General features: G+C 43.6%; 2 protein-coding genes across 3 annotated transcripts; both read right to left on the bottom strand.

Moving 5' to 3' along the window:
* Positions 1-13502: 13502 nt before the first annotated feature.
* On the bottom strand, positions 13503-32663 carry CSPG5 (chondroitin sulfate proteoglycan 5). Of its 2 annotated transcripts, none has more exons than XM_030936482.1 (5): positions 30484-32663; positions 28746-29826; positions 24281-24469; positions 20775-20850; positions 13503-14035 (listed from the first exon to the last, which is right to left on the bottom strand). In XM_030936482.1, the coding sequence occupies exons 1-5, from the start codon at positions 30578-30580 to the stop codon at positions 13874-13876; spliced, it is 1605 nt and encodes a 534-aa protein (XP_030792342.1). In that variant the 5' UTR covers positions 30581-32663; the 3' UTR covers positions 13503-13873. The 2 variants fall into 2 exon arrangements, with proteins under 2 accessions (XP_030792342.1, XP_030792335.1); XM_030936475.1 differs by having other exon boundaries at positions 20694-20850.
* A 6027-nt stretch (positions 32664-38690) lies between these two features.
* SMARCC1 (SWI/SNF related, matrix associated, actin dependent regulator of chromatin subfamily c member 1) lies at positions 38691-236920 on the bottom strand. Its single transcript, XM_010374744.2, has 28 exons — positions 236613-236920; positions 224653-224772; positions 194010-194095; positions 184083-184164; positions 182451-182543; positions 173670-173739; positions 168360-168429; positions 164910-164985; positions 163354-163479; positions 159201-159322; positions 153367-153491; positions 144967-145026; positions 140479-140516; positions 137644-137765; positions 136119-136190; positions 133575-133688; positions 132005-132158; positions 130867-130980; positions 125790-125849; positions 117249-117507; positions 116403-116564; positions 93973-94028; positions 91037-91151; positions 89899-90053; positions 76935-77069; positions 63674-63935; positions 43450-43626; positions 38691-41121 (listed from the first exon to the last, which is right to left on the bottom strand). The coding sequence occupies exons 1-28, from the start codon at positions 236805-236807 to the stop codon at positions 41024-41026; spliced, it is 3318 nt and encodes a 1105-aa protein (XP_010373046.1). The 5' UTR covers positions 236808-236920; the 3' UTR covers positions 38691-41023.
* Between the last annotated feature and the right edge of the window lie 6873 nt (positions 236921-243793).

Below are 243793 nucleotides of genomic sequence, written 5' to 3' on the forward strand. Positions count from 1 at the left end.
CATTTCAGGGACTCACGGACATCTTTGAAGAACCAGGCACTTTGCTGCTCTCTGTTCTGTTACCTTCAGCCTTGGCCTCAGGCTGGCGCCTCTCGTAGCCACAAGATGGCTGCCACTGTGCCAAGCATTACATCTAAGGATGTAATGCATGACAGAGGTCACTGGAGAAGAGATCATCTATTCCTGGTGATAGAAAAACTTTCCCAGGGCCAAGCGCGGTGGCTCACGCCTGTAATCCCAGCACTTTGGGAGGCCGAGGCGGGTGGATCACAAGGTCAGGAGATCGAGACTACAGTGAAACCCCATCTCTACTAAAAATACAAAAAACTAGCCAGGCGTGGTGGTGGGCGCCTGTAGTCCCAGCTACTCAGGAGGCTGAGGCAGGAGAAGGGCATAAACCCGGGAGGCGGAGCTTGCAGTGAGCCGAGATTGCGCCACTGCACTCCAGCCTGGGCGACAGAGCGAGACTCCGTCTAAAAAAAAAAAAAAAAAAAAACAGAAAAACTTTCCCAGAATTCACCCCAGTCAACTTCGCTTCACAACTCATTTACCAGAGCAGCGTCACATGTTCACGCTTAAAACTGATCACCAGGCCGGGCGCGGTGGCGCAAGCCTGTAATCCCAGCACTTTGGGAGGCCGAGACGGGCGGATCACGAGGTCAGGAGATCGAGACCATCCTGGCTAACATGGTGAAACCCCGTCTCTACTAAAAATACAAAAAAACTAGCCGGGTGAGGTGGCGGGTGCCTGTAGTCCCAGCTACTTGGGAGGCTGAGGCAGGAGAATAGCGGGAACGCGGGAGGTGGAGCTTGCAGTGAGCTGAGATCCCGCCACTGCACTCCAGCCTGGGCGACAGAGCGAGACTCTGTCTCAAAAAAAAAAAAAAAAAAAAAAAAAAACTGATCACCAAGGCCAGACCCAGTGGCTCACACCTGTAGTCGCAGCACTTTGGGAGGCCAAGGGGGGCGAATCGCTTGAGCCCAGGGGTTTGAGACCAGCCTGGGAACCATGGCAAGACCCTGTCTCTACAAAATTTAAAAAAAATTAAAATTAGGGGCTGGCGGCCGGGTGTGGTGGCTCAAGGCTGTAATCTCAGCACTTTGGGAGGCCCAGGCAGGCGGATCACGAGGTCAGGAGGTCGAGACCATCCTGGCTAACACAATGAAACCCCGTCTCTACTAAAATTACAAAAAATTAGCCGGGCGAGGTGGCGGGCGCCTATAGTCCCAGCTACTCGGGAGGCTGAGGCAGGAGAATGGCGTGAACCCGGGAGGCGGAGCTTGCAGTGAGCCAAGATCGCGCCACTGCACTCCAGCCTGGGAGACAGAGCCAGACTCCAGACTCAGTCTCAAAAAAAAAAAAAAAAAAAAAAAAATTAGGGGCTGGGCATGGTGGCTCATGCTTGTAATCCCAACACTTTGGGAGGCCGAGGTTGGTATATCACCTGAGGCACCGAGATGGAGACCACCCTGGCCAACATGGCGAAACCCTGTCTTTGCTAAAAATACAAAAAATGGCCGGGCGCGGTGGCTCAAGCCTGTAATCCCAGCACTTTGGGAGGCCGAGACGGGCGGATCACGAGGTCAGGAGTTCGAGACCATCCTGGCTAACACGGTGAAACCCCCGTCTCTACTAAAAAATACAAAAAGCTAGCCGGGCGAGGTGGCAGGCGCCTGTAGTCCCAGCTACTCGGGAGGCTGAGGCAGGAGAATGGCGTAAACCCGGGACGCGGAGCTTGCAGTGAACTGAGATCCGGCCACTGCACTCCAGCCTGGGCGACAGAGCGAGACTCCGTCTCAAAAAAAAAAAAAAAAAAAAAAATTAGTATGGTGGTGGGCACCTGTAATCCCAGTTACTCCGAAGGCTGAGGCAGGAGAACTGCTGGAACTCAGGAGGTGGAGGTTGTAGTGAGCTGAGATAGTGCCATTGCACTCCAGGCTGGGGAACAAGAGCAAAACTCTGTCTCAAAATAAATACATAAATAATTAAATAAAAATGTAAAAATAAAAACAATCACTGGCAAGGTGACAGAAATCACCTGGATTGGCTTACCAATTAGGACTCGCTTCTAAACGCAGGGGCCTCAGAGGAGGCATGGTAACGAAACAAAGAGAAGGTCCACAGGAAGGATCACCACATTGTTGTTGGGTAGGCAACCACCAAATTCTGCAACAGAGGGTCAGGGAAGGCCTCGTTGGGGATGTTGATCTGAGCAGGGATCTGAATGACGGGAAGGAGCCATCTGTACAGAGATGTGAGGGAAAGATGCTCTCAGCAGACCGAGGAGCCCGTGCAAAGGCTCTGAAGTGAGTCCTGTTATTCAAGGAACATAAGGAAACCCAGAGTGGTCATAGGATGGATTGAACAAGGGGGAAACAAGACAATAATAGCTTTTGGAATTTTAAATATATAGTGAGAATTTAAAAATATTAACTGTAGCGTATATATGAGGAGAGAAACAAATGAGTTAGTGTTCTAAGGTTCTTTAATTGCCTGGGAAGAAGATAACAATAATGTTAAAACCAGACATTGACAAGAAAGGGATGCAAGTTATAATTTCTACAACTATGCTATCTAATATGGTAGCCACCAGCCATGTGACATTGAGGGGCCAGGTGAGCTGTCACATGAGGTTCAATTTACATTTAAATGAAGTAAAATTAAACAAAATTAAAAATTCAGTTTCTTCGTTGTATTAGCCACACTTCAAATGCTCAATAGCACATGTGGTTACTACACTGAACAGAAGCCACACAGAATATTTTCATTCAGTACAGAATGAAAAATTGGTCAAAACTATTCTAGAGAAATTACTAAATGAATATGGAAAAAGCAAATAACTTTCATTTCTCTTCTTTTTTTCTTTTTTTGAGACAGAGTTCTGCTCTATCACCCAGCTAAAGGGCAGTGGCATGATTTCAGCTCACTGTAACCTCCACCTCCCAGGTTCAAGTGATTCTCCTGCCTCAACCTCCCGAATAGCTGGGATTACAGGTGTGTGCCACCACGCCTGGAAAATTTTTGTATTTTTAGTAGAGACAGAGTTTCGCCATGTTGCCTTGGCTGGTCTCAAACTCCTGGCCTCAAGTGATCTGCCTGCCTCCGCCTCCCAAAGTGCTGGGACTACAGGCGTGAGCCACCGCACCCAGCCTTGAAAAAAGCTAGTAACTTTCAAACTGATAGTGGCAAAGCATGAAATGATAAAAATAATCATTTCTTTTTTTTTTTTTTTTTTTTTTTTGAGACGGAGTCTCGCTCTGTCGCCCAGGCTGGAGTGCAGTGGCCGGATATCAGCTCACTGCAAGCTCCGCCTCCCGGGTTTACGCCATTCTCCTGCCTCAGCCTCCCGAGTAGCTGGGACTACAGGCGCCTGCCACCTCACCCAGCTAGTTTTTTTTTTTGTATTTTTTAGTAGAGACGGGGTTTCACCTGTGTTAGCCAGGATGGTCTCGATCTCCTGACCTCGTGATCCGCCCGTCTGGGCCTCCCAAAGTGCTGGGATTACAGGCTTGAGCCACCGCGCCCGGCAAAAATAACCATTTCTTATTTTGCAAACTGGGCAATGGTAATGAATAAAATTTGGAATTTTTATTTTACTCATGGATTTTCAAATGAGATTTTTTTTTTTTTTTTTTTGAGACTGAGTCTTGCTCTGTTGCCCAGGCTGGAGTGCAGTGGCATAAGTTTGGCTCACTGCAGCCTCCGCCTCCTGATCTCAAGTGATCCTCCCACCTCAGCCTCCCGAGTAGCCACAGTGCCAGCCTCACGCCCTGCTAATTTTTCTATTTGTATTTTTAGCAGAGACAGGCTTTCGCCATGTTGGCCAGGTTGGCCTCGAACTCCTGATCTCAGGTGATCTGCCCACCTCAGCCCCCAAAGTGTTGGGATTACAGGCGTGAGCCATTGCACCCAGCCGAGATATTTTTTAAAAAATGTTTTATTAGGTAGTAGAGGTCAGGCATGGTGGCTTACACCTGTAAACCCAGCACTGTGGGAGGGCAAGGCGGGCAGATCTTTTGAGGTCAGGAGTTGGAGACCAGCCTGAGCAACTGGTGAAACCCTGTCTCTGCGAAAAAAAATTACAAAAACTAGCTGGGCATGGTGGCAGGCATCTGAGGTCCTGGCTTCTCAGGAGGCTGAGGTGGGAGGATGGCTTGAGCCTGGGAGGTCAAGGCTGCAGTGAGCCGAGATTGTGCCACTGCACTGCACCCCAGGAGACAGAGCAAGACCTTGTCTAAAAAAAAGAAAGAAAAATAGAAAACAAAAAAGTCCACAATGTTCTACTAAACATTAAAGGAAGACATGGTGCCAATATACACTAACTCCTCGGGAAAACATAAAAAGAGGTACATTACCCAAGACTTTTTTTTTTTTTTTTTTTTTTTTGAGATGGAGTCTCGCTCTGTCACCCTGGCTGGAGTGCAGTGGCACGATCTTGGCTCACTGCAACTCTGCCTCCTGGGTTCAAGCAATTCTTGTGCCTCACCCTCCTGAGTAACTGGGATTACAGATGCCGCCGACCATGCCCAGCTAATTTTTGTATTTTTAGTAGAGACTGGGTTTTGCCATGTTGGCCAGGCTGGCTTTGAACTCCTGACCTCAGGTGATCTGCCTGCCTGGGCCTCCGCACTCAGCTACTCAATATATTTTAGAAGGCTGACATAATGTTGATACCAAACATCCAACAAAGATAGGCAGGTTATAGGCCAATCTAACTCATTAACATATATGCAAATACTAAAAATACACATTGGCAAATTTGGACTAGTAATAATTTGAAAGGTTAATGCGTCTGACCAAGTTACGTTTATTCCAAAATTACAAGATTGGTTTAACATTTGAAAAATCGATGTAATTTTCTGTATTAAGCAAATAAGTTAGGAAAATTACATGATTATCCTAATAGACGTGGAAAAGCTTTTGATAAAATGTAACATCCATTAAAATTAAAACTCTTCAAGACTATGAATAGAAGAGAACTTTAATGTGATAAAGGGTAGCTGCAAAAAAGCTTACAGCAGGCAGTCTTGATGAAATATTGAAGGCTTTTTTCCCTTTGAGACTAGCAATGATATGAGGATGTCTGCTCTCACCATATGTATTCTTACGGCACTGAAAGGTCCTGTCTAGTGTGACATCCAAGAAACAGAATTAAAATGTGCCGGGCGCGGTGGCTCACGCCTGTAATCCCAGCACTTTGGGAGGCCGAGGCGGGCGGATCACGAGGTCAGGAGGTCGAGACCATTCTGGCTAACACGGTGAAACCTCGTCTCTACTAAAAATACAAAAAATTAGCCGGGCGAGGTGGCGGGTGCCTGTAGTCCCAGCTACTCGGAGGCTGAGGCAGGAGAATGGCATGAACCCAGTAGGCGGAGCTTGCAGTGAGCCGAAATGGTGCCACTGCACTCCAGCCTGGGCGACAAAGCGAGACTTCGTCTCAAAAAAAAAAAAAAAAAAAAACCAGAATTAAAATGTGTAAGGATTGTAAAGGAAGAAACAAAGCTATTATTATATGTAGATTACATGATTTTATACATAGAAAATCCCAATGCACTGTGGGAGGCAGAGGCGGGAGGATTGCTTGAACTAAGCAGTTCGAGACCAGCCTGATAACATAGCAAGACCTCGTCTCTACTAAAAACCAAAAAATGTAGCTGGGCATGGTGGCGGGCACCTGTAGTTCCACCTACTCAGGAGGCTAAGGTGAGGGAATCACTTGAGCTCAGGAGATCAAGGCTGTAGTGAGCTGTGATTGCACCAGTGCACTCCAGCCTGAGCAAAAGAGCAAGACCCTGTCTCAAAAAAAAAGGAGAAGAAAAGAAAATCCAAAATAATGTATGGATCAATTATTATAAGGGTATTTAGCAAGGTTACTGAATACCAAATCAATACTAAAAAATAATTGAGCTTCTTTACAAAAAGCAGTATGTATGTTTCAACACAAGAGGCAATATATAACTACAAAATTAAAAACTAAAAAGTTGGCTGGCAGCAGTGGCTCACACCTGTAATCCCACCACTTTGGGAGGTTGAGGCAGGAGGATGGCTTAAGACCAGGAGTTCCATCTTACAGTGTTATTTGTGCGTCACTGTAGTCCACCCTGGTTGAGAGAGTGAGATCCTATCTGTAAAAAAATAATAATTAAATTTAAAAAAAACCCAAATCAGCCAGGCTCAGTGGCTCATGCCTGTAATCCCAGCACTTTGGGAGGCCGAGGTAGGCGGATCACCTGAGGTCAGGAGTTCGAGAGCAGCCTGGCTAACATGGTGAAATCTCACCTCTACTAAAAATACAAAAATTAGCTGGACATGGTGGTGGGTACCTGTAATCCCAGCTACTTGGCAGACTGAGGGAAGAGGATCGCTTGAACCCGGGAGGCAGAGGTTGCAGTGAGTCGAGATCAAGCCACTGCACTGCAGCCTGGGCGACAGAGCGAGACTCCATCTCAAAAAAAAAAAAAATTATATATATATATATATAATATATGATAGTTTCTACTGTAGACTTTATCCCTGACTTACTGTAGTCTAGATACATTGTATGTGTATACACACACACACACACTTTCTCTGATGAGTGGAATCTTCATCATTCATTGTTGCTTAACTATATAATATACCTTATCAATTTCTTACACAAATCGAAACCACTATGTGAATTTAAGAACATAAATTTTTCTTCCCAAAATTATAGCTTGTGTTGCTATGATCATTTTTCTATAGAATAGATAACTTCAAAAGAGTGAGAAAACAAACTCCATGGATCCCAAAGAAAGATCATTTCCATCACTATTGGTCCCACTAATGCTGCTTTTCAACCATGTTTTCTACAAACTGGGGCTACAAAGGGAGGCTAGAATAACTTGTCCTAACTTTGTGACTCCAGACAAATGTTTTAATTTTATAAGCATGTTTTTACATGTTGAGAGAAATTGAAATTTACAGATTAAGAAAAAGATAACCTAAAAGAAAAATGGACTCAAGAGTTAAGCAGGTCGGCCGGGCGCGGTGGCTCAAGCCTGTAATCCCAGCACTTTGGGAGGCCGAGACGGGCGAATCACGAGGTCAGGAGATCGAGACCATCCTGGCTAACACAGTGAAACCCCCGTCTCTACTAAAAATACAAAAACTAGCCGGGCGAGGTGGCGGGCGCCTGTAGTCCCAGCTACTCGGGAGGCTGAGGCAGGAGAATGGCGTCAACCCGGGAGGCGGAGCTTGCAGTGAGCTGAGATCTGGCCACTGCACTCCAGTCCGGGCGACAGAGCGAGACTCCGCCTCAAAAAAAAAAAAAAAAAAAAAAAGAGTTAAGCAGGTGCTTCACAAAAGTAGAAATCCAGGTTGCTAATAAACATATTAAAAGCTGTGCAGCCCGGGTGCAGTAGCTCACACCTGTAATCCCAGCACACTGGGAGGCTGATGCGGGAGGATTGCTTGAGCCCAAGAGTTTGAGACCAACTTGAGCAACATAGGGAGACCCCCATCTCTATGAAAAATTAGAAAATTGAGAGGCTAAGGTGGGAAAAGCCTGACCTCAGGAGGTTGAGGTCGCAGTGAGTCATGATTGCACCACTGCACTCCGGCCTGTGCAACAGAGCAACACCCTGTATCGAAAAAAAAAAGCTGTGCAATGTCATTAATAATTAGAGAATGCGAATTAAAATCACTATTACTTGCCACTACATTTTAGCCAATAAGAATTGCTAAAATTGACAAGTATAAAACTATCAAGCACTGCTGTGGATGTGGAGCAAAGGCAGCTCATCCAGTGTTGGTGGGAGTCATTCACTGATACAACCACTTTTTTTTTTTTTGAGACAGAGTCACACAGGCTGGAGTGCAGTGGCATGATCTCAACTTACTGCAACCTCCGTCTCCTGGGTTCAAGAGATTCTTCTGCCTCAGCCTCCCAAGTAGCTGGGATTATAGGTGTGTGCCACTACGCCCAGTTAATTTTTCTATTTTTAGTAGAGACAAGGGTTTTACCATGTTGGCCAGGCTGGTTTTGAACTCCTGACCTCAAATGATCCTCCCGGCTTGGTCTCCCAAAGTGCTGGGATTACAGTCATGAACCACTGCGCCCGGCCTGATACAACCACTTTTAACTATGATCTTGTAAAGTCAAGATAAGTTAAATTCCATCCTAGCAATTCTGCTTCTAGGTATGTGCTCCAGAATTGCGTGCACATGGGTACCTGGAGGTGAATCCTTCTGATCGTCACATTCTTCTTCTGGTTTTGATAAACCATTGGCCAGAGTGTTACTTAGTCTGGCTGGCCATCTGAGTCCTTAGGGTAACTCTGCAATCTTGTTCCTATGTACTTTGTGTCATATTATGGTTATACACTCAGGAGACAGTATTATTTCCAAGCTTGCTTTAGAGGAGTTCCTCACTCTTTCCCCAAAGCTGCTTGTATGCCTGCAATGAGCTGTTGGGCTGAGGAAAGAGCCTCTGCTGTAGCACCCAGCAAGGGTGGTATTCGCATGCTCCCTGCTCCTGGACCAGTGAAGCTACCTCTATTCCCCTGCTAGTACCTGCCCTTTCCCTTGGGCCTGGAGAACCCGGAATGAATTTCGTGACACTGAGAAATACGCTTCACAAGGCAAAGTTTTTGGTCCGTTTTATTCATTGCTATGTCCCTGATGCCTAGCTAGTCCTAGGAAAGGGCAAAGATTCTATAGATGAAGAGCCTTAGGTTCAGAAAGCACATGGCTCCTGAGAGAACTTCTAGCTCCGAGTTCACTGTTTAGTGCTGCTTTCTGGAGCACAGATGAGCCTTTTCATCAGGATACATTATCTGAGAAAGGACAAGGTCCCCAGAGAACTCTTGCCAGGCCTATGGATCACAGTCATCAAGAAGCACAAACACTCTGGCAGGAAAGAGGACAGACGCAGATGGAAATCAATATACCCTGTTCTAACACTTCAGCCGCTTCTTTGGGTCAAAGACTCTTGACAACATCCAGTAACTCTATTCCGTGGGCCTCCGCCATCTCCTGCTCCCCTTCTGATCTGGGCTTTCCTATCCCTCTTGCATTGTGCTGGGTAGGTGAGACAGAGCCAAGGGCTTTGACACATATTTCATAACACTCTTGCAGCAGAAACAAAACAGAGCACAACACTAAGAAAACCTTCTGTCTGCTGAGATCTAGAATTTACAAAGCACTTTTTTTTTTTTTTTTTTTTTTTTTTTTTTTTTTGGAGATGGAGTCTCACTCTGTCGCCCAGGCTGGAGTGCAGGTGGCACAATCTCGGCTCACTGCAACCTCTGCCTCCCAGGTTCAAGCAATTCTGTCTCAGCCTCCCGAGTGCTTTTTTTTTTTTTTGAGATGGAGTTTCGCTTTTATAGCCCAGGCTGGAGTGCAATGGGGTGATCTCAGCTCACTGCAACCTCCACCTCCTGGATTTAAGTGATTCTCCTGCCTCAGCCTCCCGAGTAGCTTAGATTACAGGCGTCTGCCACAATGCTTGGCTAATTTTATGTTTTTTCTTAGTAGAGACGGGGTTTCACCACATTGGCCAGGATCGTCTTGAACTCCTGACCTCAGGTGATCCGCCCGCCTCGGCCTCCCAAAGTGCTGGGATTACAGACATGAGCCACCACGCCCATGTAGTAGAAGTACTACAAAGTACTTTTACATCCAGTCCTTCTTGATTGGGCCTCCTTGTGAAAGGATCCAGAGGTACCTATTCATGAAAGACAGGTTCCCTAGTTAACAGATTCCAGAAAGGCCCAAGCAGAACCAACGAGCTGAAAGTGGGTAAGAGATGTGGTTAGGAACCCATGACACACGTCCCAATATGCAGCCCTATGCCACAGCAAAGAGCAGACTGAGTTCATGGTGCCAGCTAAACACCATCTGGGCAAGAGACCCAAGATGAAAACAGAGGACTTCTGTTGTTAGTAAATGGGAGACTAGGTAAATTGTACCAACTCTTGCACTAGGAGCCAAAACATTTGAAAAGCATCAAAGAGCTAACAAGATACTAAAGAATTACTAGGCTAACATCCCAGAAAGGACACGAATCCAGACAGGTGAGCTCAGCATTTGGGCCACTTGGGCCTGCAGGCAACTGCCCATTTAGCAGAGGCGATGGAGAGAATGGGTTGTGTTTCTGAAAGTTTTGTAGGGCTGGGCAGGGGGAGGTGGAGTACAGGGCCTACCAAAGGTGGAATACTGGTAAACCACTGCCTGTTTTGAGGTGTGACCTGAGAGGATTACACCCTAGGGTTAAGGATAAACCAGAAGCAAACCAGCCCTTGCATAGTCTGACAGGTCTGTGGCTTGGTTTCAGTGGCTTAGAAAATCTCCAACCTTGAATCTGGATTACTGTGACCCCAGAATTCTGGTGCTCCTGGGTACTTGACAGAAGCAAATAAAAATCCTCTCCAGAGGGAGAAGTTGTCCTAGGCTTCAAAATATTTTAATAAACAGGTTTTCAAATACAATGTCCAGCACAAAGTAAAAAATGAGGCACATGTGAACACACATCAGGGGGAACCAGCAGAAATTAGGTGACAGAAACACACAAGGATTCCAGTTATTGGAATGATCACAGAGTGAACACAGGCAAAATGTTCAAGAAAACTCCAATCGCTGGTAAGTCTGGCTATTTGAAATCTTCACTCTCTAATCCATCCCCATTCTACAATCCCCATCCTCAATCTGCCTTACCCACTGTCTCCAGAGTTGTCTTTTCACAAAACAAATCTGACCATCCCTCAGCTCTGGGCTTAAATGGCATTCAGGGCTGTTTGTAATCTGTCCTAAATTGCCCTTTTCAGCTTCATCATACAATCTCTTCATATAGACTACTTTCCTGAGTATTCTACCTTTGCCTTCAATGTCCTTGTCTCCTATTTTATCCTGAAAAATGCCTCCTTATCCTTCAAAGTCCAATTTAAACCTCCTCTCTTTGAAGCCTTTCTGAAATATATGTATGTGTGTGTGTGTGTATATATATATATACTTTTTTTTTTTTTTTTGAGACGGAGTCTTGCTCTGTCACCCAGGCTGGAGTGCAGTGGCTGTATCTCAGCTGACTGCAAGTTCCGCCTCCCGGGTTTACGCCATTCTCCTGCCTCAGCCTCTTGAGTAGCTGTGACCACAGGCGCCGGCCACCTCGCCCGGCTAGTTTTTTGTATTTTTTAGTAGAGACGAAGTTTCACTATGTTAGCCAGGATGGTCTCGATCTCCTAACCTCGTGATCCGCCCGTCTTGGCCTCCCAAAGTGCTGGGATTACAGGCTGGAGCCACCACGCCCGGCCTTTTTTTTTTTTTTTTTTTTTGAGACGGAGTCTTGCTCTGTCACCCAGACTGAAGTGCAGTGCCACGATCTCAGCTCACTGCAACCTTCGTCCTCTGAGTTCAAGCAATTCTCCTACCTCAGCCTCCCGAGTAGCTGGGATTTCAGGTGCCCGCCACCATGCTCAGCTAATTTTTGCATTTTTAGTAGAGACGGGGTTTTACCACTTTGGCCAGGCTGGTCTCGAACTCCTGACCTCAGGTGATCCTCCCACCTTGGCCTCCCAAAGTGCTGGGATTACAGGCATGAGCCACTGCGCCCAGCCCCTTTCTGAAATCTTAACTCCAACTCTCATAGCTTTTTACACACTGACACACTATTCTAATTATTTGTACTGACACACTGTTATAATACTGACACACTGTTATAATTGTTTGTTTATGTCTGTTTCTCAAGCCGACTACTAACTTGTTGAGGTTTGGATCTATTTTATTCATTTAGTATTCCTAGCATCTAGCATAGTGCTGGCTCAGAGTAAGTGCTTAATAAACATTTTAATTTTTAGAGGTAGTGTCTTGGCTGTGTTGCCCAGGTTGGAGTGCAGTAGCTATTCACAGGTTTAATCCCATTAATGATCACCACGAGAGTTTTGACCTTTTCTGCTTCTGACCTGGGCTGGTTTGCCCCTCCTTAGGCAACCTGGTGGTGCCATGCTCCCAGGGGACACCATACTGTTACCAAACTTAGTGTGGACACCCGATCATCATAGTGCACTATAGTTCAGAATTCCTGGACTCAATCGATCCTCCTGCCTCAGGCTCTGGAGTAGCTGGGACTATATGTGTGTGCCGTGCCGCCCAGCTTACTAAACATCTATGAAAGAACGAAAGTGTATATATATTTTTTGAGACAGAGACTCACTCTGTCACCCAGGCTGGAGTGCAGTGGCATGATCTTGGCTCACTGCAGCCTCCGCATCCCAGGTTCGGGTGATTCTCCTGCCTCAGCCCCCCAAGTAGCTGGGACTACAGGCACGCGCCACCATGCCCAGCTAATTTTTGTATTTTTAGTAGAGACGGGGTTTCACCATGTTGGCCAGGATGGTCTCGATCTCTTGACCTTGTGATCCACCCGCCTCGGCCTCCCAAAGTGCTGGGATTACAGTGGGCAAGAGCTACTGCGCCCAGCCAGAGTATTCTTAATAATAGGTGAAACAGACTGTTACAGGCTGAACTGTGTTACCCCAAAATCCATAAGTTGAAGCCCCAATTTCCACTGTGACTATATTTGGAGACAGGGCTTTTAATGGGCTAAGATTAAAAAGGTGATAAAGGAAGGACACTAATCCAATAGCATTGGTGTCCTTGTAAGAACGGGAACTGACATCAAAGATCTTTCTCTTTCCACATGCATACAGAGAAAAAGCCGTGTGAGGATGCAATGAGAAGGCAGCTATTTGCAAGCCAGGAAGAGAGGCTTCATCAGATACCAACCCTCTTGGGTTGATCTTGAACTTCCAGCCTCCAGAACCACGAGAAAATAAATTTGTGCTGTTTAAGCCACCCAGTCTGTGGTATTTTGTCATGATAGCCTAAGCAGACAAACACACAGAACAGTTCTGATATTTCAAACATGTTTAAATATACATCTTTGCCAGCCTGGCCAACATGGTGAAACGCTGTCTCTTCTAAAAATACAAAAATTAGCCAGGCCTGGTGGCACACACCTGCAGTCCCAGCTACTTGGCAGGCTGAGGCATGAGAATCACTTGAACCCAGGAGGTGGAGGTTGCATCGAGCCGAGATCACGCCACTGCACTCCAGCTTGGGCAACAGAGTGAGACTCTGTCTCAAAAAATAAATAAACAAATAAATAAATATAAATAAATATACATCCTTGGCCAGGTGCGGTGGTTCACACCTGTAATTCCAGCACTTTGGGAGGCTGAGGTGAAAGATTGCTTGAGCCCAGGAGTTTGAGACCAGCCTGGGCAACATAGTAAGACCCTGCCTTTCCAAAAAAATGATGTATAAATTAGCCAGGTGTGTTGGCATGCACCTGTAGTCCCAGCTACTCCGAAGGCTGAGGTGGGAGGATTACTTGAGCTGGGGAGGTCAAGGCTGCAGTGAGCCTTGCACTCCAGCCTGGGCGACAAGAGCGAGAGTCCACCTCAAAATAAATAAATAGATAAATATCTTCAGTGGAGGTAACTCAACTCAAACTTAAAGGAGTGGACACAATGACTAAGAAAATGAATAACTTTTTAAAAAGTTTTATTTCAAGAACTTTGTTTTTTACTGGTATTTCAAAAAAAGGTGGGTCAAAGTACAAAAAAAAGTCAGTTGAATAACAGCACAGGTTTAGAAATCACAGCAGCAGAAGCAATGTACAGACAGCACAGACAAAACAACCCAATGTATGCAATTCTGTTCAGTTTCTTTGCTTATTTTAAGTATTTTTTTTTTTTTTTGCCTCCTGTACAAAATACATCAAAGCATGCCATGAGATCAGAAAAAGAAAAGAGTTTAACAAATGGTTACAAGAAATAGACTCTGTACAAGAGGAGATAATGTTTCTTCCCCCTACCCCCCACCCACCAGCCCTGCTTCCTCTCTTCTTGCTCTGCTTTAGGTTAAATTATTCTGAAGACAGTTCACATCCAAGTCAGCCTGGTCACCTTTGCCACCCTCAAGTTTGGGCGACATGGAGTTCTGGATGTTAAATGACTCCTCCTCTTTCAGGCAGGATTTGAGAGCCTCCTGGATTTTGTGGGGAGCACTAGGATCATCCTGGAAGAGGGAAAAAGTTGGGGTGGGGGAAGACAATGCATACAGCCATCAAACAATAATATCAGGTTTTTCTATCTGGCTGAAGGAAGCATCACTGAAACAAGGAAAAAACTCCAAGACTTGAATTAACTAAAAGGAACCAAAGTAACTCATTAGCAGCAACTTTTTAGGAAAGTCATCCTTAAAAGCAATGGCCAGGCAGAGAGGAAAACTTGACAGTAATCAGTTTACAAATACTTTTAATTTGGGCCATGTCCAAGGTTTTCTCTTGAACAGAGATCGGGAAGAAAGAGTCCCTTGGCCCAGGTGCCTCTATAGCCTCATGTGTTGATGAGCTCTGCGTGGCCTGCTGAGCCTGGCCTTCCTCTGACCTTCCATCCTGTTGAGTTTTGCTTTCACAAAGATGTCTTGGTCAGGGAACATGTCTCATCAGTGTATACAGTGGGGTATGCATAGGACTGGTAAAGTGCAGAACTGCTCCTGGCTATGCTAGGGGCCTCTCTCCCCACAGTAAGAGCATGTCCTCTGAGTAGAGGTCAAAGATGTGTCAGCCTCTCATTGTCACAAGTGAACCTGCCAAAAGGTATGTCCTCAATCCAAGCCCGAATGAACCTGGCTGCCTCAATGGCTTGCCACACTCTGCATCACATGATATTCGCACTGCTGATTCTAATGTAATAATCCATGTATATTGCCTACAGCCCTGTGACAAGCTCTCTCTGACAAACTCCTGAACCTGAGATGAATTTGCATTTTATGTATATATGTATGTATGTATGTATTTATTTTTGAGATGGAGTCTCGCTGTGTCGCCCAGGCCAGAATACAGTAGTGTGATCTCGGCTGACTGCAATCTTGAACCTCTTGGGTTCAAGGGATTCTCGTGCCTCAGTCTCCCCAGAACCTGGGATTATAGGCGCTCGTGACCATGCCTGGCTAATTTGTATTTTTAGTAGAGATAGGGTTTCACCATGTTGGCCAGGCTGGTCTCAAACTCCTGGCCTCAAGTGATCCACCCACCTCGGCCTCCCGAAGTGCTGGGATGACAGGTGTGAGCCACCACACCAGCTTGAATTTGCCTTTTAAAGGTTCTCAGGAAGCCCACACTAGCACGAAGTCCTCCAGGTCTACATTCTGCACATTCAGAGAACTTCTGTGGCAACTCTTGCTTTACTCATTTCCTTTAGGACCACCCTAAGGGGAATATACCTAGTACTATTCAGTGGGCTTCAGTTCTTTCTCTGGTGCCCCAAATAGCTGTTGTAAGTGCTTGGAACTCTGCTGATGGAAGAGGGTGTGTAACCACTAAGGCAGATTCATGGATGGCAAGAAGGTAGAGAGTGTCCTAATCTGACCAGCTAGCTAAGGCCATTCTTGCTTCAACCACTACCAAAATTCAAGATTACCATCATGCTTAAGGACCAGGGTGGTCTCCACAGAAGTCTGGTGAGTCCTCATCTGTGCTGCCTGCTACTGAGTTTGACCCATAACAGCACTAGGTTATGGGAGTGATGAGTTGGAAAGAAAGTAGGGAGAGACCCCGGGCTTTCCATGGTGCTTGTACACACAGGACATCGGGGCATCCACGAGTTCTGTGCGTGCGGAAATCACTGCCAGCTGCCCAATGCCCACAGCCTCACTCAGTGCTTCTCCAGAGGCCCAGATTAAGGAGGACAATTTAGTAGAGTTTCAAAGACTTCACACATGATTTATAGACAGGGGAACACGTGTTTCTTTTCCCAATGAGACAAGAACAAGACAATGAACTTCATAGAGTACTGAGGCATACGTGAGGCAAGGCAGCTGCACATAGCATGTGCAGCCAGTTGAATGGTCAATCACTGCTTAGAATCAGAAAACACTGTGCAGCGACATAAACGTCCATCTGCTGAGACAGAAAGATCTCCATGATACACTGATTGAAAAAAAGTAAGGGGTAGAACATATGTATAGCAAAATCTCATTTATGCTTCAAAAATATAGATATAGGTGTGTGTTTGTGTGTATATATATACACACACATGTGTACTTTATGGAGAGGGAAGTGAGGGTGAAGTAGAGCTGCACTTTTTTATTTCATGTACTTCTGTACTGTTTGGGGGAAACCATGGGCATGAAAGCTTGAGAGCTGAGCTAACACTATCGTTATATAGGATGGACTTTGAATCACACTAAAATCTGAAACAGGACAAGAGGACCTATACCCACCTCTCTTCTTACAAGGATACAACTTGCTTTTATGTCTTTCAAGATAACCTCTCACCCTCAACTCCTTCATCACATATTCTTTGGGGGCATACAGGGGTACAGAAACATTCTCATAATGTAAAGAAAAGTGGACTAAGTGACTCCTCACAGACTCAGGTCTCAGAGCTCTGATGCCATGAAGGTGGGCTGCCAGATTAAACCTGACCCCTCGAGGGCTCATGAGGTCCAGATTAGAAAACTGCCTTCTGAGCCAAGGGATGGAAGAAGCATATCCCAAAAGCAAGAGATATGCAAACAGCGCTGTTAGACAAGCTGAATACCTCCAACAAACACAACAGGCAAAGGAATGTCTACACCAAGATGGGGCTCTCCTAACCCAGGTGTTTGCTCTAGAACTTGATCCTATTAAGCCAAGGGTAGCTGAATTCCACAGCAGGTCCAACTGCCTTTGACTTAACAGAAGTACCTCATCACAAGGGAGCTGGATCAACATCTGGCATAAGTTTCTAGGAACCACTGTGGACTCGCTGCTCCCAGCCTTCAACCCCAGCAATATGGGCACCCTTCAACCCAGGGGTCATGTGGGTTCAGGTCTGGACCCCACTGGTCAGAGGCAAACGTCTATTGGAAGAGGGTGGGCAGTCAGTGCTTTAACAAATACATGCAAGAGGAGAGTCTGGGAAGTGAGAAAGAGTTAAATAGGAAAAAACAAACAAACAAACAAAAAGCACAGGGGCATCAATGGAGAAACCCTAGTAATAAACTGGAATCCTGGAAGGTCTGTCAAATCTTAGCACAACCCAAGTTACCCCCATGGTCTCCACAGCACCGTTGTGGGGACCACCAGGGCAGCCCAGTGTTGGGGCAGCTGCCCTGGGTTTCTGGTGGCTTCATTCACGCAGTGCACCTGGAGCACGGGCAACTTCCTACACTCTCCGTGCCTCCTGACATACCCTTCAAGGCTGGTTGCTCAGCTACACAAGACACTCACACAGACTCAGCCTAAGGCCGGCCAGCTACAGAGCCGCACATCAGCCTGAGGGCAGAGAGGAGCGGAGGAGGGAAGGAGGTGCCACTGGCACAGATACCAGCCACTGACCCTTCCCTGTCACAGGCCCAAAGCCCCAGACGTTTTTGTTTGCAATCTTTTCAGAGTGTGGCTGGTAGAAGTGATTGAAACAGTGTAGGAAATTGACCTGCTCAACCTATTTTGCTTATATAAAAGAAATAATGCCTCCATGAAAATAAATACAACTCTCCAAAATTTTAGAGAACACCAATACCAGCAAGGAGTTTGGGGGCGGGGAGAGAAGGGTGGGGAGAGGCCACAAGGCAGGCTGGACTCCGGTGCCCCCTCGTCTCTCCTCCCGGCTCATCTGGAGGATTTCTCACTCTCCCCGGCTGCTGGCACCCCTTGGAGGCAGTCAGTGTGGTGGCTGTAGCAGTGAGCAGGGCTTCACTTCATAAACAAGTGGCAACAGTGTTCATCAGCAATGCCCACAAGATCTTGAATATGACTAAGTTTGACCTTTGGGTGAGGTGGAGAGAATTAGAGATGAAGGTAGAAAATCCACTAGTACATTTCCTGCTGGATAGGAGAGTCACCCCTCACATCCACAGTGCTTCCAGAGAGGAGAGGATGATGTCCCCTTGGGCACAAGCTGACAGAAAGACACCAGCCTCAATCTCCTTGGAGTTTGGGTATTTGGTTAAAAAAAAAAAAAGTGGGGCTGGGCGCGGTGGCTCAAGCCTGTAATCCCAGCACTTTGGGAGGCCGAGACGGGCGGATCACGAGGTCAGGAGATCGAGACCATCCTGGCTAACACAGTGAAACCCCGTCTCTACTAAAAAATACAAAAAATCTAGCTGGGCGAGGTGGCAGGCACCTGTAGTCCCAGCTACTTGGGAGGCTGAGGCAGGAGAATGGTGTAAACCCAGGAGGTGGAACTTGCAGTGAGCCAAGATTGGTCACTGCACTCCAGCCTGGGCGACAGAGCGAGACTCCGTCTCAAAAAAAAAAAAAAAATTAAGACATCAGCCTCAAGATCTAAGAGGAGCCAGTAGAGAACCAGAGCCAGATCTTGCTGCTTCCTAAGGGATGGCTTGAGTGCTGCCTTGGCCACCCCATCACCCCGTCTCAGGCATAGCCCACCATGGCCAACACCCTCACCCGCCCCGTAGCTGATCCCCAAGCCCCATGCTAGATCACCACTGCCTGTGGCCAACCACCCACTGTGGCTGACCACCACCCTTCTGTGGCTGACCACCCCCTGCTCTGCTGTTTTCAAGGCTTGCCATCTTCTCAACTAAGGGTCAGTGGCAGTGTTCAGGTACAAAAACCTCACTTTCCACAAAGCTGGATCAGCCAAGAACAAGAAACCTTTGCACTGGGTGTGCAGCCAAGCCCTCCAAGAGGAGCTCTTTCTTTTCACTCTCTGGGAAGAGGAAAGGTGTCTGAAGTTATGGTACCAGAAACACAAGGGTCAGAAACTTTCCTAAGGACGCTTGCACTCTGTCAAGCAGAGTGGGAGGACTCTGTCCAACCGTGGACAGTGAACATGCTGACTACAGGAGCTCCCGCCGTGGCAGACCTGCTGCCATCTGCAGGATGGCAGATTGGCCAGTGGAACCGAGAGCCCCCGTAGCAGGTCATCACTCTCTAGTATTCAGCAACTGCTGACTGTGTGCATGTTACTGAAGAGGGCAGGGTAATGTGCTCACCGAGAAGAGCAAGCGAGACTCTGTCCTGCCCTCAGGGTGCCTACATCTCTGTGGGTTGATGAACACGGTGACCAATCTTAGAGTTTATAAGACATAGTGTTTCCTTGGTTATAATAATGTTCATCTTGACCTTACTTGTTGTATCTTGGTACATACCAAGTGAAATAATCTGTTCTTTTTCTACCGTTTACATCAAAGTCTTTAAAAAATTATCCTAAGTTTACCTCTTTCACTTCATATTTAAATTCACCCATTTACTTCTCCTGTACTAGGCCAAGATTTCCTATTCTGGGGTTTTGTGAATAAGGCCACACATTTACTCTTACTCTCTCTTCCCCCTTCTGGGGCTGCAATTTCCCCATCTATAAAAGGAAAAAGGCCAGTCATGGTAGCTCACACCTGTAATCCTAACACTTCGGGAGGCTGCGGCAGGAGGATCACTTGACCCCAGGAGTTTGAGACCAGCCTGGGCAACATGGCAAAACCCCATCTTTGCAAAAGTTAAAATAATGAGCCAGGTGTGGTGGCACATGCCCATAGTCCTAGCGACTCAGGAGGCTGAGGCAGGGGTATCACTTGAGCCCAGGAGTCTAGGTCTGCACTGTGTAATGTGGTAGCATTAACTACCTTTTAAGAGCTCTGCAGCTGCAAGTGGCTAGTGGCTGTTGTAGTAGACAAAGCAGATACAGAACACTTCTATTTCACAGAAAGTTCCACTGGACAGTATTGGTCTAGATTGCTGAGGCTCCTGTAAGGTCTGACACTCTATGGTCCATGATTTCTAAGAACGTCTTCTAAATTTCTTCTTAAACTCCATTGCTTCAGTCTGCAGTCTCAGTTTAGCTTGTTTATCTGTGTAATAATCTGTGTAAAAATGCATTTATCTTGAAGTATGGAACCTGCATTATATAGAGAATTCTAGGATTTGGATGTGGCACGATTTGGGATTTGGATGGTTTCTGCCTTGTTTTCGAAATTCTCTCTAGTATTTTACTGGTCAGTCTAATCCAGGCAATATACTAGGCCAGAGTCTTTAGAAAATGGTCTATTGGGATCTTTTATTGGATTTCAACTGATATTTATAAGCCCATCCTCCTAAGATCAGGATTATTCCTAGACTTAAGGCTCTGCCAGTGTTTTGTTTTCAGGCCTTGGCCCTAACCAGCTGTGTATAACCTTGCCGGTTCTTAGGGTCTTCAAATAGCAGCAAGGACACAGAACTCTTTCCACCCATCCCAAAGAGCAACCACCATTTGCTTCACTGACCATCATGAAATTCCTCAGCAGTGAAAGCAGAGCCTTTCTCCTTGATATGGAAAATAAGACAATAATCAGACTTCTAAAGCATAGATGAAGCAAAAAGTCATGAGTAATCCTAGAAAAAGATCTTCTCAGCCAGGCAGGTGGCTCACGCCTACAATCCTAGCACTTTAGGAGGCTGAGGCAGGAAGACCACTTGAGGCCAGGAGTTCGAGACCAGCCTGGGCAACACAGTGAGACCTCATCTCTATAAAAATTTTAAAAAGAAAAAGACCTTTTCTATTTAAAATTCTGCTTGTCAAATAAGTGATACACCATCAAGTGCTTATTCCCACCTTTGCTGCCCAACCCAGTTGCCCTAGGCTGACCTCCAGAGCTCTCTGAGGATTTCATACTTTGAAGTAGACACCAGACATGGGCCAGGGGCCAAAGCATGCATAAGAGGAGAGATGTGAAGAAAACAAGTTACCTGACAGATAACGTTATCATAGTGAGCCAAGGCACGGGCATGGGGGGAGGAGGTACGGGGAGTGTTGCAAAGTTTCCTTACATTTGGGTGAGAGCCCTCGGCAATGGTGGAGAGGGAGAAGTTATCATTGTGGAGCTCAGCTGGGGTCCGGAATTTGCTGATTAAGAGAGAAGAGTGAAGGAAAAATGTAAGTGAAATAATCACGGCAAAACATGACAATGTCTCAGCTTCTGGATCAAATACTGTATTTCGGCCGGGCATGGTGGCTCAACGCCTGTAATCCTAGCACTTTGGGAGGCTATGGCAGGCAGATCACTGGAGGTCAGGAGTCAGATTAGCTTGGTGAACGTGGTGAAACCCCATCTCTACTAAAAATACAAAAATAGCTGGCTGTAGTGGCATGCACCTGTAATCCCAGCTACTTGGGAGGTTGAAGCAGGAGAATCATTTGAACCCGGGAGGCGGAGGTTGCAGCGAGCCGAGATCGTGCCACTGCACTCCAGCCAGGCCAACAGAGCGAGACTCCATCTCAAAAAACAAACAAACAAAAAAACCAAATACTGTATTTCTTTCCTTATTAAAAAAAGTATTTTAAATTTTATTGGTAAGTGCAGAACTGTGCCTAGTGCTGGTTATCGGTTTTTAAAGGCTTTTCTTTTCTTTTCTTTTTGAGACAGGGTCTCACTCTGTTGCCCAGGCTTGAGTGCAGTGGCACAATCACAGCTCACTGTGCCTTGACCTCCTGGGTTCAAGTGATCCTCCCACCTCAGCCTCCCAAGTAGCTGGGACTACAGGTGCATGCCACCATGCCCAGGTAATTTTTGTAGAGATGGGGTTTTACCACGTTGCCCAGGCTGATCTTGAACTCCTGAGCTCAAGCAATCTGCCTGCCTCAGCCTCCCAAAGTGTTAGGATTACAGGTGTGAGCCACTGTGCCCAGCCAAATACTGTATTTTATCAAATGCCATGGATTATCTCTTTTTTTAAAATTTTACTTTAAGTTCTGGGATATAAGTGCAGAACATGTCGGTTTGTTATATAGGTATATGTGTGTCATGGTAGTTGGCTGAACCCATCAACCCATCATCTAGATTTTAAGCCCCATGTGCATTGGCTGTTTGTCCTAATGCTCTCCCTCCCCTCTCCCAGATTATCTTAAAACATTTTTTTTTTTTTTTTTTTTTGTAAAGATGAGGTCTTGCTATGTTGCTCAGGCTGGACTCAAATCCTTGGGTTCAGGTGGTACTCCTGCTTTGGCCTCCCAAAGTCTTGGGATTACAGGCATGAGTCACAGCATCTAGCCAAATGCCATGGATTGTAATAGGATGCACCATTATTTGATGTACCATTAAGAAAAAATAAAAACAATTCCACCACTTAAACCATCATCCAATACTTTCTTACACCTTAGAGGGTTTTTTTGTTTGTTTGTTTTGAGACAGAGTCTTGCTCTGTTGCCCAGGCTGGAGTGCAGTGGCACAATCTCGGCTCACTGCAACCTCCACCTCCTGGGTTCAAGCATTATCTGGCTCAGCCTCCCGAGTAGCTGGGACTGCAGGTGCCCATCACCACACCCAGCTAATTTTTGTATTTTTAGTAGAGACGGGGTTTCACCATCTTGGCCAGGCTGGTCTTGAACACCTGACCTTGTGATCCACCCGTCGTGATCCACCCGCCTCGGCCTCCCAAAGTGCTGGGATTATAGGCGTGAGCCACCACGCCCAACTGAGTTTTTCTTATATACTTGAAGTAGTTCATTTAGACTTTAGATAAGGGACTGACAACAATATGAACAGCTCAGAACCCATTTGTGCATGCCGGAGAATTACCACTACATCATAACTACCATGTGGCCAACAGTGATCATAAGATGCCAGTGGTTGGGCACAGTGGTGCATGCCTGTAGTCACAGCTATTTGGGAGGCTGAGGTGGAAGTATCACTTGAGCCCAGGAGTTCAAGACCACCCTGGGTAACATAGTGAGGCCCTGTCTCAATTAAAAAAAAAAAAAAAAAGATGCCAGTGATTGTAAGACACAATCCAATTTCAGAGATGTTAATATGTGGGGGAAAAAAGGTATATTTTAGAATAAATAAATTATGGCAGTATCTGCAGTGCACCAGGCACATGTCACACCATCAAAGCAGTAACCAGGCTTGGGAAAGAAAGAAGGCATGTGGAGAAATAAGAGGGCCATGCTCTGTGAAAAACACAGGGCTGGCTAGAGGAGGAGGCCCTAGAATAGGGTCCTGCACCTGGCCTCAGCTCTTGCTTCTTCACTGCCCTGGCTGTTGTTCCTTTCCTTTCTCTCCCCCATCCTCATTAGCAACTGCTGTGATTGAAGCAGTCCCATCTCCTGTCCCCTGGATACCCCTACCCCCTTGGTGTAGGCGTGAGGAGCCAGGGGTCCAGGACTGTGTCTTTCTGGAGTGATCACGTGCGTAGATGCAGCCCGCCTCAGTGCACAGGCACAATGGAGAGGCCCTACCAGCCCCGCGGCGGTTAGCTGAAAGGCTGCAGAGAGCTGCTGGCATCTGTACATTGTGTGAGTCTACCCAGCAAAGGAGCAACAGATGGTGTTTTGTCCTTTTCCCAGGACCCAGGGAAAGTCCTTCAGTCATATTCTCTAGAGGGAGTCTCAGGTCAAGGAGAGGGGGATTAATGGGGCAACAGGTTGAAAGGGAAGTGGGAGCAGTTCTGCATAAATTGTTTCTGGGGTCCCAAGGAAGCTGAACTCCAATCTCCCTTTTGTGACTCCTGTGACACTTCCAAAAGGTTTTCTAACTTTGCTTAGTGATAGGAGTAATTCTCTCATAGCGTATAAGGTCACATCCTAGTGTTCAAGGCAGGGGCTTAAAGGCAAACACATGTTGATTCTCACATGCACACAATAAGTCACTGCTTTGCTAAGGGAAGAGCTGAAATAAGATTCTACATCCCATATAGCCCTTAAAATCCACAGTAGAAGAAGTTAAACCTAGTTCTCCCCACATATTCTTTTCAGGAGAGGTAAAGAGGATTTCCTTAAGTTCCTTGCACTTCTGATTGGACACTGGCTTGACTAGCTTTCAAAAACCAGTGCAGTGTGTTGCTCAATAAACCCTTTCTCCTTAGCATTCACCGAGGAGGAGATGGTTTTGGGTGACAGATGTGAAAGAGATGGAGTTTCTCCACACAGAAATGTGAATGACATCTTGCACTGGCTGCTGGCTGTCACAGTCCAGGGAAGAAGGGGCTATCAGGAGGGTGGACAGACTGAGTAACTTACTTGGGGGCTAGAGGAGGAGTAGCTACATGGTGGCTGCCTTTTTAAAGCAGGCTCTCAGATGCCTAGGGCAGGGTTTTGGGAAAGCTGCTGGACAGCGGCAGTGTGCCACGGGGGCTTCACCTCTGCTGCAGCTCCAGCACATTTTGTGTGGGAACAGACGAGCCTGGGTGAATCTTTAGCATGGACAAAATAGCTGGGAATGGAGCACAGGTGCCAGAAACCCTCACCACAAAGTCCCTGGATCAGTTGGAGGGGTATAGCAGGGTCGGGGGCCTCCCACACCCTGACCTGGGTGGATGGGTGAGTGACACAGACTCACTTGGTCCTACGCAGCTTGGTGTTCTCCGTCTTGAGCAGGTAGAGCTTCTTGGCGAAGAACACCGTCATCATGAAGAGCAGGAGCAGGACGAGGGCAGCCGAGCCCACGGCCACGCACATCACCTGGAAGTCGGTGATGATGGACTCGCAGCGCATCCCCTTGTGCCAGATGTAGTCCTGCGTGTTGCACCTGCAGCAGCGACATTGAGAAACCGTAGCGGTGGAGCAGGCAGCCACGGCCACAGCAAGGGCCTGGACCCTGACCCCAACACCTATCTCCACAGCCTGTTCCTAAGGCCAACTAGAGCAACTGTAATGCTCCGAATCTGCACAGACCTCAGAGCTGGTGTGATCACCCCCACCTTCACAACCATTCTATGAAGTGGGCCAGGGAGCTCTGAGGTCTGTGATATAAATGAGGTAACCGAGGTGTAGAGAAACCGAGTGAACTGGTCAAAGTTCTCTGACTGCTAAGTGACCGAGGAAGGAAGGGAATCCTGGTCTTCTGCTGTGCAGCCTCAATGAAGACACCAACAAGATCCTCTCAGGCCTCTCCCTGCCCTTGGCTCTGGGTGAAAGAAAGATGAAAAACAAGAGGAATAAGAGCTACAACTACAAAGTCCCAGGACCTGCCCTGCACATGCAAACCTATCTTGCTGCTTTGTAGTCCCACCTAGTTCACGTGGCTGAGAAGACACTGAAAAATAAGGAAGTGACAGACAAGGACAAACAGAAAGATGGATGTAGATTCTTCTATCTCTGCAGCCCCAAGTTCTGCCCCTAAAGCTCCCTATTCTAGTACTATGAGAACTGTCATGCAAGCACAGTGAGAATCAACCCTCTGGGTGGGTTTTAGTCTTTTTGTTGAGTGACTTTCTCCTGCCCTTGGGGACATTCCCAGGCTCCAACTCTTCCAATGACATTGCTGTTTCCATGGGAACGATGCTGCTTCAAAGAGGAAAGATGTGGAAGGATACAGAGGCAGGCAAAGGAGGGAGGACATGAACCTCAGGGTGAATGACAGACAAGGGAAAAGGGTCTAGAAATGGGGAAATTATGCACCAGAGAACTGGCTACTCCACATCTAGAATAGGGTGGGGAGACATGGCTAGCAAGAAATTCTTTGTTTTCCAGCTGAGCCTCTGCCGTCATGGAGGGCTATCTGTTTGAGGTTGCCAGGGAATGCAGACCCCTCTAAGCGGGGCCCTCTACCCCAGTGTTCTAGAGAAGTTCCGCCCCAGCTCTGCTCATTTCCCTGCAGTGGGTCAGGGTGACAGAGACAAAGGCACACTGCAGTCTGCAACCAACGGCTCAGCAGTCTCCTGTGAGTGGAATGCAAAAATAGTTTTCAAGCCGTGGCCAGGCCTGGGTGTACACAGCCAGGGGAGGAATCTGGTAGGAAGGCCCGAATGTGATCCTGGGATGGAAGCTAAGCAAGGGAAACTGGAGTGGACACGTGGAGAAGCCCTTGTGAGGCAGTGAGAGGCTGGTAGACCCATGCTGGCAGAGCCATGTAGCTTAGTGAGGAAGACAATCTTATTTTTCTACTTGGGAATTTTCTGAGAGTTCCAGGAGATTCTGGGAACTTTTACAGCTTTCTAGAGCTGTAAAATTTCATACTATTGTGGGGAGTTCACTTTGAAGGTGAAAATTCCAGGCTTCCAACAGGATGAAAGATGATGATTTTGCAAAGAGGTTGCACAACCCCCAGGCTACATCACTATAGTCCCCCAAACTGAAGTTTGAGGAGCAAAATCACAGGGTTTCCTCATGTTTCTGGTAGCCCTTAATCAATGGGCAAGTTAGTTTATTGCCATATTTTCTTTTTAAAAATAAAACTGCTACAATTTCTTAATCACAGTACCTCCTTTTGGCAGTGGCTGGACAACTCCAAGAACTGTGTGGTCACGTCCTATAAGTGACCCTAAAGTCATGACCATTTATAAAAAAGAACTTCGGCCGGGCGCAGTGGCTCATGCCTGTAATCCCAGCACTTTGGGAGGCCGAGGCGGGCAGATCACGAGGTCAGGACATTGAAACCATCCTGGCTAACACAGTGAAACCCCGTTTCTACTAAAAATACAAAAAATTAGCCGGGCGTGGTGGTGGGCACCTGTAGTCCCAGCTACTCAGGTGGCTGAGGCAGGAGAATGGTGTGAACCTGGGAGGCGGAGATTATAGTGAGTTGAGATCGCGCCACTGCACTCCAGCCTGGGCGACAGAGCGAGACTCCATCTCAAAACAAACAAACAAACAAACAAAAAAGAACTTCATAGAAAGAAACTGGAACTCAAGTTACAATGCCAAGGACAAAATACTCATTGCTCTCTATATGTTATTCTCTGATCACTACATCAGGACTTAAGGAACTTGAATTCTTCATATACCTGCAGAACGAACAAGAACAAGAAGGATGGAGAATGACACTTGAAAAAGAGATACCCTGGCCGGGCGCGGTGGCTCAAGCCTGTAATCCCAGCACTTTGGGAGGCCGAGACGGGCGGATCATGAGGTCAGGAGATCGAGACCATCCTGGCTAACACGGTGAAACCCCGTCTCTACTAAAAATACAAAAAAAACTAGCCGGGCGACGAGGCGGGCGCCTGTAGTCCCAGCTACTCGGGAGGCTGAGGCAGGAGAATGGCGTAAACCCGGGAGGCGGAGCTTGCAGTGAGCTGAGATCCGGCCACTGCACTCCAGCCTGGGCGACAGAGCGAGACTCCGTCTCAAAAAAAAAAGAAAAAAAAAAAAAGAGATACCCTGGCCAGGCATGGTGGCTCACGCCTGTAATCCTAGCACTTTGAGAAGTTGAGGTGGGTGGATCACTCGAGGTCAGGAGTTTGAGACCAGCCTGGCCAGTATGGTGAAACCCTGTCTCTACTAAAAATAAAAAGGGACAGTCAGATGACAGAAATGCTCCACTTAGGACTAATGGAGACAACCCTCAAAGGAGTCTGAGGGCTCTACTCCACTTCTACAGCCAGTAAAGGATGGAGACAAGCAAACCACCTGATCACCCCAACCTGGGATTCTTCTGGAATCAGGCTGCAAGCTCCCCAGCAAGTTAAATACCTCACTGTGAGGGCAGTTCCCAAGAGTGAGGTGAGTACGGTAATTACTGATGAGCTGCAGACAATGCCCTTAGGGAAACTAAACTCTGAGTCTTTAAAAGGATTATGGATATGATATCCCAAGGTAGACAAACATCAAAGCAGAGAGAAAAAAGCCACCTCCCAAAGTCAAGAAACACCCCTCCATCTGCAATACGAAGACCCTCAGCTTGATTTTACCTGTGTGAGTAGCTGCATTTTGAGGTCTGTTTCCAAGAAGGTCCTCCCTTTTGAGTTTGCATGCCTACATCCCTTCTGAGGAACTGGCCCCTCCTCCCGCCGTGCACAAGGCATGGAGCGGTGTTCAGCAGCTGTCTTTATCCCACAGAGTAGGTTTATGGGCCTACCCCTCTCACCAGTACCGCCAGAACTCTCTCCAGCAAACACTCCTCAACCCAGCCCTCTTTCCAAAAGTCTTAAAGAAGTCCCTTCATTTTGCCTTTTTTTTCTTTTCTATTTTTTTGAGACAGAGTTTCGCTCCTGTTGCCCAGGCTGGAGTGCAATGGCGCGATCTCGCTCACCGCAACCTCCACCTCCCAGGTTCAAGCAATTCTCCTGCATCAGCCTCCCGAGTAGCTGGGATTACAGGCGCCTGCCACCACATCCGGCTAAATTTTTTATGTTTTTTTTTTTTTTTTTTTTTTTTTTTTTTTTTTTTTTTTTTTTTGATACGGAGTCTCGCTCTGTCACCCAGGCTGGAGTGCAGTGGCCAGATCTCAGCTCACTGCAAGCTCCGCCTCCCAGGTTCACACCATTCTCCTCCCTCAGCCTCCCTAGTAGCTGGGACTACAGGCGCCCGCCACCTCGCCCGGCTAATTTTTGCATTTTTAGTAGAGACGGGGTTTCACGTGTTAGCCAGGATGGTCTCCATCTCCTGACCTCAAGTGATCTGCCCACCTCAGCCTCCCAAAGTGCTGGGATTACAGGTGTGAGCCACCACGCCTGGCAATTTTTTATGTTTTTAGTAGAGATGGGATTTCTCCATATTGGTCAGGCTGGTCTCGAACTTCCAGCCTCAGGTGATCTGCCTGCCTCGGCTTCCCAAAGTGCTGGGATTACAGGAGTGAGCTACATCGCCCAGCCGCATTCTGCCTTTGTAACTGAGGGTTTGGGTCAGGACACAACGCACAGAGGAAAGACAGAATCTTATTTCTGAGGAACCTCTCCTAGTGATAAGGTCACAGGAAGTGTATTTTACTAAGTAATTTCTGTAGAAGCCTGAGTGAACATTTCTCCACCTGGGAATCCTACGACTTTACAACCTCTTGCAAGCTGTGCCTGTCACACTGACCTCTGTTGAGTCGGCCTCACATACACACTTCAGTGTCCCTATGCACCTGCCTGCCATGCCCTTACCTGCAGAAGGCCCCTATGTTCTCCACCAGGTAGCACTGGCCGCCATTGTGACAGTAACTTGGGAAGAGGTCGCACACTGACCGGCAGGAGCCATTATGCCGCACAAAGCCACTGCGGCACTCAGTGCCATTTTCACTGGAGGCCAGGTCCCTGCCTGGCTCTCCTGGGCGGGGCCTGAGGGCGATGCTGCTGCCAGGGACCGACCCCAGAGTGTGCTGTGGAGGGACAGCATGCCACCGACTGTTGGGCTGGCCTGTCCCGGGCCCCAGACCGGGCTTCCCAGTGGGCACTAGAAGCTCATTTTCATCTTCTAGGTCTCCACCTCCTACTGCATCTTTGTCATCCTCCTCCTCCTCCTCTTCATCCAAGTCATCATAAAAGGATGTGGTGGGGTAGAAATCAGATTCATCAAAGGGGGTGAAATCATCGTATAAGTCAAGCAGGCTCCAGGAAGGGGTCTCTCCCTCAGTATCAGGGTGGTTCTCTGAGGTTCCTGGTGACCCTGGGAAGCTCCCCAGGTCTGCGCCACGACCCTCACCATCCAATCCTTGGAAGTAGTCGATGTCAATGATATCTGATGCCGGTTGGGGCTCCAGGGTGCCCTGAAAGGGGTAAGTCGGCTCTGGCCCTTGAGGGTCGGGTGTGCTGCCCCCCAGGTTCAGCCAAACCTCCAAGGGGCTCTCCTTGGGGAGTTCAGAAGCTGGGCTCAGCTTGTCGCCAGAGGTGGGGGAGGGTGGCCCGCTGGCCTCTGTAGCCTCAGGAATGGCAGGGGGCATGATTGACTGCCCGAGGACCTCGTGGGGAGCCTGGAGCGTAGCTGGAAGGGCCTGGGCATCGCCGCTACCCGCCTCTGCGGTCACTCCTCCCACGCCTGGGTTGTCAGCCTCCAGCCAGACGGTGCCGGTCGCCTGCAGCACCTCCTCTGGCCCGGCCAGCTCGCCGCCAGGCGCGGTCCACGAGGCCTCATCTTCCCCAGCCGCTGGTGGGCCGGCTTCTTCCCGCGTGTCGTTGGCACGCGGCTCCCACACCTGCCTGCCCTTCACCAGCTCTTCGGCCTCCACCGCGCTGCCCGTCTCACGCGCTGCGGGCGGGAGGGCGAGGGGCGGGGCGTCAGGGTGGCGCGCTGGGGAGCCCTGGAGCCCGGGCCCGACCCGGCCAGGTCCGCTCGCCTAGACCCGGTCAACCCAGACCCCGCCACCCGCAGACCCCACCGCCCCAGTGTGACCCCAGCCACCCGGCACCTCTAAGCCCGGTCCCGGAGTCTGCCCCCAAGCCCAGGATCACAGCCTGCCCAACGGCTCGCGGCTCGGGTCCCGCCCGACCTGCCCCGCCGTCTGAGGAGCCAGGCCAGGGAGGCCCCAGCTCGGCCCACCCAGAAGTCTCACCCTCGGGAACCCACCCTGAGCCGCGTACACAGGCGCGCTCCTTCAGCTCCAGGTTCCGCCCCGAAGTCTCACCCTCAGGCCCCGCCCCAGCCCCGCCTCCGGCCCCGCCCCCAGCCCGCACAGCGGCCCGCGCTCTTGGGTCCCGGCTACCCCCACCCGGGTCGGCCTCCACCCGGGTCGGCCTTCCCCGGACCCCCACCACCTCCTGGGACCCTTCCGCCTCCCGGCCGTGGCCAGGCGGTGCCCCGCCCCCTTGCCACAGCTCACAGCTCCACCTGTCCCTGCAGCCAGCGGGACCCCTGCCCTGGGTGGGGCGCGAGGGCCGCGGGGGTCCCGGGCGCAGTCATACCTACCCGGCACGGCCCCAGAGGCCAGGACCAGCGCGGCCCCCAGAAGCAGCAACAGTGGCGGCGGTCCCCGGCCCGGGCCCCCGCCCCCAGCTCGCCCCATGGCGCGGCGCCCCGACCGCTGTCCGCGGTCCGCCCGGCTGGCTGCGCCCTCGGCTCGCCCGGCCGCCGCGCCTCCCGCCCGTTCTGCGGACGCCTCAGCCCACGATGGGCAGCGCGAGGAGCCGCATGCCGCCGCCGCCGTCCGCCGCTGTCCCCGGCGCGCCGCGCCTCCCCGCCTCCCGCGCCGCCGCTGCCGCCGCTGCGCTCAGCGCCGCCCTCACCCCGCCCGCCGCGCCGGCCCCGCCGCACGTAGCGCTGACGCCGGCCCCTTGGTCCGCCTGCCAGGGGAACAGACAGACCCCTCGCTGGGGACTAGGAGACACATGGACTGGGAGCGCGGGGCAAGCGTACTGCGCTGCGCGGCGCGGCGCGCGGCGTTAGGCGACAGGTGCACGGGCGGGAGACCTGTGGGATGGGGCCACGGTCCCGCCCCAGGTGAACAGGCGGCATGGGGCCCCGACCCGGAGGAACCCACCTGCCACGCGGCAGGCATGGAGGCGGGGACGTCGCGGGCCCAGATACCCGCAGGGTCGGGGCGGGGCTCAGAAGAGCCGCAGGGGGCGGAAGCAAGAGCCCCCACTGTGGATACAAGCCGGGCCCGGGGCGCATGGAGCCTCTCGAATTTCTGCACCAATCCCATGTTCCGGGCGGGAAGGCTCTCAGGGAGGTCTCCGGGTCTCCACGAGGGAGGGGCGGGCGTTGGCAGAGCCTGGCAAGGGGGCGAAGCCGACGGCCCAGGCTCTAATCGGATCAGACATAATCCGTTCGCAGCCAAAGCCACTAGCCCAGATCTCGCACAGCCAGGCCCGCCAGAACGCATCCCTGGAGCAAGGGGTGAGACCCTCCCTGGGACTGCGGCTACCTCGCCTTCCTTCTAGCCTCCTCCGAGCAGCCTGGGGGGCGACCTTTAATCCTGGTCCCTTCTCCGGGATACGTCGTCCCCCAGGTGTCTCAGACCACCAAGACTCAGATTCCTAGGTAGACCAGAGGGACCTAGATCCCCAGCCGGGCACACATGAACGCCTGGCTTTAGAGTATCTGTGGGGCCCATTCACAGCTTCAGGGCTCACAGGGCAACCCAAGACCACTCCCAGGAGGTCTGCTTAGTCGGGAGGAGGAACCGCAACCTAGTCACTTAGTTTATTCCCCCAAACCGACTGTCTACCCCTTAATGTGTTATTCACCCGAATGACAGTTCAGGGTATCAGCCCAAGGAGATAGGACAACTCCAGTATTTAAGAGACGGTCCCATTTCTGTCTTAGAGGACCAAGTAAGTGACCAAGATGGAGATTCCATCTCCTAATCTTTCTTATACATGTCTCCAGATGGAGTTGCCTTGGTTCAACACCTGTTTCTCAGCAGAACTATGGCTGCAGCCTATTTGCCTAGCCTAGCATCTCTACCTCTCCTGCCTGGTAAACTCCTCATGCCAGAAAAGCTCATTTCTTATCACCTTTCCCTCTATGAAGCCTCCTCAGCAGTTACACTTATGCCCATCATCTCACCTTACCTACAGTTATTCCTCACTGGACTGCAAGGCACTTAAGTGCACAGGGCTGGTAACAGAGGGAGGCTCCATATCAGGCATAAATGAATGAATGGCAACCACCCACACCCATCCCAGAACTGTGGTCTGGAGCTCCTTGAAAAAAGGGGCAAGGCTCTTTCTTTCATAGTTTCATGCTGCCTCCAGGGACCAAGTAAAATATGTTTGAAACAATAGCCTTCTCTAAACAGGGCACCATGTAGGGCTTTGCACTCACCTCTTGGCCACAGAAGCAGCAACACACCCTTAATTGCCTCCGACCCATCTTGGCTTCCCTTGTGTGCAGCTTAACTCCTGTCACCTTTTACTGTATGTAGACTCTCTGTGTTCCTCTGCTTGTTTCCTCAACTCGGGTTGTGGCTGTCAGAGTGGCCTACTTCCTCCTTCCCTTCCTGAGGCCGGTCTGTGTGGGAAAACCTCATGGATGAGTTCCTTGATGTCTGGGGCATGACAACCACTCACACATTTTCAACAGGGTTTGATGGAGGAAGTTCTCCCACTCATTTTAAATATATTGTGTTAACTATTTAAGTATCTTCCCTTTCCTGGAGATGAAGTCTGTTAACACTTCCTTCAATTTTGATTTTTTTTTTTTTTTTTTTTTTTGAGACAGAGTCTTGCTCTGTCGACCAGACTGGAGTGCAATGGTGTGATATTGACTCACTGCAACCTCTGCCTCCCAGGTTCAAATGATTCTCCTGCCTCAGCCTCCTGAGTAGCTGGGATTACAGGCATGCCACGCCCGGCTAATTTTGTATTTTTTGTAGACATGGGATTTCTCCATGTTGGCTCAGACTGGTCTCGAACTCCAGACCTCAGGTGATCCGCCCGCCTTGGCGTCCCAAGGTGCTGGGATTGCAGGCATGAGCCACCATGCCCTGCCCAATTTGGGATTTTAAATCAATTGTTGCCACTCAGTTTCGTTCTGATCTTCCCTAGTGGATCTCAATAGCAGTTTGAGAAGTAAGCATAGCACACTTGGTTGGGTAACACCTCCACAAGATGAATGGGAAAACTCAGTCAGTGGAATGTGATGGGAAGGGCAGGATTCAGCATCAGTGTGACTTTGAGTTAGCAACTTGTCTCTCGTATGTGAAAGTGCTTGGTAACCAGAGTGTCAAATGAGCATTTCTTCTGAGCACAGTACTGTGGTAGGGTAGAAAAGAGACAGAAGATGTAAGAACCAGAGTGAAAAAAAGGGAAACTGACATCCTTATACCCATGTCCTCATATTTATGTCTCTTGCATCTGGGCATCAGGGATGTTTTATGTGGCAACAGTTTCTTCATGCCTCTGAGGTTCTTACTGGGTTGGCAGCCTGCCTCCAGAGCTCAGGTAGGCTCAAGGTCCGTTGCCATGAAAGCAGCCAGCCTCCATCTGCATGAAAAGCCCCTGGTTTGACCAGGGGGCTGCAGTCCAGACCAGGAGTGCTACAATTGCCATGGTTGGGGGCATAGCTGCGTGGACTGGAAGTTCCCGGCTTTAAGTCCTCAGTATTAACCATTAACATTGATATGGTTTGGATGTTTTATTCTCTCCAAATCTCATGCTGAAATGTGACATGCAGTGTTGGAGGTGGGCCTAGTGGGAGGTGTTTGGGCCATGGGGGTGGACTCCTCATGAATGGCTTGGTGCTCGAGGTAATGAGTTCTTGCTTCATGGGTTCATGTGAGATCTGGTTGTTTACATGAACCCAGTACCTCCTCTCTCTCTCACTCCTGCTCTCACCATGTGATGCTGGCTCCCCTTTGTCTTCAGTCAAGATTGTAAGCTTCCTGAGGCCCTGACTGGAAGCAGATGCTGGCTCTATGTTGTGTACAGCCTGTAGAACCGTTAGCCAAACACACTTTTCCTTATAAATTACCCAATCTCAGGTATTTTTATAGCAACACAAAGAGGCTAACACGAACATATTAATGAGTTTTTAGTTTTCCTCGTGCTAATGTGCCTAATTCTTCACAATCACACTACAAATATCTTGTCCTATTTTACACATCTGCAAATGGAGAGAATTAGCAATTTTGTCCAAGAGTATGCTAATTAAGTGTTAAGGACAGGATTTGAACAAAGACCCTGATTCCAAACCCTTTCGTTTCAATATGGAGGTTTTCATTCCTGCTTGAGAAATCAGGACACAGAGGTAGACTATCAATTGGCAGAACAGAGGACCTCCCTCCTCCCCTCCCCAACTCTCCTACCTTCGCTTAGCCATTTAAGAAATAATGCCATGATCTCTTACCAGGGAACCAGACTCCTGGTTCTAGGCTGCATGGCAGTCTGCTCTGTGACTATTTTATGTGATGTGCCTCTTTACACCATCCCCAGAAAGGGAAGGGCTAAGGGGTAGGGGTCTGAGTTCTTTGTGCTGACCACCACCTCTGCACTGCAGAAAACTCTGGATTCTCAGTTGAGCAAGTGCTGTCATCTAAGGACATCACAACCTGAAGAAGGTGGTAATCTTGTTCAGGCAACGGGTCTGCAACCAGATGGGAAAAGCCTCTTGAATTTCATTACCCCAAAGCCAAACCAGCTGGGAGAAAGCCACAGAGCACAAGCAAACACAGGGCCTCACCATGTGGAGCAACTTCTATTTTTTTTTTTTTTTTTTTTTTTTTTGAGAGTTTTGCTCTTGTTGCCCAGGCTGGAGTATAATGGCATGATCTCGGCTCACTGCAACCTCCACCTCCGGGGTTCAAGCAATTTTCCTGCTTCAGCCTCCCGAGTAGCTGGGATTACAGGCGTGCACCACTACACCAGGTAATTTTGTATTTTTAGTGGAGATGGGGTTTTGCCATGTTGACCAGGCTGGTCTTGAACTCCTGACCTCAGGTGATCTGCCTGGCTGGGCCTCCCAAAGTACTGGGACTACAGGTGTGAGCCACTGCGCCCGGCCAAGCAACTGTTTGTCTGCAGAAGAGACCTGCTGCCTCAGCAGGTGACCTAAGCACTTCTCAGGCATCCTGTAGCTACTGTGGAATAAGCTGACTGCAAACAGGGATGCCACAGGAAACCCATCCATGTCTGGATCAAACCAGACACATCAATCAGCCTGTGCCGATTTGGTTGGATCCACCTTCTATCACCTGCTCAGTTCTGAAACTGCTACAGAAACCTGCTAGGGAGGATCAGAATGAAACTGCGTAGCTATTACCATCCAAGACTGTTCCCACTTCCTTACATTCTTCTGGACCAACTGCCCTGAGAGAGCACCTTAGATGGTAGATTGCCACAGAACCAGAGCAGGAGGCATTTTCCTTGTCACTTGTCTGAAGGTGGTTGTCACACTGTATTAAGGCACGGCTATTTTCCAGAGGCCTGCAAAAGCTGTATCCTAAGGGGAGGTGGGAGTATCTCCCCTGAAGGGTAAAGTTGCTGTCAGAATTAGTCAACTGGCTGCCCTCTATAGGTTAAAAGGGCATGGAAAGGTCTTTGGGGGCAGTGGTAGTAAAGAGGACTACAATTCTGCGTGGCAGGCTAAGAGCAGGGGTTCCATAAGAACTGTAACAGGGCTAGAGCTAGCTACAGTTGGTTTTGGAACCTGTTTAGTTTGATTCATAGCACGTTCTCTATCCCTTTAGTCACCCTTTGTGTATGACAGTCTTGCCTCAACTTTGTCCCAAGGACTTCAGGATCACAGGTGTATCCTAATGGCCAGAGTGCTGGCATACCTAAAAACAAGCCACAGGGAAATGAAGCTGCGGGGAGGAGCTGCTCACAAGGAGATCCAACAAAGGAGGTTTGGGTCTGAAGGCAGGTAGCGCTTCCTTCAGGGATATACCTTTGCATCCCATTCTGAAATGACCTTCTTAAATGGAGATAATCCATCAACAGGGAATTGAGGGTACTTTCACATTGTTTCCAGGAAGACACCCCCCTTTAATGGGAGCAAAAGAACTATGCTCCTGGAACTGTAGAAAGCAGGGCTTTTGTAATAAACAGTTACAGGCAGAGCGGTGTGCACAGTACTCTCACAAACTGGCATTATATAGACAAAAGGGTGCTCTGGGTATTCAGATGGATGTTTTTCCAGAATGAAGGTCAACCCCTCAGGCTACCATATCCAGCAGGACAGAAATCATGGGAGACCACCCAATTCACAGACTATCCACATTGTCCACCTGCAAATTGTCCCCAGGAAACTTTTTGAGAGTTTTGCTCTTGTTGCCCAAGCTGGAGTGCAGTGGCATGATCTCCAGCTCACCGCAACCTCCACCTCCTGGGTTCAAGCAATTCTCCTGCCTCAGCCTCCCGAGAAGCTGGGATTACAGGCATGTGCCACCACACCCGGCTAATTTTTTTGTATTTTTAGTAGAGACGAGGTTTCTCCATGTTGGTCAGGGTGGTCTTGAACTCCCAACCTTGGGTGATCCGCCCGCCTCGGCCTCCCAAAGTGCTGGGATTACAGGCGTGAGCCACCACACCCGACCTCCAGGAAACTCTTGATTGCATTCATTTTCTTTATGAACACTTGGAAGAATACGAAACATTTTTTATTAACCATTTATGGTCTTGTACCCCACCCCATTAGAATGGCCTGGATGGCATAGGCCCTGCATACTGTATTCACAACTGCAATTTCACTGTATTAATGGACCAATGTCTGGCAAATAGTGGGCCCTCAAATGTTTACTGTATGAAACATCTCATACAATAAACTGTAAGGAACTGTAGGGATCTTGCTCTATCATACAACCTTCTTAACCACTGGCTCTCCAAGGGTGGTTCCTTGACCAGCTTCATCAGCATCTCCTGGGAACTTGTTAAAAATGCAAAATTTGGGCTGCGCGGTGGCTCACGCCTGTAATCCCAGCACTTTGGGAGGCCAAGATGGGCAGATCACAAGGTCAGGAGATCGAGACCATCCTGGCCAACATAGCAAAACCCCGTCTCTACTAATAGTAAACAACAACAACAAATTAGCCGGGGGTGGTGGCGGGTGCCTGTAGTCCCAGCTACTTGGGAGGCTGAGGCAGGAGAATGGCATGAACCTGGGAGGCGAAGCTTGCAGCAGTGAGCCGAGATGGCGCCAGTGCGCTCCAGCCTGGGTGACAGAGCGAGACTGCGTCTCAAAAAATACAAAAACAAAAACGAGCAAAATTTGGTTGGGCACGGTGGCTCTCACCTGTGATCCCTAGCACTTTGGGAGGTTAAGGTGGGAGGATCACTTGAGTCCAGGAGGTTGAGGCTGCAGTGAGCTATGATCATGCCACTGTACTCTAGCCTGGGTGACAGAGCAAAACCCCATCTCTAAAAAAAATTTAAAAAAAAAATTTTTTGAGATGGAGTCTCACTGTCACCCAGGCTGGAGTGCAGTGGTGCGATCTCAGATCATTGCAACTTCTGCCTCCCGAGTAGCTGGGATTACAGGTGCACGCCACCATGCCTGGCTAATTTTTTGTTTTTACTAGAGACAGGGTTTCACCATGTTGACCAGGCTGGTTTTTTTTTTTTTTTGAGGTGGAGTCTCGCTCTGTCACCCAGGCTGGAGTGCAGTGGCCGGATCTCAGCTCACTGCAAGCTCCGCCTCCCGGATTTACTCCATTCTCCTGCCTCAGCCTCCCGAGTAGCTGGGACTACAGGCGCCCGCCACCTCGCCCGGCTAGTTTTTGTATTTTTAGTAGAGATGAAGTTTCACCGTGTTAGCCAGGATGGTCTCGATCTCCTGACCTCGTGATCTGCCCGTCTCGGCCTCCCAAAGTGCTGGGATTACAGGCTTGAGCCACCGTGCCCAGCCGGCCAGGCTGGTCTTAAACTCCTGACCTCAGGTGATTGGCCCACCTTTGCCTCCCAAAATGCAAGTGCTGGGATTACAGGCGTGAGCCACTGCACCCAGCCTAAACTATTCTTAATTGAATGTGGGGGAATTACTCCATGGTAAGGACCCATGGAACCTATGTAAGACTAGTTGATCATGCATGTCCTCCAATATCCTAAAAATAATTCACACTCAAGTTTATAAACCAGTCTTTAGTTTGAATAAAGGATTAACCTGCCCCATCACCCTTGAGAAAGTACAGGAATCTGGTGAGACCCAGCTGGCTTTGGCTCTCTTTATTAGAGGCACACTTTTGTGAAGAGCAGGGCATTCATCTCATGGCAGACACAGAATCCTCTTCTTTTGCTTCACTGGATTTATGAGCATCCTGAAAACAATCACTTCTTTTTTCTGCACAGGGTTTATTGTCCTCAGAGTATGTCAAGGTTCACAGAATCTTCTGCCCTCAAGGCCTGCCTCCAACTTGGGACTGTCTAAACTGCATCCTGACAAACATTATCCCATTCACTAAGGAAAGCTATTTCTCACACCAGGAGGTGCCAGGATGTTGGCCATCATTTTTGGAGAACTTCCACTCATTTTCACTTTGACCATGCAAATGAACACTGGGTGAGGTACGCTCAAAATGTATGTTCCTTACACATCATGAAGGTGGGCAGTCAGGAAGGAAGCCCGAGTCACAGAATTTTAACTGCCGACCAAACCAAGACAAGGCGGGGCCAAATGTTTAGGTTCTTCATAGGATATATGAAGAAACTGGTATATGAATGCAGAGAATGGGACTAGAATCCAGAAATGGTGTTCCATTTATTCACTGAAAAAGAGGGAGATTAGGCCTTCTTCATTCATTTTCTCCAATCTCGCCAAACTCCCTCCCCTCATTTTCTCCAAAATAACAACACGCTGAGAAACATGTTTGTACAAAAACCACGTATTATTCCCCCCCCTTCACAAAATCAGGTGGCTGTGAATTACAGGAATAAAACCAGATCAAAGACATGAAAAGAAAAAGCCACCACTTATACTGAAATATAACAGTGTTAAGAATTCAGGTATTTTGTAGAATTATTATTATAGTAAAAATATTTCCACCTGGATCTTTTAAATTTGAAAGTGATCACATTAAAGACCTGAGGTTACAAGGGACCACAGTATGAACCAGAATTCCATTTTCCTTCTAGGACTCCAGGGGAACAGGTAAGTATTTGGAATGAGTTTCCTTTGGGAAAGACTGGCAGGAAGTAGGGAAAACCCTGGCCACTGTCAAAAGGCACTGGGGTCTTTCTGGAGCCAAATGCATTGGAACTAAACTCCAGTAGGAATAAACTCATTCCCATTTCCACTCCCAAGAGTCCAGAACAAAAACAAAAGGACCAAGGTCTCCTCGGTTCCAGTATTCCAGTATTCTGATGGTGACCAGGGACACCTGGTTAGAGGCAAACCTGAGGGTTTGAAAGGCAAATCTCAATTGTGGTTTTATTTATTTTTTTTTTTGCTTTCTGATATTAAGGAAAAAAGTTCTAAAGTGTTTTATAAACACCTCCCTACACCCTCTCATATGTAAAGCTTTAGAAAATATATAGAAAAAGATATCCAAAAGATGTTCACCTTGCATTCTAAATAATGAAACTGCCACTTGAGAATGTGAAGTAAGAAAGCCAGGCGCTTTGGAAACCAAGCTCTACCAAAAACACCCTTTCCCCACACATGGAAGGACAGAAGGGAGGGAAGGACGAGAAAACCGGGAACTTTCAAGTCACTTATCAGCAGGGGTAAATACGAGCTCAAATTAAGGCATTTTTGTGGCTTGTCCTCTGGAATGGCATTCTACCCTCCCAGCCTGAGCACCCCAAACCTCAAAGCATGATGCTCTGACTGCCAAGTGAGTTCCTTGTTACCCTCAGCATCTCTTTGAAAACGCTGTGACAGATGGAATGTGAGATTCTCAGAAATGGAAGGGAGAAGGTATAAGGACCTAATATCCTGCTTCACTTTTCCCATCCCATCCTAACCTTAAAAGTACCGGTTCATGAAATTCTACTCCCTGGCTACTGTAACAAGAGGTAGTTTGGGGACCTGTACCCCCAGCCATCCTAACCAAGTTTCACGAACTAAAATATTCAGCACTATCTACTTTTTTTTTTTTTTTTTTTTCTTGTAAAGGGTTTTTTAAAGAGGGAGAAAAAAAATGCACACAAAGCAGTGAATAGTAGGCTAGACTCATTGCGGGGGTCATTACCCAAGACTCCTAACTTTCAAGGCTAGTTGAGGAAACTAAGGAATGCTTCCCAATATTACAACCCTCAAAGCTCAAACTGCCCCCAGAAAAACAAAACACTCACCCCCAATCCAATGAATCATCTGCATAGAAAACCAGAGCCAGCGGGCCTAGGGAAGGAGCGGATGTTTGTGCTCTCCTCTAGCACATACTAGTTCAGTGGTATGTTCTGCCAGGCAGTGTGGAGGCCCTCAGAGGCCTCACTAGGGAATAAAATCACTGAGGTTCTCCCTCCACATCTCTTTTAATTTTCACACATTTGTGTGTGGCAAAAGTCTCAAACTTTACCATCAGCACCATTCTTAGCTCAGAAAAGCAGAAATAAGGTCACTTATAATGCCTTAAGGTTTGTCCCCTGTGGCTATCCCCCTTCTGCCCATCACTATTTTTTGGTTCCTATTAACTTAGGGTGCTCTCCTTTAAAACAATAATAACAGAAAGATAAAAAGATAATGATTATATAGCATTATCCATAGAAGCGTAAGACAAAGCAAAAAACTGCAAGAGAGCAAAAATGATAAAGACATAGCATGCTAAAGTTGACAGGACCTGCAGAGAAACTGTCAGCTTACTCTCACACCAGGACAGGGAGATGCAGGTTATTTTAAGGATGACCAGGGCACACTGTCACCACAGGTTTCCCCTTGAGTGTTGGCTGAGGACCCAACACAAAAAGTGTCAGAGGGAGGGGTGGTAAGAGGAGTGGGGAGGCACTGGACACGTGCTTGGCGCTGTGAGAAGAAAAACCCTGAAAGAAACCAAAGAAAGTTTGAGGAACACAAGTCTTGTCATCCCCACTCCAGCTCATGGTGGTGGGCGTGGATGTTCTCTGCATCTTCCAGGCTAAGGAGCAGCTGAGGTTGGTGGGCCAGGAGCAGGAGGCGGAGGGACCCCATCTGCAGGTGGTGGCAGCGGCGGCTGCTGCTGTGGTGGAGGGGGATCTGCAAACATATCCAAGAGTAACTCGTTATTGCTGGAAATACAAGGGACTTAGAGGCAAGAGCCTATTCAGTGAAAAAAAGACACAGAAGTCATTTTCTTAGTGGCAGGCAACCAATGCACCCTGTGAGGCACTGATTCCACTGTGGTCTATGCAGGTCAATTCCTTCTGAATCTCCAGGGCGCTGCTCATGTTGCTTAGCCTAACCCTAGTGGCTGGGGAGTGGGAGGTGTCTGAATTTCCCCCACCCTCCTTCCAGGCCAACTCCTTCCACGAATCGCTCAGAAGTTAATTTTGATTTCATTGTATTTCAATGGTTCTAATTTTATTTCTTCAGTTAAATAATAAGCTCCTTCCTGGGACAGTTCTATGTCTTATTTTTCTTTCTCCCACAGTCCCTAGCCTAGCTGGGCACACAATAGATGATCAATAAATTCTTGCTATTTAAATGTCTCCACCAGGGCCAGAGAGCTTCACTTGAGGCAGTTGCTGACAAACTGGATAGTCCAGGGAGGCTTCCACAGCTCCTGAACTGCAGTCCTTCGATTTTTGGCCCAAACTAGGTCATGTCCTGAAGGGAATAATTAGTATGAGTGTCTGGGACACTTTCCTATGTCAACTTTAGCTGCTTTAGTGTACAAAGGAACCCTCGAGATCATTTAATCTGGGTTTTAAAAACCCCTAGATCTTGTCAGAATTGAAAACATATGAAACAAAGTGCAGCCTTGCTCACCAATCAATTCACCCAACTCTATGCCCAAGAGGTTTCTACCAAACCCTTAAGACTCTTCAAAGCATTTTGAAACTCACTGATCTAATCCCTTGTGTCATCTTTCAGTGGAGGAAATGAAGGGCTGAAGTGGAGAAGCAACTCATCCAGTGTGGCCTCCTTAGTATCCTAGAACCAATTCACATGGCTCAGAATTCCCAGAGCACTGACTTATGGTAGGAACCAGGCAGCAGGTGGGAAGGTTCCACCTGAAACCCTCCATATTCTCCAGGAGCTCTATTGAGGTCCCTTTGGGAAGGAATCCTGAAGTGCAAAACATAGGTGACCAGCAGGGCATGACAGTGGTAAACTGGTAAAGACCAGTGACACTACCTCTGCAATAGGGATGGAAAACTGGTCGACTCTCCTGACAGGCGAGTTCATTTATGTACGGTTCACAGGGTGGCTTGGCAAACATTTTCTTGCCAAGAAAAAGAGGTACCAACTGTACTATACAACCTCTGACCACTAGCTTAAGGGAGGTAATTAAAAAAAAAATTGTTGTGATCTTATATACCTAGATAAATTAGTGTCTTTCTTTTGTGTACCTATTTTGTCCCAGACTCTGGGGGCCAGAGAAGAGTAAGACACGTCTCAGTCCGTGAAACCTCCCAGAGTATTACAGTGTACTTAAGGCACATCATAGTCTCATGTAACCTATGGTATGTTCTATATGCCTTCATGTAACATTTGCTAAGTTCTATCCAAGTTATTTTTTCTTGTTTTCCCAACTAAAGCTCCTATAGAGCAAGAATTCTTATGCTTCCTATCTCTCTGAACTATAAATAGTAGCTAAACTTTTGGCCACACGTGAACTTCTACATGAACCTAAGATTACAGATGTGGCTGGAGTACCTGACCCACTATTGGCTGCATTTCAGCATCATCCTCACTGGGAAGACCTTCTGGAGTAAAAGGCAGGCCAGGGTCTCTGAAACAACCCTCGGGCCAAGGCTGAAGCCGAGCAAGAGCCTATAGGAGAAATGACCTGGCCTCTAAACACAGCCTCAGACAAGTATCACTTAGCAGCACCAGTGCTTTCTTCATTGAGCTTGCTGGGACTTCGTATTTCCTCTCAACACAGACCCTGAATACTACTTTCTTAGCCTACACAGCCACTACTAATACATCAAGAATGGCTACAAGAAACATATGTGTTATTCCAGCTCTAAACTCACTTCTTTTCTTTACACACATCACTTTTGAACCCTGTATCCACAAAAGGCTGCTGTAGGGAAAACCACCACCAGTAGCTCTACATGTCTGTTGAGAGTCATAACGAGACAGGCTTAAACAGAGGAATATCTTTTTGGCCCCAATGCTGACAGTGCATGCCATAAAGGCATAACCCTGATTAGAAGCATTTTGTCACCTGTGCACCTGTCCATCAGGGGTGCCTAAGAACAAAGACTGAAAACTGGTCTTCTAGAAGCCACTGTCACAGACTGCATCATCCATGGACCTGCCAAATCTCGGGGAGAGAACAAAGCCTCCTTTCCCTTATCTACAGCCCTCCAGAACAGACCCTGGGATAATGCGTCCCCCTACCGTGTTACTTACACATGCCGTTAGGTGCTGTCAGGGATACCCGGGGTCCTAAGATGTTTCCTGGCATTGGAGGCATGCCAGGAGGGGTAGGGCCACTCCCAGAGGGGTGGATGTTGGCTGCAACAGTGGGAATCATGCGGCCTGGCATGTGCTGCCCGGGCATCATGGAACCTGGGCCAGGTATCTGACCTGTGGAGGGAGATTTAAAGTACTGTAAGTATGCTAGAAAGGGGTATAAGAAAGGGATCAACTTAAATCCAACTCCTAAATACAGACAAATATCCAACCTTCCAAAGGATCTGAAATACCAATAGAGCAATAATCTCTAACAATCTCTACGTCTAGCTTTTTGTATTCTGAGTTTTTTGGAGGGAGGGTGTTAACGGGGGTAGATCTGTGGAATGACTGATTATTCTGAACACTGGCAAGAAGGTGGCTGTAAAAAGAAATGGCAAAGGTTCCCTAAAATAAAGCACTCACTCTGGTTAGTTTGGGTGAGCAGTAGATTGTCAAATGTCTTCCTGAGGATATACAGTGCTAAGCATAGCCCACAGGGAATGGAGAGGACTTTAAAAGGAAGTCAGCAAGTAAAAGTCAGTAAAAGGACCACAACTCAGTCCAGATTGTGCTCCATGGCTTACAGGGAAGGTTTGTCTGAAAGGGTATTAGTACTGCAAAATCACCATTAAAAGGGATTCTGATTTGAATCCCCAATTCCTGTCCACAACTATTTCTCCCATTAAAAGCCTCATGTATGGTTCATTAAAAAAAAAAAAAAATCATTCTTTATAGAGGTCACTATGAAGCACTCGCCTGATAGACTCATATGGGAAAACACAGACGAGAGCTCCATCTCTTCCTACCGTTTTCTCCCTTTCCCTTCCTTTCATTTCTTTCTTTTCTTTTTTTTTTTTTTGACAGTCTCACTCTGTTGCCCAGGATGGAGTGCAGGGGCACGACCTCAGTTCATTGCAACCTCCGCCTCCTGGGTTCAAGCAATTTTCGTGCCTCAGCCTCCCAAGTAGTTGGGATTACAGGTGCCTACCACCATGCCCAGCTAATTTTTTTTGTATTTTTAGTAGAGACGGGTTTTTTTTTTTTTTTTTTTTTTTTTTGAGACGGAGTCTCGCTCTGTCACCCAGGCTGGAGTGCAAGTGCGCGATCTCCGCTCACTGCAAGCTCTGCCTCCCGGGTTCCCACCATTCTCCTACCTCAGTCTCCCGAGTAGCTGGGACTACAGCCGCCCGCCACCACGCTTGGCTAATTTTTTGTATTTTTAATAGAGACGGGGTTTCACCGAGTTAGCCAGGATGGTCTTGATCTCCTGACCTTGTGATCTGCCCGCCTCGGCCTCTCAAAGTGCTGGGATTACAGGCGTGAGCCATTGCACCCGGCCGAGACAGGGTTTTGCCATGTTGCCCAGGCTGGTCTTGAACTCCTGAGCTCAGGCAGTATGACTGCCTCAGCCTCCCAAAGCACTGGGATTACAGGCGTGAGCCACTCTTCCTATTGTTTTCTAATTAATGACAGAAGACCCTACAGTATTCAATACTGTTGTTCAATACTGAAGGACATGAACACTAAAGGAATCATTTGAGAGATGAGAATCATATGAGAATCAATACAGTTTTTTTTTCTTTAAATCCAGGGGCTTTACTATCTATGTAAGGACAACTGTATGAAACTGAATATAGGTTAGAAGACAGTACCAAGACAGCTAGAAATAAAAATGCTTGATCTTGAAAAATGTGGAGATGGGACCATTTGATAGCTAACTGGCAATTGAACACTGAAGGACAAGAACACTAAAATACCTCCTGTATTCGGTTTCACACTGAGCTTTCTGACCCTTTAGAATGTTTAGCCAACTTTTTCTGTAAAGAGCCAGATAGTAAATATTTTAGTCTTTGCCAGCCATATGGTCTGTGTCACAACTATTCAACTCTGCAATGTAAGCACGAAGGCAGTCACAGATGATACACAACAAATAGACTGTGTTCTAATAAACACATCTTTATGAACTCTAAAAGGTTAATTTCACAAATTTTTCATGTGACATGAAACATTATTCTTCTTTTGATATCCCCCTCCAACCATTTAAACTATAAAAACCACTCTTAGCTTACAAACTGTATGAAAAACAATTGATGAGCCAGATTTTGACCTAGGCTATAGGCGATTCCTGCTTTGGATATGATGGTAAATATTTACTAGTTCTTAAACCAAGGGATTTGGCTGCTGGGCTTGTTTTCTTTTGTTGAGACAGGGTCTCATTTTCTACTGAGGTTGGAGTGTAGTGGTGCAATCACAGGTCAGCTCACTGCAGCCTCAACAACTCAAACTCAAGTGATCCTCCTGCCTCAGTCTCTCAAGTAGCTGGAACTACAGGTGAGTATCACCATGGCTGGCTAATTTTTAAATTTTTTGTAGAGATGGGGTCTCACCATGTTTCCCAGGCTGGTAGTCTTGGTTTTTTTTTTTTTTTTTTGAGACAGGGTCTCTCTCTGTCATCCAGGCTAGAGCGCAGTGACACGATTTCAGCTCACTGGAACCTCTGCTTCCTGGGTTCAAAGGATTCTCCTGCCTCAGCCTCCTACATAGTTGGGACTACAGGTGTGCACCACCATGCCCGGCTTTTTTTTTTTTTCCTTTGGTATTTTCAGTAGAGACAGGGTTTCACGATGTTGGCCAGGCTGATCTCGAACTCCTGACCTCAAGTGATCCACGCACCTCAGGCTCCCAAAGTGCTGGGTTTGTAGGTATGAGCCACCGCACCCGGCCGTAGTCTTGGTTTTAAAGAGTAATAAATTAAGAATAATAGTTTAATGGGCACAATCAAGGCTTAATTTTTTTTTTTTTTTTGACAGAATCTTGCTCTGTCGCGATCTTGGCTCACTGCAACCTCCGCCTCCCAGGTTCAAGCAATTCTCCTGCCTCAGCCTCCTGAGTAGCCGGGATTACAGGTGTGCACCACCATACCCAGATAACTTTTGCATTTTCTGTAGAGACAGGGTTTCACCATGTTGCCCAGGCTGGTATCGAACTCCTGACCTCAAGTGATCTGCCTGCCTCAGCCTCCTAAAGTGTTGGGATTACAGGTGTGAGCCACCGTGCCTGGCCTGAAATTTTTTATGTAGGACAAATTATATTCTCTACAGAGTAAGAAAAGACAATCAATGTAGTTTTTCTTTAAATCTAGGGACTTTACTATCTATGTAAGGACAACTGTATGAAACTGAATATAGGTTAGAAGACAGTACTGAGATGGCTAGAAATAAGAACGCTTAATCTTGAAAAATTTGGAGATTGGACCAAATTAAAATACACAAAGCAGTACTGAAGATAATTCAAATACAGACTCTCTGTCACTACAGAAAGAGGTCTATCTAAACAAAGACATACAAAGCTTCAAACCACACCCTGCCTATCTCTAGTGGCTGTTCCTTGACCCAAGAACCTAAGAGAGGAGCCCCTTACTTCAGGGGTGTCAATGAAGAGAACTACAATGAGGTATGAGAATTAGGAATAAGGGGCTGGGCACGGTGGTTCACGCCTGAGGTCAGGAGTTCATGACTAGCCTGACCAACATGGTGAAACCCCATCTCTACTAAAAATACAAAAATTAGCCGGGCACAGTGGCATGCTCCTGTAATCTCAGCTACTTGGGAGGCCGAGGCAGGAGAACTGCTTGAACCCAGAAGGTGGAGGTTGCAGTGAGCCATGATTGCACCACTGCACCCCAGCCTGGGTAACGAGAGTGAAACTCTGTCAAAAAAAAAAAAGAATTAGGAATTAAGGTAGTCCAGTCTTCCAGGGACTACTTTTTTTTTTTTTGAGACGCAGTCTCACTCTGTCGCCCAGACTGGAGTGCAGTGGCACGATCTCGGCTCACTGCAAGCTCCGCCTCCTGGGTTCACACCATTCTGCCTCAGCCTCCGGAGTAGCTGGGACTACAGGCGCCCGCCACCACGCCCAGCTAATTTTTTTTGTATTTTAGTAGAGATGGGGTTTCACCGTGTTAGCCAGGATGGTCTCGATCTCCTGACTTCGTGATCCGCCCGTCTCGGCCTCCCAAAGTGCTGGGATTACAGGCGTGAGACACCGTGCCCGGCCTCAGGGACTACTTTTTAAAGCAAAATACATCAACATTATATCCCAGAATATACAGAATAGTGAGTTTTGGGCCCTCTGGCCCATCTTTCTGCACTCTACAGTGTTAACGCAAAGCTTGGCAGAGGAGTCTCAGAGATCCGCTTGCTGGAAAATAACTTGCTCAAATCACTTTGGCAAAACCAAAAGCAGCTGCTGAATCTACTCCTACATGGACACTGTCACTAGGACCAACTGACCATCATTAATTTTTGTATTTTTGTACTTGTGCCATGTAGCTAGGACAGAAATAGGCAGTGTTGGAGAGTCTGCCAATCTAGGGATTGACTCAGAGATAAAAGGGACAAATGGCAAGAATACTACAAGGCATATGAACGATGAGTGCACATAAAGGAGTGAAAGGCAAATCAAGGAAAAACTATGGAAGGAGCAAGCCAAAAAAAATGAAGACTTTCCAGCTGATCAATAAAAATTTGTGAGTAACTTGGAATTGTGGATGAGATGTAAGTAAAGTGAAGGAAAGGGATTAGGGATAGGACTAATCCTAAAAACACCTGGGACAGCAGGGACCCAAGGACTCAGGCATCCTTGTGGTGGGACTGTGAAGCCACATGCTTGTAGATCCACAAACCAATAAGAAATAACAGAAATCCTGGGTGCCTTAGCCCACCCCCAGGGAATATGCTGCAGGACAGCGGGTACACCTTGATAAGATCTGCATACCTACATCCCTACAACCCATCCTGACTCCTGCAGCCACTCCTCTATTCTCCATCTCTGACCTGTTGTTGCAGGAATGTTACTACATAAGTGGAAGCACTGTTTGCAACGTTTTGGAATTGGCTTCTTTTTTCACTCCAGGTAATTTCCTGGAGAGTCACCGGTTGTGTATGCAGTCACAGGCTGTTCCTTCCAGTGCTGGGTGGTGCTCCCTGCTGTGGATGGACCACACACCTTAAAGAGGACATCCAGTGGTTCTCACTTTTTGGCTACTATGAATAAAGCTGCTAGAAAAGTTTGTGTATGGGTTAAGATTTTTTTTTTAAAAACACACGGCCAAGCGGGCGCAGTGGCTCACCACCTGTAATCCCAGTACTTTGGGAGGCCGAGGTGAGCAAATCACCTGAGGTCAGGAGTTCAAGATCAGCCTGGCCAACATGTTGAAACTCTGTCTCTAATAAAAATACAAAAAAATTAGCCAGATGTGGTGGTGGGCACCTGTAATCCCAGCTACTCTGGAGGCTGAGGCAGGAGAATCGCTTGAACTGGAGAGGCGGAGGTTGCAGTGAGCCGAGAACAAGCCACTGCACTCCAGCCTGGGCAACAAGAGTGAAATTTTGTCTCAAAATAAATAAATAAATAAATAAATAAATAAATAAATAAAATAAAATAAACACATAGCCAAGCCTAAGTTAAACAATCAGAAAATAATGTGAATGTCACTCCCATTATAACTGAGAGATACCATTTATATGTAGCATCTACATAAATACCATACCCTTCTGTGGTACCTTACTATCTTTCATCTGTATTACACTGAGGCTTATAAAGGTTTTTTTGTTTTGTTTTGTTTTTTGAGATAAGAGTCTTGCTCTGTTGCCCAGGCTGGAGTATAGTGGGGCGATCTTGACTCACTGCAACCTCTGCCTCCCCAGTTCAAGTGAGTCTCCTGCCTCAGTCTCCCGAAGAGCTGAAACTATAGGCTCACGCCACCACACCCAGTTAATTTTTGTATTTTTAGTAGAGACCGAGTTTCACCATGTTGGTCAGGAAGGTCTCAATCTCTTGACCTCGTGATCTGTCTGCCTTGGCCTCCCAAAGTGCTGGGATTACAGGTGTGAGCTACCAAGACCGGCCAGGTTTTTTTTTTTTTCTTCCCAAAACAAAAATAAAACAAAACTGCTGGGTCTGTCATGATTCAAAGGAAAAAGGGCTACATTAATTCAAAAAAGAGTCATGCATGTAGAACAAGGGGTGAGAACTTCAATAGTAAGGCTACAGAAGACTTAGTGAAAAGTTCTGAAAAGAAGAGAAGATTGAACCTAATTTTCTGTGGGATGGAAAGCAATTTTTTAGAAAATGTTTAAGAGATGGGGTCGTGGCCGTGTGCGGTGGCTCATGCCTCTAATTCCAGCACTTTGGAAGGCCAAGGTGGGTGGATCAAGAGGTCAGGAGTTCAAGACCAGCCTGGTTAAGATGGTGAAATCCCATGGTGGTTACAGGCGTGGTGGCAGGTGCCTGTAATCTCAGCTACTCGGGAGGCTGAGGCAGGGAACTGCTTGGACCTGGGAGGCGGAGGTTTCAGTGAGCTGAGATCATGCCACTGCACTCCAGCCTGGGCGACAGAGTCAGACTCCGTCTCAAAAAAAAGAAAAGAAGAAGAAGAAAAAAGATGGGGTCTTGCTACGTTGCCCAGGCTGAACTAGACCTCCTGGGCTCACGTGATTCTCCTCCCTCAGCCTCCTCTGTAGCTGGGGTTACAGGTGCATGCCACCATGCCCAGCTAGGATAGAAAGCTTTAAGAAGGGATGCAGAGGAGTTAGTGCCTAGAGCAGAGAAAAAGTGCTTTTGCAGAGAAGTAAGGGCTGAATGTCAGGTTGATGAGATAGACAAGAGTAGGAGACGGCACTCTGCAAGTTTTTTTTTTTTTTTTTTTTTTTTTTTTTGAGACGAAGTCTTGCTCTGTTGCCCAGGCTGGAGTGCAGTGGCCAGATCTCAGCTCACTGCAAGCTCTGCCTCCCGGGTTTACGCCATTCTCCTGCCTCAGCCTCCCGAGTAGCTGGGACTACAGGCGCCCGCCACCTCGCCCGGCTAGATTTTTGCATTTTTTAGTAGAGACGGGGTTTCACCGTGTTAGCCAGGATGGTCTCGATCTCCTGACCTCGTGATCCACCCGTCTCGGCCTCCCAAAGTGCTGGGATTACAGGCTTGAGCCACCGCGCCCAGCCCCCCCCCCCCTTTTTTTTTTTTAAATAAAAGAGATGAGGTCTTGGCTGGGGGCAGTCGCTCATGCCTGTAATCCTGGCACTTTGGGAGGGAAGGCGGGTGGATCACGAGGTCAGGTGTTTGAGACTAGCCTGACCAACGCGATGAAACCCCGTCTCTACTAAAAATAAAAAATTAGCTGGGCATGCTGGCGCACACCTGTAATCCCAGCTACTCAGGAGGCTGAGGCAGGAGTTGCAGTGAGCTGAGCTGAGATTGCGCCACTGCACTCAAGCCTGAATGACAGAGCGAGACTCAGTCTCAAAAAAAAAAAAAAAAAGAGATGAGGTCTTGCTCTGTCACCCAGGCTGGAGTACAGTGGTATGATCATAGCTCACTAAAGCAGTGAACTCCTGGGTTCAAGTGATGCCCCCACCTCAACTTCCTGAGTAGCTAGGATTACAGGTATGCACCACCACGTCAGCTAATTTATTTATTTAGTTTTTTATTTTTTGAGACAGAGTCTCACTCTGTTGCCCAGGTTGGAGTGTAGTGGTGCAGTCTCCACTCACTGCAAGCTCCGCCTCCTGGGTTCACACCATTCTCCTGCCTCAGTCTCCCGAGTAGCTGGGACTACAGGCGCCCGCCACCACTGGGCCTGGCTAATTTTTTGTATTTTTCGTAGAGATGGGGTTTCACCGTGTTAGCCAGGATGGTCTCGATCTCCTGACCTCGTGATCCGCCTGCCTCGGCCTTCCAAAGTGCTGGGATTACAGGCGTGAGCTACTGTGGTCGGACCACACCAGCTAATTTTTTATAGAGATGGGGCCTTGCTATGTTGCCCAGGCTGGTTTCAATCTCCTAGGCTCAATGATCCTCCTACCTCAGTCTCCTGAGTTGCTGGGACTATGGGTGTGAGCTACTGTGCCCAGCCGCAGGTTCCTTAAAAAGAGGCATCCTGGGGATTGGTGACAGAGCAAGGAGGAAGGGTGAGCATGGAACTGAGATGGAGAATGAATTTGGGTTTGGTATCTGACTGCTGGGAGTGTGAAGATGGGATGATGTGAAGAGGACACTGAACTTTTGCTTTGGGAACAGGAGATGTAGGCTGGGCAGCCATATAATGAAATACAGAGGTATGTGCAAAGGGAAGAAGGTATAGAACTCCCAGAGTTTCAAATAGAGCAGTGGCAAACACAGAGACTTACTATTCTAAGATTCTCCACAAACTGTCAAAGGGGCACCTTTGTTTTTAAGGTGGTACTGTCCCAGCTCCCTTTTGGAGGTCCCTTTTTTTGCTCTCTTCCTACCCCACATCACCTGCTAGGCCATTTATAAAAGCAATGCTTTGTTTTCCACACTCTAAATCACTACTAATGATTCTCTAATGGTATTATTCTAGGTGGTGTGAAGGGTGACAGATGACTTTGTTGCTGCTAAAAACATGAGGCCTACTTTTAAGCTAAAAAGTACAACACTCTAGCCTGCAGATGAAAGAACACTCCTAATGGACTTGTTGTGACAAAGGGAAGCCATATACTAGCAGAAATAATGCCGCCCATGTTTATCAACAGGTACAGGTTGCTTCCTTCCACCAAGTCCGACCTGGACAGAGGCCTTAAACAAGTTAGGAAGAACATATTGCCACCCTTCACAGGTCTCCTCCTCTCTCTCTGAATCCCTGAGCTTTGGTTTCCTGAGACTTTATTGAATAAAGCTATGTGTGTGGCCCGGCACAATGGCTCACGCCTGTAATCCCAGTACTTTGGGAGGCTGAGGTCAGTTCAAGACCAGCCTGGCCAACATAGTGAAGCCTTGTCACTACTAAAAATACAAAAATCAGCTGTGTGTGGTGGTACATGCCTATAGTCACAGCTACTCGGAAGGCTGAGGAGAAGATCGTTTGAACCTGGGAGGGGGAGAATGCAGTGAGCTGAGATCGCGCCACTGCACACTCCAGCCTGGGCAACACAGAGACTCTGTCTCAAAACAAAACAAAACAAAACAAAACAAAACAAAAAAAACAAACAAACAAAAAAAACAGAGACAGACACAAAGACATAGAGAGGAGAAGGTGATGTAAAGATGGAGCAAAGAAAGACGTGGCCATAAGACAAGGAATGCTGCAAGCCACCAGAAGGTGGAAGAGAAAAGGAACAGGATTCTTCCCTATACACCCTGGAAGGAGCATGGCTTTGCTGGATATTGGACCTGATTTCCCAGTGAGTAAGAATAAATTTCTCTTGTATTAAGTTATTATGACAGGTTGGGTGCAGTAGCTCATGCCTGTAATACCAGCACTTTGGGAAGCCAAGGAGGGTGGATCACCTGAGGTCAGGAGTTTGACATCAGCCTGGCCAACATGGTGAAACCCCGTCTCTACTAATAATACAACAATTAGCCAGGAGTGCACGTGCCTGTAATCCCAGCTACTTGGGAAGCTGAGGCAGGAGAATCACTTGAACCCAGAAGGCGGAGGTTAGAGTGAGCAGAGATCACACCACTGAACTCCAGCCTGAGCGACAAGAGCAAAACTCTTGTCTCAAAAAAATTATAGCAGCCTCAGGAAACTATGTAGGAAACATGTGGTATGCCTTAGGCACTGTACTTAAGAGTTTTATAAATGTTAACTCATTCAATCCCCATACAACACTATAAACCAGGCACTATTATCCCTGTGGAAGAAAGAGGAGGACACAAAGATTAAGTAGTCTGCCCAATGTCATAAAGCTGTAAATGAGGGAGCTCAGATCTGATGTAGGTACTCTGATTCTAGAGATGGTGCTTGCAGCCAATGTGCACCCCTGACAACCAAGGTCTGGGGGAGAGGGGTCTAACAGGTGCTCAGAGACAATGTGATGCAAACCCTGGTGTCACCAAACTGATTGACCTGTTATTTGCCCCATGCTCAGCTCCAGACAGAAATTACTTTCTGAACCAGCAATTCAGAGTGTATGTTCCAGCAGAGAAATCAACTATTCAAGAAACAATCTGGCAAAGAGGAGCATCACTGGCTGACTGACAAACGCCCATGAAGTGATGTCTACCTATCACGCACTGGGAAATGCCTGCAGGCTCTTGCTTGCTCTTAAGTCCAGTAGTACTATTTCCAAAGCTATCTTCTCAGTGGCAGTGGCCCATTTACCTATTTCCCTACATCTTTATGAATACAAGCTGGGATAGGGCAGCTTTAGGGTTTTCCAAGGCTGTTAGCCCAACAGATAAAAAAGCTTTCTTTTCATTTATTATAAATTCTAAAGCCTTGTGAAAAAGATTCTTTATCCTATTGTCACAAACAAGGTCATAAAGCCACTAGGATACAGGTGTTCTGAGTAGGAGAGGACAACAGCTTCTCAGCAGCAAAAATGAAGGTATAGAGGAAAAGCAATTTACTTCTGCTTATGGCAACTTGCAAAGACAAACATCTCTCAGGAAAGCAAGGGGTACTCTAAGAGTGAATGATGTCCCTTTGCCGTCCAGAGGTTCCTTCTGTCAGACGCTATGCAACTCAGCACTGGTGTACCTGGGGCAGTGGGTTTAGAGAAAAGACAGGAAAGGAGGTAAGAATAAGGCTGAGTAAGGGTCGACCATGCCAGGTGATGTGACAGTTATCTCTTTGAAGCCTCCAGGTTGTTAGGAAGATGATGGTAAGGGCCCAGTTTTGAGATAAGGAAACTAAGCCTCAGAGAAGCTATGTAATTTGGCCCAAAGTCACAATGAACAAGAGACTGAGCTGAGATTCAAATCCAGGTCATTCTGATCCTGAAGTCCATTCTCTTTTCCTTTACCCCACCTTCCTTTCTAAGGAGTAACTTTCCCCTTAGAAAGGTAACTTCCAAGGATGAAATCTGAAATGGGTAGAATTTAAGAAGACTCAGGAGAAGATAAAACCAATTTCTCGTAAAGCAACCCTTGTCCTTACGAAACCTAAACATCCTTATGGTTTTTGTGGTGTCCAATACAGGTCTCACCACTTTTAAATGAACAACAGTGTCTGAAGGCATTTCCATTAATTCTTACTAACATTAAGAGATCTGGCCCACACAAAGATCTGAAATGCATAGGAACAGGCCTTGGCAAACAAAGTAAAGGGTGTATGTATTTTCCATTAAAAAAAAAAAAATCAGGTATTTTTTTCCAAACAGACAGGGAGAGGAAGAAAATGAGAGAGAGCGAGCGTGCGCATCAAAACAGCAGTATCAAAGCTTAGAATGGTGGCAGTCTGACCTACATACAAGCTTTTTTTCTTTCTTTTCTTTTCCTTTTTTTTTTTTTTTTTTTTAAACAGCAGGCATCTGAAGCCTGAAAAATTAAAAGGTTTGCTAAAATTAGGTTTAACTAGTAGAAAAATCCCTCATTCTCTTTCGGGTTGATTATCTTCTACTAAAGCATTACACTCATGACACTTAATGGAATATTAGTAAAGGATCTTAATTTTATACTTTGGGTTGGGAAAGGAGGGTAGGAAAAGAAAGTTAATCTAGGAAAGGGAACCTGTGAATTTCCGGTCTTGAGCACATTTCATCAATCCATTTCTAACTGTCTATATAAGCCACATCCTCTGGCTGAGTCCCCTGGAGAACGGAAATAACAAAATCAGGGCCAAGTGAGGGGAAGCCCAGGCTCCTCAGAGACTGTGCCTTCCCCACAGCAGCTTCCTGGGAGTGCCTGTGACAGACTCTCTTTGTTGAAGACTGGGCCCTCACTGTTCTCTTTGTGAGGGTAACCTGCTACTCCGGAAAGCAGCATGGCAGCCTTGTTATCACATGATGCAAGTAGGACCAAAGGCACCGCAGATAATAAAATCTTGGCTGATGTGATGGGCTATTGCTTTTTTCTTTCTTTTTTTTTTGAGACGGAGTCTCACTCTTGTCGCCCAGGCTGGAGTGGTGCAGTGGTGTGATCTCGACTCACTGCAACCTCTGCCTCCTGGGTTCAAGTGATTCTTCTGCCTCAGCCTCCTGTGTAGCTGGGATTACAGGTGCCTGCCACCATGCCCGGCTAAGTTTTGTACTTTTAGTAGAGATGGGGTTTCGCCATGTTGCCCAGGCTGGTCCCAAACTCCTGACCTCGGGTGATCTGCCCACCTCGCCTCCCAAAGTGCTCCCAAAGTGCTAGGATTACAGATGTGAGCCACCATGCTCGGCCAGGCTATTGCTTTTCTTTTTCAGTGTGGGGTTGAGTCCAGGGGTGGGTTAGAAAGTGATGACTGGTTGTAATTCTTTCCTGAGCTTTATTTCTCATGAGGTACGGTTGTGTAAGTAGGTCTGGAGGGCTTAAAAAGCCAAGTGTAGCTGCGTGTGGTGGCACGTGCCTGTAGTCCCAGCTACTCAGGTGGCTGAAGTGGGAGGATTGCTTGAGCCCAGGAATTCAAGGCTGCAGTGGGCCATGACTGCACAACTATACTCCAGGCTGGGCGACATAGCAAAACCCTGTCTCAAAAAAAAGTTTGTTTTTTTTTTTAAAGACAGGGTCTTGCTCTATCACCCAGGCTGGAGTGCAGTGGCGCGATCTTGGCTCAACGGAGCCTCGACCTCCTGGGCTCAAGTGATCCTTCTGTCTCAACCTCCCAAGTAGCTGGAACCACAGGCGCACGCCACCACACCTCGCAAATTTTTTTATTTTCGTAGAGACAGGGTTTCATCATGTTGCCCAGGTTGGTCTCGAACTCCTGAGCTCAAGCAATCTGCCTGCCTTGGCCTCCCAAAGTGCTGGGATTACAGGCGTGAGCCATCATTTCCAGCCCATTCTAGTTTTATCATTAGAATATCATTGTATTATGTCTGAGTTCTCATCAAATCAGACCAATTCTATTCTGATTTTCTAGGCACTTCCAAAAATTCTTACACTATTAATAATGAGGAAACAACGAAAATATTTACATCAAACATGTTCTTTCCCTCTGCTTACACACATCGAGCACACACAAAGGCTTCCCCAATGCAGGCAGCTGACTTAAGATCCATGAGGCAGGAATATTCAAGAGTGCCTCATTTATTACAAATGCCTAGGACGGTCTGGGCCTAGTGGCTCACGCCTGTAGTCCCAGCACTTTGGGAGGCCAAGGCGAGAGGATCACTTGAGCTCAAGAGTTTGAGACCAACCTGGGCAACATAGTGAGACCTTGCCTCTACTAAAATATATCCCTGCCTATGGAGAGCAGAGATTACCACTATAATTATATACTAGATTTCTGTCATTTCCTTCTAACTTAATGATAGGTAATCTTCCTTTAAACATGTGCTAAAGTTCCTACAGTCCTGACCATCTCAACTTAAAGGAGATCCCGCCAGGTGCAGTGGCTCACACCTGTAATCCCAGCATTTTGGGAGGCCGAGGCGGATGGATCACCTGAGGTCAGGAGCTCAAGACCAGCCTGGCCAATATGGTGAAACCCTGTCTCTACCAAAAATAAAAAAATTAGCTGGGCATGGTGGCAGGTGCCTGTAATCCCAGCTACTCGGGAGGCTGAGGCAGGAGAATTGCTTTAATCCGGGAGGCAGAGGTTGTGGAGAGCCAAGACTACAAAATTGCACTCCAGCCTGAGTGACAACAGCAAAACTCTGTCTCAAAACAACAACAACAACAACAACAACAACAAAAACCGGAGATCCCAGGAAGTCAGAGGTGCCCTCCTGCTCGAGTAAGCAGCACACCTCAGCAAACAGCAGCCACCACCTGGGCCATTCTCCTCTATGGTTCCCCATGTGCTTTCATATTAACAGATACCATGGGCCAGGGTATGGTCAAGGGAATAACACACATGTGCTTAAGAACTGGTTTCTATTATGACTATTCAACCTTTTGCCATCTGGAATGGCAGTCTTATATGGAGAATCTTAATGTAGGCATCATTTGATACAGTTTTATAGTTAAATGAAAAGGAATGAAATGCAGTGCTGTGTATTTCATTAAGATCAACAAAACCTAAACAAACAGAACAGGTGGGGCCAACTTTCAGTTTCCATTTGCCAACTGGATACCAGAAACACTCTACTACAGATACTTCTCTTGTCTTTTTGTTTGGTAGGAAGAAACCAAGTTGGGACACTATAAGAGATAGAAACAAAACAATAAGAGCCAAGGAAGAGCAATAGAGGCATGCACACAGTAGTCTCTAAACAAAAATTGTAAGCATTTGATGAATCAAAGGTAGGCGACGGGGCAGAGGGGCTGAAGGACTTAGAGGGGTACAGGTACGAATTAAATGGCATATGTACAGGTACCAGCTTACACCAGTTACATTGAAACCTAGAAGTCCATAAGTGTTTGAGAGCCTAGCAGATTCATAATACCAAGCTGCTACTTTAACAGGCTCCACCACTAACTGATGGAGAGTTGTGTAGAGAAAAATTACATGTAACTTATCTGCATACTTATACAGAAGCCAGAGAGATGAAAAATTAACCACTTGGTAATAAATCTGCCTAGTCCCTGCTCTCAGCACTTCCCCAACCTTACTGGCATTCAGAAGCTGATTATTCCCATCATATATCATAAAGTCTAGCCAAATACCAAAGACAGCCAACTGACCCAGATAATCTTCAGCTCCCAATGTAAGCTGTGGCCTGTTAACTTTTCTGGAACTTAGGAATCATAAGTTGGAAGGACCTGCTCATAGTTCTTACCTTACCCTGTGGCAACTCAGAGACTAAAGCCATTCTGGCCCCAGAACGCTATGAACAATCTTACTTGTCCTGGTTTGAAAGTACTCTGTAGCTGACCTTTAGAATATGGTCTATCAGACCTACCTGTTAGAACCAGCTTTTTCTAAACTGATAACTTTAAAATAGCATGTTTAATTTACTTTTTATTTTTGAGATAGAGTCTCTCACTCTGTTGCCCAGGCTGGAGTGCAGTGGCATGATCTCAGCTCACTGCAGCCTCTGCCTCCTGGGTCCAACCAATTGGGTCCATGCCTTGGCCTCCTGAGTAGCTGGAATTACAGGTGTGTGCCACTATACCCGGCTACTTTTTCTATTTTTAGTAGAGATGTGGTTTTGCCATGTTGGCCAGGCGCTGGTCTCGAACTCCTGGCCTCAAGTGATCCACCTGCCTCGGCTTCCCAAAGTGTTGGGATTACAGGCATGAGCCACTGCGCCCAGCCTAATTTGCTGTTGCTCTTAATTTTACTCTTTAATAGACTTAATTTTACATTCAAACTCCGAAGCAACCCAACAAAGGGGTAATTTGGGAAAATTATTATCTTGAATTGCTGGAACTCTCACATACTGCTAGAGTGTAAACAGGCACCACCACTGTGCAAAAAGTTTGGCAGCATCTATTAATCTGAACATATGCATATCCTATGATCCACTCTTAGGTTCATAAATACTCAATTCTATACCTTAGGGATATATACAACAGACATGTACATATATATCTTATCAAAAGACATGTGCTCATGTATTTCACAACAGCACAAACTATTCGTAATAACTAAAATCCAGAAATCAGTCAAATGTCCAACAGGAGAACAGACTAGTAAATAATACAGCCACAGAACACTGTATAGCACACAGAAGGAACAAATGTACAACCACTAACAATGTGGATGCATCCCAGATACACAGTGTTGAGTGAAAGAAGCCAGATGTGGCTGGGCATGGTGGCTCAAGCTTGTAATCCCAACACTTTGGGAGGCAGAGGTGAGAGGACTGCTTGAGCCCAGGAGTTCAAGACCAGCCTGGGCAATATAGTGAGCCCATGCCTGTACAAAAAAATTTCAAAAGCAGTGGGGCGTGGTGGTGTGCACCCATGGTCCCAACTACTCAAGAGGCTGAGCGGGGAGGATGGCCTGAGCCTGGCAGGTTGAGGCTGCAGTGAGCCCTGATGGTGTCACTGCACTCTAGCCTGGGTGACAGAGTATGGTCCTGACAAAACAAAATAAAACAAGGAAAGCAGCCAGATATAATAAATATCATTGTGGTTACATTTAGATAACATTCAACCAGCCCAACTAGTCTACGGTGCTAGAAGTCAGGAGAGTTGTTATCCTTGGAAGGGAAGGCAACTGAGTATGATGAGGGCCTCTGTGTGTTCGTTACACATGAATATTCTCTGTTAAAACTCATCAATTCTGTAAGTATAAAGGAAGTAAAAAAATTAAAAAAAAAACCTCAGCTGAATATTTATGATTGTGCATTATCCAAAATGTACATTTTATTTCAACAAAAAATCATAAGACTATCTTGTCATAGACTAAAAATAAAAAAAAACTCTCATCATGTACTGCACTCAATAATTCTTTCCTTTACAAATTCACTTTAGAAAAGCCTATTTTTGTGAGAAAGTAAAAAGATTAAAATGACCTATTTCTTTTCCAAAGACTATTTTTATGAACTCTAGTTTGCTGGCACTGCTTCACTAGAATAGCTGTATCTGAATCTGCTGTAAATCCCCTTCGTCTTGTCACGGGAGGCAGCACTGTGGCATTGGCCTCACTTTGCAATTAGATGGAGCTCAGTGTGAATCCTGGCTCCACCATGCAGCAAAGTTCTGTGGCCTTGCCATGCTTTGTAAGGTGAGAATGACAAGTAAGTGAAAAGTAAATGAAAAGTAAGTGAAACGATGTGGGTGAGGGGCATGGCACACAAACACCTATTATCACCAAAATCTCATTTAGGGAACAAAGTAGATGCACCTCTCTGCTCATCTTTTACAAACTAAATGCAGATGCTAGTGTTCCTTAGATGTTCTGTGAGAGTTAATGTGAATATGATGCTTCAGTACCATTAAGAGCCAAATACTATGTAGCTACAGTAAACTTCCTCTTAAAAGTTTATCCCAGTGTTTTAGAAACTGAATTTTTATTTATTTATTTATTTTTAGAGACAGGGTCTCACTCTGTTGCCCAGGCTGGAGTATAATGGTGCAGTGTCACAATCACAGCTCACTTGCAATCTCAAACTCCTGGGTTCAAGTGATCCACCAACCTCAGCCTCCTGAGTAGTGAGGACTACAGGTATGTAGTGCCACCACACCTGGCTTTTTCTTGGTAGAGACAGCTTCTCTCTATATTGCCCAGGCTGGTCTCAAATTCCTGAGTTCAAGCGATCCTCACACCTTGGCCTCCCAAAGTGCTGGAATTAATGGTGTGAGCCACCAAGCCTGGCCTAGGAATTTTTAAATAACTACTGTTTTTGAAAAATTATTTTGAGATCTGCACTCTGTTAAGCATTTGTATCTTTCGAAAGCTTAACCCTGGAGAAAATCAGATTCCATACAGAGAATTTAAGATCCACTCAAGCAGATAGAGAAGAAGACTGAGAAAGAAAGCATCTTGTTGTGAGCAGGGCAAACTTCTAAGGCTTTCTCCGCAAATGTCATTTAGAGTGGCAAGTCTGGTGATGGTAGTAAATCTCATGATCGCACATTAATCCTCTGAGTGTGTCTAAACAAAAGCTTCCCAAAGTAAACTTAGCCTTGTTTTTCAGTAAAGCCAATAAAAACTACTAAAACTAAGGCCTAAAATACATTTTGGGTTGTGAATAAGTGTGTTGATAACACCATAACTTGGCCAGAGAATTTGCATTCCAACCCCAAAAGCACAAACTTTGGCTCTGGCTAAGCACTTGGTATATTACTGTTGATAAACAAACTATAAAAATCTTACAAGATGACTTTCACTAGACTAACAATACACAGCACACACCCACACATATTGCCCTCTAAGAAGAGAAGGAATGTGGGGTTGGGGGTTGAACTGGAGTAAAAAGTACATCTTAGGTTTTTTTTTTTTTGAGACGGAGTCTCGCTCTGTCGCCCAGACTGGAGTGCAGTGGCCGGATCTCAGCTCACTGCAAGCTCCGCCTCCCGGGTTTACGCCATTCTCCTGCCTCAGCCTCCCGAGTAACTGGGACTACAGGCGCCTGCCACATCGCCCAGCTAGCTTTTTTGTATTTTTTTTAGTAGAGACGGGGTTTCACCGTGTTAGCCAGGATGGTCTCGATCTCCTGACCTTGTGATCCACCTGTCTCGGCCTCCCAAAGTGCTGAGATTACAGGCTTGAGTCACCGCGCCCGGCCACATCTTAGGTTTTAATGATGCTGGCAGTTAAGCTTGAAGGAACTATGAGTTCAACTTCCAAAGTGGTTAAAATGTAGTAAATAATAGCCAACTTGAAACAGCTCTCACAAGCTACAAATGGGATAATTTTAGCATAAGAAAATGCCAAGCACAGTGGAACATGCCTATAATCCAGCCACTTCAGAAGCTGAGGCAGAGGGATTGCTGGAGCCCAGGAATTTGGGTCTAGTCTGGGCAACTCAGTGAGACCCAACCTCTTTTAAGAAGCAACAAGAAACACAAATAGTATCTATGATAGACTGAAACACACAAAATATTTAAAAATTTATAATTTTACAATGTTAAAAATATACACAAAAAACCTTCACTGGTCACCTTTGGTGACTGGGGGGCAGCAACTCATTATACAGATAACCAACAGAGGGAAAATATGACGCATTTATCCAGGTTTTCCTATGAGAACTGATTTTCAGGGTAACTAATTGAGACACAGTCTCACTCTGTCACCCAGGCTGGAGTGCAATGGCGTAATCTTGGTTCACTGCAACGTCTGCCTCCTAGGTTCAAGCAATTCTCATGCCTCAGCCTCCTGAGTAGCTGGGACTGCAGATGTGCACCACTATGCCTGGCTAATTTTTGTATTTTCAGTAGACACGGGGTTTCGCCATTTTGGCCAAGCTGGTCTCGAACTCCTGACCTCAGGTGATCTGCCCACCTCGACCTCCCAAAGTGCTGGAATTACAAGCATGAACCATCATGCCCAGACTAAAATAGCTAATTCAGGAAGCAATTCTGAATGCTAAATTCTAAAACAATTAAGTTGAATGGGGATTTTTATAATGGATGAATCCAACTGATAACACCAGAACTACTGATCAATCTTAATATCACAAAAAGAAAAACTGACATTACAAGAATGCCTGACCTCGTAAGTCAATCTTGGCTGGGTGTGGTAGAGCTCATGCCTGTAATCCCTGGACTTTGGAAGTGCGAGGTGGGAGGACTGCTTGAGCCCAGGAGTTCAAGATCACCCTGGGCTACAAGGCGAAACCCTATCTTTATAAAAACAAAACCAAACATTAGCCAGGTGTGGTGGTGTGCGCCTGTAGTCACAGCTACTCAGAAGGTTGAGATGGGAGGATTGACCGAGCCTGGGGGGTTGAGGCTGCAGTGAGCCATGATCACGTCACTGATGTCACTGCACTCCAGCCTAGGCAAGTGAGCAAGACAGTGTCCGAAAAAAGAAAAAAAAAAAAAAAAAAAAAAAGATGAATTTGAACCTGATAAAATATCCAGAGCAATCCTCTGGTTTATAGGAAATGTGTGTTTGTGTGTAGGCGGGGTGGGAGTTAGGACATACGACATGACACTATGCACCTTTGGTATATAATCAGGCATAGCCACATTGCAGAAAAACCCTGGTTTCTTCAACACATAAATGGCACAAAAAAGGGAAGGTGAATTATTACATAGATTTTTAAGAGACATGTCAACAAATGTGTGAATCTCAATTGAATACCGATTCAAACAAACTAAGCACTCAAAGATATTTAACGAAAGATATTAGGAATTATGGTTACTTTTGTTTGATGATGATGATAGTTATGTTAAAGAATAAGACTCCCACTGGTTAGAGATATATTTGAAGTCTATCTCATTTCCCAAAGTGAGGAGGAAAAGATAAAAACAGACTCGAAAATGTTGATAATTTTGAAGCTGTCCAATAGGTACATGGGGGATTATCATACTATTCTCTCTACTTTATCTATGGTTGAAGATTTCTGTAACAAAAAGTAAAAGTGGCAGAAAGATGATGGTTGTTGCAACCAGGTCATGGGAGTTTGCTGTGTTATGTGTGTTTATCTTTGAAAATATCTATAAATTTTTTAAAGTATCAATAATCCAAAGATAAAATCTGAATGAACTCTGAGATATTACTGTCCATTCAGAGACCGACCTACTCAACAAAAAGGCATCATACCAAGAGAAAAAGAATATGGAAGGCTTTATATGGCGATAACCCTAAATCTCACATGCCTACACTTTTCTAGATGACAATGAAAATTTTGAACAGTCTTCATCAGAAAACACCAACTGTGTGGTTGGCCCCAGTGATGCTCTGTGCCTCTGTAGTGACCAAAAGCTTTTTCCAAGAGCAGGGCCTTCCTCTTACCTGGCTGAGGTGGATGAGGTGGTGGCATTTGGTGGTGCATCAGAGGGTAAGGAGGGGGCTGTTGATGAGGCATCATGCCAGGGTGCCCTGCTGCTCCAAGTGGGGCCAGGCCAGGTCCTCCTGAGTGCTGGTGGGCCTGTTGAGGGTTCTGGCCATGCTGCTGCTGTTCCATTTGCTGTCGTGCTCGTAACTCAGCATACTTGAGCTGTTCCATGTGGAAGTTTTGGCGTTCAGTAAGCAACTGCTGCCTCTGTTGTTCTAGCTGTAAGCAAAGAAAGTGGAAGAGAAAAGACACCAGAAGAGGCTTTCAGCATTGGATAACACAAAGAACAACTACATAATGCCTGAATTCCCTCTATCCCATCACACTGACATCACCACCTCACTTCCTGCACCTTCTACAGTGAGAACAAAGGCGTTATTTCTTGAGTAGCATATTTCCATTTGGACATCTGTTACCATGCAACGTCTTCTCCATGTCGAGTCTAAGTCTTTCCTTGTAATCTTCCTGCAGTAGGGCTACTGCTTTTTGGGGTCACTTGGACACATGTAATCCCCTCTATGTTTGGCAGGCCTTTAGATAACTAAAAATACTTCCTATGGCTGTCTGAGTCTTCCCCAGGTAAAATGAGCCTCTGTTGTCCTTGTAATAGTTCCTCAGATGTTAACATTTCAAGTTCACCCAACTTCCTATGTGCTCTCTTTTGGATGTGATACTCTTTTGGTTATCGTCTATTTTAGAACATAACACCAGAGTTAAATTACTCTGCCTGAGTTGATGTGGCCTTAGCTGCAAAGATATGCATTTCTCTATGTGGAACTTTGGCAGTGCCACCGCAAATCTTAGCTTTCAAGTACCCAAAATTATACTTGGTGACACATTCACGGAATATTTTAGTTGCCTATAAAAAAATCAGCATGAATCTTAGTTTAACGACTACAAGCATTTCAATATTCAAGATAATCTTTCTAGCACCCAAATGAGAATAAAGAGAAATACAATATTATATGTTTAGTTCAGAGAATGAAGCCTATCCTAAATTAATTTAATACAGGGATGATAAAGAAAATCATGCAGGAAACCTGAACATGCAGGTAAATGAAAATCCAGATCTCTGAAAGTAGTATAAAAATCATAAGCATTAGGAGGGTTAATAAACCCACTTCTTTTCAATAATGTCTCCATCCCATCATTTTCATAGAAAAATCTGAGTCATTGGGCATCATTTTCTTGTGCGGTGTTGTCCAATACAGCAGTTACAAGCTACACACAGCTACTCAGCACTTGAAGCATGGCTAACACGAAATGAGATGTGCTGTCAGTGATGCACAGTAAAATGTGAAGACTTAATATGAAAAATTGTTCATATAGATTACATATAAAAACAATGTATATATATGTAGGTTTTACATATACTGAATTATGTAGAACATTTCACCTGTTTTTAATTTGGCTACTAGAAAATTTCAGTTATATATATGGCTCACGTATTTCTGTCAGCACTATTCTGAGGCATTCAATAGGTTAGGGAAGTAGAACATTTTTGCTTTTGGGGGCAGCCAGTTCTGTGGATAAACACTACACATTATTATTTGCAACTAGATGGAATAAGCATGAGAATTAGCCTAAGAATCTGGGCCTTTGGCAGAGGGCCAACTGGGGAAAATCCCTGTGAAATTGAGTGAGAAGCATCACTGGTTACAGGAGTAGCAACTAGGGTATTTCCATGGACAGATGGGGTGTGGGAAGACAGGCCATGAACACAGTATGAAGAAAAGACGCACGAGCAGGCGAAGAGGAGAACAAATAAAGAGAGTAAATGGTATAGCTTATGTCCTGGATTTTGGTAACTGGCTTGTAGACTTTCCTTAGGGAGAGGGAGATCTTCTGAAACAAAACATTTTGAGAGAGGTTGACGGTTACCAGGAACAAGCAAGACAGGGTTCTACTGGTCCTAATAGTCTAGTGTGGGCTCTTCATTTTCTGGGAAAGGTGATCTGAGGAGGGTAAAGCCTGGCCTGGTTCAGTTTCCTGTGTGCATGATGAGAAGGGAGCTGTAAGATGTAAACAGCAAGAGAATCTTCTGGAAGTCCAGTTCTGCAGGAAGACTAATCAGATTAGTAAGTAAGAGGCAAAATGATTGTAAAAGGTGGGGTGGGAAATCTAAATATTCTGGCTACAGATCCTTGGTTTTGCTTTCTTCTTATCATTCTTTCTAGGAATTTAGGACTCGAATTTGCTTAAGAGGTAGCCAGAAAACGTCCTCTTATCTATGTTTTTGTTGAGTGACTACTGGTCTGAACAGCTTGGCTGTAGTCCTACCGTTATGTAAGAACTACGGAATTTAGGTCAAGATATGCTTTATAAGGAAGCTGAACTGCTACTGGAGGGAGCAGTGACTCTAAAAAGAAATTTTGGTCTCTGCATTATCTAGCTGAATTTTGGGTTCTGTTTTTAACCAAACTAGTCTTTCTTTGGGGGCTTACCTTAATATCAAGGTATTATCCTTGGAAACAAAAAAATAACCTACTAATAAGATGAGAGGGCCAAGCTGGGAAGAAAAAATTGCCCAATTTTCCTTGCCTACAACATGAGCTAGCCTGTATTATCCTCTTTATTTTCTGAGTTTCATCTATCATTTTAAAACTTAGAAGGTAATTTTAAAAAAGTAATTAGAAGAATTAGAAAGGATAAGCGATTAAACACATACATAAACCTGAAAGAGAACCCAGTTTAAACCAAAAGTTCCAATGTGGGGCTAAACAGATCCTATGAGTTGAGAGCAATGCCCAAATAACAGGCTACCAGTTGGCTCCACGAGGGCCATCTCTGCTCTGGGACAGATGCAGCAGAGCTTGCCACCATGTACTGGCCTCATTATGCAAATAAAATAACTTTTCTTGTTCTAGACATCCTATTTTTATTAAATCAAGTTCAAGACTGCATTCACTTTTGTGACAATCAGAAAGAATGTTAACTAGGAATTTTTGAGGGAAAATTGCCAGTACTGGTCATATTTTAAATGCACTTAACCAATGAACCAGTGATTAGGCATCTGGAAATACTGCCCTAGAATACCATATGTATGCACGTGTAAGGATGGTCATCAAGGCATTCTTTTTGATATTCAGTTACATAAGATAACCTGAATGGGGAAAAAAACAAGTTGCAATAAAAATATTTATAAGATAATCCAAGTATATAAAAATGACTTTGTGATCATGTATAAACACATTTAAAATGTTCTGAAAGATACAAACTATTAACAGTGATCATCCATAGAAATGAAACTGGGAGGCCGGGCGCAGTGGCTCAAGCCTGTAATCCCAGCACTTTGGGAGGCCGAGACGGGCGGATCACGAGGTCAGGAGATCGAGACCATCCTGGCTAACACGGTGAAACCCCGTCTATACTAAAAAATACAAAAAACTAGCCGGGCGACGTGGCGGTGCCTGTAGTCCCAGCTACTCGGGAGGCTGAGACAGGAGAATGGCGTGAACCCGGGAGGCGGAGCTTGCAGTGAGCTGAGATCTGGCCACAGCACTCCAGCCTGGGTGACAGAGCGAGACTCCGTCTCAAAAAAAAAAAAAAAGAAAAGAAACTGGGAGTAGGATAACTTTTCTCTTTTTTTTTGAGACGGAGTCTCACTCTGTCGCCCAGGCTAGAGTACAGTGGCCGCCTTCCAGGTTCAAGCAATTCTCCTCCCTCAGCCTCCCAAGTAGCTGGGATTACAGGGGCCCACCACCACAACCAGCTAATTTTTGTATTTTTAGTAAAGATGGGGTTTCACCATGTTGGCCAGACTGGTCTTGAACTCCAGACCTCAGGCGATCCACCCGCGTTGGTCTCCTAAAGTGCACAGGCATAAGCCACCGCACCTGGCCAGAACTTTTTATTTATGATTTGAAAATTTAAAGTAAACACATAAATATTTTTTAATAACAAAAAAATAGGCTCCAGCAAACCCAGTTTTTCATACAAGGCAGCCTATGGCCCTGCTCTGAAGACACATCCTGAGTCCCCACTTCCCCTGCTTTCAAAAACCCTGCCTTCCTCTCCCTCTTCACTGTATATGCATAAAGCAGCCGTATCCAAGCGAAATCTAACACAACAGAGCACTTTTCAACACCAAGACACCAAACACAGACACAGCTGCAAGTGCAGCTGAAGTTCACACAAAGCTCTTCTCCCTTCTATTTGCATAAAGCAGGGAGGGGGGTGGGAAAGAGTAAAAGACAGTGAGGGTCACAAAAATTTATCTATAATGCCAAGGACTGAAATACCAGCTGAGACTTGAAGCCTCAGAGTTAAGTAAATAATCACACCTTCCTTTCCAATGCTTTGTATCAGTGATGAGAATTTCACTGAAGAAAACCCAAATCCAAAATAGATATATCCATCCCTTTTTATACCTGAGGTAAAAGAAAACAATGTAATTGCGTTTTGCTGCTTCCATGTGTACTTCTGGAAGCAGAAATCAAAAAAGGGAGCCTGCATCATTATTGTGGGCTGGTCATTTTATCTTTGTTACAGTGTGCTTGCTTCATGAGGCCACATGTCTTTCTGCTTCAGAACTGAACCTGCTACTGGGTACAGCTTTCTAATCTCAAATAAAACTACCTTTAATGTAATAGCAAATGTTGAACAATAGATTCAATTGTATGACAAGCCGCACAGAGATGATTTACTACAAATACACAGAAAACAAAGTTAAATATAATTACCCTGGGACAGTATGAAATTCTTTTTTGCTGTTCTTTCTTCCTTAGTTTGTCATAAAATATAACAAACTTTTCTAAACTTACTATTTGTGAGGATAGCCCATTATCTCTATCTTCAAAATCCATCCAGAACTTCACCATTTCTCTTAACTTTCATGGCTGACACCCTGGTCCGAGCCACCGTATCTCACATGCATTAACCTAACAGCCTCCACACCCAATCTCCCTGATTCTGACCTTGCTGCCTTATAATTTATTCTCTCTACATAGTAGACAGAGTGATTCCTGATAAACTGTAAGGAAGATAACTTCAGTCCTCAACTCAAGGTCCCTCAATTATTCCACATTTCAGAGTAAAGCAAAAGGCTTCTGGACGGCTTTCAAGAATTTCTGTGACTTGGTCACCATGATCTCTTTGACTTTAGCCTCCTAACTCCCTTGACTCATTTATGCTCCAGCCCACCCACCTACTCCCTTGTTTTGGAACATGTCAGTCATACTCCTGCCTCAGGGCCTCTGCACTGACTGTTTCCAGCACCTGGAAGTGCTTGCCCATCAACTGTCAGTTTCTCAATAAGGCCTAATCTGATGACACCACTCAAAACAGAAATCCCTTCCCTGCCACTTCTAATCTCCCCCGACTCAACCCGTAACATACATACACAGTTTGTATGTATACCTATATATATGCAGCATATACTTTATTACTTATATAACTTCCTTAATTCACTCATGATTTCGAAATATTTGAGATTCACCAAGGCAGAGATCTTTGCTGGGTTTTATTTACCACTGTATCCTCACTAGCTCCATGCCTGGATGACAGCAGATGCTCAGTGAGTATTTGGCAAATGAACAAATCATTTTATCCACCACAAAAACTATCAAGGCAGGCTGACTCTCCAGTCTCCTAAGCAATCATTCTTTTCATATTTCAAGAGCTGGACCTTTCTTACAAATCATTATCAGTCCTCCTCTTCCAGGACCTTACCTTGATAATCTGAGCTGACCATGAGACCTCCCTTTTCTCTGAATTTTCTTAGCTCCATCATCTCATTGTATTTGGTTTCTTTGTGTCAATGTCTCATCCATCCTTTAACTTCCTTAAGTACAGAGTCTGGGTTTCTCACAGCTTTGAGTTCCCTAATAGTCCCTCTTTTCTGAAGGTAGACAATTTCTTTTTTCTTTTTTTTTTTTAAAGACAGAGTTTTGCTCTTATTGCCCAGCCTGGAGTGCAATGGAGCAATCATAGCTCACTGCAACCTCTGCTTCCCGGGTTCAAGGGATTCTTCTGCTTCAGCTTCCCTAACAGCTGGAATTACAGGCGCCCACCACCATGCCTGCCTAATTTTTGTTATTTTTAGTAGAGATGGGATTTCACCATATTGGCCAGGCTGGTCTCGAGCTCCTGATATCACGTGATCCACCCGTCTCATCCTCCCAAAGTGCTGGGATTACAGGTGTGAACCACTGCACCCAGCCTCTGAAGGTATAAAATTTCTATACCTAGCCAAAAGAACTTCAGAGACACAGACAACATTTAGTCCAAAAGGTATAAATGGAATCAGCTCATAGATCCATTCTCAATGGCATGAGAGTGTCTTTTAAAAGAAAACATTTAAATGTAAACGGCTTTTGTGGGGCCCAGGCTCTTCAATTCTCTCCAGGTAGTTCTAGTCTAAACACAACCCATGTCTGAAACCTGCTCTGTTGACTGCTGCTCAGTCTACAGACACAATGAGTGGCAGACCCACTGGCAGCTCAACACCTTCTCCTGAACTCAAGTGCTTTTCTCATGCCAATTCCCTGATAGACTTTGTAACTTCCATAACTGCCTTTCCTTTAATATTAATGCTTTAAAATACGAGGAAGCTGGAATAGCTACTAATTATAGCTGAGTTCATGATACCTATAACAAATTGGGATTTTTTTTTTTTTTTTTTTTTTTTAGACAGAGTTTTGCTATTGTCACCCAGGCTGGAGTACAATGGCATGATCTCTGCACGCTGCAACCTCTGCCTCCCGGGTTCAAGTGATTCTCCTGCCTCAGCCTCCCAAGTAGCTGGGATTACAGGTGCCCGCCATCACGCCCAGCTAATTTTGCTTTTTTAATAGAGGTGGCGTTTCATCATGTTGACTAGGCTGGTCTCGAACCCCTGACATCAGGTGATCCTCCTGCCTTGGCCTCCCGAAGTGCTGGGATTACAGGCATGAGCCACCATGCCTGGCCCTGAAATTTTTATATGATTACATTTAATTACAATCACTTAAGACTAAAACGAACATCTGGCTTTAAGTCATTAGAGAAAAAAAAAAGCTTTATATTTGACTGTGAGTCTTAATTTCTGAAACCCATTGCTATTTAAACAAAACCAAACATTCCATTTAAGAAAACGTTATCCTAAAGCTACTGCTTACTGAGTTAAGATGAGCAAGAGTGCACCCTAAAATGAACTGAGGCAGTGTGGGAGGTGGAGAGTTAGGTGCCTCTACTTCTAGCTGATCTATTCACTGGCTGGTGTATCAACTTTATTGATTCATAACACAAGGATGACAGAAGCTGCATATGTATCTCAGAGTCCCTAGGTTAAAATGAAATAGCAAAAACTCATTTCTTTATAAATTATGAAGTACTAGATAAATACAGAGAGCTGAACAAACAGGTTTGATATCTGGCTCTGTCATTTCTGACCCATGTGATCTGAGGTACACAACCTACCGGGTTCAAGCTCCAGTCTGGAATGTAAGAAGGGCTAACAAAGAAGTGGCTTATGTTGTCATCCGACATCACTGCTGGATTCTTGAATAAGGGGATTCAAAGCAAACATTATTTTCTTGCTTATGACTTCCTCACATAGTTTGCCAGGAAATAAACTGAGTAAATCCATTTAAAGTGCTTTGGCATAGTAACTGACCCAATAAATGCTCACAAGGCCAACAATAGCTTATGAATCTTTTTTTTTTTTTTTTTTTGAGACGGAGTCTCGCTGTGTCACCCAGGCTGGAGTGCAGTGGCACGATCTCGGCTCACTGCAACCTCCGCCTCCCAGGTTCACGCCATTCTCCTGCCTCAGCCTCCCGAGTAGCTGGGACTACAGGTGCCTGCCACCACGCCTGGCTAATTTTTTTTATATGTTTAGTAGAGATGGGGTTTCACTGTGTTAGCCAGGATGGTCTCGATCTCCTGACCTTGTGATCCACCCGCCTCGGCGTCCCAAAGTGCTGGGATTACAGGCGGGAGCCACTGCACCCAGCCGGCTTATGAATCTTAAGAATTTTCTATATATTTGTTGATTACTGGTTTGCATAATGGGAGGCATATATTTACCAAACACTATGTATGTGCTAGACACTGTGCCAAGGCATATGTCATACTTCTCTCAATTTTCAAAAGAATTCTGTGTGGAAATCATCAGTAGAAAAACATTCATAGCTTTGCTTCCCACAGGAAAGGATAGCATGTTAGTGCTAGGGTGAGAAAGAGGTTATGTCTTAATTATACACAAAATGAATGGGTGGCATTTTGAAGTTCAAATGACCCATTTTTGTTGGTCTGAGAACGAGTCTCTAAGCTGGTTGCCAACGATCCTGCTTTCTAACATTTACACCATCCCCACTGAAAACTTTCACCTACCCCAGATCCAGAGTTGGTCTGTGCGACGAACAGGATGTGGCAGAAGGGATGTGACTTGCATGTTTACATTATAAAGAACATTACAGCTTCCATTTTGGGTGATTTTTCATACTTACTTTTTTGAATCACTTAGAAACCATGGCAATCAGGCCAGGCGCGGTGGCTCAAGCCTGTAATCTCAGCACTTTGGGAGGCCGACACAGGCGGATCACGAGGTCAGGAGATGGAGACCATCCTGGCTAACACGGTGAAACCCCGTCTCTACTAAAAAATACAAAAAACTAGCCCAGGCGAGGTGGTGGGCGCCTGTAGTCCCAGCTACTCGGGAGGCTGAGGCAGGAGAATGGTGTAAACCCGGGAGGCGGAGCTTGCAGTGAGCTGAGATCTGGCCACTGTACTCCAGCCTGGGCGACAGAGCGACACTCTATCTCAAAACAAAACAAAACAAAACAAAACAAACAAAACAAAACGAAATAACGGTCGACCATGAAAGAATTCAAGCAGAGCAGCCTTGTGTATTGGGATGGAGTTCAGAGAGTGTTTTTGCAACATTTTCAGCTGTGTTATTTTATTCAGAAAATATTTATGAAATATTGTGTGTTATCTGATTAGAAAGCAACATTTGTTAAAAGTCAAAAAGTTGGACACAGCAGCTCATGTCTGTAACTCAAACCCCTTGGGAGGAGGAGGCAGGAGGATTGCTTGAGGCCAGGAGTTTGAGACCAGCCTGGGCAACATGGCAAGATCCTGTCTCTATTTAAAAAAAAAAAAAAAAAAAAAAATTAGCTGGGCACAGTGTCTCATGCCTGTAGTCCCAGCTGCTTGGGAGACTGAGGAGGGAGGATCACTTGAGCCCCAGGAGTTTGTGGCTGCAGTGAGCTATGACTGCACCACTATACTCCAGCCTGGGCAAGAGAGTGAGCCCTGTCCCCCCAAAAAAAGTCAAAAGAGAAAAAACAGTGAAGTTACATAATTTAAGTAGTTATTTAAAAAATATACACCACACAAGGAAACTTCTGCAGGCCTGAGAGAAGTGAAGCAGTTATACATTGCCCCTTAGTGTCTGGGAGCCAGTGGACAGAAGTGGAAAGGGGATACGAACTCTGTTATTCTTAGGGGACAGACAATGGATGCATCAGAAGGTTTAAAAAACTGGGGGACCAGCAGGTTCATTCTTTGAAGAGAAAGCAACTTAGTGCTGAGGAAAGAGCTCCTTGCCAAACTAGATATATTCTTTAAGTGCTCAGGGTCATCTCAATATTCAAGATTAATGGATCAGTTATACTTTGCAAATGACAGCAAGACGTCTTGTTGCCAGTGGGATCTACCCAACCATCATTTGAATTCTGCATATGCCAATAATCCACTCCACTATATTACAGCCCCCTATTACTCCAGGTCCTCTAAGAAAATCTGTAAAATGTCAAAAGGGAAGCTTATTAGAGAAAGATAAACACAAAGACTCATCCCCCAAAGTTCCACCTGTAGGACATTTTCTCTGATAACTTCTCCCTCTCCCCATCTCCTAGGGATGCCTCCTTTCTGTTCCCATAGCAGCATCTGTACAACTGCTGTACTATACAAGCATACTGTATTGTCATTATTTGTTGACTGTTTCTCCCATTAAACTAAGTCTTTAAGGGTGGATTATCCTTTCCACTTTCCCTACTACGCCAATAATGCTGGCACACATTCATTTAAGTAAGGGCCTCTGATGTGCTACTTCTGTGTTAAAAAAGACATCTGATTAAGTCCTTGCCCTCAAAAAGTATACACTCTGGTACAGAAATGCGAACACATGAACTGGTGATTACAGTACAATTAAGTGCTTTGTGAGGCTGCCATAGCAGTAAATGTGAAGGCCATGCCATCCATAGCTGAGGAATGCAGGAGGTAGGCAAAAAGTGGGGCAAAGGGCCTTCTTGGCCAGAGAAGCAGAAAGCAAACAGGTGGCAAAGAGAGTAAGGCCGCGAAGTAAGCCTACATTTGGTCTAGCATACACAGAGGGTGACAGAGATGAAACAGAGGTCTCATGAGCTCCCAGGGCAGGAGAGGGTCAATGGTGTGAGAGATGCTTACATAGACAGAAGCTCAATGACAGATGTAGAGCATGGAGTGAGAGGCACAGTAAGTCTCTGATTAGGCTCCTTCCTAATCAGGGAACTGAGGGTGGGGCGGTATAGAGTTGGGGTAGGAGAGCTACTGAAGCAGCTTCTTCCTACTCATGGGGCCAGATGGTCTTAGGATAAAATGGATAGGGCTATGGTGACTGGGCTACTCATCATGAGGAGTTCAACAGAGGACTTGCTTGGATTGGCCACTAAGAAATACTTTAAATAATGCAAGAAGATACTTAGGCAAATGTAAACAGTGATCCTAAAATGATCAGTATTCTGGAATAATTTCTTTTTAAAGTTCTACCATTTGGAGTCAGAATCTCATATGCAGATAAAAAAGTCAAAATAGTCAGAGGCAAAAAGCCCTAACTAAATGCTCAAATTTAGCCCATGCTTAGGGAGTCACTAATTCTTTCTCCAGTCAACTCAAAAAAAAATGTATTTTTGGCCAGGTGCGGTGGCTCACGCCTGTAATCCTAGCACTTTGGGTGGCTGAGGCACGCAGATTGCCTGAGCTCAGGAGTTCGAGACTAGCCCGGGCAACACAGTGAAACCCTGTCTCTACTAAAAACAAAAAAATTAGCTGGGCGTGGTGGTGCATGGCTATAATCCCAGCTACTCGGGAGACTGAGGCAGGAGAATCACTTGAACCTGGAAGGTGGAGGTTGTGGTGAGCTGAGATCATGCCACTGCACTCCAGCCTGGGTGACAGAGTGAGACTCCGTCTCAAAAAAAAAAAAAAAGAAAAAAAAAAAGAAAAAAAAATTTTTTTTCCCCACAAAGAGCTTACTTAATCTCTTTTTCTCTAGAACTTTTCCCAAGATAACCAAATGCTTCTCTGCTTCTAAATTTCTTATTTTTATGACTTCCACTCTCACTTTTGGCCCTTTTCGTAATTCTCTTGGCCCTGTTTGGGCCATGACCTTATGTCAAAAGTTTCTGTTCCAGGGAATGCTAGGTACAAGACTCCAGATGGGCCTAATTTCAGTTACCATTCAGTATAGGAGAGGGAAGAGAAGTATGAGAAAGCCCAAGGATGGATCTGAGGGAGGATAAGAGAAAATGTGGTTCCTAATTCAAGATGAGATTAAGTTCTACTTTCTAGTATTTATTTTGAAGAAGTCAGGGAATCAAGAAAATCTCTGAATACTTATATACTGCTGATGAGACCATACATTAGTTCAGTGTGGAAAGCAGTTTGGAGGTTTCTCAAAGAAATAAAAATATTATTCAACTATACTACTATTTAACCCAGTAATCCCATTACTGGGTATATACCCAAAAGAAAATAAATTGTTCGGCCGGGCATGGCGGCTCATGCCTGTAATCCCAGCCCTTTGGGAGGCTGAGGTGGGCAGATCACGGGGTCAAGAGATAGAGACCATCCTGGCCAACATGGTGAAACTCCATCTCTACTAAAAATACAAAAATTAGCTGGGCATGGTGGCACGTGCCTGTAGTCCCAGCTACTATGGAGGCTGAGGCAGGGGAATCGCTTGAACCTGGGAGGCAGAGATTGCAGTGAGCTGAGACTGTGCCACTGCACTCCAGCCTGGCAACAGGGCGAGACTCCGTCTCAGAAAGAAAAAAAAAAGAAAAAAGGAAAATACATCAATTTACCAAAAATGCACCTGCATGTGCATGCTTACTGCAGCTCCATTAGCAATAGCAAAGATGTGAAATCAAACTAGGTGCCCATCAACAGTGGATTGGACAAAGAAAATGTGGTACATATACATTATGAAATACTACACAGCCATAAAAAAAAGAATGAAATTATGTCTCTTGCACCACCACAGATGCAGCTGGAGGCCATTATTCTAAGTGAATTAACCCAGAAACAAAAAATGCCACATATTCTCAGTTTTGTTTTTTTAAATTTTTTGAGATGGAGTCTCGCTCTGTGGCCCGGGCTGGAGTGCAGTGGCCAGATCTAAGCTCACTGCAAGCTCCGCCTCCTGGGTTTACGCCATTCTCCTGCCTCAGCCTCCCGAGTAGCTGGGACTACAGGTGCCCGCCACCTCGCCCGGCTAGTTTTTTGTATTTTTCAGTAGAGACAGGGTTTCACCGTGTTAGCCAGGATGGTCTCGATCTCCTGACCTGGTGATCCGCCCGTCTCGGCCTCCCAAAGTGCTGGGATTACAGGCTTGAGCCACCGCGCCCAGCCATATTCTCAGTTTTAAGTAGGTGCTAAACACTGGGTATACACAGACATAAAGATGGAAACAATAGACAATGGTGACTCCAAAAGGGGAAGAGGAGAAAAGGGTGAAAGACCAAAAAGCTACATATTGGGTACTATGTTAACTATTTGGGTGACAGCTTCAATAGAAGCCTAAAACTAAGCATCATACAGTATATCCATGTAACAAACCCACAAAAGTACCTCTGAATCTAAAATAAAAATTAAAACTTAAAAAGAAAAGAAAATCCCTGAATCAGATAATGGAGTTATACAGTTTCTACTTTATTGGTAACAAGTAGGTAATGAAATAACTCTAAGTTTTGTAGAGGGAAGAATTTACTATCATCATCTATCTTCACAGCCAACATGTACAAGAAGCTGAGATTTAGAGAATTAGCTTTAGAAAGTTAACAGAGTACCTTCTACTTAACATCACTGGCTAATAATCCTTTTGAAATGGCAAATCAAATATAGGAAAAAGGACAGAAGTTAGCCATGGAGACCAAGAGAACAGGCTACTATTTTTTTTACCTAACTTGTGTTTTGTGAAAAGTGACCAAGGTTTAATTGTGAAAAAGCCACTATAAAATTCCAAATACTTACAGCTTCTTTCTCTCTGTCCATGATAGTTTCCAGCTCTTCAAAATGTCGAAGTTTGATCTCTAGTTTCTTCATTTGTGTCTCAACCAACAGAGCTACCAGGGACTTGATCTTTCTTTCTTCCACTGCAGCCAGGTGCTAAGGGTAAAGATCATTCAAGCTATTTAGGTAAACATTTGCTTAAAGAACATTAAGAAAATGCTGACAATATGCAAAGTGGAGATTATATAATTTACAATGGTACCCTATATGTCTCCTTTGTACGTTTCTACTAAACATTTATTTCAATCTAAAATAACGTCTCTGAATTTCTGGTCCTTACACAGATAAATCAACCCTTAAAAGATTAAAGGAAATGCCTCATGTGGTAAACTACTACCTTCAAAAGGCCTATCAAGAAGGAGAGGGCAAACTAGGACCCTGATGGGCCAAAGATGAGGACAGGAGGTACTTTGCCACCTACCATCCCATCCTAGCACTCGGTCTGTCCCCTCATTATCCTTTCCTCCCTAAGACTTTTCCACGGGTGGGCAGGCAGGCAGGCAGTGATCTCCTCAGCACCTGACACTCTTACAAAAGCCTCTCCCTTCTCTTTGGTGAGCAGATCTCACGTGTGGAAACAAAAGGGAAACAATATTTCACCTGTAATTCCAGGTCCAGATCCATAGCTGGAAAAATAAATACAGTACTAAACAGAAAGGTACTCTGGAAGACTATTACTCCTTTCCACAAGACCGATGGTGACTCCTACTCATGCTTCTTGCCAACTCAACAGCACAAAGAGGAAGATGCCACATTACTTATATCTGCTTAAGACCCTAACTACTAGCCAGTAATCAATCCCACCCTCTACAGACTTCCAAGAACTTCCCCAACAAACTCCCAGCACCATTTTTCATTCACTTTTATTATGTCTGCTGAATTTATGTGTTCATCTTGCTTCTGCACAAGGCTTTAAAAAAAAAAAAAAAAGAAGAAGAAGAAGCAGGGTCATTTAAAAAAAAAAACCTATGTTGCTCAGGCTGGCCTCCAACTCCTGGGCTGAAGTGATCCTTCTGCCTAAGCCTCCTGAGTAGCTGTGACATGCCACAGCTGTGCATGTCACAGTACGCATCTTCCCAAGGTCTTAAGAAACAGCATGGAGCGGCTACTTTACTGATCTCTTAATGATCTTAGGTTTCCTATAGAACCTAGGAGCAACCATGCAAGAGGAACTTAATATAGGCTTTTGGAAACTATGCTGAGACCTAACACTTAGACGAAAGCCTAGTTTTTCGTTCATCTACAGTTGAAAATAAAAACTGTAGTTTTACAGATATGGAGACCCATTTGCAGAAAGATTCAGAAATGTAGACAAGAGGTGACAATGAGGTTTTATAGCTATTAATGATCATGTGTGCCACCCTAAACTACAATGAGCTACATCAATGACACCAAAACTTTAAACAATTACGTAATTCAAGCCACTATCACTGTACAATGTTATACAATTTATATTTTTGAACAAAAAAATTTATGCACATGATATAAACTGAAAAGTTACAAACAGGTATAAAATAAAAAGTAAGTCTCCTCACTTCTGTCAGATATACATCAGTAACTCTTCTTTTGAAGATAATAATGTTATCAATTTCTGGTCTATTTTTATGAGAATATGACTCTTAGAACTCAGCTGGTTTGAAAGAAAATGTTTCTGTTTTTTTTTTTTTTTTTTTTTTTTTTTTTTTTTGAGATTTATGCAGGAACGGGGGGGGGAGGCGGCAGGTGGAAAGGGGGTCCTCAAGTGTTATTCATAAAATAATACAAAAATAGGGTCTTCAAGTATTATTCAATAAAATAATACGAAAATATTTCCTTTTAAAACTGCAGGTCACTGGTCAGCCGTGGTGGCTCACGCCTGCAACCTCAGCACTTTGGGAGGCCTAGGTGGGCAAATCACATGAGATCAGGAGTTGGAGACCAGCCTGACCAATATAGCAAAAACCCTGTCTCTACTAAAAATAAAAAAATTAGCTGGGCGTGGTGGTGCACGTCTGTAATCCCAGTTACTTGGGAGGCTGAGGCATAAGAATCGCTTAAAGCCAGGAGGCAGAGGTTGCAGTGAGCTGAGATCCCTCCACTGCACTCCAGCCTGGTGGCAGAGCAAGACTCCATCTCAAAAAAAAAAAAAAAAAAAAAAAAAGAGGTGGGGGGGCAGCAAGTATCAAAAAAATTAAAAAGATCTATAGCAAGAAACATTACTGAAATTTTAAGAACACAAGACATAGACAATCCTACAAGCTTTCAGAAAGGCACTCTCCCAAAAAAAACAGGTTACCCCAAAAATTGGACTGTATCAGACTTCTTAAGAGTAAAATCAGATGTTGAAAACAATGGTAAAATGCCTTTCAACTCAGAGCTAATGAATTTCAAACTAGAATTTCCTGTACAGGAACCTGTAACAGTGTGAATATAGAACAGACATTCCTGAAATCAAGGACTAAAAAGTTCACTTCCTACACATGCTACTGAGATACGCGTTCTAGCTCAAGTAATGTAATACCAGAAAAAGATAAAGACCTTAGATTCAAAAGTCACAGACCCAACCTAAGAAAGAAACTCTGAGTTTATAGGGCAAGCAATGATTCAAAAATAAACTGAGGTTGGGCACAGAAGCTCATGCCTATGCCTATAATCCAAGCACTTTGAGAAGGTGGGTGGATCACAGAAGGCCAGGAGTTCAAAACCAGCCTGGCCAACATAGTAAAACCCTGTCTGTACTAAAAACACAAAACAAACCAAAACAAAACAAAACAAAACAAAACAACACAAACATTAGCTGGATGTAGTGGCACACACTTGTAATCACAGGAGGCGGAGGCTGTGGTGAGCCAAGACCGCGCCACAGCACTCCAGCCTAGGCGACAGAGCAAGACACTTTCTCAAAAAATAAAATAAATTGAGACAAATGAAACAAGACTGGTAAGAACTTGATAACCAAAGCTAGATAATGTGTACACAGAGACTCATTTTACTACTTTGTCTACTTCTGTATATATTCTTTTTTTTTTTTCTTTTTCTTTTTTTTTTTTAAAGACAGAATCTGGGCAGGTGCTATGGCTCATGCCTCTAATCCCAGCACTTCAGGAAGCTGAGGTGGGTGGATCACTCGAGGCCAGGAGTTTGATACCAACTTGGCCAACATGACAAAATCTCTTCTTTATTTTTATTTTATTTTTACAGTTTAAAAAAAGAAAGGGAAAAAAGAAAAAAGACCAGCTGCCCAAGTAGCTGGGACTACAGGCGCACACCACCACACCCAGCTAACTTGTATTTTTGGTAGAAACAGGGTTTTGCCAGGTTGCCCAGGCTAGTCTCAAACTCCTGAGCTTAAATGATCTGCCTGTCTCAGCCTCCCCAAGTGCTGGGATTACCGGCATGAGCCACCATGCTCAGTCTACTTCTATATATATTTTAATACTTCCATAATAAAAGTTTAAAGGTGGGTTGGGGTAGGTCAACAAATGGAGCTGGGAAAACTGAATATCCAAATACAAAAGAATGAATTTAGACTCCTATCTCACATCACCCACAAAAATTGACTTAGTGGATCACAGATCTAAATATAAAAGTATACAATAAAAAATTCTTAGAAGAAAAAACAAAGTACATCTAAATGATCTTAGGTTAAGCCAAAGATTTCGAGACATGTAAAGAGCACAAACGATAAAAGAGAAAATTAGGTTGGACCTCATCCAATTAAAAACATTTGTATCACCAAGAAGTTCACTGAAAACACCCAGGTACAGTTGCCCACATCTGTAATTCCAGTGTTTTGGAAGGCTGAGGCAGGAGAATCGCTTGAGACCAGGAGTTTGAGACCAGGGCAACATGAGACCCCATTCTACAAAAAAATAAAAAAAAATTAGCCAGGCGTGGTGGCACATTCCTATAGTCCCAGCTACTCAGGAGGCTGAGGAGGAAGGATCATGTGAGTCTGTGAGTTTGAGGCTGCAGTGAGCTGTGATCTTGCCACAGCATTTCCAGGCTAAGTGACAGAGCGAGACCCCGTCTTTTTTTTTTTTTTTTTTCCAGACAGAGTCTAGCTTTGTCGCCCAGGCTGGAGTGCAGTAGCGTGATCTCGACTCACTGTAACCTCCACCTTCCAGGTTCCAGTGACACTCCTGCCGCAGTCTCCCGAATAGCTGGGATTACAGGCACCCACCACCAAGCCCGGCTAATTTCTGTATTTTTAGTAGAGACATGATCTGCCTGCCTCCCAAAGTGATGCTCCCAAAGGGATGGGATCACAGGTGTGAGCCACTGTGCCTGGCGAAACCCTGTCTTTAAAAAAAAAGAAAAGAAAAAGGAAAAAGAGACTAGTAAATGGCAGAGCTGGAACCAAAAATTTAATTTCCAAACCCAAAGGCCCATGAATTATTTTCCAATGCATCTTTGGAATAACTGATACTTCAGTGGATACTTTGCTGGGTAATTCTTAGAAGGGACTTGTGGTAGATTAAAGATAGCCACAAGTTCACTGGCCTTTATTTCATTAAGAGGCAGATCAAGACAGGTTCTCTGCCCTGCCCAATAAAAATCAGTGGTAGCCTTTTCTGAGCCCAGGCCTTACAATCTTGGAAACTTTCATGTCCTGTTCTTGGAATGTTCCCTCTGGGAGTCTCAAGTTGCCATGTACAAAGTATGATCACCCTGCTGGAAACACCACAAAGAGAAATTCTGAGACTACATGGAGCGGAAAAAAACCTCAGTTACCCCTGCCAAGGACTAGGATTCTAATGAAGCCGTCTCAGACCTACATAAACCTACCTATGAAGTTAATACTGCTAAATGACTCAACTGATACATGAAGCAGAACTGCCCAGTTGTTCGGTATTAAAATTTAACAAAATTATGAGATTTAATAAAATTGTTATGTTTTAAACTACTCAATTTTGCTATTGTAAAATAATTTGGTTATCTGGAAATGGGGAGCTTCTGTAACAGAAACCTAAAATGCTCCTCTTTGGCTTTGGGACACATAGTGGGTGTAAGCTGAAAGGGCTTTAAGAAAACCATCAGTAGGTATGTAAAGAGAGGAAAACAGTATTGAAGGTTGAAGAAGTAGATCTTCATTATCTAGTAGCACAACTTTTGGAAACACCATCATCTCTAGTCATGTGGAAATAGAAAGGGTAATTAATATACTTGAGGATATGGTTGGGGCATTTCCAGGCAGAATGGAAAAATTCTTTTTCTATTTTATTGTAAGCAGGTAGAAGAATATGGAAGTAAAGAAAAACTATTAGGTTTTCAGGCAGAATTCAGAGGAAATATGAAAAAGCAGGGTTTAAATAAAACATTATTTCTCATGTCTGGTTCCTTCCAGCAGAGTCTGAAGCTAAGAAATGGCTTTGGGAGAAAGATCCAATCCAGAGCACTACCAGCAAAGGACGACCTCAGGGTAAATAGCTCAAGGTGCAGCTATAAAGCTTTTTGAATGGTATTTATAGTAGGACTTCTAAGAGTCTTGAGTATATGCCTTAGACCTTTCTACTAGACATGAGGGCCTCTAAGCATCTTTCAGATGTTTTTTTGAGACAGGGTCTCACTGTCGCCCAGGATAAAGTGTACCGGTGAAATCACAGCTCGCAGTAACCTCAAACTCCTCGGCTCAAGAGATCCTCCTGCCTCAGCCTCCCGAGTAGGTAGGATTATAGGCATTACACGACCATGCATGGCCAACTTTTAAAAACTTTATTTGTAGAGACAGGGTCTCTCTCTGTTGCCCAGGTTGGTCTCTAACTCCTGGCCTCAAGCAATCCTCCTGCCTCAGCTTCCCAAAGTGCTGGGCTTATGGTGTGAGCCACTGTGCTGGATCTAAACATCTTTATAGCATGTCTCCTACATATATATTCTTTTATTGAGCTTCTTAGGTCTGGAAGTTAAAGTTTTCATCAAATTTGGCAAGTTTTCACACAGCCAATATTTATTTTTATTCTGCCTACATCACTCTTTCCTTTCTTTCTGAACTCCCATGTTTGGACACTTGACTTTTCCCACAATTTCCTAACCAAGCTTTTTATGATCTTTCAGGAATAACTGCCTCTGCTTTTGTTTTCTGCCTAGTTCATATCCCTGTGCTGAAATATTTGTTTTTAACCACTGTCCCTAGTTTTCAACTAGTTTTCTGTGTCACCTCTACAAGTTTACCTCTCAATTTCTTTGTATCATCATTACTGAAGTTACAAATCTAAGATCCCTCCAACTAGACAAAAAGGGATCCAAAAATTAAGGGCTTTCTTCTCATAACATCTTAACCAAGACTAGGCAAAAATTGAGGGCTTTGTTCTCATAACATCTTAACTAAGACTAGGGCAAAAAGGGAACTATGTAGGCAAGAAAATATAGGTGTGGCTTTTGTCTAATGGGAATTACTTTTTTTTTTTTTTTTTTTTTTTTGCGACAGAGTCTCACTCTGTCCCCAGGCTGGAATGCAGTGGCGTGATCTCAGATCACTGAAACCTCTGCCTCCCAGGTTCAAGTGATTCTCATGCCTCAGCCTTCCAAGTAGCTGAGACTACAGGCACGTGTCACTACGACTGGCTTAATTTTTGTATTTTTAGTAGACATGAAGTTTCACCATGTTGGCCAGGCTGGTCTTGAACTCCTGACATCCCTCAAATGATCTGCCCACCTCAGCCTCCCAAAGTGGGGATTACATTTTAAACACAGAATTCCCACAAAGTTCTTAAAAAGGTATAACACCTTGAACTGAAGTAGAAAGAATATAAACTGGGCCTAAAAGTAGAATGCAGGCCAAGAAGCAAAACTCTGCTAATTTTTTAATGGAAAATGAAAAAGACTCAGAAGACAAAACTGAAAGCCCAGAGGGCCGAGTCAAACTGTGGAGAACAATTCTGCGAGTAGGACTGGGCCCTGATGAAGGAACTGGAAATGTGTGCCTGGCTAGATTTCAAATTTGCCATGAACTATGACTATTTTGTGTCTTCAATTCAAACCCTCCTTGAACGGAGTGCAGTTAACCTTGATGTGTCTCACCCGTTATACTAGTCCAGAAAATCTTCAAATTACAGTATCAGCATTCAAGAAGCTGTAAATAGGAACCACTCCTAAAGAGCCTCATCTGTATGTGGACCTGATTTACATAAGATCCGAGACCTCCAACCTCAGCTTGATACCATAATGAGATAAAGTCAGGAGAGATCTATTTTTCAGTGGGGGAAACATATACAATTTATGACAAGAGAGCAGACTGTGGTGCGTTAACGTGGCACATCTTCTACCTTGAGGGGTGCTCTGTGTCCCCTTACCTTGAATTTGGACAGAACATTTCACCAGTAGAGTAGGGCAGAAATTATGCTGTGTCAGTTTGGGGCTCCAAGTCGTAAGCCACTGGCAGATCCTCCTCCTTGCTGCTTGTGACATTCTTCTCTCAAAGTTCTAAGCTTTGTAAAAAGTCCAACTACTCCTGGAGACTACCTTACACCTGCTTCTTAGAAAGGATGTATAGAGAGTGATGGTAGCCATCTCAGCCTAGGCATAGGCATATAAATGAAGTTGTCTCTGACACTCTATAATAGCCCAGGCATGAGGTAGTACTGAGTGACTCTGGTCAATGCGACATGGAGCACATTTTGCCAGCTAAGCCTGCCCAAGTTCCTCACTGCAGTATCATGACAGATAATAAAATGACTGAGGTTTTAAACGACTAACTTCAAAGGTAGTCACATAGTTTACATAGCAATAAATAACTGAAACAGGAATATTGCGGATGCTCAGATTATGGATTCTTGAAAGGTCTGGCAACAGTGATGACCAGGGTGTTTCAGGGAGAAGCTACAGGGAGAGGCCCAACCCTTCACATATTGGCTTTACAGAATCTGAGAAGAATGATGAGGTCTGGGATGGTGCCACAGAAGATATACGGCAGCAGTCCCCAACCTTTTTGGCAGCAGGGACTGGTTTCATGGAAAAGGGTGAAAGACACTTTTTCTACGGGGCAGGGTGGGGGTAGCGGGTGGTTTCAGGATGAAACTTTTACACTTCAGGTCATCAGGCATTAGATTCTCACATGAAGCACACAACCTAGATCCCTCACATGCACAGTTCACAAAAGGGTTTACACTCCTATGAGAATCTAATGCCACTACTGATCTGACAGGAGGCAAAACTCAGGCAGTAATGCTTGCTATCACTCGCTCTGACACTCACCTCCCGCTGTGTGGCCTAGCTCCTAACAGGCCACTGGGGTTGGGGATCCCTGATACATGGAACATAGAAGAAACAACCTGAGATAAATGATTAATGAGAAGTAATAATCCAGCTGGAATAGGGTTGAGGCAAATTTTGCATTACAAAGCATGAATTCCAACAAGCAGAACAGAAGTAGTTTCTATGTAGTCATACAAAAATGAAACTGAACAGGACTAACTGTAGGCAAAATGATCCAATGGGCTATTTTTTCCTTCTGTCTCCTCTCAATAGGATTATTAAGGTATGGTAACAATCAACATGCTTAGTGTATATCAATTTCAATCAACCCTTGTCTGTTAAAGCCTTGTGACTAAAATATATAATGACAATTTTCACACCTCCAGAAAGAATTTCATGCTGGAAGCAGTGGCTGACACCGGTAATCCCAGCACATTGGGAGGCTGAGGTGGGAGGATTGCTTGGCACCAGGAGTTTGAGACCAGCCTGGGCAACATAGGGAGACCCTGCCTCTACAAAAAATTTTAAAATTAGTTGAGTGTGGTGGCACATGTCTGTGGAACCAGCTACTCAAGAGGCTGAGGTGAAAGGATTTCATTTGAGCCCAGGACATGAAGGCTACAGCGAACCGTGATCACATCACCACATTCTAGCATGGGCGACAGAGCAAGACCCTGACAAAGCAAGCAAGCAAGCAAGTGAGAGAAAGAAAAAGAGAGAGAGGGAGAGAGAAAGAAGAAAGAAAGCAAGAATGAATGAAAGAGAGAAAGAGAGGAGAGAGAGAAAGAAAAGAATGAGAAATTGCAGAAACAATGCATCAAGTTATGAGACGTTTCTGAGGGGTAAGAAAAAGTCTTCCCGTTGTCCCAGAGCTAATATCCAATTACCATGTTGCCACAAATACAAACCTACCTACGCCATTTTGGAAAACGTGGACATGGGGTGGTTTGTAGAATAAATCCAAAGGAAGTATCTGTGGTTTTAAGAAAATGTGATCTCTGCTTTCTTGGAAGAACTGAACCTACTATGCTCTCTAGAGCATATTAGAGAACATGCTCTAATATGGTGGATTTACAGTTTATTCTGGCAATAGTTCTGGGGTCTTCCTTCTCCTCTAAGCCTAAAGACCCAGACGGAAAGGATCCAAAGCACCCAAACAATGGTACTTCTGCTTACACCCACACACCACTCCTTTAGTTGAGACAATTCACAGCCTGTCAGCAGGTGCAGTGAAAAAATGGACATGCTCTTGAAGAACCTTTCAGGGGGCAATAATAGAAGCCATAAAGCATGCCACCTCATCTATTTAGGAGATAGATCTAGAATCTCTAATTATCACTCCACATCTGTATGACAAAAGATTCTTACAGAAAACTTTTAATAACAAAGCTGTTTATAGACACAGAAGAAGAAAATGAGAATAAGAGAAACTTGGATTGGCTACATAAGTTAATATTAATTATAGTAATTTTAGTGGAATCCTTACCCCCCTAATTACCATGTAGTATGAAAATGATTATGTGTGCTATCAAATTTATCAGATCCAGCTGTAAGTGGCACTGAAAGGTTCACATGTGCCAAGTCGTGCAGCATGAGCATTTGTACACTTTCGTAACTCAGAGGGAAACCTAGGTGTTTTGAGTATGAAGATACGAGTTCCTAGTAAATAGAAGGAAGAATGAGTGATGACGAGGGAGTGAAAATTCAGTGACCTGGAGAGAAATTCTTCTTTGGACACCTTTTAAATTTTGTATGGAATACTGAAGAGGCAGGCCAAATGATCCATAAAAGTAGTTTCTCTGCAGTGAAGGAGTCAAGCCATTGTAAGATAATCAGTAGTGCATACCAGGCAAATCTTTGTGCCCAAAGTTGCTCATATTAACAGCTATGAGGCCAGAGGAAAACATGAAGCATTTGTGAAACTTTAAAAAAAATTATTTCTTGTAGAGATAGAGTCTCACTATGCTACACAGGCTGGTTCTGAACTCCTGAGCAAAAGTGATCCTCCTGCCTTGGCCTCCTAAAGTGCTGCAATTACACGTGTGAGCCACTGCACCCAGCCTCGTGAAACTTTTAAAAGGTAATCTACCATTTAAGTTCTTCCTATGGCAACATATACTGAAGCACAGCAGAGTGATATCAAGAGGAGACACTGGTCAGGTGAGGTGGCTCACACCTATAATCCTGACACACTGAGAGGTCAAGGTGGGCAAATCTCTTGAGCCCAAGAGCTCCAGACCAGCCTGGGTAACATGGCAAAACCCAGTCTCTACAAAAAAAATTTTAAAAAGAGAAGAAATAATAGAAAGAAAAAACCATGCTCTGTAAGAAAAGAATGTCCGAAAAAGCTTAATCAGAGATAAAAGAATAAATTCTGTTTGGCAGAACTACAAGAAACAGTTCAGGAAGGACAGGTAAGAAATGAGAGTTGAGAATTAAGTAGGGTCCTGATTATAGAAAAATCCTAAATTCTCTACGAAAGAGTTTGAAATTGTAGCCTGAGAGAGATAGGGAGGTTACTGAAGAAAGTAACATGCTCCTATTTGCATTTTTAAAGATTTCTGTGAATAATGTAGATTCCATTTATATGAAGTGAAAAAAAAAAAAAGGATAAACTAATCTATAGTGTAATGAGACAGACTAGTGACTACTCTCCAGGGAACACAAAGTAACTGGAATAAGAGGAAGCTTCTGGAGGGGCTGGTATGTTGTTTATTAAAATGGATGCTTGTGACATGGGTGGGCTCAGTTTGTCAAAAATTCACAAAGGTGTAGGCTTAAGTATGTCCATTTACTTGAATGTGAGCTATACTTAAGAACAAGTTAAAAAGCAAAAAGATTACACCGGCTGCAGGTTAGAGAATGGGACTGAGAAGACAGGCAAAAGATTAAGAGATGCTGACCTGAGTTAGCAGTTGAACATTAGCCAGTGATCTAAAGCACCATGAAGGATTTGCTGGCTGAATAGCTATGGAAAATGAAGGAACCAAGAATAAAAAATGAGCTGAGGTTGCAGGTTTGAAGACTGAGGAAGGGCACAAAGGAGAAAGCCCTTTCCACCTCTAGCTCCTCATTTATAAGGTGAGAGTCTGGGCATGGTGTCTCATGCCTGTAATATCAGTACTTTGGGAGGCTGAGGCAGGTTAATCACCTGAAGTCAGGAGTTCAAGACCAGCCTGACCAACGTGGTGAAACCCTGTCTCTACTAAAAATACAAAAGTTAGCCGGGTATAGTGGTGGGCGCCTGTAATCCCAGCTACTTGGGAGGCTGACACAGGAGAATCGCTTGAACCCAGGAGGCGGAGGTTGCAGTGAGCCAAGATCACACCACTGCACTCCAGCCTGGGGAGTAGAGTGAGACTCTTATCTCCCCCCCGCAAAAAAAAAAAAAAAAAAAAAATCCTTAAGGTCTCTAAAACACGTAATGACAGTATTACAGTAAGAACTTCAACAGCTCAGAGACAAAGAGATGCCCAAACACTCCAGGGTGGCAGAAGACAGACTAAAAAAGATGTTTGCAATGAAAAGGCAAAACCAGACAAATGGTGAAAAAGAGTCAAGTTATATTAGCCATCACTTAAGCAAGCATGTACCTCAAAACTTCCCAGAGGTGAGGGGGATGTAGGGGAGATAGAACAACTAAAATTAGTTCAAGAATCAGAAAGATCAGGAGATATCTTACTGATTCTTGAGCTAATTTTAGTTATTAGGAAGTATTAGCTAGTTTTAGTTATTAGGAAAAAGGCAGGTAGTATGAATTTGTAGGACTTCAAGTTAGTATAGTAACAATGATCAGCCAGGTAACTGTCTGGGTTGACTGAGCATTTGCTGCGGCCTGTAAACACCTCCCTAACCTCCACTGTCTCTATCTATGTCAGATGGGTGGGCATTCAAAACAGTAATCTTACAGTTTGAATTGGTTCATCACATCAGATTAAACACTTACAGAAGTAGTTCACAGTAGCTGAATGATCCAGGGAATTAAAAGACCATGAAAAAGCATCTTTATTAAGAGATCAAAAACAGTTCAAAATAAAATGATTAGCAATGTTCTAGTAATCACTGTTTCTTGAAATGTGGTATCCTATAATGGAAGGAAACTACTTCTGAAGTAGAATGAAGAATAGGGGAAAAGATTTTTCAAAACTTTACATATTCATGTTTAGAATTACTTAAAATGTTAAATTAACACAGAGAGGAAAATAACATTCTCATGTCTTCTTAAATATGCTCTGCAGCTAATACTATAAATAGAAAAAACCACCCCCAGAAAAGCTGGCAAATTTCAAGAAGAAAAAGAGCTATTTTAGGGTCTCTCTCTCCTTTCAGTCTGTAAGATCAGGGTGAAGTATTTAAGCAAGGAAACGGGTTTTTCTCTTAAAAATCATAAATATTTCAATCTGATAGAAATTATTGGAACAATAGTCCAAGATAAGTTCTGCAGGCAAATTAAAAACAAAATGACAATCAGTTCCTTAAAGAGACTTTAAAATTTGCCTTCATTCTCTGTAGTCTTTACAAGGCTAAATGATACAATGAATGGAATGAAAGAAGTCACCCTTTAGACTGAATCTACTATTTCTATCGCCCTCCTCCTTCCTGTGGATTTCTTAAACCTAGAAATGCCATTCAAGCAAATAGTCATCTTCTATTGGGAGCAAAGCTCTTTATACTAAATGTTCCCAATTAACTAAAAACAATACGACCATTCATGCCTTAAGAGAGCACTGGAAAAGGGCTGTCAGGGGCAAACCTTGGCTTTGGTAGCCGCTGAGGCAAGAGCAGCTGCTGCGGCTGTGGCAACATTTCCTTCGGAAATTTCATGTTCTACTTTCTTCTTCCCAGTATCGCTTTCTCTTTCTTTACACATATCAGTGAGTTCTTTGTTCTCCTCAGTCTCCTTTTCTTCTGAAAATATCAGAAAGCTTTATTACTAATGTGCCCAGTCTCGAAAATCCATCTTTCTCCTCACTTCCACCACCGTAACAAACTAGGACTGATGTGACAAAGAGATGTCAATGCTTTTTTCTTTTTTTTTTTTTGAGACGGAGTCTCGCTCAGTTGCCCAGGCTGGAGTGCAGTGGCCGGATCTAAGCTCACTGCAAGCTCCGCCTCCCGGGTTCATGCCATTCTCCTGCCTCAGCCTCCCAAGTAGCTGGGACTACAGGTGCCCGCCATCACGCCCAGCTAATTTTTTGCATTTTTAGTACAAACGGGGTTTCACCGTGTTAGCCAGGATGGTCTCAATATCCTGACCTCGTAATCTACCTGCCTCGGCCTCCCAAAGTGCTGGGATTACAGGCGTGAGAGCCACTGCACCCGGCCGATGCTTTTTTTCTTTTTGAGTTCTGTTGAGCCATTCCACGCATTTAGGTTTGCCTCTATTAGGGGACATGTTTTCTAAACAGTACACTTGTTTTCCTATCATTTTGCTAAGTTCTATGTGGAGGTCCCTTGGATATATATATAAAGGAAAATTCAGGGGAACTAAGTCTAAAACCAACATACTTGCTCATCAGTCAATGAAATGCTCTAGGAACTCTAGGGTCTGTAGGAAATCAGAAGCTGACAACAGACTACTTCTATAAGCCTGACAGGCATGATGGGGTGTATCAGCAACTGACACAGAAAATAAAATGGCAAGTCTGTGAGGTGACTTCAATACTGCTGAATAACTTGTTGTTCTACATATTAAAAGCACAGAGAAAAAGTGTAGCCACCAGCATTAGTATTAGTACCTATGTGATAAATGAAACTCAATTACATACTTACTGTTACATTAAGAAACAAACCCAAAATAAAGGGGAAATATTTCTATATAAACCACCTTCATTTCTCCAGTGCCTTTTACAGTTTTATATAAGAGTATCTAAGGAGTTTCCTCAAATTACCTGATTTGGTATCCTCACTCACTTCACTATCCTGTTCCTTTTCACTATTTTTTTCATTTTCTCCATCTTGTGCTTTATCACCTTCATCTGTTTCATTTTCCACTTTGTTTTCTGCCTGAAAGGGATACAAAGCAAGATGACAGGCAGTGAGCAAAAAAACCCCAGACCTTTTTATGAGTATCTTAGACTAGCAAAAGGTTCCAATATTTTTGGCAAGAAGTAGACTAGATTCAAAAGTGACTTGTAGAGAACCGCTGGAAAAGAACTAATAAATTCCGAGCAGTACTTTCTACCACTTCAACACTTGAGTGCTCACAAGATATTCCTCCAAATCACAGAGTCGCTGCCCTCTCCGTACACTCTGCTGTAAAGCAAGGTTTACAATGCCCAAAGGAAAGTGAAGGGAATGAACTGATATTATTTGTTGACTAAAAACAGGCCAGGCCAGGTGCGGTGGGTCACGCCTGTAATTCCAGCACTTTGGGAGGCTGAGGCTGGCGGATCACCTGAGGTCAGTAGTTTGGGATCAGCTGGCCAACATGGTGAAATGAAACCCTGTCTTTACTAAAAATACAAAAAAGAAATTAGCTGAGCATGGTGATGGGAACCTGTCATCCCCGGTACTCGGGAGACTGAGGCAGGAGAATCCCTTGAATGCCTGGGAGGCAGAGGTTGCAGTGACCCAAGATCACGCCATTGCACTCCAGCCTAGGCAGCAAGAGTTCAGACTCCATCTCAAAAACAACCACCACCGGCTGGGCGCAGTGGCTCACACCTGTAATCCCAGCACTTTGGGAGGCTGAGACGGGTGGATCACGAGGTCAGGAAATTGAAACCATCCTGGCTAACACGGTGAAACCTCGTCTCTATTAAAAATACAAAAAAATTAGCCGGGCGTAGTGGCGGGCGCCTGTAGTCCCAGCTACTTGGGAGGCTGAGGCAGGAGAATGGTGTGAACCCAGGAAGGGGAGCTTGCAGTGAGCTGAGATCGCGCCACCGCACTCCAGCCTGGGGGACTGAGCAAGACTCCGTTTCAAAAAGAAAAAAAAAGAAAAAGAAAAAGAAAAAAAACTCCACCACCATCACATATATATATATCTGTGTGTGTGTGTGTGTACTTAATAATTACTGATTGATTTAAAGAATTAAGAGCTTTTAAATTTCACACCATCAACAAAGAAGTTGAAATACTGCTGGAAAAGTTGACAAAGTCTTTTAATACAGCCATGTGCTAATAGTTTCAGGAAGAACCATGAAAGAACATCAGTGATCACGCTTTAGAAACTGAAAAAACCACAACTGACTATCACTGACTTCATGAGGCTATATTGTTTGCTTAGAGGTAGGGTCCCCATACAGCGCCTAGGGTGGTTTCAAAGTTCTAGTGTCAAGTGATCCTCCAACCTTCCAAGTAGCTGGGACTACAAGTATTAGCCACCACACCCAGCTGAGACTGTTACAGGAATTAAATGAAATAAACAATGTGAAGTACAAATATCATCTTTAGAATACTGCAGGAACTATAATCAATTTCATTATTACCCTCACCTTCCCCTTGACTATATACAATTTTAGAATACCACATGTAATCAAGACCTTCAATCCTGGCTTATATATATTCACTCAAATAGTGACTGACTGCTCACTATGTGCAATAAAAGTATTAGGAATACAAAGGCCCAGAGGCTGGGCGTGGTGGCTCATACCTATAATCCCAACACTTTGGGAAGCCAAGGCGGTGGATCACCTGAGGTCAGGAGTTTGAGACCAGCCTGGCCAACATAGTGAAACCACGTCTCTACTAAAAATACAAAAATTAGCTGGATGTGGTGGTGCGTGGCTGTAATTCCAGCTACTTGGGAGGCTGAGGCAGGAGAATCGCTTGAACTCAGAAAACGGAGGTTGCAGTGAGCCAAGGTCGCGCCACGGCATTCCAGCCTCGGTGACAGACTGAGACTCTGTCTCCAAAAAAAAAAAAGGAATACAAAGGCCTACATCCTGACTTTTGTAACCTCCTGTTCTGCCGCACCCATGATGCATTTACAGTCTCCTACAGAAGAGAGATTGAGCCACTAACACACTGGCTTTAGTGTCTCTCCTCCCCAACTAGTGTGAACCTTTGATTTTCTAACCTCTATTTCAATCTTTATATTTCTACCTACTCTTTAAAACCTACCTCAAATGTCATCTTCTCATTAATTATTTTCTAAAGATTCTTCCGCAGGCAGTTAGCCCTCATAGGAAATCACTTATCATTCTGTCATTCTCTTCTGGCACAAGTATAAGACTCAAACCTTACAATTCGATATTCACAAGAACCACAACTTTTATTTTTTGTTGCTGAGACAGAGTCTCACTCTGTTGCCCAGGCTGGAGTGCAGTGGCACAATCTCGGCTCACTGCAAGCTCCACCTCCCGGGTTCACACCATTCTCCTGTCTCAGCCTCCTGAGTAGCTGGGACTACAGGCGTCCGCCACCACGCCCGGCTAATTTTTTTGTATTTTTAGTAGAGATGGGGTCTCACCATGTTAGCCAGGATGGTCTCGATCTCTTGGCCTTGTGATCCGCCCACCTCAGCCTTCCAAAGTGCTGGGATTACAGGCGTGAGCCACTGCGCCTGGCCAAGAACCACAACTTTTGTATTCATATTCCCTCTTCTTTTGTGGGAAATTTGTATTCCTTCTTTTAATACAATGAAATTAGATGTTTAAAATATAAAAGAAGAGGATAGGGAGTGAATATACCTTCTCCCCAGTGAATAAATGAAAAATGTCCTATATTATATCTTGTGAGAACTATTCCTTAAACCAGCAAAGTCCAAGTAGCAGATAGAATTACTTACAGTTCCCTAAGAGGGACTCAAAAATACCAAAAAAACAAACCATTATGCTCCAAAAGGCATGCTATCTGTGGTTTTACTGCTGTGAGACTTTACCTTTTCAGGCTGCTGACCATCAGGGTCGGCTTCCATTTTTTCCTCTTCAGCTCCTTCTACAAGTAAAAGAATAAGAACAAGTACTCCAATGTGGAAAAGGTAAAACTATTATACAACTGTGAGCGTGTCTGAAATACAAATATACACAGTAAAACATACGAATATCATAGCCATACAGTCAGGCACAAAATACACACTGTATGATAAAGTTCAAAAACAAGTAAAAAGTAATCTATGGTGTCAGAACTCAGAACAGTGGCTAACAGGGCGAAGAGGTGAGTGATACAGAAAGCAGGTTCAGTGGGGAAATGGGAGGTCCTAGGGTGCTGGTACTTCTCTGTTTCTAGGTCTGGAATTTGTAGAAATGAACTAGGCTGTCTGCTTATGATTTTCGATTTTCTGTACGTATTAAAATATAAACGCAAAATAAAAATAATTCATTATTATTTAACAGATGCTTGACAAGTATATATTTTGACTCAGGTACTGGGAGAAACACTGCTGACCCAGATATTCACTGAAATCTCAAGAGGACAACATTTTGGCTAGATAGGACACAAACCAACAAGTCCAGCACAGTATAACAGAGGCACGTATCAACAAATTACAACAGAAAATTATTTCACATATGAGAAAATTATTAATTTTCTATAATTTTAGGAACCTAATAAACTAATGTCAAACTATATAAGCGGCCAGGCACGGTCGCTCATGCCTGTAATCCCAGCACTTTGGGAGGCTGAGGCAACTCGATTACGAGATCAGGAGTTCGAGACCAGCCTGGCCAACTTGATGAAACCCTGTCTCTACTAAAAATACAAAAAAATTAGCCAGGTGCGGTGGTGTGCACCTATAGCCCTAGCTACTCAGGAGTCTGAGGCAGGAGAATTGTCTGAACCAAGGAGGCAGAAGTTGCAGTGAGCCAAGATTGCAACACTGTACTCCAGCCTGGGAGACAGAGCGAGACTAACAAACAAACAAACAGACCAACCAACCGTATAAGCAAAAACTGAGGGCCGGGCGCGGTGGCTCAAGCCTGTAATCCCAGCACTTTGGGAGGCCGAGACGGGCGGATCACCAGGTCAGGAGATCCAGACCATCCTGGCTAACACAGTGAAACCCCGTCTCTACTAAAAAATACAAAAAACTAGCCGGGCGAGGTGGCGGGCGCCTGTAGTCCCAGCTACTCGGGAGGCTGAGGCAGGAGAATGGCGTGAACCCGGGAGGCGGAGCTTGCAGTGAGCTTAGATCCGGCCACTGCACTCCAGCCTGGGCGACAGAGCGAGACTCCGTCTCAAAAAAAAAAAAAAAAACAACTGAGAATGGCAGGGAAGAAACAAAGACAAACATCATCATAAAGGATTTGAACACACCTCTCAATAAGATATAGAGCAGATATGAACACAGAAAAACGGTACCAATGTACATATGCTGAATTCTACATCCACCAATTAGGCAATAATACACATTAATTTCAAGCTCATACAACATTTTAAAAATAGTGATTACAAATTAGGTCACAAAGTTTTGAGTCCTCACAAATTTCAAATAACCACTATCATACAGATCAATTTATCCAACCACAATGCAAAGAAATCAGATGTTTAAAATATAAAAATAAACTTCTCTATGCATGGAAACTTAATTGTGGGAAGTAAAAGTAGTAATTACAGAGAATGTAAAGTCTTAGGCTTAAATCAGAAAAGAAATAAAGGCTCAAAGTATATGAGCTCTATGTCCTTTATGATATAGCAGAAAAAGAAAACAATATAGAAGATAGGGAGAAAAAAAGAAAACAGGAAAAAAATACACTGGAGATTTAGAAAAATATACGAGAATTAATATTTCCAAATGCTGGTTCTTTGAAATGATTAATAAAAATGATAAATGTAACTGATCAAGAAAGGAGAGAGATGGCATAAACAAACTATATGAGGAATGGAAGAAAGATCATGACAAAACAAGGTCAAAAAGGAAGTGATAATATATTCTGAAAAACTTTATTCCAAGTAAAATTTAAAACTTAGATCAAATGGGAAAATTACTAAAAATTTATTTTTATCAAACTGATTCCAGAAGACAAAGAAGTCCTGAATTGTCTTTATATTAGTTAGAAAAACTGAAATAACTATAAAACTTAAAAATACACTAGTCCAGATGTTTTATACTGGGAAATTCTACCAAACTCTTAGGGAAAAGATGATTACAATCTTACATAATCTTTCCTAGAGAATAGAAAAAGAGGGAATTCCCCTACCTCAGTCTATGATACCAGTATAACTTTGATTCACAAATCAAATAGGGATAACGGGTAAGAAATATTAGAGGACACTAGGCTAAATCTCATTTGTAATCACAAATGAAAAACTAAGCAAATTATATGAAAACGGAATACAGCAATGTGTTAAAAAAGAAAACCTACACTAGACAGAATAATATGAAGGATGACTTAATATTAGTACTCTACAAACCTATTTAATTAAATGCATGTAAAGTATCTGACAAAACTCAGTATTGTCCATTATAAGCTCCTGGAAAATAAAGGCTACAAGGAAGGTTCCTGATCTCCAAAAGGCTGTTCTCAAAAATCCTACAACAAATAACATTATTCACCGAAAGATGCCAACAGTATTCTCTATATAAAATTAAGAGCAAGATAAGAATACAAGTATTACTATTTCCCTTCAATATGGTCATACAGGCCAAAGCCAACACAGTTAATTAAGAAAAAAAATTAGGCTGGCCATAGTGGCTCATGCCTCTAATCCCAGCACTTTGGGAGGCCAAGGTGGGTGAATCACTTGAGTCAAGGAGTTTGAGACCAGCCTGAGCAACACTGTGAAACCCCGTGTCTACAAAATATATAAAAACTAGCCAGGCATGGTGATGAGCACCTGATCTCAACTACTCAGGAAGTTGAGGGAGGAGGATCGCCTGAGCCTAGGAGGTCAAGACTGAAGTGAGCTGAGATCTTGCCACTGCACTCCAGCCTGGATGACAGAGTAATACCCTGTTTCAAAGGAAAAAAGAAAGAAAAAAGGAAGCGGAAAAGATATGCAGAGAGTAAAACTGTCTACATACAAAAATCTGCAGAAAACTTATCAGAAATAATGATAGAGTTTTGGAAGGGAGTGAGTTATAAAATTGTCATATAAAACCAACTGTTACATTTTGATATGTTAACAAAAAAAATCTAGATAAAGACACATGAAAAAATAAAACTTGAATGTTATCTTAAACAAGACACAAAAAAGCACTTAGGATAAAAATGACAAACAACACTTTTAAAAAATTACTTTTATGTATATTTTTAAGAGAAACGGTCTCCCTCTGTAATGCAGGTTGAAGTGCAGTGGTGAGATCATAGCTCACTGCAGCCTCAAAATCCTGGGCTCAACTGATCCACCCACCTCAGCCTCTTCAGTAGCTGGGATTACAGGCGTGCACCATTGTGTCTGGCTAATTTTGTTTATTTTTTGATAGAGATGGTGGTTTTGCTATAATGCACAGGCTAGTCTTAACTCATAGCCCTAAGCAATCCAACCACTTCTGCCTCTCAGAGTGCTGGGATTACAGATGTGAGCTATCACATCCATCCCTGAAACATACAACTATTAAAATCAAGGACTTCTCCTCTTCATTACAAGACTCAAAAAGAAAAAAGAAAGAAGTAGCACGTAGGGTAGTAACTTGCAAAAGATTAGTACATAAGATCTATACAGAAAAAGACAAATACTCTACAAAAGTAAGGAAGTCAGGAAGAGTTGCTTTACAGGAGTACATATGACCAATAAATATAAGAAAAGATATTAGGTTTTGCCCGGTGCAGTGGTTCAGACCTGTAATCCCAACACTTTGGGAGGCCAAGGCAGGCGGATCACTTGAGGTCAGGAGTTCGAGACCAGCCTGACCAACATGGTGAAACCCCGTCTCTACTAAAAGTACAAAAATTAGCTGGGTGTGGTGGCGCATGCTGGTAATCCCAGCTACTCAGGAGGCTGAGGCAGGAGAATGGCTTGAACCCAGGAGGTACAGGCTGCAGCAAACCAACATCGCGCCACTGCACTCCAGCCTGGGCAACAGGGCGAGACTTTGTCTCCAAAAAGAGAGAGAGAGAGGGAGAGAGGGAGAGAGGGAGAGAGGGAGAGAGGGAGAGAGGGAGAGAGGGAGAGAGAGAGAGAGAGAGATACCTAATAGAAGACCACGATGAAATGTCATTTTACGCCTGCTAGATCAGCAGAGTCTAACACCAGAAAGGACTGGATCAAGTGTTGCTGCCTGAAATGTAAAACAGCACATACACTTTGGAAAAAAAACTGAAATTTCCAGCCCACATGTGGTGGCTCATGCCTATAATCCCAGCAATTTGGGAGGGAGAAGCAGGAGGATCACCTGAGTCCAGGAGTTTGAGACCAGTCTAGGCAATGTAGTCAGACTCTGTCTCTATCAAAAAAGCAAACAAACAGACAAAAAGCAATTAGCCCGCATGATGGTGCATGCCTGTAGTCCCAGCTACTCAGGAGGACTGCTGAGCCTGGGAAGTTGAGACTGCAAAGAGCTGTGATCATCCCACTGTACTTCAGTTTGGATGGCAGAGCGAGACCCTGTCTGAAAGTAAGCAAACAAACAAAAAAACTAGAATTTCCTAAAATGTTGTTACTCATAGAACCAGTTCACAACAAAACAAGGATTTGAGCAAGAAGTGTTCAAAGTTCAATATTCAAGAACGTTCACTACTCTTCCTTCACTGACAAATTCATCTGATGAAAAAGTGACAATGACATAGACAGCAAGCTTAGTGATGCAAGCTCCTTATCTTGGCGTGTCGGCTGGTCGATCAACCACACTTTGAGTAGCACTGCATCTAAGAGACATCCTGTGTGTGTGCACTGTGAGGTATATACAAGACAGTACATGCATGTGTAACATAGAAACCACTGGATACAACCCAAACTGCTCATTCAATAACAGAATGGATAATTAAACTGGATTAGAATCACACAAGAGGATTTTACAGCAGTGAAAACAAACGGCTACATGCATAATGTAACCACATGAATAAATCTTAAAAACAAAATATGGAGTGAACAACAACAAAATATCAAGTTTCAGAAGTCTGACACGGTCACTTAGAGGTCCAAGAAAAAAATAAAGTCTGAATATACCATGTTTTATAAACTTTAAAAACAAAATTACATGTCACATAATGCTTAAGTACATTTATGTTTGTGATAAAAGTTATTTTCACAGTACTTAGAATGACTCAAAATTCAAGATGCTTAGTGCTGGGAAAGGGAAAGTGAGAGAAGATATGGGAGGAACAGACTGATTCAAATTATTGGTAATGTTCTAATACTTAGTTCAAATGAAATATATAACCTGCATTAACACACATTGTAATATAATAATGAAGAGAGCTGAACAAAAAACTAAACAACTAAATGCAGATGGGATTATAAAAAACCACAAAATGCAAGGCATGGGTGGCTCACGCCTATAATCCCAGCACTTTGGAAGGCTGATGTGGGAGGACTATGGCCAGCAATTCAAGACCAGCCTAAGCAACAAAGCGAGACTCCATCTCTACAAAAAAATTAAAAATTAGCTGGGCATCGTGATACATACCTGTGGTCCTGGTTACTTGGGAGGCCGAGGAGAAAGGACTGCTTGAGCCCAGAAGTGCAAGGCTACAGTGAGCAATGATTGCCACTGCACTCCAGCCTGGGTGACACAGGGAGACCTTGTCTCTAAACAAATAAAAATTAAGGGCCGGGCACGGTGGCTCAAGCCTGTAATCCCAGCACTTTGGGAGGTCGAGACGGGCGTATCACGAGGTCAGGAGATTGAGATCATCCTGGCTAACACGGTGAAACCCTGTCTCTACTAAAAAATACCCAAAAAAACCCCAAAAACTAGCCGGGCGAGGTGGCAGGTGCCTGTAGTCCCAGCTACTCGGGAGGCTGAGGCAGGAGAATGACATAAACCTGGGAGGCGGAGCTTGCAGTGAGCTGAGATCTGGCCACTGCACTCCAGCCTGGGCGACAGAGCGAGACTCTGTCTCAAAAAAAAAAAAAAAAAAAAAAGGCTGGGCGCAGTGGCTCATGCCTGTAAAGCCCAGTACTTTTGGAGGCAGGGGTAGGACAGCTTGAGGTCAAGAGTTTGAGACCAGCCTGGTCAATATAGTAAAAGCCCATCACTACACAGAAAAAAATTAAAATAAAAAACAAAATTAGCTGAGCACAGCAGCATACACCTGTAGTCCCAGGTACTTGGGAGGCTGAAGCAGGAGGATCACTTGGGCCTAGGTGTTTGAGTCTGCAATAATCTATGACTGTACCTCTGTACTCCCGCCTAGGTGACAGAACAAGACACTGTCTCAAAAGAAAAACTTTTTTTTTTTTTGAAATGGAGTCTCGCTCTATCACCCAGGTGGGAGTGCAGTAACATGCTCTCAGCTTACTGAAACCTCTGTCTCCCAGGTTCAAGCAATTCTCATGCCTCAGCCTCCTGACTAGCTGGGATTACAGGTGTCAGCCACCAGGCCTGGTTAATTTTTGTATTTTTAGTAGAGATGGAGTTTCACCATGTTGGCCAGGCTGGTCTCGAACTCCTGACCTCAAGTGATCCACCCGCCTCGGCCTCCAAAAGTGCTGGGATTATTGGCAAGAGGCCACGGTGCCCGGCCAATAATAACTTTTTTAAAAACTAAAAATTTTAAAAGGTTGGTTTTATGCAAATAGGAAATGAGGATGAGATTAATTTCTGTATTTCTCAGTATCTTTATTAACTGTATCATCCTCTTGGTATTCCATGAAATGGCAAGGTAGGGGAGTCAACCCAATCTTGACTTTCTTCGCTCTCTCATCTTCCAGTAGCAATTAGTCAATAATTTCTATCAACTCTATCAGTGAAAATATCTCAGGCTGGGCGTGGTGGTTCACTAGAGCCTAGGAGTTTGAGAACAGTCTGTGTAACAAAGTGAGACCCTGTCTCTACAAAAAATTAGCTAGACGTAGTGCTGCATGCCTAGGGTCCCATCTACAAAGGAGGCTGTGAAAGAAGGTTGCTTGATCCCAGAAGGTCTCTTGATCCTAGGTCAAGCCTGCACTGAGCTGTGTTCATGCCCCTGCACTTCAGCCTGGGTGACAGAGTGAGACCCTGTCTCCAAAACAAAACAAAAAACAACCCTCAAATATGCAGCCATACAGTGAATATGAGCAGACATTAGATGAAGATAAAGGTTCAACCTCCTTAAAATGAGTAAAATTGAAGTTAAATAAAACTGAAATAAAAATGACAGTAGCCTTAGGCTACCTGGGAGGCTGAGAAGGCAGGAGGATGGCTTGGGCCTAAGAGTTTGAGGGTATAGCAGGGTATCATTGTGCCACTGCCCTCCACACCAGGTGACAAAGAACTTGTTTATTAAAAACAAACAAAACCCCCAAACTTCACGTTACTTTTAAAATTTCTAAGCCCGTGACAGATTAAGTACAAACTACTTGTAAATAAATATGCATTAGGTCACCTTGACTGAGTTAGCTTAAAGCCTGAATGAGTATAATGTGGGAGAAATGCAGTATGATTTTTTTTCTCACAAAGATATCTGCTTTTGAAATGACTACCCACCATCTGTAGGTCCACATTCCAAAAGGATGACACACCCACTTTCTGTATTGGTAAGGCAAGCCAAATTTGAAATCAATTCTTTAATTAGCTATGATTCCAAGATGAAGTTACATAATATTACTAGCTATTTACATGGTAATAGCACAGTTAGAGACAGACTCTCTGTAAGTGGAAAAATCCAGAGACAATACTCAGGTGTTTGTTTTGGTTTTTAAGATGGGGTCTCGGCCGGGCACGGTGGCTCAAGCCTGTAATCCCAGCACTTTGGGAGGCCGAGACGGGCGGATCACGAGGTCAGGAGATCGAGACCATCCTGGCTAACACGGTGAAACCCCGTCTCTACTAAAAATACAAAAACTAGCCGGGTGAGGTGGCAGGCGCCTGTAGTCCCAGCTACTTGGGAGGCTGAGGCAGGAGAATGGCGTGAACCCGGGAGGCGGAGCTTGCAGTGAGCTGAGATCTGGCCACTGCACTCCAGTCCAGGCGACAGAGCGAGACTCCCTCTCAAAAAAAAAAAAAAAAAAAAGATGGGGTCTCGCTGTGTTGCTCAGGTCCACCTGACTCGGACTTTTAAGGCGATGTCTGTTAAGCATTTAATGGTAGGGCCAGGTGTGGTGGCTCACACCTGTAACCTCAGCACTTTGGGAGGCCGAGGTGTGGGAATCGCTTGAGCCCAGGAGGTCAAGAACAGCCTGGGCAACAGAGCAAGACCCTGTCTCTAAAAAAATAAAATAAAGAATTTAATAGTGTGTTGTCCATCTCTCAAGATGCTATGTGGAACAGTATGTAAAGCAATTTCTATTCCACAAAATACTTGTTTAAATCTGCTATGTCTTCTTGAAAAAAAGAAAAAGTCTTTCTTTGGTCTAAATTCTGGTCTGAATCATAAACCCTTAGGAGGCTGCAGCCTCTCCATGAATCTCATGTCATTTTGTTGTGGTTGATAAACCAACAGGTTAAAAATCCTTCCCCAAAAACATGTAATCTGACCATCTGACCCATATCTGCAGCGTTAAAGAGGATTAAACGACTTAAACAAGAAGGCATATAACTTAAACTAGTGGGTCATGTGCCAAAGACATTCTAGTAATAACATGGCTAGCAAAAACAGTATGAAAAAAGGTCTAATAACTATTTCCTAACAGGTTAAAAGAACTGGGAGAGGCATACTGGAGAAGAGATTTAAATGTCTGCCACATAGCTGCCTTTAATGTAAGAATGTAATAATCATGCACTATGACTATTTGGCAGGAACCACCCTCCACTTTCCGCACTTCATTTGTAAACTGCCAGCAGTTATTTTCAAAAACAGACTGAATCATGCTACTTCTATTTTCTGATGACTTCCTAATGTCTGCAAGGTAACAACCCTTCAAAATCAGTCCCATAGCCATCTCCAGAGCTGCATGCACTTGACCAGAGTACCTGCTCTCCACAGACCTCTTGGCAATCATTCCAGAATATGCCACCTACATTCATTTTTTTTTCCTTATTTGTTCCTGTATAAAAGGTCACATCCTTTGTGAAGACTTCCCTAAAGGACTCAAGCAAAACTAATAGTATTTCTTCTGCATGAGCCTCTACTTAAAGTCAAAACTATTTTCAAAATAACATTAAGATGTTATTTGCCTTTGCATTCTCATTCTCACACAGATATAGAGTCTGACACTTTAGAGGCTGCATAATGCACAATGAAGTGATCAGTCAGATAGTGAAAACAATGCACTCGTGAATTCTTTCAAAAGTTCCTCAGTCTTGATTTATATTACAGATGGTACCTGACTTATAATGGTCTGACTTGTGGCATTTCAACTTTACAATGGTGCAAAAGCGATATGCATTCGGTTGAAACCATAATCTGAATACCCATATGATCATTCTGCTTTTCATTTTTGATGTAATACTCAGTAAATTACACGAGACATTCAATATGTTAGCAGGCTTTGTGTTACACGATTTTGACCAAATGTAGGCTAATGTAGATGTTCTGAGCATGCTGAAGGTAGGCTAGGCTAAGTTACATTTGGTAGGTTAGGTGTATTAAATGCATTTTCGACATATTTTCAACTTATAACGGGTTTATCAGAACATAATCCCATTGAAAGCCAAGAACCATCTGTATAGCAAACATCAACAAACATAATCCATATAAACTGAAGCATCTGGGGTTCTCCTAGATATTTTTTAAGAGTATAAAGGAGTCCTGAGACCAAAAACTTGGAGAACTTACAGTCTCATAGATTTCTGTCTTGTCAAGAGCAGAATGAAGCACATGGCAGGAACCCAGTCAATACTTAGGTGAGACTGATCACGTCACTCCCTATATTTAACTGCAAGGATTTCATAAAGCCAGCAATACATAGCCCAAGCTCACAACCTTTGGCATCACAATCTCTATAACCTAGCTACAACCTACCTTTGTAGGCTATTCTTTCTCCGTCCTTATTTGAACTTCGTATTGTGGCCAATTTAGTTTATTTCCCATTCTCTAAATAACTTTCCATTTCTGTTTCTGTGACTTCAATCACATTGGTTTATAGAATCAAATGCTTTCTCGAATCTGCTCAGTGACATTCTAAACCTCTTTTACTTTTTTTTGAGACAGAGTCTCACTCTGTTTGCCCTGGCTGGAGTGCAGTGGCACGACCTTAGCTCACTGCAGCCTTTGCCTCCTGGGTTCAAGTGATTCTTATGCCTCAGGCTCCCAGGCTGCTGAGATTTTAGCGATGCGCCACCACACCCGGCTAACTTTCGTATTTTTAGTCAAGACGGAGTTTCACTGTGTTGCGCAGGCTGGTCTCCAACCCCTGACCTGAGGTGATCTGTGTAACTCAGCCTCCCAAAGTGCTGGGAGTACAGTCATGAGCCACCGCGCCCAGCCTTCTAAACCTCTTTTTCTACGTTCAGCTCAAATACTACTTTCTTTGTGAAGCATTCCTCCATCAAAAATTACACGACCCCTTTTAAGAATTCTTTTTTTATTTTTTAAGAGATAGAGTCTTGTTCGGTCACCCAGGCTGGAGTACGGTGGCAGAAACAGACCTCACTGCAACCTCAAACTTCTGGGCTTAAGCAATCCTTCCATCTCTGCCTCCCAAGTAGCTAGGACAACAAGTGTGCATCACCATATCTGGCTAGGTTTTTTCCTTTTTTGTAGAGACGAGGTCTCACCATAATATGTTGCCCAGACTAGTCTCAAACTCCTTAGCCCAAATGATTCTCCCACCTCGGCTTCCCAAAGTGGTGGGATTACAGTCATGAGCCACCACACCTGGCTCCTGTGTAATAATTCTTATAGCCCTTCTACATAGAGTCTTCCATGAACAAATAATACTATACTTCATTTTATTGCCAACCCCCCAAATGCTGAAATTATTTTTTTCATGTATGCATAGCACAAAAAAATAGCTTCAATTGGTAGAGGGTATTAACTGTATGTCACATGACATGACTTGCCCACAGCAAGAGGCATATATCAAATATCCAAAATGCCTGATTTGATGAAACAATCCCCCAAAGGCAGTTATATTTTGTAACAAAAGTCAATTTCTTCCTGAAAATATACAACCTACTACCTAATAAGTATGAGGAAAGTCACGTAAATCCTAGTCAGTCCTTAGAAATTAAATGTCCAATTATGAGCTATTCAGAAGTTTGAGTATATATTTCAATATGTTTTTACAATACTTGAAAGAGCCTTTTAAATATAACAAAGAGAAAGCAGCCCATTCCACATGATGTAAGTCTGATGATCAAATATGGTTCCACATTTTTCTTACATGCATTGGCCTAGGGTATTTTCACACATGGTGTTTTAGAAGTGCCTGACTTTAAAAATAATGTTATGGAAATCCTCATGGTGAGAAGAGTGAGGCTACTTATAAGCTATGAATAGTATCTGAGGCGAGAATTCTAACAGTCATTTCTGGGCTGTATGTTCTTAGAAAGTTACTTCTTCAGTATTATTTATTGTCAGGATTATCTTAATCTCATAATGTCTAGACTAGTCCTTAACCTTCTTAAAAACTAGGAATGATTAGTTGGGTTAACACAGAGCTGTGACAACTGGCTCAAGATGTACTCATTGGAAACCTGTATTCCATAGGTTATTAAGGAGCTCAATAGACAATCTACTCATTGACATATTTTTAAAAACTCTGATTATTCTATTTGTGATTAAATTTCACCAAAAGTCATCAACTTGCAAGGAAAACACTTCAATTAACCTAATCCCTCAAAATCTGTCCAAACCAGAACTGAGATGCAGACAGTAAATCCACTCAGTAGCAAAAGAAATGAAACTAATACTTGAGATCAGGAAATATAAATGAGGGTAACAATAAAAGGTTTTTGACAAACCCTTGACTAGCCCTTGAATGTACAAGTACATTCCAACTCTCTTGAGGGAAAGCGCTGGTGTCCTAAAAAAGGACTAAAAATCATTGTGTTAAATAGCTGATGTAGGAAAGTGTCCTTATCCTTAGGAAATACATGGTGGACTATTTAGGCTACAAAGAATCATCATGTCTTCAAATTACATTGAAGTAATTCAGGCTGGGCGCCGTGGCTCACACCTGTAATCCCAGCACTTTGGGAGGCCGAGGCGGGCATATCTTGAGGTCAGGAGATCGAGATCATCCTGGCTAACACAGTAAAACCCCGTCTCTACTAAAAATACAAAAAATTAGCTGGGAGTAGTGGCGGGCACCTGTAGTCCCAGCTACTTGGGAGGCTGAGGCAGGAGAATGGCGTGAACCCAGGAGGCGGAGCTTGCAGTGAGCGGAGATCGTGCCAGTACACTCTAGCCTGGGCGACAGAGCGAGACTCTGTTTCAAATAATAATAATTCAAGAAAAATAACATTTATTTAGAAGGCTAAATAAATATCTAAAAGTTGAACCTAACTAGTAGGTATACAAGATTTCACTGTGCTATCCTATCAATGTATCAGTATGTTTGCTATAAGTAAACAAATTATAAGATAGGCAATTTTGTTTAGTTTCCAAGTCATGTAACAAAGTATCTACCTGTAATCCTAGCAAAACACAAGCATAAAATGTGGCCTTGGGTTGAGTGCAGTAGCTCATGCTTATAATCCCAGCACTTTGAGAGGCCAAGGTGGGATGATGGCTTGAGCTCAAGAGTTTGAGACTAGTCTAAGCAACATAGTGAGACCCTGTCTCTACAATAACTAAAATAAGTAGCCCAGGATGGTGGTGGATGCCTGTAGTCCCAGCTACTTGGAGGCAGAACTGGGAGATCACTTGAGCCCGGGAGGTCAAGGCTGTAGTGAGTCATGATCATGCCACTGTATCCAGCCTGGGAGACATAGCAAGACCCTGTCTCTTTAAAAAATAAAAATAAAAACACAAAGAAAAATTTAATAAAATCTTTAATAGAGCTTTCTAATAAAAGCCTTGGTTATGTAGTGAAGAAAATTTTCCTTGAAAATCAAATATACGTTATCTGAATAATATATCAATTTAATGACTTCCACATGGGAGTATATTCTCAAATGAACACTTAGAGTAAGACTTGAAAAAATATAGGTCAGACTCAGGCCAGGCGTGGTGGCTCACGCTTATAATCCCAGCACTTTGGGAGGCTGAGGCAGGCAGACTGCTGGAGTCCAGGAGTTTGAGACCAGCCTAGGCAACATGGCGAAACCCCGCCTCTATAAAAAAACAAAAAAATCAAGGTGTGGTGATGCACCCCTGTGGTCCCAGCTGTTAGGGAGGCTGAGCTGGGAGAATCACCTGAGCCCAGGATGCAGAGGTTGCAGTGAGCCAAGATTGTGCCACTGTACTCCAGTCTAGGCAACAGAGTGAAACCCTGTCTCAAACACATATGTCAGACTCTGACATTCTTTTGGTCAAACTGTTCCACTTCCTCCACTTTGCATAAAGTAAACATCAAATAACCCACAAATTACCTTAACATCTCATATCCTCCCCTCCCCCACCAATCGAGCTATTATAACGTTACATGAGCCTCCTTGCTGTTCTTCAAGTATGCCAGGTAGCTCCTGCCCAGAGGGCTTTACTGGCTTCTCCCAATACTGGGAACACTCTTACACTGCATGTCTACATAGCACTCTTGCTCACCTTATTTACATCTTCGCTCAAAAGTCACTTTCTCAATGAGACTTTCCCTGATCATTTAAAATTGTAATTCCCACACTTCACTCATATTCTTGCAACCCTGCTTTGCTTTTCACCATAGCACATCAGCCAACATACTCTTCATAAATAATTACATCTATACACGCTAAGTTTTACTTATTTGATTAGATTGCTGTCCATCTTACACTCTATAAATATACAACATAAAGGGGAGAAATTTTGGTTTACTTTACCAGTATCCTAGCATCTAGAACACAAAGAAATGATGTGACAATATGATACACTGAGTTTGATTTTTTGTGATTATGTCCAAGAAAGCCTCTCTGGCACAGGCTCATGCACTGAATGACACTGACTGAATTTTGGTGTAAGGTTTTTGTTTTTTATTTGAGACAGGGTCTCGCTTAGTCACGTAGGCTGGAATGCAGTGGTGTGGATCACAGCTCACTGTAGCTTGGGCTCAAATGATCCTCTCACCTTGTGTTCCTGAGTAGCTAAGACTAAAGGTTTGCACCACCATGCTCAGCTAATTTTTTTATTTCTATTTTTTTGTACAGATGGGGTCTTGCTATGTTGACCAGGCTGGTCTCTATATTCTGGCCTAAAGCAATCCTCCTGCTGGCCAAAGTGTTGGGATTACAAACATGAGCCATAGCACCCAGACTTCTGTGGGTTTTGCTGGCATTCAGTGGCATATAGAGGAAGTCAACCACAGCTGCTCTGACTGATGCATTTGCCTATTTCAGGAGACAGGTGTTAAGTTCTCAAGAGGGCTTGGGCTCTTTAGTATTATATTTCCCATAGTATCTAAGACAGAACAGTAATTTGGAGCTATTAGGCCTTTAAAGATGCTTGTTCAATGAATGAAAACCACACAGACAAACCTACATATTTTACTTCTGGCAGCCTGCTACAGTGAAGAGAAGCAGAGCTTTGGGATTAGAGAGATTTAGGTTAAATTTCTGGTTCAGATACACACCTATGTAACCTCTCCATGCCTCAGTTTACTTGCTTTTGCCAAAAAAAAAAAAAAAGTTACTTCCTCCAAATGATTCTCCTAAAAAGAAACTCAAATGGCCAGTCAAAAATCCCTATACAATGTGGACTAAATATGGGTACTCAAAAGTATTTTTTGTGTGCCCAGAATGGTCTAGTCAATGAAAAACAAAAAATATATAAATGTACAGAAATTAATAGTTCTTGGTGAATGACCATAGTTTAAAAGATGGACTGAAGAAGACCCTTCTCATAAGCAAACACTCATTTCCTAAATAATTCCTATGGGAAATCACTTAAAATATGAATGTAAGAGGTGTTTGAGTGTTCATCCAGCTTTACTTTCATTTCACCATATACATCGTATATTTCTTCTCTAATCCAAATTCACAATGAAATGTTAGATAGGTTAATGACAAGAACCCAAAACAGTACTATATTTCTTAAGGAAGCTTACTTTCCCTATAGTATGATTTTACCATAGATAATACCTATGTGTACATATTTGTAACACAGTAAATTATCACAATAAATAGTACCATGAACTCACCACCCAAGTACACTATTATCTTGCTAAGTAAAATCCTTTATCACTTCGTTTCAAACCAGTGTGCTACACAATAAGGCAGTATTTGTGACATGAAATGTAAGAGATACACTGTTGACCTCCTACAATTCTGTTGAGCCAATTCCGAAGGGAGAAACATTTGCTGTTTCTCAATTTATTCCATTTGTTGGAATCCAATATAAATCATATTATCTATAATAGTCCAGCATAAGTTACAGAAACCTATTCTCAACTCATTTGAAATATTCATATTATGGTCTGTTTTCCTTACCCTTATTATAAGAGGACCGAAATTCCGTTGCTGCAATTAGTGAGTATGGAACACACTTGAAAGAGGTTAACTGGGAGGCTACTTCCAGATACCGTGAACGAATTTTACTGTTAATGCCACTCAAAGGTCAGCCCTTGTAGTCTCACGTGCCTCCTGTAGCAGTCTAAGCTCTGCATGCTCCACAAACCATAAATTCACTAATGAATCAGGAATCAGGAGAATCCAGCCCCAAAGAAACCAAGGTTGCTAGGTACTTCAGTCTTGTTTCAAATCTCAGTAAACTAGAAATGGCTAAATTTGCAGCCTATTTCATAGCCACTAATGGTCTATGGTATCATCTACCAAAATATGTTTTCAAAACATACATGTAAAAACACATCCCTCATTTGGCAAAGTACACAAATCTCACTGACTCAAAACATTTAGGAAATTAAGACCCAGGCTTCATTAGTCCCAGGTTTTTCCAGCCTATGCTGGGTACTGTCTGATGGTGCAGAATCAACAAAGAAGAACAGAGAAGTGACTTGGCCTGCTAAATTCAGTCTTCATCTAAGAAAAAGAAAATAAGTTAATTTCAAACTAAGAATTATTGATACTCTCAAATTGCTTTTAAATCAAACAGCTGGTACTCTAGGTGTACCAATGTTAAGAAGAGTTAAAACAATAATTTGCGCAGAGGGCTGGTATCTTAGTCCATTTTGTGGTGCTATAAAAGCATATCTGAAACTAGGTAATTTACAAAGAAAAAGGGTTTATTTAGCTCACAGTTCCATAGACTTAGACATTCAAGGGCACGACCCAAACACCTCCCAAACACCATCCCAACACCATCACATTGGGGATCAAAGTTCAACACAAGTTTTGGCGAGGACAAACAAACCATATCCAAACCCCAGCAGCAGGGATGAGAGGCTTCATTAATCTGAAAAAATGTTTCTGTATAAGCAAAATGAGATGGCTAGACTGGCACTTAATTCAAACAAAGTAGAAAGAACAACAAGGGTAGGCCCTATGCAAACTCATAAAAAATGGTAAGATTTCAGACTTGAAAGGACCTCACTGATATCCACTTGAACTGCCAAGAATGGAGCACTAGGTGTTCAGATGGTATGTTCTGGAGAGCAATAGCTAGCAATTTTAAATTTTACTTCCTATTATCTTTATTTTAAGAATAAATGAAAAAGACAATAGCCAGGAATGGTGTCATGTGCCTGTAGTTCCAACTACTTGGGAGGCTGAGGTGGGAGAATCACTTGAGCCTGGGAGGTACAGATTGCAATGAGCTATGATCATGCCACCGTACTCCAGCCTGAGTGACAAAGCAAGACACTGTCTTAAAAAACAATAATAATACGCCAGACACAGTGGCCTATGCCTGTAATCCCAGCCCTTTGGGAGGCTGAGGTGGGCAGATCACTTGAGGTCAGGAGTTGGAGACCAGCCTGGCCAACATGGTGCAACCCTGTCTCTACCCAAAATACAAAAATCAGCCAGGCGTTGTGACACACACATGTAATCCCAGCTACTCGGGAGGCTGAGACAGGAGAATCGCTTGAATCTGGAAGGTGGAGGTTGCAGTGAGTTGAGATCATACCACCATACTCCAGCCTGGGTGACAGAGCGAGACTCTGTCTCCAAAAATAAATAAATAAATAAACAAACAAACAGACAAATGAAAATCATTGTATCTAAAGCACAGTGTATATAAATTTCATACAGGTGAGATAAAGATGGAAATAATTAGGCAGAATGATACCTATAATTCTTTAATCAGCAGACATACACAGTTTCACAATGAAAGAAAAAAAATATTAATGAACAATGTAAAAAATGCTAGGAATATACTGGAAGGCAGGAGAATTGCTTGAACCTGGGAGGCGGAGGTTGCAGTGAGCCGAGATCACGCCACTGCACTCCAGCCTGGGTGACAGAGGAAGACTCCATTGAAAAAAAAAAAAGCCTCTTATATAAGGGCACTTCCATTTGAGAAGCTGGTACTACATATAAAGCTGCTTTATTAATTGCACTTCTCTTTAAGACTGATTAAAGAGAAACAGGTAATTAAGTCCTTAATAGCAAAAATGTCTCCTTTCTGACATCATAAAACAGCACTAGTAAACAATACATTACAGAAAGTATCTAACAATACCTTTTCTTCTACAGATGAGATAATTCAGAGCTAACCAGCAAAGGTAAACTGCTTTTGAAAGTTCTATGGCTATGAAGGGTAGAAACAAAGGTAGAACCTAAGTTTCAACTTCTCAAATACAATAATGACAATGCAGTCTATAAGAGCCACTTTTGATACCAAGAAACAAAGAGACTGAAAGTAACAAGATAGAAAAGTGATTCAGTGTAAACAGAAACCAGGCCCTGCACGGTGGCTCACACCTGTAATCCCAGCACTTTGGGAGGCAGACGTGGGTGGATCACTTGAGCCAAGGAGTTCGAGACCAGCCTGGCAAATATGGTGAAACCCCGTCTCTACTAAAAATACAAAAATTAGCAGGGCACAGCGGTATGCGCCTGTAGTCCCAGCTACCCGAGAGGCTAAGGCAGGAGGATCACATGAGTTCAGGAGGTGGAGGCTGAGGTTGCAGTAAGCCAAGATCATGCCACTAAACTCTAGCCTGGGCAACAGAGGCAGACTCCATCTCAACAACAACAACAAAAAAAGTAAACAGAAACCTAACAGCATCTGAAATAGTATACTAATATCAGATAAGATAGACTTTGAGACACAAAATGTTATATAAGACAAAAAGGACATTTTATAAAGATAAAAGGTTCAATACATCAAAAAGATGTAACAATTATAAACATATAAGCAACAACAGAGTCTCTAAATAAAGCAAAAACAGAACTGAAGGAATAATTCAACAATAATAGTTGGAGATTTCAATACACCACTTTCAATAAAGGAGAGAACTTTGCAAAAGATAAACAAGGAAGTAGACAACTTGAACGACCCTACCCAATAAGAGCAGAAAACATATTTTTCTCAAATGCACAAAGAACGTTGTCTGGAATAGACCACACGTTAGGCAACAAAACTAGTCTTAATTTAAAAATACGGAAATCACACAAATTACCTTCTCTGATTACAATGAAATGTAACTAAAAATCAGTAAAAGAAGAAAATCTTTAAAGTTTACAACTTTATGAAAATTCACAATAACATCCTCTTAAATAGCCAATGAGTCAAAGAAGAAATCGCAACAGAAATTACAAAGTACAGGGGCTGGGCTCAGTGGCTTATGTCTGTAATCCCAGCACTTTGGGAGGCCAAGGTGGGTGGATCACCCGAGGTCAGGAGTTTGAGATAAGCCTGGCCAACATAGTGAAATCCCATCTCTACTTAAAAAAACAAAACAAAACAAAACAAAACAAAAACACACATACAACAACAAAAATAAGCCAGGAGTGGTGGTGGGTGCCTGTAATCCCAGGTACTTGGGAGGCTAAGGCAAGAGAATGGCTTGAACCCGGGAGGCAGAGGTTGCAGTGAGCCGAGATCGCACCACTGCACTTCAGCCTGGGCAACAAGTGTGAAACTCCATCTCAAAAAAAAAAAAGAAGGACGGAAGGACGGACGGACGGACGGAAGGAAGGAAGGAAGGAAGGAAGGAAGGAAGGAAGGAAGGAAGGACGGACGGGAGGACGGACGGGAGGAAGGAAAGAAAAGAAAAGAAAAGAAAAAATTACAAAGTACTTTGAGAAGAACAGAAACATAAATATATCAAAACTTACGGAATGTCACAAAAGCAGTATGGAGGGAAATTCATACAGCTATAAACACCTACATTACTAAATAAGATCTCAAATAACATACACTATCTTAAAACAACTAGGAAAAAAAAGCAAATTTAACCCAAAGCAAGCAGAAGGAAAAAATGAAGATTAGAGTGGAGAGAAATTATAGAACAGAAAAACAGAGAATCAACGAAACAAAAAAGCTGGTTCTTTGAAGAAACAAAATTGACAAGTCTTTACCTGGACTGACTTTAAAACAAGAAAAGCAAGTGGATGAAATTACTATAATCAGTAATGAAAATAAGGACATTACTATTGACAGTTATGAGAGGACACTGTGAACTTAAAAAGATAGCTTTGAGATATAATTCACATAATATAGAATTCACCAATTTATTGAGATGTAATTCACATAATATAAAATTCACCCATTGAAGGAGTACAAGTCAATGAAATTTAGTATATCAACAGATACGTGCAACCATCCCTATGGTAAAATTTAAAACATTTTCATTACTTCAAAGAGGTATCCTTTTGCAATCAACCCCAAATCCTCCATTCCACCTATACAGAGCAACCACTAATCTACTTTGTTTTTACAGATTTCCCTCTTCAGGACTTTTCTTATAAATGCAATCATATAGTATACTGGCTATTTTCACTGGCTTTTCACTTACCAAATGTTTCCAAATTCATCCATGATGTGGCATATGTCAATACTTCATTCCTTTTTATAGCCAAGTAATATTCCATTGTATGGATATACCACATTTTGCTTATCACACATCAGATGATGGACATTCCAGTTGTTTCCCCTTTTTGTTGTTATAAATTTTTTGCCAACAAATTAGATAGTCTACATAAAATGAATAAATTCCTATAAGACACAAACTACCAAAACTGACTCATTAAGAAATGTTTAAATCTCAGTAGAATTATAACGAGTTAAGAGACAGAATCAGGGCTGGGTGCGGTGGCTCACAACAGTAATCCCAACACTTTGGGAGGCCGAGGCGGGTGGTTCACAAGATCAGGAGATCAAGACCAGCCTGGCCAACACAGTGAAACCCCGTCTCTACTAAAATACAAAAATTAGCCGGGTGTGGTGGCATGCGCCTGTAGTCCCAGCTACTCCAGGGGCTGAGGCGGAAGAACTGCTTGAACCCAGGAGGCAGAGGTTGCAGTGAGCCAAGACCACACCATTGCACTCCAGTCTGAGTGAGAGTGAGACACCGTCTCCAAAAAAAAAAAAAAAGAAAGAAAACGGAGACAGAATCAGTAATCAAGAAAGTATGAAAAGCCCAGGACATGATGGCTTTACCAGTAAATATTACCAAATGCTTAAAGAAGAATTAACTCCAATGCTCCTCAAACTTTTCTTTAAAAAAAAAAAAAAAACAAAACAATTCCTAACTTATTCTTTGAGGCTGGTATTACCTTAATACCAAAACTAAACAAAGATATCACAGAAAAAATACTACAATCTATGAATACAGATGCAAAAATCTTCAACAAAACACTAGCAAACTGAATCTGATAGCATGTTAAATGGATTATTTACAAAGGCCAAGTTGGATTTATCAAAATAAAAACCAAAAAACAACAAAAAAAAAGTGAGGGTGGTTCAGCATGTGAGAATCAATTACAGAATAAACTAAAACTTTGGCCTGCAGTTGATGATGATGTGTTAAAGTAGGTTTACCAACAAATGTACCACTCTGGAGTGGGATATCGATCGTGGGGGAAACTGTGCATGTGGGGGGTAGTCAGGTGGTATGCAGGAACTCCGTAATGTCTATCAAATTCTGCTATGAACCTAAAACTGCTCTAAAACATAAAGTCTACTAAGAAAAAAAAAGGGGGGGGGGGGTGGGACATGAATCTGAGTAGGTATTTCCCAAGGAAGACATACAAATGGCCAATAAACACATGATATTCAAGATCATTAATCATCAATGCAAATACAAACCCCAACATCAAACCACTAGACTGGCTATTAAAGGTAAAAATAGAAAAATAAGTATTGACAAGGATGTGAAGAACTTACAAATGTCATACATTACGGGTAGGAACATAAAATGGTATAGCCACTATGAAAAACAGGCTGACAGTTTCTCAAAAAGGTAAACAAAATTACCATGTAACTCAGCAATTCTACCCCTAGGTATATACCCAACCAAAAGAAGTGAAAACCCTCTGTTCACAAAAAGGCTTGTATATAAGTGTTCATAGCAGCATTTTTCATAGTAGTGTAAAAGTGGAAACAAAATGTCCATGAATTGACAGATAAATATAATTGGGTATATGACAGATAAATATAATTGGTTATATCCACCCAAAGAAATAGTCAGCACTGACAAGAATGAGGTACTGATGGATGCTACAACATGGATGAACCTTGAAAACATGCTAAGTCAAAGAAGCAGACACAAAAGGCCACATATTACATGATTCTGTTTATATATTAAATGTCCAGAATAGGCAAACCCATAGAGACAGAAAGCAGATTGTTAGTGGGTACCACAGCTGAAGAGCAAAAGGACTGGGGAGTGACCGCTTAATAAGTATGTGATTTCCTGTTGGGATGAGGAAAATGTTCGGGAATTAGATAGTGGTGATAGACACACAGCATTGTAAATAAAGCAGAAGCTATTACATACTTTTAAGCAGTTAAAATGAGGAATTTTATGTTACAGGATTTTCTCCTCAGCTAAGAAAACCCCCAAAACAATGAACTGAACCCATTCAGCAACATATAAATTAACATAATCATAAGTCATTTCTTTTTTTTCACCTACAGTTCCATGTATCTTTCAGTATTCTTCTGTCTATTCAAAACCTGGACCTACAAACAGCAACCAGATAATTCACAATTGTAATACCATTAACAATTACAAGACAATTTTTTTAGTTCTAGCTACCAAAAGAAACAGACAAGAGAAAAAAAATCATAATCTTAAAAACTAATCTTAAAAGACAAGTTTATACTGATAATTGTACTCACTTTTTAGTGCAGGTAAACCCAATTACTTGAGTAAGCTGACAGGAATACAAACATATATTAACCCTGTCCCTTGAAAGCAGCAGTGACTCACCAAGCTTCTCTGGCTCATCGGGCCCTGTGCCCGCAATGCAGCTGCTCTCCAGGCCGTAGGTGGGATCCACTTTCCCAGAGGCTCGTGCTGCTTCTTGTACTTTCTTAACATGAGCTTCAACCAATTCCAGTGGTACCTCCTCCCGGACCCGAGAAAACTCCTCTGGTTCAAGAATAAAAATGGAACAGCAATCTAACTTTGCACAAAAATTTGTTTCAGTGTAAAACCACCATCGGGAAACCCAATACAATATTATTGTCTTAGGTGTAGCAACCTCTTCAAGCTCTCAGTCCCTCTATACCAGCAAAATGAGAGGACTAAATGAGATTAAAAATAATAATAATAATGAAATTCTATGGCTCTACATTTTATCCTACACATCACAGAGCCTTGAAATAAGAGATCTTTCAACTCATACCAGCAATAATCAAAACTGCTGTCCATATTTTAACTTTGCTTACTAGATTAATAAATCAAAAAAACAAAAACAGCAAGGATTAAACATCCATAAAACCAAGAAAGTTCTATGATGTGACGAAGTTCTAGTTATAATTAATGTGTAACCCATGAATATCAAATGACTTCCTTTGCTAGTTATACCAAATTATAAATTAATCACAAAATACACAATAAAAAACCTCTGTTCCTCCAATTCCTAAAGCTCTTAATTTTAAGACGCATTACTTAAAAATTTTGTAATACTTTTATAAAGAATATGGTATCTTTCACAGGTAATATCTGATTTTTGTCATTTACATTAAAAGAAATGAATGTAATGGCTGGTAATATTCAAATTGAGATAAACTGAGTTTTTCTGTTGAGGAGATGGTTTAGGGAAGTCCATACCCAAAGCCGCTTTTGCTGCAGCAGATGCCACGCGAGGGTCCACCACAGATGCCAAAAAAGCAACAGTGCTCATGACTGGATTTCCTGACTGACTAAAGGGGACAGGCTGGTAGGCCAAAGGTCCAAGGGAAGCATCTGAATTCTCAAGGTATGGGTCCTCAATGGGAAGTCTCAAAAAGTGGAGGATGCATTCATCCTGAGTACGACTTCCAACATGTTCCGACACTTTGTTCCAATCATCCTTATACATCTCCAGGGCCTAAAACAGAAAAAACAGATGCTTTCATGTCAGGTAACAAGAAAGTAATGTGTAATATTATAAGTTCTTTATATAGCTTTTTTTTTTAAAAAAAAATTAATGCAAATAGTTATGCATAAATAGAAAGATTTGATGGCTTTCCTTATATTATTTTCAATCAGGCAAGAAAAATAAATAAAAGACATGCATACTATAAAGAAAGAAGTATTCCAAGCATGGTGGCTCACACCTGCAACCCCAGCACTTTGTGAGGCCGATCACCTGAGGTCAGGAGTTCGAGATCAGCTGGCCAATGACATGGTGAAACTCCATCTCTACTAAAAATACAAAAATTAGCCGGGCATGGTGGTGTGTGCCTGTACTCCCAGCTACTCAGGAGGCTGAGGTACAAGAATCGCTTGAACCCAGGAGGCAGAGGTTGCAGTGAGCCGAGATTGCGTCACTGCACTCCAGCCTGGGCGGCAAGAGCGACAGAAATAAAGAAAATAGGGAAGGAAGGAAGGAAGGGAGGGAGGGAGGGAGGGAGGGAGGGCTGACATTTTTACTAATACAGACAGACATGACTGTTTATATAGAAAATTCTAAGGAAGCTATACAAAAAGTACTAAAACTAAACAGCTGACCAAAGTCAAAGGATAGAACGGCAATAGAGAAACTCAACTATATATCCATACATAATAGCAATGAACAATTTTAAACAGGAAGAAAAAAAGTATTTAAAGTAATATAAAAACTGGGTGTGGGGGCACACATCTGTAGTCCCAGCTACTCAGGGGGCTGAGGCGAGAGGATCTCTTTAGCCCAGGAGTTCAAGGCCAGCCTGACAAACACAGCAAGACTCTGTCTTAAATAGCATAATTAAATACTTAGGAGGAGTAATAAACATAATAAAGAATGTATAAGAGCAACAGACTGGAATGAGTAAAACATGAGAGAACTAAAAGACCCAAATAAAATAACGGAAGAGATATACTGTGTTCATTCACTAGAAGTCTCAGTATTAAGATGTCAATTATTTCCAAGTTGAACTTTAGTTTCAATACAATTCCAGTCAAACTCCAAGTAGGCTTCTTTTTAGTAGAAATTGATAACCTGATTCTAAAATTTATAAACTACATACATTTCTAGTTTTATAATTTATGATTTTTTCAGAGAAAATCCTCAAAGAAACCAACAAAAAGTTTAAAAGGAGTCTCCGAGGGAAAAATGGATAGAACAGTAGAAAGAAAACCACAACTATGTGGTGCTAAGAAAGTTGAGGAATTAATTGGATAACAAGAATTTATTTAGTGGCATACTGAAGTTGGTACTCTCACACCATTCTCTCCAGGACCATGGTTCTCAATGAAGGGTAATTTTTGCCCCCTTGAGGACATTGGCAATGTCTGCAAACATTTTTGTTTGACCCAGCTGGGGAAGTGCTGCTGGTATCTAAGAACAAGGAGGGGCAATATATGCTGTAAAACATATATGAACCCTCCACTCCAAAAACAAAAAAACTGGCCCAAATGTCAATATTGAATGCTCCAACTGAAAAACCTTGCAGTAGAGCCTAATTTGCTGATCTACACTGTGAGATTGAGCTTTCTATAACAATAGTTGTCTCCATGTTTTACTTTTTCAGTTAATTATTTTACTTCAAAGTTTGTTTGTTTGTTTTTAATTTTTAGAGACGGGTTCTCACTATATTGCCCAGGATGGTCACGGACATCTGAATTCAAGCAATCCTCCCACCTCAGCCTCCCAAAGTGCTGAGATTACACGTGTGAAATACTGTGCCTGGCCATCAATTAATTCTTAACTCGGGGTTCCAACTGCTGCTCAGGCTTTCATTTCTGCTGGAATGGTATAGGACTTCTTAAAACCCAAGCCAGCAAACAGTCTGACTCATTAAATCCCTTGAAAAACTAGGCTAATTCTGGGTTTCCTCTGGATATTCAGTGACCTCTGGATATTCAGTAACCTCAGGTAGTTTGAAAAGGAATTACTTTTTGAAAGACCCAGATTGTTAGAAAAAAGAAAAATAAATCTGGCCGGGCGCGGTGGCTCAAGCCTATAATCTCAGCACTTTGGGAGGCCGAGACGGGCGGATCACAAGGTCAGGAGATCCAGACCATCCTGGCTAACACGGTGAAACCCTGTCTCTACTAAAAAATACAAAAAACTAGCCGGTCGAGGTGGCGGGCGCCTGTAGTCTCAGCTACTCGGGAGGCTGAGGCAGGAGAATGGCGTAAACCCGGGAGGCGGAGCTTGCAGTGAGCTGAGATCCGGCCACTGCACTCCAGCCTGGGCGACATAGCGAGACTCCGTCTCAAAAAAAAAAAAAAAAAAAGAAAAAAGAAAAAGAAATCTATCTCACGCAGGTCCACGGAAGTAGAAATATATCTACTGGGGCTGTACTATGTTTCTAATTATAGATAGGGATTTTCTAGGCATGCTCTATCACGCCCTTTTCCAGTGAAGTTTTTATTTAAAAAATATTTGTTCATGTTCCTTTTGCCAGGGAACAATAAGAAAGTTCACCAAGTTTTTTTTTTTTCCAGAATAAAGGTGGAGTTGGGGAACCTTCTGATACAAAATTCAAGCAAGAATCAGCATCCAGAATAGCACAGAGTTGAGAATCAGTAAATGTCTGAGCCCAGGAACTGACAGTAATGTTAATAAGAGAGGCAAAAAAATAGATATTTTGAAAAGAGAACAATGCGGTGATACACTGGCCAGGAAGGAGAATGATTCAATTAAAGGTTTTTAGTAAGTATCTTATAATACTACAAAACAGCTTCATTCATCCTGCCATAACCCAGGTTCAGGTCTTCATCATTACTCAACCTGGATACGTTCTCTCTCTCTCTTTTTTTTTTTTAGAGACACAGTCTTGCTATGTTGCCCAGGCTGCTGTCCAACTTCTGGCCTCAAGTGATCCTTCCAACTCGGCCTCATAAATTGATTCTTATAATTACCTTTTTATACTTAATTTCATCCTTCTCCAAGCTGCTAGAGTGAAATATGTTTTACGTAAAACACTCCTTCTCTCCTGCCTAAAACTATTTTATTATGTGTCATTATCTTATGAAACTAAGCCAGACATGATCAGGACACTGCCTACTTCTCCCACCCTATTCCCTACTCTTTTTGTTTCAAGAATACACAGGTCCCACTGATATATTCCTACTAGGTATTGTGCCTATGAACCATTTGTTCTGCACTGGAAACATCATGTTTTAGGACCAACACAGCTAGCTATACCATTCCCAGAAGGCTGTTCATTGACTTATCTACCTGGTCTGTTTGCAAAGCAACTCCTCTGTACAGCTCTTGTGCTCTGGACATACCTCTAGTCATAAAGTTGGGAATTCTGCATTCAAGCTTTGTGTTTTATCTTTCTGTCACCTAAGTAGACTATGAATTCCTTAAAGGTACAGACTGTGTCCTATAGATCTCAACATGCAGTGTCTGTCATAGTGTCCGAAACACAATACCTAATAAAGTTTACTGAACTCAAACCACAGGAAACTGAACTAAACCAAAAAAGAAATCCGACTTTGCTAAGGCTCTCAAATGTAAAAGTGCTGTTTTTTAATTTAAAAAAAAAGCTTCTCCTAAACCAAGCTTGTCCAACCTGCGGCCTGCAGCCCGCATGTGGCCCAGGATGGCACTGAATGTGACCCATACAAATTCATAAACTTTCTTAAAACACTATGAGATTTTTTGGGGGATTTTTTTCTTTTAAGCTCACCAGCTATTGTTAGTGTTAGTGTATCTTATGTGTGGCCCAAGACAGTTCTTCCAATGTGGCCCAGGGAAGCCAAAAGATTGAACATCTCTGTCCTTAAGAAAAGTTTTTTAATAGAAGATTTACTATTCCTCTTAGTGTAGTTCAAAAGTACATAGAATTAAATATTTCCTGAGTTGCGTATCAAGAAAAAGTATGTAAAGTGCATGCACACTATGAGGAAATCTTGCATGTTGGTTACTGAATATCTTCTAATGTTATGTTTCCTGTAATTTAGCTGGCATAAAAAAATGAGAGAAGGCTGGGTGCGGTGGCTCACGCCTGTAATCCCAGAACTTTGGGAGGCCGAGCCGGGAGGGTAACAAGGTCAGGAGATCAAGACCCTCCTGGCTAACATGGTGAAACCCCGTCTCTACTAAAACTACAAAGAAAGTAGCCGGGTTTGGTGGCGGGCGCCTGTAGTCCCAGCTACTTGGGAGGCAGAGACAGGAGAATAGGGTGAACCCGGGAGGCAGAGCTCGCAGTGAGCCAAGATCATGCCACTGCACTCCAGCCTGGGTGACAGAGCGAGACTCTGTCTCAAAAAAGAAAAAAGAGAAACTCTTACAATGATACATAAATGTTAGTAAATTTTAAGTTTTATTTGCAGGTATACCCTTTATGTCTATTAATTATCTAAGGGAAAATAAACAGCATGAGAAAGCAAAGCATACATGACAAACACTAGAGTTATCAAGGGAGAATCAGTGAGCTTACAAATTCAAGTCTTGTCACTTTAAAGCCCAGGAATAATTACAAACGAACAGGAAGAATACTGCAATCAGTTGTGGACTTAAAAGAAACTGTGAAGGCCAGGCGCAGTGGCTTGTGCCTGTAATCCCAGCACTTTGGGAGTCTGAGGTTGGCAGATCACGAGGTCAAGAGATCGAGACCATCCTGGCCAACATGGTGAAACCCCATGTCTTGTGAAAATACAAAAATTAGCTGGGTGTGGTGGTACGCATCTGTAGTCCCAGCTACTGGGGAGGCTGAGGCAGGAGAATCGCATGAACCCAGGAGGCAGAGGCTGCAATGAGCCGAGATCATGCCACTGCACTCCAGCCTGGGAGACAGAGCAAGACTCCGTCTCAAAGAAAAAAGAAACTATGTACCCAGCACAGTGGCTTACATCTATAATCCAAGCACTCTGGGAGGCTGAGGCAGGAGGATCACTAGAGACCAGGAGTTCAAGACCAGCATGGGCAGAGTAGCAAAACCCTGCCTCTATATTAAATATGTGCAAAAATATATAGATATGTATGTACATATATATTAATTTGAAAAAAAATTTTTGATCGCCTTAATCACTGTGGAATAGAGTGGCTCCATTATCTCTCTTTCCTTCTGGTGCCCTGATTCTAACAACAGAATTTCAGACTTCCATAAAGACTGTGGTGGTCTTTTGTAGCTACTTATTCTTTTTTGTTGTTGTGCTATTTTGTTTTTTCACCTCAAACTTCAGACTTTATATGCCTACTCATTCTAATGACACATTTTCAAGTAGAAATTCCCCATACCTTTTCACAACTGAAGTCTTATTCAAACAAGCCGTCATCATCTCGATCTTACAGAGTAATTTCTTTTTAAAAAGAAATTTTTTTAAAAAAGTTAATATAAAATCTTACATTATCCTTCATTTCCACCAATTAAAGATCTTTCTTTTTCAAACTGTATTCCTTTATCTATTGTATACATTCCACTTTGACTATTTCCAAAATTGAAATGTTGCCTCCAATATTTACAATAAGATAACAAGGAAATGAACATGACCAGATATTAACCTTTAGCATTTACTCAAAAACTGTGCTTTGATACAAGACTTTAAGAAACAAGGTCTTTTAAAAATCAAAGGGGTGGGCTCAAGAATACAAAAAATATTTGGAATGCTTCCTGTGTGGTATATTTGTTTAATAAAATAGTATGCCCGCCTGAGCAACATGCCGAAACCCCATCTCTATTAAAAATACAAAAAAACTAGCCAGGCATGTTGGTGCACACCTGTAGTCCCAGCTACTCGAGAGGCTGAGCTGGGAGGATCGCCTGAGCTCGGCAAATTGAGGCCGCAGTGGACTGAGATTGTGCTACTACACACTAGCATGGGGGAAGGGAGTAAAACCCTGTCTGGGGAAAAAAAAAAAAAAAGTACGATGCTATTTTGAAAACAGCAAACCCCAATGAGTCTACCAGATTTATCAATATATTAGAAAGAGACGATATTTGATTATAAATCCATTTAAAAATACTCATCTGACTTCATATTCTTAAGCTATTGAGTATCTCTAAATAAACTATATAAATGGAAGACGTTAGTGGTAAACACTGATGTGGAGAAGTCTTTTATTTCTCTTTGTGTAATTGCAAACAATTCCTGTTGACTGAATTGCAAGTTTAAAAGAAAAATCAAACACTGCACAGATTCCACCTGCAGGAGAGAAAATGCACTCTTGTGTAAGAATACTGTGGTTTTCTTGGATGTTTTGTTTTTTGTTTTTTTTTGAGACGGAGTCTCACTCCGTTGCCCAGGCTGGAGTGCAGTGGTGTGATCTCTGCTCACTGCAAGCTCTGCCTCCTGGGTTCCCGCCACCCTCCTGCCTCAGCCTCCCAAGTAGCTGAGAGTACAGGCGCCTGCCACCACGCCTGGCTAATTTTTTGTATTTTTAGTAGAGACAGAGTTTCACCGTGTTAGCCAGGATGGTCTCGATCTCCTGACCTCGTGATCTGCCCGCCTTGACCTCCCAAAGTGCTGGGATTACAGGCGTGAGCCACCCCACCCGACCTCTTGGGTGTCTTTAAACAGTAGTTCAGTTATTCTTACCTCACTTTTACTACCTACTAATCTTAAATATGAAAAAGGAGAAAAGTTTCAGCATCAATGTGCAGCGAGAAAAAGAACAATTGTTGTCCCAGTCATTGTTATACAACTTACTTTCTCTCCAGAGCCCAAAGATTCCAAAATAGCAATACAAAAGTGTGTTTATAGTCACCCACGAGTCCTGAAAACACGATTCATTTTAATTAATATTAAAATCTAGTAGATATGGCTATATAAAAGTCCTGAAATTAAAAGTGAGTCAGTCAGTACCACAGAAAAGATAGTTAAATAAATAAGAAAAAAGTAAGTTAGCAAAGCTCTCTGCATATCGCTGATACTGAATGGGCATATGAGAACATATCAAAGTAGAGGCAAAAGAACACACAACGAGGGATTGTTTTGATTTTGATCACAACAGAGAAAGACAAGGTTGGGGGGAGAAGCAGAAAACAGCAAGAAAAAGTAAAAGAGGAATGCAAAAAAGAAATGAAAATAGTCTGATGCACCAAGGATACTTCTAGAGTAATCACAACAATTGGAACAACCTGAAAAAGCAAATCAAAGCAGTACAGCAACCAAAATGTCACCAAGTCCACTCTACGTGGTCTGGGAACCCAGAGGGCATCGGGCTCTTTTAGGACTGTGATGTCAAACAATTTCCTTGATAATACTAAGACACTACTGTCTTTTTCATTATGTCGACATCTGCATTCATGGTGCAAAAGGAGCGGCGACATCTTAGCATAAATCCAGGCAATGACACCAATTGTCTTAGTAGTCACTTTATTCCTGTCACACACTCACAACTTATTTTGTTGTGAGTGTGTGACAATTAGGAATTAGCTTCACTTAAACATCCTCGATGAATCTATAAAAATTATCAATTTAATCGTCTAAATATCTAACTACACGGTTTTAAAATTCTGTACTATCAATGGGAGACACAGAAAAGGATTTAAGTATCAACTATTAAAGCACGATGGCTGTTCTAAAGGAAAACACATGTGTGATTGAGTTTTGAGCTCCAGTGGACACTTTTTTTTTTTTTTTTTTTTTTTTTGAGACGGAGTCTTGCTCTGTCGCCTGGGCTGGAGTGCAGTGGCCGGATCTCAGCTCACTGCAAGCTCCGCCTCCCGGGTTTACGCCATTCTCCTGCCTCAGCCTCCGGAGTAGCTGGTACTACAGGCGCTCGCCACCTCGCCCGGCTAGTTTTTTGTATTTTTAGTAGAGACGGGCTTTCACCGTGTTAGCCAGGATGGCCTCGATCTCCTGACCTTGTGATCCGCCCGTCTCGGCCTCCCAAAGTGCTGGGATTACAGGCTTGAGCCACCGCGCCCGGCCCAGTGGACACTTTTTAAAACAGAATACTAAAGGTGAATTTAAAATGCTAGTCACAGGCCAGGCACAGTGGTTCATGCCTTAGTTCCAGAACTTTGGGAGGCCAAGGTGGAAGGATTACTTGAGTCCAGGAGTTTGAGACCAGCCTGGACAACATGGTGAAAGCCCACTGCTACAAAAAATAAAAAAATTAGCCAGGCATGGTGGCACATGCCTGTAGTGGCTGCACTGAGCCATGATCAGGCCACTGCACTTCAGCCTGGATGACAGAGCAAGACCCTGCCTCCAAATAAAACAAAACAAAATAAAATGCTAGTCACAGAATCTTAGCACACATCCCATATGCATTAATCTGCTTACCTCCAGGAGTAGAAGGGTCTCCTGTTCAGTCCATTCTCTTCCAGCACTAGCACCTTTACTCTAAGGAAACAAAATCAGAAATGTTTTGCTCATTTTTAAAGCTGAATATGGAGCTCAGTAGAATTACTTTCCAAGCTCAAGTGACTGTGTTATACAAACTATCAACGTAAGTCTTTGACTAACAGGAATAAAACACTTTAAGGAGCCTAAACTTCTAAAAGAAATGCTGGCTTATTTCAAAGACTGGCTGGGCGCAGTGGCTCACGCCTGTAATCCCAGCATTTGGGAGGGCAAGGTGGGTGGATCACTTGAGGTCAGAGTTCTAGACCAGCCAGGCCAACACCATGAAACCCCATCTCTACTAAAAATACAAATTTAGTTGGGTGTGGTGGCTCTTGCCTATAGGTCCAGCTGCTCCGGTGACTGAGGCAGGAGAACCCAGGAGGCAGAGGTTGCAGTGAGCCAAGATAGCGCCACTGCACTCCAGCCTTGGCAACAAAGCGAGACTCCATCTCAAAAAAACACAAAAACAAAAACCAAAAAAGACTTCCTGCTGTCAAACAAGGACTCATAACTATTTGGATATGTTATTTCTATTATTTTGATACTTAACAGTATCTTTAGCAAGCTAAAAAGGCATATTAATTTACTGCAAACCATAAATCAGCTGTAATATCACAAACATAACACACATCTTGGTAATAACTTAAAGAGAGTACTTCTTCCAGGATTCAAGGATCAGATGTACTACAGACATAAAACACTGACAGGTTCTTGATTCCAACCGCAGTAAGTCCATATCATCTCATTTTAAAACATCTCTCAAATATAAAAGAATCTCCAAGTGAGTCCGTAAACTCAAAATCACCTTTTCCATGTGAGTCCCTTATAGTTTATGATTCATGTGACAATGTGAGTATAAGAGAAGTGCGACTGGCTTGTGTAAAAACTACAATTTAATCGATTAATTTATATTTCTTGATCTGCAGACCCTGCTGCATTCACTCATCTTCAGGAGAGCTGATTTGTAGTATAGTTGATATTATCATGCGGCTATAAACATTACTAATTCAAAATATACATTCTAACGTATTTCCCTCTCTCAAAACTCTATTTTGAGAGATTACCATTTAATAAATAAACATTTCTACAATCCGTGATTTTCCTGTATATGTCAACAGTTTCTCAGTTTAGATAATTAAATCTCTTAGTGCAATAGTGCTACACACTGCATGAAAAAATTAAATTCTGTATGAAGGAAGAAAGAAAAAACAAAAATCAACAACAACAAAATTAAACCCTGATTTGCTACATCTCTGGGGCATTCAATTCATAGCATTCTGACACACCCTGTTCACTTGCAAAAAAAAAACAAAAAACAAATAATGCATCAAAAATAAGTAGTCTTTTAACTAAAGAATAAAAACAGTTGAGCTAAGCATTGCAGAATTAATAATTAAACTCCTACAGTATGGCTTTGTGAGAAAGAAAAGATGCCTGTATCTATAACACAGAATATACAGCTGAGATCCCCAAGGATTACTTTAAGATAACCAAAGGTTCTTTTAAAAAACCAAAATCAGAGGTAATCACCAATCAGATTTGGAGCCCCAAGAAGAACAAAATTCATTAACATTTAATCTAAATTCTGAAGAAACAAAACCTGAGCAAACATAAGGAAGATCTCTACAACCTAGACACAGACATTTATTTATAGGGAAGGTCCTCAACAACCATCTCTCCACTTCTCAGCCACAAAGTGTAGAAAGAATCTTTTCTGCCCCACAGACTTAAGTCAATGTTTCTTTCTCTTCTTCTTTTTTTTTTTAAGATGGAATCTTGCTCTGTCACCCAGGCTGGGGTGCAGTAGCGTGATCTCAGCTCACTACAACCTCTTCCTCCTGGGTTCAAGTGACTCTTGAGCTTCAGCCTCCAGAGTAGCTGGAATTACATGCGGCTGCCACCATGTCTGGCTAGTTATTGTATTTTTTTTTTTCTTAGTAGAGAGGGGTTTCACCATGCCCAGCCTGTTTCCTCTCTTGATAACAACTGGCTCTACAACATAAGCCTCATCAGAGCCCACAAAATGATTGCTGAAGCTTCCATATGATTTAAAAAAAAATGTTTTTTTATTAGGCTGGGCATGGTGGCTCATGCTTGTATTCCTGGCACTCTGGAAGGTCGAAAAAGGTGGATCACTGGAGCTCAGGAGTTCAAGACCAACCAGGACAACACAGTGAGATGTCCTCTCTTTAAAAAAATACAAATACAAAAAAGCTAGGTGTGGTGGCTCACACCTGTAATCCTAGGACTTTGGGAGGCTGAAGCAGGAGGATCACCTGAGGTCAGGAGTTTGAGACCAGCCTGACCAACATGGTGAAACCCCATCTCTACTAAAAATACAAAAATTAGCTGGGCATGGTGGCACGTGCCTGCAGTCCCAGCTACTTGGGAGACCGAGGCAGGAGAAACGGTTGAACCCAGGAGGCAGCGGTTGCAGGGAGTTCAGACTGCACCACGGCACTCCAGCTTGGGCGACAGAGCGAGACTGTCTCCATAAAAAAAAAAAATGCTGGCTGGGCGCGGTGGCTCAAGCCTGTAATCCCAGCACTTTGGGAGGCCGAGACGGGCGGATCACGAGGTCAGGAGATCGAGACCATCCTGGCTAACAAGGTGAAACCCCATCTCTACTAAAAATACAAAAAACTAGCCGGACGAGGTGGCGGCGGGGCGGGGGGGCCTGTAGTCCCAGCTACTCCGGAGGCTGAGGCAGGAGAATGGCGTAAACCCGGGAGGCGGAGCTTGCAGTGAGCTGAGATCCGGCCACTGCACTCCAGACCGGGCAACAGAGCAAGACTCCGTCTCAAAAAAAAAAAAAAAAAGCCCAGGCCCAGTGGCTCACGCCTGTAATCTGAGCACACTGGGAGGCCAAGGTGGGTGGATAACCTGAGGTCAGGAGTTCAAGACCAGCCTAGTCAACATGGAGACACCCTGTCTCTACTAAAAATATAAAAATTAGCCAGGTGTGGTGGCACGCGCCTGTAATCCCAGCTATTTGGGAGGCTGAGGCAGGAAAATCACTTGAACCACAGAGGTGGAGGTTGCAGTGAGCCAAGATCGCCCCACTTCATTCCAGCCTGGAAGAAAAGGGCAAACTCAGTCTCAAAAAAACAAAAATTCTTTTGTATTTCTGAAGGTATGATACATATACAATAAAATACACAAATTAGTATAAAACTTGATACAATTCAACTTATATGACAATGTAATAATACTCAAATCAAAACCCAAAAGGCTCCCTCCTTTAAACTTCAAATTGATAGCCACTCAAAGTATATACTAGTCTTTTACACAAAAGTATATACTAGTCTATACTTACAGAAGTATACATTCACAAAAGTATATACTAGTCTTACAGAAGTATATACACTCACAAAAGTATATACTTACAGAAGTATAGACTAGTATATACTTTCTGTAACCATAGGTTAGTTTTTCTCAGATCTGAATTTTATATTAACAAAAACAGGCATGAGCCACCGTGCCTGGCCAGAAGATGTCTTTTATACTGACTCACATGACCTTTTTTCTAGCACTCTTTACTCTTCCATTAGATCCAGTCAGGTCCCAAAATGTTGTGTCAAATTATAGTTTACCCTGAATCAGGACTTTTGTCATGTTTCCAAATAATGTAAACTTTGTAACAATTTATTCAATTTAATCTCCTTCTGCCTTTCTGCCATTCTTGTAATTTCTACCATTATAAATCCCAAATATTATTGTTTAAACAATCTGTATTACTTTATATTTAACCACATAGATTACCCTTTTCTCTGCTCCTTATTCCTTCATGGAGTCATGTGCTTTCATCTGGGACCATTATCCTTTATGCTGAAGACATTCCTTTACTTTTCTTAGACTGTGTGCTAGTGATAACTTTTCTACATTATGAATGCCTACAAACGTCTTTATTTGAAAGTAGTATCTACTGGATACAGAATTCCAGAGAGATAGTTTTTCTTTTACAATTTAAAAATGTTATTGTATTTGTCCTTTGGCTTTAATCATTTTTGTTGAAAAGTCAGCTATCGGTTTTATTATTATTCTTTTGAATTTAGTATGTTCTTCTCCACCCTTACCCCCACCCTCCACGTCTGCTTTTAAGATGTTAGTTTTTAAGAGATTAAGCATAATGTACCCGAGTGTGGTTTTCTCTATATATAAATCTGGATCTGTTCTTTTTGTGTGTATTTGTCAGTAGAGGCAAGGCTCCTCTTGAACTCCTGGCCTCAGGCAACCCTACTGCCCTGGTCTCCCGAAGTGTTGAGCCCGGCCTGGCTCTGTCTTTCTTGTTTTGTGAGTTGGTATCTTTTAATTTGTTCCAAAGTCTTTTTGGACATTATACGTTCAAGTATCACTCCTCCTTCATTTGTGCTCTTATGGGTCTCTAATGACAAACATTAATTCTTTGGACTGTATCATTCTTTTTTCTTTTTCTTCTTCTAATAATAGAGACACACAGTCTTGCTGTATTGTCCAGGCTGGTCTCAAACTCCAGGGCTCAAGGGATCCTCCTGCCTTGGCCTCCCAAAGTGCTGAAATTACAGGTGTGAGCCACCATGTCCAGCCTGAACTGTATCTCACATATCTTTTCCACTCTCCTCTCTGTCCTGGCCCCGCCCTACCTCAATCCAGTCTCTTTTTCTCTTGGTACTTCAGTTTCAATATATCTACTAATTTGTCTCTGAGTTCACTAACCTGTCTTCTGCTGTATGCAGTCTGTTTTTAAACCTACCAAATAATTTCAAGTATACTTTTCAGTTCTAAAATATTCACGATTCTTTTTACAGATTCCAATTCTCTCTTCAAATTCTCCATTTTCCCCTCGAATTTCTCTAATAGTGTTATTTTAAAAATACCTATCTACTAAGTCATATGGGAATATAAAAGGTAAGATAAACGATAATTGTTTTTAAAAATACCATCAGATTTGAGTAGAAAGCTCATCTGATGTATCTTAGAAGGACTAAGATGTGCTGGATTGCAGCCTACATGTGATTAGAAAAAAAATCCTTACCTTTGCTAATGTTTTCTTGGAGTAAATGTCAGTACGTAGACCAAAGTTCTGCAAATCAATTGGTTTTTCCTTGTTTTTCTCAGGAAAATTTAGCATCTGTTGAGCAGCAGGAACCTGAGTCAAATAAATGATAAACGGCTGAGTTAGCCTCTTTAAAGTCAAGAAGGTAAACGTTTTTTAAAATTTGTTTGGGCTGGGCGTGGTGGCTCATGTCTGTAATCCCAGCACTTCGGGAGGCCGAGGCGGACGGATCACAAGGTCAGGAGCTCAAGACCAGCCTGACCAAAATGGTGAAACCCCGTCTCTACTAAATACAAAAATTAGCTGGGCTTTGTGGCACGTGCCTATAATCCCAGCTATTCAGGAGACTGAGGCAGCAGAATCGCTTATAACCCGGAGGCGGAAATTGCAGTGAGCCAAGATCATGCCACTACACTCTAGCCTGGGGAGCAGATCAAGACTCCGTCTCAAAAAAAAAAAAAAAAAAAAAAAAGGTTAATACTGGAACTTAAGCCACTCTTGGTGGATTTCCTACGAAAAACAATAAATACCCACACTTCTACACTATACTTCTAACAAAAATTCAACATACAAGTTACATTTTGGTGTCCCTTTAAGTCCAGAAAGGATAACAAATTTTCATTACTATATTCTATTTCACAATGGAACAAAGTTTATACCTTAGGTTCCTGTGAATCCAACTTAATGCTATACAGAATTTGTCTGACATAATCTGTTTGATAATGTATATATGGATGTCCACTTTACAAATCTTAGGAAAAGTTATAAAGATTTCTTTGCTTCACGTTTCTAGAACACAGACTGAAGGAAGGGAAAGAAGATTTTGTATCATCTGCTTACTTATGTGTGTATTTTTGATGGCAGAAGGATAAAGGGAGTTATGCATATAAAAGTAAATTAATAATTTGATAGACTAAGGCATTGGGTTTTGGGATTGGTGGAACAGCATTAACTTAAACACTATATATTCTTTGGACTGTAATATTTACAGTACACCAAAACACACATACAAACAAGCATCAAAGAAACAGCACTAACAATAGCATTCCTAAATAGATATGCTATAAACAGACATTTGTTACTATTCAGGTCTGATGAAAAGTCAACATTAATTTACCTGAGGTGATCGAAGATGCAGAGGCACAAGCCCAGAGGGAGTATCAGCTAATACATTAAAATGAGGAGTAGGAGGAGGTCCCATTGCCATGGGTCTGCTTTCCGGGTCAACTTGGTAATTAACGAGTCCCCACTGCTCTAAAAAGGCATGGACCCTAAAGAATAAAGCTCGGAAAGTTAAAATCTAAAGAATCAATTTCATGTGCTTTATTATCATCATTACACCATTAAAAAACAGAAACAATAAAGCAAGTAAATGTGCTCAGCAGGCTATCAAACACCACAAATTACTTGACAGATTTTGTTTGTTATGTGGGGAACAATTTCTACAAGCCACCAATAATGTTGGTAACACAGCACCCCCACAAACCTATTACAAAGTTTAATCATTTAAATCACAGAAATGAGAGCACAAATATGCATTTAGGTCCATGGTAATAAAAGAACCCACACAGACCAAATACACACATAGAAAAAATCTACATTTTTCTTGACAGAGTCTCGCTCTGTCTCTCAGGCTGGAGTGCAATGGTGCGATCTCAGCTCACTGCAACCTCCTCCGCCTCCTCGGTTCAAGCGATTCTTCTGCCTCAGCCTCCCAAGAAGCTGAGAGTACAGGTGCCCGTCACCACGCCCAGCTAATTTTTGGTATTTTTAATAGTAACAGGGTTTCGCCATGTTGGCCAGGCTGGTTTCGAACTCCTGACCTCAGGTGATCCACCCACCTCGGCCTCCCAAAGTGCTGGGATTACAGGTGTGGGCCACTGCACCTGGCTGTTTTTGTTTTTGTTTTTTGGCAGAGCTAGGTCGCAGAGTTTATCCACTCCCAACCTGAATCTACTCCTTCCCTGGTTATTTTATGATTTGACTAAAAAAATTAAAATGTGAACTGTAAAATCTAGAAAACTAAATTAAATATTTATTTATCTTATTTATTTTATTTTTTTTTGAGACACAATCTCGCTCTGTCACCCAGGCTGGAATGCAGTGGGACAATCTCAGCTCACTGCAATCTCTGCCTCCTGAATTCTCCTGCCTCAGCCTCCCCAATAGCTAAGATTACAGTCATGTGCCACCACGCTCGGCTAATTTTTTTATTTTTAGTAGAGAAGGGGTTTCGCCATGCTGGCCAGGCTCGAACTCCTGACCTCAGGTGATCTGCCCGCCTTGGCTTCTCCAAGTGCTGGGAATACAGGCATAAGCCACTGCACCCAGCCTAAATTAAATATTTTAAATTTTCAACCACTAATGCTGAACACAGTGCTCACGCCTGCAATCACAATACTTCAGGAGGCCAAGGCAGGAGAACTGCTTGAAGCCAGAAGATTGAGACCAGCTTGGCAACATTATGAAATCCCATCTCGACAATAAAATTAAATTAATAAAATAAAATAAAAATAAATTGAATGAAATGAAAGGAAACAAAATATAATCAACCCCTAAATGACACAACTAAAATTAGGTGTTTTACCCAGTTGAAACAACCAATTTAATCAAGCAAACATTAGACGACAGCAAAGCATAAGTAAATTCCTACAGTTAAATGTCTCAGAAAAAGTCAAACATTTTACCTCATCACAGCACACACATCTCCAGTCAAGTTCCTCCGACAAGCAGTGCTAGTTAAATACTCTTGGGGGTTTAGGCGATACGTGTCAATCATAAAATTTCGATATGCCAAGTATCTAAAAAGCAATGGCAAAATTCATAAGGTGGACACGTATCCTTTCAGAAACAATGTTACTCAGAAACTCAAAAATCTTCAGATTCCTTAGAAATACAACAAATTAAGACAAGAGCATAAAAAACAGTGATATTATACTGCGTAAAGTTATGAGTGAATTTAGAACCACAAATATGCAAAACAACTGTTTATTAACGTACAATAACAAGTAATGTAACGACATTCATGTGAAGTAACAAATTCAAACTTGGTCATGGTAGTAGTTAACTGCAGAATTTGAAACTAACACATGGTTACATAGGCTATCTGCCTCACTACCACATATCTATACTTTACTGTGTGCAGGGCACTGTTATAAGCAATGTATGTCTGACAATTGAATCCTCATAATCGCTCTATATTGCAGGTAGGGTCTACTATCATCTCATTTATGGGTGAGGAAACAAACACTGAGTTGTGAGAGAATTTGTCCTAGCCACAGGGTTGGTAACTGAAGGAGCCAGAATTCATTGCAGCCAGTGTGGTGGCTCTTCAATCTATGCTCTCAACCTCTGTTGCCTATCACTTCTGTATTTCAAATGTGGCACGTAGATTTGGCTCTGAAAACAGCTATGTAACTTCTCGTGGCAGTTTGTTTTTTTTTTTTTTTTTTTTTTTTTTTGAGATGGAGTCTCGCTCTGTCGCCCAGGCTGGAGTGCAGTGGCCAGATCTCAACTCATTGCAAGCTCTGCCTCCCGGGTTTACGCCATTCTCCTGCCTCAGCCTCCCGAGTAGCTGGGACTACAGGTGCCTGCTACCTCGCCCGGCTACTTTTTTGTATTTTTTAGTAGAGACGGGGTTTCACCGCGTTACCAGGATGGTCTCGATCTCCTGACCTCGTGATCTGCCCGCCTCGGCCTCCCAAAGTGCTGGGATTACAGGCTTGAGCCACCGCGCCCGGCCCTCGTGGCAGTTCTTTAAGGGAGATCATGGCTGAGCAATAAGTAGAATCCATGAGACCAAATCCAGAAAAGAACATACGAAAATGGAGAGAGAAACTGAGATTCTGTTACAGCAGATTCCAATGACTTCTGTCACAAAATATAGTACTTAATAACAAGAGTGTTAAGGACTTTGAGACCTAGCAACAGTTCTTGGCACACAAGGAAAACAAAACTCAGGCAGCCAAGATCACACCACTGCACTCCAGCCCGTGTGACGGAATGACTTTGTCCCCCCGCCAAAAAAAAAAAAAAAAAAATCAACAGATTATACTCTGATTAATACATGGGAGGGTATCTACAGTACTGAAACGTGTGTACTTATATATAGGGACAAGGGTTCCAGAAGTATATACTGATGAATCATCAGGGAAAGACAAAAAGTACTTCCTGCCAAACTTCTTCCTTCCAATAAGAGTTTCTCTATTTCCAATGCAAAAGCACAAAAATCCTTTATGTAATTAAGCTCAATTCACATGCAGCTATATCATCATGTCTTTTAATTAGCAGTCATGCATCAGGAAGATAAAGATTTATTTTCTCCTGGATGAATAGAACATGCACACACAAGCTGAAAGTTGTTAGGACACACCGGGTGTGGTGGCTCATGACTATAATCCTAGCACTTTGAGAGGCCAAGGCAAGTGGATCACTTGAGGTCAGGAGTTCGAGACCAGCCTGGCCAACATGGTGAAACCCCATCTCTACTAAAAATACAAAAATTAGCCAGGTGTGGTGGTGCATGCCTGTAGTCCCAGCTACTTGGGAGGCTGAAGCAGGAGAATAGCTTGAACCCAGGAGGCGGAGGCTGAAGCGAGCCAAGATTACAACACTGTACTCCAAGTCTGAGCGACAGAGTGAGACTCCATCTCAATAAAAAAAAAAAAAAAAGTAAGTTGTGAGGATAAATCTGAATTCATTATAGTAAAAATTGGTTTAAAATCTAAACTTAAACTCCAAGAGCTGATGTCCATACTGTTCAAGGTTTAGAAATAAAAGAATACCCTAGGCAACATGGTGAAACCCCCGTCTCCACCAAAAAATAGATAGATAGATAGATAGACAGACAGACAGATAGATAGATATCAGCCAGGTGTGCTGACATGTGCCTGTTCTCCCAGCTACTGAAGAGGCTCAGGTGGGAGGATCCTTTCAGTCCAGAAGGCAGAGATCGCTGTGAGCCAAGATCATGACACTGCACACTAGCCTGGGCAAGACAGTGAGACCCTGTCTCAAAAAAACATGAAAGAAAAACCCCCAAAAAACAAAAAACAAAACTAGATACAATTTCCTTTGTACCATGGAATGCTATACAAATGAGATATGAACACTGTTCTGAAAGGAGTATTTGCAAACTTCCAAGAATCAGCAATAAGAAACTCAGGTGGATGCTTGAAGAGCCCCTACCACACACAGGCAAATAAACAAGTTTTCTAAAACACTGGCCTCACATTTCTGGAGTCTTGGATTTGTTTTTTCCATTGAAGAACTCAGGAAGAGCACGCCGTTCAATCACATGAATACTGAAAAGAAGAAGAAAAAAAAAAGGTTTAGGAGTCTTCTTTTTAAAAGAATAAAATCATTAAATATTCTAAGTAAAAGTGATGAATCCAAAACCCGAGTACTGCTTGCCAAAATTAATTGGCTTACACTAGTTTCTATGTATTAACAGCATACAAGAAAGTTAACGAAAGCTTTCTCTTTCTTACTCCCAATACTTACTGTAGTTTTTCTATTCCCATAACCAAACTAGAAAACTACTATTGACACACTGAAAACTATACATTTTATTATTTTTTGGCATAATACATCATAACTAGATAAGAAGCCACAAGATACGAAGAATTCTTTGAAAAATGTTGACAAAAACAAAGTAGCTGGCATGGCATGGCAACAAACTGATGAAACAAATGACCAGAGTAGAGACAATAAAGCAAGTCTCAGCTTCTCAGGCTGTTAACATAAATGAGCCTTTGTCCAGCCCTCAGAAACACTGTGATAAATTACTTTTTAGTTTTTAGTTTTGGTGGAGGTGCTGGGGAGATAAATTAATTTTTAAAAATTTTCAGTATCAATTGCTTTTAATAATATCATAGAAGTACATTTTAACAATATATACAAATACTAATAATTTTATGAAATGTTATAGGTCATAAGCAGAGATCAGGTAAAATGATCAGGCCTAACAGTATAAAAATGAACCAACTGTATATCTAGCACAAAGTTTTTGCTGCTAATGCAAGTGTCATCTTCCTGATGACATTTTAAGTTTCTCAGTGGCTTTCCAGATATGCAACATGTAAGTATTGGTTGCACGGCAAAGAGCAAATCGATGGTCTGGGAATATAACTCAAATTATTCACTCTTTGAGTATTTGGTAACATTTAAATTAAATTGGATTTGTAGAGTAAAATACTATAAATACAATGAATTACCTGCAAACTTCTAGAAAGACAATTTCTAAGATGAATTAATGCTATATAAATATATATAATGACTTCTAAAAGAATAACCGTAAGGAACTAATTACATAATTCTAATATAACTCCCAATGTTTTCATTGTTACAGGTTAGGAACAGCCCACTTTTAAAAAAATTCTGTTTATCTTTGGAAGGTGTTTGTGTTTTTTTGTTTGTTTCGTTGTTGTTGAGATAGAGTCTTGCTCTGTCACCCTGGCTGGAGTGCAGAGATGTGATCTAAACACACGCGTGAACCCGGGAGGGGGAAGCTGCAGTGAGCCGAGATCACACCACTGCACTCCAGCCAGGGCGACAGAGCAAGATTCTGTCTCAACAACAAAACAAACAAACAAAAAAACATAAACACATTCCAAAGATAAAAATCACTTTCCATCTCCCTTCGTCAAAGGTGACAGTAATTTCTGATGAGGAACATGGGCAGAAAGGCACAACCTGATTTCAAGGAAAGTTCTTGTACTGCTCAGTACCATGCTCACAGATGAAGTGGTCACTCACCAGTTATAATCAAACCATGATGCATAACTAGGAATAATAATGTGATTGGTCTGCTCTGTCACATTATCTTCCCCAGGGTCAACTGATCGACTCTGATCACCTTTGGCAGGATCTTCATCTTCCTACAGAAAAGAAGACAAAGTTGAAAGAAAGAAAGAACGAACTACGGATATCTATCTATCTATCTTGATATATATGTATCTATATATAACATCTCTCACACTTTGTTAGGTTAAATAAAATGAAGCTCCCTGGGCCAGGCGCGGTGGCTCAAGCCTGTAATCCCAGCACTTTGGGAGGCCGAGACGCGCAGATCACGAGGTCAGATGGAGACCATCTGGCTAACAAGGTGAAACCCCGTCTCTACTAAAAAATACAAAAAAGTAGCCGGGCGAGGTGGCGGGCACCTGTAGTCCCAGCTACTCGGGAGGCTGAGGCAGGAGAATGGCGTAAACCCAGGAGGCGGAGCTTGCAGTAAGCTGAGATCCGGCCACTGCACTCCAGCCTGGGCGACAGAGACTCCGTCTCAAAAAAAAAAAAAAAAAAAAAAAAAAAAAAGAAGAAGCTCCCTGATTTGATCAGATATTCAAAAAACAAATTTCAAGTAAAACAACCTTTCACAGTATTTAAGGTTTAAGGTACAAGGTAGCCAGCTGACAGATAAGGTTTTGTTGCTCATTTATGATATGAGGGAATCAATGCAGAGAAGATAGGTCTCTCAAGTTGATTGAATAAAAGTCTGTTTCAATGCACAGGACTTCAGACTAAATAAATAACTCATAACCTAGATCTCATTCCGTAACAGTTTGCTTCTTCCTTGCCCAGTTGTACTTAATCTAAAGTAAATGTTTACTTGATATACATTTTTATCACATACATTTAAATGTATTTTAAATACGTTTTTTGATATTGAAATGTTCTCCAATTTTCTCTCTGTGGTGATTTTATTATTTGTAACCTTATGAAATTCTTTTCTATTAAAAAAACAAATTATGGGCTGGGCAAGGTGTCTCACGCCTGTAATTCCAACACTTGGGAGGCTGAGACAGGAGGATCACTTGAGACCAAAAGATCAGGACCAGCCTGGGCAACACAGTCAGACTTTGTCTCTACTAAAAATTTAGAAATTAGCTGGACATAGTGGTGCATGCCTGCAGTCCCAGCTACTTGAGAGGCTAAAGTCAGGAGGACTGCTTGAGCATAGGAGGTCAAGGCTGCAGTGAGCTGTGTTTCCACCACTGCACAGCACTCCAGCCTAGGCAAGACCCTGCCTCAAAAAAATAAGCAAAAACCCAAATTTTGAATCAGTTTTCTTTTACAATGGCTCCAAAATTTAATTTCTACCTTTAACTTAATTCAACCTAAATTTCCTGTTCAGTATCTGAAGTGACGATCTAGTGTTACTACCTATAAACTTAACAGTTTCTATAAGATAGTAAAAAGGAATAAATTTAAAGCTGAAAACACCAAGGACTCTAGTTATTACTTAAATGATATTGAATACAAACACGATAATAACAATGACAAGGGTAACAAATTTTATTTCCCAAATCACAGAAGCTAGCAAAAAATATTCTCAAGGCTGACCTCTTTTTATTATGGCTTTAGTTAATACATTTTTGTGGTACAGACTTTACAAATCATTTAGGACACAAAACATTTCCCTTATTCAGAAAAATCAGGAAGAGGCTGGCATTGCAATTAATGAAGGACAACAGTGACCTCAATCAGAAAACAATAAGGAGGATGACATTCTGGGAGACTGCTTTAGAGACAATACCTCTAATCCTTTCAAGCTATATAAACGACTGGTATATGGCTTCAAATCCTCTTATCTTTGGGATTAAAATGAAGGAATTTGACTTTCCTTTTTAGCTGGGACCACAGGCAGATGTCACCACACCAAGCTCATTTTTTAAGTTTTTGTAGACGCAGGGTATCCCCGTGTTGTGCTGGCTGGTTTTCAACTCCTGGGCTAAAAGTGATTCTCCCACCTGGCCTCTCAAAGAACTAGGATTACAGACATAGCCACTGCACTCAACACTTTACATTAAAAAAAGACAGAGTGTCTTGCACTGTTGCCCAGGCTAGAGCACAGTGGCAAAATTTTGGTTCACGCCAGTATAGAATTCCTAACTTCAAGCAATCCTCCCATCTCAGCTTTCCAAAATGCTGAGGTTATAAGTGCCAGTCACTATTTACTCTAAATAACATCTTTTTGTACAGGTAATGTTCATTAATAAGTGGCTCTTTGACTAAATAACTTTTATTTTTGTTTTTTTAAATCATAGCACATCAGGGACACTAGCAGGGAGGATGAAAATTTCCTCTAAGTAAAATCTTGGGGTCCAAGAAAGTCAAGTATTTTGCCAAGCGCAGTGGTTGTCACCTGAAATCCCATCACTTTGGGAGGCTGAGGCAGGCAGACTGCTTGAGCCCAGCAGTTCGCAACCAGCCTGGGCAACATAGTAAAACTCCATCTCTACAAAAAATAAAAAAATTAATTGGGTGTAGTGGTGCACACAAGTAGTCTCAGCTACTTGGGAGACTGAGGTGGGAGAGGGATCACCCAAGCCCAGGAGGTCAAGGTTACAGTGAGCTGAAAGCCTGTCTCAAAACAAAAAACTAACAAAAACACCTTCCAGAAATGGTTCTTATGCTGTATTTGTTTTCCTTGGGGGAAAAACTAAAAAATAAATAAATAAATAAATAATTCTAAAACCAGAAGGGCTTCATAGTCCAAAAATTGGGCTACGTACAATTCAGTGCTTCTACTGTTCGGTACACAGGACCCTTAGAGAAGCTCTCTCACAACAGGCTTAACTGAATTGTTACCTTTCCTCCTGCTGTGACTGTTTCTTCATCCTGCTCATCTGCAAAACCAAAACACACAATTCATTTTCAAAACAGGTAAATGTTCTTTGGGTTATTTGGAAAATTAATGGTCTAAGAACTGAAACTGGACAAAGAAAAGGAATGAAATAGAGCATTATAAAAGCAAAATCACTCTGAATAATTCACTAAAATAGAATTTTACACAGAATCACAGACGTAAATAGAAATTCAAAGCGGCCGGGCGCAGTGGCTCACGCCTGTAATCCCAGCACTTTGGGAGGCCGAGACGGGCGGATCACGAGGTCAGGAGATCGAGACCATCCTGGCTAACACCGTGAAACCCCGTCTCTACTAAAAAATACAAAAAACTAGCCGGGCGTGGTGGCGGCGCCTGTAGTCCCAGCTACTCGGGAGGCTGAGGCAGGAGAATGGTGTGAACCCGGGAGGCGGAGCTTGCAGTGAGCTGAGATCCGGCCACTGCACTCCAGCCTGGGCGGCAGAGCGAGACTCCGTCTCAAAAAAAAAAAAAAAAAAAAAGAAAGAAATTCAAAGCAAAGATCATTAAAAATTTCAAACAGTAGGGAATTTAATTACTACTTGAGCTAATATCATAGTCATGATCTTAATAACAGACACAGGACTTGATTATGATTCTTGTCTCCTGGGTTTTGCTAAAATAACAACATTTTGGGTTCCAAAAGAATTGAGTAAAGAATGATGAGTAAAAAAACAAGTGATAACCAATCCCTTACTAACCTTAGTAAGACAATGCCTTCTGAGGATACAGGGCTCCGCATGAGAGAAAGCCCAGGTAAAATTTCTAAACTAGACAGTTGATTTCCACAGTGAAAAGCAAAACTGCCAGTACAGAATAGGAAAGAGGTAGTATTAAAGAACAACAAATTACATTATTATATGTCTGTAATATTTAAGCTTTTTATGACTACTGTGACAGCTGGCACTAGGTAAGGCATGATGAAGTTCAAAAAGAACACGGATGCTGGGTGCAGCAGTGCACATCTACAGTCCCAGCTACTCTGGAGACTGAAGTGGGAGAATCACTCAAGCCCAGGAGTCCAAGTCCAGCCTCGGCAACACAGCAAGATCTTATCTCTTATTTTTTTTTTTTTTAAAAAAAAAAGGGTAGGGTGCGGTCGCTCACAGCTATAATACCAACACTTTTGGTGGCTGGTACAGGATACAGCAAAAATAAACAGAAATTTATCAGATTTTGAAAAATGCTATACAAAGAATAAACATGAATATATTAGAGAGGAAGTGGGTAGGCGGATACTTCAGAGCAAGTAAAGAGGTGTCTCTGAAAAGGTGGCCTTTAAGTTGAAATGTTAAGAGATGAGAAAGACAAGGTAATTATTCCACAGAAAGGAAAAAAACAAATCAAAGGGCCTCCAGTTGGATTGGCTTGGTGACTTCACAAAACAGAAAGCCACTATGAAAACGCATAAAGGCTGAGCAAAATAGACAAACCACAACAGCAAGTGCAGTGATACAAAGCACTGGCAAGAAACATAAGACAGACCAGGACCGAAATTGGGATTCTGCAAAATATTTGGAAAGAGGTTACTGAACCTCTTTAAATCTCCATTTCCTCATCAATAAAACAAAACAGTTTAATAGTGAAGTGCAAACACAACGTAGAACAAGATCTGACAACTACTCATGCCACCCAGAGATGGACATGGTGGCTTAACGTGTGAGTTAGTCACAAATACTTGCTAACAAGGAATAGGCGATTCTGGATGTGAAAAAAATACGGTATTAATTACGAGTAGGAGTTCTGCAGCTCTGCATAGTGACTATTTTTATCTAGGAAGTAACTAACAGAAAGAAATCTAGGTAAGGCTGCCAAAAACAAACACTTGGTACATTGGACAATGGTAAACCATAGGATAACCAACCTCTTACTAGAAACTATTAGTTTGACTTAATAATCTCTCCCATTACTCAAATTACACATTTTTAGTCTGACAAGTTTCATTCCCCAAGGTAGTCTTGGTACTCAATGGAAAGATACTTCTGATAATACTAAATTAGCTGATCCCTAAATGGTAATATTCAATAAATGTTCTCTTCCTTCTTTCAGATGTGAGAAAATACGCTCCACACCAAACAACTGAATCCTTCAGAGACCTGAAGAATGAAAGACCTGTATTTGACGAGGTAGCATATAAGGCAGAACACAGAGCAGTTAAAACAACAGCTCTGGTCAGGCACGGTGGCTCACGCCTGTAATCCCAGCACTTTGGGAGGCTGAGGTGGGTGGGTCGCCTGAGGTCAGAATTTCAAGACCAGCCTGGCCAACATGGTGAAACCTTGTCTCTACTAAAAATACAAAAATTAGCCGGGCATGGTGGCAGGTGCCTGTAATCCCAGCTAGCTGGGAGGCTGAGGTAGGAGAATCACTTGAACCTGGGAAGCGGAGGTTGCAATGAGCCGAGATCACACTACTGCACTCCAGCCTGGGTGACAAGAGCGAGACTTCGTCTCAAAACAAAAAACAAAATACAACAGCTCTGAGAACAAAAATTTACAGTTGATGGATCACTATCCAAAATACCCACTCATATCTTCCATCAATAATAATTGTAATTGACAGGTGGGAAAGCTCACGCCTGTAATCCCAGCACTTTGGGAGACTGAGGTGGGTGGATCACCTGAGGTCAGGAGTTCGAGATCAGTCTGGCCAACCTGGTGAAACCCCATCTCTACTAATAATACAAAAATTAGCCGGGCATGGTGGCACGTGCCTGTAGTCCCAGCTACTCAGGGGGCTGAGGCAGGAGAATCACTTGAACCCGGGGGGAGGAGGTTGCAGTGAGCCAAGATCGTGCCACTGCACTCCAGCCTTGGTAACAGACTGAGACTCCGTCTCAGAAAATAATAATGACTGCAATTTATTCAAATACAGAATTCCTTAATTAGAAGATAGAATTGATGTCTCATTTTCTAAAAGAGGAGATCTTGAAAATCCCTTTCAGGTTTAAAATTCCATAAAGTCAAACATTTAGTATACACTGAAAACATTAGGTTCTCCTTTACAAGTGAATAAAATAAATCAAGGCTATTGTCTCATCCACAACTCTCCAGAACAAAGATGTTTAAAACTACCCCTATTTAATTTTTCAAAAGAACAAGTGATTATACTTTTCTCTATTTTCCTGCAAAATCACTCAAGAATTACACCTTGTGAAAATGTACTCTAAGACTTGGAAATACTAGGAAAAGATGATGTCATTCTCATTTCATACTGCTTAGAAACTTTAATTTGACTTACAAAGTATTAACACTCCACAGATTTTTGTTCTAACAATACAATATCAATTTGCATACTATGTTACAAAAACAATTCTTTCAGTGACATTTGAAAAAGTACTTTAATTAGAACTATTTCGTTAAAACTCATATTCACGGCCAGGCGCGGTGGCTCAAGCCTGTAATCCCAGCACTTTGGGAGGCCGAGACGGGCGGATCACAAGGTCAGGAGATTGAGACCATCCTGGCTAACACGGTGAAACCCCGTCTCTAATAAAAAATACAAAAAACTAGCTGGGCGAGGTGGCGGGTGCCTGTAGTCCCAGCTACTCGGGAGGCTGAGGCAGGAGAATGGCGTGAACCCGGGAGGCAGAGTGAGCTGAGATCTGGCCACTGCACTCCAGCCTGGGCGACAGAGCGAGACTCCGTCTCAAAAAAAAAAAAAAAACTCATATTCATATTCAATTACAATATTACCACCTTTGCTAGTTTGTAGAAAAATATGCTCCAACAGGGGGAGATCACTAAGAATGGCAACAATGGATCACAGGAAATGAACTTTCCTACAACAGTAGCTACCCAAATCATAATGGCACTAAGAGTAAGCCACAGCTAATATCCTGCAGTGGTTAAGTACAAGTCTCACTTAAGAAAGGCGTATCGGCCAGTCATGGCGGCTCACGCCTGTAATCCCAGCACTTTGGGAGGCCGAGACAGCTGGATCATGAGGTCAGGAGTTCGACACAGGCCTGATCAACATGGTGAAACCCCGTCTCTACTAAATATACAAAAATTAGCTGTGCGTGGTGGCGCGTGCCTGTAATCCCAGCTACTCAAGAGGCTGAAGCAGAATTGCTTAAACCCAGGAGGCAGAGTTCGCAGTGAGCCGAGGTTGTGCCACCGCACTCTGCCCTGGGCAACAGAGCGAGATTCTGTCTCAAGAAAAAAAAAAGAAAGGAGTGTATCAAGCTGGGCATGGTGGTATGTGCCTACAATCCAAACTACTTGGAAGACTAAGGTGGGAAAATCGCTGGAGCCCAGACGTTTAAAGCTGTGGTGGTCTATACTACGCCACTGCACTCCAGGCTTACCAAGAGAACAAGACCTTGTCTCTAAAAAACAGATAAAAATAAATAAAGAATAGACTATCAAAGGAGATGACATATTCAAGAGAGAAAGCACAGACCATTGTATATTTTTTGGGGGGGTGCTTACCTAGATCCGCTACAGTTCCTCCTTTAACAGGTGTATTTTCACTATCTTTCTTTAGGTTCACTAGAAAAACAAAAGAGTTATGTTTATGTGGGAAAGTTGTACTTCTTTTTAGAAAGAAAACAGAATAGGACATGATTAAACGACATGCATCTCACTACAACTGCAACACAATTCAATATTTTCAGGTAAAAATCATAAGTCCAGATATGAAATATTTAGTAGATTATATTCTAATTACCCAAGCACCATGTATTTTCATCATAAAAGTAAACAATACAAAATACTCAACAAAACATGAAAATAATCTTTCAATCCCTTCCATAAAGTTTTTTTTATTGAAGTTTACGTTGCATTTGTTTTGATTCTCACTTCTATTCCATTCATTCATTTAAAAAAAAATTAAGGAAGAACTAATACCTTTTCAGTTTGTTTTGAGACAGGGACTCAGTCTGTCGCCCAAGCTTGAGTGCAGTGGTACGATCATGGCTCACCGCAGCCTTGACCTCCCAGGCTCAAGCGATCCTTTGATCTCAGGCTCCTAAGGAATTAGACTATGGGCACATGCCACCATACCTAGATAATTTTTTTATAGTAACACGGTTTCACCATGTTGCCTAGGCTAGTCTCAAACTCCTGAGCTCATGCAATCCACTCACATCAGCCTCCCAAAATGCCGGGATCACAGACATGAGCCACTGCGTCTGGCCAAACAATCTTTTATACATCCATATGGATGTCAAAATATATCCTGAGGGTTTTTTAACTCTATGTAAATGTTATCAATACTGTGCTTAGTTCTTAGCACTGACCTTCTTTCCACGTAAGAACTTCGAGTTACATTACATTTCTTTCATTTTTACAAGTCCACTGTGTCCATGGGTGGATGTAAGTTAACTGGCCCTACATTTGTGGAAATCATGTTTATTTTGAATATTTCACTGTTCAAAAACATTCTTTTGTAATTATCATTGTGGGCACACGTAATTATTTAAGATAAATTCTAAAAATAAAACACTGCAACTAAAGGTACGCATTTTAAAATTTTAAAAACACAGTCAAGGCCGGGTGAAATGGCTCATGCCTGTATTCCCAGCACTCTGGGACGTTGAGGGAGGTGTATCATTTGAGGTCAGGAGTCTGAGACCAGCCTGGCCAACATGGTGAAATTCCGTCTATACTAAAATACAAAAACTAGCTTGACGTGGTGGTGTGCATCTGTAATCCCAGCTACTTGGGATGCTGAGGCAAGAGAACCACTTGACCTGGGAGGTGGAGGTTGCAATGAGCGAGACTGTGCTACTGCATTCCAGCCTGGACAATACAGCAAGACTCAGATTCAAAAAAAACAAACAACAACAACAAAAAAATACAGCCAAATTGTGTTAAATGTCTTCATTAATTTACACTTTCCATCAACAGCATTTGATAGTACTCATTCCTCAAAACTTTCACACTTTTCCATCTACCTTTTAGGTTTTGAAAATCTTATTGATGCAAACAGTGATCTGAAGAACTTGCATATCTTTAAGTGACCATCTGTTCACACACTTCTTGGCCATGTATTTCTAACAAGTTACCAATCTGACATAAGCAACAGTAAATACTTACTCTAAGGAGTTCAGACTCTTTATACATTTTTAGGATTCTAGTCCTTTCTTAAATGGGTAAATACTTTCTCCCCCGCCCCAAAAAAAACCTGTTTAAAGTGCTAAATTTCTTGTATTTTAACCTCAACTAGTTAACAGTGATTCTAAATATATTTGATGAGCTAAACACATAGTAACAGAAAAAAATGTGTGCCCATAAAATTCTTATGTTGAAACCCAACTGTAGTGTCCTGGCATTTAGAAGTGAAGCCTTTGGAAAATAATTAAGTCAGGAGGATAGGCCCCTCAAGAATGAGATTGATGCCCTTATAACTGGGTGTAATGGCTCATGCTTTTAAGTCCTAGCTACTAGGGAGGCTGAGGCAGGAGAAACGCTTGAGCCTAGGAGGTGAAGGCTGCATGAGTTATGATTGCACAGCTGTATTCTAGTCTGGGTGGCAATGCAAGTATGCACTTTTAAATAATTAATTTTATGTTAGGTGAAGTATATCTCAATTAAAACAATGCTATACTATGCATAAAATCATACACTGGAAAATTGAATGCCTGTTTTCTACTTCACCCTTAGCATCTGTCCCTGTAGTGGTTGAAAAAGTCATCCAGGCGCAGTGGTTCATGCTTGTAATCCCAGAACTTTGGAAGGACAAGGCAGGCGGATCACCTAAGGTCAGGAGTTCCGACCAGCCTGGCCAACATGGTGAAAGCCTGTCTCTACTAAAAATACAAAACTTAGCTGGGCATGGTGGAAGGCACCTGTAATCCCAGCTACTAGGGAGGCTGAAGCAGGAGAATCACATGAACCTGGCAGAGGTTGCAGTGAGCAGAGATTGTGCCAATGCACTCCAGCCTGGGCAACAGAGCAAGACTCTGTCTCAAAAAAAAAAAAAAAAAAGGTCAGGCACAGTGGCTCACGCTTATAATCCCAGCACTTTAGGAGGCTAAGGTGTGCAGATCACTTGAGGTCAGGAGTTAGATCAGCCTGGGCAATACACTGAAACTCTATCTCTAATAAAAATACAAAAACTAGCCAGACATAGTGGTGCACTTCTGTAATTCCAGCTACTCGAGAAGCTGAGGCAGGAGAATCACTTGAACTCAAGAGGAGGAGGTTGCAGTGAGTCGAGATCATGCCACTGCACTCCAGACTGGGTGACTGAGCAAGATGCCATCTCAAAAAAAAAAGGGGGGGGGGGGCCAGGCGAGGTGGCTGATGCCTATAATCAGCTTTGGGAGGCCGAGGCGGGTGGATCACCTGAGATCAGAAGTTCAAGACCAGCCTGGCCAACATGGCAAAACCCTGTCTCTACTAAAAATACAAAAACACTGGCCAAGCGTGGTGGCGGGCGCCTGCAATCTCAGCTACTCAGGAGGCTGAGGCAGGACAATCACTAGAATCCTGGGGGCTGAGGTTGCAGTGAGCTGAGATCACACCACTGCACTCCAACCTGGGCAACAAAGCCCAGACTGTCTCAGAAACAAAACAAACAAACGTCTACAACACTAGACTCAAAAACGGTACAACACATGTCCTTTTCAAGTAGTACAAGCAAACGTTCACCAAAATAAACTATGTGCTGTGTAATAAAACAAGTATGAATAATTTTTTTATTTTTGAGACAGAGCTTCGCTCTTGTCACCCAGGCTGGAGTGCAATGGCGCAATCTCGGCTCAATGCAACCTCCGCCTCCTGGGTTCAAGTGATTCTCCTGCCTCAGCCTCCTGAGTAGCTGGGACTACAGGCGCCCACCACCACACCCAGCTAATTTTTTGTGTGTGTTTTTAGTAGAGACGGGGTTTCACCATGTTGTCCAGGCTGGTCTTGAACTCCGGACCTCAGGTGATCCACCCGCCTCGACCTCCCAAAGTGCTGGGATTACAGGCATGAGTCACCGTGCCCGGCCAAGTGTGAATAAATTTCAAAAGACTAGATTTTCAGTGAATGATTTTGGGTTTTTTTGAATCAGGGTCTCACTCCTTAGCCCAGGCTGTAGTGCAGTGGTGTGATCATGGCTCACTGAAGCCTCAATGTCCTTGGTTTCCAGCAATCCTCTCACTGAACAGCTAGGACTACGGGGAAAGACCACCATGTCCAGCTCTGCCATAGATTTTAATTAGGAATTAACTACAAAATAAGCCAGACATGGTAGCTTGCACTTTGGGAGGCTGAGGTGGGCAGATTGCTTGAGCTCAGGAGTTTGAGACCAGTTTGGGCAATATGGCAAGATCGTGTCTCTACAATGAATAAAAATTAGGCAAACGTGGTGGTAAGCACATGCATCCCAGCTAAAACGAGAGGCTGAGGTGGGAGGATCACTTGAGTGAGCAGTGAGTCATGACTGTACCAATGCACTCCAGCCTGGGCGACAGAGCGAGAGACCCTGACTTTTTTTTTTTTTTAATTCCAGGAATGCAGAGTTGATTCAACCACTACAAAAATCACACAATGTAATTAAATAATATTAACTGATTAAAAGGAGAAATATCATTACATCAGTGGATACTGAAGAATGGTATCAAAATTTGGCATTCATTCATAAAAACTCACAAAAATCCAGGAAGAAAGCTTCCTGAAATTGATGAAACATCTATTGTGTGATATCACACGTCATGGTAAAATATAAATGTGCTCTTTCGAAGACAGAGAAAAAAGCAAAAATGTCTGCTTTCTAAACTGCTATTAAAATTATAGTGGAGGTATAACGTAATTGGAGGTTTGTATAATAGAAAATCCTAAGAAATCTACAAAAAAGTGCCAGAATACATGATTTTTTAAAAAAGAAACAGAATACACGGTCAAAAATTAAGGAATATTAATTCTCTTTCTACATACTAGCAAAACATAAGTGGAAAATTTTAAACTTTCAGTAACAAAAAAAATTGAGATATAAATTTAACAAAATGTGAAAGACCTCATAATAAAACATACAAAACACAGAAGAGGAAAAATTACATTAAATCCTGGTGCTAAGACTTACATGGAAAAGCTAAGAGCTATAATAGCAAAAACAATATTGAAAAATGTGAACAAAAGTTGAAGTTTACTCAATTTCAATACTTACTAAAAAAAAAACTATTAACTCAGGCCCTGTGGTATTAAGTACAATGAGATGGTTAGAATAGAATACTGAATCTAAATGTAGAAATGTGTGATGATTTTCAACAAAGGTATCAAAATAGTTCAATGTGAGAAGTAGTGTCTTTTCAGCAAATGGTGTACAAACAACTAAATACCTATGTGGGGATTAAAATAAACTTCGACCCGTAATTCATAACATCCTCAAAAACAACTTTAAATTGGGTCACAGACCTAACTATAAAAGCAGAAGGCATAAGCCTTCTGCAAGAAAACACAGAAAAACACATTTACAACACTAACATAGGCAAAAAATTTCTTAGGACACAAGAAGTTAAGAGCACCTGTCCTCCAAAAAAAAAAAAAGTGTTGGCCGGGCGCGGTGGCTCAAGCCTGTAATCCCAGCATTTTGGGAGGCCGAGATGGGCGGATCACGAGGTCAGGAGATCGAGACCATTCTGGCTAACACAGTGAAACCTGTCTCTACTAAAAAAATACAAAAAAAAAAAAAAAAACTAGTCGGGCGAGGTGGTGGGCGCCTGTAGTCCCAGCTACTCGGGAGGCTGAGGCAGGAGAATGGCGTGAACCCGGGAGGCGGAGCTTGCAGTGAGCTGAGATCTGGCCACTGCACTCCAGCCTGGGTGACAGAGCAAGACTCCATCTCAAAAACAAAAAAAGGTGTTAAGAAAATGAAAATCCAAGCAACTGTGAATAGGGGCTTGAACTGGTTATACTTAAATTCAGAAAAATCAAATGCTTGAATGGTGTAATTTATAAATTCACTAGAGAACAGAAAACCAATAAAAAGGACAACTACCAATTCTCCTGCTTATTTTTTTTTATCCTTTAATCCCTCCATCTGGATGTCAAGAACTGCTTGGGACACTTTCCTTGCCATCTTTGTCACCTTTAGCCTTAGTGCTTTAGCCTTTGACCAGACAACACACCATCAGCTGAGTGCAAAATACAGATAGACCAATGCTGATGAGCCTAGCTTCTCCTGGTATTCTTAACTGTCCTGTATGTATATACATATGTATATACATATATACACCCAGTGCCCATCTTATACATATGTATACTGCCCTATATGTCTATACATATGTATATTTCCTGTGTGTGTATATATATACATACATATGCATATTGCCCTACATGTATATACCTATGTATATATACATATATACCCAGTGCCCATCTTAATTATTTATCAACTGCTCTGTCTTTAGTGCCATATAAACCATATAGTCTTCTTTATCAACTGCTCTGTTTAGTGCCATATAAACCATATAATCTTCTCTTATTTTTAACTGTATACTTCCTGAGTTTTAGCAACTCATCTTACTTTTAGATCCAGATGGCTTCCTATATTTTACAAATTTCTCAACAATGTACAAATGTACAAATAATGTTCTGGTTTTTCCTAGGCTTTTTATAATATTCTTTTCTGTCACTGCACAAGTTTAGCACAGGAAAGATAGTTATATGCTTCATACACATCTTAATCTAAATCCTAGATTTTTTTTCTACTTTTTCATTATTTTTCATGCTCACAGAATAGTAAAATAAAAAAGAGATACCTTATAATTTACTACAATCCTTCATCTTAGGCTGTTTTGAAGAAATTGTAATTCAGCTTCTAATAACCAGAAAAAGTTCTAATTCCTCCTATTACTTCAATAAAGTATATTTAAAAAAAAAACTACTAATAACTTTAATGACTTAGTTTCTAGTCCCCAAATTTTAAATCTCCACTTTCTAGATTCCAGTGAAATTCTATAAACTCAGATGATTAGCATGAGAGTTATAATTCACCAACTGATATATAAAGTCATATATATAGTCTCTTATTTACAAGCTGCACCCACAAAGATGGGTGGAGAAGGCTAATAAATCATAAAATGCCAATCACAGGTCTTTACTTTTTAAAGTATGCTAGAGCTTATTTTTTTTTAAATCTGATCACTGGCTGAGGACACAAACATTTAATGGTCAATAAAAAATACCTTATCAATATTTAAAGAACATTTTGGCTTTTTTATGTTTGTTGTTTTTGTTTTTGAGACTGAGTCTCACTCTGTCGCCCAGGCTGGAGTGCAGTGGTATGATCTCAGCTCACTGCAACCTCCACCTGGGTTCAAATGATTCTTCTGCCTCAGCCTCCACAGTAGCTGGAATTACAGGCATGCACCACTGTGCCTGGCTAATTTCTGTATTTTTAGTACAGATGGAGTTTTACCACGCTGGCCGGGGGGGTCTTGAACTCTTGACCTCAAGTGATCCCCCTGCTTTGGTCTCCCCAAGTGCTGGGGTTACAGGTATAAGCTACCATGCCCAGCCCACTCTGAATTTAATTACATTGAATAGAAGTCAGGTCAGAATTTACAAAACTGGTAACTAAGGTTCATCACACTTAGAAGAAATTCATTACTGGAGATCTTCAAATCTACATTCACATAAAGCATTCCCTAGAGATTTCAGTGAGTTAAACTGTATATAAGTACATACTCCACTTTTTCATATGAATATGATTCTGTTGCAATTTAAAAACCATTAATTTTGGCCGGGCGCAGTGGCTCAAGCCTGTAATTCCAACACTTTGGGAGGCTGAGGTGGGCGGATCACGAGGTCAGGAGATCGAGACCATCCTGGCTAACACGGTGAAACTCCGTCTCTACTAAAAATACAAAAAATTAGCCGGGCGTGGTGGTGGGTGCCTGTAGTCCCAGCTACTCGGAGGCTGAGGTGGGAGAATGGCATGAACCCGGGAGGCGGAGCTTGCAGTGAGCTGAGATCGCGCCACTGCACTCCAGCCTGGGTGACACAGCGAGACTCCGTCTCAAAAAAAAAAAAAGAGGCCGGGCGCGGTGGCTCAAGCCTGTAATCCCAGCACTTTGGGAGGCCGAGACGGGCGGATCACGAGGTCAGGAGATCGAGACCATCCTGGCTAACACGGTGAAACCTCGTCTCTACTAAAAAATACAAAAAACTAGCCGGGCGAGGTGGCGGGCGCCTGTAGCCCCAGCTACTCGGGAGGCTGAGGCAGGAGAATGGCTTAAACCCGGGAAGCGGAGCTTGCAGTGAGCTGAGATCCGGCCACTGCACTCCAGCACTCCAGCCTGGGCCACAGAGCGAGACTCCATCTCAAAAAAAAAAAAAAAAAAAAAAAACCATTAATTTTAAAACATTCCTAAATTTAAAGTTGTTTTTGGTCGCTGTAAGTTTTCTCAATAAACAAAGAGTAGGCCTGGGCACAGTGGCTCAACGCCTGTAATCCCAGCACTGTGGGAGGCCGAGGCAGGCGGATCACGAGGTCAGGAGATCGAGACCATCCTGGCTAACACGGTGAAACCCCGTCTCTACTAAAAACTTCAAAAAATCAGCCGGGTGCGGTGGTGGGCACCTGTAGTCCCAGCTACTCAGGAGGCTGAGGCAGGAGAATGGCGTGAACCCGGGAGGCGGAGCTTGCAGTGAGCTGAGATCACGCCACTGCACTCCAGCCTGGGCGACAGAGAGAGACTCCGTCTCAAAAAAAAAAAAAAAAAGAATAAAACTACTTAAATGATTACAGAACATTCAAAAATGATATCCATAAAAGGGACAATCTATTCATCCTTAAAAGTCGAGAACTGTGGACCCACAGCAAGCACTGACTCATCCCATGGTATTGCTGAGAATGACTAAATTACGTCTAACACTCTCATGCAGAATAATACAAACCATTTTTGGGAAGTACTACTTCTTCTATATTGGGTACAGGTGTTGGGTCTTCCATATCCTTAGTTAGATCTTCTTGCTCGTCTTCCTCTTTCTGACTTCTGCGCTTCCCATAAAGGCTAGCTTGGCTAAAACATACAAGGTATATGAAATATAAACAAGATTGATTATTGCTACTTATAGCAAACAGTTTCTGAGGCTGCACACCTTCATTATTTGTAGAATATATGCTCAAGATCACTTTTTTAAAAGACAAACAGTAAGTCGCAGTGGCTCATGCCTGTAATCCCAGCATTTTGGGAGGCTGAGGCAGGTGGATCACTGAGGCCAGGAGTTTGAGACCAGCCTCGCCAACATGGCGAATCCCTTTCTCTACTAAAAATACAAAAATAAGCCAGGCATGGTGGCAGGCGCCTGTAATCCCACCTGCTCAGCAGGCTGAGGCAGGAGAATCGCTTGAACCTGGAAGGTGGAGGTTGGACTGAGCTGAGATGTTGCCAGTGCACTCCCACCTGGGTGACAGAGGGAGACTCCATCTAGAAGAATTTTTAAAAATAAAAAGGGTGGCTGGGCGCAGTGGCTCAAGCCTGTAATCCCAGCACTTTGGGAGGCCGAGACGGGCGGATCACGAGGTCAGGAGATCGAGACCATCCTGGCGAACACGGTGAAACCCCGTCTCTACTAAAAAAAAAAAAAATACAAAAAACTAGCCGGGCGAGGTGGCGGGTGCCTGTAGTCCCAGCTACTCAGGAGGCTGAGGCAGGAGAATGGCGTAAACCCGGGAGGCAGAGCTTGCAGTGAGCTGAGATCTGGCCACTGCACTCCAGCCTGGGCGACAGAGCGAGACTCCATCTCAAAAAAAAAAAATAAATAAATTAAATTAAAAAATAAAAAAAAAATAAAAAAGGCAAACATTAAAAAGAAAAAATTAGATAACTTCCCCCAAATTACATCTAACCAGCCAATAAAACAAAAATAAAAGTTAACAGGCATAAAAAATGGGCAAAAAATCCTACTAGACAATTGCTGGCACTATCACAAAAGGGACTTAAATTAGTGTAATAAAAGAAGAACTGCTAAGGAAATATGATATATACTAAGATTATAAGCAATCACATATGTGATCAAAGAGATGTACCACTGTGTTTTAATGGCCATTTTATCATCCAAATATCAGGAATGGCAAGTAGAATCCCTAAATATAGTACTAAATCTTCCGTATAAAATCGTCCACTGCTCTTGCACCAAAAATTCAATCAAATCATTATTAATTTTTAAAACTAATAAATGCCAGGGGGCTCAAAAAAATAAACCCAGTAATGATTCTTTACCTTTAGGGATTACAAGGGATATACAACAGAAACCCTTACCTCACATAACAGGATTCACAGAAACACAGAAAAATACAATAGAAGTATTATATTTCAGTGCAGAGAAATGAATAAAAGTACCAAGAAAATACATCACAGAGAGGTTGTAAAGACTGAAGGTTAGAGTTAAGTTGAACCTTGAGAATTGTTTAACAATTCACTAAGATGTAAGGGCTGGGTGTGGTGGCTCATGCCTGTAATCCAAGAGCAATGGAAGGCCAAGGCAGAAGAACTGCCTGAGGCCAGGAATTCGAGACCAGCCTCAGAAACAGAGCGAGACCCCATCTCTACCAAAAAACAAAAAATTTAAATTTTGAGACAGGGTCTCACTTTGTTGTCCAAGCTGGAATGCAGTGGTGCAATCACAGGTCACTGCATCCTTGAACTCCTGGGCTCAAGTGATCCTCCTTCCTCAGGCTCCTGAGTAGCTGAGGCTATAAGTGCACACCATCATGCCCAGACTATTTTTCTTTCTTTAATTTATTCTAGATACAGGGTTTCACTATGTTGCCTCAGGTGATCTCAAACTTAAGCGATCCTCCTACTTTGGCCTCCCAAAGTTCTGGGATTACAGGCATGAGCCATGACTCCTGGCCCAAAAAGTTTTGTTTTCTTTTCTTTTGTTTTGGTGGGGGCGGGGGGAGGAGACAGTCTTGCTCTGTTGCCCAGGCTGGAGAGAAGTGGCACAAATCTCAGCTCACTGCAACCTTTGCCTTCTCAGGTTCAAGCAATTCTCATGCCTCAGCCTCCCCAGTAGCTTGGATTACAAGGGTGCGCAACCACGCCTGGCTAATTTTTTTTGTATTTTTAGTAAAGATGGGGTTTCACTATGTTGCTCAGGCTGGTCTCTAACTCCTGAGCTCAGGCAATCTGTCCACCTCAGTCTCCCAAAGTGCTAGGATGACAGGAATGGACTATTGCACCAGCCTCCAAAAAGTTTTTAATGCTAAGCCAGGCATGGTGGCATGCACCTGTAGTCCTAGCCACTGAGGAGGACTGCTTGACCTCAGGATTTTAAGGTTACATGATTGCACCACTGCACTCCAGCCTTTATTCTGCACCCTGAATATTCTGCATTCTTTTTTTAATGATTATTTATTCTTCAGCAGATGTTGTTATACTAATTTAAGCCCCTAATTTATTTGTTATTGTTTTTTATTTTTTCCTGCCAAAGAGCAAGATCTTGTCTGGCAAAAATAAATAAATGAAATAATAATAATAAAAAAGACAACGCTTCAGGATGCAGAATAATGGCCAAAAGGTGTAAGAAAAGAAAAACACACTTGCTTTGGGAAGTACTGCATAGCAATCTAAAGTGCACTGTGAAGTGAGAGTGGAAATGGAGAAAAAGCTGACTGAAACAGCATGCTGGGCCAGTCTGAGTTCTACAGTGCAGAAAGAATGCTCAAAGTTCCCTTTGAGGGATGACATATTGGCTTAGGTTAGAATAGGATACATAAAGTAAAACTGTTTTCCAAATAAAAATCACGAGTTTTTTTGTTTGTTTGTTTTTGTTCTTGTTTTTTTTTTTTTCTTTGAGATGGAGTCTCGCTCTGTCACCCAGGCTGGAGTACAGTGGTGTGATCTCAGCTCACTGCAAGCTCCGCCTCCCAGGTTCACACCATTCTCCTGCCTCAGCCTCCCCCGAGCAGCTGGGACTACGCCCGGCTAATTTTTTTTTTGTATTTTTAGTAGAGACTGGGTTTCACTGTGTTAGCTAGAATGGTTTCCATCTCCTGACCTCGTGATTCACCCATCTCGGCCTCCCAAAATGCTGGGATTACAGGCGTGAGCCACCGTACTCAGCCTTTATTTTTTTTTTAAACAAAAGGAAGGAAAGTACACTTGGAAGAGGGCTATGCAGGCAACTTGAAAGACAAGTGGTACATGATGCTTTTTTAAAAGCCTATAAACCTAAAGGCAGCAGAGAGATAAAATACTTAAAGGGGAAGAAAACATACAATGCAGATGAATGAAACAAAAGTTGGGAAAACAGATTTCAAAATATTTTCTAATTATATTTTCAACATAATTCTAAGGAGAAATGTAAAATGAGAAAAGGTGTGGTCATTACAAGGCAAATGTATTCCATTAAAGTACATGCATACATATATTTTAGAGAACTCAATCTGGTATGCATTATATTCAAAGTAGAGGGTACATGTCACCACTGTGAGCCTCAAGCCTCCTAGGGATCACATCTCGGTTCAATAAACACTGGTGTCCCAGCACCCCATTTTATCTCATCACAGTTGACAGTGCTCTCCCTGCAAAGATCTCATGTAGCTCCAAAATTTCTGAACAGCAAAAGCAACATTCCGACTAGAAATGTAAGAAACAGGCTAGGTGTGGTGGCTCATGCAAATAATCCCAACACTTTGGGAGGCCATGGTGGAAGGACTGCTTGAGACCAGGAGTTTGAGACCAGTCTGGGTAACAAGGAGAGAAACCATCTCTACAAAAACTACAAAAATTAGCTGAGTGTGGTACTGCGCACCTGTAGTCTCAGCTACTCAAGAGGCTGAAGTAGGAGAATTGCCAGAGCCCATGGGATAGAGGTTGCAATGGGCTGAGATCGCACCACTGTGCTCCAGTCTGGGCAACAGAGCAAGACACTGTCTCAAAAAAAAGATGAAACGTTAAATATATATAAAAGGAATGTAGGCCAGGCATGGTGGTTCACGACCCTGTCTCAAAAAAAAAGATGAAATGTTAAACATATATAAAAGTAACGTATGCCAGGCACGGTGGCTCACGCCTGTAATCCCAGCACTTTGGGAGGCTGAGGCGGGTGGATCACGAGGTCAGGAGATTGAGACCATCCTGACCAACATGGTGAAACTTCGTCTCTACTAAAAATACAAAAAAATTAGCTGAGCATGGTGGCGCGAGCCTGTATTCCCAGCTACTTGGGAGGCTGAGGCAGGAGAATCGCTTGAATTTGGGAGGAGGAGATTGCAGTAAGCTGAGATCGCGCCACTGCACTTCAGCCTGGCAACACAGCGAGACTCCATTTCCAAAACAAAAAGAACTGTAAAAAATAAAGTTACCCCATAAACAGCTAATGAAAAATCTATTTTTATAACTTCAATTTTCATGTCATAATACATATGGGCTCAAAAACTAAGTTTTTAAAGGTTTTTTGATGACTGTAACTTGCTTAATAATATATGAAACTAAGAGGTTTTTAAATGCACCTAAAGACTTCTATTAGTAAGAGTGTTGTCGGCCGGGCGCGGTGGCTCAAGCCTGTAATCCCAGCACTTTGGGAGGCCGAGACGGGCGGATCACGAGGTCAGGAGATCGAGACCATCCTGACTAACACAGTGAAACCCCGTCTCTACTAAAAATACAAAAAAAAAACTAGCCGGGCGAGGTGGCGGGCGCCTGTAGTCCCAGCTACTCGGGAGGCTGAGGCGGGAGAATGGCGCAAACCCGGGAGGCGGAGCTTGCAGTGAGCTGAGATCCGGCCACTGCACTCCAGTCCGGGCGACAGAGCGAGACTTCGCCTCAAAAAAAAAAAAAAAAAAAAAAAAAAAAAAAAAAAAAAGAGTGTTGTCATAACTACCCTTCAGGAAGTAATATGATTCAAGGAATCTTCTGGGAACAGAAATGCTAACTAGGGTAGGGAGGAAAGTCTATATAAGGAAACTGCAGGAGAGATGATGTCAATTGTACCTTTACACTTCAATCAACATCCAAAAAGTTGACTGTCACATGAAAATAATCAATTTACAGACCATAATTATCTTGCTAAGTCTAAACTATAAAAATGATAATGAAAATATTTTAAGCTACGCAAACCAGAAATTATGTATCTTAATATATACCAATTAATAACTACCATTTACCATTTATTAAGTGTGTATTTAAAGCCAGGCAATGTGCTAAGGCTTTAAAGTCTCATTTAACCCTCAAAACAATCTATTCAGTAGAAATCATAATCGTTATTCAACCAGAGCTCACTAAGTACAAAAGTTGTACTGCCATGCTTTGCCGAACATCAAGCAGCCACGTATTCACCTCTTCTATGAGTTCATTTGGTCACAAACGGGACAAATGGTAAAATCAGAAAAGGAGACACTAAACTTGGTGAATATAATGTCTTAAACTCCTTACCATCCATGCTTCTCAATACATACTTAGATACAAAAAAAAAAAATCCAAGTGATTTTCCAGGCTCAGCCTCCCAAGCCTCATAAATCCAACAGCCAGTTCCACATCTCCTCGTGTAGAACGTCTAACAAGCATTCCAAACCTAACATTCAAACAGGCATGCACCACCATGCCCAGCTAATTTTTATATTTTTAGTAGAGATGGGGTTTCACCATGTTGGCCAGACTGGTTTTGAACTCCTGACCTCAGTTGATCTGCCTGCCTTGGCCTCCCAAAGTGCTGGGATTATAGGTGTAAGCCACCACATCCGGCCTGTTTTAATGCCCTTTGAATCATGTAATCGTTCTTACCCTTTCTTGCCACTTTTCTTCCGTGATTCTGTTGGTGTCGGAGGGGGAGGCGAAGGCGAATGTTTCCTCTTTCGAGCATTAGCTGATGCTTTTCTATCTCTTCTTTCTGGACTTCTGACTGGCTAGGAAGAAGTAAATGGAAATAAATATCAGCTATCTTTGCTCCTCAGTTTCTACAAATCCTTCGCCAAAGGTGAGTCTCCACATACAAAGACAACAGCATATTCTTGGTTCAGAGCAAATGAAAAGAATATCATTAATCATCCAGGAACACCAGTAATCAAGAAACTTTCCCTGACCTTTCAGGTGATATATATCATCAATGGAAGTATCAGCTATCAGTTATTCAAACTATGCTATAATAGACATGCTGAAACCTTGCACAATTAAAAACTGGTACTGTTCACATTCTATGTTTTGAGGTGGGAAATGTATTTTAATAACTGCTGGAAAAATATGAAATACACTCTATTAAACTGACAAAATACAAAGACAGGCCAAATGATCCTGTGAAAATGTAGCATTATAGGAATTATTCTTAATCTCTAAAATAAATAGAACATAACTTTATGTCATAAGAAATGTTAAGCAAGATGGCAACATAATTTAAAAGTCAACGTCTGGCCGGGCGTGGTGGCTCAAGCCTGTAATCCCAGCACTCTGGGAGACCGAGACGGGCGGATCACGAGGTCAGGAAATTGAGACCATCCTGGCTAATATGGTGAAACCCCGTCTCTACTAAAAAATACCAAAAAAAATAAATAAATAAATAAATAAATAAAAAACTTGGTGGTGCCTGCAGTCCCAGCTACTTGGGAGGCTGGGGCAGGAGAATGGCGTAAACCCGGGAGGCGGAGCTTGCAGTGAGCTGAGATCGGGACTGCACTCCAGCCTGGGTGACAGAGCGAGACTCAGTCTCAAAAAAAAAAAAAAAAAAAGTCAAGGTCTAGGGCCGGGTGCCATGGCTCATGCCTGTAATTCTAGCACTTTGGGAAGCCGAGGTGGGAAAATCACTTGAGGCAAGGAGTTCAAGACCAACCTGCCCAACACAGGGAAACCCCATCTCCACTAAAAATACAAAAAATTAGCAGGGTATGGTGAAGCATGCCTGTACTCCCTGCTACTCAGGAGGCTGAGATATGAGAACTGCTTGAACCCAGTAGGCGAAGGTTGCACTGAGTCGTGATCATGTCACTGCACTCCAGTCTGGGTGACAGAGCAAGACTCTGGCTCAAAGAAGGAAAAAAAAAGTCAACCTTTATAAGTAAAAACTATCCCAGTTTGCAGATGGTACAATTTTATACATAAAAAAAACTACCAGACCTAATGAACAAGTCAGGAAAGTTGCAAGACATAAGATCAACATACAAAAGCAAGCCTGCAGACAGTAACTACCAATTTAATAAAACAGACTATTATAAAGAAAAAAATACCTAAATGATCAGTACCAGATTAGGTAAAAGCATGAGAGGCGTAAGTAAATAACCTAAAATTAAAACATCAATTAGGCTGGTCATGGTGGCTCACACCTGTAATCCCAGCACTTTGGGAGGCCAAGGCGGGGGAATGCTTGAGCCCAGGAGTTCAAGACCAGCCTGGGAAACATAGTAAGACCTTGTCTCTACAAAAACAAACAAACAAAAAGTTAGCTGGGTTTAGGGGTGTGCGTCTATGGCCCGAATTACTCAGAATACTGAGCCGGGAGGATAGCTTATGCTCAGGAGGTCAAGGTCACAGTGTGCTGTAATTGCGCCACCATTCAGCGTAGGTGACAGAATGAGATTCTGTCTCACACCAAAATGAAAAAAATCCATGAATTAAACGTTAATTTTCTCTGTTGCCATCCTATTCTTTTCAACTGCATTTCCATTGAGAAGCTCCATGGCATCAAACTGAGAACCTTGAACACCTTATGAGTATGTAATAGCAGTTTGAAAAAAATCTAAAGGATATACACCTTTGAATGATACAATAAATCTGAAGTTGAATTTTTTTCTTTTTTTTTCTGAGACAGGGCCTCACTCTTGATACCCAGGTTGGAGTGCAGTGGCATGATCTCAGCTCACTACAACCTTCACCACCCGAGTTCAAGTGACTATGGATCACTGCAGCCTTAACTTCCTGGGCTCAATTGATACCCCTCACCTCAGCCTCTCAAGTGGCTGGGACTTCAGTTGTGCACCACCAAGCCCAGCTAATTTTTGTATTTTTTGCAGAGACAGGGTCTTGCCATGTTGCCCAGGCTAGTCTCAGACTCCTGGGCTCAAGCACTCCACCTACCCTGGCCTCCCAAAGTACTGGAATTACAGGCGTAAGCCACCATGCCCAACCCTAAATTTTTAAACAAATATCCATTTTTATATAACCTTCTAAAAATAAATGAATAAACAAACTAAATTGGAACAGAAACGGGTATGAACTGGTCGGTTAAAAAACGTAATGTAGAAACTGGAATATTCCTAATGACAAAAAAGCCTTGGATTAAAATATATTAAGGGAAAGCAAATATGTAAGTATATCTTCTGGAAAGGTTAAAATAAGAGAGTATCAGCACCATAAGACTGGTGGGAAAAAAAATCTGAAGAGTCCAATTCCAAAACAAACAAGAACCAACTGCAAGTAAAAAGGTATGACAAAGACTCAACCGTAAAACATTTTTCTCTTCTCTTTTTTTTTTTCTCTAATTTTTTTATCATTTGAAGAGATGAGGTCTTGCTACATTGCCCAGACTGGACTCAAACTTCTGGGCTCAAACAATCCTCCCACCTCGGCCTCTGAAAGTGCTGGGATTAGAGGTGTGAGTCGCTGGGCCCAGCCATTTAACATTTTTGTTTCCTAATATTTTTCCTAAAAATTGGCAAGGCATGGTGGCTCATACCTGTAATCCCAGCACTTTGGGAGGCCAAGGCTGGTGGATCAACTGAGCTCAGAAGTTTAAGATCAGCCTGGCCAAGATAGTGAAACCCCATCTCTACTGAAAATACAAAAATTAGCCAGGTGTGGTGGCGCGTGACTGTAGTCCCAGTTACTACAGTAATACCTGTAATCCCAGCACTTTGGGAGGCTGAGGCAGGAGGACAGCTTGAACCCAGGAGGTGGAGGTTGCAGAGAGCCAAGATAGCAACACTGCACTCCAGCCTGGGCAACAGAGTGAGAATCTGTCTCAAACAAACAAACAAATAAACAAACAAATAAAGTCAAACAATACCCCAGGAAAAGGAATCAAAAGTCTCTAAATCCAGTACTAACACCCCTTCTTCTCAGTGTCAAGTTGTCTTCTAGGACACCTACCGCGCAAGTTGTGCCTTCCACAAGTTGTGCCTTACAAGGAATCACGGGTAAATATCTAAGCGACTGAACTTCTCAAAGGATTAAATGATAAAATGTCAAATCATCCACCCTCAGAAAAGCGGATTGAACTACAACTGTTAAGATGTTTAAGGCCTGTACTTTACACTACCTACCATCTGTGGATTAACAGTTATTTAAGAATATTAAACAGGTCAGGCGTGGTGGCTCATGCCTGTAATCCCAGCACTTTGAGAGGCCAAGGCAGGTCACCTGAGGTCAGGAGTTCGAGACCAGCCTAGCCAACATGGAGAAACCCTGTCTCTACTAAAAATGCAAAACTTAGCCAGATGTGGTGGCAAGCGTCTATAATCCCAGCTACTTGGGAGGCTTGAGGCAGGAGAATCGCTTCAACCCAGGAGGCAGAGGTTGCAGTGAGCTGAGATTGTGCGTGCCACTGCACTCTAGCCTGGCCAACAGAGCAAGACTTTGTCTCAAAAAATATATATATATATTAAACAAAATGAGTTTTCCACAGGAAAACCAACAGCTACATTAAATTCTGTAGTGATGATATTACACTTCAGATCTAGTGGGCAAAATCAGCTATACCACTACCCTTCTGCATGGGCCACTTTAAATCTTAATAACCTTTTAAGATTTTCATACCCCTTTTTGGGAGGTTATTAGCTTCTGAGATGGCTGTTACAGCCACCTAGGAACTTTCACCTGATGGCACATCAGCCATCAGGTAGATGTGAAAGTTCCTAAGTGGTTTGTATATGACAATTTATTGATGAAGATTTAATAATATTTAGGCCAAGAAGACAGACTTAATGGTGAGAAATCATGCCAAAGAAAATACCTCTTCATTCTTGGTTGAAATCCGCTGACGAAAACTCACAGGCTTCCTATTTTCATCCACCTCATAATCCTCCTCATTCATCCATTCATTGAAAATATCAGTGTCTAAAATCCATTTCACATGAACCTAAAACCATATCAAATCATGAATATCTACATAAATAACAAAATCACTCAAGGTTTTAAAGTATTGAAAAGGAAACAAGCTGATTTATTTTCAAAGCCTCAAATGCATAAAACACATTAATAACTTAATACTACTAATGACATATGAGGTATACTCTGGAGCCTAGTTTCCTTCCTAACAATGTGATACCATAGTAAGTAATCATTCCCAGTCTTAAACTTCTGATACTATAATCTACAGGGCAATAGATGTCTACAAATCCTTCAGTAGTACTTCACAACATTACATGGCTCACGAGTCATATGGCTTACTCCTTTACTATTAGATGATAGTATAATTTCAACATTTAATTTCCAAAAATAGTTAAAAATAGAAAAATCTGGAAGAAGAATATAAAGTAGTGCTTTTGTTTTGGACTACTCATGCAACCTGTAAAATTAATCTTTGTTTTGAGACAGGGTCTTGTTATAAAAGCTGGAGTGAAGTGGTGCAATCATGGCTCACTGCAGCCTCAACCTCCCCAGCTCAAGGAATCCTCCTGCCTCAGCCTTCCAAGTATGTAGCTAGGACTATAAGGAACTTGACATTATGCTCAGATAATTTTTTTTTTTGGTAGCTCAGGCTGGTCAAGCAATCCTCCTGCCTTAGCCTCCCAAAGTGCTGTTATTACAGGTATGAGTCACCATGCCCCACAAAGTTTAAATTATTTCCACATCAAAAGTTGACTAACAAGTCAGTGTATGGACTCTTATTACATTATGGTAGAAATGATTAATAAAGTAAGTCTACATCCTTCTAAAAGTCACACAGGCACTGCTTCCAAGCTTTCCAAATGACATCATCAGTGATGTTCAACTCTACTCCTCACACTCCTCTCTCACAAACCACAATCTGACCTGCCTTTGGATTCTCCTCAAACATCAAGCACTGCAGACATCTCATCTAAGACCTAGATAATAAAGTCTTCGTAGCCATGCATATCTTGTAAATGGATGACAGGAAAGGGAAACCAACATTCTGTATCTCCTTAGAGAGACTGCTTAGAAAACAGCTGAGAAGAGCTATTAGATTATTATAATAATTTTTTTGGCCGGGCACAATGGCTTACACCTACAATCCCAGCACTTCAGGAGACCAAGGCAGGCGGATCACCTGAGGTCAGGAGTTTGAGGCCAGTCTGACCAACCTGGTAAAATTCCGTCTCTACCAAAAATACAAAAATTAACCAAACATGGTAGCGTGTGCCTGTAGTCCCAGCTACTTGGGAGGCTGATGCACGAGAATCACTTGAACTCGGGAGGCGGAGGTTGCAGTAAGCCAAGATCGCACCACTTCACTCTAGCCTGGGCGACAGAGTGAGACGCCATCTCAAAAAAACAAAACCAAAAAAAGAGATTATTATAAGATTGGTTTTTTTTTTAATCATTTACCTTCCATGGCTTTTCTGGAATTGGTGGATCTTCAATTTCAGCATCAACATCATTACTATGGACCCAAGTATCATAGCTATAAAGGAACAGAAAAGAGAAAAACAAATTAGAGTCAAAGGTAATTTATTAGAAAGACTTTTACAAACAGTAACATATTTTAGAAATACTACTAAAATCCCAGCCTGGTCAATATGGTGAAACCGCGTCTCTACCAAAAAATACAAAAATTAGCTGGGCATGGTAGGACGTGCCTGCAGTCCCCGCCACCCAGGAAGCTGAGGTAAAAGAATCGCTTGAACCCAGGAGGCAGAGGTTGCAGTGAGCCGAGATCATGCCACTGCACTTCAGTCTGGACAACAGAGTGAGACCCTATCTCGAAACAAAACAAAACAAAACAAAAAACTAAAAGAAATACTACTAAAATCTATTAATAGCAACTTATTAGACACTTTTGTCCTTACTATTCTGCCAAGAAAGCTCCTCTGTAGAGGTCACCAGTAAATAACGTATATATTGCTAAACCCGAAGTTGAAGACTAAGACCAAAAAATTTGAAACAGCTGCTTGCTCTTTCCTCAAAGCATTTCCCTCACTTGGCCACCAAGAAAGTACTATATCACCTGATAGTCCTTATATTCACCAGCCTCTCTTCAAGTTTCCATGCCAGTTTCTGGTCTTAGTCTCAAACGTCTTCAATCTTCAAAAGTTCCGAGGTTCAGTTTTTGGAAAAATCCTTCTCCCCTGCTAATTTCATTCATTCTTATAACTTTAAATACACACTGATGACTTCAAATTTTATGTCAGCACTCTCCCATGTATTCTGAACTCATAAATCCAACAGCCAGTTCCACATCTCCTTGTGTAGAACGTCTAATAAGCATTCCAAACCTAACATTCAAAGCTCAACTTGCAATGCTACCCTGGCCCCAGCGATGTACTCTAGCCAAGCTGTCAGGGGTTGTTCCATACATCTATTTGGTTGGCTGAATAAAAACTGGATCCCACTCAATGCAGTTAAGGTGCCAAAAGCTCCCTGGTATAACACAGAGGAAAGAATCCAAAGCCTTAAGAAGATGTATTCAGGCCGGACGTGGTGGCTCAAGCCTGTAATCCCAGCACTTTAGGAAGCCGAGACGGGCGGATCACGAGGTCAGGAGATCGAGACCATCCTGGCTAACACGGTGAAACCCCGTCTCTACTAAAAAATACAAAAAACTAGCTGGGCGAGGTGGCGGGCGCCTGTAGTCCCAGCTACTCGGGAGGCTGAGGCAGGAGAATGGTGTAAACCCGGAAGGCGGAGCTTGCAGTGAGCTGAGATCCAGCCACTGCACTCCAGCCTGGGTGACAGAGCGAGACTCTGTCTCAAAAAAAAAAAAAAAAAAAAAACTACAAATAAGGTGCAGTGTATACTGCTTGGGTGATGGGTGCACCAAATCACCATTAAAGAATTTACTCACGTAACCAGTTATCACCTGTACCCCAATAACTTATGAGAAAATAAAATAAAAACATAAAAATTAAGCAGGTGAAAGAAGACTGACTAGACCTGTAGAAACCACAATGAAAATCTCCACTTTACATGACAAGAATGAAATAAATACTAAAGCTGCTCCACTATAGGTTTAGCAAAATAAAAGTACAAGGAATGTTATCCCTATTTCCATGTGCACTATGCAGGCATTAATATTAAATAATTTTTATTTAATAGATTTAAAAAAATTATTTTTTGAGACAGTCTTGCTCTGTCTCCCAGGCTGGACTGCAGTGGCGTGATCTCGGCTCACGGCAAGCTCTGCTTCCCAGGTTCACGCTATTCTTGTGCCTAAGCCTCCCGAGTAGCTGGGACTACAGGCACCCACCACCACGCCCGGCTAATTTTTTTGTATTTTTAGTAGAGACAGGGTTTCAACCTGTTAGCCAGAATGGTCTCAGTCTCCCGACCTCATGATCTGCCTGCCTCAGCCTCCCAAAGTGCTGGGATTACAGGCATGAGCCATAGCGCCTGGCCCCACTATTTTCACTAATATCTAGCTCTTGTTTATAATACTCATTATACATACTATAGATACTGAAACCAGTATGGGTTATAACATGTAAAGCCACAACAGTACTAGGCAAATAAATTTCTGATGAGAAGAAAAACTCAATTTTCGACATAAATTAATTTCATCCTTAATGGTTTGGCATGAGTAGTTTTTGAAAAAAGCAAACTGATCAGACTGGATGCGGTGGCTCACACCTGCAATCCCAGCACTTTGGGAAGCCAACGCAGGTGGATCACCTGAGGTCAGGAGTTCAAGACCAGTCTGACCAGCATGGTGAAACCCGGTCTCCACTAAAAATATAAAAATTAGCCAGGCATGGTGAGGCACACCTGTAATCCCAGCTACTAGGAAGGATGGAGGCAGAAGAATCACTTGAATCTGGGAGGTGAAGGTTGCAGTGAGCCGAGACTGTGCCATTGCACTCCAGCCTGGGTAACAGAGTGGGACTCTGTCTCAAAAAAATTTAATCAGTAATAAACACTAGAAAAAATTATTTATTTTTTGAAGAAAGAGTGAGACTCTGTCACCAAGGATGGAGTGCAGTGGCATGATCTCGGCTCACTGCAACCTCCGTTTCCCAGGGTCAAGTGATTCTCATGCCTCAGACACCTGAGTAGTTGGGATTACAGGCGTGTGCCACCATGTCTGGTTAACTTTTTATAGTTTTAGTAGAGATGGAGTTTCACCATGTTGGCCAGGCTGGTCTTGAACTCCTGACCTCACATGATCCATCCACCATGGCCTCTTCAAGTGCTGCGATTACAGGCATGAGCCACTGTGCCTGGCAAAATTCATTTATTAAAAGAAACAAATATAAATTAGCAACCTAATACCACACAGACTTTCTTGGCAAATACATAAAAGACACCAGTTTTTGGGGGTTTTTTTTTGAGACGGAGTCTTACTCCGTCGTCCAGGCTGGAGTGCAATGGTGCAATCTCAACTCACTGCAACATCTGCCTCCCGGGCTCAAGCAATTCTCCTGTCTCAGCCTCCCGAGTAGCTGGGATTACGCCCGCCACCACACCTGGCTAATTTTTATTTTTAGTAGAGATGGGGTTTCACTATGTTGGCCAGGCTGGTCTCGAGCTACTGACCTCATGATCCACCTGCCTTAGCCTCCCAAAGTGCTGTGATTACAGGCGTGAGTCATCGCGCCCAGCGCTGATATCGTTTCTTTTTTCAAAGATAAATAAAGCCATTTATGGCTTATTCATTTACCATTTAATGGTGATCTCATTAAATTCTGTACCTTAAGAAAATAGTCAATGAAAGACTCTGGAAGTGAGAAAAATGACTACACACAAATCAACAAATTGTCAATATTCAGAAAATAAAACTATAAATAAATGTGCCTTCCTTTCACAGAAATCTTTATACCAGGTCTCACAGCAAACGAACATTACCTGTCTGGGTAAAAGCCCCAATGCACTAACACTTGCTTGTCTTTTCTCATCACCGGTCTCAACCATTCTTCTGAAAGAGAAAAAGAAAAAAACTTTACTCAAACTGACAAAATAATGAAGAAACTATTATTTTTAGCCTTAATTTTTACTAAGATGTTTTAGTTTGCTAATGAACATTTTTCCAACATGCCATTGCTGGTTTAGAAAGAAAAAGTTTTCAAATTGAGTACTATCTACCAGATTAAAGGGAAATTTCTCAGTCTTTCAGACTTACCAAACTGTAGGTCTACTATCCATCACTCTTGACAAAACCAATTATCCACTGCGGCAAAATACTCCCATCCCATTCTCCTGCCAGCCTCCCCTCTCTCTTCTACCCAAGTAATAATCATCATATTATTTAATACTTCACTTCTCATGGTGAACCTCTCATCCCTCTTTCTGTGAGGCTTAGCAATTATTACACATCTTTCCAGATGTAAACTGTACTTCATCTCATTGATGAAAGTTTTACTAACTACTCTGCTTCCTCTAGATTCCCTTTTTCTGATGTTCTGTAAGTTATACAGTGCTATATCAAAGTTTTTATCAAAAATACTATTTTTACTATTCTTTTTTTTTTTTTTTTTTTTTTTTGAGACAGAGTCTCACTCTGTCCACCAGGCTGGAGTGCAGTGGCGCGATCTCGGCTCACTACAAGCTCCGCCTCCTGGGTTCACGCCATTCTCCTGCCTCAGCCTCCCTAGTAGCTGGGACTACAGGTGCCCGCCACCGCGCCCGGCTAATTTTTTGTATTTTTAATAGAGACGGGGTTTCACTGTGGTCTCGATCTCCTGACCTTGTGATCCGCCCGCCTTGGCCTCCCAAAGTGCTGGGATTACAGGCATGAGCCACCGCGCCCGGCCTATTTTTACTATTCTTTAACTGCCTCATACCTGTTAATTTAGCCCTCCCAACAAGAGTGTAAACAATGTGATTACATATTGTAGACTTTTTTTCTCAAGTTTCCTTTCCGAAGATAAGTGCAAATTATACAATAAAGTGATTTTTATTATTCTAATCACAGTTAAATTACCTCCACATTTCAACAATGGTTATCATGTGCTTCTTGGTAGTCTGAATTTAGCTTAGAAAATGTATGCCTAATAGCAAGAGAGAAGTTTTGAAGCAAGCCTCCTTAAAGCCCAAGAAACAGCCAAAAAAAAAAAACAATTAGCCAAGTAAAAATTACTTTCCAGTGCCAGTTTTAACAAGATATAGCCTTGTTTTCACTGAATAAAGCCATGAAGCCCCTACACCTGTGCTGTTTTTAAAGTATACAATGACTCACCTAACCATCTCAAAAGAAAGTGAAAGGGGGCCAGGTGTGGTGGTTCAAGCCTGTAATCCCAGCACTTTTGGAGGCAGGGGCAGGAAGATCACTTGAGCCCAGGAGTTCAAGACCAGCCTGGGCAACAAAGTAAGATTCGGTCACTTAAAAAATTTAAAAATAAAAATAGCTAGGCATGGTGGTGTGCATCTATACTCCCAGCTACTCAGGAGGCTAAGGCAGGAAGATCACTTGAGCATTATAGTTTGAGGCTGCAGTGAGCTATTAATAAGTGCACTCTTGCACTTCAGGCTGGGCAAGAATGAGTCCTCACCTCAAAACAAAAGGTGAAAATGACAGAATCAGGTCCTGTCCCCTAACCTGGTAACTCAACATGGCAGAGGAAAAAAGAAAAGAAGGGGCCAGAGGATCTTTCTAAATCCCCACTACCTAAACTACCTGTCCTGTCCTGTTAAGAGTGTCTTTGTGGTGTTCTGACTAGTAAAAGCTGACTTTCAGAATACTGATTATCTTGTCAAAGACTACACACTTTAATGAGAAAAACAAGAAAACGTATCTTTCCTAACCACAGCTGACTTTGATACAAATTTTGACTTGTTTTTCTTTTTTGAGACGGAGTTTCACTCTTGTTGCCCAGGCTGGAGTGCAATGGTGCGATCTCGGCTCACCATAAACTCTGCCTCTCAGGTTCAAGCGATTCTCCTGCCTCAGCCTCCCAAGTAGCTGGGATTACAGGCATGCACCACCACGCCTGACTAATTTTTTGTATTTTTAGTAGAGACAGGGTTTCTCCATGTTGGTCAGGCTGGTCTCAAACTCCTGACCTCAGGTGAACTATCATCTTGGCCTCCCAAAGTGCTGGGATTACAGGCGTGAGCCACTGTGCCCAGCCAAAAAATTTTTTGATTTTTATCAAGACAATTTTTTTGTTTTGTTTTGTTTTGAGACAGAGTCTCGCTCTGTAGCCCAAGCTGGAATGCAGTGGCACGATCTCGACCTCGGCTCACTGCAAGCTCCGCCTCCCGGGTTCGCACCATTCTCCTGCCTCAGCCCCCTGAGTTGCTGGGACTACAGGCGCCCGCCACCGCACCCAGCTAATTTTTTGTATTTTTAGTAGAGACGGGTTTCACTGTGGTCTCAATCTCCTGACCTCGTGATCCGCCCGCCTCGGCCTCCCAAAGTGCTGGGATTACAAGCGTGAGCCACCATGCCCGGCCAAGACAATTTTTTTAATTGTCTTTGAAAAATTTCCTAATAGCAGAAACAACAAGAGGTGTGAGATGTAAACTCACTCTCTTCCCAGGTATTATAAATTTATACCCAGGAATTAATTTATAGAAGTATGGCTGAATGACAAGAGTAAGGCCAATGCCAGTAAAAGATGAATTACTGGCTGGGCGCGGTGGCTCAAGCCTGTAATCCCAGCACTTTGGGAGGCCGAGATGGGTGGATCACGAGGTCAGGAGATCGAGACCATCCTGGCTAATACGGTGAAACCCCGTCTCTACCAAAAAAAAAAAATACAAAAAACTAGCCGGGCGAGGTGGCGGGCGCCTGTAGTCCCAGCTACTCGGAAGGCTGAGGCAGGAGAATGGCAGGAACCCGGGAGGCGGAGCTTGCAGTGAGCTGAGATCCGGCCACTGCACTCCAGCCTGGGTGACAGAGCGAGACTCCGTCTCAAAGAAAAAAAAAAAAAGATGAATTACTTACATATCCCAAAAGAAGGGAAAGAACATACCCTGCAGAGCCACTGCAGAGGCATCACAATAGTCAAGAGGTAGAAGACAGGAACAAGGGGAAGCCTAAGCCAAACCCTGTGTTGGGGTTTCCATAGAAAAGGTAACATGGGGCAGAGTAAACAGTTTAGGGTGGGGATGGCTGAATAATTCCAAGAAACATTTGGGCACAGAGGTTGTCTCTAATTGCCTAGTACCTCGCCCTGGAATGATTTACAAAAGGGGAAATATTGCTTTGGTGTGTGAGTTAGATAAGGAGATAGTTACAGCTATATACTCAGATTGGTTGGTTTACATATGAAAGATGTGCTCCTAGAGAAGTAATTATCTTTAGAAATTAGCTAGCCCTCAAAAGGGCAATCTCTCCCCAGGGCATCAGATGCCAGAGCAACATGAATACAGAAAATAAAAATACACAGTTAATATAATAATTAGTACAATATAAAATACAGTTAATAATTAGCATATCATACAGTTAATATAATAATTAATTGAAATTAGCTAGAAGAACAGAATTGGGGCTTTTTGTTGTTGTTTTTTTTTTTTTTTTTTTTTTTTTTTGAGACGGAGTCTCACTCAGGAGGCTGAGGCAGGAGAATCACTTGAACCCAGAAGGCGGAGGTTGCAGTGAGCTGAGACCGCACCACTGCACTCTAGCCTGGGGTGACAGAGCAAAGACTCTGTCTCAAAAAAAAATAAAAAAAAAAAATTCCACTGTATGTATATGCCACATTTTGTTTATCCATTCATCTAATTATTTTAACTTAGGTTTTGGATATTTTCCTCTTTTACCAATAGGAATCTTCTTTTTTTTTTTTTTTTTTGTAAGAGAGAGTTTCGCTCTTATTGCCCAGGCTGGCGTGCAATGGCGCAATCTCAGCTCACTGCAACCTCCGCCTCCCAGGTTCAAGCGATTCCCCTGCCTCACCTTCCCGAGTAGCTAGGATTACAGATACCTGCCACCACTCCCGGTTAAATTTTTGTAGTTTTAGTAGAGACCAGGTTTCGCCATGTTTGTCAGGCTAGTCTCGAACTCCTGACCTCAGGTGATCCACCTGCCTCAGCCTCCCAGAGTGCTGGGATTACAGGCCTGAGCCACAGCGCCAGGCCTTGTTTTTTAAGACATAAGATTTCACTATGTTGCCCAGGTTGGAGTGCAATGGCTATACACAGGCACAATCATCACACACCACAGCCTCAAACTCCTGACCTCAAGTGATCCTCCCACCTCAGCCTCCAGAGGAGCTGAATACAGGCACATATGACCACACCTGGATTTAACCACCTTATTAGTCCGTTTTTTTGTTTTTGTTTTTTTTTTTTGAGATGGAGTCTCCTGTCGCCCAGGCTGGAGTGCAGTGGTGAGATCTTGGTTCATTGCAACCTCCGCATCCCAGGTTCAAGTGATTCTCCTGCCTCAGCCTCCCAAGTAGCTGGGGTTACAGACGGGTGCGAGCACACCCAGCTAATTTTTGGTATTTTTAGTAGAGATGGGGTTTCACCATTTTGGTCAGGCCGATCTCAAACTCCTGATCTCAAGTGATCCACCTGCCTTGGCCTCCAGAAGTGCCAGAATTACAGGCATGAGACACCACGTCCAGCCCTTATTAGTCTTTCATAAGAACCACTTGACATTGCTGAATATCTCACTAATGTGTATTTTCTACATCATTAATTTTTGCTCTTTTATTATTTCCTTTTTTCGTTAGGTTTAATTTGGTAGTGTTTTTCTAATTTCTTGAGAAAGATGTTTGGACCACTGATTTCTAACCTTTCTCCTTTCCTAATATAAAGAAATAAATGTTCCTCTAGGCACAGCTTCTACTACATCTTTTAAAAGTTAATGTTGGCCGGGTGCAGTGGCTCACACTTGTAAACCCAGCACTTTGGGAGGCCAAGGTGGGCGGATCACAAGGTCAAGAGATCAAAACCATCCTGGCCAACATGGTGAAACCCCATCTCTAATAAAAATACAAATATTAGTTGGGCATGGTGGCAGGCGCCTGTATTCCCAGCTACTCAGGAGGCTGAAGCAGGAGGATCTCTTAACCCAGGAGGTGGAAGTGGCAGTGAGCTGAGATCGCGCCACTACACTCCAGCCTGGGCAACAGAGACTCTATCTTAAAAACAAAACAAAACAAAAACAAAAAGCTAGTTATTCTGTTTAAGTCTTTGAGGATATGACATAAAATCCGTATGGTATGATGTATGAGCTTATCCGTTCACAACGCAAAACCAACTTACCATCGTCTTGTGAGGAAGAATATGGGTAAATGTGGTGGGAAGCTTTTGACTTCTCATCCGTAAATGTTCCCTGGAAAGCAAATGAACAAAAACCACAAAAATAAAGCACATGGCAAATGAACTATGAGATCCCAGATACAAATTCCATACAAATTCTAAAAGCATGGTTTTACTTATAGACTTTATTTTAAAAGTAATGCTTATTTTTAGTCAAATAAAAAAATAGTGATTAACAACAATAAACCAATAAATTGTCTACAGAGTTTAGACTGCTGTATAAAAAAAGTAATTTGAGCATCTATTAGCTAGTTCTCTACAGATCCCTCTCTCTCGGGGTACCCATATCAGTAATATGGGTACTACTAATTCTTTTTTTTTTTTCTGAAATGGAGTCCTGCTCTGTCACCCAGGCTGGAGTGTGTGGCAGCACGATCTTGGTTCACTGCAACCTTCTCCATCTCCTGGGTTCAAACAATTCTCCTGCCTCAGCCTCCTGAGTAGCTGGAATTACAGGCACCTGCCACCACACCTGGCTACTTTTCCTATTTTTAGTAGAGAGGGGGTTTCACCATGTTGGTCAGGCTGGTCTTGAACTCCTGACCTTAGGTGAGCCGCCTGCCTTGGCCTTCCAAAGTTCTGGGATTACAGGTGTGAGCCACTGTGTCCAGCCAGGTACTACTACTTCTTAAAACTACTTCCAAGGACATCACAAATTATCATTATTTAAAGTGAACTAGCCGGGCGAGGTGGCGGGCGCCTGTAGTCCCAGCTACTCCGGAGGCTGAGGCAGGAGAATGGCGTGAACCCGGGAGGCGGAGCTTGCAGTGAGCTGAGATCCGGCCACTGCACTCCAGCCCGGGCGACAGAGCGAGACTCCGTCTCAAAAAAAAATAAAAAATAAAAAAAAATAAAGTGAACCAATGCCGTTTCTGGCCTTGAGCCATAAGCTAGGACTATATGCAAGCATAACACAGAAATGTCGTCAAGTTCAGTTTCAGACCACTGTGATAAAGCATTACAAAATTAGTTGCACAAATTTAGTTTCCTGACATATATAAAAGTTACACTTATGGCCAGGTGTGCTGGCTCATGTCTGTAATCCTGGCACTGTGGGAGACTGAGCCAGGTGGATCACTTGAGGTCAGGAGTTCGAGACCAGAGTGGCCAACATGGTGAAACCCTGTCTCTACTAAAAATACAAAAATTAGCTGGTGTGGTGGCACATGCCTGTAATCCCAGCTATTCTGGAGGCTGAGGCAGAAGAATCACTTGAGCCCGGGAGGCAGAGCTTGCAGTGAGCCAAGATGGCACCACTAGCTTAGGGGACAAAGCGAGACTCCGTCTCAAAAAAATAAAAAATAAGACGGGCGCGGTGGCTCAAGCCTGTAATCCCAGCACTTTGGGAGGCCGAGACGGGCGGATCACGAGGTCAGGAGATCGAGACCATCCTGGCTAACACGGTGAAACCTCGTCTCTAATAAAAAATACAAAAAACTAGCCGGGCGAGGTGGCGGGTGGCCTGTAGTCCCAGCTACTCGGGAGGCTGAGACAGGAGAATGGCGGGAACCCGGGAGGCAGAGCTTGCAGTGAGCTGAGATCCGGCCACTGCACTCCAGCCTGGGCAACAGAGCAAGACTCCGTCTCAAAAAAAATAAATAAATAAATAAAAATAAAATAAAAAATAAGTTACATTTAGGCCAGGCGCAGCTGCTCACACCTGTAATTCCAGCACTTTGGAAGGCTGAGGTGAAAGGATCACTTGAGCCTAGGAGTTCAAGACTAGTCTGAGCAACACAGTGAGACCTTGTCTCAAATTTAAAAATTAGCCAGGCAGGCTGGGCGCGGTGGCTCAAGCCTGTAATCCCAGCACTTTGGGAGGCCAAGACAAGCGGATCACAAGGTCAGGAGATCGAGACCATCCTGGCTAACACGGTGAAACTCCGTCTCTACTAAAAAATACAAAAAAAAAAAAAACTAGCTGGGCAAGATGGTGGGCGCCTGTAGTCCCAGCTACTTGGGAGGCTGAGGCAGAAGAATGGTGTAAACCCGGGAGGCGGAGCTTGCAGTGAGCTGAAATCCAGCCACTGCACCCCAGCCTGGGTGACAGAACGAGACTCCGTCTCAAAAAAAAAAAAAAAAAAATTAGCCAGGCAAAAATGCCTGTAGTCCCAGCTACTCAGGAGGTGAAATGGGAGGATCACTTGAGCCCAGGAGTTCAAGGTTGCAGTGAACTATGATTATGCCACTGTACGTTAGCTTGGGCAAGAAAGTGAGAGAGACCCTGTCTCTCAAAACAAAAATCAAAAGTTATGTTTACACGGTTTTAGAAAACAACGTACATACCTTAATTTACAAATATTTTATTGCTAAAAAATGCTAACAATCGCAGCCGGACCCAGTGGCTCATGCCTGTAATCCCAGCACTTTGGGAGGTCGAGGCGGGTGGATCGCCTGAGGTCAGAAGTTCGAGACCAGCCTGGCCAACATGGTGAAAACCGTGTCTACTAAAAATACAAAAAATGAGCTGGGTGTGGTGGCAGGTGCCTATAATCCCAGCTACTCAGGAGACTGAGGCAGGAGAATCTCTTGAACCCCGGAGGCAGAGGCTGCAGCGAGCCGAGATCACACCACTGCACTCCAGCCTGGACAACAAAAGCAAAATGCCACCTCAGAGGAAAAAAAAAATGCTAACAATCATCTGAGACTTAAGCAAATCAGTCTTTTTGCTGACAGAGGATACTGCCTCAATGATGCTGGCAGCTGACTGATCAGGGTGGTGGTTGCTGAGGGTTAAGGTGGCTGTGGCAATTTCTTAAGATAAGTCAACAGTAAAGTTTGTCACATTGATTGACTACTTTCACAAACGATTTCTCTGTAGCATGTGATGCTGACAGCATTTTACACACAGTAGAATTTCTTTCAAAACCCTGCTGTTTGCTTTATCAAGTAAATTTATGTAATATTTAAAATCCTTTGTTCTCATTTCAACAATGTTAACAGCAACTGTGCCAGGAGTAGATTCCATGTCAAGAAAACACTTTGTTAATCCATAAGGAACAACTCTTCCATATGTTCAAGTTTGGTCATGAGATTGCGGCAATTCAGTCACATGTTCCGGCTTCAATTCAAATTCTAGTTCTCTTATTTGAACCACGTCTGTAGCTAAAGTCTTTAACCCCTCAAAGTCAACCATGAGGGTCAGAAGCCACGTCTTCCAAACTTCTGTTACTGTTGATATTGTGACCTCTGATGAATCACATGTGTTCTTAGTGACATCTAGAATGATGAATCTATTCCAGAAGATTTTCAATTTACTTTGCCCAGATCTATCATACGAACCATTAACTATAGCAGCTATATCTTTACAAAATGTATTCCTTAAATAACAAGACTTGAAAGTCAAATTTCTCCTTAAAACATGGCTGCAGAATGGAAGTTGTGTTACTATGCACGGAAATAACATTAATTTCCTTGTACATCTCCAACAGAGGCTTTGGTGACTAGGTGACTGTCAACAGGCAGTGGTATTTCAAAAGAAATTGTTTTTCCTGAGCAGTAGGTCTCTACAGTGGACTTAAAGTATTCAGTAAACCATACTGTAAATAGATGTGCTGTCATCTAGGCTTTGCAGTTTTGTTACGGAGCACAGGCAAAGAAGATGTAGCATAATCTGTAGGGCCTTAGGATTGTAAGAATTGCAAATGACCATTGGCTTTAACTTACAGTCACCAACTGCATTAAGCCCCAAAACAGCCTGGCTGAAGCTTTAAAGCCAGGCATTGACTTCTCTAACTATGACAGTCCTAAATAGCATCTTATTTTAATAGAAGACTATCATTTACATTGAATATATGTTGTTTAGTATAGCCAGCTTCACCAATTATCTTTGCTCAATCTTCTGGATAACTTGCTGCAGATTCTACATTAGCACTTGTTGCTTCACCTTGCATTTTTATGTTCTGAAAACGGCTTCTTTCCTTAAACCTCATTAAGCAACCTCTGCTACCTTCAAACGTTCCTTCTGCAGCTTCCTCACCTCTCTCAGCCTTCACAGAATTGAAGAGGGTTAGGCCTTTGTTCTGGATTAGAATTTAGCTTAAGAAAATGTTGGGCTGCTTTGATCTCCTATTCAGACCACTGAAGCTTTCTCAGTATCAGCAATAAGCATGTTTTGCACCGTATCATCTGCATGTTCACTAGAGTTCCACTTTTAATTTCCTTCAAAAACTTTTCCTTCGCATTAAAAACTTGGCTGTTTGGCTTAAGAAGCCAAGTTCTCAGCTTATCTTGGCTTTTGTCATGCCTTCCTCACTAAACTAAATCACGACTAGCTTTTGATCTAAAGTGACAGATAAGCAATTCTTCCTTTGACTTGACCAGCTAGAGGTCATTGTAGGGTTATTAATTGGCCTAATTTTAACACTTGTGGGTCTCAGGGACAAGGTAGCGAGAGGAGTAGCCAGTCAGTGGAGAAGTCAGAACACATACATTTATCAATTAACTTCACCACCTTCTATGGATGTTGTGCTAAACCAAAGCAATTAAAATAATATCAGATAGCATCTATCACAGATCACCATAACATATACAATAATACTAAAAAAGTAAGCCAGGCGCGGTGGCTCACACCTGTAATCCCAGGACTTTGGGACGCCGAGCCGGGGAGGATCACGAGGTCAGGAGTTCAAGACCAGCCTGGCCAACATGGTGAAACTCTGTATCTACTAAAAATACAAAAATTAGCTGGACGTGGTGGCGGGTGCCTGTAATACCAGCTACTCGGGACGCTGAGGCAGAGAACTGCTTGAACCCAGGAGGTGGAGGATGCAGTGAGCTGAGATTGCACCATTGCACTCCAGCCTGGGTGACAAAACAAACAAACAAACAACTAAAAAAGTTTGAAATATTGTGAGAATTACCAAAATGTGATACACAGACACAATGTGAGCACGTGCTGTTGGGAAAATGGCACCAACAGACTTGCTTGACACAGTTTCCACAAACCTTCCATTTAAAAAAAGGAGTAGGGTGGGGGGGAGGGAGTGTGTGCTGCAGGGTGGGTTCTGTGGCTCATGCCTGTAATCCCAGCATTTTGGGAGGCCGAGGCAGCAGGGAGAATCTCTTGAGGCCAGGAGCTTGAGACCAGCCTAGGCAAGACCATGTCTCTTCAAAATAAAACTAAAATAGCCAGGTGCAGTGGAGCACACCTGTTGTTAAAAAAAGAACAACAACAAGGCCGGGCAAGGTGGCTCATGACTGTAATCTCAGCACTTTGGGCGGATCACAAAGTCAGGAGTTCGAGACTAGCCTGTCCAATATGGTGAAACCCTGTCTCTACTAAAAAATACAAAAATTAGCAGGGCATAGTGGCGCATGCCTGTAGTCCCAGCTACTTGGGAGGCTAAAGCAGGAGAATCGCTTGAACCCGGAGAATGGAGTTTGCAGTGAGCTGAGATCACGCCACTGCACTCCAGCCTAGGAGACAGAGTGTGACTCTGTCTCAAATAAAGAAACAAAAAAGAACAACAACAAAAAAGAAACAAAGTAATAACAATAACACCTATATCATTAGAATGCTTTACAACTGAATTAACAAATACAATGAATTAAGGCATTAGGAACACCGAAGGTACTCAATCAATGTAAGCTGTTGGTTCATTTACTTATCATCTTGTAGAGGTTTCGCCTTGTTATCCAGGCTGGTTTTGAACTCCTGGGCTTACGCAATCTGGCTGCCTTGGCCTCTCAAAGTGCTGGGACTACAGGCATGAGCCACGGTGCCCAGCCTGTTAATTCATTTAAAATGCTTACACATAAAGGCCTGATCATCAGAGATCAATGAAGGTACTATTATTATGACCTATTAAGGTCTCTTTCCTAAGATTCTAAGAAGCCAGTTAGACCTCTGCATCCCTCTGGAGGGTATCCCCAGAAAAGGCAAGTGGATCACAAGGTCAGGAGACTAAGACTAATACGGTGAAACCCTGTCTCTACTAAAAATACAAAAAAAAAAATTAGCCAGGCAAGGTGGCATGCATCTGTAGTCCCAGTTACTCGGGAGGCTGAGGCAGGAGAATGGCTTGAACCCAGGAGGCAGAGCTTGCAGTGAGCCAAGATCGCGCCACTGCACTCCAGCCTGGGTGACAGAGCGAGACTCCACCTCAAAAAAAAAAAAAAAATGTATATATTTTTTATATGTATATATAAAAAACAGCTAAATATTCAGCATAAACTGTAGGACAATACATAAAATGTTTCCAGTACAACCTGGTAGCAAAAAGAGTAGGTAGCCGGGCGCGGTGGCTCAAGCCTGTAATCCCAGCACTTTGGGAGGCCGAGATGGGTGGATCACAAGGTCAGGAGATCAAGACCATCCTGGCTAACACGGTGAAACCCCGTCTCTACTAAAAAAATACAAAATCTAGCCTGGCAAGGTGGCGGGCGCCTATAGTCCCAGCTACTCAGGAGGCTGAGGCAGGAGAATGGCGTGAACCCTAAAGGCAGAGCTTGCAGTGAGCTGAGATCTGACCACTGCACTCCAGTTCGGGCGACAGAGCGAGACTCCGTCTCAAAAAAAAAGAGAGTAGGTAATTTCAGCTTCAAGGCAAGAAACAGCAATCAATTTGTTGCACTTCTGCCCTGGTAACATTCCACATATAAACTACATTTGACAGTCAATCTAATAAAAAGATATTCCAGGCCGGGCGCGGTGGCTCAAGCCTGTAATCCCAGCACTTTGGGAGGCCGTGACGGGCGGATCACGAGGTCAGGAGATCAAAACCATCCTGGCTAACATGGTGAAACCCCATCTCTACTAAAAAATATGAAAAACTAGCCGGGCAAGGAGGCTGAGGCAGGAGAATGGCGTGAACCCGGGAGGCGGAGCTTGCAGTGAGCCGAGATCGCGCCACTGCATTTCAGTCTGGGCGACAGACTCCGCCTCAAAAAAAAAAAAAGATATTCCAAAAGAGAGAGGTTTAAGGGATCTGTTCAAAGCCATAATACTAGTAAAAAAAGGAACTGGACTTCAGATTGCTCAATGTGATAAAATAATTATATTACTTTACACTTTGAGATGTCATATATAAAAGAAAGAATGTACTCAATCTTTAATTGTATGCAGTACTAGAAACATTAACTTTCAGAACATGCAAGATATTTTACTAAATGCTAAAACATAATTCAATTGGTCATCTCTTTTGCAGCAGGAAAAAAAGACATTTCATGAGGCTTCTCAACCAATTCTAAAGATACATAAAGCTCTGTCACACAAGGAATGTTTCAGAAAATTATCTTCTACATAAGTCTCCTCAGCTAGATTACTATGTGATGGGCTTAATTACAGTTTAGTCACATGTAATCGTAAACTTACATGTAGTAAATACCCAAAGTCTCAGCCTAAAAGGAAGTCAGAAGAAGAAGGCTAAGATGTCAGAAGACAGTACTAGTACATGTGTACCAAGACAAAGTAAGCTTGAGGGGGCAGAATTTTTCTGAGACACAGTCTCGCTCTGTCACCAGGCTGGAGTATAGTGGCGCCATCTCAGCTCACTGCAACCTCTGCTTCCCGGGCTCAAGCAATTCTCCTGACTCAGCCTCCCCAGTAGCTGGGACCACAGGGGCGCGTCACCATGCCCAGCTAATTTTTAGTAGAGACGGGTTTCACCATGTTGACCAGGATGGTCTCGATCTCTTGACCTTGTGATCCACCTGCCTTGGCCTCTCAAAGTACTGGGATTACAGGCATGAGCCACCACGCCTGGCCATCAATTGCTTTTTTTTAAATCATGTATGTAACAGAATACATAAAATGCGGGGTTAAGGGAGACAGGATTACTTGAAAGTAATATGTCATTTCTTCCTACCAATAATTATGTTACCAACTCTATTTGACTTTATAATCTCTGTGATGTAGATAGAGTTCTGTGATACAGAATACATTGGTTTCCTTAGGTCTATGTAAGCATACTTCACAATAAGACTAAAGACTCCATACCAATGACTTTATTAAATGCTACTCTAGGCTAAAAGCTAAAGATGAGTGGAGAGAAAAAAAGCACTGCTACTTTAAGAACTCAAAAAGAGGCCAGGTATGGTGGCTCACACCTATAATCAATCCTAATACTTTGGGAGGGCGAGGCTGGAGGATGACTTGAGGCCAGGAATTCAAGACCAGCCTGGGAACATAGTGAGAAACCATCGTGGCCGGGCACGGTGGCTCATGCCTGTAATCCCAGCTCTTTGGGAGGCTGAGGTGGGCAGATCACTTGAGGTAAGGAGTTCGAGACCAGGCTCACCAACATGGCAAAACCCCATCTCTACGAAAAATACAAAAATTAGCTAGGCATGGTGGCACACACCTGTAGTCCCAGCAATTCTGGAGACTGAGGCATAAGAATCGATTGAACCTCAGAGGCAGAGGATGCAATGAACCGGGATCGCATCACTGTACTCCAGCCTGGGCGACAGCACAAGATTCTCTCAACAACAACAACAACAAACACACACACACACACACAAAAACTGGAAGATCTCTTGAGCCGGGGAGTCCAAAGCTACAGTGAGCAAGGATGCTAGGACAGCGCCACTGCACTCCAGCCTGGGCAACACAGTGATACCTCATCTCTAAAAAGAGAAATAAAAACTCAAGAAAAAAATTTATTTTGATGTAAATATATCAAGAAATACAAAGCATTACTATGGCTGACATTTATTAGAGGCTTACAATTACAAAATGAAGGGATCGTGTCTATTGTTATCTAAAGTGATTGTGTCTATTACCTGATGTCGTTTGATGATATCTTTCAATTTGTTAGCCAACTTCAGATCAATGTCTGGAATGAGGTAGATGTTGGGTCTGGTCAAACAATTGTTCTGAGGATGAAAAGAACAGACTTTCAAATTCTCTTGGTTTTGAAATAATATCACATTATTTATGTAATACACAAACCACTCCCAGATAACCTTTTCTGCCACAAAAAATATTGAGAAGCATGACCTAAAGAAATTCAGCAGCTTTTTCATTAAGATACTACACCAGATTGCCATATTAATCCTCCTCCCCAATTTTACCCAAATTTACTTTAATGGTCTAATGTAGTGTTTTTAGTTATGGAAGGGGATTACAGTTAATCTTAAAAATAGCAATGACAAAACATGTATGTTGACTCCCCAAATCATGAAAAAAACTCTCACCCAACAAACAAAACATATCCAATTGTTTCTCTAGCTAAGAATCTGTGAGACAAACAACTTTCACATATTAAGTTAACAGTAAATCTAACTGAAGTTTTGCCAGCTACCTCTCCCCAGGAAGGTTAATTTAGTGATCACCATAAATTATCAAACAATAAACATATTAGGAAACACAAATAAGGACATTAAGCATTCTTTTTTCCAGGTTATAATAAAGTAAGAGAAATAATATGTGTATTTATGGTACAACCATGGAACAAACCCAAAGAAAATATTCAGTCAAGTGAACAGTAGGATGGAAGAGTGCTTAAACCAAATAAAATGAAGGCAGGCCGGACTCGGTGGTTCATGCCTGTAATCCCAGAACTTTGGGGGGCCAAGCAGGCAAATCACTTGAATTCATGAATTCGAGACCAGCCTGGTCAACACGGCAAAACTCCACCTCTACAAAATACACAAAAAATTAGCCAGGTGTGACAGCGTGTGCTTGTAGTCCCAGCTACAGGGGGAGGCTGAGGTGGGAGGATCACTTGAGCCCGAGAGTTCAAAGCTGTAGTGAGCCTAGCTAGGACTGCACCACTGCACTCCAGCCTGGGTGACAGAGTGAGACCCGGTCTCAAAGAAAATAAAAATAAAATAAAGGCAATTCAAACAATACATTAGGTAAAATTAATGAAGAAAATTGTCATAAATTATTTCACCATAAAATTTAAAAGTCTTAAAGACAAGATTAATCATAGCTCTAATCCCCAAACACCCATAAAAATAATAAAACAATACCTTTCAGAACATTTTCTTCCTTTGTTCTTTTGGCAATCCAATAAAGCCAATCTGTTTGTGTTTTGTTTTGTTTCTGAGACATAGTCTTGCTCTGTTGCCTAGGCTGGAGTGCAGTGGCGCAATCTTGGTTCACTGCAAGCTCCGCCTCCCAGGTTCACGCCATTCTCCTGACTCAACTTCCCAAGTAGCTGGGACTACAGGTACTCGCCACCACACGCAGCTAAATTTTTGTATTTTTTTTTTTTTTTTAGTAGAGACGAGGTTTCACCGTGTTAGCCAGGACGGTCTCAATCTCCTGACCTCGTGATTTGGGAGGCCTGCCTCAGCCTCCCAAAGTGCTGGGATTACAGGCGTGAGCCACCTCGCCCAGCCCGCCAATCTTAAAACTGAAAATATATTAAAGGCAAACTTTTTAAATAACCTAAGTTTCCAAGTTACCTGCACCAATGTTTTTTCAATGTTCATAAACATTTCCACATTACGATCCATTCGGGATGGGTTCTGTAGGTCAAACCTCCGCCTAAAAAAAAGGAAAAAGCCTAGTTAATTTGTCTCCCACCTTAAACACAAATGAAAACTTGTTTTAGAATTCGATGCAAATGAGTTAGAAATATTTGGAAATTAAAATAACACTCTACAAAACGTGTGAGATATTCTCTCAGTAATATAAGAATACACAGTATCAACACCTTTATAAAAGAGATATTAAGATCCACCTCAGTGAAAATGAAGTATCAATTCCATGACATATCTATCTAATTTTCCTTAAATCTAAGACATCTTACATCTTACAGAAAAGTAATTCACAGATCCATGCTGGGTACAGTGGCTGACGCCTGTAATCCCAGCACTTTGGGAGGTGAGGCGGGCGGATCACAAGGTCAGGAGTTCAAGACCAGCCTGGCCAACATGGTGAAATCCCATCTCTACTAAAAATACAAAAATTAGCTGGGCATGGTGGAGCACGCCTGTAATCCCAGCTACTCTGGAGGCTGAGGCAGGAGAATCGCTTGAACCCAAGAGGTGGAGGTTGCAGTGAGCCAGGATCATGCCACTGAACTCCAGCCTGGTGACAGAGCAAGACTCCGTTTCAAAAAAAAAAAAAATCATTTGTTCAAATTCAGCAGTATCTGTGTTCTCTTAGATAAAGGAAAGCATCTTGGGTATTTAATTCTGATACAGCTGTAAGACGTGATTTAAACAGACAAGGTTTCTCCAAATAAAATTTTTAACTGGCCACAGTAACAGTCAAGAGCAGAGATTATCCCTTAATCTGAAATCACTTGATTGCTGGGGGTATACCAAACCCGCAAGTATGAATAACAAGCACTGTTTTCCTAAATGTGGTAAAATTGATCTATTTACCTTTACTTGAAACTCTTCTCCAGCATGTCACCTCCATGTGGTTAAATCTTTACAAAGTCTAATGCCTGTTTCTCCTTACTTTTTATTCAATACCTACTTTATTTTTGCTCTGTTTTAGTTCTTTTAACACTAACATCCAGGAGAGGAGTAGAGCTTAGTGACTGAAAGTAAGGATTGAGGAAAACTACATTAGTCTCGAGCAATTTGTTAACCCCAGGATCGACTGCTTCATAAATGTAATAGCCTACTGTGGGTTTTTGTGAAGGTTAAATGAGGTATATATTACAACAGTGCTTAAATTTAATATAAAGTAACTGATCAATAAATGTTAGCTGTAGTTATAATTTTTGTTTTTGGAGGCAAAGTCTCACTGTGTCATCTAGGCTGGAAAGGTCTGGTGCAGTAAGAGCTCCCTGTAACCTTGAACTCCTGGGCTCAGGGGACACTCCCACCTCAACCTCAGCGTTGAGTAGCTGGGTCCATAGGCACCAGCCACCATACCCAGGTAATTGTTTTTTATTTTTATTTTTGTAAAGCCAAAGGTCTCACTATGTTGGTCCAAACTGGTCTCAAATTCCTGAGCTCAAGCAATCCTCCTGCCTCAGCTTCCCAAAGTGCTGACATTACAGAGGTTAGCCAACATGCCTGGCCCAGTTATAATTTTCTTAATCATTACCAGATACTACCTAGCATTAGGCAGTCTGAGTCCAGAGCTCATATGCTTAACTCACACGTCATGCTGTTTTATCCTGGAGATGTTCCCCACACTTCCAATCTTTCTTTTTAAACTCTATAGCCTTTCCAGGATGTTACTACCCACTCAATGGGCCTGACACTATTACTTCCAGAATCAGTCCCCAAGTCACTTGCTCTGTGAAGCTAAGCCTATCTTCTATGTTGTTGTTGTTGTTTTAAATGGAGTCCCACTCTGTTGCCCAGGCTGGAGTGCAGTGGTGTGATCTTGATTCACCACAACCTCTGCTTCCTGGATTCAAGTGATTCTCCTGCCTCAGCCTCCCGAGTAGCTGGATTACAGGCGTGCTCCACAACACCCAGTTATTTTGTATTTTTAGTAGAGGCAGGGTTTCACCATGTCAGCCAGGCTGAACTCGAACTCCTGACCTCAGGTGATCGTATGCTTCAGTCTCCCAAAGTGCTGGAATTACAGATGTGAGCCACCACGCCCGGCCATCTTTCATGTTTTTTTCTTTTCTTCTTTCTTTAATAGAGATGGGGTCTTGCTATGTTGGCTAGGTTAGTCTTGAACTCCTGGCCTTAAGTGATTCTTCTGCCTCAGCCTCCCAAAGTGCTAGGATTATAGGTGTGAGCTACCATACCTGACCCTACTAGGATGTTTGCCACCCTTTTGGGGTACAGCATATTAGACCATCCTGTGGGGATGGTCTCCAGGGTAGTACAGCTTGCTGTCATCGTACAAAGCTCCTTATTTGAGACTGGCTTTAGTAACTTCCCCACAAAACTGTTTGGCTCTATTGTTGTCTTGCGCTTGGCTCAGTGCATTTTTGTTTTTCCCTTTAGAAGTTTCCTTCTGACACCCTTTTACACGACTTCTTTTATAAACTCTTCACCTGGGATCCATCCAGTGTTAAAGAATCTGATTAGGCTGGGCACAATGGCTCACGCCTGTAATTCCAGCACTTTGAGAGGCCGAGGTGGGCGGATCATGAGGTCAGGAGATCAAGACTATCCTGGCTAACAGTGAAACACTGTCTCTACTAAAAATACAAAAAAAAATTAGCTGGGCGTGGTGGCAAGCAACTGTAGGCCCAGCTACTCGGGAGGCTGAAGTAGGAGAACGGCATGAACCCAGGAGGCAGAGCTTGCAGTGAGCCAGACTGCGACACTGCACTCCAGCCTAAGCAACAGAATGATACTCAGTCTCAAAAAAAAAAAAAAAAAAAAAAAAAAAGACTATTTTTATTCGGACCATTTTCTTTCTCTCTCTCTCTCTCTCTCTCTCTCTCTCTCTCTCTCTCTCTCTCTCTCTCTCTCTCTCTCTGTCTCTCTCTCTCTCTCTCTCTCTCTCTCTCTCTCTCTCTCTCTCTCTCTCTCTTTCTTTTTCTTTTTTAAAGACAGAGTCTTGCTAGTCTTGCTCTGTCGCTGGGCTGGAGTGCAGTGGCGCATCTTGGCTCACTGCAACCTCCACCTCCCAGGTTCAAGTGATTCCCCTGCCCCAGCCTCCCAAGTAGCTGGGACTACAGGCATGCACCACCACACCCAGCTAATTTTTTGTATTTTAGTAGAGATGGGATTTCACCATGTTAGCCAGGATGGTCTTCATCTGCTGACCTTGTGATCCACCCACCTTGGCCTCCCAAAGTGCTGAGATTACAGGTGTGAGCCACCGTGCCCGGCCCTATTCGGACCATTTTCTAGAGGTAGCCCTAAATATACTCACGAGAGGCAATAAAACTGGAGGAATACAGTTAGTGGAGGAACTTTTTTAAAATTTTCAATTTTTATTTAATATATATATTTTAATAGACTCTTGCTCTGTCATCCAGGCTGGACTGCAGCAGTTCAGTCAAAGCTCACTATAGGTAGCCTTGCATTCCTGGGGTCAAGCAGTCCTCTCAGCTCAGCCTACTGAGGAGCTTGAACTACAGGTACATGCTACCTCTCTGGGGTAGTATTTTAAAATTTCTTCAAGAGACAGGGCTTCTCTATGTTGCCCAGGCTAGTCGCCAACTCCTGGGCCCAAGTGATCCTTTCACCTTGGCTTCCCACCAGCCTGTAATTCCTTTTGACACACAATGAGTATTTATTGTCTTAGATTGAAAGGCTACAGCAAGATATTGCCCAGTAGATTGACAAAAGGAAACAATGCAGAAGACTTTTATAATAATTAGTAAACCCTCAACTGAGAGCTTGCATTACAGTTTAAATGGCCAAAGATTGAAAAAGTCAGAAAGGCGGGGCGCAGTGGCTCACTCCTGTAATCTCAGCACTTTGGGAGGCCTATGTGGGTGGATCATGGGGGGCAAGAAATAGAGACCATCCTGGTCAACATGGTGAAACCCTGTCTCTACTAAAATATAATTAGCCAGGCATGGTGGTGTGTACCTACAGTCCCAGCTACTTGGGAGGCTGAGGCAAGGGAATAGCTTGAACCCGGGAGATGGAGGTTGCAGTGAGCTTCGATGGCGCCTATGCACTCTGTACTGGCAACAGAGCAAGACTCTGTCTCAAAAAAAAAAAAAAAAAAAAAAAAAGCCAGGCACGGTGGCTCACGCCTGTAATCCCAGCACTTTGGGAGGCCGAGACGGGCAGATCATAAGGTCAGGAGATCAAGACCATCCTGGCTAACACAGTGAAACCCCCATCTCTACTATGTATTTTGTAAAAATACAAAAACATTAGCCGGGCGTGGTGGTGGGCACCTGTAGTCCCAGCTACTCAGGAGGCTGAGGTAGAAGAATGGTGTGAACCCGGGAGGCAGAGCTTGCAGTGAGCCGAGATCGTGCTACTGCACTCCAGCCTGGGCAACAGAGCGAGACCCTGTCTCAAAAAAAAAAAAAAAGTCAGAAAAGGAAAATGTATTTATTTGCTTTTCTCTATAGGACTGTGATAACATAGGGCAAGAATATCTCTTTCCAGTTGATTTTGTTTTTGTTTTTTTTCTAGAGCCCTCCTATGGGATTCTTCTAGAACCTAGTACTAGTCAGATAGATTTGTAAGGAATTAGAGATACTCAAGTTGAAATAATAAGAAACATAATACAAACATAACACAACTGGCAAAATCATCTTCCAATAAAATGGTACTCATTTACAGTTCCACTAAGAATGTATTATGCCTTATGCCTTTCTCCCTCTCAGTAGCCAACTGTGTACTTATTTTTATTTTACATTACCTCACCTTTTAATCTCTGTCAATCTGCGATAGATTTTAAAATATTTAATGATTATAGTTTTTGTGGTTTTTTTTTAATTGAGATGGAGTTTCACGCTTGTTGCCCAGGATGGAGTGCAACAGTGAGATCTCGGCTCATTCATTGCAAGCTCCACCTCCCGGGTTCAAGCGATTCTCCTGCCTCAGGCTCCCGAGTAGCTGGGATTACAGGCACCCGCCACGATACCCGGCTAATTTTTTGTATTTTTAGTAGAGACGAGGTTTCACCATTTTGGCCAGCCCGGTCTCCAACTCCTGACCTCAGGTGATCCACCCACCTCGGCTTTCCAAAGTGCTGGGATTATAGGCGTGAGCCACCACGCCGGCCTAATGAGTATAGTTCTAATTTGCATTCCTCTTTCGGGTTGAAGCTTGAACACGTTTCTGCATTATTAGAAAGCAAAACTTGGGCCAGGCGCGGTGGCTCAAGCCTGTAATCCCAGCACTTTGGGAGGCCGAGACGGGCGGATCACGAGGTCAGGAGATCGAGACCATCCTGGCTAACACGGTGAAACCCCGTCTCTACTAAAAAATACAAAAAACTAGCCGGGCGAGGTGGCGGGCGCCTGTAGTCCCAGCTACTTGGGAGGCTGAGACAGGAGAATGGCGTGAACCCGGGAGGCGGAGCTTGCAGTGAGCTGAGAGCCGGCCACTGCACTCCAGCCTGGGCGGCAGAGCAAGACTCCATCTCAAAAAAAAAAAAAAAAAAAAAAGAGAGAAAGCAAAACTTAATTTAAATATTCTTGGTAAATTCAAGACAGGATTCCAGCCCGCTGGGTGACAGAGCAAGACTCCGTCTCAAAAAAAAAAAAAAAAAGTAACAATCTCTTTAGAACTGTAGGAAAAAATAAACAACATCCTAATCTCTGGGCACGTGGGCACTAACGTCAATTCTCTATTACTTAATTGAACTTGGTATTTAATCTCTCCTTTGGGAGATCTGTTTGGATTTCCATGAATAGGTCAAACTTGTTATCCTTCAGTTACATATAACTACACTTCAAATCTATACAAAGTTTTATTCTTCAGGAGAAAAACCATTAATAAGACACTCACTGATTTTGCCTATTTAGAAACATCCAGAAAGATCAAACATAACATTTCAATTCTGTAATTTCTCTTTTTTTTTGACACAGGGTCTCTGTCACCCAGGCTGGAGTGTAGTGGTACAATCTTGGTTCACTGCAGCCTCTACATCCTGGGCTCAAGTGATCCTCCCATCTCAGCCTCCCAAGTAGCTGGGACTACAGGCATGTGCCACCATATCCAGCTAATTTTTCTACTTTTTGTAGAGGCTGAGTTTTTCCATGTTGCCTGGGCTGGGTTCAAACTCCTGGGCTCAAGCAATCCGCCCACCTCAGCCTCCCAAAGTGCTGGGATTACAGGCATGAGCCACAACAGCTGGCCAATTCTGTAATATTAATATGTACAGTCTCTTCACAAATATGCTAGTAATTACCAGGTATTCCCATTCAACCTCATATGCATAACATTAGAGCTTCATGTCATTAGCGACTAAAACAAAGACTACTGAGAAGTCAGTAAGAAAGCAGAAACACAATGAAATAAGAAGAAAATAGTGCTTGCCATAATAACGAAACCAGCAAACTTTGGACCTAAAGCCAGAAATGCAACCTAGACTGTGAGGTTCAATTAAAGAACACAGACAAGGTTCTGAGAGGCATGTTAGGCATGGGGCAAGTCAGGGCATGGTCAGAATGACAGGTCAGCATTCAGATATCCAGAGTGGGGAAGTTACTAACATATGCACTCACTTCAAGTGTGAGGCACAAGAAACGAGAGAAGGTACACATTGAAACTGGATACATAACTATACCTGAAAGGAAATAATTGTGGCACAATCTGCATAAGAGACTTGGAAAAATTCTTATTCCTGACAATGCTAACCCTATCCTTTACGTCTTTTTTAGCCCCACTTTTAATTTTAAGGAAATCGTATTACATATGTATCTCTCTTTCTTTTTCTTGAGACAGAGTCTCGCTCTGTTGACAGGCTGGAATGCAGTGGCGCGATCCCGGCTCACTGCAACCTCCACCTCCCGGGTTCAAGCAATTCTCCTGCCTCAGCCTCCCAAGTAGCTGGGACCACAGGTGCATGCCACCACGCCCAGATAATTTTTGCATTTTTAGTAGAGACGAGGTTTCACTATATTGGCCAGGATGGTCTCTAACTCCTGATCTTGTGATCAGACCACCCTGGCCTCCCAAAGTGCTGGGATTACAGGCACAAGCCACTGCGCCCGACCTGTATTACACATATCTTTCTAAACTACTGCAAGTGATTTCAGATAAAAATATTTCACTGTGGCCGGGCATGGTGACTCAAGCCTGTAATCCTAGCACTTTGGGAGGCCAAGGCAAGCAGATCACCTGAGGTCAGGAGTTCAAGACCAGCCTGGCCAACATGGAGAAACCCGGTCTCTACTAAAAATACAAAAATTAGCCATGTGTGGTGGCGGGCGCCTGTAATCTCAGCTACTCAGGAGGGTGAGGCAGGAGATTCGCTTGAACCCGGGAGGTAGAGGTTGCAGTGAGCCGAGATTACACCACTGCACTCCAGCCTGGGTGACAGAGCGAGATTCTGTCTCCAAAAAAAAAAAAAAATTTTTTTTTTCATTGTGCAGAAACTATAGACACAAAGCAAGTTCCACAATACGTGACCTATGAAAAATCGTATCACTTTGGAATTCTGTCCTTAAGTGTCCAGGTCAGGACTTGTGATAGAAGCTGAACAAGAACCAGGGACAAAAAGAGTTCCAACCAGGAACCCAGAGTCAACAGTAGGGTACAAACCATCTCTACAAGTACTCAAACATGCCATTGGTGCTAGATCAGGGAATATCCTCGTGAGAGGTCCAACATCAGAGCTAGACACAGAACTGGAAAACAGAGCTACCTCTGAAAACAAAAACAAAAAAGACTCATGCTTTTAGTCAGTATCCTTTTTTTTTTTTTTTGAGACAGAGTCTTGCTCTGTTGCCCAGGCAGGAGTGCAGTGGCACAATCTCAGCTCACTGCAACCTCCGTCTCCCGGGTTCGAGTGATTCTCCTGTCTCAGCCACCTGAGTACCTGGGATTACAAGTGCCCGCCACCAAGTCTGGCTAATTTATTTTGTATTTTTAGTAGAGACGGGGTTTCGCCATGATGGCCAGTCTGGACTCCCACTCCTGACCTCAGGTGATCCAAATCAACATCTATTCAACACCATCCATATATAAAAAGTTTCAGTAAATACACATGTTAGTTTATATGTCCTATTTACTATATAAATAATTTAATTGCACACTTGTCCTTATTGTTGATCTAAATATTTATTTGCACTTCCCAGCCGTAAGTATGGGGTTAGCTTAACTTTGAAAGTAAAATACATAAATTACATGTGTATTCTCCTGGAAAGATGCTAAGCTTATAAACTGTGCACAGCTACTTAACTGAAAATACCAAACAATTTCAAGACAATATACTCCACTCCCCCAACCCTACCCTGTGAAGTATGTCCCTGACAACCCCACAGCTCAGGACCATCATCGTTAAACATCACTAGTCCCAGAAACTGATGGAAACCCCAGAGTTCAAGGGGAAAAAAAAGAAATAGTACCAAGAGAGACAGCTAGAAAGGGGGAAAAGACTGAAGGGAGCAAAATGGCAGGAACATCTGCAGGGATTCTCAATCTATCTCCAACACTGACCTAGGCAAAGATATGTATTTCTCCTTTTATCCCTGTCCTGAGGATAGCAAAATGGAACACTCTTGAAGGCCTAGCTAACTTGATCTCTTAAAACTGCTATCTGGCCAGGCACAGTGGCTCACACCTGTAATCCTAGCACCTTGGGAGGCCGAGGCAGGTGGATCACCTGAGGTCAGGAGTTTGGGACCAGCCTGGCCAACATGGTGAAACTCCATCTCGACTAAAAATGCAAAAATTAGCTGGGTGCATGATGGCAGGTGCCTGTAATCCCAGTCACTCAGGAGGTTGAGGCAGGAGAATCACTCGAACCTGGGGGCAAAAGTTGCAGTGAGCCGAGATCGCACCACTTCACTCCAGCCTGGGCAAAAGAGCGCAACTAAGTCTCAAAAAAAGCAAAACAAACAAAAATACCATCTATCCACTTCAAACATAATGTATGAGTTCATTATACACGTTTACACATTTCCTGGTAAGCCTACCTTCTAATTTGCTAATAATGTACACATGTTACTATAAAAATCAAATATAAGAAATCACGCTGGGCGCAGTGGCTCACGCCTGTAATCCCAGCACTTTGGGAGGCCGAGACGGGCAGATCATGAGGTCAGGAGATCGAGACCACCCTGGCTAACACGGTGAAACCCCGTGTTAGCTAAAAATGTAAAAATACAAAAAATACTAAAACATCAGCCAGGCGTGGTGGCAGGCGCCTGTAGTCCCACCTACTCGGGAGGCTGAGGCAGGAGAATGGCGTGAACCCGGGAGGTGGAGCTTGCAGTGAGCTGAGATGGCGACACTGCACTCCAGCCTGGGCGACAGAGTGAGACTCTGTCTCAAAAAAAAAAAAGAAAAAAAAAAGAAAGAAATCACTTGCCTAATAAATACATGGTTGTGGCCAGGTGCGGTGGCTCATCCCTATAATCCCAGCACTTTGGGAGGCTGAGGTGGGTGGATTGCTTGAAGCCAGGAGTTTGAGACCAGCCTGAACAACATGGCAAAACCCTGTTTCCACTAAAAATAGAAAAATTAGCCAGGCATGGTGGTGCATGCCTGTAGTCCCAGCTACTCAGGAGGCTGGGGCATGAGAATTGGTCGAAATCTGGGAGGCAGAGGATGCAGTGACCTGAGATTGCACCACTGCACTTCTAGCCTTGCTGACAGCCTTGGTCCTATTTTTAAGATCCTGTCTCAAAAATAAATAAGTAAATACATACATGGTTGGTTGATATTTTTCTTGGATGTAGAAACAAGGTAAATTAGGGCTCTTGGTAAAATACATTAATCATAATGTGCTTACAGGATTTTCTAACACAAGGAAATAGGACTTAAAAATAAATAACTTAAGATCAAAACATGCAAACAAATACAAAAACTTACCATCCCTGTTCATTTTTATACTTGTAAGCAGACCCAAGAATGTGACATAAGGTGCCTCCAGCTTTGAAATCCATGAAACACTTTGCCTAAAAATGATACAAATTACACATGAGAAAAATAAAGCTTCTGACAAAATTACTGTCTGAATTCTAAGTTTTACAAATTCAAAGATATAAACACATACTAATTAAACAACCTCCTTAAATACCTTCTTGAATAAATTGAGGAATCAATAAGTTTTTCTAAAAGTCTATTAGGCTGGGCATGGAGACTCATGCCTGTAATCCCAACACTCTGGGAGCGTAAGGCAGGAGGATCACTTGAGCCCAGGAGTTCAAGACCAGTCTGGCAACATAGGGAGATTCAGTCTCTAGAAAAAAATTTTAAAAATTAGCTGAGGCTGGGCACGGTGGCTCAACCCTGTAATCCCAGCACTTTGGGAGGCCGAGACGGGCGGATCACGAGGTCAGGAGATCGAGACCATCCTGGCTAACATGGTGAAACCCCCTCTCTACTAAAAAATACAAAAAACTAGCCGGGCGAGTTGGCGGGCACCTGTAGTCCCAGCTACTCGGGAGGCTGAGGCAGGAGAATGGCGTAAACCCGGGAGGCAGAGCGTGCAGTGAGCTGAGATCCGGCCACTGCACTCCAGCCTGGGCAACAGAGCCAGACTCCGTCTCAAAAAAAAAAAAAAAAAAAAAATTAGCTGTGCATTGTGGCACATGCCTGTAATCCTATCCAGGAGGCTGAGGTGGGAGGATCACTTGAGTCTGAGAGGTTGAGCCTGCAGTGAGCCCTGATCGCCCTACTGCACTCCAGCCTGGATGACAGAGTGAGATGCTGTCTCAAGAAAAATGGAATGAAATAAAATAAACTGAATTGAAACTACTTTCTGGTAGCAAGTACAGTGGCTCACACCTACAGTCACAGCTACTTGGGAGGCTGAGATGAAATAATCACTTGAGCACAGGAATTCAAAACCAGCCTGGACAGTATAGCAAGACCCCACATCCCTCCCAAAAGAATTCCTTTTAAATTCCATAAACATACTATAATTTGAGTAAATAGTCTGTGAAAGGAAAGATTTTAAAAAGCTAAATTTAGGCCAGGAGCAGTTTTTTTTTTTTTTTTTTTTTTTTTTTTGAGACAGGGTTTCGCTTTTGTTGCCCAGGCTGGAGTGCAATGGTGCTATCTCGGCTCACTGCAACCTCTGCCTCCCAGGTTCAAGTGATTGTCTTGCCTCAGCCTCCTAAGTAGCTGGGATTACAGGCATGCGTGACCACGCTCGGCTAATTTTGTATTTTTAGTAGAGACAGGGTTTCTCTATGTTGGCCAGGCTGGTCTCGAACTCCTGACCTCAAGTGATCTGCCCGCCTCAGCCTCCCAAAGTACTGTGATTACAGGTGTGAGCCATCGCGCCTAGCTACACACCAGTAATTCTAACATTTTGAGACACCAAGGTGAAAGACTCACTTGAGCACAGGAGTCTGAGACCAGCTTGGGCAACACAGTGAGATCCCACCTCTACAAAAAGTTTAATCCCAGCATTTGGCAGGCTGAGGCGGGCAGATGGCTTTAGCACAGGAGTTCAAGACCAGCCTGGCAACATGGTGAAACCCTGTCTCAACAAAAAATGCAAAAGAAATTACCCAGGCATGGGGGGAGTGTGCCTGCAGTCCCAGCTACTGGGAGGCTGAGGTAGGAGGATGGCTTGAACCTGGGAGGCAAAGGTTGCAGTGACCTGAGACCACGCCACTATACTCCAGCCTGGGCAACAAAGCCAGAACTTGTCTCAAAACAATATAAATACAAATACAAATACAAATACAAATATAAATATAAATATAAAAATAAAAATTAACTGGGCATGGTGGCACATGCCTGTAGTGTCCCACCTACTCAGGAGGCTGAGGTGGGAGGATTACATGAGCATGGGAAGTCGAGCTATAGGGAACCGTGATAGTGACAAATCCAGGCTGAGTGACAGAGTGTGACCTTATCTCAAAAAAAATTTTTTTAATAAAAAAGGTAAATCAAAATGTTTCAAAAGAAAACGCTTATAACCCCAGTACTCTGGCTGAGAAAGAAGGCAGGGAGGAAGGGAGGAGTGCTTGAAGACAGGAGCTCTGAGGCCAGCCTGGGCAAAGAAGTGAAACTTTGCCACAAAAAAAAAAAAAAGGAAACAAAAAAATAAATATAGAGACAGTAGACTTTTTCACCTTATAGATTCTTGACTATAAATTATACAAAAATTAGGCCGGGCGTGGTGGTTCACGCCTGTAATCCCAGCACTTTGGAAAGCCAAAGCGGGTGGATCATGTGAGGTGAGGAGTTTTCCACCAGCATGGCCAACACGGTGAAGCCCCAACTCTACTAAAAATACAAAAACTACCTAGGTGTGGTGGCAGGTGCCTGTAATACCAGCTACTTGGGAGGCTGAGGCAGGAGAATCACTTGAACCCGGGAGGCAGAGGTTGCCAAGAGCACACCACTGCACTCCAGCCTGGGCGACATAGTGAGACTATCTCAACCAAAAAATAAAAATAAAAATAAAATCATAAATTATACAAAAATTGTAAGTGAACACTTTTATTATACTTATTTTTCTGAGACAGGTTCTCACTGTGTCACTCAGGCTGGAGTACAGTGACGTGATCATGGCTCACTGCAGCCTCTCCCTCCTGGGTTCAAGGAATTCTCATATCTCAGCCTCCCACGTAGTTGGGATTACAAGGAAGTGCCAATACGCCCGGCTAATTTCTTTTGTTTTTTGCATATTTAAAAGACAAAGTTTTGTCATATTGGCCAAGCTGATCTCAAACTCTTGACCTCAAGTGATCTGCCCACCTTGGCCTCCCAAAGTGCTGGGATTACCGGCACGAGCCATCACACCTGGCCTATTATGATATTTTAATGACCATAAAAACGTGGTGTAACTATATAAAACTATATTTAACTAATAGCTAAAATCTATGCCACAATTCAAGAGATCTGTGCTTTACGGATTAAAAATATAGCTCAAATTAAATGAAATGGTGAATAATTTCCACATTAAGAAGGTAAAAGCAACATAAACTGAGCATCAGATAGGTGAAATAGGATGAAGTGTTACTAGAAACACTCATGCATTTTTTTCTTTAAAAACTATTACTACAAAATAATATACTACAAAGAACCACATGGTATCAAACATTAAAAAGAGAGACAAAAAGCAGAATGGTGGTTGCCAAGGAAAGAGGGACAACGAATGGAAGTTATTGTTTAATACATACAGAAGTGAGCATAGTTTCCCCATCCCATAATCCCAAACCTTTGGGAGGCTGAGGCAGGAGGATCACTTGAGCCCAAGAATAGAAGACCAACCTGGACAACATAGTGAGACCCTATCTGTTAAAAAAAAAAAAAAGTAGGCCGGGCGCGGTGGCTCAAGCCTGTAATCCCAGCACTTTGGGAGGCCGAGACGGGCGGATCACGAGGTCAGGAGATCGAGACCATCCTGGCTAACATGGTGAAACCCCGTCTCTACTAAAAATACAAAAAAAAAAAAAAAAAAAAAAAAACTAGCCGGGCGTGCTGGCGGGCGCCTGTAGTCCCAGCTACTCGGGAGGCTGAGGCAGGAGAATGGCGGGAACCCGGGAGGCGGAGCTTGCAGTGAGCTGAGATCTGGCCACTGCACTCCAGCCCGGGCAACAGAGCGAGACTCCGTTAAAAAAAAAAAAAAAAAAGTAATAAATAAAAATAAAAAGTATCCTGTAATCCCAGCACTTTGGGAGGCCGAGTTGGGAGAATCACTTAAGCAAGGGAGGCGGAGGTTGCAGTGAGCTGAGATCATGCCATTGCACTCCAGCCTAGGCAACAAGAGCAAAACTCCGTCTCAAAAAAATTTAAGAAGAATCATTAAGATCCCTTAGATCACTTGATGTCAGAAGTTCAGGACAAGAGTGGCCAACATGGTGAAATCACATCTCTACCAAAAAATACAAAAATTAGCCGGGCGAGGTGGCACGCGCCTGTAGTCCCAGCTACTTGGGAGGCTGAGGTGGGAGAATCACTTGAACCTGGGAGGCGGAGGCTGAAGTGAGCTGACGTCACGCCACTGTAATAGAGTGAGACCCTATCTCAAAAAACAAATGAAAATCATTAAAATGGCATATTTTGTCATAGATATTAGAACATAATTAAATATAAATAAAATTTAAAAAAATAAATAGGCCAGGCACAGTGGCTCACGCCTATAAAACCCTGCACTTTGGGAGGCCAACGAGGCAGGATCACGAGACCAGTAGTTCAAGACCATCCTGCGTAACATAGCGAAACCTCATCTATAAAACAAAATAAATTATAAAACAAAAATGAACCGTGTGTGGTGGCACATGCCTGTGGCCCCAGCAACTCAGGAGGCTGAGGTAAATGGGTTGCTTGAGCCTGGGAAGTTGAGGTTACAGTGAGCTGTGACCACACCACTGCACTTCAGCCTGGATGACAAAGTGAGACCCTTTAACCAAATAATTACACACACACACACACACACACACACACACACACACACACACACAAATACACAGAGAGAGAGAACGCGACAGAGAGACAGAGAGGTGGTGGGGAGAGGGACAGAGGGAGAGGCAGGCAAATAAAATTAACAATCAGCCAGGCACAGTGGCTCAAGCCTGTAATCCCATCACTTTGGGAGGATGAGGCAGGTGGATCACTTGAGGTCAGGAGTTTAAGACCAGCCTGGCCAACATGGTGAAACCCAGTCTCTACTAAAAAAACAAAAATTAAGGCCAGGCGCTGTGGCTCACACCTGTAATCCCAGCACTTTGGGAGGCTGAGGCGGGCGGATCACCTAAGATTGAGAGTTCGAGACCAGCCTGACGAACAGGGAGAAACCCCATCTCTAATAAAAATACAAAAAATTGGCCAGGCATAGTGGTGCCTGTAATCCCAGCTACTAGGGAGGCTGAGGCAGGAGAAGTGATTGAACCCGGGAGGCAGAGGTTGCGGTGAGCCGAGATCGCGCTATTGCACTCCAGCCTGGGCAACAAGAGCGAAACCCCATCTCAAAAAAAAAAAAAAAAAAATTAGCTGGGCATGGTGGCAGACGCCTGTAATCCCAGCTACTTGGGAGGCTGAGGTGGGAGAATCACTTAAGCAAGGGAGGCGGAGGTTGCAGTAAGCTGAGATCGTGCCATTGCACTCCAGCCTGGGCAACAAGAGCAAAACTCTGTCTCAAAAAAAAAAAAAAATTTAAGAAGAATCATTAAGATCCCTTAGAGTTCTTCCAAATTAAGCTGATACACTCTCCAAGTCAATCTGGTTATTCTGTGCTTTTTAAATATGTAGCTTTTCTGATCTCCTACTATTTTGGCCAACTCTATACCCAAATACATCCCAAATGCTACATTATAATGTCCTTTAAAAAAAAAAAAAAAGGCCAGGCGCGGTGGCTCACACCTGTAATCCCAGCACTCTGGGAGGCCGAGGCGGGCAGATCAAAAGGTCAGGAGATCGAGACCATTCTGTCTAGCACGGTGAAAGCCCGTCTCTACTAAAAATATAAAAAATTAGCCAGGTGTGGTGGCGGGTGCCTGTAGTCCCAGCTACTCGGAGGCTGAGGCAGGAGAATGGCGGAGGGAGGTGGAGGTTGCGGTGAGCCAAGCAAGATCATGCCACTGCACTCCAGTCTGGGCGACAGAGCGAGACCTCATCTCAAAAAAAAAAAAAAAAAAAGTACATTTGGGTGCAATTCTTATCCACTGATAATATTTTATCTTTGAAAATTCTATAGTGCTGATACCTCAAAATAGACTAATGTAGGCTGGGCATGGTGGCTCACGTGAATAATCCTAATACTTTGGGAGGCCAAGGCAGGCAGATCACGAGGTCAAGAGATCAAGACCATCCTGGCCAACATGGTGAAACCACATCTCTACTAAAAATACAAAAATTAGCTGGGCATGGTGGCATACGCCTGTAGTCCCAGCTCCTTGGGGAGCTGAGGCAGGAGAATCGCCTGAACCCAAAAGCCAGAGGATGAAGTGAGCCAAGATCGCGCCAGGGCACTCCAGCCTAGCGACAGAACAAGACTCCATCTCAAAAAATAAATAAATAAATAAATAAATAAATAAATAAATAGACTAATGTAATAGGTGGGTATCTACTACAGTAGAATGAGACTTACTTCTCCTATAGAAATCCTTCCCTTAATCCTCAGATTGATCTAAAATGTTCTCCTCAAACCATGCATGTAATCACTATTGCACCTCAGCATAATACTGACATGACTGATTCACATATTTTATGTGGGATATGAACTCCTTGTGGACAAGAACAGTGCTTATTCAAATCTATCACCGATATTCAGCAATGTGCCACCTGATAACGTAGGTAATCTGAATTTTCTCAATGGTTCAACTATGTTGACACCACTTAAAATTAGAGATCCACGCTACTCAGAAATACATACTCAGCAGGCCATAACAATAAAACATCTGTATAAATAATTTAAGGTCAATTTCTCAATAGATATTAAATTTGAAAAATGAAATCATTACCAAATATACGCTTAAGACAAACTTTTTTTTTTGAGACTGAATCTCACTCTTGTCACCAGGCTGGAGTGCAGTGGCGCAATCTCGGCTCATTACAACCTCCGCCTCCCATGTTCAAGTGATTGTCCTGCCTCAGTCTCCTGAGCAGCTGGGATTACAGACACGTGCCACCACACCAGGCTTATTTTTATATTTTTAGTAGAGATAGGGTTTCACCAGGTTGGCCAGGCTGGTCTTGAATTCCTGACCTTAGGTGATCCGCCCACCTTGGCCTCCCAAAGTGCTGGGATTAACAGCGTGAGCCACCGTGCCAGGCTAACAAAGTAACTTTTATTCAACCACTACAGGGACAGATGCTGAGAATGAAGTAGAAAACAGATGGCCAGGCATGGTGGTTCATGCCTATAATCCCAACACTTTGGAAGGCCAAGGCAGGCTGATCATGAGGTCAGGAGTTCAAGACCAGCCTGGCCAACATGGTGAAACTCCATCTCTACTAAAAATACACAAATTAGCTGGGTGTGGTGGCAGATGCCTGTAATCCCAGCTACTTGGGAGGCTGAGGCAGAAGAATCGCTTGAACCCAGGAGGCGGAGGTTGCAGTAAGCTGAGATCACACTATTGCACTCCAGCTTGGGCAACAGAGCGAGACTCCGTCTCAAAAAAAAAAAAAAAGAAAACTGACATTCAATTTTCCAATGGTAAAATATACATAAAAGCAGTTTAATTCCAGCACTTTGGGAGGCCACAGTAGGAAGATTTCTTGAGCCCAGGAGTTCAAGACCCACCTGGGTAACACAGGGAGACCTTGTCTATATTGTTTAAACATAAAAATAAAAAGGAATAGAGGGAACTCACAAACCTATCAAAGGTTCCAACCTATCATTAGTTCCAACAATGAAGTTCAACAAGATAAAAACCTCGGTCAGGCGCAGTAGCTCACGCCTATAATCCCAGCACTTTGGGAGGCCGACGAGGGCGGATCACAAGGTCAGGAGTTCAAGACAAGCCTAACCAACATGGTGAAACTCCATTACTACTAAAAACACAAAAAAATTTGCAGGATGTGGTGGCACACACCTGTAATCCCAGCTACTCAGGAGGCTGAAGCAGGAGAATCACTTGTGAACCCGGGAGGCAGAGGTTTCAGTGAACCAAGATTGCACCTCTGTACTCCAGCCTGGGTGACAGAGCAAGATTCCATCTCAAAAACAACAACAACAACAACAAAAACCTCTACAGATGTGGCAGAATAAAATGATACTGGCAGGGGCAAGGTCTATCCATGTATCAAGGATTCTTACGGCTTGCACACAAATGGATTTGGGATAGAAATGGACTTGGGATTGGCTCAAAAAAGCTCAGTAGCACAATCACCCAAATGAAAACATGAGAAACCAAAGTCAGGTAATGGAAAGTTGAAGATGGGGACAAGAAACTTCTTAGAGACATTTACTGCACCTTGACTGTATCTCCCATTCCGGAACCATCCTATAAACCCCCATGCTGAAGAGGCCCTGCCATAATTCATAGTGAGTATGGTTCTTAAACATTTGCTAAATGAAAAGCACAGGATGTTAGAGTAAATACTTGTTAATTTGTATCGGAAAATCTAAAGAATAAAAAGGTAGCCGGATACAGTGGCTCGCACCTGTAATTCTAACATGTTGAGAGGCCAAGACAGGAGGATCACTTGAGGCCAGGAGTACAAGAACAGCCTGAACAACATAACAGAGCAAAACCCTATCTCTAGAAAATAATTAAAATAAAATTAGCCGGCCATGGTAGGATGTACCTCCCAGCTACCCAATAGGCTGAGTCAGGAGGGCTAGCTGAGTCTAGGGCTACTTGCAGTGAACCATGATCACAGCCCTGTCTAAAAAAAACAAATATAAAAAAAGTAGCAAAAACTGAAATTTCCAGAGCTAGCAAAATGATGCCTTATATGAGTATCTCAACAGCTGAACACTCTAATTAGAGACTCTGGGGGTCAAAGTCAACTCTAACAGGCTGCCTCTACTCTCAACTGTGTGATCCAATTGCTTTTAATAAACAATTCTATCCCTGGCTGACTCTATTGGAAATTTGATCTTATTCTGGATACATGTAAGTGGCCTCACCCTACTTATTCGTAGCCCACCTAACATCTTGCCGAGCTGAATGAAACTTAGAAAAGATAAATCTAGGCCAGGCACAGTGGCTCACGCCTGTAATCCCAACACTTTGGGAGTCCGAGGTGGGCGGGTCATGAGGTGAGTTTGAGACCATCCTGGCCAACATGGTAAAACCCCATCTCTACTAAAAATACAAAAATTAGTTGGACGTGGTGGCACACACCTGTAGTCCCAGGTACTCGGGAGGCTGAGGCGAGAGAATCACTTGAACCCAGGAGGTAGAGGTTGCAGTGAGCCAAGAACACGCCACTGCACTCCAGCCTGGGCAACAGAGCAAGACTCCATCTCCAAAATAAAAAATAAAAAAATAGCCGGGCGCGGTGGCTCAAGCCTGTAATCCCAGCACTTTGGGAGGCCGAGACGGGCGGATCACGAGGTCAGGAGATCGAGACCATCCTGGCTAACACGGTGAAAACCCGTCTCTACTAAAAACTTCAAAAAACTAGCCGGGCGACGTGGCGGCGCCTGTAGTCCCAGCTACTCGGGAGGCTGAGACAGGAGAATGGCGTGAACCCGGGAGGCAGAGCTTGCAGTGAGCTGAGATCCAGCCACAGCACTCCAGCCTGGGTGACAGAGCCAGACTCCGTCTCAAAAAAAATAAAAAATAATAATAAAAAAAATAAAAAAATAAAAAAATAAAAAAAAAAAAAGAAAAGATAAATCTACTACAATAATTTGTGCCATTAACCCTTATTTCTTTATTTATTCATAAAAGACAAAGTAGGCCAGGTGCGATGGCTCACGCCTGTAAACTGAGCACTCTGGGAGGCCGGGAGGCGGCGGGGGGGCAGACCACCTGAGGTCAGGAGTTCAAACCAGCCTGGCCATAGTGAAACCCCGTCTCTTCTAAAAATACAAAAAATTAACCAACCAGGCATGGTGATGCACGCCTGTAATCCCAGCTACTTGGGAGGCTGAGGCAGGAGAATCGCTTGAACTCGGGAGGCGGAGGTTGCAGTGAGCCGAGATTGCACCATTGCACTCCAGTCTGGGCAACGAGAGCAAAATTCCACCTCAAAAAAAAAATTTAAAAAAAAAAAAGACAAAGTAGTGCTAACAACTGGTAAAAAGAAACGTGTTTCTATGAAAGGAGTGTACACCTTTATAACACTATGTTTAGGTTTATCAGTCAATAAATGACTGTGCCAGAAAAGGGATGGGAAGTAGTAAATAAGCAGAGAATGTGTCCAAAAAATCAAGAAAGTTCACAGGAAATCACAAAGTCATCCTCACACCTTGAAAATGGTCGAGAGAAAAAAAACACATCATTTAAATTCCAGAATTCTTATACCTCACAAAGTAAAATGACAAACATCAAAAATTCCATACATTTACTTATCTATCAAACTTATTTGGAATTGTATTATTATCAGCACCTCTAATGATAGGTCATTGCTACTGTAACAGTCTTGGAGACAACAAAAAGTACTAGCATTGATACCAATCACTGAGAATTTACCATGAAGCACTTTTGACTTATTTCCTCATTTACTTGTCACAACAATCACATGAACTTTACTCTTTTTTTTTTTTTTTCTGAGGCGGAGTCTCGCTCTGTCACCCAGCCTGGAGTGCAGTGGCCAGATCTCAGCTCACTGCAAGCTCCGCCTCCCGGGTTTACGCCATTCTCCTGCCTCAGCCTCCAGAGTAGCTGGGACTACAGGTGCTCACCACCTCGCCCGGCTAGTTTTTTGTATTTTTTTTAGTAGAGACGGGGTTTCACCGGGTTAGCCAAGATGGTCTTGATCTCCTGACCTTGTGATCCGCCCGTCTCGGCCTCCCAAAGTGCTGGGATTACAGGCTTGAGCCACTGCGCCTAGCCACTCTTTTTTTTTTATGACACGGAGTCTTGCTCTGTCACCAGACTGGCGTGCACTGGTGCAATCTCAGCTCACTGCAACCTCCGCTTCCCAGGTTCAAGCAATTCTCCTGCCTCAGTCTCCTGAGCAACTGGGACTGCAGGCGCGCGCCACCACGCCCAGCTAATTTTTGTATTTTTAGCAGAGACGGGGTTTCACCATGTTGGTCAGGATGGTCTCGATCTCTTGACGTCGTGATTCACCCGCCTCAACCTCCCGAAGTGTTAAGATTACAAGCATGAGCCACGGTGCCTGGCCTGAACTTTACTCTTTTACACCCATTTTACAAGTGAAAAAAGTGTTGCTGGCTCCCTACCACTAACATGTAGAAATATTGGGTAAATGTAACAGACATTATTTTAAATGAGCAGCTGAATTCCTAGAAAGAAAGCAAATCAAAGGGAGGAAAAAAAAGAAACAACTAAACATCAAAGTGGTTGTCACGCAAGGTAAAAAATACAACCCTAGGCTAGGCACAGTGCCCCATGCCTATAATGCCAGAACTTTGGGAGGCCAAGACAAGCAGACCACTGTAGATCAAGAGTTGAAGACCAGCCTAGCCTAGCCAACATGGCGAAACCCTATCTCTATTAAAAATAGAAAAATTAGCCAGGCACAGTGGCGGGCACTTGTAATCCCAGCTACTTGGTAAGCTGAGACAGGGGAATAGCTTGAACCCAGGAGGCAGAGGCTGCAGTGAGCCGAGACTGTGCCACTGCACTCCAGCCTGGATGACAGAGCAAGATTGTCTCAAAAATAAATAAATAAATAAAAATTAGCTGGGCACAGTTATGCATGTCTGTAATCCCAGCTACTCAGGAGGCTGAGGCAGGAGAACTGGTTGAACCCAGATGATGGAGGTTGCAGTCAGCCAAGATCGCATCACTGCACTCCAGTCTGAGTGAGAGTCTGCCTCAAAAACTAAATTAATTAATTAAATAAAAAGTGAATTTTTAAAAATTGCACTTTTAAAAAAAAATTATCATGTAAATTTTAACTACCTTAAAATGGAAGATAGGTGCACTCCAGTCTGAGAGTCTGCCTCAAAAACTAAATTAATTAAATAAAAAGTGAATTTTTTTTTTAAAAAATTGCACTTTTTTTTTTTTTTTTTTTTTTTTGGCAACGGAGTCTTGCTTTGTCACCCAGGCTGGAGTACAGTGGCCAGATCTCAGCTCACTGCAAGCTCTGCCTCCCGGGTTTACGCCATTCTCCTGTCTCAGCCTCCGGAGTAGCTTGGGACTACAGGCGCCCGCCACCTCGCCCGGCTAGTTTTTTGTATTTTTTAGTAGAGACGGGGTTTCACCGTGTTAGCCAGGATGGTCTCGATCTCCTGACCTCGTGATCCGCCCGTCTCGGCCTCCCAAAGTGCTGGGATTACAGGCTTGAGCCACCGCGCCTGGCCAAAAAAAATTGCACTTTTAAAAAAAATTATCATGTAAATTTTAATTACATTAAAATGTAAGATAGGCCAGGCACGGCGCCTCATGCCTGCAATCCCAGAACTTTGGGAGGTCAATGCGGGCAGATGACCAGATCAGGAGTTTGAGACCACCCTAGCCAATGTGGTTAAACTCCATCTCTACTACAAATACAAAAAATCGGTGGGGTGCGGTGGCTCACACCCGTAATCCCAGAACTTTGGGAGGCCAAGGCGGGTGGATCATGAGGTCAGGAGATCGAGACCATCCTGGCTAACACGGTGAAACCCCATCTCTACTAAAAATACAAAAAATTAGCCGGGTGTGGTGGCAGGCGCCTATAGTCCCAGCTACTCGGGAGGCTGAGGCAGGAGAATGGCGTAAACCCGGGAGGCGGAGCTTCCAGTGCGCTGAGATTGTACCACTGCACTCCAGCCTGGGCAACACAGCGAGACTCTGTTTCAAAAAAAAAAAAAAAAAATAGGCCAGGAGCAGTGGCTCATGCCTGTAATCCCAGCACTTTGGGAGGCCGAGGCAAGTGGATCGCAAGGTCAGGAGTTTGAGACCAGCCTAACCAACATGGTGAACTCTGTCTCTACTAAAAATACAGAAATCAGCCAGGCGTGGTGGCAGGCACCTGTAATCCCAGCTACTCTGAAGGCTGAGGCAAGGGACTCGCTTGAACCCGGGAGGCAGAGGTTGCGGTGAGCCGAGATGGTGCCACTGCACTCCAGCCTGGGTGACAGAGCCAGGATCCATCCTAAAAAAAAAAAAAAAAAAAAAAAAAAGCTGGGCGTGGTGGCAGGCGCCTTAAAACCCAGCTACTCAGGAGGCTGAGGCAGCAGAATCATTTGAACCCAGGAGGCACAGGTTGCAGTGAGCTGAGATTGCACCATTTTCCAGCCTGGGCGACAGGGCAAGACTCTATCTCAAAAAATAATAATAATAAATAAAAAATAAAGCTTCTGGAAGAAAATACAATAGAATATATACATGACTTTACAAAAGGCAAAGATTTCTGGCCGGGCGTGGTGGCTCATGCTTGTAATCCTAACACTTTGGGAGGCCGAGGCAGGCAGATCACTTGAGGTCAGGAGTTCGAGATCAGCCTGACCAACATGGAGAAACCCCGTCTCTACTAAAAATACAAAATCAGCCAGGCGTGGTGGTGCATGCCTGTAATTCCAGCTACGAGAGGCTGAGGCAGGATAATCGTTTGAATCCAGGAGGCGGAGGTTGCAATGAGCCGAGATTGCGCCATTGCACTCCAGCCTGTGCAACAAGAGCGAAACTCCGTCTCAAAAAAAAAAGGCAAAGATTTCTATAAGAACACAAAAAGTATTAACAATACAGAAAAATTTTCCTAAATTGTTCTGTACCAGGAAACGGAAAATGATGGTCCACTGATCAAATGCAGTCCACTCTTGTTTTCGCAGATAAAGTTTAACAAAAGCAAATTCACACTCATTAATGTATTTTTTTGTGGCTACTTTCACACAATAGCAGCAAAAGTGAGTACTTGCATCACAAACCACATGACCCAAAAAGCCCAAAATATATGGCATTTTACAGAAAAAGTGTACCGTTTCCTGCTGTATATTACAATTATAAACCTCTGGTCATCAAAGGACATCATTATGAGAGTAAAAACATAAACTATTAAGTGGGAGAAGAGATCTGTAATAAATATTTCTGACCAATGAACCATATCCAGAATACCTAAGAAAAATTCAGCCAGGTATGGTGGCTCACGCCTATAATCCCAGCACTTTGGGACACTGAACTGGGAGAATCGCTTGAGCCCAGGAGTTTGAGATCAGCCTAGGAAGCAAGGCGAGACTGTCTCCACAAAAAAACAGAAAAAATTATCCAGGTGTGGTGGTGCGCACTGGTAGTCCCAGCTACTCGAGAGGCTGAGGTGGGAAGATCCTCTGAGCCCAGGAGTCTGAGGCCACAGTGAGCTATGATCAAGCCAATGTACTCCAGCCTGGGTCATTAGGCCAGACCCCGTTTCAAAAAAGAAAAAAAGAAAAAGAGAGAAAGACCAATGTGCAAATTTTTAAACAGGCAAACAAGTACTTCTCAAGAAAGGATAGCCAGGCCGGGCGCGGTGGCTCAAGCCTGTAATCCCAGCACTTTGGGAGGCCGAGACGGGTGGATCACGAGGTCAGGAGATCAAGACCATCCTGGCTAACACGGTGAAACCCCGTCTCTACTAAAAATACAAAAAACTAGCCGGGCGAGGTGGCGGGCGCCTGTAGTCCCAGCTACTCCGGAGGCTGAGGCAGGAGAATGGCGTGAACCCGGGAGGCGGAGCTTGCAGTGAGCTGAGATCCAGCCACTGCACTCCAGCCCGGGTGACAGAGCAAGACTCTGTCTCAAAAAAAAAAGAAAGGATAGCCAAGTGGTCAATAAATAAAAGTTGCTCATATTAATTATTAGCAACTAGAAAATAATGCATTATAACCACAAATCTGCTAAATAATCAAAATATAAAAGACAAAAAGATTCCAAGGATTGGTGAAAAAGTAGAAAATCAGAATGCTCAGCTGGGCGTGGTGGCTCATGCCTGTAATCTCAGCACTGTGGTAGGCCGAGGCAGGCGGATCACAAGGTCAGGAGATCGAGACCATCCTGGCTAACACGTGAAACTGGTGAACCCCCATCTCTACTAAAAATACAAAAACTTAGGTGGGCGTGGCACCATGTACCTATAGTCCCAGCTACTCGGGAGGATAAGGCAGGAGAATGGCGTGAACCCTGGAGGCGGAGCTTGCAGTGGGCGGAGATCCTACCACTGCACTCCACCCTGGGCGACAGAGCGAGACTCCATCTCAAAAAAAAAAAAAAAAAATCAGAATGCTCATACACTGTTTGTGGGAATATAAATCGGTAGAACCGCTGTGGAAAACTGTTTAGCAATATCTTCTAAAGCTGACCAAACTATAACGTAGCAAGTAAACTCTCAAGAACATAATCAAAAGAAACATCTATGTTGAGCAAAAGAAATATATAAAAATATTCACAGCAGCACTATTTATAATAGCTCTAAGCTGCAAATTACCCCAAAAGCCTATCAATGACAGAATGAATTAAAAAAATTGTGGTATATTCCCACAACAGAATACTATACAGCAACTGTTAGCAAATCATGAAACAGCTATCGAAAAATAACAAGGGTCTCACTGTGTCACCCAGGCTGGACTGCAGTGGAATGATCACTACTCACTGCAGCCTCCAACTCCTGGGCTCAAGTTATCCTCCCAACTCAGCCTCCTAAGTAGCTCCAACCACAGGAGTTTGCCACCATGCTAACGCTAATATTTTAATATTCTGTAGAGATGGGGTCTCACTACCTAATCCAGGCTGGTCTTGAACTCCTGGGCTCAAGCAATCTTCCCACTTCAGCCTCCCAAAATAAAATAACCACACGTGGTAGTATGCCTAGGTTAAGACAAGAAGATTGCTTAAGCCCTAAGGTCGAGGTTGCAGTGAGCTGTGTTCATTTGCGACACCACTCCAACCTGGTAACACAACAGGGTACCATCTCAAAAAAAAAATTTAACCTTTTACCAGTACACACCCATACTCATTATGTATTGCATGTATATATACTCATTTATGTATTGTATATAGCTGCTTTCATACTACATTGAGCAGCTGTGACAGAGTCCACACAGCCTACAGGCCTAAAACATTTACTATCTAAAATATTTACTATCTGTCCCTTTATTTGATGAATTAATTTATTTATTTAGAAACAGGGTGTTGGCTGGGCACGGTGGCTCACGCCTGTAATCCTACACTTTGCGAGGCCAAGGCGGATGGATCACTTGAGGTCAGGAGTTTGAGACCAGCCTGGCCAACATGGTGAAACCCCTTCTCTACTATAAATACAAAATTAGCCAGGTGCGGTAGCGCATGCCTGTAATCCCAGCTACTCAGGAGGCTGAGGCAGGAGAATCGCTTGAACCCAGGAGGTGGAGGTTGCAGTGAGCCAAGATCGCACCATTACACTCCAGCCTGGGCAACAAGAACGAAACTCTTGACTCAAAAAAAAAAAAAAAAAGGAGAAACAGGGTGTCACTCTGTCGCACAGGCTGGATGGAGTGCAGTGGTGCAATCTCAGCTCACTACAACCTTTGCCACCTAGCTCAAACAATCCTCCCACCTCAGCCTCCCAGATAGCTGGGACTACAGGGGGGGCCCTCCCAAATGACCAGCTAATTTTGGTATTTTTTGTAGAGATCAGCTTTTCCCACATTGTCCAGGCTGGTCTTGAACTCCCGGACTCAAGTGATCCACCCATCTCGGCCTCCCAAAACGCTGGGATTATGGGAGTGAGCCACAGCATGCGGCACACTCTGTCCCTTTAAGAAAAAATTTAGCTGGGCGCGGTGGCTCATGCCTGTAATCCCAGAACTTTGGGAGGCCACGACAGGCGCATCACCTGAGGTCAGGAGTTCAAGACCAGTCTGGCCAACATGGTGAAACCTCCTCTCTACTAAAAATACAAAAAAATCAGCCGAGTGTGCTGGCAGGTGCCTGTAATCCCAGCTACTTGGGAGGCTGACGCGGGAGAATCGCCTGAACTCGGAAGGCGGAGGCTGCAGTGAGCTGAGATCACACCATTGCACTCCAGCCTGGGCAACAAAAGTGAGACTCTGTCTCAAAAAAAAAAAGAAAGAAAAAAGAAAAAATTTATCAGCCCGTACACAACAATGAGAATAAACAAATTACGACTATAAGCAATAGCACACAAAAATTTGAGGCCGGGCATGGTGGCTCATGCCTGAAATCCCAGCACTTTGGGAGGCCAAGACGGGTGGATCACTTGAGGCCAGGAGTTCGAGACGAGCATAGCTAACATGGTGAAACCCTATCTCTACCAAAAACACAAAGTATCAGCTGCACATGGTGGTACACACCTGTTAATCAGCTACTTTAGAGGCTGAGGCATGAGAATCGCATGAACTCAGGAGGCAGAGATTGCAGTGAGCCAAGATCCTACCACTGCACTCCAGCCTGGGCAACACAGACTGTCTCAAAAGAAAAAAAAAAAAAACCCTTTTTATTAAATGTAATATTTGTCTGCATGCTTCAAAAATGTTAAGTCATGGGCCAGACAGAGTGGCTCACACCTGTAATCTCAGCACTTTGAGAGGCCAGGACTGGCAGTTACCTGAGGTCAGGAGTTGGAGACCAGCCTGGCCAACATGGTGAAATCCAGTTTCTACTAAAAATACAAACATTAGTTGGGCGTTGTGGCGCATGCCTGTAATCCCAGCTACTGGGGAGGCTGAGGCAGGAGAATCATTTGAACCCAGGAGGTGGAGATTGCAGTGAGCCAAGATCGTGCTACTGCACTCCAGCCTGGGCAACAGAACAAGACTCTGTCTCAAAAAACAACCACCAAAAAAATGTAAGTCATGACAAACATATTTCAGTCAGCTAGGCATGGTAGCTCAAAGCAGCAATCCCAATACTCTGGAAGGCCAAGGCAGAAGGACTTCTTCAGTCCAAGAGTTCAAAACCAGCCTGGGTAACACAGTGAGACCCTGTCTCTATCAAATTAAAAATTAAAAAATTTGGCCAGACGTGTGGCTCACACCTGTAATCGCAGCCCTTTGGGAGGCCAAGGCAGGCAGATCACTTGAGGTCAGTAGCTCGAGACCAGCCCAGCCAACATGGTAAAACCCCATCTCTACTAAAAATACAAAAATTAGCTGGGTGTAGTGGTGCACGCCTGTAATCCCAGCTACTCAGGAGGCTAAGACAGAAGAACCCGGGAAGGGGAGGCTGCAGAGAGCTGAAATTGTGTTACTGCACTCCAGACTAGGTGACAGAGCAAGACTCTGTCTTAGAAAAGAAGAGAAAAGCCAAGCCAGGCACGGTGGAATGTGTCTGTGGTCCCAGCCACTCAGGAGGCTGAGGCAGGCGGATCAGTTGAGCCCTGGAGGTAAGGGCTGCAGTGAGCTATGACCATACCACTGTACTTCAGCCTGGGTGACAGAGTGAGGCAGTATCTCAGAAAAAAAAAAAAGAAAAAGAAAAAGATAGGCTGAATTATCTCAAATTAAATAAGACTAAAAATACACAACTAAATAAAGTATGTGGTGTTGGTGTGGATCTTATAAAGGACATTTTTGAGATAACTGGCAAAAAGTGTAGATAGATTATATGGTAAATAATAGTATTATATCAAAGCCAGGCTCCTAAATGTGATCACTGTATTTGCCAGGATAAAGTCCATGTTCTACAGAGATCTGTGCCTGTCTCAAGTCTCTCAAGCTATTCCCTCCCTGCTAGATTGGACTTGATGGATGATGACAACTCAAGTGACTACGACTGGTGATTTCTTTCATGTAAATCCATCCTTTTATTCTTGCTTCCAAGACCTATACGCTAATCTCTGCATTCTCCCTCATCCATTCCACAAAGTCCTAGAATCAGCATGATTTTGGCAAAACAATACCATTCTCACATACAGATCATAAAATGTTCAGTACGAGAGATTGTAACATTTGCCAAATTCAATAGTTTTCTCCTATTTCTTTTTTTTTTTTTTCGAGACAGAGTCTCACTCTGCTGCCCAGGCTGGAGTGCAGCGGCACAATCCTGGCTCACTGCAACCTCTGCCTCCAGGGTTCAAGCGATTCTCCCGCCTCAGCCTCCTGAGTAGCTGGGATTTTTTTGTATTTTTAGTAGAGACAGGATCTCACAAGGTTGGCCAGCCTGGTCTAGAACTCCTGATTTCAAGTGATCTGCCAGCCCCAGCCTCCCAAAGTGCTGGGATTACAGGTGTGAGCTACCGCGCCCAGCTTGTTTTCTCCTGTTTCTTTGCCACAGAACATTTTAGAAACTCAAAGAGGTCTATTAGGAAAAATTGTTCAAAGTGAAACTTGAAGACAACAGATTCTTCTTAGCCCTCTGCATTTACTCCTCACTTCCCTCTTCTCAGATGCTACAGGTACTCCCCAGGAAATAATTATAAAACCAGTGATAAAGTCCAACTCCAGCTGTAAGCCCCTTCTTATTAACTTCATGTTCCAAATGATTTATTCAATCAAATGAAAACAGACTGTTAAAGTGACAGTCCTCCAACTCCCACCCTTTCCATTACACCAAACTGATCCAGTTTGTGAGAATTCCTGCCATGAGGTCAGTTATACTTACTGGGGAGAAATTCCAAGGTGTCAGAAAGAGATAGCTTATGAACTGTGACTCATCTAAAACATCCCAAAATATATTACCCAGTTCAGTCACACCACCACATTTGTTAGAACTGGCTATGACAACATTTTTTGCTCAGTGTATTTACAGGTGTTCCACCAAATCACGTAACAATTGAAAACAAATTTAGAAAACGTTGAATGAGGCTAGGCACAGTGGCTCCCAGCATTTGGGAGGCTGAGACGGGCGGATCACCTGCGGTCAGGAGTTTGGTATCAGCCTGGCCAACATGGTGAAATCCAGTCGCCACTAAAAATATAAAAATTAGCCAGGGGTGGCCGAGTGCAGTGGCTCATGCCTGTAATTCCAGCACTTTGGGAGGCCAAGGCGGGGAGAAAACGGGGTCAGGAGATCGAGACCATCCTGGCTAACACGGTGAAACTCCATCTCCACTAAAAATACAAAAAATTAGCCAGGTAGTCCCAGCTACTCGGGAGGCTGAGGCAGGAGAATTCCTTGAACCCAGGAGGCGGAGGTTGCAGTGAGCCAAGATCACGCCACTACACTCTAGCCTGGGCGACAGAGCAAGACTCCATCTCAAAAAAAAAAAAAGAGAAAATGTTCAATGATAGTCCCCTTAAAATGGGTGTATCCATCCCCTCAATGCATCTCCTTCTTCAAGAGTAATAATCCTTCTTTTCCTTTTTTTTTATTTTTTAATCTTTTTGGGAGACAGGGTCTCACTTTGTTGCCCAGGCTAGTCTCGAGGTCCTAGGCTCAAGCGATCCTCCTGCCTCAGCCTCCCAAAACGTTAGGATTACAGGCATGAGCCCGGCCCTTCTGGGTCAACACTTTCGGAGGAGAAGGCGAGAGGATCACCTGAGCCCAGGAGTTTGGGACCAGCCTGGGCAACAGAGCAAGACTCCAGCTCTTAAAAAAAAAAAAAAAAATTATAAAAACAAAATAATTTTTTCAGTAAGTTCTGACAACTGCTTTAAAATAAGTCAGTATTATACTTCACATTTTTGTAGCTATATTAAGAAAAGCTCAATTTCACAATATTGTTGCTCAGGCTAGTCTCAAACTCTTGAGCTCAGAGGACCCACTCACCTAGGCCTCCCAAAGTATTGGGATTACAGATAGGCATGAACCACTGAGATTTTTAAGAAAATAAATATATATGTATACAGTATTCTGTTTTATGTTTACACTATGTTTTCACAACACCAAACACTTCAGTTAGGTTTTTCTTCTGAAACAGGGTCTCACTGTCGCCTAGGCTGGAGTGCAATGGCATGATTATAGCTCACCGCAGCCTTAATATCCTGGGCTCAAGGGATTCTCCCACCTCAGCCTCCCAAGTAGCTGCAACCACAGGCATGCACCACCACACCAAGCTAATTGTTTTAAATTTTTTGTAGGCAGGGTGTCTCACCATGTTGTCCAGGCTGGTCTCAAACTCCCGGGCTCAAGGACTCCTCTAGCCTCAGCCACCCAAAATGCTAAGATTATAAGCATGAACCACTGCACCCAGCCTTTTTCTTTAGAAAAAAAAAAGAGAGAAAGAGAAACTGATGGGATTTGGCTCTGTCACTCAGGCTCGAGTGCAGCAGTACTACTATAACTCATGGCAGCCTCTAACTCCTGGGATCAAGTGATCTTCCTGGGTCAGCTCCCAAGTACTTGGGACTACAGGCACACAGCACCATGCACGACTAATTTTTAGTTTTTCTGATAAATAGGGTCTCACTATGTTGCTCAAGCTGGTCTCAAACCCCTTGCCTTATGTGACCCTCCTGCTTCAGTCTCCCAAGTACACTGGATTACAGACATGAGCCAGTGTGCCCAGCTAAATATGTACTGTTTACTGTACATTAGCCATACTTTAGCAAAGCTGGAGGACACATTATAGGGAGAGAGAGAAAGATGAAAAAAAGTAAAAATATGGGAAAAAATAAATTAATGAAACATCAATCAAATAAATAAGTACAATGCCAGTGAACTCAGGTATCTACCTGTGAATCCATATGATACGGAGTACAAGCCTGCATTGAAGTTGATCATACAGCTCTCCAGAGCCTTGCCCACCACCTGGTCCAGCATGCCCTCTGCCTGGAATACTAGTCCATGTCTCTAATATAGCAGCCCATATTTTGCAGCCTACTGAGCTCTATCTAACTGGTCATGCTAGATCATGTAGGCTCACTGCCCTTGCACATGAATTATAAAGGCCAGAAGCTAGCTAACTAGATTTTTCAGAGACTTAACTCTTCTACAGTAATTTGTTTTATCCACACGTATATGCCTGAGCAGTTCAGTTAGACTATTTGTTTTCTCCATGTTTGCAAATTATTTCCTACATGGCCCCCAAGTTACAAGAATATCTATGAGTTCATTAGCACAAAATTCAAAAACAAGCAAAACTATACTATATTATTCAGGGATGCATGCTAACACAGTGATACCTATAAAGAAAAGCAAGGAGGCCGGATACGATGGCTCACGCCTGTAATCCCAGCACTTTGGGAGGCTGAGACAGGCGGATCACCTGAGGTCGGGAGTTCAAGACCAGCCGGAACAACATGGAGAAACTCCTTCTCTACTAAAAATGCAAAATTAGCTGGGCGTGGTGGCGTATGCCTGTAATCCCAGCTAGTCAGGAGGCTGAGGCAGGACAATCGCTTGAACCCAGGAGGCAGAGGTTGCAGTGAGCCAAGATCGCGCCATTGCACTCCAACCTGAGCAACAAGAGAGAAACGCCACCTCAGGAAAAAAAAAAGAAGCAAGGAAAAGATTATCTGTGGGGAAAAGGGGGAGTTTAAGGTTAGGGAAGGAATATATATGCTTGTTAGGGTTGTTAGCAATGTTAGCAATTTCTGACTTGGACTGTGGTTAAATGGATGTTCTCTTTATAATTATTTAAGTCAAAATGTATTTTACTTTCCATACATTTTGCAATAGGAAGTTGTTAAAAAAAAAAAAAAAAAAAACTAAACCATTATTCCACAAATACATTTCCCATACTATTTTGCTTAAACAGGTGCTTATATTCTACTTTCATCAGACAGAATTCTAAGCTACAAACTCAAATGCTCACTTCAAATATATATACAACACTTATGGTCTCCTTCCCAGTCCCATGTTCCCAAAGATAGTCTCTCCATTCTGAAATTCATACAATGGCAGAGTGAAATCAGTTCAGGAATATAATACTCTACATTTTTCCTCCAGTTGCAAATTAAAAATTTTTTTTTCTTTTTGAGATGGAATCTTGCTCTGTCGCCCAGGCTGGAGTACAGCGGCGTGATCTTGGCTCACTGCAACCTTCGCCTCCTGGGGTCACGCAATTCTCCTGTCTCAGTCTCCCGAGTAGCTGGGATTACAGGCACCTACCACCACGCCCGGGTAATTTTTGTATTTTTAGTAGAGACAGGGTTTCACCATGTTAACCAGGCTCGTCTCCAACTCCTGACCTCAGGTGATCCACCTACCTCAGCCTCCCAAAGTGCTGGGATTACAGGCGTGAGCCACCGCCCCTAGTCTAAATAATTTTTTTTTTTTTTTGAGACAGAGTCTCACTCTATTGCCCAGGCTGGAGCGCAGTGGTGCGATCGGCTCACCGCAAGCTCCGCCTCCCGGGTTCACACCATTCTCCTGCCTCAGCCTCCCGAGTAGCCGGGACTACAGGCGCCCGCCACCACGCCCGGCTAATTTTTTTGCATTTTTAGTACAGATGGGGTTTCACCGTGTTAGCCAGGATGGTCTCGATCTCTTGACCTCGTGATCCGCCCGCCTTAGCCTCCCACAGTGCTGGGATTACAGGCATGGTAAGCCACCTCACTGGGCCAATGATTAATTTTTTAAGTGCAATGACAGGTATACAATTTTGGGAATAAGGTACACATTCTCAGGATCTCCTGGGGCTGTGTCACGTAAAAAAGAAAACAAAATCTTGGACATTTCCCAAACAATTAAAATCCAGTTACTTGAGACTCTCACTTAACCTTCTACATTTCTTACTCTCAGAGCTTTCTTGATTTTTTTAAACACAGCTGCTTACAATCTATTTTAAAATGCAGAATTAAAAAAAATAGCTCTATGCCGGGCACTATGGCTCATGTCTGTAAACCCAGGATTTTGGGGGGCCAAGGCAGGAAGACAGCCTGAGCCCAGAAGTTTGAGAACAGTCTGGACAACAGGGCAAATCCCTGTCTCTACAAAAAAAACACAAAAATTAGCAGGGTGTAGTGGTGCATGCCTGTTGTCCCAATTACTCAGGAGGGTGAGGTGGGAGGATCTACCTGAGCCTGGAAAGTCGGAGTCAAAGATGCAGTGAGTTGAGATCATACCACTGCACTCCAGCCTGAGTGACAGGGTGAGAGAGACCCTGTCTCAAAAAGAGAAAAACAGTTCTATTATTACAATTACGTTTATATTATGTAGACTAAAGCCTTGGAGGGCTTGTAGAAAAATTAGAAACTTCACTTGTAGTGAAGGTAAAATATATTTTTCTTTTTTGTTTTATACCCACATCTTAGCAATTTTTTTTTTGTTTCAATTCATGTGTCTGCTAATGCAACACACCTTTAGCCTTAGCCTTATGAAGTGTTTGGTTCTTTCTTTCTAAATCTCTCAGCATTTGATAGAACAAGAGCCAGTTGTCTGACATCCAGCATGATTTGGGAAGTTACTATATAAAGTTCCACTGTAGCCAGGCATGGTGGCTCACTCCTATAATTCCAGCACTTCAGGAGGCCAAGGTAGGCGGATCATGAGGTCAGGAGTTCGAGACCATCCTGGCTAACACAGTGACATCCCGTCTCTACTAAAATAGAAAAACAAATTAGCTGGGCGTGGTGCCCCGCGGGTGCCTGTAGTCCCAGCTACTCGGGAGGCCGAGGCAGGAGAATGGCGTGAACCCGGGAGGCAGGGATGCAGTGATCAGAGATCGTGCCACTGCACTCCAGCCTGGGCAACAGAGCGAGACTCCGTCTCAAAAAAAAAAAAAAAGTTCCACTCTGATTTTTTCTTTTTTTGAAATGGAGTTTCGCTCTTGTTGCCCAGGCTGGAGTGCAGTGGCACAATCTCAGCACACCAAAACGTCTGCCTCCCAGGTTCAAGTGATTCTCTTGCCTTGGCCTCCTGAATAGCTGAGATTACAGGCAGGTACCACCACATCCGGCTAATTTTGTATTTTTGGTAGACATGGGGTTTCTCCATGTTGGTCAGGCTGGTCCTGAACTCCCAACCTCAGGTGATCTGCCCGCTTCAGCCTCCCAAAGTGCTAGGAATACAGGCCTGAGCCACCGCACCCAGTCTCTACTCTGATTTTTTTAAAAAAATGATTAGTCCAAATAGTGAACTCGGTTGGGCATGGTGGCTCACGCCTATAATCCCAGCACTTTGGGAGACTGAGGCGGGTGGATCACGAGGTCAGGAGTTCAAGACCAGCTTGGCCAACATGGAGAAAACCCGTCTATACTAAAAATACAAAAATTAGCTGGGCGTGGTGGCGGGCGCCTGTAATCCCAGCTCCTCAGGAGGCTGAGGCAGGAGAATAGTCTGAACCCGGGAGGCAGAGGTTGCAGTGACCGAGATTGCACCATTGCACTCCAGCCTGGACGACAACAACAACAACAAAATAGTGAACTCTTTTTTTTAAAACAGAGTCTCAGCTCACTGCAACCTCTGTCTCCCAGGCTCAAGTCATCCTCCCACCTCCGCCTCCCAAGTAGCTGGGGCTACAAGCGTGCATGCACCACCACACCCAGATAATTTTTCTTGTATTTCTTTGTAGAGACGGGGCCTATATTGCCCAGGCTAGTTTCAGACTCCTGGGCTCAAGAGTTTTGACCACCTCAGCCTCCCAAAGTGCTGAGATTACAGGTGTGAGACATGCCCAGGATGAACTCTTATACCATACTGATTACTCAGGGAAAAAACTTCTTAAAGTACATAACTTATATGTCTCACTGAAACATTCTTTGCTTTGTTAATTATCTATCTCAACGAATTTTGTTTTATACCATTACGGATTGTATCAATTCCTTTCATCTGGGAAAATGCTGAACACCATTTTGAGAGGAAGGCAAGTACATCTGGTCCCAGTGGCACTAAACCAGGAATTGTTTTTAATTACGGCTTATGCCTAAAAACATTCTTCCCTAATATTTTAAAATCTGGAACTAAATAATGGTTTAGTTCCCAGGAGTCAAATAGCCCACACATAACGCTCTCTGAAAACACCATTTTTGAAAACATGCATACATTCCTAATTAGGAATCCCAATATAATTTCAATCATATTATGTAAAATACTTTATATAATAATCTGTAATTTTACTCTAAATCACATGTTACAATTAATAAAGTGCAATCAATATGTACTATATTACAGTGAATTAAGCTATCGAAAACCTCAATCAATAGCTAATTTGGTAATTCTAGCCCAGTTCACAATACAAGAGAACAGGAAATGAATACTTTAGCTGTAAAGGAACATGGAACTTTCAAATTTTTCACACACAAAATACGTAACACACATCCCACGGAAAATGATAATGATAAAGCAAATGGGTAAAATGTTAACAACTGTAGATTCTGAGTGAAGGGAAAAGAAAAGTTCTTCATACTAATCTTGCAAGTTTTTACTTTTAAGTATCTTTAAACTTTTGTTACAAAAAATATCAGGCAGCTAGCTGGGCGCAGTGGCTCACACCTGTAATCCAGCACTTTGGGAGGCCGAGGCAGGCAGATCACCTGAGGTCAGGAGTTCAAGACCAGCCTGGCCAACCTAGTGAAACCTTGTCTCTACTAAAAATACAAAAATGAGCCAGGCGTGGTGGCGGGCTCCTATAGTCCCAGCTACTGGGGAGACTGAGGCAGGAGAATCACTTGAACCTAGGAGGTGGAGGTTGCAGCGAGCCAAGATTGCACCGCTATACTCCAGAGCCTGGATGATAGAGTGAGACTCCGTCTCAAAAAAAAAAAAAAAAAAAAAAAACAGGCCAGGCACGGTGGCTCACGCCTGTAATACCAGCACTTTGGGAGGCAGAGGCGGTCGGATCACGAGGTCAGGAGTTCGAGACCAGCCTGGCCAAGATGGTGAAACTCTGTGTCTACTAAAAAATACAAAAATTAGCCAGGCGTGGTGGTGGCACCTATAATCCCAGCTACTCTGGAGGGTGAGGCAGGAGAACTGCTTGAACCCAGGAGGCAGAGGGTGCAGTGAGTCGATATCACACCACTGCACTCCAGCCTGGGCGACACAGCAAGACTCCGTCATAAATACATACATACATACATACACACACACACACACACACACACACACACACATATATAAATACCAAAATTGACTAAGCCACCTTCTACTTTCCCCTATGATGTGGTTTCCCATCACCTTCAAGATAAAATGCACACTTCTAGCACAGTAAACCAGTCCTTTTATGACTGACTCTGGCCCATCTCTCTGCTGATTGCCCTCTACCTACCCTTAGGTCTAAATGTGCTGAACTATGCGCAACTACCTTTAAGTATCACATTCTCTCAGACCGTAATGCCTTTTTTTTTTTTTTTTTTTTTGAGACGGAGTCTCGCTCTGTCACCCAGGCTGGAGTGCTGTGGCCAGATCTCAGCTCACCGCAAGCTCCGCCTCCCAGGTTTACGCCGTTCTCCTGCCTCCGCCTCCCGAGTAGCTGGGACTACAGGCGCCGGCCACCTCACCCGGCTAGTTTTTTGTATTTTTTAGTAGAGACGGGGTTTCACCGCGTTAGCCAGGATGGTCTCGATCTCCTGACCTCGTGATCCACCCGTCTCGGCCTCCCAAAGTGCTGGGATTACAGGCTTGAGCCACCGTGCCCGGCCCGTAATGCTTTTATGTGTTGCTACCACTGCCTGAAAATCCCATCCTCCCCCACTTAGCTGAAGAAGTCACACTCAACTTTCAAGACACAATCCAAATGTCCTTTTCCACAGAAACACTTCCTGACATCACGAAGTAAGTCAAAGTCTCCACTCACACGGCTCATTAGACTGTGAGTCCCCTGAGGACAAATAATATACAGTATTTGTTTGTATTCTTAGGACCCTGCACCTAATCAAATTCTTAACATTTGCTGAGCTCCAATCAGTGGAGAAAAAGGAGACCTTTTAAATGAACTTTTCTGGAATAACCAGATAACCATAAGGAAAAACATAAAAATGGATCTGCCATTTCCCACACCAACTAACCAGGGCAAATCCTAAATGGATCAGAGAGCTAAATGTAAAAATAAGGCTGGGGACTGGCACAGTGGCTCACGCCTGTAATCCCAGCACTTGGGGAGGCTGAGGTGGGCGGATCACAAGGTCAGGAGATTGAGGTCATCCTAGCTAACATGGTGAAACCCCGTCTCTACTAAAAATTAAAAAAAAAAAAAAAAAAAAAATTAGCCGGGCGTGGTGGTGGGCGCCTATAGTCCCAGCTACTCAGGAGGCTGAGGCAGGAGAATGGCATGAACCCGGTAGGCGGAGCTCGCAGTGAGCTGAGATCGTGCCACTGCGCTCCGGACTGGACGACAGAGCGAGACTCCGTCTCAAAAATAAATAAATAAATAAATAAATAATAAGGCTGGGTGTGCTGATTCATACCTGTAATCCCAGGACTTTGCGAAGCCAAAGCGGGAAGATCACCTGAGCCCAGGAGTTCAATACCAGCCTGGGGCCGGACGCAGTGGCTCACACCTATAATCCCACCACTTTGGGAGGCTGAGGTGTGTGGATCACCTGAGATCAGGAGTTCAAACACCAGCCTCGTCAACATGGTGAAACCTCGTCTCTACTAAAAACACAAAAAAATTAGCCAGGTGTAGTGGTAGGTGCCTGAATTCCCAGCTACTTGGGAGGCTGAGGCACAAGAATCGCTTGAACCTGGGAGGCAGAGGTTGTGGTGAGCTGAAATAGCACCATGCACTCCAGCCTGGGAGACAGAGCAAGACTTTGTCTCCAAAAAAAGACCAGCCTAGGGAACACAGAAAGACCCTGTCTCTATCTTTATAAATTTAAAAAAAAAAAAAAAGTGAAAAATGAAACCATACAAGTACTAAAAGAACACATAGCTGAATTCCTTTATAACCAAAGAATAATAAAAGCTTCCCAATTATAATTCAAAATGAGAAAAGTAACCACATCAATATATTTAACTAAATTTCTTTAACTTTTTGGATCATAAAAACATCATAAGCAAACACATTTACGGCAAGATCACTGAAACACTTTTTTTTTTTTTTTTTTTTTGACACGGAACCTCGCTCTCTCACCCAGGGTGGAGCACAGTGGCGCAATCTCGGCTCACTGCAAGCTCCACCTCCCAGGTTCACGCCATTCTTCTGCCTCAGCCTCCTGAGTAGCTGGGACTACAGGCACCCGCCATCACGCCCAGCTAATTTTTTGTATTTTTAGTAGAGACGGGGTTTCACCGTGTTAGCCAGGATGGTCTCAATTTCCTGACCTCGTGATCCGCCCACCTCGGCCTCCCAAAGTGCTGGGATTACAGGCGTGAGCCACCGCGCCCGGCCTATTTTTTTTTATTTTTTATTTTTTTTTTGAGATGGAGTCTCGCTCTGTCACCCAGGCTGGAGTACAGTGACGCAATCTCAGCTCACTGCAAGCTCTGCCTCCCAGGTTCACGTCATTCTCCTGCCTCAGCCTCCCCCAAGTAGCTGGGACTACAAGCACCCGCCACCATGCCCAGCTAATTTTTGTACTTTTAGTAGAGACAGGGTTTCACCTTGTTAGACAGGATGGCCTCGATCTCCTGACCTCGTGATCCGGCCGCCTCGGCCTCCCAAAGTGCTGGGATTACAGGCGTAAGCCACCATGCCCAGACTACTATTTCTTATTCTCAATTATATTTGAAAGATCAGTAAGTTGTTAAACGATTTAGTGATCAAGAACAGTCCCCACAAAAAAGGTCTACTGATGATAGATTCATACAGGTAGCTAACACCATGCTAGAAACAAAACCCGAAATGAATTCAAAGACAAAAATTATGAGAAAAGATATGACAATTCCTAAAAATCTAGTATTTGTACAATCAGAGTTCAAAAATATAAATGAAGGAGTATAAGATAGCAGAGGCTGGGCACAGTGGCTCACACGTGTAATCCCAGTGCTTTGGGAGGCCGAGGTAGGCAAATCACTTGAGTTCAAGACCAGCTGGGCCAACATAGTGAAACCCCATCTCTACTAAAAATACAAAAATTAGCCAGGTGTGGTGGGTGGTGCATGCCTGTAATCCCAGCTACTCAAGAGGCTGAGGCAGGAAAATCACTTGAACGCAGGAGGCAGAGGTTGCAGTGAGCCGAGATCACTCCACTGCACTCCAACCTGGGTGACAGAACAAGACTCCACCTCAAAAAATAACATAAAATAACATAACATAAAATAAAAATAAAAATAAAGGCCAGATGTGGTGGTTTACACCTGTACTCCCAGTACTTTGGGAGGACAAGGTGGGTGGATCACTTGAGGTTGGGAGTTCAAGACCAGCCTGGCCAACATGGTGAAACCCTGTCTCTACTAAAAATTAAAAAATTAGCTGGGTGTGGTGGCGCGCACCTGTAATCCTAGCTACTCAGGAGTCTGAGGCACAAGAATCACTTAAACCCAGGATGCGGAGGTTCCAGTGAGCCGAAATGGCACCACTGCACTGCAGCCTGGGCGACAGAGCGAGACTCTGTCTCAAAAATAAAATAAAATAAAGATAGCAGAGAAGGGCTGGCGTGGTGGCTTGCGTCAGTAATCAAAGTGCTTTTGGAGGTCAATGCAGAAGGATCGCCTTCTGGCCAAAATTTTGAGACCAGCCTGGGCAACACAGCAAGATCTCATCCCTACAGAAATTTAAAAGTCCCCCATACGTGCATGCTAGCACGTGCTACTAGTCCCAGCCTCTTGGGAAGCTGAGGTGGGAAGATGGTTAGAGCCCGGAGATCAAGGCTGCAGTGTGCTGTGATCAAACTAGCCTGGGCAACAGAACAAGACCCTGTTTGTAAAAACAAAAATAAAACACACAATTGCAAGGACACCAAAATTACATTCTCAAACAAGTTCAGAAGGTGTCTCACCTACAAAATGTAAAAAATTCCACAAAACAGTATTCTAGGCACAAAACCTGCATCAGGAGAAAGCATGGAGAAGACTCTTACAGCGAGAGGATAGGGAACTGCAACATAGTAAAATATTGTTAGGTCTTCACAATGACTGCTGCAATATTTAATGCAAATGTCAAATGCCTCTTCAAAAAGCAGCTTCCTACAGTTAAAAACTAGTAACATTCTATAACTAAAATTGTTCTCTTGGGTTTTTGTTTCTTTTTTTTTTTTTTAATTCTACACGCTAGCAGCAGCAAAGGAAAAAAGCCGAATGCTATACCTAAAAGTACAGCAACTGAGGATGCCCAAATAATAATAAGTTGATGTACTTACAGGGAGTTTGGTGAAGGCCGGGTTGGTGACATGCTTCCCAAAGGCATCTTCCTGGAACTGAAGAAGCTGCACCACCAGCCCAGCCAGTGTTTTATTGGTAGGAGCATCCGCATGAACATACTGCAAGATAAAGACAGGCATTCAAAAACAAGTACAATTTTTGCAGACGAAAATGTTGGCTTACTTCCTAGTACCTACTAAGTACTTACGTTATGAGAAATTTATAGATGCCTGAGACACGCTCTGTGCTATAAAGGAGCTTACAAAAACAAATATGTGTGTGCATTTAAAAATGGTTAAGATGGTTAATTTTCTTTTTATTTTATTTTCTTTGAGACAGAGTTTCTTTCTTGTCACCCAGGCTGGAGTGCAGTGGTGCAATCTTGACTCACTGCAACCTCTGCCCCCGGGTTCAATCGATTCTCCTGCCTCAGTCTTCCAAGTAGGTGGGATTACAGACATGAGCCACTACACATAGCTACTTTTGTATTTTTAGTAGAGACGGGGTTTCACCACGTTGGACAGGCTAGCCTCGAACTCCTGACCTCAGGTGACCTGCCCGCCTCGACCTCACAAAGGTAAATCTCCTGTGTTTTTTACCAAAAGAATAAAAGTAGGCCGGGCGCGGTGGCTCAAGCCTGTAATCCCAGCACTTTGGGAGGCCGAGATGGGCGGATCACGAGGTCAGGAGATCGAGACCATCCTGGCTAACATGGTGAAACCCCGTCTCTACTAAAAATACAAAAAACTAGCCGGGCGACGTGGCGGGCGCCTGTAGTCCCAGCTACTCGGGAGGCTGAGGCAGGAGAATGGTGTGAACCCGGGAGGTGGAGCTTGCAGTGAGCTGAGATCCGGCCACTGCACTCCAGCCTGGGCGGCAAAGCGAGACTCCGTCTCAAAAAAAAAAAAAAAAAAAAAAGAATAAAAGTAAAATGTTATCCATATTAATGTAAAGAATGTCAAAAGCCCAAACCAGTAGTAGACACATCAGCTAGGAAGCTTCACAGCAAGGAAAAACAATGGGTAACACAACAAGAAAAGCATAAATTAGTGAGTTAAATGTAAAAGTTTTATTTGGCCGGGCGCGGTGGCTCAAGCCTGTAATCCCAGCACTTTGGGAGACCAAGATGGGCAGATCACAAGGTCAGGAGATCGAGACCATCCTGGCTAACACGGTGAAACCCTGTCTCTAGTAAAAATACAAAAAACTAGCTGGGCGAGGTGGCAGGCACCTGTAATCCCAGCTGCTCAGGAGGCTGAGGCAGGAGAATGGCGTGAACCTGAGAGGTGGAGCTTGCAGTGAGCTGAGATCCAGCCACTGCACTCCAGCCTGGGCGACAGAGCGAGACTCTGTCTAAAAACAAACAAACAAAAAAAGTTTTATTTGGCAATTAAATGTTCAATATCACTTTGAGTAGCCAATACACTCAAAAAAAACTTTTTTTTCTTTTTTATTGAGATAGTCTTGCTCTTTCACCCAGGCTGGAGTGCAGCAGCACCATCTCAGCTCACTGCAACCTCCGCTTCCAGGGTTCAAGCGATTCTCCTACCTCAGCCTCCCTAGTAGCTGGGACTACAGGGGCACACCACCATGTCTGGCTGATTTTTTTTGTATTTTTAGTAGAGATGGGGTTTCACTATGATAACCAGGCTGGCCTTGAACTTCTGACCTCATGATCCACCCGCCTTGGCCACCCAAAGCGCTAGGATTACAGGTATGAGCCACCACACCTGGCCTCAAAAAGTATTTTTAAATCTCCAATTCCGAGCAAGAAAAACATCTACACTCGCCTTTCAGTTGGACAAGAGAGAATTTCTTTTTTTTTTTTTTGCTGGAGCAAACTTTCGAACTACCACCTGACATTTCAAGGTTAATGTAGTATGTCTCCATTACAATAAATATTTTTTAGATGAGTGGTGTATGGTCAAAATTACATCAGCTGCAAAGTCTACAATTACTATGCATAGGACAAAGGGCACACAATTTCTGCTACCATTGAAACTTACAGCATATAAAAGGGCAATCATTTATTTATTTATTTTTCTGAGATGGGGTCATCTTCTATCACTCAGCCCGAAATGACGAAACCCCAGCTCCACTAAAAACAAAAAAAAAGGCCGGGCGCGGTGGCTCACGCCTGTAATCCCAGCACTTTGGGAGGCCGAGGTGGGCGGATCACAAGGTCAGGAGATCGAGACCACGGTGAAACCCCGTCTCTACTAAAAATACAAAAAATTAGCTGGACGTGGTTGTGGGCGCCTGTAGTCCCAGCTACTCGGGAGGCTGAGGCAGGAGAATGGCGGGAACCCGGGAGGCGGAGCTTGCAGTGAGCCGAGATCGCGCCACTGCACTCCATTCTGGGCAACAGAGCGAGACTCCGTCTCAAAAAAAAAAAAAAAAAAAAATACAAAAATTAGCTGGGTGTGGTGACACACACCTGTCCCCAGCTACTCGGGAGGCTGAGGCAGGAGAATTGCTTGAACCTGAGAGGTGGAGGTTGCAGTGAATCGAGATCACATCACTGCACTCCAGCCTGGGTGACAGAGCGAAACTCCGTCTCAAATAATTAATTTTAAAAACTTTTATCTTTTTTTTTTTTGAGATGGAGTCTCGCTCTGTCGCCCAGGCTGGAGTGCAGTGGTGCGATCTCCACTCAGTGCAAGCTCCGCCTTCTGGGTTCACACCATTCTCCTTCCTCAGTCTCCCGAGTAGCTCACCACCACGCCTGGCTAATTTTTTGTATTTTCAGTATTTCACTAGAGACGGGGTTTCGCCGTGTTATCTAGGATGTTCTCAATCTCCTGACCTCGTTATCCACCCGCCTCAGCCTCCCAAAGCGCTGGGATTACAGGTGTGAGCCACCATACCCAGCCAATTTTAAAAACTTTAAAAACTGGCCGGGCGCGGTGGCTCAAGCCTGTAATCCCAGCACTTTGGGAGGCCGAGAGGGACGGGCGGATCACGAGGTCAGGAGATCGAGACCATCCTGGCTAACATGGTGAAACCCTGTCTCTACTAAAAAATACAAAAAACTAGCTGGGCAAGGTGGCGGGCGCCTGTAGTCCCAGCTACTTGGGAGGCTGAGGCAGGAGAATGACGTAAACCCGGGAGGCGGAGCTTGCAGTGAGCTGAGATCCGGCCACTGTACTCCAGCCTGGGTGACAGAGCAAGACTCCGTCTCCCAAAAAAATAAATAAATAAATAAATAATTAAAAAAAATAAAAACTTTAAAAACTATATACTCCTTTCCCCTGCCTTATACTATATTGATAATTCGCAACAAAAACTAGCAAGCCTGGTTTTTGAAGGACCATATACTTTTTTTTTCAAGACAGTGGTTTCTTGCTGTCTCCCAGGATGGACTACAGTGGTGTGATGACAGCCACTGCAGCCTCAATCTCCTGGGCTCAAGTGATCCTCCTCCTCAACCTCTCAGAGAGCTAGGACTACAGAGGCGTGCCAACACACCTGGCTAATTTTTTAATTTTCTGTAGAGAACAGTTTTCACCAACTTATCCGGGCTAGTCTAGAACTCTTGGGTTCAAGTGATTCTCTCACTTTGTCCTCTCAAAAAGCGCTGGGAGGCCAAACGCTAGAGGCATAAAGTACTGCACCTGGCCCGTATACTTTCAAGTGAAAACTTCCAATCACTTTTTCTCCAATTTACTCAACATAGTAAAATTTTAATAGATAATATTCAAGGGCCGGGCATGGTGGCTCACGCCTGTAATCCCAGCACTTTGTGAGACCAAGGCGGGCAGATCACAAGGTCAGGAGATCGACACCATCCTGGCTAATGCAGTGAAACTCCGTCTCTACTAAAAATACAAAAAATTAGTCAGGTGTGGTGGCGGGCACCTGTAATCCCAGCTACTTGGGAGGCTGAGGCAGGAGAATCACTTGAACCCGGGAGGCAGAGGTTGTAGTGAGCCAAGATCACGCCGCTGCACTCCAGCCTGGGTAGCAGAGTGAGATTCTAACTCAAAAAAAATAAATCAATAATATTCCATTTGGGCCAGGCGGGGTGGCTCACACCTGCAATCCCAACACTTTGGGAGGCTGAGGCAGGAGGATCACCTGAGGTCAGGAGTTTGAGACCAGACTGGCCAACATGGTGAAACCCTATCTCTACCAAAAATACAAAAAACAGCCCAGTGTAGTGGCACACACCTGTAATCCCAGCTGTTAAGGAGGCTGAGGCAGGAGAATCACTTGAACCCAGGAGACAGAGGTTGCAGTGAGCTGCGATCACGCCACTGCACTCCAGCCCGGGCAACAAAGCAAGACTCGTCTCAAAAAAAAAAACAATAATAAGATTCAATTTGGTAAATAATTAGTGATACTCAACACAGTATTTTTTTTTTAACTGTTATTTCAGGTTCAAGGATACATGTGCAGGTTATGTAGGTAATTGCATGTTTTGGGGATTTGGTGTTAAGGTTATTTTGTCACCCAGGTAATAAGCATAGTAACCAATAGGTAGTTTTTTGATCCTCTCTCCTGCCACCCTCTCTCTAAAGCCAGCCCCGGTGTCTTGGTGTCTTGGTGTCTTTCGTTTCCTTCTTTGTGTCCATATGTACTCAATTGTATCTTTTTTTTTTTTTTTTTTTTAAAGAGAGTCTCACTCCTAGTCACCCAGGATGGCATGCAGTGGCATGATCATGGCTCGCTGCAACCTCAACCTCCTAGGGCTCAGGGGATCCTCTCACCTTAGCCTCCCAGGTCGCTGGGACTACACACATGCACCACCATGCCTGGCTAATTTTGGGGGCTTTTTTTGGTAGCGACAGGGTTTCACCAGGTTGCCCAGGGTGGTCTCAAACTCTTGGACACAAGCAATCTGCCAGCCCTGGCCTCTCACCATGATTACAGGTGTGAGCCACCACGCCCAGCCTAATTTTTACTTAAGAATAAACTTTGGGCTGGGCACGGTGGCTTGACGCTTGTAATCCCAGCATTTGGGAGGCCGAGGTGGGCGGATCACAAGGTCAGGAGATCGAGACCATCCTGGCTAACATGGTGAAACTCCATCTCTACTAAAAATACAAAAAACTAGCCAGGCGTGGTGGCAGGTGCCTGTAGTCCCAGCTACTCGGGAGGCTGAGGCAGGAGAATGGCGTGAACCCGGGAGGCAGAGCTTGCAGTGAGCCAAGCTTGCAGTGAGATTGCGCCACTGCACTCCAGCCTGGGCGACAGAGCGAGACTCCACCTTTAAAAAAAATAAAATAAAAAAATAAGCTTCAAAGCTGGACACGGTGGCTCACGCCCATAATCCCAGCACTTTGGGAGGCAGAGGTGGGTGGATAATGAGGCTAGGAGATCGAGACCAACCTAGCTAACACAGTGAAACCCCATCTCTACTAAAAATATAAAAAATTAGCCGGGTGTGGTGGCGGGCGCCTGTAGTCCCAGATATTTGGGAGGCTGAGGGAGGAGAATCGCTTGAACCTGGGAGGCGGAGGTTGTAGTGAACTGAGATCGCGATCGTGCCACTGCCCTCCAGTCTGGGCGACAGAGCGAGACTCAGTCTCAAAAAAATAAATAAATAAGTAAAAGAATAAACTTCGAGATAGACCTGCTATGTACCTACAAAAATTAAAAATTAAAACTTTGGCCAGATGCAGTGACTCACGCCTATAATCCCAGCACTTTAGGAGGCCAAGGTGGACAGATCACTTGAGCTCAGGAATTCAAGACCAGCCTCACCAACATAGTGAAACCCCAACTCTACTAAAAATACAAAAATTATCTGGGCATGGTGCTGCATGCCTATAATCCCAGCTGCTTGCGAGGCTGAGGCAGGAGAATGGCTTGAACCTGGGAGGCAGAGGTTGCAGTGAGCCGAAAGCGCGCCACTGCACTCAAGCCTGGGTGACGGAGCAAGACTCTGTTGAAAAAAAGAAAAAGAAAAAATGCTTCAAGTATATCTTACAAAACTGACAAAATACATTGTACAAATCCACAAGATAACTTCATAATCTTTAATAAGCACAGGTTTCCTAAAGGAGTCATATAATGTACTGCATTTTTTTTGTATAAGGTAAAGCAACATAAAAAATAATGACTGGTCGTGCACAGTGGATCACACCCATAATCCCAGAACTTTCGGAGGCCGAGGGGGATGGATCACTTGAGGTCAGGAGTTTGAGTTGAGCCTGGCCAACACAGCCAAACTCCATTTCTACTTAAAAAAATACAAAAACTAACCAGGCAGAGTGCCATACACCTGTAATTCCAGCTACTCAGTAGGCTGAGGCTGGAAAATTGCTTGAACCCAGGAGGCAGAGGTTGCAGCAAGCCAAGAGTGTGCCACTGTACTCCAGCCTGGGTGACAAAGTGAGACTCTGTCTCAAAAATAGTAACTACAATCTTTATTTTTCAGATAACTAACAATGCCAAACTCTATAGCTGAAAAAGACAACGTCTGTGAAAAAGGCTGTTCAGATGGAACCAAATCAACTTTTCAGGTAAATATACATATATATGTAAACATATAAGTAAACATGTACGTGTGTGTGTGTGTGTGTATATATATATATATATTTTTTTTTTTTTTTGAAACCCAGTTTCGATCTTGTTGCCCAGGCTGAAGCGCAATGGCGCGGCTCACCACAACCTCTGCCTTCTGGGTTTAAGCAATTCTCCTGCCTCAGCCTCCCAAGTACCTGAGATTACAGGCATGTACCACCATGTCTGAGCTAATTTTTGTGTTTTTAGTAGAGATGGGGTTTCTCCATGCTGGTCTCGAACTCCCAACCTCAGATGATCTACCCACCTTGGTCTCCCAAACTGCTGGGATTACAGGCGTGAGCCACTGCACCTGGCCTCAGGTAAATATTTATTTTTTTTGAGACAGAGTCTTGGTCTGTCGCCTAGGCTAGAGTACAGTGGCATAATCTCGGCTCACTGCAGCCTCTGCCCACCGGGTTCCAACGATTCTCCTGCCTCAGTCTCCTGGGCAGCTGGGATTACAGGCATGCGCCACCACGCCTGGCTAATTTTTGTATTTTTGGTAGAGACGGGGTTGCACCATGTTGGCCAGGCTGGTCTCAAACTCCCGACCTCATGTGATCCGCCCACCTTGGCCTCCCAAAGTGCTGGGATTACAGGCATGAGCCACCATGCCTGGCCTATACCTTTAATAACTATAGTGAATATAGGCCGGGTGCAGTGGCTCACGCCTGTAATCCCTGTACTTTGGCAGGCCAATGTTAGAGGACTACTTGAGTCCAGAAATTTGAGACCAGTCTGGGCAACACGGTAAGACCCTGTCTCTATGTATGTATTTATTTTTTTTGACACAGAGTCTTGGTCTGTCGCCTAGGCTGGAGTGCAGTGGCCCCATCTCAGCTCACTACAACCTCTGCCTCCCAGGTTCGAGTGATTTCCTGCCTCAGTCTCCTGAGTAGCTGGGACTACAGTCGTGCACCACCACACCCAGCCAATTTTCATATTTTTAGTAGAGAAGAAGTTTCACCACGTTGGCCAGGCTGATCTCGAACTCCTGAACTCAGGTGATCCACCAGCCTCGGTCTCCCAAACTGCTGGGATTACAGGTGTTGAGTCACAGTGCCTATTCTGAGCACAATTTTTAATAAACTATAAAATATTTAATTCTGATTAATTTTTTTTCCCCAAATCATCCCGCCGAATTACCAAACATGAAAATGCATGTAGGCAAGGCACAGTGGCTCACGCCTGTAATCCCGGTACTTTGGGAGGCGGAGGCTGGCGAATCACCTGAGGTCAGGAGTTCAAGCCCAGCCTGACCAACATGGTGAAATACTAGCTCTATTAAAAATGAAAAAAATTGGCCGGGCGCGTTGGCTCAAGCCTGTAATCCCAGCACTTTGGGAGGCCGAGACGGGCGGATCACGAGGTCAGGAGATCGAGACCATCCTGGCTAACACAGTGAAACCCCGTCTCTACTAAAAAAAAATACAAAAAACTAGCCGGGCGTGGTGCGGGCGCCTGTAGTCCCAGCTACTTGGGAGGCTGAGGCAGGAGAATGGCGTGAACCCAGGAGGCGGAGCTTGCAGTGAGCTGAGATCCGGCCACTGCACTCCACCTGGGCGCAGAGCGAGACGCCGTCTCAAAAAAAAAAAAAAAAAAAAAAAAAAAAAAAAAAAAAAAAAAAAAAATGAAAAAATTAGCAGAGGGTGGTGGTGGGTGCCTGTAATCCCAGCTACTCAGGAGACTGGGGTAGGAGAATCACTTGAACATGGGAGGCCAAGATCGCACCACTGTACTCCAGGCTGGGCAAAAGAGTGAGACTCCATCTCAAGAAAAAAAAACAAGAAAAAAAAAACCACTCACTCACTCCTAATTAATAAATATTAATTTTGACGTCATAAACAATTTGTTGGGTTTTTTTTTTTTTTTTTTGAGACAAGGTCTTGCTCTGTTGCCCAGGCTGGAGAGCAATGGCGCCAACACAGTTCACGGCAGTCTCAACCTCCTAGGCTCAAATGATCCTCCAAGGACCCTTCCTCAGCCAAGTAGCTGGGACTACACATGCATGCCACCACAATTCGTGTTTTTTTTTTTTTTTTTTTTTTTTTTTTTTTTGAGACAGTGTCTCATCATGTTACCCAAGCTAGTCTCCAACTCCTGGGCTCAAATGAATGTCCCACCTGGAATTCCCAAGTGCTGGGATTACAGACCTGAGCCACTGCAGCTGGCCCAATTAATCTTCTGATCAAAAAAAGTCTATCATATTTTATTTAAGAAAAGAAAAATATATTAGTCTCAAAATATTTCAAATAAGAGTCAGTGTGGGCCAAGTGTGGTGGCTCACACCTGTAAGCCCCACACTTTGGGAGGCTGAGGCAGGCAGAGAGCTCAGGAGTTCGAGACCAGCCTGGGCAACATTGCAAAACCCTGCCTCTACTGATAATACAAAAAATTAATCAGGTGTGGTGGTTCTTGCCTGGAGTCCCAGCTACTCAGGAGGCTGAGGTGGGACATCACCTAAGCCCAGGAGGTTGAGGCTGCAGTGTGTTATGATCGCACTACTGCACTCCAGCCTGGGCAACAGAGCGAGACCCTGTTTCAAAAAAAAATAAAAGTTCCTAAATGAAGTCTCAGGTATCTTTCATTTGAAAAAGAAGGTAAATAATATCTATCATTTAGGACAGTTGTGAGGATTTTAAGTGAGTTATACTTTAAGTACCTGGCACACGGTAAATGCTCAGTTGTTCACTGAACGCATGAGCTGAATGCAAGAGTTTGAGGTTGCAGTGAGCTATGATTACACCACTGTACTGCAGCCTGGGCAAGAGAAAGACCCTGTGTCAAAAAAATAAAGTAAAATAAAAATAAATTAAAAACGACACTAGCAAAATCATGTTTACTGAGACTGAAACTGTTGTCTGCTCTGAAAATGCAGTATTACATGCACTAGAAACGGTTAGTTAAAACCAATGTGTACACAAATAGAAATGCATTGTGTAGAAAAGAAGCAAAGAACCTTCTGATAATATTTTCACCACTTCGACACTAACACCCAGAGACTGAAAAGATTCTGGCTGTCAGGCCTAGGGCATACATGATTCTCATTCTCAGTAGACCGTACAAATACACTCTGGCTTTACAAAGTCCTGAGAAGTCAAAGACAACTTTGTCTATAAAGTCTCAGGGATAGTGAATCAACATTAGCCTAGTGGTCTCAATACTACTGGGCAATTCTTCAAACTGCTTTGTAGCCACTTCCCTACCCACCCAAACAAATATCTGAAGGATTATCCACGCCTAAAGCTTCTTGTAGTTGGTCCCAAACTGATGCACACTGAACAGCATGGAGAGGTAGAAATTACTGAAATTTGCCTTTTTCTACTCTCTTCCTTGATATTCAAAGGAATTGTCTCTAGATTATTTTTCTTTGTTGAAGCTTCACTGAATTTAAGACCCAAAGCATTGGCTAAAAGGAATGTAATAAGAAAGAATTAACCAATATTTTCATAACATATTCAATTCCACTAGCCACTTCTGGAAGCTCTATTACCTACGTTTAAAAAGTGATCGGCCGGGCGCGGTGGCTCACGCCTGTAATCCCAGCACTTTGGGAGGCCGAGGCGGGGATCAAGAGGTCAGGAGATCGAGACCATCCTGGCGAACACGGTGAAACCCGTCTCTACTAAAAATACAAAAAAATTAGCCAGGCGTGGTGGCGGGCGCCTGTAATTCCAGCTTCTAGGGAGGCTGAGGCAGGAGAATGGCGTGAACCCGGGAGGCGGCGGAGCTTGCAGTTAGCGGAGATCGCGCCACTGCACTCCACCCTGGGCGACAGAGCGAGACTCCGTCTCAAAAATAAAATAAAATAAAAAGTGACCAATTTATCACTGTGTAAGAAAGGGCAATATTACTAAAAATCTAGAGTCTAAATATAATTTCAGGGAGGGCGTCCAAGCACCTAAAAATATAATTACTGTCTCTCACTTCCTCAAACTTCAGATAAGAAATGTAATTTTTCCTAGCTGACCTTCAAAAATAAAAAAGAAAGAAAGAAATGGTCATTTCTGGGTTTTGTTTTTTGTTTGTTTGTTTTTGTTTTTTGTGACAGAGTCTTACTCTATTACCCAGGCTGGAGTGTAATGGTGCGGTCTCGGCTCACTGCAGCCTCTGCCTCCTAGGTTCAAGCTATTCTCCTGCCTCAGCCTCCCGAGTAGCTGGGATTACAGGCCTGTGCTGCCACACCCGACTAATTTTGTATTTTTTAGAAAGACGGGGCTTCACCATGTTGGTCAAGCTGGTCTCGAACTCCTCACCTCAGGTGATCCACCCGCCTCGGCCTCCCAAACCGCGCCTGGCCAGAAATGGTCATTTCCGAATGTACCACGTGTAATGCCAAAGGAACCCAAGATCCCTGCCCATGCCTAATAATTGCCAAACACTGACAGGCTTCACTGAGCTGTAGAGGCCAAATAAATAGATTCCTAGTTTATCTTTTCATTCATTCAACAAATATTTACTAAGCAGCTACTAAGGGTAAGGCACTAAGTATCAGCCACGTTCCCGGATACACTGCAGTGAACAAAGCCCTTTCTTCAGTGCTATGATCCTCAATAGGAGAAAGTACAGAATTAAACAGGGTGATAGGAAAACTTCAGAGGCTGGGGAGCCTTTTTGGCTACCTGCTTCATTACACCCTTTAAGGGAGTTCTCCGGAACATTTACACAAAGGGGAAGTTGAAAAAAAAAAAACATTTGTTATAAACAAGGGATTAAGTCAAAACTTTGAAAACTACCGACTCGGCGGAACTTCCATTCCAAAGGTAGGATAAATAAGTAAATGAATAATTTCAAAATGTGGCAAACACTACGAAGAAAATAAAGGTGACTTAAGAAAAGTGCTCTAATAAAAACTGGGTTCTCGGAAGGCCTCCCTAAAGAACACTTTACCTACAAGTGAACATTAACTCTCACGCCACACAGAACCAGAAGCACAATGAGGTAGAAACCGTCGTTAATAGTTCTCACCCATCCTAGAATTCATATTACCTGTTAGTAATTAACGAATACAATCATCCCAGTCGTTTAGCAAATCAACAACAGGTAGCAAACCCCCTCGAGACTTTGAATACGCTCTAAACAAAACTTGAAGCGGCTTTTACTACGCTTGCTCGGTCTTTAGGGATCATTGTTCATACACCTAAGGCAGCTGACAAAAGAGAGAGAGTCACACTCGCCTAGTGGCTGAGCTCGCCCTGCTCTGGCACACGAGACTGAGCAGGGGCTTTAGCCAGGGGTGCGTGGGCTCAGAAGAACGAGCGCCTGACCCGTCAGGCCACCGGCGCGCGGGCTCCCAGATCGGGCGGCGGGGGCGTGGCGGGCCCGGCGCCTGCCTTTGTTGTCCCTCGTGGCGTGCGGGGGGGAGGGGAGGCCCGAGGCCCGCGAGGCCAGCTGCCGCCTCCGGCCCCAGTCGCGTGGTCTCCCGGCCCCCATGGGCGCGCGAACCCACCTTCTTGTAGTGCTTGCCCAGCCAGACCCGCACCGAATCCAGCTGGGACACCGTCTCCGGGCTCTCCCAAAACTTGGTGGCCGGACCCCCATCCTTCCGACGATAAACGGCTAGGCCTGCGGCTACCGCCGCGGTCCCCGAGCCCGTGGCGCCTACTGCTGCCCCAGGCCCGCTGCCGCCCGCCGCTGCGGCCATCGTCGCAGCCAGTCGTCCCCACAGCCTGGCCCACCCTGGCCCTCGCGGTGTTTCCCGTTCGTTCCCGCGCGCGCCCGCGCGCGCGTAGCCGCCACTGCCGCTTCCCGGCCCCGCCCAGCCAACCCCCTTCCGGTGCGGACGCCCAGCCCCGCCCCTCTCGGGACTGGCGCCGCATCCGACGCGAGCCCGCGCATACGCATACGCAGCACCCGTGCGGGCGTACCTTGCACTAGCACGTCCAGCCGCCTCTTCCGCCATCCTCTGTAGGCTCCGTTCTCCCCTAGTGAGTGCCGGTATTTGAGCCTTGCTCTTTCCTCGCTACCGACGTCGAATCGTTATGCGGTCAACAACCGCAGGTGGGTTCTGTGTCATAGCCTGCCTCCGCTGAAGGGAAAAGGTCTGGTGCGAGAAGTGCCGAGGGGAAAGTGTGTCTAGGGTATCGAGTGCCTCGGGCCCGGCTTTCCCTCAGACCCTCCACCCCCAGCGGCATTTGTGAACAGCCATCTGGGACGCCCACACCTAGGCTTTTCGGCTTCACAGACCTTCCACTCCCTCAGGCGTCCAGCCACAGCGGCTCATTCCTGCCCCACGGGCCCTTGCATCGGCTGTTTCGGAGACCTCAGCAGGTCTTCCCTTCTGGTTTTCACTTACGAGACGCGTTCAGATTCACTGGTTCAAAGGACTTCAGAAAGCCATTGTCAGATCTTACAATCTCGAACTGTTGACACCCATACACTTTATGCGTAGCGCTTACCATGACCCGGTGTTTTTAGTTTCTCATTTACCTTCCACATAAATTACATGACAACCTAATCTTAACTTGTTCACAGGTGTATCCTGAACACCTGAGACAATGAATAAGATGTACAGTAAATACTTGATGAATTAATGAATGGCCCATATAGAAGCCGAAAATTTTTAAATTATTAACAAGGTATGATTGGCCGGGCGCGGAGCACTTTGGGAGGCTGAGGCGGAACAATCGACTGACCTCAGGAGCTCTAGACCACCACGCCCGTCCCCGTCTCTACAAAAAAATACAAAAAGCAGTTGGGCGTTGTGTTGCAAGCCTGTGGTCCTAGCCTCTTTTAGGGCTGAGGTGGGAGGATCGCTTGAGCTGGGGAGATGGAGGCTGCAGTGAGCTATAATCGCGCCACTCACGACACTTCAGCCTGGGCGACAGAGCGAAACCCTGTTTCAAAAAGTACGACTGGCCATAATGGAGTTGTGAACATAATGCTATATGATCTCAGAGAAGCAAGTAACTAATTGCTTATGAGAAAGTGACTAACTGCTGGTAAGGTTTTGAGACCTTTTAAAAATGAGGGTATGTACGTTTTCAGGATCTCCTGAGGGCTGCGTCACGGACAGTAAAATATATTAAATTAAAAAATGAATAGAATGTGATCAGGAGGGCCAGGCGAGATGGCTCACGCCTGTAATCCCAACACTTTGGGAGGCCAAGGTGGGCTGATCACGAGGTCAGGAGTTCGAGACCAGCCTGGCCAACATAGTGAAACCCCGTCTCTACTAAAACTATAAAAATTAGCCAGGCTTGGTGGTGCATGCCTGCAATCCCAGCTACTCGGGAGGCTGAGGCAGGAGAATCGCTTGATCACCAGGAGGTGGAGATTGCAGTGAGCCAAGATCGTGCCACTGCACTCCAGCCTGGGCAACAGAGCGAGACTCCGTCTCCAAAAAAAAAAAAAAAAGTTTTTATTTTGAAACTTTCTCAGATTTAACAGAAAAGTTGCAAATATAATACAAAGAACTTTTCCTGAATCATCTGAGAATAAGTTGCTGACATGATGCCCATAACTATCAAAAATTTTAAAGTGTATTTTCTACAGACAAGTATAGTCTATATATTCTCTTACATAATCACAATACAATCATTTATACCGGGAAATTAACACTGATGCCATCCCCAGACCCCATTCAGGTTTTTCCTATTGAACCATGAGGTCCTTTATAGCAAAAGTTTCCAGTTCAAAATCACACTTTGCATTGAATAAAGTTTTGTTTCCTTGAATACGGAACAGTTCCTTAGTCCTTAAATCTTAACATTGATACCTATGAAGATTACAAGGCATTTATTTAGTAGAATGACCCTCAATTTGAGTTTGATGTTTCTTCTTTGTGTTCTTTGCATTGCATTCTATCAGGTGGTGCATAATTTCATTTCTCCTGTTACATTGATGACAAAGTATCATTCAAGTTTCTCTACTGTGAAGTTATTCTTTTTGCCTTTGTAATTAATCACTATTTTCTATGGAGGTATTTTGTTTTTTTGCTTTTGGGGGGTTTTTTGAGATAAAGTCTTGCTTTGTCACCCAAGCTGGACTGCAGTGGTGTGATCATGGTTCACTGCAGCCTCCACTTCCTGGGCTCAATTGATCCCTTTGTGGAGGTGTTTTGAAAGTATATTAAGGCCTGGTGTGGTGGCCCATGCCTGTAATCCCAGCACTTTGGGAGGCTGAGGCAGGCGGATTAACTGAGGTTGGGAGTTCAAGACTAGCCTGACCAACATGGAGAAATCCCGTCTCTACTAAAAATACAAAATTAGCCAGGTGTGGTGGCACATGCCTATAATCGCAGCTACTCGGAGGCTGAGGCAGGAGAATGGCTGGAACCCAGAAGGTGGAGGTTGTGGTGCGGTGAGATCACACCATTGCACTCCAGCCTGGCCAAGAAAGAGCAAAAACTCCACCTCAAAAAAAAAAAAAAAGAGGCCGGGCGCGGTGGCTCAAGCCTGTAATCCCAGCACTTTGGGAGGCCAAGACGGGCGGATCACGAGGTCAGGAGATCGAGACCATCCTGGCTAACACGGTGAAACCCCGTCTCTACTAAAAAAAATACAAAAAAACTAGCCAGGCGAGGTGGCGGGTGCCTGTAGTCCCCAGCTACTCGGGAGGCTGAGGCAGGAGAATGGCGTAAACCCGGGAGGCGGAGCTTGCAGTGAGCTGAGATCCGGCCACTGCACTCCAGCCTGGGCGACAGAGCGAGACTCCGTCTCAAAAAAAAAAAAAAAAAGAAGTGGCCAGGCACTGTGGCTCATGCCTGTAATCACAGCACTTTGAGAGGCTGAGGCAGGTTGATCACCTGAGGTCAGGAGTTTGAGACCAGCCTGACCAACATGGTAAAATCCTGTCTCTACAAAAATACAACAATTAGGCCAGGAGCAGTGGCTCACACCTGTAATCCCACATTTTGGGAGGCCGAGGCGGGCTGATCACCCAAGGTCAGGAGTTCAAGAGCAGCCTGCCCAACGTGACGAAACCCCATCTCTACTAAAAAATACAAAAAAATTAGCCAGGCATGGTGATGGGCACCTGTAATCCCAGCTACTCGGTAGGGTGAGGCAGGAAGAGTTGCTTGAACCTGGGAGGTGGAGGTTGCAGTGGGCTGAGATTGTGCCACTGCACTCCAGCCTGGGCAACAGAGCAAGACTACGTCTCAAAAAATATATGTATAAAAGTTACCTGGGCACAGTGGCATGTACCTGTAATCCCAGCTACTTGGGAGGCTGAGACAGGAGAATCGAAGAATCACTTGAACCCAGGAGGCAGAGGCTGCAGTGAGCCAAGATCAGGCCACTACACTCCAGCCTGGGCAACAGAGCGAGACTCCCACTCAAAAAAAAAGTATATAAATAATTCATTTCCTCATCAAACTTTCCACTTATTTTTGTCACACAAACTCAAACCATTCCAAACTTGAGTAAATGCATATTTGTAAATTTTTCTCTCACAGTGATTTGGCTGCCATTATTTTCAATATGTTTATTTGTTTTCTTAGTTCTCCAGATATACCCAGTCTCCATGCTGAGTTACCCTCCTACGTAGCTACTCTCCAACCAGCCTTCCCAACATGCCATGCTAGTCCACCCTAAATATGCTTAGACATGCCTTGCTCTCTCCAATCGAATGACTTTAGGACTGAATTATTTGAGAAGGGATGATAGAGGATTAGGAAAGATAAAAATGTCATTGACTGGGCACAGTGGCTTACTCCTGTAATCCCAGCACTATGGGAGACTGAGGTGGGTGGTTCCCTTGAGGACAGGAGTTCAAGACCAGCCTGGCCCACATGGTGAAACCCCATCTCTAAAAATACAAAAATTAGCTGGGCATGGTGGCTTACGCCGGTAATCCCAACACTTTGGGAGGCTGAGGGCAGATCACGAGGTCAGGAGTTTGAGACCAACATGGCCAAAATGGTGAAAACCTATCTCTACTAAAAACACAAAAATTAGCCAGGCATAGTGGTACGTGTCTATAATCCCAGCTACTTGGGAGGCTGAGGCAGGAGAATCACTTGAACCCAGGAGACAGAGGTTGCAGTGAGTCGAGATCATGCCACTGGATTACAGCCTGGGAGACAGAGTGAGAATCCGTCTCAAAAAATAAAAATTAGCCGGGCACGGTGGCAGGCGCCTGTAATTCCAGCTACTTGGGAAACTGAGGCTGGAGAATTGCTTGAATCCGGGAGGCAGAGGCTGCAGTGAGCTGAGATCATGCCATTGCATTCCAGCCTGGGTGTCAGAGCAAGACTTCACATCAAAAAACAAAAAAAGTCGGCCGGGCGCGGTGGCTCAAGCCTGTAATCCCAGCACTTTGGGAGGCCGAGACGGGTGGATTGCGAGGTCAGGAGATCGAGACCAACCTAGCTAACACGGCGAAACCCCGTCTCTACTAAAAAATACAAAAAACTAGCCGGGCGAGTTGGCGGGCGCCTGTAGTCCCAGCTACTTGGGAGGCTGAGGCAGGAGAATGGCGTGAACCCGGGAGGCGGAGCTTGCAGTGAGCTGAGATCCGGCCACTGCACTCCAGCCTGGGTGACAGAGCGAGACTCCGTCTCAAAAAAACAAAAAAAAAAAGCAAAAAAAACAAAAACAAAAAAAGTCACTCTTGGCCGTGTGCTGCGGCTTATGTTTGTAATCCCAGCACTTATGGAGGTTGAGGTGGGTGGATCCTTTGAGCCCAGGAGCTCCAGACCAACATGGGCATCATAGCGAAATCCCATCTCTACAAAAAATACAAAAATTAGCTGCCAGGTGTGGTGGCAAATACCTGTGGTCCCAGATACTTGGGAGAACTGCTTGAGCCTGGGAGCTCCAGCCTACAGTGAGCCATGATAGCGCCACTGCACTCCAGCTTGGGTGACAAAGGCAGACCCTTATCCAAAAAATAATAAATCTAATCAAGTCTAAATACGTACTAATATGATGGCCACAGTCAGCTGCAGATAGTCCTTTTCTTTTCTTTTTTTTTTTTCCTTTCCTGAGGCGGAGTTTCACTCTTGTTGCCCAAGCTGGAGTGCAATGGTGCATTCTCCACTCACTGCAACCTCCATCTCTTGGGTTCAAGTGATTCTTCTGCCTCAGCCTCCCAAGTAGCTGGGATTACAGGTGCCCACCACCACACCTGGCTGATTTTTCTTGTATTTTTAGTGGAGATGGGGTTTCACCATGTTGGCCAAGCTGGTCTTGAACTCCTGACCTCAGGTGATCGGCCCGCCTCGGCCTCCCAAAGTGCTGGGATTACAGGCGTTAGCCACGGCACCCAGCCTCTTTTTCTTTTTTGAAACCGAGTCTCCTTACGTTGCCCAGGCTGGAGTGCAGTGGTGTGATCTCGGCTCACTGCAGCTTTCACCTCCCAGGTTCAAGCAGTTATCCTGCCTCAGCCTCCCAAGTAGTTTAGACTATAGGCACCTACCACTACGCCCAGCTAACTTTTGTATTTTTATTAGAGACAGGGTTTCACCATGTGGGCCAGGCTGGTCTCGAATTCCTGACCTCGTGATCCACCCGCTTTGGCATCCCAAAGTGCTAGTATTACAGGCGTGAGCCACCGTGCCCAGCTTTTCCTTTTTTTGTTTTTTGTTTTGAGACGGAGTTTCGCTCTTGTCACCCAGGTTGGAGTGTAGTGGCGCTATCTCAGCTCACTGCAACCTCTGCCTCCCAGGTTCAAGCGATTCTCATGCCTTAGCCTCCTGGGTAGCTGAGATTACAGGTACCCGCCACCATGCCCAGCTAATTTTTGTATTTTTAGTAGAGATGGGGTTTCACCATGTTGGCCAGGCTGGTCTTGAACTCCTAACCTCAAGTGATCGACTTGCCTCAGCCTCCTGAGGTCAGGAATTCGAGTCCAGCATGGCCAACATGGTGAAACCACATCTCTACTAAAAATACAAAAATTAGCCGGGGGGCGTGGTAGCAGGCACCTGTAATCCCAGCTACTCAGGAGGCTTAGGAAGGAGAATCAGTTGAACCTGGGAGATGGAGGTTGCAGTGAGCAGAGATGGTGCCATTGCACTCCAACCTGGGCAACAGAGCAAGACTCTGTCTCACAGAAAAAAAAAAAAAAAGCTGGGCACAGTGGCTCATGCCACTTTGGGAGGCAAGGTGGGTGCATCAGCTGAGGTCAGGAGTTCGAGACCAGTCTGACCAACATAGTGAAACCCCGTCTGTATTAAAAATACCAAATTAGCCGGGCATGATGGCACATGCCTGTAATCCTACCTACTTGGGAGTGTGAAGTGGGAGAATCACTTGAACCTGGGAGGCGGAGGTTGCAGGGAGCTGAGATCCTACCATTGCAATCCAACCTGGGCAACCAAAGCGAAACTCTGTTTCAAAAAAAAAAAGTTACTCAAGAAGAAACAGATAATCTGACGGGGTGAATCCTCAGCCTCCCAAGTAGCTAGGACCAGAGGTGCGCACTACCACACCCAGCAAATTTTTTTTTTTTTTTTTTTTTTTTTTTTTTTTGAGATAGAGTCTCGCTCTTTCCCCCAGGCTGGAATGCTGTGGCGCAGTCTTGGCTCACTGCAAGCTCTGCCTCCTGGGTTCATGCCATTCTCCTGCCTCAGCCTCCCCAGTAGCTGGGACTACAGGCGCCCGCCACCATGCCCGGCTAATTTTTTGTATTTTTAGTAGAGACAGTGTTTCACCGTGTTAACCACGATGGTCTTGATTTCCTGAC

The sequence above is a fragment of the Rhinopithecus roxellana genome, chromosome 1 (genome assembly GCF_007565055.1).
Source record: "Rhinopithecus roxellana isolate Shanxi Qingling chromosome 1, ASM756505v1, whole genome shotgun sequence".
Lineage (NCBI taxonomy): Eukaryota > Metazoa > Chordata > Mammalia > Primates > Cercopithecidae > Rhinopithecus > Rhinopithecus roxellana.

Excerpts from the sequence above, each read along its gene's own strand:
- SMARCC1 (XM_010374744.2), bottom strand. The coding sequence starts at position 236,807 with ATGGCCGCAGCGGCGGGCGGCAGCGGGCCTGGGGCAGCAGTAGGCGCC. Across the intron at positions 182,544-184,082 it reads TTGAAAAAACATTGGTGCAG|AACAATTGTTTGACCAGACC; the intron begins GTAACTTGGAAA and ends TTTCATCCTCAG. Across the intron at positions 136,191-137,643 it reads TCATGGTTTGATTATAACTG|TATTCATGTGATTGAACGGC; the intron begins GTGAGTGACCAC and ends TCTTCTTTTCAG.
- CSPG5 (XM_030936475.1), bottom strand. The coding sequence starts at position 30,580 with ATGGGGCGAGCTGGGGGCGGGGGCCCGGGCCGGGGACCGCCGCCACTG. Across the intron at positions 29,827-30,483 it reads GGCCTCTGGGGCCGTGCCGG|CGCGTGAGACGGGCAGCGCG; the intron begins GTAGGTATGACT and ends TCCCGCCCGCAG. Across the intron at positions 24,470-28,745 it reads AACATAGGGGCCTTCTGCAG|GTGCAACACGCAGGACTACA; the intron begins GTAAGGGCATGG and ends TCGCTGCTGCAG.